The sequence below is a fragment of the Candoia aspera genome, chromosome 2, assembly GCF_035149785.1.
Source record: "Candoia aspera isolate rCanAsp1 chromosome 2, rCanAsp1.hap2, whole genome shotgun sequence".
Taxonomy (NCBI): Eukaryota; Metazoa; Chordata; class Lepidosauria; order Squamata; family Boidae; genus Candoia; species Candoia aspera.
This window is the reverse complement of record NC_086154.1, coordinates 80,487,428-80,775,785: the sequence shown is the minus strand read 5'-3', so window position 1 is coordinate 80,775,785 and position 288,358 is coordinate 80,487,428. Positions and strand designations below refer to the sequence as shown.

Sequence of the window (288,358 nt, the reverse complement as noted above, 5' to 3'; positions counted from 1 at the left end):
TTGTAATGTTCCCTTGGAGTGAGTGGGTTCTTTTCCTACATAATGCTGCCTTTTTCTTGCTTTTTAATCTCGAGAAGCTGCCCAGAGTCATTTTGGAGTTAGGTGGCCTAGAAATTTGATAAATTAACTGACTAGCTATTTATTTATTTTTTATAAGAATTTTCTGCCTTGAAAACAAATGTCTCCTTGCAGACTCTGCCTCCGTTTATTCAAATAATTTATATGGCCACTCATCTCCCAGTAGTGACTGCCAACTTCTGACTGAAGTCGAAAGCTTTGCTACGCATGTCTTCTAGAATATCTGATTGATTGCTTTGGTGGTTTTTAATGAAGCTTCTTTTCATCTATTATTTATTTCAAGGATTATTGTCTTATTGCAATAGTTTTATTTAAAGTTGTTTTTTTGCTGTCCTCTTGAAAACTGTTGTGGGGTCTTCTAAAAGAAACATCATCATCATCATCATCATCAAATAATGATGATGAATAGCTTGGATACAATTATTGTATATAGAGACTGAGTCAATTCTTCTGGGCCTTTTTGTTTGCAATTGAAAACTAGCTCTGAGTAAGTGATTTGAACCTTAAAATACAGTAAGAAAGAATGAAGTAACTCTTCCTAAATCTCCCCCCCCCAATTAAAAGTTGCCTTTCTTCCTAAGCCTATTTGCTATACTGGTTATTTTGTTATTATTTGCAGATTTGGGGCAGGAAGTTCCTTCCCCAAAGCCTAATTGCTGATGGATGAGGGAAGAGTCAGGGGAATTGAAATGAGAAGATGGACATCAGAGAAAGGAAAAAAGAACAGGAGACAGAACATGTAGCTGAGGGAAAACAGGCTCACCCATCCAACACTGTGCCTGCCTTTTGGATTTAGGTTAGGATCCCCCACTCACCCTTAGCATATGATCTCCCAAGGATAATCCTCAAGAGAATGCAGCACTAAAAATGTACCCACCTTTCTTTTTGAAGCCTGTTTTACATTCTTCTGGCAACCCTTTTTCCTCTCTGGATAATTCCCAAGGGTGTGAATCCATTTCAGAGATAGTTTTTATTTTTTTAGAAACTTTATTAAAGCATTTTCAAAATATACATTAAAAACTAAGAAGACTGAAACAAAGAAGCGTACAAAGAAAAAGGAACAGAACTAAAAAGGTGTGAAAAACCACAAAACAAACCACTACGAAGTGACTTCCGACTTTCTATAACAAAGATATACATAAATCAATATCGATCTCTTACTCCAATTCATATTATAGTAAACATTATTTCTATAAAGCATTTAAATTCTCATTAGTACATTCCCTTCTAAAACAAAATTACCCTCCCAATTAAAGAAGAACATATAAAACCATTTAGACAATTATCCCACTTCAAAGTAAACCAAGGCATTTACATGTCTCAGTATTATGTACGGAGCTTTCTTGTCAATTTCAAATTCTACAACCTGCTTTAAAAAGCCCAAATATTTGTCCAAAATCTTCCAGCCTCTAGAGTTTAATTCTCATTCTTGATCGTGGTGTGGTGGCAACACTGTCTTCTTATCTTCAACTTTCGACAACTCAATTTTCCTTTGACTATTTAAATGCAAGTCACCAATTCTCATCTTTTTCTTTGGAGAAACCACTTTAGTCTTAAGGTAGTTCTCAGCCTTATCAGTTTCTCTTGATTCTTGTGACAATTTGGACTCCACAGATTCTGAGAAATGCTCCAAGACTTGAATAACAGCATTGTAGAGATCTTTAAATATCAAATTAATTTCCTCCATATTTCTTAACAGTAAGATAGATTATGGGGCCCTCTAGTGCCTCAGGAAGGTAAAGTCATTAACACTGTAACTGAACACTCTCTCCAGTCTTTTTATATCTGGTGTGGCCAATCAGGAAAATAAAAAGTAATAATAAACAGCATCCCCATGGGAAAGTGAAAGCAAATAGATCAGAATTCCAATCTGCAGAAAAGCAACTTTTATATTCCTCAAAAATAACTTAATAAAAAAGCAATAAAAAACCAAAATTCTTTAAATCCCAATTTAACAAATTATATATAAAAAGCCAAATTATCAAGTTAATAATTTTCAAAAATAGTGAGAGTCACCAAGAGATTCTGCATTTCTTTGTTGTAGAAAGCCTCTCTTTGGTAAAATTCAAACAAAAAAACCTTAGTGCTATAGAAATAGGGTGGGCAGCTTTAAGGTCCATTATGGCTTCAGAGCAGCTTGGGAAGATGACAGCCCTGCCTCCCAGCTGATTGCTTACCAGTCGATTGCAAAATGCCATTTTGCGATCTTCTGGCTGTGACCAGCTGTCTGGAGAACACATGGGGTGACTCCTGGGATTCTCCTTAATCTACAGATTAAATTTGAGAGATAGTTTGTGAAGTGACCAATGCCCCCATGAACCTGCTTCTGAAGAGTCAAGGCCCTGTGTCCTCACAAAGGCTTGGTGCAATTGCTTTGAGGGCCACCTTGATTCAGAAAAAATCCAGAAAAAGTGATGTGGGAAATGCCCTCAAAGGGGCCCATGGAGCCTTTGAGATGTTGGTGGGAGGACCATTGCAATCGCTTTGTGAAGTGCCCTCTGAAAGGTTCACACAGCCCTAATAGTGATAATAGAAGATGAAAGTAATGATGGAAATGAATGTTCTTCTAACAGTCCACATCCTTCCTGATTTTCATTCAGTACTGTCCATTTTCATACATGGAGCTGATAATACAGAAGCACATGAAAGGCAGATTGAGGCATTCAATAACTCAAATACTTCCCATGTATCTCAAGCATCTCCCTGCCTGAGCTGCTGGAGGCCGTCTCAGGTTTGGCAGTGGAGTTCCCCAGGCTTATGGTGTTGGGGGACTTCAATCTGCCTTCCCTGGGGTGGGCCTCGGAAGCAGCCTGGGAGTTCATGGTTACCAGGGCAGCCATGGGCCTGTTCCATATTATCCAGGACCCAACTAGAGACAGTGGCCTCACCCTGGACCTAGTTTTTTTGTCGGAGCAGTGGCAAGATGATCTGAGGGGAGAATTACATCTTTCCCCTTTGTCATGGTCGGATCGTGCCCTGGTGGCCTTGAGATTCTCTCGTGCCGCCCCCCTCTGCAGGGAGGCAGGACCCATTCGATTAGTCCACCCCCGGTGACTGATGGACCCGGCTGGGTTTCAGAGGGAACTGGGGGTTATACCCAAGTCTCTCCTGCACAGTCCAGCGGAGGCCCTGGCTGCTGCCTGGAATAGGGAGGTGGACGGAGTCTTGGACAGGATCGCGCCTGTGTGGCCTCTCTTGCCCACCCAAACCTGACATTCCCCATGGTTTACGGAGGAGCTGAGGGTTTTGAAGAGGGTTAAGAGATGCCTAGAGTGCCACTGGAGGAAGACAAAAACCGAACCTGACCAAACACAAGCTAGAGCTGCAATTAAGGCCTACCTTGTGGTGGTAAGAGCACCGAAGCGCCAGTACTTCTCCGCTCTTATTGCATCTGCAGAATGCCACCCGGCAGCCCTGTTTAAGATTACCCGATCCCTCTTAGGGAAAGGGGAGTCAGACTTCCATCTACAGGGCCATGCAGAGGAAATTTCGGGGCACCTGCAGGATAAAATCGCTCGGATCCGGACCGAGTCGGACTCCAAGCATGAGACAGAATTGGAGGAGATACCCAGGGAATGTACTTACCAGGTTATCTGGGACCAGTTCAATCCTCTTGAACCCGAGGAACTGGACAGGATCCTTCAGACTGTAAATGCTACCACATGCCAGTTAGACCCATGCCCCTCCTGGCTGGTGAAAGCAGCATGGGAGGTGACATGTGGCTGGGTCCAGGCGATGGTAAACACATCCTTGAGAGAGGGGGTGTTCCCAGCAGCCTTTAAGGAAGCACTGGTGAGCCCCCTCCTCAAGAAACCATCGCTGGACCCTACTATACTGGACAATTTTCGCCCAGTCTCCCACCTCCCACTTTCAGCCATCAAGGTTTTTATTATATTTATTGTATTATGTATTATAGTGCTTTATAGTTTTATATTTTTATTTATGTTTTGTTGTAAACCACCCAGAGTCCCTTTTGGGAGATGGGCAGTGATAAATTTGATAAATAAATAAATAAATAAATAAATAAATAAATAAATAAATCTCAAGCATTGCAGTGCTGTGCCCTATCAATATTACTGTAATGAAGCTGGCTTCTACATGAATCAGTACCTGCAAGATCCTTGCTTTCCCATCAGTGCTGGGTGGGGAGGGTATGAGAAGTATCCTTGAGTGCTCCTGTGTTGAACATCCAAATATTGAATGGGGCTAGACACATGCTACTGTATTAATTATTAGACACATGTTATTAATTGGCATGTGAGATATTAAGCCTTTTTAACCTGCTGAAACAATATATAAACTCTAAGCAATATTTCTACAGCTTGGTATTCACAAATATAACTAAGAACATCAATTCTCTTCTAGCACCAAGGACAGAGATTCAAGAACAGTGCAATCCACAGTTCTTCAACGTAGTATACATTTGCTGAGTGTTGTACATGAAATAACACATTATAGACATTAGATATATTCCTTTCATTTTGGTTTTAGATTTCTTTAACTTCTCTCTCTCTCTCATCTATTTCATCTATCTCTATCTATCTTTCCATCTATCACAGAACCAGATGACATTTTCAGGCAAAACATCACTCCCCCAAAACAGAGCTGTCATTTTTTATTTTTAAAATATTTTATTCAAATAATTTATAAGGCTGTCCCACTCACAATTTGTGACTTTGGATGGAGTACATTAATAAAACACAAAGTCAAAAATAATTATAATTCAAAACCAATATAACAAAACAGAGCAGAGGCTGAATATAGCAAATACTCTCACAGAAGAATCTACCATTAGTTAGATACTAATCTTATCTACCATCTTGGTCCAATGCTGTAATGGGCTGACAAATGTACAGAAGAGAATCCAGATCTTCACAGTTCTATAAAACAGCATCTGCTCCTTGCAAGAGAGCTCATCTCAAAGGACAGGCACAGCAACAGAGAACACACATCTCCTAGAACCCATTAGGTGACACTGTCTTCCCTTGTGGGGTGAGCAGAAGTAACAGGAAATAGACAGTCATGCACATAATCTGGCCTGTGTTGTGTCGGTGATAACCAGGACCTTGAATTGAACCCAGAAGCCTACTGGGAGTCAGTGCAGCTCACAGAGTAGTAGCATTACATGGACATATTGGCATACCCATTACTATCCATGCTGCTGCATTCTGAACCAGCTGTAACTTCTGGATGGTCTTCAATGGCAACCCCACATAGAGCCCCATGCAGAAATCCAGCCAGGAGGTGGCTAAGGCGTGAGTGTCCATGAGCAGTGCTTCCTGATCCAGAAATGGGTTACATGCTATCTACGTAGGAGTAAATTTTCTCTGTGTTTCTAGGTAAGAGACATAGCATGAGTTTGAAATATTTTATCACAAGATAAAAATAGAAAGATCACAGCATCTTCCTTCTCCTTTTTCCTTTGTGAAGCAGAGGAAAAAATAGAATCATATCTACTTTTCAACAGGTTAGTATATTATATACCCTACTTTTTCTCTGCTTTCCCTACAGCCCTATGAAAGAGTGATCAAATGATAAGCAGAATGGATTTAGTTCCCTTGGAGGCCCACACTATGTGGCAATTGTTTGGCAATTGCTTCTAAATATTGAGGGGAAGGGGAATCAACTCTGGAAATATTGTGAGTTTATTATTTTTTTATTTTTCAAATTTCTATCACTGCCCATCTCTCCCAAAAAGGGGACTCTGGGCGGTTTACAATATTATTGGAATTCATAGTAAAGTTTGATATGGATTTTGAGCACCATGATCACACTATACATTTTACCACTTCACAGTACTGGAGAGGCTCCTCTCAAACAAACTAAACCTGGAAAAATCAAGCAGTGTGGATAGTAAAATTTTTAACAATCTAATTTTTCTTTAGTGATTGAGTCTAGAATGAACAGGAATCCTAGGTAGTCTTTCTGATATAACCTGAGCTGATTAACATGAACCTTCAGATTAGTCTTGTGGATTTTTTGCTGGTTTTCTAAATGCAGAGTTACTTTTTTCCCCTAGGATTGAGAAGCATTCAAGCATGACATCTCTTACCTGTCACATCTCTGAAGGCAGAATATGACTCCAGCTCCTTCTGTGTGTAAGATCTATTTAACCTTCAGAGCAAAGAATTTTGTTTGCTTCCCTGGTTCAAATAATAATGCTGCTTCCCATCCCTGGAGGCTGTGAGCATTTTTTTTTCCATTCATGACACTAACAACACCTTTGAACCTTTCTTGTGCTATTCAAGTACATATGAGATTGTTTTTCATTAAACAGGATTGGGAAGTAGAAAAGGAAAATTAGATGCCCATATGGGTCAATATAGATTTTACTTTTTCACAGATGAGAAAGATACCCTTTTACCATAATGTTTTATTATGTTTTTACTCTAATTAATGCCTTATCATATTTATACCTCAGCTAACTTCTAATAAATTCAAGGAGTTATACATGATTTAGCTTGTATTTTCCCATTTTATCCCTAGAGCAGTGTTTCTCAACCTTGGCAACTTTGTGTGGACTTCATCTCCTAGAATTCTAGGATGCTGGCTGGGAAATTCTGGGAGTTGAGTCCACACATCTTAAAGTTGCCAAGGTTACATTGCCCTAGAGCAACCTTGGAAGAGAGGTGAATGGGATGGAGTCACCCACTGTGCCTCATGAATGAGTGAGGATCTTGAATCTTGGTTTCCCAAACCCTAATTATTAATTTGTTCGATCAGTTGCTTGATTTACATCCTGCCTTTTCTCCTGGAGCTCAAGGTAGCCTCCACAGCATACCTTCTCCTATTCTTTCTCCACAACAAGAACATGGTGATGCAGAATAGGCTAAGAGATACTGACTTGCACAAAATCATCCTAGGAACTGGCTGAGGCTAAATTTGAAAAACAAATTTCCCCAGTCTTAATCCAATACTAAATAATTGATTCTCATTATCACATTATCCAATCACTATTCCACAAGAAACCAGCATCTCCATTTAGATCATTCATTAAATTGAAATTCTACAAGCCGAATCTCAACCAAGAAAGAACTTTCAAGGATAAATAACATGGGGGGAAGATATCCCAGCATCCTAAAGATGGGTTTTAGTGAAACAATAAAACTGTGGTTGTTGGCTCTGTCTTTGAGCTCAGTCTTGGTGCGAAAAGGATAATCAGGACTAATTGTCCCATGAGAAAGAAGCACAGGAGGAGGAACCGCCATCTTCCCTGGCTGTTGCTCTGTCCAGTTGCGCAAAGGGTACTTTGTTCTCCTTGCATCTCCTTTTTGTTCTGTATATTTCTCCTCAGACTGTAAGCCTGAGGACAGCGACTTTCTGTTTTTACTCATAGGTAAGCTGTTCTGAAAGCAGGTCAAGAATGGAGAGTTAATAACATTAACTACAACAATTATTCTACATTTTTTTAAATATTCAAACATCCCACTGCCATCATGGCAGCCTGAGGGTTTCTACTCAGAGCCTAGTGCATTTTCCCTACCATGAAGATTCTCTCCTTGTTTCAGTGAATGGAGTCCTGTGAAGATTGGTACACACACCCCATTTTGAGACTGAATTACTAGTGACCTCCATGGTCTAGGTGAAAAAGTATAGAGTAGGAGTCAAGGAGGCTGAGGAAGCAATTTACAAATAGTGGTTGCTAAATTCCAAAACCCTTCAAGAAATATTGGTGGGAGATTATAGAAACCAGCATGTGGCTGGCAGCCCCTTGGCTCCCTCCAGGAATGTATCCAGCAAAGGCAGGTAGTGGGGAATTAGTAGAGGCATTCCTGTTCTCCAGACAGGGAGGCAAGAACTGAGCAGTGAATTAGAACTGGCTTTAGAGTTTGCTCAAGATCTGAGAAAGTAGATTTGTTTATTGGGAGGAGAAAATGAAGATCTGAAGAGGGTGAGCTGGTTGGACTGAAGGAGCTGGTTGGACTGGGAGACATCAGGAAAGTATTGTTGATGTTATGAAGCTCCCTTCAGATGAGAGGCAAGTAATAGAATATTTTCCTCCCAGAATGATAGCCTACTCTTATCTGACTTGGGTGAGAGCAGAAGCTAGGGTTACAAAGCCTAATTAGGAGATTGTAAGGGTGCATGTTGACAAATGGTGTGTGGGTGTTTGAAGGGTGGCTCTGCAGTGGGTGAGAATATAGTATGGTTGAAGGAAGGAGGAAGGAGGAACTGGGATGTCTATTCTCCCATTACTGATGGAAGGGAGGGTTGATAGAGAAGGTGGAAGGGTGTCAAGAAGAAGAAAAAGCGTAACAGCCATTATGGGCAGAAAGAGATGCAGCAGGAGGCAGGGGTGAAGACCAGGGGACCTTTGACCAATCCCTTCTTCTAGCCCTCCCTCCCACCTCATCTCAGAAACCTGGCAGTGGGGCTATGAGTAACTTGGGCTCTGGTTGGTGCTTTTAAATGCCAGATCCGCCTGTAACATCATTATCTATGATTTGATCTTGGATAAGAGGGAAGACCGGGCATATACTCTCAACTAGGATGGATAGGTGAGGGGAATATTCTCCTCAGAGAGATGTGTCCATCTGGGTTTCAGGTGTTGCAGAAGCCACAATCCCAAGGTATGGAAGTTGGAATGACAATTGTTTATGGGGAGATTCTTCAGGTGACACTTAAGTGGATGTAAGACACTCTTTGTGAGGTTTAGGGCTTGGGGAACAAGTTAGGGGTGCTGCTGCTGAAAACAGGTCAAGAATGGAGTGTTAGTAACATTAACTACAACAATTATTCTTTTTTTTTTTTTAACATTCAAACATCCTAAACTGCCCACTGCCATCCTGCTGCACAGCTTCATCCCTATCACAGTTGCTTAACTCTATCACAGCATGTTTGAATTCCCATGTTAGGGAAACTGAGCCAGAAATTTGTCTGCTGGGCCATTGCAATGAATTCACTAAACATTTAGAGGGTAAAATCAGTCACAGTCACCCAGAGTTGGATGCTGCCTGGGTGGAGATGGCAGAGGCTTAATCTTTATCTGGGATCAGTTTGAGACAGTGGACCTTGAGGAAGCAGGTTGAGTCTTCACTGCTATCAGCTCTGCTACAGTTAGATTCCTGCCCTACCGGCCCTACATAGCAGGGGAAGTAACAGATGCCTCAATGAAGGGCCGGTGCCTCCTGCTTTGAAAGAGGCAATAGTGTGTCCCCTTCTTGAGAAACCATCACTCAGCTCAACTTGTTGTGGCAAATATCAACTAGTCTCCAGACTTCCCTTTTTATTTTTTATTTTTTAAAACTACTTTATTATATTTTCAACATATAGATAAAAGATAAAAAGACTGGAAAAGAAAACCAGAAAAAAAAGAAAAACTAAAAAGGGGAATAGATAAATAGAAAAGAATACATAACGAGTGACTTCCTACAGCAAAGATATACATAAAAAAAATCACTGTCTTACTTCAATTTTAAATATGGTAAACATTATTTCTATAGTCCATTTCAAGTGGGGGGGGGAATTGTGTTAGATCCAAACTTCCCTTTTTAGAGAAGTTGGTTGAACTACAGTTATAAGGACCTCTGAATAGAACTGATTATTTAGATCTTTTTCAGTTGGGATTCAGGCCTTGGTGTATGACTGGAGTTGTATCGGTCATTCTTGCTGGCAACCTTTGCTGGGACTGAGGTAGAGGGAATGCAACTATCCTGGTTCTGCTGGATCTGTCCATGGCCTCTGATGCTATCAACTTTGCTGACGAAGTTGCCCCCTCTAAGAACCCAGGCACAAGAGCCAGGGACAAGGGGAGGGGCTAAAAATAACCTTTGCCACTGTGGGAATACACCAGAAGGAATGCTCATCCAAGCTGCTAGCAAAGTTTTTTTGGCTGGACAGTTATAATAGCAGTAACCATTGGAATCATTTCTGCAAATGCTTTTGTACCATTGTAAGAAGCCAGGCATGAGAAAGGGGTGCAAACAAGGAGAGAGGGCCCAGCAGATGAGGATGAAGCATTATATGCTGATGAGAGCCAACTCTAGCCCAGAACACAGTGGCCTTTGCTGCCTAAATAGTTGAACTCCTTAGAATGTAGAGAAATCTAAGACAGAATGTGCATAGGTGCCCTGACATTCTAGACTAGTGCTTCTAGACCAATGCTGGCTGGGGAATTCTGGGAATTGAAGTCCACACATCTTGAAGTTGCCAAGGTTGAGCAACACTTGTCTAGACAGTATTTGCTGGAAAATGACTACTGGTAGTCTGGTTGGGGGTGTTCGAAGTTAAGGCTCTGCAACATGCTTATCCCTCTTTTAGATAATAATCTCACAATTTCTCTGTTATGTGTAGGGAACTTTTGATTACTGTGCAGCTTTTAAAGTACAAACATCTGGACTGGAAACCTGCTTTATATGTGCCAGTGTCCCCCACCCTCTTTTAGGAATATCCAATGGGTAGTGTACAGACAGAGGAGCCAGACTAGAAACCAGGAGACTGTGAGTTCTAGTCCCACCTTAGGCACAAAGCCAGCTGGGTAACCTTGGGCCAGTTGCTCTCTCTCAGCCCTAGGAAGGAGACAATGTCAAACCACTTCCAAAAATCCCTGCCAAGAAAACGGCAGGGACTTGTCCAGGCACTCACCAGGAGTCAACACTGACCGGAAGGTACAAAAAAACCAAACGAAGTGCAGATGAGGATATAGAAACTGAGATGTAATGATGCACAAAGAGATAGGTGGTCTCCTGGTGTTCAATCCAATCATTTCACAAAGGCGATGCCTGCATCAATTATCTGAGATAGAGTTTCATGATACTTTCCGTTTAATTTGTATACGTTCCCTGACTTGTCCTGGAATCCTTGAGGTGAGCTGCCAATTTACGCCATTTTTCCTATTACTTGAAAAACCGTACATCTGCTTAGGTATACACAAGTGGTAGAGTAGCATTGTGACTGTAGTAATACACGAAACTCACTTGTCAACTCAACAACGGAGCGGGATTGGCTGAATAACGGGTGAACAAAGGCTTCACGGCAGCCAAGGCGAGACGCTGTAATCCGATGCATACTTGGAGGACCGCTCCGACCTTCGGTGCGCGCCGCCCGAGGTATCGTTGCTTCGAACTCCGCAACGGGCTTTTTCAGCCCGCTGCCCCTACCGGGCTGGGCCACGCCTTCTCCGCCTGCCGGGGCCGCGGTGGGCTTGGAGAGGTTGCTGTGCGCGCACGGAGATCGGTAGGTAGGTGGCCTGCACAGGCGCGCGCCGGCACCTTTGTGGCGTCGAGGGGCACGTTGCCTCCGCCAAGAGCCCGGGCACGAGAGCCGGGCACGAGGGGAGGGGCTAAAAATAACCTTCGCCGCCGCGGGACCGCAGCGGCTGGCGGGCTTGCGCCTGGCAGCCGGGGGAGCTGTCACTGCAGCGAGTTTGCTGCAGTCCCCTCTAGGGCTGCCTTCGCGCTTCAGGCCGTCCATGCTGCAGCCCGAGCCGGTAGGCATGCTCGCCCTTCTCCTTGTCTCTGGAGGCTCCATCTGGCTCTTCCTGGGTAAGTCTCAGCCCTTCGCCCGCAATGCCTCTGCTGCAGTCCGAGTGTTTTTAAAAATAGGGTTTTCCAGACCGCAAGAAGAGCAGGCGAGGCATCTTTCCCCGCTGGTCTCGGCACCAACTCCACCCCCACCCGCCGCTCCTGGTTGCAGCTGCTGAACGTAGCGCCGCTTCTAAGGGTCACCTCTTCGTTCCCTTCTTCTCTGAATGAGCTTAGCGAGGTTGCTTAGCTGCGTTTCCAGAAGAAGCAGGACAAAAGGCGGCGGGGGGTGGGAGGGCGGTGTTGGAAAATGACGGATGCGTTGTTGGGGTTAACGGCTTTGCAGTCCTGGGTCTTGATAACATGCTGAGCCGGGGGTATGCTGAAACATATAAATAAATCACACCATTTCTCTGTAGTGATTTGGGACCGTACACGCCTGCGCTTTTGTGCAGCCAAGATTCGGTCTGCTCTCTGATGTTAAACTAGGGCGAGATGCGGATGATGGGCGCGTGCGCGTTGGGAATCCGCTTTACGGCGGTATTGCACGCAGGAATGACGCTCAGCGATTTAAAGAGGATGGGATCAGAGCGAGAAGATTACTCTGGGCTTGGAGTAGTTGCGGTCCTCTTCGAGGCTTCCCGGATTCGGTTCTAAGCGGTGTAATCTGAAACGATTTGAGATACAACTTTCGGAGGTGGGGCAGGGAAAGGAGACTGGCCTGAATTTGTAACTGCTGTTGGTTGTAATTTGCAGGCGATCCGTGCGTTTTATACCAGTGAAGAGAACCTGGACATTTGCAAGACGTTTACTTGTGTAGACCTGAAATTGTTGAGAAGCATTATTCACAACGACTAGATTCTTGGGCTAAAATAGATAAATGGCAGCAAATTTGAGGATAGGGGACACCTATTGTCACCAGCTCAGCCATTTCTAGTTGCAGCAATAAATTCTTGATGGGCTGCTATGTTTGGGGTAGATGCACTGTACATTTGGCCATCAAATTAATATTAAACACTTATTTGTGGGCAGAAGCAAAAAGAGAGAGAGAGAGGATAGCCATGATTTATTTCTACAGAAATTAAGAGTCCAGTTGATGGGTGTCCTGTCCATTGTTTGGGGACGGCTATGGTTATCCTAGTAGCTGAAACAGGCATAGGCAGTGTGTTTTTTGTTTGATGCACTCCAGCAGCATGCTGGTGGGAAGAGCTTTTACAACTGGTCCTGACAACTCAGCCTCAGCCCTCTGTTTTAGCAACTGCCTCTCCAGCCCCCGAAAGACTTTGTCCCTTGCGGCTACCACCGCCATAGTCTCTGGAGAAGTCTCTCACTTGACCTCCCATTTCCAGTCATATCAGCTGTAGCTGAAGGGCCCAAGTGGAGCCTGAAGCCAATGAGGCAAGGCCAGTCACTTTAGGAAAGGTAGTTTTCCTGAGAATAGTGGCACTGAGTAGAAGTGAACGCTACCGAGAAGAAAAATACAAAAGAATATCTGCTCTTGTTTCATATTGCGGTCCTCAGAATAAAAGTCTTCAATATTAACTCCCTGAAATTGAAACTGTCAAGGGACATGGTTGGGGACATGACTTAAGGCAAGAGTAACCACCCTGAAGATACTCCCACAGATCAAGAATTTATTTACCATCTATACCTTGGGATATATTACTTATTTAAGAACATTGTTTTATTGCATTTTAATTAGTATTTATTCTTGTTTTATTGTAAAACGCCCAGAGTTGCTCTTTGAGATGGGCTGTAACTAAATCTGAAATATAAATAAATAAAAGAATTCAGATCAAATTGTTATATTTGAGGTGAAGAAAGTAAGGGGCATATTGGTTGAATATACTCTAACTATGGAGTTAGCTCTGCGCTAAGCTGATGTCAGTGCCATAATATCTTCTGGTTTTAGGCATGCGCAGGTGCACATCCAGAAGACCATCCAGTTCTCCTAAATAAACGTTTGCTCAGTCATCCTATGACAAAGTCACTTCTGGAGCAGCCTAGTCCAGTTTCTGAGTCTTGCAGGCATGGAAACAAAATGTTATCTCTTGTAATGAAGCAAAGAGGATGTCTTGGGTGAGCTTTGTTTAACATACATATTTTCTTTTACCCATTTCATGGGTGGCTTTACAACAAGAGCCTCAGGTTTTGGGAGATTTTATCAGTTGCCTCTCATATCTATACATCCTTAAAGATGGTTGCTAAATACAGATCTGACTTGTCTGTGTGAGGTTCTCAGCCAGTTTTAGGGTTGTTGTTTTTTAAAAAGTCAGTTGAAAGATACTAATGCATGAAATGAATGAATACTGGAGCATTTGTTATTGTGGCTGTGGAATAATCGGAAGGCAGAAGTTGGCTTTTCTTTTGGTGCACTGTGTTACTGCTTAGATTCCTCCCTGCCCCACCCAACCCCATTCTGCAGCCAGAGACAGCAGTCTGTCAGCAAGCTGCTTTCACCCACCCAGGTTTTACAGGTCTAAAAAGTCTCAGAAAGATCCTTATGGGAGCTTAGATAAGCTACTTGGTGTGCCTGATAGCTCATGCACATTGTGGCTCACAAATTGTGCAAGCCTTAATAACCATCAAAATTGCCTCAGGCCACATCTTTGTACATGTAAGGGCATACTAGATATTATTCTTGTTTTGGAAATTTAAAATACTTTTCTCTCACAGATGTATGTTTCACTATGTGTGCTAAAATATGAATACTAATGTATGTAGAAGGTTTGTCAGTAAAAATAAGAGGATATAACAGCTTTTCAGTTCACCAGACTGAAGTTAATTAAGTCAAATTAAATCATGTTCACCTGTCACATGAAATAAACACAAAAAATACAATTAAATAGAAAATTAGAAATAGAATAATGGTGCCAGGTTAATATTTTCTCAGAAAGATGCCCAAGAAAGGTAACTTTTCTCCTTTATTTCTTCCCAGGCACTATATTTGGACTTGACTCACCAAACAGGTTAAAAGTGGCAAAGTAGCTTTATACTTTAAAAAAGTGGATCTCGCTCTAACTGCCCTGATGTTGTGACAGTGTTTTAACAGTCACCTGGAAGGTCCAGCTAGTCTGAAAGGGGGTAGAGAAACACCTAAAATGATGATGTCCAAACTCTGTGCCATGTCACCCCGGGGCACTACGGGATTGCAAACTTCCAGCTTGAGGTAGTTCACAGTTTTAGCCTAGGGGCATTGCGAAAAAATTATGGAGACACAAAGAAGGGTGCCATGAAAAGTTTGGGAACCTCTGACCTAAAACAATGCCATCGATACATCTAGTGTGCTAGTCAAGCCCCATGTTTCTCATTCTTAATTGTGCCTGTAACTAACAAAGCTGGTAATAATTCTCTTGTGGTAAAGGAATGTAGATAATCATAATTTCTCTTAATCATTTTACCCAGCTCTGGAAAACAAATTGTTTGTCAGATTCTGATTTAAATTAAGCCTTGGAATTTAGTCAGAGGGCTAAAAGCTTTAATCACTTAAAAAAAAAGTTAAACTGGTCCTGGGAAGGTGGGAACACCCAGTGTTGCAGCACAGATTTACATATTCCATTTAAGTAATCTTGCTTTGCTTTGCTTGATTTGTTTCTCTTCTTTTGTAAAGGAAAAGAATTTTAAACATGGTATTTGTAGTACTCTTATCATGTTGTTCTTTATTCGTTCAGTCGCTTCCGACTCTTCAAGACTTCATGGACCAGCCCACGCCAGAGCTTCCTGTCGGTCATCAACACCCCCAGCTCCCCCAGGGACGAGTCCGTCACCTCTAGAATATCATCCATCCACCTTGCCCTTGGTCGGCCCCTCTTCCTTTTGCCCTCCACTCTCCCTAGCATCAGCATCTTCTCCAGGGTGTCCTGTCTTCTCATTATGTAGCCAAAGTATTTCAGTTTTGCCTTTAATATCGTTCCCTCAAGTGAGCAGTCTGGCTTTATTTCCTGGAGTATGGACTGGTTTGATCTTCTTGCAGTCCAAGGCATTCTCAGAATTTTCCTCCAACACCACAGTTCAAAAGCATCGATCTTCCTTCGCTCAGCCTTCCTTATGGTCCAGCTCTCGCAGCCATATGTTACTACGGGGAACACTATCGCTTTAACTATGCGGACCTTTGTTGTCAGTGTGATGTCTCTGCTCTTCACTATTTTATTGAGATTTGTCATTGCTCTTCTCCCAAGGATTAAGCGTCTTCTGATTTCCTGACTGCAGTCAGCATCTGCAGTAATCTTCGCACCTAGAAATATGAAGTCTTTCACTGCTTCTACATTTTCTCCCTCTATTTGCCAGTTATCAATCAAGCTGGTTGCCATAATCTTGTTTTTTTTGAGGTTTAGCTGCAAGCCAGCTTTTGCACTTCTTGTTTCACCTTCATCATAAGGCTCCTCAGTTCCTCTTCACTTTCAGCCATCAAAGTGGTATCATCTGCATATCTGAGATTGTTAATGTTTCTTCCAGAGATTTTAACTCCAGCCTTGGATTCCTCAAGCCCAGCTTGTCGCATGGTGTGTTCTGCGTACAAGTTGAATAGGTAGGGTGAGAGGATACAGCCCTGCCATACTCCTTTCCCAATCTTAAACCAGTCCGTTGTTCCGTGTTCTGTTCTTACTGTTGCTACTTGGTCGTTATACAGATTCTTCAGGAGGCATACAAGATGACTTGGTATCCCCATAGCGCTAAGAACTTGCCACAATTTGTTATGGTCCACACAGTCAAAGGCTTTAGAATAGTCAATAAAACAAATAGATGTTTTTCTGAAACTCCCTAGCTTTTTTCATTATCCAGCGGATATTGGCAATTTGGTCCCGAGTTCCTCTGCCTTTTCTAAACCCAGCTTGTGCATCTGGCAATTCTCGCTCCATGAACTGCTGAAGTCTACCTTGCAGGATCTTGAGCATTACCTTACTGGCATGTGAAATGAGTGCCACTGTTCAATAGTTCGAACATCCTTTAGTGTTTCCCTTTTTTGGTATGGGGATATAAATTGATTTTTTCCAATCTGATGGCCATTCTTGTGTTTTCCAAATTTGCTGGCATATAGCATGCATTACCTTGACAGCATCATCTTGCAAGATTTTGAACAGTTCAGCTGGGATGCCGTTGTCTCCTGATGCCTTGTTATTAGCAATGCTTTTTAAGGCCCACTCAACCTCACTCTTCAGGATGTCTGGCTCTAGCTCACTGATAGTCAAAGCTATCCCTGATATTGTTATCCTTCCTATACAGGTCTTCTGTATATTCTTGCCACCTTTTCTTGATCTCTTCTTCTTCTGTTAGGTCCTTGCCATCTTTGTTTTTGATCGTACCCATTTTGGCCTGGACCTCCATTGTTTCTAATTTTCTGGAAGAGGTCTCTTGTCCTTCCTATTCTATTGTCTTCTTCCACTTCCACGCATTGCTTGTTTAAAAATAATTCCTTATCTCTTCTGGCTAACCTCTGGAATTTTGCATTTAATTGGGCATATCTCCCCCTATCACTGTTGCCTTTTGCTTTCCTTCTTTCTTGGGATACTTCTAGTGTCTCGGCAGACAGCCATTTTGCCTTCTTGGTTTTCTCTTTCTTTGGGATGTATTTTGTTGCTGCCTCCTGAACAATGTTGCAAACTTCTGTCCATAGTTCTTCCGGGACCCTATCTACTAAGTCCAGTCCCTTAAATCGATTCTTCACCTCCACTGCATATTCCTTAGGAATATTAGTGAGCTCATATCTAGCTGATCTGTGGGTCTTCCCTAATCTCTTTAGTCTGATCCTAAATTGTGCAAGAAGAAGTTCGTGATCTGAACTACAATCAGCTCCAGGTCTTGTTTTTACCAACTGTATAGATGTCCGCCACCTTTGGCTGCAAAGGAAGTAGTCAATCTGATTTCGGTGTTGTCCATCTGGTGAAGTCCATGTATAAAGCCATCTCTTAGGTTGTTGGAAGAGAGTGTTTGTTATGCAGAGTGAGTTGTCTTGGCAAAATACTATCAGCCTATGTCCTGCTTCGTTTTGTTCTCCCAGGCCATTCTTACCTGTAATTCCAGGTGTCATTTGACTGCCCACCTTAGCATTCCAGTCTCCTGTGATGAAAGTAACATTTCTTTTAGGCGTGTTGTCCAGTAGGTGCTGCAGATCCTCATAGAACTGCTCTACTTCAGCTTCTTCAGCATCTGTGGTTGGGGCGTATATTTGGATCACTGTGATGTTAGATGGCTTGCCCTGAATTCGAATTGAGATCATTCTATCGTTTTTTGGATTGTCTCCAAGCACTGCTTTAGCCACTTTACTATTAATTATGAAGGCTACTCCATTTCTTCTGTAGTCCTCTTGTCCACAATAGTAGATCTGTGGTCATTTGATGTGAAGTGGCCCATTCCAGTCCATTTCAGTTCACTGACGCCCAAAATGTCTATCTTGAATCTTGACATCTCACCAATAACCACATCCAATTTGCCCTGGCTCATAGATCTCACATTCCAGGTTCCAATGGTGTGTTGATCGTTAGAGCATCGGATTCGCCGTTCACCACCAGCACCGTCAGCCGCTAGCCATCCTTTCGGCTTTGAGCTAGCTGTGTCATCACGTCTGGGGCTAGTTGAACTCATCCTCTGTTCCTCCCCAGTAGCATTTTGACCATCTTCCGACCTGGGGGTCTCATCTTCCGATGGTATACCGACATATCTCTGGTTGTACTGATCCATTTAGTTTTCATGGCAAGAATACTGAGGTGGGTTGCCATTACCTTCCCCAGGGATCGCATTTAGTCTGACCTCTCTGTCATGACCTTCCCGTCTTGGGTGGTCCTTCATGGTTTAGCTCATGGCATCATTGAGGTGCTCAAGCTCCAGCACCACGGCAAGGTAACTATCCTTTGCTGAAGTACTCTTATCATACATTTGACAAAACAATATACCAAGATATACATTGAGTTTTGCTCTGATAGCAATCATATAGTAAATCTCATTAAGCTCAATGGGCTGCATTTTTGAATAAACTTGTATAGGATTGCTTGTATTGTTTGTCCTGGACTACATTACTACATTTCAACATTACTGCCACTTTTGGTACATTTAGCAGAGTTGATACTTATCTATAGATCTAGATCTAGATCTATAGATCTAGATATATATAGTATTTGTAGGCAAAATAGGACTACACGGAGATTGTGGATTATCTGTTAGGATAGCACTATGCCTATTGCACTAACCTCATGGGGAAACTACAATAATAAAACTACATTCAGCCACAGCTTACAAAAGTTATGACAGGCCATAACAAATTCTAGGAATTGTACCAGATTCATAGTTTCAAAGCAAACTTTAATGGAGAAACACAATTTTTTTCATAGCCTGACCCCTTCTTGCTGTCTTTATTTGCCCTTCATCTCAGTCTAAACCGGTGGTTCTTAAGCTGTTTGTCCCAATTACCCTTTTTCCTGTGTCAAATAATGTCATTACCCTTACTCCCAAAAAACCCCAGACTCTGTTGTGTTACAGAAGCATCTCAGCAGTGGCAGTCCCCAACTAGATCCTGGACTTACAAACAAGCAATTACAGATTGCTCCATTATCCCTAGGATATACCCAAATTACCCCCTTTGTAAGAACCAGTAATCTAGCATTCCCAGATTCTAGACATTTAGGCAAGTTCATGTGTCATCTCCATAGTAATGAGACCAAACCCCATATTACAGATGATCTTTCCTGGTGGTTCTGTGTAGATGTTTTAAAAGGTATGAGACAAATGTAAACACTAAGAAATCACATAATCTCCGGTTTTCAAAAGATTGAGAGGCAGTCTTCAAAAGAAGGACACCAAGTCAATGGCAAGAAAACCTCTTGAGATATTCAGGAGAATCATAGAATTACCTGATTTCTCTGCCATGTAGATTGTCCCCCAAGCAATTTACAGTTGAACAAGACCAAAAACCAGACTGATTAAAGGACAGATTGGAATTTTCTACTTCAGAAGGATAGTCTTAATAGTTACATTGATTCTTTTAAAATGGAAAAAGGTATGTTTCATTTTCCATCAAATCAAAAATGCAGTCTTTATTTTCTATCAGATGTCTGGTGTATCTACAGCCCTCATCAAGCCTCTTATTATTGTCATACTGCCTTTGGCATGAAGACATTCTGTTTACATGAATAAATGTACAAACGTAAAGATATAATTTCTTGTCTTATAGTAAGTGTTAGAAGTGAGATAGCAAAATAATGTTATGTGGCATCTCCTAGCTGACCTTGGCAAAAGCTAAGCAGGATCAGCTGTGGTTAATACTTGGATATGGAATCATTTGGGAATATCAGAGCTGTTGGATAGACTGTAAGGTAGAGAACTACTAGAAAAAGACAGTAGCAAAAAAAGACACTTCAGCTACATGTGAGGAAGCCTGCGTGGTATAATGACCAGAAGTCAAGCTTAACTCAGAAGTGGCTTTACCTTATCATTTAACTAACCCAAAGTTTTGGACAATTGAAGGTTTAATTACCTTTTTTTCAAAAAAAAAAAGATTATAATTGCAATTGTGAAAACTAATTCAGACGAATGAAAGAAAAAAAGTGCAAAGGAAAAGGAAATCTAGAGAATAGAAAGAGTAAAAATATAGAAAAGAAAAAAAATATAAAGAAGTGACTTCCAACCTTCATCACAAGTATAAACAAAATTTGAATAATAATTTTAGTAACTTTTCACCTCCTCTTAATTTACAACCATTGATCTCTTCATCCCATGTATGCCTTATCTATAAACAAATCCATAAAGTATCATCATTTCATTCAATTTTGGTATCAGCAAAAGTCCATTAAGGGTTGCCAGAAATAACAACAAATCTATTTTAACCTTGTCAGATAAACCAACTTTATATTCCTTCCCTTTACTTCTAACAATCTTAATCTTTAGTCCGTTCAAGTAATGTCGTAGAACTTGATTTCTTTTCATTTGTTTTTTACTCCTTCTCATAATAGTCATCCAAGTTTTAACAAACCTCTTTTATAAATCTAATATAAAAGAATTATCCAGGTTACTCTCATGGTTTATTATTTGTAATTCCCTTTTGATTTTAAAGTATCATCCAATTTATTTTGTATGTCCAATGAAACATCTTTTTCCATGTCATTCTTGTAGCCTGTCATTTGTAGAACCACTTTCAGGGTCAACATTATCTCTGTCATGTCAGATAAAACTTGTTCCTCTTCTGCCATTTCTTCCAAAACATCTTTTGGATACAGTCCATCCATAGAAGCAAACATCACTATTGACATTGTTGATACTAACTTCTAATTCCACTTTTCAAAAGTATCCTTCAGTATTTCCAATGTTATAATATTTTACATCATTCTGTAGCTGTTAATCAGGTTTATGTATTCTTCTCCTTTAACTGAAATCTTTAGTTCCCTCTAGTGTCCAATTTTTTTTTTAATTGTCTTTTATGTCTTAGAAAAAATTCAAACAAGTCAACTTTCCCATGGGAAGGATTCTTTATAATTAATTCCAAAATTTTATTTCAGATTTGTCTGGTCCCTTAATCTGTTTATAACTTTCTAAAATCAAAGTCTTAATTAGCTTCTTGCTCTTTATTTCAGTTTTTTAAAGTTTTTAAGCTTGTAGTTAAACATTTCTTTCATTAAGGATCAAAGGTAGACTCACCTGCTGTTTTCAGACTTGTGGATCCAAAGCTTTCTGATAGCTGAAAAGTAGCTAATAAGCAATTTCTGAATGTAATTAGAAAAGGAAGTATGCAAACTTAGTGTTTTTTTTAAAGGGGCTGACCGCGGTTTGAGCAAGATGGCTATTCCCTCATATTCCAGTGAGTATCCCTGGGACTCACCAGATATTAGCTCAAGTTAAAGAAATTGGAGTTTAGCCAATATTGAGGGCCTACATTCTTTATCGTTTCAAACTTAATGCTGGAAAAAGCCTGCAGAAGGCTTATCCCTAAACATAGTTACAATGATACAGCTATATATTTCTGATATGAGATGTACTTGCAAAGGACTTCCAGTTTGTGTGGAGACAGCAGCCCAGGAAACATCAGCTCCTGAGTATTTTTAAAGTTTTAAGTTTATCCTCCTTCCTTGGACTGCAAGCTTCAGGGCTAAATAAATATAGAAGATTTTTTTTAAAAAAATCCCTGAGAATTAACATGGCTGCATTATTGTGCTGGCTGAGCTGAAGGCCAAAGCTTTTTTTTTTTTTTTTGCATTTGGGCTTTTATACTCTCCTTTGGAAAGAGGTAGAAGGCCCATGAAATTTTGCTGACTAAATAGTACTGCTTTAGTAGTCAGAAATTGTACACATCTGTTTGAGATCTGACCCCAATGTAATTCAGGTGCTAGGAGAGTTAAAGTCTCCTTCTGGGTTCAGTAAACAAAGCAGTGTGGTCAGACTAAACATACAGGATGAAATTATTTTTTGGTCCTGGTCCAATCGACAAAGACATGAAACTGCTGGTGCCAGAAGAACGGGGAAGGATAAATCAAGCTGATACCTCTAGTGCTGAATTAGCAAACACAGTGCTTACATCTGCTTCTACAAAGAGTAGGAAAGCCTTATATAATGAATGACAATTGAGCCTTGTTGCTCCAGGTGGCTTGGAATATAGCAGGGTGGAATGCTCCACCTATTGATAGCATTCTTCAAAATGTGCTTGCAAGAAACCTGGATCCCAGAAAGTCAGGCTGATATAATCTATTTGGCAGGATTCAGATCACGGGCTTTCCCAGAAGGGAAATCAGATTTTATGGACCAACCTTTTGAGGAACATTGGCTATTTTGCTGAAAAAAAAGTAGACTCTGGAGGCAGTTCAGACAAATCAGGAGTGCGATCCCTTTTTGTTGATAGTAAGATTCAGGATAATTCATGATCATGCTCACTTGACACTCTGGATAGAGATAAGCTATGGTCCAAATGGGATCAGCCAAATCTTGATAGAAGACTACTGCTATTAATTATGGCATGATATACAAACACTCAAGTAAGGTTAGATTCTCCCCATCTAAAAGGCAACTTTCTGATTATTAAAGGGTGAAACAAGGATGTCTGTTTGTACCTCTTATTTGTCAGTGATCAGGTTTCAGCAATGTGGAGAAAGTTTCTTCCTGATGAAAGTGGGAAATAGGAAATTGTCATTATTGCTCTATGCAGATGATCCACTATGGATTTCACATTCTGCTAGATGCCTTCGTAGTACTGTATTATGAGTGTTGGACACATATTGTTCTAAAAACTCCTTAATTCTCAATGCCAAAAAACCCAAGGAGATGGTATTTTGTGGAGAATAAAAAGGCATAAAAGAAGAGTTGGGGAACATGTCACAGAGCAAGCCACTTCTTGCCTCTGTCTTGGCATTCTTTTTATGGCTTCAGGTAGTTGGCATTTCACTATTTGGATCCAAAAAAATAAAACTGACCAATCTCTAGCTGGCATAATACAGTTTTGGCATACAAGTAGTATGCTGTCATATTCCCAGTCTTCTAAGAAGCAAGTTAGCCCCTTATTTTCTGCATGTACAGAGATATGAATAATTTCTACCCCATATGATATGGATTTTTTTTCCAAAACAAGCTTCTTTGAACAATCTTAGGTATCTAAGGATGTACCTGCTTCCTCTTTGCATGAAGAAATGGCTTTATACCCAGTTACAGCTAAGGTAATTGTTAGGGCTTTTAATTATTGGATTAGGCTGTTCTCATTACTTGACTCCTGATTTGCCAAGCTATGCCTCAACTGTGATTAGGGATGGTTGATTCCATGGAACATCACGTAACTTACACTTGTCTGTGTTCTAATAATGATTTAGAAGACCTCCCACATTATTTTCTTTACTACCCTGTTACTTTTGCTGCTCTGGTTGTGGAAGTTTTTTGAAGGGGAAAGCCTTCTACTGTAGCCCATTTCTCATAAATCTAGTTAAGGAGTCACTGTTGTTGAAGTTGGCAAGCTTTGCTTGAGCAATGACTAAACAGAGAAAACATTTTATCAAATTTGGGGTAATTAAGTTTTATTTATACAATCACTGTGTTCACTATGCTATTTAAGTTTTAATGATTTGTATGTATTTTACCTAGCCTTTGTATAATTTATGATCTGCTGTTGGAAGTAGAAACTGGTTGATTTATACAAAGGATTTTACTATATTCTGATTATAGCACATGGTTTTATTTAAATATTTTACCTGATCCACTTTAAATCTAAAGATCCATTTAAAATGTACCAGGACTGAAGCCTACTTACCTAAAGTCAATTCAAAGGCATTATTTTACAGCCTTCCTGATGATATATTCCTCTATTTCTATGGCCACACATTTGAGATTAAGCCCCTTTGAATTATGCTAAAGCGATGTGGATAGGATAGTCTAACTCCAAGGGAACTTTTGCACTGTAATCCACAAGGGTATAAATGCGTCTATGTTTGCAGTCAGCATACTATATAAATATCTGGCTATGGAAAGTAGTAACTACTATAAATGATAACATTTAGTAATACTAAGGATCCCAAGAGCCCATTTTGGAAAGTACTTTCAAGTTCAACCTTGATTATAACTCGTTTCCATTAGGGGAACTCCCTTCTGTAACCTGGGTTGATAAAGCTCTGATTACCCTTCATTCAGGATTGGATATTTTATCTAATTGTCCATCACGTTCCCTAAATGCTGGTTTACAGGAAAAGGAAAAAATTATTAATATGGAACTTTAACTAAAAATATTGGTAGATAGTTTTGGTAGGATTGCATTCTGTTGTTCATTTGCAAAGCAATTGCCATGTTGATCTATTACCACAAAACTCTTGGTTTGCTTTACAATAACTAAGATTTAGCAAATATTATGACATAATTTTTCATGGATCCCAATAAACTTATACTATAATAAATGGAGCTATTTAAGTACCACATTAATAGTTGCTCTTTTCCTTTGCAAAGGATTTTGAGATACTGAAATAATGAGTTGTTCTTTCCTGTTAATTTCTCATTATCTACTCTAGATCTGTGCTGAGTTTCCTGAGCAAGGAATATATTAACAATAACTATAGTAGAGACAGGCAAATATTGTAATTTTAATTTCCATTTATCTTTGCCATCAGTAAGATAACACATTTCTTCATGCATGCATTTATATTCTCTGTCTCTGTCTTGCTCACATTCATACCCAACACATGCATTCCCTATTTGGATTAGATCTAGAAAACTTAGAAGTCTGTCTAGAAAGAATGTTATCTGGGAGCTATGAATTTGGTCGTCTTCTTTTAAAGGAACTATAATTATCCTATTGAAGGAGGAATTACTCTACAGTAGCAAAAAATGAGGCATGGGGGGAGTCAGGGTGATGAAGATTCCATGGGGGAGAAATTACAGGTGCTTTATCAATTCACCATTGTGATGTGTTAAAAATCATTGTGTTTGTTAAGACCTTTTGAAATAGCCTGAATCTTTTGATGTACTTGCACAGCCAAAGACATTTTTCTTGCCTGAAGCTTCTTAGTTTTATTGGATCAAGCAATGAGATCTGAGCTCCAGTTTAAGCTATCATAACTTCAACAAAAAGGGAAGAATGGTTACTTAGTTTAGACAGATGATCATTTAATTGTTCAGGTGAATTATGAAATTTGAATTCTCAAACCACCCCGAGGGTACTAATATGAATTTGAACTTTTTCAGAGTGATTAGTTCTTAGTAATAGGAAAATAGGGCACCTGGGAGAAATTCAAAATAGGGCACCTGGGAGAAATTTGCCAGCAACTGTGTGTTTAAGCAATACACAGGTGTGTCTTGACAATAAATGCCATTGTAGCTGCAATTTTCTAGCAGGAAAAAAAAATCCCAAATATTTTATTCGGATTAACCAAAATGACCCTAAACAGAGTATAAACTTGAGTTTTCCAGAATATTTAATCTAGTGGGATGTTACTGAAAGCAGGGTGTGAAGCATAGGATTGTAGAAGGTTGGACTCTGCCGCCATATTTTTTGTGTCTGTGTGTGTGCTTTATTATACTGAATTTGTGTGCTGAATCGTTCTGGTTTACAAGATAAAGTAAAATGTCCGTGGCAAAAAAATAATTATAGTAAAACATCCATGGTAAAAACAGAAACAACAATCTACAATAAAAAACGCAACAGTGATGGCAAACAATCACATCTCCAAAGCCCTGATGATTTACAACTCCCAGCATCCACAGGAGGTAGAGCCAATTGTAAAGGATAATGGGAGTTGTAGTTCAACAACACCAAGGGGGCTACAGATTGCCAGGTGCTGGCGTGACCTGCACTAGATTAAATGCATCAGTTAATTAATTTAATTAAATTTCCTGCCTTAGGCATGAAAGCCGGCTGGGTGACCTTGGGCCAGTCCCTCTCTCTCAGCCCAACTCACCTCACAGGGTGGTTGCTGTGGGGAAAATAGGAGGAGGAAGGAGTATTAGGTATGTTTGCCACCTTGAGTTATTTATAAAAATAATAAAGGTGGGATAGAAAATAAATAAATAAGATGGCTTCAATGGCTGATACTGGCTGGAAAGCTCAGAAACTCTTGGGTCCATGCTGAAGGGCCTCTTTTCTTGTCTGTTCTGCACCAGTTGCTCTCACTCGCATTCATGCCTCTACCTAAGTTTGATTCTAGGGCACTTCCACCTTAAGCCTCTGGATCTCTCTGCCTAGGTGACCTTTGGATGCATCTATTGGAATGAAAGAGAAAAGAGACAAGAGCCAGACAAGGGTTCTTATTAGAAGGTGTTACGGGGGGAGCATCTGTTGCCTACCAAAGTGCAGTGGGCTGTTTTGTCTCTCCCCCTCTCCTATATAGGAAGATGTCACCTGGTCCAGCCCTACTGTTAGGTGAATGAATAGAACACAGATGCTATGAGATGGGAGGGACAGTGGCAGGGCTGGCCCCATCTTGAGGCAAAGTGAGGTGGTAAACTTAGCCAGTAGATGGCAGGGAGAAGCAGCAAGACCATGTGGGTGGGACAACAGATGGTTGGCTTCTAGGAATGGCTTCCGTGATTCATATTCCAAATTATCTTGGGGAGAAATGAAATTGAACAATTTTCTATCTTTAGTTCTGCCTCCTGTCTTCTTTCCCGGGAACCGTTTATGATTTATTGGTTTAAATCAGTCTGTTTTACTGTTTTGTACCTTTTTGCTCCTCATTTGCATATGTAGGATTAATAAGGCTTTGTTACCTTCTTCTAGATGTCTCTCAAAATCAGGGAATTCAGTTAAAGTCCCTTTCTGAAAATAAAACACATTTATAAACAGGCATGATAAAATGCATCTCAATTTATGGAAGGATATGTTTCCAGCCTTAAATGAATACATTAAAAATCAACTTTAGAATGGGTTTTGTGCTTTGTGCTTTCTAACTGTAAAAAGCTAGTTTCGTTGTTTTTTTTTCCTAATTGTTTTCATGACAAAAATTGGGGAAAAAGCCCCCCAAACAGTTGCTTTTAATAGGGAATAAGCTCAGCTGTAGAATCAGTTTTCAGATCTCCAAAAGGCTGGAAGCTGTGGCATAAGTTCTGAGTAAAAATGAGGAAAGAATCAAGCTATAAATGCAGCATGCAGCTGTAGATCATGCGTAAACCCATGTTGGTTTGTAGTAGGTATAAATTTTAGGGATCTGTATTTTCTGTGATCTGGGAAAAGGGTCAGGTAGCATTGTAATCTGGTCCATGCTCCTTGAGTTGAAATAAAATGTTCTTTAAAATAACACTGAGTTCATTTGAAACTACTCTGCATCTTGACTTGGAACTCTAAACTTTTCTCTGAATACAGCTGGAATATCAACTTTTAGAGAAACTGCAAGTTCTGGAATCTGATTTGCACGTTTCCTCTGACCCTCAAGACATTTGCTTTCTTGTTTGCTGGGTTTTAGCAAAGGGATTCATTTGTTTGGGTATGCTTGCTGAACTGCATGCTTGTCCTTTCTTCCCTGAAATTGTCTGTCGTTTGCTGCCGCACGACTTGAATAATAAAAATAGAGACATGGAGACAGATGGTAGAACTGAATTAAGTGACTATCCACTTAATAGTGCTGCTTGAACTGATGCCAAAGACAGAGGAACTCAATAACACAGCAAGATGAATAGTAATATTGGAGCTATGAAAAGAGTTGATACTCACGGTGCAGACTTTCCTAATCCACTTCTGGTAATTATTGAATGATTACAAGAAGGCTGTGGTATTAACCAAATTGGTAAAGAAATGGCATTTAAAGCTACATAAAGAAAACCGTGGCTTCCTTAGCTGACCTTGAAAGCTAAGTGGGGTAGGATATAGATAGTACTTAGATAGGAGACCATCAGGAAATGTCAGGAATGCAGGCTAGCTTTAGATGTAAAAAGAACAAAGAAATCCCTGAAGAAGGCAATGGCAAACCACTTCCATCCTGTTTACAGGAAAATTAGATTAGTTCTGTGTAATCACCAGGAACTGGGTCTGTCATATATGTTTGTCTTGGAATAGATGTAGATTTTACAATAATTTTAGTTGGAGAAAAATTACATTGGGTGTTTTGAATGTTAACTGCATATTTTCAAATCCTCGAAGTGGCCTATTTGGGGAGAGCCATGAGCTTAGCTCAAATATAGCATTTCTGATTCATTCATTCATTCATACTTCAAATTTAGTCACCACCCATCTCAATCCAAGAGCGACTCTGAGAAACACTTCAGATTCTGGAAAACAAAACAAAAAAAATCCCTTTTTGTGTGCTTCTGATTAACCTCCTCATGACTGTAATGGGCTGTGAGAATAACCTTGGGAGATAGGAGGAAGGGCCGCAGCCTAGACATGTTTATGTGGACCAGCATAACTATGATTGCTTGTATGACTCACCTCCAAGAACACCAAGGTCCTTTTTGTTTTTATGTCTTACCACTTCATTAGAATGGAAGCATCAGTTATATTGTCCTTTCCTCTGAGCAGGAGCTCAGCAGTCAAAGTCACCTATTTCTCTGCTGCTAATGGGAGAAACCACCAATTTGCCGCAAGGTTGCTGGGAGGAGATAACTGGCTATCCTGCTCAATACAGAAGTATCTCTGCCGTCCCTCCAGCATTGAATGAAATATACTCAGTGCCAAAAATGTACTCAGTTTAGGATAGGATTCCATTTTTGGGAGGTGGATTTTTGCCTACATTGAAAACTCTTGATGCTAATTATCAGAACTAAGGCCAGATGCATAAAAATAGAAAAGGCTTTCAGCAGGAGCCTTTGCCATAGAAATGATAGACAGTTGTGTGGCAGGAAAAAAAAATCAGAAGCAGTATGGTAGTACCTCTTTTAAATAAAATATATATATATATATATATATTAAGCATTCATGAGCTATATCTGATGAAGTGAACTACAGCTCATGAACTCTTATGCCTTTTAATAACATTTGTTAGAAAAGATGCTACCAGATTCTTTTTGATTTTTTTGCTACCATGGATTAACATGGCGGTCCTCCTACAATGTAGACAGTTATGTGGAGATTTTAAGGAGTTTAAAATGTCAGTGATACATTTTACTTGCTAAAAAGTGGCACATACATAGTCAGGTGATACTTTATTCAGACCAGTGTCAAAAAGAATTTAAAAAAAGTTAGCTTCCAAGTTCTACCTATTTTATAATCAGGCAGAATTATGCAAAGCAGAACATGCAGTAGTGAAAACAGGCTTTATTTCACAAAAGCTGTATGTGGACACTCAGGGAGGGAGGGTAGGGCATGTTGAGGTTTTCCTACTAACGATTAAGACTGCTATTGTACCTAATCATTTAGGCCCGGTGAAGAGGTTGTATTTGATTGTCTCCTCGCAGTGCTTCATGCAAATTGCCTGGGGGGAGGAAACCTGCCAGGACTTGTTTCTTTCTTCCTCTTTTTTCTCTCTGCCAATATGTAGCAAGCCAGGCTTGCTCTCAATGAGAGCTAAGTCCTTTAAATATGTTTTGCTTTTGTTTTGCTTTCTGTAAATAAATTATTTTTATAGATATGCCTGGTGTGTGTGACTTTTCTGATCTCTCCTGGGCTAAAGGCTTTCCCAGCATTCTGCCAACAGGTTATGTGCCCAGTGAGCAACCCAGTAAGCCCAGTAAAACCCAGAGAGAAAAGAGGGATCAGCTCCACACCTCATGCACAATTTAAAGGCAGGTAGCAAAGACCTGTGAAGATTTTCTTTGGAGCCGCCTGGAGATTTTCCAGCAACTGCTGGTCTACAGGACAAAGAAGCTAGCTGAGGTGACTTGCAAAAGAAGGAAGAAGCCATGGCTACCTCCCAGCCCTCAGCGATGCCTCTGGAGCGCCTATCAGAGACCAACTATTTGAATTGGGCCCTGAAGATGGAGATGTATCTTCGCAGAGAGAATCTTTGGCTGCCAATTGGTGAGCAAAGCCCCCAAAATCCCAGTGCTGAATGGCTGAGACAGGATGAGCGGGCTAGAGCCACCATTATCCTGGGCGTTGAGGACAATCAGTTAGTTCACGTGCGAGGCATGCAGTCTGCAAAGCAACTTTGGGACGCTTTGAGAGACTTATATGTAAAGGCAACAGCAGGGAGTAAAGTTACCCTGACGAAAAAGCTGTACAGAGCCTACCTTGCAGAAGGAGATAGCCTTCCTGAGCACCTGCATTATATTCAGCAGCTGTTTGTTGAGTTGCAGGAGAGAGGAATGGAATTTACACCTCTCACAAAATCATATATCCTCCTGTCCTCACTGAATGCAACGTGGGACACGCTGATTTGTACCCTGGAGGCTATGCCTGAAGCAGACCTCACCCCATCATATGTTACACAGCGCTTACTCGCTGAATGGGAGAAGAGAGAGGAAAGATCCCCCCCGTCTCTTCTGGAAAGCTGCAACACCAGAAAATGAGGGAAAAGAAGGGAAAGGAACCTGAGGCCACAGCGCTAGCCAGCCAGCGATGCTTCACTTGTGGTTCAGCTGGACATTTGCAAAGAGACTGTGCCTTGAGACCCAAGAGTAGAAAGACAGAGAAGAACACAAGGGCAACACAGAAGAAGGCTCTTCAGACAACTCAAATTGCACAGGTTGCTGAGAAGGGTAATTCTGATGTATGGGTGTTAGATTCTGGGGCCAGTTGTCATTTATGTAATTGTAAAAGCTCTTTTGTGTCACTGTCTAAAACTGAAAGACAAAGTGTATCTTTGGCTGATGGGTCTGTAACCAAAATTATGGGACAAGGTGACTTGTATTTATCCTGCTTAGGAGAAACTGTAAAAGGTGTGTTGTATGTGCCAAATTTACAATCAAACCTTTTATCTGTGGCACAATTGGCTGCAACAGGGTATATCATATCATTTAAGAAAAATGGTTGTGAGATACGAAAAAATGGGAAGTTGTGTGCTACTGGTATGTTAAAAGACTCCTTGTACATTGTGCAAAATGCAAGGAAGCCAAGCTGCAAGGCTGCAGTTGGCAACATTCCATATCATGACCAATGTGTACACCTGATGCACAGGAGATTTGGTCATGCTAATTTCAAGTATATAGCACAAATGCCACAGCTGTGTGCTGACCTAAAGATAAAACCCTGTGACAAATACTTAGATTGTGTAGTTTACAAAGAATGCAAAACACTAAAAGCTCCTGTGAGTAAGCACAGTGACAGAGTTACAACTAGACCTTTGGAAATTGTACACTCTGACATTATTGGTCCTTTTGCTCCAAGTCTTGGACAAGCAAGGTATGCAATGACCATCATTGATGATTTCTCAAGATACACATTTATCTACGTCTTAAAACATAAAGATGAGGCATTTGAGAAATTTAAAAGTTTTGTGACATGGGCAAATGGAAAATTCCCTAGACCTGTATCTGCACTCCAATGTGATAGAGGAGGAGAATACCTTTCTCACAAATTCAGAAGGTTCCTAGTGGAAAAGGGGATAGAACAAATTCTTTCTAACCCTTACACCCCTCAGCAAAATGGTGTTGCTGAAAGAAAGGGCAGAACCTTGCAAAATGCGATGGAATGCATGTTAAAAGATTCACGATTATGTTTTAAGTACTGGGGAGAAGCTTTATCGACTGCTTGTTATGTTCAGAACAGGTTGTATAACTCTGTGATTCAGGACACTCCATTCCATTTGTTTTATGGTGTGAAACCAAAGGTAAGCCATCTGAGTGTGTTTGGTAGCACTGCATGGGTTCACATTCCAAAACAGAGAAGGAAAGGAGGCCCCACAACAAAGAAAGCCACCTTTGTTGCCTATGAACAAAGCCAAAGGAGCTACAGGTTCATAATGGGAGAGAAATTAATAATTAGCAAAAGCGCTTCTTTTGCTGAACAAAACTGGGGGAGATTAAATTCTAGCTCTCCAGTTGATCTGACCACCACAAGAGAACAGCAAGGACTTGCTGATAGTGATCTTTTGCCTGATGAGGACATTAAACCAGAAAAGCAAACTGAAGATCTGTCTGATGAGATAGATGCTTCTCAGGAAAGTGATAGGAGTCAAAATTTAAGCCCTGTATTACCTCGCAGATCTCAGAGGAGTAATAAAGGTGTTCCTCCATCACGTTTTCAGGCTGAAACAGTAAAGGCTTTTCACATATTCACAGAACCTGAGTCTTTAGAACAAGTGAATGCTTTACCACCAGAGATTGCACAAAATTGGCATTCTGCCATGCAACAGGAATTAGCATCCTTGAAAGAAAATAAAACATGGAAACTGGTAAATCTACCTCCCAATGAACGCTGTCTGGGTTGTAGGTGGGTTTTCAAACTGAAAAGGGATGCTGATGGCAAAATCCAAAAATATAAAGCAAGGTTGGTTGCAAAAGGGTTCACTCAAAGGAAAGATTTAGACTTTGACAAGACTTTTGCGCCAGTTACTAAAGGTGAATCAATTAGATTACTGTTAAAAGTTGCTGCACTCAAGGGAATGTCAGTTAACCACTATGACATTCAAACTGCATTTCTCTATGGTGATTTAGATCACAAATTATACATGCAGCAACCCCCTGGCTATGAAAAAGGGGAGAATCTAGTCTGTGAACTGCAGAAGTCACTGTGAACTGCAGAAGTCAATCTATGGGTTAAAACAAGCTGCTAGATCCTGGAACCAAAAAGTAGATGAAAAACTGCAGTGTTTTGGTTTTGAAAAAGGAAATGCAGATCCATGTGTATATATGAAGAAGGACAAACAAGGCTGTATGTATCTCTGCATTTATGTTGATGATTTGCTGCTGTTCACATCAACAGAAAAAGGCTTGATTTTGAAGCCTGCATGAAAAGCCATTTCACATTAAAAAGCCTTGGAATTATAACAACCTAGGTTTGGAAAAACACAGGAAGAAGAATGGTAGCTTTCTGTTAAACCAAAGGGGAGATAATGGTAAAGTAATGTGAATGGAAAGACATATAAAGTTGTCAGAGAAGATTGGTTTGCATCTTAATCTATAGTGTAAAAAGGGGAGTGTTGAGGTTTTCCTACTAACGATTAAGATTGCTATTGTACCTAATCATTTAGGCCCGGTGAAGAGGTTGTATTTGATTGTCTCCTCGCAGTGCTTCATGCAAATTGCCTGGGGGGAGGAAACCTGCCCGGACTTGTTTCTTTCTTCCTCTTTTTTCTCTCTGCCGATATGTAGCAAGCCAGGCTTGCTCTCAATGAGAGCTAAGTCCTTTAAATATGTTTTGCTTTTGTTTTGCTTTCTGTAAATAAATTATTTTTATAGATATGCCTGGTGTGTGTGACTTTTCTGATCTCTCCTGGGCTAAAGGCTTTCCCAGCATTCTGCCAACAGGGCATACCTGCAAATGTTCTCTTGCTCTTACCCAAATGCCAATCAAGAAATAAGACAGCCTGAGAGACCTGTTAAACTATTTTTATAGGACAAGAAGAATAAAACTGATTATATTTAAGTGCTTGGCAGACATCTGGTTCGGTGATGAACACATTGCCATAAACACCTGGAAAATCTAACAATATAGTTTGCTACTGCAGGAATTGGATTATAAAAGAAGTGTCTATCTCTCCTTTGTAGTCTGCATCTGATTCTGTTTCTATACCACTGCTGAATTTGTGCTGATTGCTTCTCCCAACAAACACATGCGATGGGTCACACATCTTTCTTCTTTCTTCCCATCTTTCTTCTTCTCTTTTATGTATGAGATTTCATGGCAGGAGACTTTGTGCCTACCTTCTAATGTGCAGGACCAAGAGCCTTTCTGTTTATATAAATTAGGTTTGTAATATCTAAATGTGCTCACACTCATTGGGCTAGAATTAAAAAAACATGCAGGAAGTTGTTTACTCTTTGAACAAATACTGATGATTTGGGGACAGTATAACAGATGAGAATATTTCTTCCCCTTTTCCCTTGGGTTCAGGAGCAGGGCACTGTTACATGGCCTTCCCTAGTTAAAGAAGAGGCACCTTCACAAACTGAATCTTCAGTTTTGACTTGAGAACAGATGCAAGCTGAAGGGTCATGTTCAGAGGACCAACTATTCTAGTCAAACTGAATTTATATTCAAGTATATAAAGATTCCTTGTAGATTTCCACATGGGTTGGAATGTAGGATTAATCTAGCTCAGGATTTGTAGTGTACAAATTTTCTTGGGCAGAGAGCTGCAGATATCCTTCAAGTGGCCTGTGGGAAGAGTATGAATAGACTCTCTAAAAGTAGGCGGGGCCAGGTCAAAGAGGAGGGCAGGACTTGGTTAAAACATGACATTTTAATTATATAGTTCAATTCATTGGACTTGATATGATTTACCCATGTGTGTTTAATAATTTCCCCTTCTATGATGTTTAACATTTACAGTCTATTGAAAACTTTTGGAGAGGCTGTGGGGGGCTCTTCCAAGATTTCGGGAGTGGGGGGTCACCTGCAGTCCTGATCTGCACTGCTTGGCAGTGGCTTTCCAGCAGTTTAGACTGGATCTTCCCAAACCTCCTGGGAAATGCTGACGATGTGGGATCTCCAACAGTCAAAGAAGATCCCCTGCTTTTGAGCTATGGACCTGAGATTTGATAAGATTTGTAAGTCCTTGTATTTATCCTGCTGATGGTGAAGAATCTCTTCTTAGCTTTGTAGACAGTTTTCCATTAGAGTAAAACAGGTAAAAATAGTATTTCATCAACATCACTTTACTTACGTTTAATCTGACAGATGAAAGCCACAGGGAACTCAGTTCTTTCCTGTTAATTAGGAGAACAGAATAAAATAAAGGTAAGCTTCGCTCTGGGTGACTGCATTCATGCAGCTTCCTTAGCAATGGTACAGAAGTGCTTTTCTGTTGCTTTTCAACTTCCCAGACTAGCCTCTACCTTCCCCCAACCTGATATGATCCTGATGCGTTGGGGAAACTAGAGGTTAGTCTGAGAAGTTGAAAAGCAACAGAAAAACACTTCTGTACTTCCTAGAATTCCCAACTATGCTGGGCTAGGAATTGTAGGGCCAACCTCTCTAGATGTCTCCTCCTTGCAGAAGTGGAATTTCTTATTATGGGGTAATATGTTCTTTGTAGCTCCCTCTCTCCCTGAGGCACTGGTCCACTCAACCACGGGTCTACCCTGAAGCACTTTTCCAGTGAATGCCGAGGACATTATTTTGCAGAAATACAGTACTGGGATTCAAACATTTCCATGTAGATATCTATGACTGTCCACCGACAGTTACTGAAAACAATTGCGTATTGCTCTGAAACCAAGAAAACTAGATCATTATAACCTCAGAAAAGATATGGGTGTGCTTATTATGTGTGGTAGTTTTCAGAGTTTTTAATGAGGTTTGCAGGTATGCCAGTTTATAACAGTCACACTTTTGGGGATAAGGGCGTAAAATCTTTGCATCTTTATAAATACTAAAATGTATTAAATAATTGACCTTTCTCTGCTTGCTGAAAAAAGAAGCATATGTTAAAGATTCCTGAAGAAGCTGAAGTTGACACACACGTGTGTGTGCACACACACACACACCTGGAAACCAGAAACCTCCTGACTGAATAAACTAAAATAACCTCTTCACTGTACTTGGGTGTAATGCTTAAGTCCTAATTTTATTTTGTTCTGAATGGATTTTTTGTCCATTGAGAACAGCTTTATTCTGGCAGGATTTTTCAGCCAGCCATCTGAATTTTTTTTTTTTAAATCCTTTCAGTTCACTGGCTGCTGAGGATGGTGTGATTCTCTAATCTGCCACCACCAATTCAGGCTTGTGTTTCTTTCAGAGAAGTTATTTACATATTCTCTGTTCTCCCTACTTGCTCAAACTTATATGAAAAGGCAAAGTTCTCAGCCTCTGAGGTTGAAGAATTCGGTTTCTGGAAATTCAACTGAGTTGCTTTTTGCTAGTTTTGCCACAGATTAGAGTGCTGAGGTGCAACTAAAATTCCTACTCTCTCTGAAAAAAAAAGTTTGAGAAAAAAAGTTTACAGGAGGATGGGAAACGGATTTTCATTTTGTCAATTTACTGGCCTTTAGATCTGTATGAACAAAAATGCTCTAAACACTAAATGTTCTGCATTAGAATTAGCTCATCAAGGGTTACTGCTGGTCCCAAATGTTCTATAACAATTGGAGGAGACATCACTACTTTACCAGAGCAAAATGGTTGTACATCAACTTTCTTCAGACTTCTTGATGGGGGGAAGATAGGAAGTACAAACCAAAACATCTGGAGGGTGTAAATTTGAAGAAGGGTGATTTATATAAGTCGTTTAGAGATACTAATGGCCACTACCCTGTATTAAATACCTATACGGTAGGTGATAGCCCCTGGTGACTCAGTGATTTTGAAAAAGCTAAGTAGGTTTGGATTTGGTTAGCATTTGCATAGAAATTCCCAGGAGCACAAACAAGATTGGGAAGACGAAGTGCTAGGAAAAGGCAATAGGAAACCACTTCCATATTGTTGCAAAAAAACAACAACATGGGTGCTAAGCTCACCTGGAGAGAGATTATACTTTTATTATTAAGTTGCTAGATTCATAAACAGGACTATAAGTTTCTAGAATCATAAACAACTAAGTACGATCATTGCATCTGGAGTCTGGCAAACCTCTAGTTTTGATATTGCCTCTGGTAAGCTGTCCCCTGCTGAGAGGCTTCAATAAATGAAATTTACTTTTCCAATTTTGTGTAATCCCACTTACACAGTGGCACAGCCGGTGAAATGTGGGCTGCAGCTTTATGATTCCACCAAAACACCTTAGGAAGGTAGGTTTAGCTATCTTTAATTTCTAATTTGCTGGAGTATTGTCCTTGGTTGGGCAAAACAACAGTCTCCTCTAAAGGAATGGCTTTCACTATCCTCCACATTCTATAAAATAAGGATAGTGCTCAGAAGCCAAGATGATCTGCCTCTAACCATCCTCCCAAAAAGACAAAGGAGGACTGAAGAGGGCCAGGTAGTCCCTCTCTGTCCAACATGTGCTAGTTCTTAAAGTGGGTACTACATTATCAGGATGTGCAGGTTTCGAAAACAAATTAGAAGTACTTTAGGCCTTATGTGAACATAACTCCTTTCTGCTACTCACTAAAATAGCTATTCCCCACCCCCCAGGTTTTTGTACAAACTTGAAAAAAGTGCACTGTTTTAAGAGCTAAATTAACTTTAATGAGTTGACTCTTTTAAAGCCTGTGCCTCTCAAAAAAAAAAAGATGCTATGGTTGTACTAATCCAAAGCGTTTCTTCCAAATAATTTTTGAAACATACAGAGCCCTACAAAGGAACTCAAGTCTATTAACTGAATTTTCTATGTGTGATAGTGTAATGGTATGTGGGAATGACCTTGGGAGATGGGGCGGGGGGAGAGATGCTGCCTAGGGAACAATCAGATAAGGGCATAGCTCACAGCTGCATAATGGGAAGAGAAAGAAACTCAGAAGGGACCCTCCCTAACTTATCAGGCTGTAAAAGAGATGGCAGAAGATTTGTACTTTCAGACTTGCAAGATTCTGTTAATGTAACCTTACAATAAAGTAGAATTACCTCATCTGGTCATGTTTCCTGTCTGGTCTACTTGGGAAGGCTGACAAATAGTGACTTCCCTTGGTTTCCTGTCTTCTTTCCTGCCTTCCTTTAGTTTCTCATTTGCTAGTAAACACTATTTTATATTTAGTGATTTGGCTTAATTGTTTTAATAAACAATTTTTTAAAAAAATTAAAATCTCATTGCATGGTTATACAACTACCTCTTGTGCTTCAAGACTGGCACACAGTTTATTAAATTCTATTCCCTGGCTTTGGGGAATGAGATCCAAAGGACTATCATTTTTATTTTCCTAGAGCTGGTCTGAAGGGAGAGGTCCCAGGTAGAAAAGCTAAGGGCTCCCCAGCTGTACAGACTAAGATGTTCTGGAGGTTCAACCTGACAGGTGGAAGGTTTTTGTGATGATCTTTTTCCTCTCTTGGAAGAATGGATCTGCCAGCAACTTTTTAAATTAACTATCTTCCAGGTTACTGGAAGTTACTGTATATTATTCACGGAGGAACACAACGTTCTTTCACGACTGTTTTAATTCCAGACGTTGGCTGTATAGAGTTTCTTTGGAAATTTTCCTAAGCTTACCCTATTTTACATAAGTAATTTTTAAAATATCCCACTGTTTTTCATTATTTATTGAATATTTGTCTATGTGATGACCTCACTGCAGGCAAACAAAGCTAGTTCTAGATGAAGAGAACATTTTTTGAATTGGTTTTCATTGAAAAATTTGAATGGAAAAGTTGGAAATGCTTATGTAGGTTGAATATCCAGTTCATCTCTTTAAAGAGAAAGCCTGCAGAAAGGTGACGGGAATATAGAAAAAAGTCCATATGCCATAATTGGGCAATAATTTATTGGGCAATACTTTATTAGCGCCAAATCAAATCAATAATTTATTAGTGCTTTTGAGTTCTCCAGAATTCTTCCTCAGGCTCAGGTCATACATAGTAAACTTGTAAAAAACTGTTTAGCACTATGGGCTGTGCCTGTATGGGTTATAGATTTTAGGCTGAGCATGGAAGTTGTTGTTTATTCGTTTAGTCGTTTCCGACTCTTCGTGACTTCATGGACCAGCCCACGCCAGAGCTTCCTGTCGGTCATCAACACCCCCAGCTCCCCCAGGGACGGGTCCGTCACCTCTAGAATATCATCCATCCATCTTGCCCTTGGTCGGCCCCTCTTCCTTTTGCCTTCCACTCTCCCTAGCATCAGCATCTTCTCCAGGGTGTCCTGTCTTCTCATTATGTGGCCAAAGTATTTCAGTTTTGCCTTTAATATCATTCCCTCAAGTGAGCAGTCTGGCTTTATTTCCTGGAGGATGGACTGGTTTGATCTTCTTGCAGTCCAAGGCACTCTCAGAATTTTCCTCCAACACCACAGTTCAAAAGCATCGATCTTCCTTCACTCAGCCTTCCTTATGGTCCAGCTCTCGCAGCCATATGTTACTACGGGGAACACCATTGCTTTAACTATGCGGGCCTTTGTTGTCAGTGTGATGTCTCTGCTCTTCACTATTTTATCGAGATTTGTCATTGCTCTTCTCCCAAGGATTAAGCGTCTTCTGATTTCCTGACTGCAGTCAGCATCTGCAGTAATCTTTGCACCTAGGAATACAAAGACTTTCACTGCTTCTACATTTTCTCCCTCTATTTGCCAGTTATCAATCAAGCTGGTTGCCATAATCTTGGTTTTTTTGAGGTTTAGCTGCAAACCAGCTTTTGCACTTTCTTCATTCACCCTCATCATAAGGCTCCTCAGTTCCTCTTCACTTTCAGCCATCAAAGTGGTATCATCTGCATATCTGAGATCGTTAATGTTTCTTCCAGAGATTTTAACTCCAGCCTTGGATTCCTCAAGCCCAGCATGTCGCATGATGTGTTCTGCATACAAGTTGAATAGGTAGGGTGAGAGTATACAGCCCTGCCGTACTCCTTTCCCAATCTTAAACCAGTCCGTTGTTCCGTGGTCTGTTCTTACTGTTGCTACTTGGTCGTTATACAGATTCTTCAGGAGGCATACAAGATGACTTGGTATCCCCATACCACTAAGAACTTGCCACAATTTGTTATGGTTCACACAGTCAAAGGCTTTAGAATAGTCAATAAAACAGAAATAGATGTTTTTCTGAAACTCCCTGGCTTTTTCCATTATCCAGCGGATATTGGCAATTTGGTCTCTAGTTCCTCTGCCTTTTCTAAACGCAGCTTGTACATCTGGCAATTCTCGCTCCATGAACTGCTGAAGTCTACCTTGCAGGATCTTGAGCATTACCTTACTGGCATGTGAAATGAGTGCCACTGTTCGATAGTTTGAACATTCTTTAGTGTTTCCCTTTTTTGGTATGGGGATATAAGTTGATTTTTTCCAATCTGATGGCCATTCTTGTGTTTTCCAAATTTGCTGGCATATAGCATGCATTACCTTGACAGCATCATCTTGCAAGATTTTGAACAGTTCAGCTGGGATGCCGTCATCTCCTGCTGCCTTGTTATTAGCAATGCTTCTTAAGGCCCACTCAACTTCACTCTTCAGGATGTCTGGCTCTAGCTCACTGACCACACCGTCAAAGCTATCCCCGATATTGTTATCTTTCCTATACAGGTCTTCTGTATATTCTTGCCACCTTTTCTTGATCTCTTCTTCTTCTGTTAGGTCCTTGCCATCTTTGTTTTTGATCATACCCATTTTGGCCTGGAATTTACCTCCAATGTTTCTAATTTTCTGGAAGAGGTCTCTTGTCCTTCCTATTCTATTGTCTTCTTCCACTTCCGCGCATGGCTTGTTTAAAAATAATTCCTTATCTCTTCTGGCTAACCTCTGGAATTTTGCATTTAATTGGGCATATCTCCCCCTATCACTGTTTCCTTTTGCTTTCCTTCTTTCTTGGGCTACTTCTACTGTCTCGGCAGACAGCCATTTTGCCTTCTTGGTTTTCTCTTTCTTTGGGATGTATTTTCTTGCCGCCTCCTGAACAATGCTGCCAACTTCTGTCCATAGTTCTTCCGGGACGCTATCTACTAAGTCCAGTCCCTTAAATCTATTCTTCACCTCCACTGCATATTCCTTAGGAATATTAGTGAACTCATATCTAGCTGATCTGTGGGTCTTCCCTAATCTCTTTAGTCTGATCCTAAATTGTGCAAGAAGAAGTTCGTGATCTGAACTACAGTCAACTCCAGGCCTTGTTTTTACCGACTGTACAGATGTCTGCCACCTTTGGCTGCAAAGGATGTAATCAATCTGATTTTGGTGTTCTCCATCTGGTGAAGTCCATGTATAAAGCCGTCTCTTAGGTTGTTGGAAGAGAGTGTTTGTTATGCAGAGTGAATTGTCTTGGCAAAATTCTATCAGCCTATGTCCTGCTTCATTTTGTTCTCCCAGGCCATGTTTACCTGTAATTCCAGGTGTCATTTGACTGCCCACCTTAGCATTCCAGTCTCCTGTGATGAAAATAACATCTCTTTTAGGCGTGTTGTCCAGTAGGTGCTGCAGATCCTCATAGAACTGCTCTACTTCAGCTTCTTCAGCATTTGTAGTTGGGGCGTATATTTGGATCACTGTGATGTTAGATGGCTTGCTCTGAATTCGAATTGAGATCATTCTGTCGTTTTTTGGGTTGTATCCAAGCACTGCTTTAGCCACTTTACTATTAATTATGAAGGCTACTCCATTTCTTCTGTAGTCCTCTTGTCCACAGTAGTAGATCTGGTGGTCATCTGATGTGAAGTGGCCCATTCCAGTCCATTTGAGTTCACTGACGCCCAGAATGTCTATCTTGAATCTTGACATCTCACCAATAACCACATCCAATTTGCCCTGGCTCATAGATCTTACATTCCAGGTTCCAATGGTGTGTTGATCCTTAGAGCATCGGATTCGCCGTTCACCACCAGCACCGTCGGCCGCTAGCCATCCTTTCGGCTTTGAGCTAGCTGCGTCATCACGTCTGGGGCTAGTTGAGCTCATCCTCTGTTCCTCCCCAGTAGCATTTTGACCATCTTCTGACCTGGGGGTCTCATCTTCCGATGGTATAGCGACATATCTCTGGTTGTACTGATCCATTTAGTTTTCACGGCAAGAATACTGAGGTGGGTTGCCATTACCTTCCCCAGGGATCGCATTTAGTCTGACCTGTCTGTCATGACCTTCCCGTCTTGGGTGGCCCTTCACAGTTTAGCTCATGGCATCATTGAGGTGCTCAAGCTCCAGCACCACGACAAGGTAATGATCCTTTGCTGAAGGAGCATGGGAGTAGTCAGCAGATATGAAGAAGTCCTGTCTGGTGCTGAGGTGAAATTATGAAGCATCAAGGATTTTGATGCTCCAAAGATGTAGGCATTCTCAGCCTCAGACACATTAGCATCTAGATATATTCTTGGAATATACTAGATACTAATTCTGGGGCAAAATGTACATTAAAAATATCATATACAACATTTTCATCTTAGTTGCAGCATTTTTTTCTTGAAGACCATTCTTCCCCAAATGCAATTTATCTGCTGATTCTTTCCTTACTTATATGTTGTGGTCCACTGAAGGCAAAGGATGTTGAAAGTGGCTGCAAGTACTGTATTTTGCAAATAGGAAGAACATCTCAGCCTGCAGGATGCAATTTCAAAACTGCTGGATTCCTCATCCAGTTTGTAAAGATTGGACATGACTTTAATCTTAAAACATGGAATGAATAAATAAATAAGCCAGATCTAAGGGCTGCCTGCAGGTTTTTTTTTTTAATAGTAGAGAAGTCCCAGATTATTTTTCTATTTTGTCCCTTAAGTAAATACAAGACATAATTTGAGTAAGGTTCAGTCGGAGAACCTGTTCAAAATGCTAGGATTCAGCTCTAAAATCTGCCCTGGAGAGTACATTTGGGTATATGCAGAGTACTTTCCATTTGTAATTAAGTGTGTAAATTTGGGCATAAATCAGGTTAGCTTAAAATTCATTAGATATTCAACATTAGTTGGAAATTAGCTGTTCCAGATGGTATCCATTTGTATGCATGCATGCTGGTCTTGTTTTTCATGCAAACTTCATACCTTTAAAACAGCAATTCTTTGACATCTGTTGTTATTGAAGGATTGAATTTCTTGAGATGGTAACTCAGCAGGTGGCTGTTTTCTGTGTGAATAGATGAGCACAAAGGGCATAGCCTTCGTTTTCAGGCAGAATGAGCATTTTATCAACTGAAAGCTTTTGCTTCTTAAGCAAAGCAATTTCATCTGACTAAATGTGACTGTAATATCCTGCTGCATTGAATACATGATGAACTAGTTTACATAGTTAAGGTAACTTTGCCTTGTGAAGGAGTTGAGTGATGGAAAAGGAAGCCATGCACAATTTTTCAGAAAGATAGTTCTCCCCTTTTGGCAAATGCCTGTGTTTCTACATTTTATTTTGAAAGCACATTCTATTAAAGTCAGGTGAGGGAGAAATTATGAATATATGGATACTGCCCAATCGACTTTGCAGACTGATCTGGAGCTCCAGAAACATCCAGCAGATGGTACAATTTGCTCCAGATGTTTTCAGTCTGATTCAAGTATCAGATCCCGGGAACTGATCTGCTCCATCTCAGGATCCCTTGTTTGGCCAAATAGGCTTTTCTTCCAAAAAAAAAAAAAAAAAAGCCTCAAAGCAAATATTTGTAGCTCAGGGTTGAACTGTGGAGTCCTCGGTGCTCTCTGAGCCTGGTTGTTTTCTTGCAGACGTTTCATTGCCAGACTAGGCAACATCTTCAGTGTGAAGATGCACTGAACTTCAGTTGCACTGAAGATGTTGCCTAGTCTGGCAATGAAATGTCTGCAAGAAAACAACCAGGCTCAGAGAGCACCGAGGACTCCACAAAAAAAAGTCTATAGCCTCAGTCTGGTAACAGAAGCATCATATGATTTAGGAAGGTGTCTTATCCTGAGACAAACTGTTGGTCCATCCACAGATCCAATAGAAAGGGTATTGCACTATACAAAGAGGAAAATATATATTTGCACAGAAATTTAGGAATCATATGATGGAAAGGAGAGAAACGAAAGTGATACTAGCATGGGAATTCTTTATAGACCACCAGGCAGGTGGAAGATGGTCTTTCAGAGAGCATGCAATAGTGATAATGGGAGATTTCAATTAATCCGATACCTGCTGGGAATTTAAGTCTGCCAAAAGTCAGAGGTCCAACAATGCTTGTCCTGTCTTGTTGACAACTTTGTTTGGAAGAAAGAACAAGGGATCCTAGATCTAATTTTCATCAATGGGGAGGAATTGGCTGAAGAAATGAAGGTGGCTGGCACCTTGAGGAATTATTATTGTTGGATTTGTGATATCCATAGGAGAAGGGACTGAGAAGAACCAGGCCTGCACACTTGAAATCAGAAGAGTGGACGCTGATGAACTTAAAGGGAAGGTAGGTCAGATCCAGTGGCTTCAAATACTTAAGGAGCAAAGAGTCTAAGAAGCAGAAAAAAAATCTGTGAAATGAGATACTGAAGGCAGAAATGTAAACAGTTCCCACAAGAAGGAAAAATGGGAGAAAACTAAAGAGGCCAGCAAGGATACATGCAGAGCTGTCCGAAATACTGAAGAGAGGAGGGGGCATGAATGGGAAATGGAAGGAGAGGAACATAACCAAAGAAGTGTCTCCAGAAACGTTTAGGAACTCTGTCAGAAAAGATGAAGCTGAGAATGAGTTGAGGCTTGCAAGAAATACCAAAGAAAAACAAAACAACAAAAAAAAGTTATTTGGATATGAGTAAAAGGAACACCAAAGGTCCATTGTGAGAAGGAAGTAGTGAAGTGGTAATATGTGATGGTGAGAAGTCAGAAATTCTTGACACCTATTTGCATCTGTCTTCTCTCAGAATGGGAATGGACTCCCAGCTGACCCTGGTTATGCCACTGGGGAAGAACAGAACTGCATTTTAAGATAGACACAGAGAGGGCAAGAGAGAAATTAGCTAATTTAAATTAATTCCAATCTCCACGGCTAAATAGATTTTATCCCAGGGTTCTGAAGGAACTAGCAGAGGCAGAGATGACAGCAGAACCACCCTCAGTAATCTCTGAAGATTGGTCAAATTCTACCAGACTGAATAAAAGTGAATATGTGCCCCGTCCTCAAGAAAGGGAAAGGAGAGGACATGGGAAAACTAAGAAACTTCCAGCTTGACATCTATACTAATCAAGGTCCTAAAACAGATTATCTGTAGAAGTGAATATCTGTAGCTCAGGGTTGTGCTGTGGAGTCCTTGGTGCTCTCTGAGCTTGGTTGTGTGCTTGCAGACGTTTCATTACCCAACTAGTAGTGTCATCATTGCTAGTGAATGTGGGCTTTGCTCCCTGTTTACAGTAGCTTGCCCTGCCGGTGTTGGTGGGGGTGTGGTTTTCTCCTTAATCCTTAATACCCTAATCAAGGAACTACCCTAATACTCCTTAATACCCCAATGAAGGAACTACCAAGAAGAAAACCACACCCCCACCAACACTGGTAGGGCAAGCAACTATATAACGGGGCAAACCCCACACGCACTCGCACTGATGACGTTACCTAGTTGGGTAATGAAATGTCTGCAAGCAAACAACCAAGCTCAGAGAGCACCAAGGACTCCACAGATGATCAAGCAGCATGTTTTTGAGCACCTTGATAGGCATGCTATAATTAAGAGCCAGCACGGGTTTGTCATAAATCATGCCAGGCTAACTGTATCTCATCCTTTGAAAGAGTTAGTAACTCAGTAGATCAGGGTAATGACAGAGATAGAGTGTACTTGAATCTCAGAAAAGCTTTTGATAGAATGCCTTATAATATTCTCCCTCATAAAATGATAAAATATGGAGTAGATGAATTTCACTGCTAGATGAAATTACAGTTGGTTGAATGACCACACCCAGGGAGTGCAGCACTTCACCTTGAAGGGAAGTATCACATGGATTGCCACAGGGCTCTGTCAGGGACCCTGTGTGGTTCAACAGTCTTATCCAAGACTTGGATGAGCGAGGTGAGGAGACACTTTATAAAGTTTGAAGATGACACAAAACTGGAAAGGATGGCTAATACTTCAGATGAAAGATTTAGAAAGCAGGCTTTACTAGTAGACTAAAATGAATAGGCTGGAATTTAATAGGGGAAAATAAAAATCTGGGTAGAGAAAATGTAAGGCACAAATATAGGATGGGAGAAACCTGGCTTGGCAGTAGTACATGTGATAAAGATCTGGGTATTCTTGTCCCCCACAAGTTAAACATGAGCCAGCTGCTAAAATGGCAGGCCTATCTTGGGTGTATTAACAGGAACAAAGAATCCAAATCATGGGGAATGATTGTTCCACTCTACTCTGCCTTGATCAGATCCCCTTTGGAGTAATTCTGGAGATGCTGGGTTGAGTTTAGGCCCATCTTCATGCATCTCATGAAGGGATGGCCTTAAGAGTTTCCAGGACATTGTGAAGTACTAACTCTACAGTTCTAATGGATTATACTGCATTTGGTGAGTGAACTCTATTGTGGGTTCGCCAGAATAGTAGCGTGGAAGAAATGTCAACTTTTCAAACCTGGCCCTAAGAATATTTATCTCCTCAGCTAGATATTTTAGTACCTCTTTACCTACCCACCCCCACCATGTAACTATGTAATAAATGAAAGTATCTCTTAAAGTTCTATTGGATTTTAGTGTAAGCAGAACAGCATTTGCACTCAGGACTACAGAAAAGAATTGGATTTGATGAAATACAAACAACTGTTTATTTGAACAACAGTGACACACAAATAAACCAACAAGCTCTGTACCTTCATGTCAGCTTTTAAAGCATGAAGTGTGTTCTTGCTTTGGGTGCAAGAATATTGCAGAAGGAGCATTTTGGTCTGCAGCAGCTGTTTCTTATTGTCCTTGAAATATGTTGCAGATGTTTGGACTTAAAATATTACTTTTCTTCCCCGAGACTGTTTCATTCATCTGATTCATAATTTTGCTTCTTCCAGTTCTTCCCAGCCACATAAGTAGCACTTTTTCCTTCAACCACTTAACCATTTTTCAGGACTATGGAAAAGACTGACATTGTTTGGGTTTCAGATATTACATACCTCTTATGGAAATACCCTGTGATGATTTTGTTTTGTATTTAATGGAGTTAATCTTCTTTGGAGCAAGAGCAAGTAACAGTGCCATTCTAGAGTTTACATTAGACAAACTAATCCTACCTAAAGAATAAATGGACATCAAAAATGGCAACCGCCAAAAAAATTGGGAGGTAAGTTAAACTACCGGGGAAAAGAGACACTGTCATTAACCTCTAGTTGGCCATCCTTGAGGAAAGGATGCATGAAAAAAACTTGAGCTTGAATTCATCAGGACAAGGTTTTTTGAACTGTGGATCAGCACATACCTTAGAGAGGAATCCCAGATTCTGTAAAAACCTGATCAGGGTTGCCCAGGCAAAGTGGAAGTGCTGTCAAAACACCCTCTAGGCTTTGTACCCATGCAAGGAGTTGCTGGCAAGTGTTGGTTGCATAAGGTAGGAGAACCCCTATGAGGTAATTATTAAAACTGGTGTATGTGGGAGCCAATTCTCATATGGCCAAAACCAAACAGCCTGTTACTGTACCAGAACTGACCGTTACCAAACTGAGAAACAAATGGAAATGATCCATCCTGCTCCAAAGAGAGTTGCTTCTAGCCCTTTACACAGGACGGGAACAGAAAGGAGAAGAGGAATTTGAACATTGATCGCAGAATAAACAACTCAGGTTTGATATACAGCAGTTGCTGGAATTATTTTGCAATGGTATCTTAGTTCTTCTACAGTAAATCCGAAGTTCTTCTATTGTTAGTTTTAACCATGGTGAGGCCACACAAATTGATTTATAGTTTTAAGGGGCTCATAATACCACAGAGTTTGAGAATACCTGCATTAGGAGATTTAGTATTTCTCATAGATTACACAGAGATAAAGGTTTCTGTCAAATTATGTGTACTAACCAGCCAATTAAAGCAAGCTTGTCCCATCTAACTATTGTTTTATTTATGGTAACTATTTCTAATTCTGCCTCTTCTCACCCTCCTTCTCCAAAGAACTGTACAGATATACATGACGTTTTTTATAGTATTATAAAGGATTTCTCTCATTATGTGTACTGTATACTTCTGTTGAAATGCTTTGTGATCTAGGAGAATTTATGTCATTGATAATTTTGCTAATCTATAAAGTTTCAGGACACCTTTTGTATTTTTAACTGCAACAAGACTACCTCTGTTGCGGCTTTCTCTTTGGAAATGAATAGCATTGCCTTACAATGTTTTTATGATTGTTTGCCACCCTTGTCTGAGATGGGCAACTATAGAAATTGAATAAAATAAATAAATATAATATAAATAAATAAATGCAGTGTCTTCTTCCTCCCTTTCTCTGTGGTCAGAATGGAAACCTGACAGGCCTGTGGAGTAGTAAGGGGGTGATCCTTCTCTTTGTCAGTTGATCTTCATGCAATTCCATGTTGCCTGTGATACCCAGGTAAGTAGTTAAATAGCAGATTCGCTTAGACTTTGCACAGTGAGGAGTCATAACTCCGTGACAGAGCACTTAGGTGTATGCAGAAGACCCCAGTTTCAGCCCTGCATTTACAGTTAAAAGGATCAGCCAGCAGGTGATGGAAAACACTCTTGTGAAGGAAACACTCCTTCAGCCTCTGTACAAATGCTGTCAATCCAAGGACACAATGAATAGAAAGATATAGAAAGATAGCAGTGGAGCTGGCACACAATAGCTTCGTTCGTTCCCATGTTCCTAGAGTTTGGAAAACAACACACATTATAACATAAGAAACCAAAAGTTCCTAGAAAGCTGGCCATTCAGTTTTTATCCCCACCAAAATCTCAGATATCCCATGAATTGCCCAGGTAAATTAATATAATAAAAAGCTGTGAAAGCTTGCAGATTTAAGTATATTCTATAAAAATAGACAAAATAAGCCCCACTGTGAGGACACCTAGCTGTTTTCCCCATTCTGGGGGTTATTTAATTTGTTAATTAGAGTAGTGGTGTAATTACAGATAGAACATATTTGCTGCAACTGGATCATTAAGAGAAATATTATTTCTAAGACTTCATTTTTGGTCATAGATATGAAGCCGTTGTCCTGTTGCTTCTAAAGTTTCAGGAGTCCTTCACAAAGCCCACTTGGAGGATGGTTTGGAGAACCACCCATGGGCTGCTCCATTATAAAATGCTGACAGGAAAAATAGCAGAATTTATGTGGGAGAGAAAAGAAGTAGCAAAAGCTGTGGGATTCACCAGGAATAGATCCCAAGAGGTGATTGTGCAGACCCTCCTGAAAAAGTCTTCTCTGCATTCAAAGGGTTATTACTGTATAACTATCTGGACTTATTTCAAACTGGTGTCAAACCTGGGTTGGACACTTGTGGGAAGGGAGGAAGTTGTGGTTGTGTAGCATGTAGGTGAATACATATAAAATGTAGGGAAGTTTTTTATTATTATTATTGAGGTATGTATGTCCACATATTTTTCTGGAGAAGAGGTTGGGCATGTGTCTCAGTCTGAATGCATACGTGTTTATGAGTATTCTAGAAAGCATGAGTGTGGAGCCTCAGAGGTTGCCTTCCCACCTCTGACACAGCTGGATGTTATGATTGATATTAATGTTTTTTTAGATTTTGGCTTAGCATGCTGTGCAAACCTAGATGTGCTGCAGTTTGTAAACCAGGGTTTAGAGCTTAATACAGGGAACATAGACACTGTATACTAGATTGATGCTGACAAAGGAAAGGAGAGGGCATTTCAAATGGGGCCGAGAAGGAAGAAATGTTCAAGTCTTTGCCCCATCATGTTATTTCTGTGCTAGACCCATGAGAAATTACATGAGAAATAAAGATTTCCCTTCTCTCTCAGAGAGCCTTGTTTGAATAACTCTATTTCATAAAATTTGCCAAAAATATCTCTAAAACATTTAGAGAATATTTTTGTCTTGTTTTGCTTTGTTAATTTCCTTTTGCAATTCAAACCATCCTGTTTAGTCATTTTTTCTATTAATAAGTTGTTAATGTGGTTATACTGAATTAAATTTTTATCAGAAGAATTTTTCCTGCTTAACCAACTTGGTCCTTCGTTCCTTTTTGACAAGCTTCTTTATGGAAAAGGAGTGCTAATCATGCATCAGAGGGGATTTTGGGCAAGAATTGGAAGCAAAAGCTATGTATTGTAAGAGTTTTAACTTCCTGAACTCCAGACATTCAGTTCCAGATTTGTTCAAGAAAGAATTGGTTCAGCAGAGAATTAGGCTTGCACAACACTGAAATTTCTTCTGCAAAGGGGTCTTTAATAGGCATCCAGTTTAACAAATTGGACATTTTGGATTTCTGAGGGAGAAAGTACTATAATATATTCAGTTTGGAGTGCAAACTGTGTAGCATTGGTGGATTGATGCATTGGTGGATTGATGTCTAAGCTTGCAACTTTTTGAAGAATGAACAAGGATGCTGCTTATCTGTATATTCTTGTTTTCATGTGGACAATTTTATAAATATGATAAAATTTATCATTCTATTTCACCTTTAGTTTTGCTTCTTTTAATGTATTTGGTTCCTAACAAAGACCTGGGCTATCAGACAAATTTGATTGACTTAGGCTCGGTTTGCAGAACATGCTCCCCTGTGTCTAATTAAACCATAGTTTACTCAATTCACTTGGCTGAGTTTGAATGACAGAGCCACATATTAACCATCTGGGCTGAGTACTGGACTTGGTTAAAATGTGACTGGCTAGTTTGTGGTTTGTTATGTGGTACAAGTGCAGCATTGATAGCTCAGTTGGCAGAGCAGAAGAAGTGCTTCTTCTGGGAGGGAGGGGGCTGTGGGGGGAGCTCTAGGTTGAATTCTTGGCTTCTGCTTAAAAAAAAACTCAAGGAATTGATAAGGAACTGTTCAAGACTGCTTTCCCTCAGAAGTTACATGAGATAAAAGCACTGGTGGGCATGGCCAGAGCAATGGCTTCCCCATTTGTCCCTTTTTTGCTTCCTTGCCAGCCTACCCTCTTTCTTTCTCCTCAGTGACTTGCTATGGCAGTGACAAAGACTCCTTCCAAGTTTTGATCTGACCATTTACCAAAGAGTTCTGAGGATAGATCACAGAGTGCCTTTTGATTTGTACCCCTTTTGTCTGTGCACACTGAATTCTCGCACACACAACATGGAGTCATATTGGCCATTCTTGATTCAAAGCTGTGGAGAGCCACAGTCTGAGGAGACGGTTCTGGGCTAGATGGGCCAACCATCAGCTTTAGCCTGAAGTGTCTCTGTGGGAGTAAGGCCACACCAGAGCTTCAGCTGGTGCAGAATACAGGTGTCCACCTTCTGACAGGTAGAATATGGCACAGTCATACAGCATCTCTCTTGGAAAAGGTGCATTGGTTACCCATTTGCTTCTGAGTGGAATTCAAGGTGGCTGTAGGAGATCTCTGAGACAATCTACTCCAACTAGAATCCGCCTACCCAGAAGAGGCAAGCAGAGAGGACATGTTGCAGGCCCTCACCCCAAGAGAAATAAGTGGAATGGGGGGCCAACACTGACACTTTTCTGGTATGGCTCCCTCCCTGGACCAGCTTGCCTCCCAAAGTCAGGACAGCTCCCTCCCTATACGTATTCAGGAAGGTTGTTCAAATCTGCTGTTCAGCAGAGCCAAAGTGCAGCTGAGGATAACTTCAGAAGGGTCTGTCGAGTAGAAATTGTGGTCCTTACTGCAATGAAGAATTTACAAATATATTTCCATTTCCAGATAAGCAGCCCCTTTTCTCCTCATTCTGTCTATGAGGCACAAGTCTGACTCACAGGCAAAGTGTTGGCTCCCTGTCCCATCTGAAAACACAAAGGCTGCTTGTTGCAGATTGGCAGATTCTTTTAAGAGTTCTACAGGGAAAAAAGTATTTCTACTGGCTTCCATCATTTGGGTCAAATCTCTTAAGACATCTGACTCAGGCTGGCTGGAGATTTCTTAGCCCTGTTGGTAAGAACTTCTTTCAGCCCAATTCTAGAAAAAATGAAAAGGAATGTGCTTTGAATATAGAACTTAACAAAATCCACAGAATATCCTAAAAATACAAAGAGTAGCTACATAACTGTAGCTTTGTATGTGAGAATGGTTTTAATGAGAGATCCTTGTTTTAAAACTGTATTGCCAACTTTCTGGATCTAGAAAGAATTTATGTGGGCAAACCTGTAAAAACGAGGGAGAGCAAAAATCACACACAGAATTCTAAATAAAACCAGTCTAACTAAGTGTGTAACGTGTTATCTGCTTAAGTAGACACTTGAGTTTGAAAACATTTGCAGAGTCCATTGCTAAGTGGATGTTTTGAGAGAAAGCATCTTAACCTCAGGCCTCAATACAGTATTATTAGGTAGACCCTTCTTCTGGGTTCTGTTTCCTTCTACAGCACTAGTCTTACTGTTTTACAGAATGTGGAGTTAAGTGAAAGCCATGAGAGCAGAAATCAAGATATGTAATAAACTTTGCATAGCAAAGCCATAAAGTATTTTGGGTGTTTGTGTTGAGGTTTTCCTACTAATAGATTAAGACTGCTATTGTATCAAAGCATTTTGGCCAGGTGAAGGGGTTGCATTTGATTGTCTCCTCTCACGTGCTTCATGCAAAATAGCCTGGGGGGAGGACCTGCCCGGACTTGTTCTTCACTTCTTCTTTTTCCCTCTGCTGGAAATGTAGCTCAGCAAGGCTTGCTCCAAAAAGGGAGCTAGGTCCTTTAAATGTTTTGCTTTTGTTTTTGTTTTCTGTAAATAAATTATTTTTATAGAAATGCTTGGTGTGTGACTTTTTTGACCTCTCCTGGGCTAAAGGCTTTCCCAGCATTCTGCAACAGGTTATGGGCCCAGTAAACAACGCAGTAAAACCCAGAGAGAAAAGAGAGGTCAGCTTCACACCTCGTGCACGATTTAAAGGCAGGTAGCAAAGACCTGTGAAGATTTTCTTTGGAGCCACCTGGAGATTTTCCAGCAACTGCCGGTCTGCAGGACTTAGAAGCTAGCTGAGGTGACTTGCAAAAGAAGGAAGAAGCCATGGCTGCCTCCCAGCCTTCAGCGATGCCTCTGGAGCGCCTATCAGAGACCAACTATTTGAATTGGGCCCTGAAGATGGAAATGTATCTTCGCAGAGAGAATCTTTGGCTGCCAATTGGTGAGCAAAGCCCCCAAAATCCCAATGCTGAATGGCTGAGACAGGATGAGCGGGCTAGAGCCACCATTATCTTGGGAGTTGAGGACAATCAGCTAGTCCACGTGCGAGGCATGCAGTCTGCAAAGCAACTTTGGGACGCTTTGAGAGACTTATATGTAAAGGCAACAGCAGGGAGTAAAGTTACTCTGACGAAAAAGCTGTACAGAGCCTACCTTGCAGAAGGAGATAGCCTTCCTGAGCACCTGCATTTTATTCAGCAGCTGTTTGTTGAGTTGCAGGAGAGAGGAATGGAATTTACACCTCTCACAAAATCCTATATCCTCCTGTCCTCACTAAATGAAACGTGGGACACGCTGATTTGTACCCTGGAGGCTATGCCTGAAGCAGACCTCACCCCATCGTATGTTACACAGCGCTTACTCGCTGAATGGGAGAAGAGAGAGGAAAGATTCCCCCCCATCTCTTCTGGAAAGCTGCAAGACCAGAAAATGAGGGAAAAGAAGGGAAAGGAACCTGAGGCCACAGCGCTAGCCAGCCAGCGATGCTTCACTTGTGGTTCAGCTGGACATTTGCAAAGAGACTGTGCCATGAGACCCAAGAGTAGAAAGACAGAGCAGAAGAACACAAGGGCAACACAGAAGAAGGCTCTTCAGACAACCCAAATTGCACAGGTTGCTGAGAAGGGTAATTCTGATGTATGGGTGTTAGATTCTGGGGCCAATTGTCATTTATGTAATTGTAAAAGCTCTTTTGTGTCACTGTCTAAAACTGAAAGACAAAGTGTATCTTTGGCTGATGGGTCTGTCACCAAAATTATGGGACAAGGTGACTTGTATTTATCCTGCTTGGGAGAAACTGTAAAAGGTGTGTTGTATGTGCCAAATTTACAATCAAACCTTTTATCTGTGGCACAATTGGCTGCAACAGGGTATATCATAACATTTAAGAAAAATGGTTGTGAGATACGTAAAAATGGGAAATTGTGTGCTACTGGTATGTTAAAAGACTCCTTGTACATAGTGCAAAATGCAAGGAAGCCAAGCTGCAAGGCTGCAGTTGGCAACACACCATATCATGACCAATGTGTACACCTGATGCACAGGAGATTTGGTCATGCTAATATCAAGTATATAGCACAAATGCCACAGCTGTGTGCTGACCTAAAGATAAAACCCTGTGATAAATACTTAGATTGTGTAGTTTGCAAAGAATGCAAAACACTGAAAGCTCCTGTGAGTAAGCACAGTGACAGAGTTACAACTAGACCTTTGGAAATTGTACACTCTGATATTATTGGTCCTTTTGCTCCAAGTCTTGGACAAGCAAGGTATGCAATGACCATCATTGATGATTTCTCAAGATACACATTTATCTACATCTTAAAACATAAAGATGAGGCATTTGAGAAATTTAAAAGTTTTGTGACATGGGCAAATGGAAAATTCCCTAGGCCTGTATCTGCACTCCAATGTGATAGAGGAGGAGAATACCTTTCTCACAAATTCAGAAGGTTCCTAGTGGAAAAAGGGATAGAACAAATTCTTTCTAACCCGTACACCCCTCAGCAAAATGGTGTTGCTGAAAGAAAGGGCAGAACCTTGCAAAATGCGATGGAATGCATATTAAAAGATTCACGATTATGTTTTAAGTACTGGGGAGAAGCTTTATCGACTGCTTGTTATGTTCAGAACAGGTTGTATAACTCTATGATTCAGGACACTCCATTCCATTTGTTTTATGGTGTGAAACCAAAGGTAAGCCATCTTAGAGTGTTTGGTAGCACTGCATGGGTTCACATTCCAAAACAGCAGAGAAGGAAAGGAGGCCCCACAACAAAGAAAGCCATCTTTGTTGGCTATGAACAAAGCCAGAGGAGCTACAGGTTCATAATGGGAGAGAAATTAATAATTAGCAAAAGCGCTTCTTTTGCTGAACAAAACTGGGGGAGATTAAATTCTAGCTCTCCAGTTGAACTGACCACCACAAGAGAACAGCAAGGACTTGCTGATGGTGATCTTTTGCCTGATGAGGACATTAAACCAGAAAAGCAAATTGAAGATCTGTCTGATGAGATAGATGCTTCTCAGGAAAGTGATAGGAGTCAAAATTTAAGCCCTGTATTACCTCGCAGATCTCAGAGGAGTAATAAAGGCGTTCCTCCATCACGTTTTCAGGCTGAAACAGTAAAGGCTTTTCACATATTCACAGAACCTGAGTCTTTAGAACAAGTGAATGCTTTACCACCTGAGATTGCACAAAATTGGCATTCTGCCATGCAACAGGAGTTAGCATCCTTGAAAGAAAATAAAACATGGAAACTGGTAAATCTACCTCCCAATGAACGCTGTCTGGGTTGTAGGTGGGTTTTCAAACTCAAAAGGGATGCTGATGGCAAAATCCAAAAATATAAAGCAAGGTTGGTTGCAAAAGGGTTCACTCAAAGGAAAGATTTAGACTTTGACAAGACTTTTGCACCAGTTACTAAAGGTGAATCAATTAGATTACTGTTAAAAGTTGCTGCACTCAAGGGAATGTCAGTTAACCACTATGACATTCAAACTGCATTTCTCTATGGTGATTTAGACCACAGATTATACATGCAGCAACCCCCTGGCTATGAAAAAGGGGAGAATCTAGTCTGTGAACTGCAGAAGTCAATCTATGGGTTAAAACAAGCTGCTAGATCCTGGAACCAAAAAGTAGATGAAAAACTGCAGAATTTTGGTTTTGAAAAAGGAAAAGCAGATCCCTGTGTATATATGAAGAAGGACAAACAAGGCTGTATGTATCTGTGCATTTATGTTGATGATTTGCTGCTATTCACATCAACAGAAAAACAAAGGCTTGATTTTGAAGCCTGCATGAAAAGCCATTTCATATTAAAAAGCCTTGGAGTTGTGACCAATTACCTAGGTTTGGAAGTACACAGAGACAAGGATGGTAGCTTTCTGTTAAACCAACGTAGTAAAATTCAAAAGCTCCTAGAAGATTTTAATATGCAAGACTGTAAACCAGTCTCTACTCCGATGATAATAGATTTTCAGAAAGATATAGGAGAAACTCAATTAACTGAGGCAGAGAACTATAGATCTGCAATTGGAAGTTTACTGTACATTGCAAATCATTCTCGCCCAGATATCTCAAATTCTGTGGCCATTTTAAGTAGACAGGTAGAGAAGCCTACATCTACTGGAAAAGCAGCATTGAAGAGGTTAATGAGGTATTTGCAAGGAACAAAGAATTATTGCCTGAAGCTAAATGCCTCTGGAACTGAGAAATTGCAGGCTTTTGCCGATTCTGACTGGGGAGCAGATGTCAGTGACAGAAAATCCACTTCTGGGATTTTAATTCAATTTGCTGGATCTAGCTTAGGCTGGCATTCTAGAAAACAAACACTTGTTGCTCTTTCCACTGCAGAAGCAGAGTTTTATTCTCTAACACAAACCTGTAATGAGGTTACATGGTTTAAACATTTGTTAAAAGACATAGGCATGGAAGTGAACCAGCCTATAACTGTTTATGAGGATAATCAAGCTTGCATTGCTATGGCAAAATCTGAAGCCTACAGAAGTAGAACAAAACATATCGATATTAGATATCAATATATCAAAGATATGATAAGCAAAGGAGAAATAATGTTAAAATATTGTGAATCAAAAGACATGATTGCTGATATTTTAACCAAACCTCTTCCTGTACCAAGACACAAAGAGTTGTCAGAGAAGATTGGTTTGCAACTTAATCTATAGTGTAAAAAGGGGAGTGTTGAGGTTTTCCTACTAATAGATTAAGACTGCTATTGTATCAAAGCATTTTGGCCAGGTGAAGGGGTTGCATTTGATTGTCTCCTCTCACGTGCTTCATGCAAAATAGCCTGGGGGGAGGACCTGCCCGGACTTGTTCTTCACTTCTTCTTTTTCCCTCTGCTGGAAATGTAGCTCAGCAAGGCTTGCTCCAAAAAGGGAGCTAGGTCCTTTAAATGTTTTGCTTTTGTTTTTGTTTTCTGTAAATAAATTATTTTTATAGAAATGCTTGGTGTGTGACTTTTTTGACCTCTCCTGGGCTAAAGGCTTTCCCAGCATTCTGCAACAGTTTGGTCCACTTGCTTCCAACCTGTATATTCATATTTACATTCATACAGACATACCCATCAAGCAACATTAAGCAGAGTACAGAAAAGAAGTAAAAAATACTAAGCCAAAGAAATTGGAAGTCTTAGATAAAAGAAAGGATAAAAGAAAAGGAAAAAAAGCTAACACTACTTTATACCAACACCATTCACTCTACATTTCCAAGCCTTTCTATCCTTGCAAACCATATTTGCTTCCATCTTGTCCATATACCTCTTCAGGCATGGCCATTTATACTTTAAAATGTCTCGGCTCGCTCTCGGAAGATCTGATCAGCAACATCCAACTATGACTTTCTCAATCTTCCCCTTCCCCTTGACCCATTCACTCTTCTTTGTTTTCCTATTTGATTGTCATTCATTCTCTCTCTGTACAAACAAACCACCTCAACATGCTTCTTTCACACTTGTCATTCACTCTGGGTATTCAAGTCATGGTTGCTCAGCACCCATCCATTCTTAATCCTATCTTTTCTTCTTTTACCTCACACTTTTTAAATACCCCATTTGTAATGGTTTCAACTTAATGTTAAGTTTCTCTTGTTATATCCAACTTTTATTCCTGAATAACAAAATGAGAAGAAGCATGTTCTTGCACAGTCATTTTCACTTCTTTCAACAACTAGCTAGCTATCTTCCAGCATTTGTACATCATAACATTTCTCTATCCATTTTCCCAACGTTAGTAAACTTTCTACCAAGGAACTCACATCCTCTATTTCTCTTGTTTTTTACCATTTATGTACACATAGTTTACAATCATTTACTTCATCCTCAACTGCCTTAGCCTTTGATTTATTAATTTTCAGATCAATACTCATGGCATGATACATGATACAATCTAACATTTGCTGCAGATAATTTCAATTCTCTGAGCCAACATACAAAAGTACATGTCGTTGCACATCCCCAACCAGCATGTTTCTAGCGTCACCATAAGCAGTCCTAACAGGTCTAACTATAAGTACATTAAACAGCCAAAGGGACATCACATGTCACTATCTTACCCCTATAAAGTGTTCCATTTGTCTTCATGCATGCTTTGCAGTACTTCTATCATATACCACTCTTACAGAGTTCAGCAACCAACCTTTAACTCCATATTTACACAAAACATTCCATAATTCAAGTCTATTTACTTTACTACCACATGCTTTTTCTGAATCAGCAAGCATACAATGACTTCCATTATCGCTTTTTTTCATTTCTCATTTCATCACCTACTAAAGAGCAAAAATCAGGTGTACACTCCTCATAAAGCTGCACTGCAGTTTCCATATTTTGTTCATTGTCACCTATTACACTGCTTTGATCAGAATTCTGCCAAACTCCTCCCCAGGCACACTTAACAAGCTAACACTCCTGGACTTTTTGTATTCACCCCTGCCCCCTTTCCCTTTGTGTATGACAACAGTAACATTATTATTCTTAACTACAGCTCCAGATACTGTCTCTATATGCATATTAAGCAGGTCATGCAGGCACTCCTTAAGCAAACCCATTCATATTTTAACATTTCTTACACTATCTACGCTTGCACCTTCCCATTTTTCAACATTCTCACATTTTTGACTTCCTGTTCTCATACTCATTCTTAAAATGACCCAAAGCAAACTGTTGGAGGGGATGGAACACTCCATTTCTATAATCATTCTACAGATTATGGAAAATGTGCATTTGGAGACAGACTTTACCTGGGCAGCTAAAATCAATATTTTCTAAGACCTATAAAAACAGTCTTGTTGGTTCATTATGGAGAAAGAGGGTTAAAGAAGAATTTTATACAACACAAACGTTTCTGTACTCTTTTGTATTATTTTGGATGGCCCAATAATAGTATTATCCATTAGCTATAGACTTTGGATTGTTTAATGGACCCATATGGCTATGATTTGCCACTGTTGCCTTGGATTACTCCTAGCAAAGCAGTAGAATGGTAGGCTAGCATTAACATTTTATTAAGATCATAAATACATTGCTATTGGTGACAGGCATTTTTTTCTTCCTGTTTGGCATCCAAACATTGATTCATCGTAGTGTAGATCAATTCCTTCCGTTAAGAATTTGAGGGAACCCAATTTACATTTCCTGAGGAGGCTAGGAACTCAGCATATGGTCCCGCAGAGCCAATGGGAAGAGGGCTACTTTATTTCCTGACACCGCAGACTTTGCTTTTGGTGGGACTTGTGTCTGGGGGCAGATTGAGAAAGGACTTTCAGTAAGGCTCATGGCAAACCACCCCGCTCTATAGTCTGCCAAGAAAACTTCGCAAAAGCGGCGTCCCTCCAAAGGGCCTGACATGACTCGGTGCTTGCCCAGGGGACCTTTCGCCTTTTCCACAGTGGAATCAGCAAGAGATTTCAGTTGTGAGGGTGAACTGACTGTATTAAGGAAGGGGTGATCTTGTCTGTCTTTAGGGTGGAGCTTCTGTCATTCATCTAAACACAGCTAGAGTGGAGTGATGTTGCAATGCTGGAGGAACTCTCAGAACAGCTTCTCCTTTGCCGCTGCTGGGTTGGGGGAATGGGGAAAAGGCGGTTCAGAGTCAAATGATACGTTTCAGTGTGGGAACCTTACAAATTCTCTTTGGACCAAGTAAGTAAGTGTATTTTGGGTTCTTCGTATTGATAGACAAGGACAGAGCAAAGTAATTCTTGATCATTACTGCTAAAATTACTGTCTTGTGCAGTTGAAAAACCTTGCTTCAGCTTTTCCAGAGAGGGAAAAATAGCATTTTTTCCCACTTTTTCTCTTGGAACATAAATGTTTGCTCACAGAAACATTGTTCAACCCCAGGAGTAGTAGCTGGTACAAAAAGAAAAAAGGAAAGGTCATTTTGGGAGAAAATTTAGCTGAGTGTGCCAGGTGTACACATTGAAATAAATAAATGGGTTGGGAATCTTCCTATTATATTTAGGTAGAAATAGCTGGAAGTCTACTGAATTGTTAAAGTGTAGCGTCTATCTGCTTTTCCATGTTGCTTTGTGAGCAAGAAAATAGAGTTGATACATGATCCTGAGATCAGCAAGCATTAGCAGTAAGTGCCTTCAAATAAATGACCTGAACTAATTAATAGGATTGAAGTGAATTCCTGATGTATTTCACCTATTTTTGAAAAATGAAATGTGTGGAAAAGAACCCAGAATGTCAGACTAATTTACATCTCTGCTTCCCAGCCTCATGCTGGGAGAGCTGTATGCACGTAATAATTTAAAGGAGAGATGCTGGCTGCAAATTGAAATTATTACGGTAGTACAGAAGAAATTATTACTAGTGGTATAAACAGCAACAGTACAATTCTCTTGCTATAACAGCTGTTGCTGCTGGCTGTTTTTTTTTCTGGTTAAATAGCATGGCTTTCTTGACCTATTTGCATCTGTGTTTTATGTGTGTGCAAAAGATTAAATATTTTCAGCAGTGTCAAAGACATCAATATAACTAGAATGGTGTCACTGATCTTACTGGTAATGTAATACCTTGATAATTGGATCTCTTTTCTTTTAACTCAGCAGAATGGTATCAGGCTGCAGCTTTTAAGGATCCTGTTGTAGTTGAACATTTAAGCAAACTGGTCCTTCTGGCCCTGACCCCTTATACTTAGATATTTGGAGAGCAATAAACACATTGTTTTCTAAGCTGCGATTTAATCAAAGACAGATTAACCAACAGACCTAGTAGAATGGAGAATCTTTTTTACCTTTTTGCAACCAAGTGGAGTTTGATTTGATATTATATCCATCACAGTAAACCATCAAGTCAGAAGTGGGAATTTGAGACAGGTTCTTTCTTTCTGTCCACATGCTGCCTGCTATTTCAGATTCTTTACTCTCATAAAGCCTGTGAGATGACAATAAGATGCTGCAAATTTGAGGAACACTTCTTGTCATGGATTCAGTCTGAAGAAGGAACACAACACTGAAGAAAAGAACCAAGCTTTATTCCAATGATCGTTGGGTGCCTGCTTTACAAGAAAGAGGAACCCCAAACAATTGGGAAGCAAAGATTTTTAAAGAAGTTAAGAGCTACAAGGTGGGAAATCCCAGGGATCTGATTTGCTGGCCAGTTTGGGGAAGCTAGGCAGATCCTTGTCTGTGCACCCGGGGTTGTTGTTGTTGTTGTTATTATTTTGTTAGGCAAAGCAGCCCTTTCAGGAGGGGCAGCAGAGCTGGAGAAGCTCATTGTTAAAGGAGAAGGACTGTTGAGGTCCTCAGGCTCTTGAGGATGGAACCTTGGAGTTCCTCTAGTTTGCAGCTTCCCTGTAAGGACTGCCCTTGGGCTGTGCCCTGAGCTGGCGAGGAGGCGTCTGTTCTCGGTTTCGATGGGATTGCAGGGGGGCTTTGGGGCAGGGAGGGTCGGTTTGGGTCTGATGGGAGTAGCCAAAGAGGGGAACTGGGTTTGACCCCGGTCATGTCCAAAAGATTGAGTGGAAGGAGGAGGGTGCATCCTCCATTTTGTTTGATTTATTTTCCCTACTACACTTCTGAAATAATTTCAAAGATCTTGGCATCAGTATCACACAGAGTAATTAAAGATCACAAGTGTTTCCCAACACTGTTGGTAAGAATGTGGGTAAGCTTACACAAATGTTTCACTCAGGATCCCAAACACAAGGCTGGTAGACTACACTGTTTTATTAAAGCAATGTCCCATTCATCATCTCCTTGGCAGCTTTTGGAATGAACGGGGAATGGTCTTCCCAAATACCAACCATCTGCAGTAACCATCTGATTGGGCATGGTGGTGCTGGGAGGCTGTTGCATATTTCATTTCCCCAAACAATTTTGTGGAATGTACAACAGAACTCATAACATATTGGAAACATGGGTCTTTTCTTGTTTTTTTGTGGGAGAGTTTTAAATAGGGGAATTCTATTTTCATCAAAATCAATAGGGTTTTTATAGTAATCAGTTGTGTTCCAAGGCAGCAATCTAAAAACTTCCACTGAAGTTAGTGGGACTGTTGTGAACACAGTATGCAAGTGTTTGCTGCCATACTGATTGAATTACATATCCTGCTAAGCCATGGCTAATATAACTATGATTTGGTTAAAGAACAAGTGGTTCTGTAGAATGTTGTGTTCTACCCAGGTTAAATGTTCACTTGTAGTAAATTGTATCATTAAGTGAGGTGATACAATAGATATCAACGTATGCACTTTTAAGAGGGGACTGGAGAGTTTCATGGAGGTTCAAGTCACTATTGGTTGTGAAAGCTGTTTACTATTTCCAGAATCTCAGGCAGCTTATCTTCCAGCAATAGTGTAATATCCTTCTTCAGTCCATGTTTGGGGACTGAGGTGTTTGTCCAGAATGCAGGTGATCCCTATGAGATACAGAATGTTCTTGGTATAGTGCCCTTATTTGCCTACATTCATTGACTTCAGTAGGACTTTGCTACTGTTAAATTTGCTTAGAACTGCAACCTTCAATTTCTACTAAACATTTCTTTACAATATTATTTGATCCAAAAGGAACTGTAGGAAGAACTTGGAAACAACCGTTATGTGGCAATATGCTATATAAAACCATCAGCATAGTCAGTAAAAGTGTGCATTTCAGGAACACAAATTCTACAAATTGTGCATTACAGCTGTATTTTGAACTTCCATACATTAACACAAGCTGACTGGCCCTATGAAGAACTATGATTGTCCTATATACCAGAGCTGCATAGCAATTACAAAAAGATTCTATTGGGCTGTGGAGGGATATTAACAGCACCTGGACTTAACAACTACATCCTTCTTGGGATTATGGGCTACCCTCTCTGCTGTGTGCCATCAGAAAATAATGCAGCTGCTTTAAAGACTTCAAAAAGCTGCTATGTTTGCATCCCTCTTGTCTCAAAGCTCCTTTTGCCATAGAATCTAAAGCCCTGAACAACCCTATGATACACTTACTAATTTGTACTAATGGTCATTGGGACCATTTTGGCCTTCACTTTCCACATCCTCTCTAGTTCCTCTTTCAGGTGCTGGTACTTCTCCAGCTTTTCATACTCCTTCCTGATGCTGCTGTCACTTGGCAGTGCTACATCTATCACCACCGCCGTCTTCTGGTCCTTGTCTATTACCACAGTATCTGGTTGATTGGCCAGTACCTGCCTGTCTCTCTGGATCTGGAAGTCCCACAGGATCTTAGCCCTGTCATTCTCCACGACCTTCTGTGGAATCTCCCATCTGGACTTGGGAGGGTCTAGCCCATAAGCTGTGCAGATGTTCCTCTATACAGTGCCAGCTACTTGGTTGTGCCATTCAGTATATGCTGTTCCTGCCTCCATTTTACACCCTGCCACCATGTGTTGGACTGTCTTTGAGGCCTCTCTGCATAGTCTGCACCTCGGGTCCTTGGGTCCTGTCTAATGTGGTAGACCCCTGCTTCTGTGGATTGGGTGCTTAGTGCCTGTTCTTGTGCTGTTATGATCGATGCCTCAGTGCGGTCTTTTAGACCAGCCCTTTCCAGCCACAGGTAGGATTTCCCAAGGTCAGCCACCTCAGCTATCTGTCGAGGGTACATCCCATGCAGGGTCTTGTCTTGCGATGGCACTTCCTCTGCTTGATCTTCCTCCTATGTCTGCTGCTGCTTCAGGCATTCTCTCAGCAGCTCATCTTTAGGTGCCATCTTACTGATGTACTCCTGGATGCTCTGGGTCTCATCCAGGACAGTGGCTTTGACATTCACCAGACCCTCCCCACCCTCTTTCTGGCTGGTGTACTGTCTCTGGGTGTTGGACTTGGGGTGAAAGCCTCTGTACATTGTGAGGAGCTTCCAGGTCTTCACATCTGCAGCCTCCATGTCCTCCTTTGGCCAGCTCACAATACTAGCAGGGTATCTGATGACTGGCAGGGCATACAAGTTAATGGCATGGATCTTGTTCTTCCTATTCAGCTGGCTCTTCAGGACCTGTCTTATCCTTTGGTGGTACTTGGATGTTGCTGTCCTCCTTGCCACATCGTGGTTCCCATGTGACTGTGGGATACCAAGGTACTTGTAGCTGGTCTGTATGTCTGCTATGTGGCCTGCTGGTAGTTCCACCCCATCAGTCTTAACTACCTTCCCTCTCTTTACTACCATCTGGCCACACTTCTCCAGTCTGAATGACATCCCAATGTTCTCACTGTAGATCCATGTTAGGTGGTTCAGTGAGTCGATGTCTTGTTCTCTCTTAGCATACAGCTTGATGTCTTCCATGTAGAGGAGGTGGCTGGTGGTAGTTCCACTCTTGAACTTGTATCTGTATCCAGTTCTTGTGATAATCTGGCTGAGGGGGTTCAAGCCCATGCAGAACAGCAGTGGGGACTATGGATCACCTTGGTATATGCCACACTTGATGGCTACTTGTGCAAGCTGTCTTGAGTTGACTTCCAGTGTTGTCTTCCACAGTCCCATTGAGTTCTTGAGGAAGGTCCTGAGTGTCCTGTTGACTTCGTATAGCACCAGGCATTCACAGAACCATGTGTGTGGCATTGACTCATAGGCTTTCCTGTAGTCAATCCAGGCTGTGCTCAGATTGTCTGTCTAGACCTTGAGTCTCGGGCAACTGCTTTATCTATAAGCAACTGGTGGTTGGAGCCTCCAGTGTTGTTCCCAATGCCCTTCTGAGCTGTGCTTGTGTACTGGCCTATATGGTCCTGCAGCTTGGTGGCTATGATGCCTGATAGGACTTTCCGTGTTGTGGGGAGGCAGGTTATTGGCCTGTAGTTGGATGGAGCTGTTCCCTTGTTGGGGTCTTTCATGATCAGCACTGTCCTGCCTTGTGTTAGCCAATCTGGGTGGGAGCCTGCTGCTAGCAGCTGGTTCATCTGTGCTGCTAGACGTTCATGCACTGCTGTTAGTTTCTTTAGCCAGTAGGTGTGGATCTTGTCCAGGCCAGGTGCTGTCCAGCTCTTCATGTTCTTGACCCGCTGTTCGATGTCTGCTACTGAGATGGTGACTGGTTCCTGTTCTGGGAGATTTCTGTGATCTGCTCTCAGGTCCTGCAGCCACTTTGCACTGGTGTTATGTGTCTTCTCTTTCTCCCATATGTTCTTCCAGTACTGCTCCGTTTCTGCTGTTGGTGGTTCTGCTGTTCCTGTGTTGTTGCACTGCAGTTGGGAGTACACCTTGGATGGTTCTTTGGAGAACAGGGCATTTATCTTCTTGACCTCTGCTTCTCTGGTGTCTCTCCTTAGCCTGGTAGCCAGTGCTGTGAGCCTTTGTTTAGCAGTCTCTAGGGCTTCAGATGGAGTCAGGCCCTTGTACTTTTCAGTAGCTGAGTCTTATCTGTAATCTCCACACCCTTCTGTAGTTCTACCAGCTGACTAACTTCTCTCCGAGTTGCCTTGATCTTAGCCTCCAACCTCATTTTCCAGAGGGGTATGTAATGCTGTTCTTCTTGATCATGTAACCAAGCATCTCCAGGATTACAGTGGCTGTAGCGTATACCAGTTCATTGGTTTGAGTTATAGTGGTGGTAGGGATTGTCGCAAGGGCTCTGTTGGCATCTTCTAGCATGCTATCTGATGGTACTTCTCCACTGAGCCTTGGTAATCGGTCTCCAGAGTTGACTGTAGCTAGTTTATCCATGATCTTTTGCCTCGTATCAGCTGCTGTGCTCTGTAATGGAGGGGTGGCAGGGATGTTCCAGCTTCAGGTGTTGGCTGCACCTCCAGTTGTTCTTCTGGGGTCTGGGATATAATGTGTAGTTGGTCTATCTCAAGTTGTGAGAGCAGCTTCCTCTTCACTATGTTGAAGCGTTGGGTAACTAGCTGTTTCTCACTTAGTGTGGATGCAGGTCTTCTGTCCATCCATAGTTCCCTCATACGTTTCATATGTCCCCTCATTAGGTCTGCTGTTGTAGTAGCATTCCATCAATTCCAGGTTCTCTTGTCTCATCCAGGTATGGTTTGTTCCAGTAGCCCACTTATCGTCAGATTGCTTTGGTTCCCCAATGTCTGGCGCAGACCTTGTTAATCCGGGTGATGTCCGAGCCAGCATGACTCTCTTAGTTTGTGTCACTCTCATATTTGAGGTAGGCAGGTGAAGCGTTAGGGGGTCCTTGCCCAAGGCCCCCTACTGGTAAGATAGGTACAGCCGGGATTTGAACCCCAGTCTCCCACTCCAAAGGTGGCACTCTAACCACTATGCTATCCAGCCGTTTCCTAGCAGCTGTTCGGAAGTGGATTGTCATTGTCTCCTCCTGGAGTGTGTGTGTGTGTGTGTATTCATATTCATTCCTTAATTTTCTGGACTTGCCTATGAAATTAATTAGTTAATTAATTAGTTAATAATTGATTGACTAATTAGCTCTGACCCTTTTTGGGATCAGCTAAAGTCATGTAACTGCTGCCATTTGCTGTAACATAAAGGAGTGAAAGAAAGTTCTTTCTTGAAATCATACCTAAGTTGTTCTGATTTCGCCACACAATACTTATACTCACTTGTTTACTCTAAGGATCGATAGCATTTTGAAGAGCCCATTTTAAGGCCTTTCTATCAGCATTGCTGGATGGCAGATTTCATAAAATTCTGATGCTCATGTATGATAGATGAAAATGAACCCATGGAACATGTTCTTTTGCACTGTGAATTTTGATCTAATCAAAGACTAAGTCTGCTTTTGCCTTTAATTAAAATTTTTCCAGACCATTATGATGGTTTTTACCAAAACTGTCTTAGCAGATAGAAACTAGGGTTAGGGTTAACTATGCCATCACAACATTTTGGGTGCTAACAGTAAGATCATTGCTCCGGCATAGAATGAAGTGATTATCATATATATGGTAAATTCTAGGTTGCATGGGCATAAAATAATAGTTGCTTTACACAAATTCTCATCCAAGATTGTTGCCAAGTTTTGTTGTTGTTATTCTGATGACAAAATTAGTTATCTGTTTGGGTGAGTCTTAATTTAAACATTACTGTGAAACTTGCCAGGTTTTTGATGCTGTCATTAGAACAAGATTATTGATGGTAGCTTTGAACTGATCACCATAATTGTATTTGCTTATTTTGTAAATAATAACAGACTTCAGAATGTGTCCATTTAAAAAGAGACCTCCTGATTTATGTACTTTATTAATTTCATTATTCAATAATTAGTGTCATACACAGCTGTATTCTTTTATTATAATTTAGTTGCTATTGAAAGTATTCTTAATTAGTGTTATATTGGCATTCATTGAGTGATATTTACAGAAATGAATAGTCACTTTAATCTACTTCCTATTTATTTTGGTTGGCTAAATATGTGAAGCAGAAGTAATTGTAAGAAACTTCCATTTGCAAGTATATCTTAAATTATGTTTAATTTTGATTGTTTTATCTTACTATAGATAACATTTTAACACTAACATTTTAAAATGTTAAGTACTTTCAGAAGGCATTATTAAATATTTTAACCTGGGACACCATTGTATTATTGTGTACAGTGCTTTTATAAAATTCATCCAAGTTATGGATCAACAATATATACGGTAGACTACCAAGTTTGTTGGTAAATCCAGAGCAGTCTTTCTTAGCTAGGAGCCTTCCAAACGTATTGGACCAGAACTCTCATAATTTAAGGAAACACAGACTATAATTGAACATATCTGGAAAGTTTAGAGATGGCTAACTACATTTCATTAGTGTCTGCAATTGGAAAACAGGAGGGTTGTCAATCAAGCCAAACAATAAGGCTAGAGGGCTATATTTAAACTTTGTAAATTGCAAGTTGTGTAGGCTTGATGTAAAATGAAGTAACTTTACAAATTGCCCAGTGAGGAGTAAGAAACTGGAGATTGGATCCAACTACAGCTACATTAGAGTTGTGTTTTCCCCAACTCAAACAGCAGGCGTGAACTAGAAGAATCCAATTTACTGACGCAGAGGGGAATGATTAAAAGTTTGATCACATCACTACATATTTCTGAAAAGCTTTTCAAGTAAGCATCTTACCATCCAGTTGTAACAGATATCTTGGAAGTGTGATTACAGGATGTATCCTACGCAGTCTTTCTCAAAAGCATCTCTGTGGGTGCTTCTGAATACAAAGGGTTGCTGCCATAGTAACAGGGTGTTACTTAGCAAGCTTCCACTTTGCTTGGCCAAACAGGGGAGAGTTTTGAATATAGAAGGGAGGCACAGTCAATGCTGCCAGAATATGAATGGCTGCTTGTAGCAGCAGAAGACTGGTAGGTTGCAAAAGTCTGGAAACTGAAGTGTTCGAAAAAGTCCTTGTATTAGCCAGCTGAAACAGTTACAGCTATGGCAGGGGAACAGGAAGCTCAGAAAGAGAGAAATTCTGGATAGCCGAGATGTATGAAGATCAAAGAAACTGAGAAGAAACCAGGGCACCAAAATAAACAGTGGAGTGTGAAGGGCAGTTAAGAGGACAGTGTGGAAAAGGACGTGTCCTTGGTCTGATGGTGATGTTGACTTCTGGGTTAAAGTCCAGAATGACACTGTAAAAATGATATAGCTCCACCAGGATCTTTCTTAATGTAGGCTCCTTAAGTGTAATAGCAAACAGATAGTGAGGACTGTTGATCTTCACTGCTGCCAAAAGTATATTATAAAGCTGCCGGGACTGGATTTGTTTTCTTTCAAAGCAATTGTATATGAATGGTGTTTCACGGTTAAGCAAGGTAAGTGCATATTAATGCTGTGCAACTTTATTTTTCTCTTGTGGAAAATGCTTTTGGATTTTCTGCAAAAAATTCTGGTATTTTGTTTATAAAGGAGCTAAAAAGTTGCCTCCTCACCACCACTTCATTGCCCATACACATTGAGTAGCAGTGCTATTTGCAGAGTATGGAAAGCCTCTCTTTTGCTGTACTGGCTACTAAAGCAAGACTGAGGCTGGAGTATTAAGGATTAAAATTGCTACTTTGAACACTCCTATTCTACCGCAAGTTGCAAAATTTGTATGCTGCTTCCTTGAAATAAATTTTGATGGTGGCTGTGCCTTTTTACTCTAGTGATCTCTACTATATAATTTGTTAGAGAAAAGCTTTGTTCTTTTGTTGGTGGTGATCTAATTTGGCTGAAAGAAACAAAATAGTTTTGTGTGACCCCAAAGAAACAAAGAGAACATAGTTATGTACGTGCTGAGTGATTGAATTGGCACTGGGGACAAAGAGTTAAATCTTTACCTCTGCCTGCTTCTCCATAATGCTCAAGGTTCACTGTTATTTTCTGAAGAAAAATGGGCAACTGTCAAATCATTGGCCATCCATATATAGTTTAATTTAGCCCCACTGGCATTTGTTCCTCCATACCTTTTCTGGTACCCAGGAAAGTGACAACTGGGTGTATATGTGTATAGCTAAAGGACCTAGTCTGCTGGTTGCAGCAGGCTAATAGGCAAACCCTTGGATGCTTGCTTTTAAAGATCAATGAAGTAAAAAATATTGGAGACTGCACTTCTTTCCTAAGGAGAATCTTTTATGACAGCTAGTTCATTATTCTTAATATTTGCAGTTTGAGACCTTTGTATTGTGTGTAGTAGAAATGCCCTGGACTAACTGTTCATTGTTAGTATTCCTCAGATATGGGAATATCTGTTCCACATCAGAGGTCTTGGTTCATATCATGTTTTCTGACTTGGGTGGGGACAGACCCATCTTGTTGTTCTGCTAGTAGATGAAGTGCTTTTGATTATGCCACAAGACAGGGTCTTCTCTGGGCCAGTGCCCCCAATTGCCCTCCAACAAGAAACTTTATTGACATTTTTTTACTGCCTTTACTGCCTCATCCATCAGGCATTTATGTGTGCTTAGTGGCCATTGTAACAAATGTAATGAGATCTGTCATTCGTCTGTACTGCAGTCCCTCTGCTGGTGTATTATGTGGGTGTGCTTTGCTAATGCTTTACTGACATGGCTTTATATTGGAGTTACTAGTCTGAGATTTAAATAAAAAATACAAAGGGCAAGCTACAAATGAAAACTGCATTGAACATCACGAATGCATACAGGAGAGGGGTGAACTTCAGCCCTCTTCCACTAGTAGTTTTTATTGCAAATATAAATAGTGGAACTCAGGTGGAAATAGGTATAGCCAACAAAGAATCTGCCTTCCTCTTTCTCTGCTCTTCACAGAGAAACATTCTGGCATAGTTACAACCTGGTTTCATGCTGTTTATCAACAATGCTTTGTTAAGCCATTTTAACAAAAAAGGTACCATGTGACACTTGATCACTCTCTATAAATGCAATTCACTCATAACAACATGACCCATATTCCTTAAGGAGAATATATTTAAATCAAAAAGGGTAAGAATTAGAGTAAGTTACTTGCCTATGTTAATAAAAGAAATGGAGAATAACCAAGGAGCTTTATTTAGAATCATTAGTCAAGAAGTAGAAGAAAAGAGGTGGTACTCCACAGTTAAATTCTAGGCAAAGGACAAACATCTCCCCACCCCTGATCCCAGCAAAATTTGGTGGAACTTAACTTCTGAAGAAATGAAAAAGACGTGAGAAATTGGAATAAAGATTTATTGATGTGATGGTTATAACTGGGACTTCTGAGACTGGACGACTAGTAATTGCCCTACTGCCATTGGAGCTCCTTTCTGCTTTTTAGTAATTTCTCAATGATAAACATCAAAGGTTAGGATTACCCAGTTTACCATTAATTCCTGAAATCTGTTTTAATTGTGTCACTATTAAAATCCTAGTGCTATGGTTCAGAAAAATGATTTTACCTATATTTTAGTTGTTACGTAGCTTTTTAATTTTCACTTATGTGAAAATTGGAGGATAGTAAGTTTGTGGTAGTAAGTTTGGAGAAAAGCGATACTTGTAGTAAGCTTGTTACAGTATTAGCATAAATAACATTTATTTCTGTTATTACTACATTTATTTATATATGTGTCATCTTTATAGCTCATACTCCCAGTGTGCCAGCCTGCAGCAGTTAATTATATAATGAAAATCCTAATTGATAAAATCCAACAATAATAAAGCATTTTAAAACTTCAAAACACAATATAAATTATATAATTAACAGCAGTGCCCCCTACATGTAGCAGTATATGACGTCTCAGTTAAAAGCAGACTACTAGGAGAGAAAGGCTTGAGTGTAGAAATGGGTCTTTAGCCTTTTCTGAATACTGACCAGAGATACACCTGGTGTCATCCTGGAGAAAGCCCTTGCCCTAGTCAGTTACAACAGGTTCTCTTTCCAGGTCAGCACCTGCAATAAATCTTTTGAGCTCCAGGCTTGTAATATATTGAGGAAGCTGCTTCTTCAGATCTGTATGCTAAGAACCCCAAGCTGTTCATGTTAGGCTTCAACTGGCAGGCAGGACTGGAACCAAAAAGTCAAGTTTAACAGAAGCCAGGAACTTCTGATAAGAAGTATTGAAGTTCCCTATTTGCAAAACACTCCCTGCAAATGCAGTAGTAGGAAGGTGGAGCCTAGCATGGTGGAAAGGATACAGTGATGTTGACAAACCACTCGGGGTTCAATCTGCTCCATCAGCAGGTTGGGACCTATGTCTGTCTGGTTCTTTTTGGCAGCCATAAAAACAAAGCCAGGATTGGTATTACTGTAGAAAAATTACCTCTCAAGTAAACGAATAGCATTTCTACCAGTTGAATCATTTAGGTTGCACATTCTAAAGAGAGAAATTGAAACCTTCCTTCCAGGATATAGACCAGTGTTTTCTATCACTGCTTTCTTAACTGAAGAATTGCTATCTTTTTCACAGAAACAAATGTCTGCTTTTATGCTCATGGGCTATTATGCCTGGTTTATTTTTTTTTCTCTGTTCAACTCAAGAACAGCAAGTATAAGATTCATCCTATTTCAGACTCAGTAAGGATGTTTACATTGTATTTTGCTTGTTTCATAATTATAGATTTTTAAAAATAAGGACATCACAGAAATGTATAATCATAAGACAACTCAAAGAAATTTGACCAAATTACTTGAAAACCCTTTTGTTCCCTTTGTCAAGGAATCATTTCAAAAACTGAAAATGAACATTTGTCAACTATCCCCTGTACAGAGTTCTGTAATTATTGTCACATTGAGGATCTACATACTTGGTATGCAGTCTAGGAGAACTGTCACATCTTGTCATTGTATTACAGTATTTTTACCAGGGCTTGATATTCAAAATGAAAAACATCACATTACATAGACTGTGGCATCTAGTTTCTCTTTTTCTAGATAGAAATGAATTTGTTTTGACAGCATCTTCTCTTAGTAAGAATTTGTTGTCACAGGAGAGGTGTTACCACACATACACAATAATCTTGAGCAGGTGTATATATTACTTCGGTCACAAAGACTGGCAATTGGGTGGCAAACATCCTATTTCTTCCTTTCCTTGGAAATACTGTAAAGCAGAATACACTCTGGGAATCAGAGGCTCATTGATTAAACAGCTGCAATGTGCTTTACGTAACACCAAAATTACAATTGGTTCAAAAGGCAGAAACCCATGTGCTAATGTGTAAGAACCACTTCAGCCTTGTGACCCCTTTTAGGGCTTCCAAGATAGAACTGTTGCATAGGGCTTTTGAAGTATGGTGTTATATTGCCATGATTGATTGTACTGGCACCTGCGATTGTTATTTCATTGCTTTTATTGATTGGCAATTTTAATTATCTATTTTATATTTATACATATTGTAAATCATCACAATTTGCTCCAGATTTGGTAGTATAAATGTGCAATAAATAAATAAATCTGACTCTCACTTCACAGTGGCCTCAAACACAGTAAGTGTTTCAAGGGAACAATAATGGTCAGAATAGAAATTAGTATCCCTGTTTTGAAAGTTCCTGGAGAAAATCTATGTGGTCACTAAGAGTCGACACCGACTCGATGGCACATAATCCATTTTAAAAGTAATGTTTAGGTCAGCCCCTTAGCTTCTGTTTAACCACTTTAAGTCTGGGAACATTTCAACAATTACACTATGATTTATTGTGCTGAGACTGTAAGTTGAAGTTTGGCTCCCAACTTAATGGAGCAGTTGTTTCTCTGGTCTGCAATCTTTAGAGCTTGTAAGATTATTTTCATTATGTCTTGATTCTGCAGACGTGGCCGTTTCAGTCTTTGAAAAGATGCAAGCACGAGAGATTCTAAGGAATTTGCGCCTTCCAGAATGTGAAGACTTCAGACAATTTTTCGGAAGCTTGCCAGCTTCTACCTTGGTGGGCATTGGGGCCTTTGCAGCAGTCATTGCATATTGGCTTTTCAACCGTCCCAAAGCAGTGAAACCACCATGTGATCTCCAAATGCAATCAGAAGAAATTGAGGTGAGGATTATCTTGATAGGACTAGCTTTTATGGCATGCCTTTTCTCAGCAGTGTTTTCATTAGCAGGTGCTGCTGCTTTTATTGCATTGATCTTCTGACAATATCCATAGGTAGATTTGCAACTATTCTGGCCTGTCCATCCAATATTAGTACAACGACTGACCCAGAGAGGTTTTTGTGGACCTTAGTCATGGTAGACATGCTGTTCTACAGAATAAGACATTCATGTTTAGGTACATGAAAAGATTCTGCAAGTGATTCATAGTGTGTATTTTATAGGATGCATTCTTTGTGTGATGATGCATTAGTCTGTTTAATAGATGACTTGATGACTTGATTTTTTTTATCAAACTGTCTTAGCAAGATTTTCAGGAGAATAACTTGTCTGAAGAAGGCTGGGGCTAGCTCTGTGGAAATGGGTGCCACACCTCTATGACAGTGTATGGATTAAGGCAGAATGATTGGTTTGTCTATAAAGAGTTGCATTTATGTCTCTTATTACTTGCTTATTAGAAGAAATCACTTCAGTGAATGCTGTAATCCAAATACTACTTCAACATTTTATCCGTTTGGTGCTGCTTAATAAACCAGTTAATCAGGGCAGAACATGCTGAATTGAATTCTGGTTCAGAAAAAAGAGTATCTTTTGAAAAAGATGGCACTGCATATTAATGACATTTTTACTGTGTAGGTTTTCTGAATAACATGGATGATGCAAACAAATCCCCTTAGATTGGTTTTGTTTCATTTTGTTTGTTTGAAACATGCTGTGTAATCCTTGGGGACATATTTGTAAAAGCACAGATAAAACAAACTAATTAAACTATTGAGATTCATTTTATAGTAGCTGAGAACCTTCATTATTGTCTTATTTAAAATGTATTTCCATTTCCTGTGGAAATGGTACACATACATTCTTTGATTATGTTGGGGAGGGTTAAGTTGGTTATCTGAAAATGTTATTTTGAGGTATCCCATGTGTTTGGGCATGACTCTGCTTCGGTCTTTGAAGTAATTGTAGCTTCTGTGTTGATGAGCTATTGCTGAATCAATTGGGATATATATCTGACATGTTTCCTGATGAAAGAACATTAAGCATTCAGTAAGCCAGAGGTCGTTCAACCAGAAAGAACAATTCAGAAAAAAAGAACAAAACATTTTTGCAGGATTTAAAAGAATAACTAAGTTAATATGCCACCTTTCAACTGAAAGCTCTAATTAGTATTTATTTGGTTTCTGCCTTTCCTCCAGGAATTCATGGCAGCTTCTCTTAAGTTCCTGGAGAATATTATGTCGCCCCTCATTTTATTCTTACACTAAGAGATTGGTTGGGCTGAGAGTAACTGGCCATAGTCACCTAGAGAGCTATGTGTTTGAATGGCAGGCTGTTTGAATCTGGGTTTCTCTGGCCTCAGTTCTTAACTACTACATTGCACTACAGGATATATAATTATACAATAAATTAAAATTATGAAGGCATCTTCTTTGTTCAGTACCACTATTGGTGCTGTGCAGAGTGTTTCAAATTTAAATTGTTTAAATTTGAAATGACCCAAATTCAATCATTTTGAAAGAGTTATTTTGAGTTCTAAACTGTACATTTGCATGCAAAATGGCCTCCTGGAAGTGTTTTAAGCCTGACATTGATTTGAACATGAATCAACCGATTCAAATTCAAAAGGGGCTTTTCCAGTTTGAAAAACTTCGCATTTTGTACACCCTTCACCAGTCTCATAAGTTGATTGGCCATTTTGAAAATAAAGTGGTAAACCACAGAGGCTTTGCCCAGAACAGGTGTAGGCTACACCCTTTCTGGACATTTTCTGTAGACTGTACAAAAGACTGTAGACCAGTGTTTCTCAACCTCAGCAACTTTAAGATGAGTGGACTTCAACTCCCAGAATTCTCCAGCCAGCATGGTTAGACCGTGGAGTGTTCAAGGATGGATTATTCTGAGAAGTCTATACCATGGTCCCTCCTTCCCATATTCTCTTCTATCAATTGTATCCCACATCTTCCTTCCCCATAAGATTCCAGAGCCACTGGCTATTACTCCCTGACAGTTGTCAGAGAATGAAAAGCCCCTATTTGAAACTCTTCAGGCATCCATGTCTCCTAAATGTTTTGAGGAGAGGCTCCACAAAACAAAGATTTGATGCTGTGTTTTGAGGTCTCCCCATAATAAAATGAATAAAGCTATATTGGGTAATAGTTTCTGGTTTTGATTATTTTATCCTTTAAAGTTGTTATGCTACTCATAATCAGATAGTACAGTGAAACAGCATACCTGTTAAATTTGTACAATAAAAGCCTCCACTCACATTTAGTTAAAAGAGCCTATAGCTACTTAAGTATTTTGGTGTTCTTTGCGCTCTCTGAGCTTGGTTGTTTGCTTGCAGACCTTTCATTACCCAACTAGGTAACATCATCCCTGCAGTATTTGTAGTAGAACAAACCTCAACAGTCAAACCTTTAGCAACTTTCTAAAAGTAATAATAATTAAAACATCATTAGATCTAATCCACTGACAAATTCCATAATGAAGAGCTCTCTACTGCTGAGATGATGGATAACCACTAGAACAATTTGGGCAGATTAAAAAAAATATACGCCAAAAGAACATAAGGATATATATGTGTGATGACACGCCAATTCACTATTTGTACTGTAAGCAGTTTGGAGGACCATTGAAAAGCGAAGTATCGATCAGGTGTCTTTCTGCTTTTAGGTTTGGCTGTAGGACATTTTGTTTGGATAGACAGTTTTACACTGAAAGGTTTTGCAAAATGAAAATAGTGTGCTAAAAGTTTCTGTTTATGGTTAAGATTGCAGAACATTTCAAAACTGTAATTTATAATATTGATTTTTCAGAGTACTTTGTTTTGTACCTTACATTCTTAAAATATTCCATTGCTGGCTCTAGCACTGGAACTAAATATGTATTTCTTGAGTTTTGCTTCATTTTTGTGTTAACTCCATTGGTGGAGTGGAACAGAGATAGTTCTATACCCAGTTACATGCTTCAGCCTAGTTACTTCTTTCCATCCTGAGCTATACAATCTCTCTCTGTAAAACTGAACATTTTAACTGAATAATTTTTTAAAATTTAGTTCTTTATTCTATTATCATGTATAAATTTAACCGTCTCCTTATTTTATAAATTAAAGGTTAGCATGCAGTTTCACCCAGTGTTTTGCGGGGGAGTATTTCCCTGGTGTGGGTGTGAGTATGGATAAACACATATACTCCATACATATACTGTATGCACATGCACCCATGGATGGTAAATTCACTTTATCTTTGGGGTTTTGCCTGAAGCAACGTAAAGAAAAAGAGTGGCAGATCTGCTTGGGACTTTCTTACACCCATGTCTTAGCAGTGCATTCCCTGCAATAGAATAGAATAGAACAGAACAGAACAGAACAGAACAGAACAGAACACTTTATTGGCCAAGTATGATTAGACATACAAGGAATTTGACTTGGGTGGAAGAGCTCTCAATATATTTACATAACATCAAAAATAAGCAATAGTAAAGTAATAATGTTATTTGCTAAAACTATACGATCAGGAAAGAAAAAAAAGTTGAAGGAAATACTACAGCTGTTAACTAACACACACTCATATTTAAAGGGAGAATTCAGGGACAATATACTGCATCTGTTGTCTAACATACGTCCACATTTAACAGAGCATTACCGGTCAAATCTTAGCAGTCAAGACTTACCATACATTGTCAATCATATCATGCTACATTAATCAGGAGTTCAACAGAGCAATGGCACGAGGGAAAAAACTGTTTCGATGTCTAGATGTTTTGACATATGGTACTCTGTAGAGCCATCCTGATGGTAGAAGTTGAAACCGTTTATGTCCAGGATGCGAAGGGTCTGCAGATACCTTCTCCGCCCTCCTTTTGACCCTTGCAATATACAGGTCTTCTATAGAAGGCAGGCGAATTGCAATAATTCTTTCTGCAGACTTAACTATCCATTGAAGTCTATATCTGTCCTGCTTGGATGCGGAACCAAACCAGACAGTTATAGAAGAACAGATAACAGATTCAATAATTCCTCTGTAGAACTGTACCAAAAGCTCCTGAGATAGATTAAACTTCCTAAGTTGACGCAGGAAGAACATCCTTTGTTGTGCCTTTTTGATGATAGTTCTGATGTTAAGCGTCCATTTCAGGTCTTGAGAAATTATGGAGCCCAAAAACTTAAACTACTCTACTACTCTACTACTAATACTGGGCTATCGAATATAGTAAGAAGAGGGGAATTAAAAGGATTCTTTTTAAAATCCACAACCATCTCTACAGTTTTGAGCATATTCAGTTTCAAGTTGTTAGAACTACACCACAGGGCCAGTTGTTGTACCTCCCATCTATATGCTGACTCATCCCCATTCCAAATGAGACCAATAACAGCTGTATCATCTGCAAATTTCAGAACTTTAACAGAAGAATCTTTGAAGTGCAGTCATTGGTATAGAGGGAGAAAAGCAACGGGGAGAGCACACATCCCTGAGGGGCACCTGTGCTAATTGACCAAATACTGGATATAGTTTTGCCTAACCTCACATATTGTTTCCTATCTGTTAGAAAACTGATTATCCACCTACAGGTAAGGTCAGGCACACAATTCCTGGAATAATAGTATTGAACGCTGAGCTAAAGTCCACAAAAAGGATTCGTACATAAGACTCCGGAGATTCAAGATGTTGCAGAATATAATGTAGAGCCATGTTGTCAGCATCATCTGCTGACCTGTTTCCTCTATAAGCAAACTGCAATGGATCTAGCAGAGGATCTGTGATAGCTTTCGGATGAGCCAGCCCTAACCTCTCAAAGGTCTTCATAACTACAGATGTCAATGCAACAGGTCTGTAGTCATTCAACTCACTGATGGAAGATTTCTTAGGAACTGGAATGATTGTAGAGCTTTTAAAACAAGAAGGAACATAACACATCTGCAACGATTTATTAAAAATATGTGTAAAAATAGGGGCCGGTTGTTCCGCACAAGCTCTCAGACAGGAGGGAGTGACTCCATCTGGGCATGGAGCTTTTCTGATCTTTTGTTTTTGAAATAAATCTTGCACTTCTTTTTCCAAGATCACCAGAGGTGAGGAGCCTAAGGAATTGGGAATGGGTATAGAGAAGTTTGGTGCTAACAGTGTGTCTGAAATACAGTTGGTAGCAGCAGATGTGTCTGAAGTACAGTTGGTAACAGCAGATAACAGTTGTTCCTTCTCAAACCTGCAATAAAACATATTAAGGTCGTCTGCCGATTGACGACTCTCATCATTCAGGAAAGATGGATTGTTAAAGCCAATTATATTCTTCAGGTTTTTCCATACAGTTGCAGGATCATTTGCTGAAAACTGATTTTTCAGCTTTTCTGAATAATTCCTCTTTGTTGCCTTAATCTCCCTCGTAAGTACAACAAAGGAATTGTTGACATATTCTAACATTGAATCCTCTCGGTATCTTAAGTTTGGAATTAAAAGCAGAATTGTTATCAGGGCAACTGTTGTTGCAAGATAATGCAGGTGTTTTGCTTTTCGTTTATCATGCCAGTTATTGACATAAACATAGGAAAAGTGATTAATAAAATACTACTGATGTGTTACATAGCATCATCAGTCAAATTTTACAGAATAATAAAGTACAAAGCCAGTGCCTTATGTTAAGTTGCTTGCAGCCTACATTTGTGAATCTGAGCAAACTGGTATGTAGATTCCAGTTTGTTTGAGGACTAAGAAAAGTTAAAGTTCTGTTATTCCCAAGTGCAGTGTTAATGGCTTCTGTAACTTTGAGAAACTGGAGTGAGGATCCTAGGTGCAGATATAATATACCTGCGTGGTATATTTTTTCCCCTTTACGGATTCCTGATTTGCACTTGTCTGTATTTCATTGTAGGGTTGGGATGGTGCACGAAGATCTGTAATTGGTAACAAGACACATTTGCTAACTCATTACTATGATGATGCAAGGACCATGTATGAAGTTTTTAGAAGGGGTTTTAATATATCTGGTAAGTTTTTGAAACGAGGCAACCTTTGATAAGAGGCAATCTTTGATAATAACGAATTTATTTTATGCAATACAGGTAGTCCTTGCTTAATGACCATTCGTTTAGCAATGGTTCAGACTTATGATGGTGCTAAAAAAAACCCGATTTGTGACTGGTCCTCACACATAATGACCGTTGCCACATCCTCGAAGTCACATGATCACAATTCAGGCACTTGACAACTGGTTCACATTTGTGACTGTCAGTGTCCCACAGTCGTGTGATTGCCATTTTCGACCTTCCCAGCAGGCTTCCAGCAAGCAAAATCAATGGGGAACCACATGGTTTGCTTAACGACCACATGGTTCACTTAACGACTACATGGTTCACTTAATGACCACTGCAAAAAAAGGTCATGAAATCGGGCCAGATTCATTTAACAACTGCATTGCTTAACAACCAAAATTCTGGTCCCAACTGTGGTCTTTAAGTGAGGACTACCTGTAATATTGTTACAGCTTTATATGAAGCTGTCCGTTTATCTTCTACAGAGATCAGATGTAGGTGCTTTGGCTGAAGTAACTGTGTTTAGATGCCGGTTCACTCTTTGGGGCAGTTAAACTTTGCTGTTGGCCAAGGCTTGAACTTACCACGGGGACGCTTACAGGGGCTAATGTTAGTTTAGAAGGACTAGTAGTTACTTCCAACACACATGGTATTTTACTGCTATAAAAGCATAAATATCAATTGAGTACACGTTTTTAATCAGAATTAGGAAACAAGTCACTCTTATTTCTTCAGGCCCCATAAACTGTAGGGCCACAAAGTGTTCTCTTGGAATCTCTCATAATTGAGTGGTTATTTGTAGCTTATTTACAGAATTTATATTCTACTATTTGGGCAGCTTATGATCAGATAGAAACCCCCAAAATTGCAGGGAGATATGATTGATTGATTGATTTGTACTGGGCTTCTATCCACTCCAAACATTGCTGACTCTGAGCAGCTTATGTACCCCATATCTATAAATCAAATTAATAAATAACAATTACACATTAAAAATTGTAGGAGGAGAGCTGTTTTAGTCTGTGGTGGCCAAAAATCAGGAGTCTGGTAGCACCTTTCTAACTAACAAATTCCATACATCTGATGAAGTGAGCTGTTGCTGACAAAAACTTGTGCCTTCTAATAAAATTTGTTACTTGGAAAAGTTCCTACCACTCCTGACATAAAAAAAATGCACTTCTATACCAAGAAGCATAAAACTATATTTCCCAAACACCCCACTGCAAAAGGAAGCAGCTCCACCATGTCTCACCCCCATGGCTTGCTGGAACACTTGCAATGGCTTTCATGAATCGCCACAGGATTGGGGCCATCCAGATCTCTGGGGGGTGCTGTTCCACAGAAGGGGGAACAGCAATCAAGGAGGATGCCTCTGTGGTCCCTGGGAGGAGGAACCTGAAGGGAGCCTACTTTTCCTGGTTTCGTTGGACAGGCAGATTGAATCAGGAGTAGGTACTCCCACAGATACACAGGCATCAAATTACATACAGCTTTAAAGATGACTACCAGTATTTGGACTGTACCTGGTAACCAACTGGTTACCAGCGCAGCTCTTGAAGTAGTAGTGTTATATGATGACCTGTGATGCTGTTGTAACTTCTTGAGCTACCACATTCTTGACTAACTGTAGCTTCTAAATGGTTTTCAAGGTCAGCCCCTTGTAGTAAAAGTTCCACCATGGAATTTAAATACAGAAATCTCCAGGGAAAAAAACAAAAACAAAATTGACTTCCATAACAAATTCAGAGGTTTGATGTTTCAAAACTCTTTAAGTGGTCATCAGCTACATAAACCATTAAAGTATTTCAAGACAGAAGTATAAAGTCCTGGCAACTAAAAAAACAATGCTAGGTGAACTTTTTTGAAAGAGAGTGTTAAGTAATTAACTAAGTAGCATGTTACCATTGAAATGTCTTTCCCTGGTATTCACTCACCACACCTCTTCCAGGAATAAGTGAAATTTTAGAATTGTATTCTATCAGTTTTCTATGACATACAGTATTCACCATAGCTCATCCTCAAAATAGTAAAGTAATAAAAAGTGCAGAGACTATATCTCAAGAAGTAGTTGAAATATTAAAAAATTGACTAAAGTATGTGTAACTTACACAGTTTTTCTCATGAATGACAATGGAAAACAATTATTATTCAGTGGATCTACATTAAGTGCTTTACAGTAGGTTGGCTGGAGGTAAAAGACTGCAAGTAGAAGATAAGCAACAAAGGATGATAAACAAAGTAATCCCAAATACCAGGAGGCAGGAAGATCCACAGAGGATCATGGGTGGTATTTTCCTATGAGTTAATATTAGAAGAAGGTGGGGAACTATGGTCTAAGATAGATAACCCCAAAATGTTCTTGACCTTGAAACCTCATCCATTGATGTCAAAGGTTTCTGTTAAAACTTCCCTTGGTTTACCTATAAAGAAGTGGACATTTGGAGCTTTATGTAATAAAACACATTGGGAATAGTGATACTGTTCTTGCTCAGAATGCCAACTCCCTTATAGCTGCACCAGCTCCGAAATCTTGGCAATGGATCTTGCCATTCCGTGGTATTTCATATCCATTGCCATGCTAAGAAGGAGTAGTGTGTAGCATTCTACTTTGTGCCTCTTTTGCCCCACCACTGTTAGGCCTTCAGGGTAGTCCAGATAAGAAGCACAACTATGAGTACTAAATCTTCTTTATTGTAAGGTTACATTAATAGACTCTTGCAAGACTGAAATATTTCTCCCCTCTTCTCCTTTTACTCTCCAGAAAACTAGAGAGGGTCCCTCCTGAAATGTTTCCCATGCCCCCCTCCCTCCTTCTGTGGACTGAGATACCTTTTACATGATGGTTGTCCAGCCTGCAGCTCTTCCTCCTGTCTCCCAAGGTCATTCTCACATGCCATTACAACCACCTATCTATTTGTTTTACAGGTATCTGGATCAGAATGCTAGAATCTTCCCTCTTGCTCCCATTTCTTTCCAAATCTTCTCTGGATCCTTCTCTGGGTCCTCTTTCAAATACTACATCCAGATGGGAGTGCAGATTGGAGTCTACCCCCTACCCCGAGCAGTCATGTGTCATAGCTGGATGCTAACCATTGCATTAAATCCCAGTTACTTCCTGTGGCAGTCTTAAGTTTTTTGTCAGATGGAGAACTCTTTATTTGTAAGCCGTGGGTGTCACTGCACAAACAGTTGCATTGGCCATTCTGTGCACACATTGGAAAGGATGCCTACCTCACCCTGCCTCCCAGCTCCTGATCTCCTGATACGGTGACAATTTTGGGATAAATCTAATCATCATCACTGTATCTCAGAATGCTCTCCCTTTCTGCACAGCTTATTGGCTAGCAGTTGGCGCCTATTCCAGTGATGATGATTTTTCTTCAATTTCTATTGCTTGACATAGGACACACCAAACCAATGGAATATTATTTAGAATGGAAGCCAATGTTGGTTAACTCATTAAATTGTAGTATTCTAGAGAAAAGATTAAGGGAGCATGTGTGCTTCATGTGATGTCAGGGTCTCACTTTAAAAATAAAATAGTCCTCGCTGGAATTTAAAAATGAAATCCCATAGTCAAGATAACTGTCCTTTGTGTTTGATGATCCTTGATATAAACTCTTGGATTGCTGACACTGCACACTATTAATAGCAGCACTGGTTTATTTTTAAGCATGCTGTCCTGCTGAGATATACATAGGCCATCAGGAAATGCATTATTAAGCAGCTTTGAAAATGGATTATCACACTTAACTGCTCCTGATGTCTGTTTTTCTCTAGAAAATGGTCCCTGCTTAGGATTTAGGAAACCTAAACAGCCTTATCAGTGGTTGTCCTATAAAGAGGTGAGATTGATATTGTTGCTTTTTCTCTTAATGGAACAACAGTAAAAATGGAATCGCAATTTGAAATATTTTTTCTAGTGCACCCTGATTTGGTTAGCTAGAACCAGACAAACCCCATCTGTTGCTTAGTTTGTAAGAAGCACCTTTTCAAGTGAACTGTGCCTGCAGTAACAGAGCATACTGTTATACATTTCATTGTTGAATCCTCTTCAACAGGGCAATGAAATAACTGGAAATCAGTGGGGCAGGGCTCTCTCTTAAGTGATAAATAAGCCTGGGAATGCCATGAGGTTAGACAACAACCAAATGAATTGATATTACAATTCTCAGTTTTGAGGAAAATTGAAAGAGGGTGGAGAAATTGCTTATGGAAATGTCCCATTAGATTCCACCTGGCATTTTAAAGTGCTTTACTTCAACTTTCAGGTTGCTGAAAGAGCAGAAGCACTGGGGTCAGGCTTACTCCAAAAAGGATGCAAATCATCAGCAAACCAATTTATTGGGGTCTTTGCACAAAACCGGCCAGAGGTGAGACTGCAGGAAATTGAATCTTATTTCCAGACTCTCATTATATTCACATTTCTTCCTGTTTATATCTTTTATCATCTTCTTCCAGTGGATCATTTCTGAGCTGGCTTGCTATACCTATTCCATGGTTGTGGTTCCCCTGTATGATACATTAGGCCCTGGATCCATTCGTTATATTATTAATACAGGTAAAGAGAGTAGATTTGTTTGAGCAATTCTTCAAATACTCTTTTTGGTATTTCAAGTAGGTATCTGGCTGTTCAAAAGATGTATTTCAGTAGCGAGAGTCCCTTTACGTTTGACTCCACAGTGAAATGTTAGAAGAAGGAACAAGAAGATCTTGCAGAAATAAAATGTAATTGATTGGATAGTTAAAGTTGGTCATTTTACTACATGTCTGCATTTAATACAGAATCTGGTCATTTGCAGGATCATTTGGATAGCATGGGTTCTAGAGGACCCTGTAGCTTTCTCTTATTCTTCACTGAAAAGGTCCTCATTGCGAAAATCTGGAGATAGAATATTTTATTCAAAATATTTTGCCTTTGAAGCAAAAAATTGCCTATATAATTAGAATTTTAGCAGGGAGTCAGAGTTTAACTATCATATTTAAATTGATAATGTGCTTCAATCTTAGAATCCAGATGAGATTTCCAATATGGGGTTCAGTATGGAGTTTAATCATTAAAAACTGCTGTATTTTGAGCATTTTCTGCAGCTTTTGAAGTTTACAATCACTATATCTTTGGAGTAGACCAGGTTGTGAAAGTCTGATTGAGAATCTAGTGATAGGTCTCTTATAGTTTACAGACTTAAAGTGAAATGTGGTTGTTCCTGTAATCATACACAACTAATATGATACCAGAAATACTTACTTTTTCATTTGATATTTTGGCTTATTGCTGATGATAATCATTTTACGTCAGATAAAATCAATATCTTTTTTATCTTTAAAATATAAAAATTACTTAAGCTGTGAACCAGTATTTTGGAATGCAACAATGACTTAAACAGGTTTTAAGTTAGAGTTTTGAAGTTGATTTTGATTACAACTTATAGATTCAGGATATTCAATTGCTCAGTCTAAATCCCTTCTAAATTTTACCATTTCAAAACTAGCATAATACAGTGGACAAGGGGGAGAACTAGGGTGGGGAAATTGGGAAGGTATTGATTCAAAATAAAAAATTCTGACCTCAATATACACAAAGGAAACAAGAATACAGTTGCAGTAGTTGGAGAATTGGATGGTTGTAATGTTCAAGAATTGATACGTATTCTTGTTTGAATAATTGTCACACAATTATTTAGATGGCTTGTAATTTTTAAATAAAAATGTGTTGGTATTTCAATATAATTGTCTATATCATTTGATTTATTTTATTAGCTGATATTTCTATAGTACTTTGTGATAAACCTGAAAAAGCCAGAGTCCTGTTGGAACACATAGAAAAAAAAGAAATACCGGGCTTGAAATCAATTATTTTGATGGACCCCTTTGAGAAGGACCTTAAAGAAAGAGGACAAAGATGTGGAGTCCAGATCCAGGCAATGCAGGAAGTGGAGGTGCAGTCCTTTTCAAATGCTTTATTTGATTTTATGTTATATTTTTGTGAAATGAAAAACTGTTTTAAGGGATGAGAATAAATGTAGCTACTTTTTTTTAATATGCTGAGAAAAAACTTTATTTAAAAAAATAAAAGACAAGACAAAGTTGACATAAGTACTGCAGTTTGATTTTTGTTTTATGCCTTTGAGTCAGTGTTGACTCTTGATAACTTCATGGACAAGTCCCTGCAGTTTTCTTGGCAAGATTTTGAAAATGGTTTGTCAATGCTGCCTTCCTAGGGCTGAGAGAGAGTGACTGGCCCAGGGTCACCCAGCTGGCTTTCATGCCTAAGGCGGGAGTGGAACTGATGGTTTCCTGGTTTCTAGCCTGATGCCTTACCCACTACACCAAACTGACTCTCAGAACCATCATCATCATCATCTTAAAAAATTCTAAATTTGACAGTGCAAAACTGCTTTATTAGTCTAGTCTTGCCATTATATGACAGCGTGGCATAACCTTAAAGAGGCATACAGCTAAACAGCAGTAGGATAGACAGGCCAGAGAACTGTTCACAGATTATCACAAATATCAGCTAATAATTATTCTTTTCTTATATTCTTCAGGACTGTGGTCGAGAATGCTGGCATGTCCCTGTAGTGAGTATGATCCATCCTTTTCTATCCCTAGTATTTTCTCATGAACAAAGGGCTGAATCCACCATTAACTGTTCAAGGGAAGAATGAAAATTGTACAAAATCCCACTGGTTCCTTGTTCACGTCCCATTTATTTTAGTGGAAGATAGTACAGAGACCTTTGTAAATTTTTCAGTCTTTAAAATATTTGCAATCTTGGAGGTTCTCAACATGAGTTGCTTGTAAACAGCACTTCAGGGATACAGGGGAACATGGCATTTAAAAATTGTGGCTGTTCATTCAGAAAAGAGGCATTAGAATTACCCAATACATGAGACTCCCTAGATTTAGGGAATTCCTGCATCTTTGTATGAGATACGTGGCATGTTCAGGACTAAAATTTAAAAGAAATAATTATTTGATGCACATTAGTCATTAGCCATGGGAGAATTTTACTGAGTAGAAGCTGGGTTTCTTTCTTGTAGTGTCAATGTCCTGTGAGAGTTTATTTTCTGTGCAGAAGAAAGTTCTGGTTTTGTGTGGCTCCAGCAGTTTATGTTTGTGTGTTTTCACAACCAATATGAGAATTCCGAAAAAAAATGCTGTGATTCTGAGGATGAGAATTGTGTAGTGATAACCTTGCCCAAGCTGTGGTGTGAGAGCTCCAGAAACCCACTGTTGGATATTTTGTACATCAATGAAGTGGAGATGATAGTTGATGGGCTGTCTGCAGTCTTCAGCATCCCCTTTGTAACTCCCAAACACTCAAGAGATATTTGGCAGTAAAAGTTTTTGCAAAAAAAATAAAAATAAGGGCAGGATTGGTAACAGAAAACTTCTGGGAGGTGAATTTCTCTTATTCCCATCCTTAATACTCCCAACTCTTCTCCCCACTCCCCCCAAACCTTTTGATATTACACCATCAAAATTTGGCATGTAACTGGCTGAATTTTGGTACTGTAATTTTCAGGTAAAAGCATGAAGGTAAGGGCAGAATAAGAGTGGGAGACCTCTGCAAACGGAAATGTTCCCACTCTTGTGAATAGCAGTTATTCAGCCTGGTGATTCCAAGAACTGCCCCTCTGATTTTTTTCCCAAATAGAATTTAAGCTGAGAAATTCAAGCAACAAAAACCATGGATTCTGAAGGTATTGGGACTCTGATGTCTTATTAGCCCTGTTCAGAAGTTCCCTTCACCTCCAAGTCCAATGCGGAGGTGGGAGTTTCACCCCACAGTGTACATTTAGAGTAGCTCTACCCCCCCCCCCCCTCTCTCTCTCTGTGTACAGTGCAGGTGACGGCAGGATGAGAGCCTTGGCATAGACGGCTGTCTCTGGATAAAGGCTGTCTCCCTGTCCATGCTGGGGATGCCGGGGATTTCCTTAGGCTCTGTCCAACTTAATCCCAAATAAGGGTGCACGCAGTTGTAGTGTAAGACTCTAGCACAGTGATGGCAAACCTATGACTCATGTGTCAAAGGTGACACGCCACAAAGTTCCAGGTGACACACCAGCGTTCACCAACACCCAACAACAGCGATTCTCCCCGGGAAGCCGCAGCCGCCCCAGCCCAGTCCCAGCTGCCCTCGCCCCCTCCGAGAGCCCTGCTGCCGTGCCCTCCGCCACCCCAGCTCACCTGGCCACCTTCTTGCTTCTACTTGCGCGAAGCCAGTTCCTGCAGAAGCTGCTTGCGATTTGTGCAAAGGGGCATGAAGGGGCTCCTTTGAGTGAAAGGTGTGCTTTTGCTGGCTTCTTGCAAAGCTTTGTGTTGGCATTTTCCAAATTTCTGACATGCTGAGCCCAAAAGGTTCACTATCACTGCTCTAGCATGATGGTCTATTCACACAAAAGTATATGCATATGACCACAGTTGGGACCAGCAACTCTGTCACTAAGTGGCATGGTCATTAAGGAAGACATCATGTGACCGCAGTGGACTTACGACCTCACTTCCCATTCGGTCATTAAGCAAGACATCACGTGACTGTGACTTGCGATTTCCCTGCCAACTTCTCCATTGATCCTGCTTGTTGGAAGCCAGTTGGGAAGCCTGCAAATGGTGATCATGTGACTGGGACACTGCAACAGTTGTAAATGTCTGCCAGTTGGGAAGCATCCAAATCTCAATCACATGACTTACACGATAGTCGTAAGTGCAAGGACCGGTCATAAAGTTACTTTTTCAGGGCCATCATAACTTCAAATGGTCACTAAACAGGGCAGTCATTAAGCAAGGACTATCTATATTTTGAACCAGATCTTGGGCAAAAACGAAAGTGAGCAACACCCTATGGAAATGATTGCATAGAAAATGACAATATTATTTCTCTGTGTTAGAAACCAATAAATCTGATGTAAGAAAATGTATTTCTTATTCTTATGATTTTTTTAGCCTCCTCAACCAGAAGATCTATCAATTGTCTGCTTTACTAGTGGCACCACAGGTAAAATTTATCATTTTAATGCTGGTGAAATTTAACATAAATATAATTTATAAATATAATTTAACTCTTTCAGAACCATTTCAAATGTTTGTAAATAGAAATAATGTGTACATTTTAATTTTGATTATTTTTACATATTTTTACATATTTTGGGGAAATGCAAAGGGATAATTGGTATATATAAAGTACAGAGTGCTGATTTATCACCCTGACTGATGACATGTATTTTAGAAAAGTTTAAACATTTATTGTGGTAAATATCTCTGGTTAAATTCAAGGAATGGAATGGCTCACTTTTTGTTGTCTTTTTTTTTTTTCATACCTTTGAGTCAGTGTTGACTCCTGGCAACTGCCTAGACTAGTCCCTGCAGTTTTCTTGGCAAGGTTTTTCAGAAGTGGTTTGCCCTTGCCTCCTTCCTAGGACTGAGAGAGAGTACCTGGCCCAAGGCCACCTAGCTGGCTTTGTACCTAAGGTGGGACTAGAACTCATGGTCTCCAGGTTTCTAGCCTGGTGCTTTCACCACTGCACCAAACTGACTCTTGTAATGGCTGATTAATGGGTCACCCAGGTGAGCCTTTCATTTCAGTTATCAAGCTTGGGAATGGCACCTGACTAAGTTTGATATCTGAAATGAAAGGGTCAGCCAAGGTAACCACTCCTGTTACTAATGCAGACTTCCCACTTAAAATGTTATTTCATTTACCATGGAAGTAACTCTGCTTTGGGGTCTGATTGGATTACAGTCTGTTCTCTTCTTTCCATCCTGGCAGAATGACCAGTATAATGTAACGAGCCAGCAAAGATAGCTATTCTTAATACAGTCTAAGGACATCTTTGGCAGGGAAATACATTTTTAAAAGTGGGAGATAATTAAAGGTGGTAATAAAAATCAATGTACGCTATAACTACTCACCAGTTATAATGTCACCAGTGATACTGCCATGCTAGCACGAATGGAAAAGAAAAGAGCCAATTAAGCAAGGTGATGACAAGATCAATGATGTGACATAACATGATGCATTTCTTGCCTTTCTGAAAAACAGGACATCTTGCATGCCAGGTCATACATCTCCTTAGCCAAGTGATAAGGAAGGTCATACAACTTAAAGCTACTTTTTCCAAATTAAATTCTGTGAATTTAAGCTAAGCTCTAACAGATAATATAATTAAAATCTTTGAAAACATTTTGAACTCTCCCTAGAGTGACTGAATCAACCCTTTACTAAATATTTGCCCCATCGATTGCTTATTTGTGTACTTCACTATTTTTGACTTGCAAATATCCTTGGATATGTATATGTATAGCGATTGCAATTTCCAGCCAGTTTGAAAGTAGCATGGTATCTAAATATCCCATGGACAGTCAGAAATACATGAGTAATGAAGGGGTTACTTTCTTCTCTGCAAAAACGTATTTCCAGAAAGATTGAACTTTCAGCTACTTGGATTCTGACAATCCTAATCCTGGTTATTTTGGTTTGATTTATATATCTTGACAAGTGAAAGAGCCTGCTGATACAAAGTGTTAAATTGGCTTTTTCTCACACTATACTGGAGTGTACTTAATTAACAGATACTTTCATTATTTCTTCTCTAAATCTACCTGCTCTATTAATGAGATATACATTTAGGAAATGAATTTTAATCTATTTTTCACTTCTCTAATAATGTTTTGGAACCTGACCTCATTTGTTCAGCTTGATCTTCAGTCAGATGCACCAAGAAAAGATCTTTAGGGGAAAAAATCTGAAAAAGCAGAAGCCAAATGTCATATATTTAGATTTTTACTGTACATAGCATTACCTCCCCTTTCAAGGAAATGTCCTTTATTGGGAAAAATAATCCTTGCCCTCCCTGCCCCTCCCCCTCTTTTGCACACTTACCCACACTTACCCACACTTACCCACACCAAATACTACATTTATTTAATGCATTTCTTAATGCTTTCAAGCCTATAAAGTTCTGAAGGAAAACACATCTTGATTTCTGTCCATCAGATAGCACTAGGAGAATTGGCTGTGGTGTTGATAGACTGTATTAAGCAAGACAACTGCTCTGGATTTTATATAAAGCTGTAACATAAATCAACTTTTGAACCTGGTTAAAAGCTGCTAGCTTTCAAAGATAGCCTTGAAACAAGCAAGCTGTTTTAAAATATGTTTAAAATATGAGTGGCTATAGTAGAGCATCCTCAACTTGATTTTAAAAGCTTGTGCTAACCCCATGCTGAATCGGGGGAATTGGCAAAGAAAAGAGAGGGAAACAGGAGCATCAGAAAGAGAGATGGTGGGTGGCCCTGCCTCCATTTCTCTCTGTGCCTCATTGTTTAGCCCCCTCCACCAAATTGGCACATGCTGTCCAAAAGATTATTGCAAAGGAAATGTGGCCCTTGAGTGTGGCAGGGGCAGGGAGCTGTTCATTCCTAATATAGCTGATGAGACTTCAAATTTAGTTCAGTGAGGGGAAAATGTTTGGGAGCCAAGTTTCAACACTAGAAAAATTACTGTTCTACCAGACATGGACAATGTCTGGTAGGGTCCCTTAAAGTCCCTTTTGTGTGTACAGTATAAGAAGTGATTTGTTTGATTGTCCCTTTTTGTCTTCACTGATAACTGTATCAGTGAAAACTGCTTAAACTGTTAAGTGCTAAGCAGGCATTTAAAGGCTGACAATGTACATCCTGTCAAAGATCATTGCATATTAGCAAATAAGAAACAGATTTTGAAAGAATTCTCTGGGGTGCTGACTTCTTTGCCCATTTTTCCTATGTGGTAAATGTGAATGTTTATTTGATAGATGTTTCTTCCTCCATTCTCCAGGTAATCCAAAAGGTGCTATGCTGACTCATGGAAATGTGGTGGCTGATTTTTCAGGTTTTTTGAAAGTAACAGAGGTGAATACTCTATTTATTTATTTTGGAACCTGACAGCAAAATGAGCTATATAATATTGGATGTGGAAACACCTACAAGACAGAAAACTGTCTGTCCTAGGAGACTGCTTGTGAATCATGACTGTCATTTCCAGTGCCATTGGTTTAAGTATTGAACTGATGCTTAATAGTAGCACAAACTGGTTGTGCTGGGTTTTTTTAATTTAAGAGGTTCTTCCTACCCAGAGATAATTTTGTACGGTGGGTAAACAAACCAACAAACAAACAGAGGGCCATCCCAACTTGAGGCTTGGACATGGTTCAGGCAGTCCCACTGAAATCTGTGTAACTAGTTAGTTAAGATTACCTTAAAATGTAAGTTACACTGAGAGGTCTTCTTGAAGCATGATTAAATCTGGATCAAGTGCAAGAAGCAGTTTGGAAAAAAGAAAGTGAATTTAAAGCCATAGCCTTTAAATATTTATGTTGTCCACTTCAAGAATAAGTAGAAGTCCTCATTATCTAAAATGGGTCAGAGAAGCTCAAATGCTACTTTCTCTCATACCAACTCCTTCAGCTCTCAGCTAGTAATAGCCTTTCTACAATTCTTTCTCTGAGTATCTCAGTCTAGAGTATGTATAAAATGATTTTCTGCAATAAAGAAATAATTTGTTTAAAAAATTGGTCATTTAAAAAATGGAGATGGAAAGGGAGTCCATTCTATCTAGAATATTTTGTGAGTAGGGTAGCAAACAAAAAGTGTTAATAAAGAACCCATGTAATTTAAAGCATGGAAGCCTTAGCAGGCATCCAGAAAGCAAGGTTGCAATATTAATTTATAACATGACATTAAAAAAAAATCAGAGGATTCCCATGCCTTTATTTATTTATTTATTTAATCCCACCTTTCTTATTTTTTATAAACAACTCAAGGTGGCGAACATACCAAATACTCCTTCCTCCTCCTATTTTCCCCACAACAACAACCCTGTGAGGTGAGCTGGGCTGAGAGAGAGTGACTGGCCCAAGGTCACCCAGCCGGCTTTCATGCTTCAGGTGGGACTGGAACTCACAGACTCCTGGTTTCTAGCCCAGTACCTAACCACTAGACCACTTACCTGGCTATGATATTTGTATTATACCATTTATTATTTTATTTTATTTTATTTTATTTTATTTTATTTTATTTTATTTTATTTTATTTTATTTTATTTTATTTTATTTTATTTTATTTTATTTTATTTTATTTTATTTTATTTTATTTTATTTTATTTTATTTTATTTTATTTTATTTTATTTTATTTTATTTTATTTTATTTTATTTTATATATTACATTACATTACATTACATTATTATATCATATCTTATCCTCATGAAAGCATCACATGCTGTATTCTGTTTAAGACCCAGAGGGTACCTTGAGTTAATTGGGTTCAGTCATATTAACTGTGGTTCATTTAATGAGCTATAGTGGCCTTGTTGAGACATAACACTAACCATTATGGATAGGTTCACACAGTGCACTAAACCAGAATCGAAGTATATTATGGTATCCTCACCACTACTTAGCTGCAATTGTCCAGGATTTTAGAGGGGACCCTTTTTTGGCCCTATCTGGATATGTGAATGATCAATTCTTCAGTCTTTATGCGTACAAATTTTATTTATTTTATTTTTATCCCGGCTTTATTATTTTTATAAATAACTCAAGGTGGCAAACATACCTAATACTCTTCCCTCCTCCTATTTTCCCCACAACAACAACCCTGTGGGGTGGGGTGGGCTGAGAGAGAGTGACTGGCCAAGGTCACCCAGCCGGCTTTCATGCCTAAGGCGGGACTAGAATCTGTCACTAGTAGTTCATAGCTGATGCAGTGGATCAAGCAGCTATTATGGGCCACAAGTTTTCTCCTACTGGGGAATAAGGAAACCTACCAATTTTGCAATCTGATGTTGTGATTGTCCAAATGCTAGCTTATGACAGAAATGGATCATAATATTTTAATAATGTTTCAATAAAAATAGATGGATGTTTCTAAAAATAAATATCCTGTCTTTCCATTACAAATAGTGTTCACCCTAGAAGCCTTTGCTGGTCTGCTAGCTAAATGGTTTGACTTGATCTAGAATAACTTATGTTCCTAACCTATGTGGATGTTGACATTTGAACCTGTTGCTTAGTAATTGGTCATTTTTGCTGAAAATGTTCAAAGGAGGCACTTCTGTGGGGGAAAACCCCAAGCAGCAAAAGTATCCAAGGCGGACCTCACAGCATTTTTGGGAGCAGGTGTTTTGAGTTGGCATCACAGACACTTGAATAGGAGGGCATGTTCACAGCTCAGGTCTCAGAACACACAGGACCTGCATAGGTGTCTGGAGGAAGTGGGGGAGGGAAGGGAGTGATAAAATATGTGCCATGATGCAAATGCCATTCCTTCCATAATTACATGAGATGTCATGATGCAAATTTGAAAGGGCAGAGTTTGTGTCATGATCAGTCATACGATGCACTTTTTGTCATTTTGGTATTGTTGTGATTAGGAACGGACACCTTTGGTGCCCTGTACAGTGGAGAGAGCTCTCTGCATACACCCTTGTGTTACTCACCACTCCTGCTAACATAGCTCCATTGGTGTCGTGGCCTAACGCATTACTTCAAACACTGTTCTCTTTTCTCACGTAATAATCTCTACCCCCTTTTGCCCCTCTTGGTGCCATTTTTCTTTTTATTGTTTTATGACTTTCTTGTTGTGTCTTCCTGTCAGTGTTTCTTTCCTTTCTGTCTCCCATGCCCTTCATCTGCAGAAAGTGATCTTTCCGAGACAGGACGATGTTCTCATCTCGTTCCTACCTTTGGCTCACATGTTTGAAAGAGTGATACAGGTAAGAAACTGCCTAGACTGACCAGGCCTCGTGGGGCTCCTTGTTGTGTTTTTTTTTCCAGAGTCAGTGGTCTCCTACATATGAGGATGTACACATTTCCTATTTGCCTTTAGCACACATGTTTGAGAGAATGGTACAGGTAAGGCCTCAGTGTCAGTGGAAGCCAACATTTCCTCTGCTGAACAATGAAAATGGATGAATAGGCAATGGGCTGGCCCAGATGTGCTACTAGGTCAGTGTTTTTCAACCTTGGCAACCTTAAGATGTGTGGACTTCAACAGCAGGCTGGCTGGGGAATTCTGGGAGTTGAAGTCCACACATTTTAAAGTTGCCAAGGTTGAACAACACTGCACTGAATCATAGTATAGCATTATAAGAATTACTCACCTATGCCTGGATTCACCCATGCCCTGTTTTATTTAAGCTCATGAAAACAAACCCTCTCCACAGTTTGTGTCTTGAAGCTGGCTTCTTTCCACTAATTATAGTGAGAATTATCCTTAATTTAAGAGTCAGAAACATGCTAAATTGGACTTAATTTAAAACAGAAGCTGAACTTTGCTTTTTTTTCCCCTTGAAACTAAGAAGAATACGTAAGCTCACGGAGAAACTAGGCTGATTCTCCATAGTTTAACCATGCTTAAAAATTACATACAAGTCCTGCCAGCGAGTCTGCTTTAAACCTAAAATTACAGCTACTCCAGAAGGATTGTGGTTTTAAAAAACATTTTACTGCTTCACTTGGAAAAGCATAGTTTCAACACTCAGCTCTTCTAAAGTGAATATTCAGACCTGCAACATACAACCTGAAATGAAGTGCTCTCTTCCAAAGACTATTTCTCCTAAACTTTACAGCTAGTTGTTTGCCCTACAACTAGTACTGAAATTTTAATGGAATTTCTTTACCAAGAGAACTTAAACCATAGGGTGGATAGGCATCACCCACTACTACTGGTTTTCAGAGTAAATCAGTATTGTGAGGAAGCAAATCTTAGATTTTTCAGTAGAATCATCTGTCCCCTAGTAGTAGAACCCCGGACAGTTCTTCTATTATGCATATGACATGGTCAAGGCTGTTGGATAGGGCCTTCCTATCAGGAGTTATTTAATTGTGATATTGCAGCGCCACCAATAAGAGAGATGCCTGAGGGGTATGGGTTTTATAATCCCACACATTTGGGGCATACTGGGTAAAAGCATAGTAATTAATTGGTTTCCTTTCCTTCCTCATCACAGTCTGTAGTGTATTGTCATGGGGGACGAATTGGCTTCTTCCAAGGAGATATCCGGTTGCTGTCTGATGATATGAAAGCTCTGCGTCCCACCATCTTTCCTGTCGTGCCAAGGCTGCTCAATAGAATGTATGATAAGGTACTTTCTACCATTTCTGCTGGCAAATAAAAAGATGATCTTATTCAATATGGCGGGACTGGATACTTCTTTCTTTCCTTAAATTTTTTGGCTGCTGCATTTTTAACTTTTATGTAAGCCAGCTTACTTACTCAGAATGTTGCACCCAAAATTTACGGTAGAAGAGTACGTTCCATTTAACTTTATTTAAGTACTTAAATGCTTGTTAGGCTGGATGTTATTTTTATGAACAAAAAAAAATGGAAAATGTTTTATCTGATGTTTGAAAATTGATTTTGTTGAAGTCCGAGTTTGGCCTCTGGAAAAATCTATCATATAAGTTGCAGAACCATCATCATCATCATCATCATCATAAGAAGAAGAAGAAGAATTTTAGGAAAAACGATTACTAGAATGAGATTAATTCATATAAGAATTTGTCCATTTGTATCATTCTACTAACTGATAAGGCAGAACTAACGTACCTGGTATATGTATACTGTAGCCCAAAGGATTGCTACATTTTTGTTCCAAAACAGCTCTTGTCTCTTTTCAAAATACATAAGAGACAGTGTAATTATTATAGGACTGCAATAGGCCTGCAGTACTAAGTGCTCTTCTGTCAGGTAGCAAGTGAAATAAAGGTCGTTCTTCTGTTCCTGTGTAATATCATCCTGTTCAGTAAAAAGTGTTATATTTTCAACTATTTCTTTAGTCTTACCATTTTTAGCAAGTGTTGAACTTCTGTTTGTTCCCTGCATCACATGCTAATGTTCTCTATTGCCACCATTCTCACCCACCTGTTTACCCATTGTAATGACAGGAGATTTGGTAGAAAAACAATTCTTTCATGCTAAATTCTGACCAGTCACATTCTGCAAATTCTCTTGTTCTTAGAGTACTTGCAAAGAAGAGGGAGAAATCCCAAAAGCTTTGTTGTACCTTGTTGCCTCCATTCTTCTTGGTCAGTGCTGGTGTGATCATAAATAGTCATTCTGCCTTGACCTGGAAGACAGAAAATAGGGGGTAGATAATGTGGTGTGCAGTTGGAAAATGACCAGTGAAACACTGACCACCATCTCAGTGAACACAGTGCCATAGAATGGAAGACAGTAGATAAAATGCCAAAAAACCTGTGCAGTGGCTCAGTTTTGTAGCCATCACACTGTGTCTTCAAATGGACATGTTCAAGGGTCTGTCTCGAATTGTTTTCCCTTAATGTTCCTAGGCAGAAGTCAAACTTTGGAGCCTCTTCTGTGTTCAGCCTGGGTATTATGCTAAGTGAGAATTGCAGTTAGATTCCTTTTAGTACTGAATTCCATGCGTAGAATAGAAAGGAGAATACAGCTAGATCACTCATGAATGTTGTGCTCAGGTGATATGAGGGTTGTGATCTTGCTGTCTATATTCTTATCTGAAATTTACTGTTGCCTTCAGGACCCCCAGGAGATCAGGTTTGATTTCTGTGGCCCATATTGCCCCGGGTTTGGTCTGTGAGCCTGAGGCCGAGAGGCTCCCTATGTTCTACTTTACAAAAAGTGTATTCTTCTATCCCACAGACACTTGTCTAAATATGTTATCTGTAGTGTGAAATAAGAATGTCAGTAGAGCATGATTAGCAGCTGAGGAAAACTTTGGCTTCAGAATGCTGGCCTCAGTACTGCTTGATTTCCAGCTCTGTGCCTGTGCCTCTGTAGGAGCATGCAGACCAGCCTTTTGACCCTGGAGGAACCTTTGAAATATTTTTCAGGCCTCAGGGAACCCCTGCACATTCAGATTCAAATATAGGCCACAAGTTACAGAATTATTATATTTGTTTCATGTGTAGGCCTGTATATATGCATTAACAGTGCCCTTAAACTAAAAATAAAGAATGAAACTTTCCTCTTTAATGCGAAATTGCCCGAATTTGAAATAATTTTTAAAATAAATTGTGATCTCCTAGGGCATCCAGTGACCTCTCATGGAACCCTAAGGTTCCACAGAACCCTGGTTGAGAAACCCTGGTGCAGACAGTCTTCTGGCTAATACCATAGGCTGACTGGGCTCTGCCCACCTGCATCCTTACCTGGGGGTTGGGGAATGACACTGAAGTCTCTGCTGGGGGAGACACCAGCAGTGCTTGGGTGTGTTTATTGGTGATACAGTGCTGTTTTTCTTATCGCGGTGTTAATATTTGGCTTTGAATGTCTAGACATTGCTTACTTTTAATTATTTTACTCTGCTATCACTGAATTTAAGCATAGCAAGATGCAGAATTTGCCTACCTCATTTTATACTTGAGTGCAGATTTCCAAATAGGAAAAAGAACTTGCAAAATCGGTATTTGATTCTGGTATCCATGGGTGACTACAGAAGCTTTCTGCTGTCATCAAAATGACAAAAAGCAGCATCGTGTTATTGGCTCAATCCATATGGGCATCTATGGCACATCATAACAAAGGCACAAAAGGGGTGGGGCTTGTATTGGGACAGCACAATACTGCATTTGTCAGCCCCCTCACCCTTGGCAGTACCTCTAAGGTTTTAAATATCAAGGTACCAGGATAATTGAGAAAATATTTCTTGTCTACACCTGCCCAGCTGTTGCAAGCATCACTGGATTATAATACCATCACTATCATGATCAAATGCAACACCCAGGAAGAGAGTCATTTGTCTTATGGCAATCTTTTGAGTACCTTCTCTTTGAAATAAAACACATATTCCATTGCAGTTTAAGCCAGTGTTCAATGTTTTTTATACTGCATTTTAATATATTTGTTATTGCAGTCTATTGGTACATACAAATATGTACACACTTGATAGGCAGTATATAATTATGTGGAATGATTAATGTGGCATAAATGAAGTCTGACTTCCGTTCTTTACTCTTTTTGTATGTAAAACTGTTTGTAAAATATGATTGTAGTGGTTTATCTTGAAAATTTGGCATTATTGCTGCCTCACATGACAGTAATAAAAATAATGATCAGCCATAATTGGCTTTTTAGGAGCTGGGAATTTTTCTGCGGTTACCAGATGTTTTTTGTTCTGTTGCCATAATTTCCCAAATAATTATATATAACCATGCCAAACTAAACATATTAAAACACTTAACATATCTCAAAATATCTTAATCTCCATTTAGATTTCAGTTACTTTCAGAATAAAGGAAAATAGAGCATAATTTTTAAAAAAAACGCTAGTAGGTTAGCTTTTTGCTAATAGCTTTATAGTGCAGCTACTATTAATTCTAACAATTGTACAGGACTAATGACATTTGTAGAGTCGTGTCTGCTTATATGAATAATATATTTGCTCCTTGTCATTTTTTTCTATGAAGTAACATTTTCATGTCTTTCTCCTTGTTCTTCTACACTGATTCGTAGATCTTTAGTCAAGCAGACACTCCTATGAAACGTTGGCTTCTTGAATTTGCTGCCACTCGTAAAAAGGCAGAAGTTCAAAGTGGGATCATTAGAAATGACAGCCTGTGGGATAAATTATTCTTTAACAAAATACAGGTAAGGATTTATATAACTGGATCTTGTGAGAATCTCTCACAACAGAGATGCAATTTACACTGGAAATTTCTCAAGGCATTTAACAGGGTAGGTTAAATGTAGGGATGGGTGAAGCCCTCCAGCATATGCTGGATTCAGGTGATAAAAATGGGAAAATAGCTTGGTTATAATCAAGTAATTTTTTCTTTGGTGCAAACCTATGAAACAGCTTTTAAAACTTGTCTCTGGGGGAGAGGGGCACACGTACTCTGTTGAAGTACCTTCTAGTGGGGGTATTGGAGAGTTAGTCAACATACCTATTTTCACAGAAGTAACCCACTGAGTTTAGTAAGTCTTCTACTCAAATTCACATTTGAGCAAGGCCTAAATATTTCAGACCAAACATTTAAAAATAAATTAAGATAATTTTAAGTCCACGAGAAAAGGAAAGGAAATACTTGTATTTTTTAAACCTGTCCAGTTATTGAGGTCAGCAAGAGAGGTGTCTTTCAAGTTGCCTTGGCTGCCCCAAAATCAGCTGTCTGATTGCAGGAAAGAACCTTCTATATGGATCCTGAGCTCTGGAATGTTCTCCCTAGGGAGGTATATTTAGCCGCCATTTTCCCAGTATATAGGAAAGTGGCAAAACTCGTATCTTGTGCTAAGGTTGATGTTGAGAATATTGATTTTAATTGGATTGATTTTATTGTCATATAGTATGCTAAAAACAATGGGATTGATATAGGCAACTATGTAAGGCTCAGGCCATGTAAGTACAGTAGTTAAAAAATTTGCTATGGAAGGAAGGAGATTTTCCAATTCTTTAATTGCCCTTCCTTCCCCATTCCCCAAATATCTATCCTAGAGGCTTGTCAGTTAATTTACTTTTCTCTTTCCCTTTTTTACATTTAAATTGTATGGGGCAAGATTTGAGTCGTTAGTGATCCTTTTCAGCAGATCAGGTGATCTTGATACAGTACTGGAGAATGAGGAGTGGAAAGTACATTAAGTTCTGAAATACAGTACTCATATTTAAATCTTCTTTCAGTCTCATTAAAAAGTGGGTCCTTTTATTATTTCAAACATACTCTGCTAATCTAAGCAATATATAGTAACTGCTCTCCCCACTTGTTGTTTTCTAGATGAACTGAGTTCTCTCCAATACAACTGGAGGGCAATGGGTTGTGAGAAGCAATAATAGAGAAGCAATATTCAGGCATTTGGAAATGTAGCCAAATTCACCCTGGGAGCAGCAATGAGCAGTCCCATTTACCCATGTCTCTGACAACAGTTAATCGACACGCATGGATCTGCAGATTGGAAGCCGTTGCACATTATAAACAGGCACACTATTCCTGCAGACACCTTTCTTTTAATTATTTTATTTTATTACTAAGGCTCATACACCACTCCAGTTGAATGTGGCTCTGAGCAGTGTATATTCCATGATCCACACATCACTCAGATTAAAACAATTAAGACTTAAGCAAAAAACCCCAAATCAACTCCCCCACCATCCTTGGTGCCACAGTTTCGGGATTCGTTCATTTATCAGTGCTCCCTGCAAAAGCCTTTTGGAAAAGCTAGGTCTCAATGACCCTCTGAAAGAATAGCAGGGATGGCCTTACCTTTGTGGGGAGTGGGGTTGCTCATATGGAGAATTTCACTGTTTTCCCACAGCAATAGAATTAGGATAAGATGACATTATGTTGTGTTTCAAAATTGTGTTTATCTCACAGGCAGGCCTGGGTGGTTGTGTTAGGATGATTGTTACTGGCGCTGCTCCTGCTTCACCTACAGTTCTGGGTTTCCTTCGAGCGGCACTAGGATGTCAGGTAGGATCTACCAGAGCATTATTCAGATGCACCTTTTCTGTCTAGTAATTCTACTTAAGGGTCAGATGAGGACCAGATACATTCATAATAGAAATGATGTACTATCCTAAAAAGATCAGTCTCTTTTAAGAATGTTTGGTTCATAGCAAAGGCCAGATCTGAATTTTTCTCTCAGCTTTAGCCAAATTATTGGGTGGGATCATTACAGGATGAAGCCAGATTACTAAGGCAGTTACCATTCTTCTGCCTTTCACTTCTGCTGACTAGCTACCATCTGGAAAATTATCTGTGTTCTCAAGATGGACTGTCTACAAGCCAAGTTGTCTTTCCAAGACTTTGATACAGCCACTTGCCTTTATTAAAGTCGACAGATACTCAGACTGTCAGGGGTTCAAGGGCATCATGGGCCCAGGCTTACAATGCCCTCCTCCTTTCTTTGCAGGAATTAATGATGCTCCTTCCTTAGTCCAGGCAGAGCTTACAACATTAGCCCTCAAAAATGTTGTTATTGGTGGATATCAATAATTCAACTCCTAGCCACTTGCAATTTTTCCTGGCCTAGCAACAAAATCCAGAAACATTTCCCTCTCCACTTTCTGAATTTATAGGTGTTATTTACCACTTCTAATTTCTTTATTTACCACTTAAGTTCAAGAACCAGATGTTTTGCTCATGCAGTGGCAATGTCAGTGATTCCAAGTGATATAAATGTCCCTTCTGTGCACAGCAGAGATCTTTATTCCTTCCAATGTTCAAATAAAATACTAACATTGCTGTCTTGTTTAAATAATGTGTATTTGATAGGTTTATGAAGGCTATGGTCAAACAGAGTGTACAGCTGGGTGTACCTTTACCACCCCAGGAGATTGGACGTCAGGTAATAACAAAGGCAGCTTCACAAAAGACGGGTGAATGTGGTCATGTAAGCTTGAAAGCAAGGCCAGAATCCTAAAACATGCAGGTTTGCAGGAGAATTATCTGTGTGCTCATAGTACCCGTAGGCTGCTTCTGACTCATTAATGTCCTCTGCCAAACAGGCAAGTTCTTCTTAAAACCAGTCAATAGTTCATCTCTTCTGCAGTGGAAAGTATAAGTGATGGTGAACAAAATAGCTGTTTGTAAATATCTATAGTCGTGTAGCTTACTGGGATTCCAGCTTCAGTATGTGTGATAAATTGCAGCTCAGTTGTGAACTGTTTTTTCTCTGGCATAGTCTTCAGGGAGGGACGAGCAGTGGGTGTATAGGCTGTTTCCTCCACCTCTCTCACCCTGAGATATTGTGATTTTGTAATTACTTTTTTCACTTAATTACACATGCATGACGTCTGCTATTTCAGTAATATGCAGATAGCTATGTGATAACAATCTGTTGCTGGTTTTTTGTTTCTCTGTTTTACCTTTCTAAGAGAAAAAAACCCAAGCACATATCTCCTAATTTGATTTTCAGGCCATGTCGGAGCACCTTTGCCTTGTAATTTAATTAAACTGGTGGATGCTGAAGAATTGAATTACTTTGCTTCCAAAGGAGAGGGAGAGGTAATGTGTACAGTATTGGTACTTGTTCATTTCTGTTCTTAACTATAAACCTAAGTGCACCATTTGTTATAGATAAGAGCTCTAGAACAGCAACCAAAATAGAGCATTTCAAAGCATGTTCCATTAGACTAGTTTGAAAAGGAATTTGCTGGAAGTAAAGCAAATGGTCACTCCGCAAAGGATCGTTACCTTGTCGTGGTGCTGGAGCTTGAGCACCTCAATGATGCCATGAGCTAAACCGTGAAGGGCCACCCAAGACGGGAAGGTCATGACAGAGAGGTCAGACTAAATGCGATCCCTGGGGAAGGTAATGGCAACCCACCCCAGTATTCTTGCCGTGAAAACTAAATGGATCAGTACAACCAGAGATATGTCGGTATACCATCGGAAGATGAGACCCCCAGGTCGGAAGATGGTCAAAATGCTACTGGGGAGGAACAGAGGATGAGCTCAACTAGCCCCAGACGTGATGACGCAGCTAGCTCAAAGCCGAAAGGACGGCTAGCGGCCGACGGTGCTGGTGGTGAAGGGCGAATCCGATGCTCTAAGGATCAACACACCATTGGAACCTGGAATGTAAGATCTATGAGCCAGGGCAAATTGGATGTAGTTATTGGTGAGATGTCAAGATTAAAGATAGACATTCTGGGCGTCAGTGAACTGAAATGGACTGGAATGGGCCACTTCACATCAAATGACCACCAGATCTACTACTGTGGACAAGAGGACCACAGAAGAAATGGAGTAGCCTTCATAATTAATAGTAAAGTGGCTAAAGCAGTGCTTGGATACAATCCCAAAAACGACAGAATGATCTCAATTCGAATTCAGGGCAAGCCATCTAACATCACAGTGATCCAAATATACGCCCCAACCACAAATGCTGAAGAAGCTGAAGTAGAGCAGTTCTATGAGGATCTGCAGCACCTACTGGACAACACGCCTAAAAGAGATGTTGTTTTCATCACAGGAGACTGGAATGCTAAGGTGGGCAGTCAAATGACACCTCGAATTACAGGTAAGTATGGCCTGGGAGAACAAAACGAAGCAGGACATAGGCTGATAGAATTTTGCCAAGACAATTCACTCTGCATAACAAACACTCTCTTCCAACAACCTAAGAGACGGCTTTACACATGGACTTCACCAGATGGACAACACCGAAATCAGATTGATTACATCCTTTGCAGCCAAAGGTGGCGGACATCTGTACAGTCGGTAAAAACTAGGCCTGGAGCTGACTGTAGTTCAGACCATGAACTACTTCTTGCACAATTTAGGATCAGACTAAAGAGATTAGGGAAGACCCACAGATCAGCTAGATATGAGCTCACGAATATTCCTCAGGAATATGCAAAGGAGGTGAAGAATAGATTTAAGGGACTGGACTTAGTAGATAGGGTCCCGGAAGAACTCTGGACAGAAGTTGGCAGCATTGTTCAGGAGGCGGCAACAAAATACATCCCAAAGAAAGAGAAAACCAAGAAGGCAAAATGGCTGTCTGCTGAGACACTAGAAGTAGCCCAAGAAAGAAGGAAAGCAAAAGGCAACAGCGATAGGGGGAGATATGCCCAATTAAATGCAAAATTCCAGAGTTTAGCCAGAAGAGACAAGGAATTATTTTTAAACAAGCAATGCGCGGAAGTGGAAGAAGACAATAGAATAGGAAGGACAAGAGACCTCTTCCAGAAAATTAGAAACATTGGAGGTAAATTCCAGGCAAAAATGGGTATGATCAAAAACAAAGATGGCAAGGACCTAACAGAAGAAGAAGAGATCAAGAAAAGGTGACAAGAATATACAGAAGACCTGTATAGGAAGGATAACAATATCGCGGATAGCTTTGACGGTGTGGTCAGTGAGCTAGAGCCAGACATCCTGAAGAGTGAGGTTGAGTGGGCCTTAAGAAGCATTGCTAATAACAAGGCAGTAGGAGACGACGGCATCCCAGCTGAACTGTTCAAAATCTTGCAAGATGATGCTGTCAAGGTAATGCATGCTATATGCCAGCAAATTTGGAAAACACAAGAATGGCCATCAGATTGGAAAAAATCAACTTATATCCCCATACCAAAAAAGGGAAACACTAAAGAATGTTCAAACTATCGAACAGTGGCACTCATTTCACATGCCAGTAAGGTAATGCTCAAGACCCTGCAAGGTAGACTTCAGCAGTTCATGGAGCGAGAATTGCCAGATGTACAGGCTGGGTTTAGAAAAGGCAGAGGAACTAGAGACCAAATTGCCAATATCCGCTGGATAATGGAAAAAGCCAGGGAGTTTCAGAAAAACATCTATTTCTGTTTTATTGACTATTCTAAAGCCTTTGACTGTGTGGACCATAACAAATTGTGGCAAGTTCTTAGTGGTATGGGGATACCAAGTCATCTTGTATGCCTCCTGAAGAATCTGTATAACAACCAAGTAGCAACAGTAAGAACAGACCACGGAACAACGGACTGGTTTAAGATTGGGAAAGGAGTACGGCAGGGCTGTATACTCTCACCCTACCTATTCAACTTGTATGCAGAACACATCATGCGACAAGCTGGGCTTGAGGAATCCAAGGCTGGAGTTAAAATCTCTGGAAGAAACATTAACAATCTCAGATATGCAGATGATACCACTTTGATGGCTGAAAGTGAAGAGGAACTGAGGAGCCTTATGATGAAGGTGAAAGAAGAAAGTGCAAAAGCTGGCTTGCAGCTAAACCTCAAAAAAACCAAGATTATGGCAACCAGCTTGATTGATAACTGGCAAATAGAGGGAGAAAATGTAGAAGCAGTGAAAGACTTTGTATTCCTAGGTGCAAAGATTACTGCAGATGCTGACTGCAGTCAGGAAATCAGAAGACGCTTAATCCTTGGGAGAAGAGCAATGACAAATCTCGATAAAATAGTTAAGAGCAGAGACATCACACTGACAACAAAGGCCCGCATAGTTAAAGCAATGGTGTTCCCTGTAGTAACATATGGCTGCGAGAGCTGGACCATAAGGAAGGCTGAGCGAAGGAAGATCGATGCTTTTGAACTGTGGTGTTGGAGGAAAATTCTGAGAGTGCCTTGGACTGCAAGAAGATCCAACCAGTCCATCCTCCAGGAAATCAAGCCAGACTGCTCACTTGAGGGAATGATATTAAAGTCAAAACTGAAATACTTTGGCCACATAATGAGAAGACAGGACACCCTGGAGAAGATGCTGATGCTAGGGAGAGTGGAAGGCAAAAGGAAGAGGGGCCGACCAAGGGCAAGATGGATGGATGATATTCTAGAGGTGACGGACTCGTCCCTGGGGGAGCTGGGGATGTTGACGACCGACAGGAAGCTCTGGCGTGGGCTGGTCCATGAAGTCACGAAGAGTCGGAAGCGACTAAACGAATAAACAACAACAAAACAAAGCAAATGGTCAAGTCACTTAACATTCTTTGTTTGAGTGCTGGTGGTCCACTTGATAGCATCAAGAATGTTCCTAACTAATATGGGAAGGAGCATGGATTGCTCTCTGACATATTGAAGCATTGTAGGTCCTTGGGTGACTCACTCTCTCTTCCTGCATTAATGGAAGTCAGCCCTTGCAAGCTTCCTTACTGTAGAGCAGTGTTTCTTACATTTTTGCTCACAGGACCCCTTCCCACTTTTAAAAATTATGGAGGACCCCAAAAGAGCTTTTGTTTGTTGGGGTTATATTTATTGATATTTATCATATTAAAAATTAAAATTGATGCCTTCATAGAATATTTATTTATTGAATCATGTAAAAATAACAAAGTTAAATCCACTAGATATTAACATAAATATTTCCACCAAAAAACCCTTTTTTAATGAATAAAAAATAATAATGAGAAGAGTGACATTGTTTTATATTTTTGCAAATATCTTCAATATATGGCAAATAATTTTGATTTTGCAGAGCCCTGAGAGCATCTTGGGGGATGCCCAAGGATCCTTAGACCACACTTTAAGAAACACCGCTATAAAGAAACCCCTGTTGTTTGCTGCTCCAGAACTGTGTCAAAAGAAAGCAGTGTCAAAAGATGTAAATGCTTCTTTATGGGAGATTGCCATATTAGTCTCTAGTCCTAACAGTACATAACTTAATCAGCTCTCATTGCAAAAATGTGAATGCAGTTTGCTTCATATCTAGCAGTTGTTGTGTAAACAGAGGCTATTTACTACACCTTACAGCATGTTGATCTCTCTTTCAGATCTGTGTTAAAGGTCCCAATGTTTTTAAGGGCTACTTAAAAGATGGAAAGAGAACAGCTGAAGCGTTGGACAAGGATGTCTGGCTTCATACAGGGGACATTGGAAAGTGGCTTTCTGTATGTACTAAACTGTTAACTTTTCATGTTCTGTATTAAGAATGAAGTTGAAAAGCTACATCTTCGTTGATCATTGGCATTTTGGGAAATGATAGAAGAATCAATGAGTTGGGCACTGATATTCATATAAGTATAGATGATGTGATACTGTAATGTAGTAAGGAAGTATCAGGGCTTCTCCAGGGCTGTTCACCCTTGTTGGGGTTCACAAATTTGTTATCTGTTAGCTTTATACTCTGCCATTTCTCCTTGAGCTCAGTCTAAGGAGTAGGGAGTTCCCTTCATTGTATCCCCAGTTCTTGTGAGTTGGTTGGGCAGCGATTGACTGACCCAAAATGACCAAACCTCTATGGCTGAGGATGGATTAGAACCTGGATCTTCCCCGTCCTCATCCAACACTTAACCACTACAACACACTGGCTCTCTTGTTGAGAAGAGAGGAAAGGCAGACTATTGATGTGATTGAATACATTTTAAGATTGTGATCCCAAAACCTTTTACTAGACTTTTTAACCTTTTACTAGCCTCATTTGGAATAGCAGATTTTCTTTCCCCTAAATAAGGATAGGGTTGTGCCTGTGCTGCCAGTTTTCCTAAACCATGGAGATGACTTGAACTTCTCTTACCAACCCCAAAATGTAAAATAAGTTGCAATTTTGCTAAAGTATAGTTCTGTTGCCTGATAATTTTTCTTAGATCAACATACTTGTTCTTTGCGGTTTACTCACAGAATGGGACACTCAAAATCATTGATCGAAAGAAGCATATATTTAAACTGGCTCAGGGAGAGTACATTGCACCAGAAAAAATTGAGAATATCTACATTCGTAGTGAACCTGTCTCCCAAATATATGTGCATGGAGATAGCTTACAGGTAATACTTGGCATTTCAATAATCTAGTCAAGTTTCTCTCTGTTCTGTAAATCAGATATCTTCATTGTGGCTTCCTGTAAGGTTAAGTGAAGAAGAAGCTATTTTCTTCTGTGGTACACTACTCTCCTATTACCTGTGGGGCATAGTTGTCTGGAGATAATGATTTGTTTTCTTTCAACACACATGATATATAGGTACAGTACTTTATGCCTAGTATAATGTGGAGAATGGATACTGCCTGATGGTGTGGCAAGTCTTCTGGAATTAAGTTCAGTTACTAGAAACTGTTATTTTGCTGATGCAAGAGGCATTTTAGAATATGTAGCAAGTGGAGGTATGCAAAACATTTTCAGATTTGAAATGACCCATTTCAGTTGTTTTGAGCATGTTTTGAAACATCTGCTTTCATTCAGTATATCTGCTTTCATTCAATAATGGCTGGTTTGACCATTTTGGGACCATGGGTCTAAACTGGAATGCTGGGTCACAAATGTGGTTTCCAATTTTACCTTACAGGCCTTTCTGGTGGGGATAGTTGTACCGGATGCTGAGGTCATGCCAGGCTGGGCTAAGAAAAAGGGCTTTGATGGAACTTTTGCAGAGCTTTGTAACAATGTGGTATGTGTTGTTCTGCCTATGCTTTCTACTCCAAATATACAAGTGCAATGCTGTTTTAGCGAGATTATGCAAGTAAAAGGCACAGATGAAAATTCTAATCGGTGGATCAGAATTTGTCAGGGTACTACAAGACCCCTGTGGCAGGCAGCCAATGTTAAAGTGAAAGGTGCAACTTGATAGCTTGTAACAGCTTCCCAAGTATGGGAAGGAGATCACTCTGAATAGGTACATTATGGGTACATTATGTAGGAAGAAGGACCATATGTATGCAGTTGTACCTGTCAAAGCCCATCTTTTGATAACCATTCATGCTGTATGGATCAATGTCTGATGTTGTCATAATATTGGTAGAAAGACAACTAAAGCTAAAACATTTCATAGAAACCATTTATTTAGGAGGCCACCCAACTCCAGAATGACTCTAGATAGCTGTCAAAAACCGAAAATCAGTAGATCTAAATCTAAAAGCTTTCAGTCAACATCCCATATTAAAAACAAACAAGCAAACAGCAGAGCTCCATAACCAAAGCCTGGGAGAACAGCCACATTTTGAATTAGTATGGAAACTTCATTAGGGTAGGAACTATCTGGATTACTGGGTAGGATATCTTTCTAGAGGGCAGGTGCTATGATAGAGAAGGTATCCTTCCTGGGCCTGGATAGATGGCATTGCTTAATTTAAGGGACCTGAACTGCACCAACTCTGCTTAATCTTGCCAGACAGGCTGAAACTATGGGAGAGAGGTGGTCTTTCAGACAACCTGGCCCTGAACCATGAAGGGCTTTAGAGGTGACTAGACAACCCGTGACCTGTTGGGTCATCATTTCAGAGATATATCCTTACCAGATTCCTCAGTGCCTTCAACAATGGCACAGCTTCTAATGTACTGGAAAAGTTCTTAGAAATTCAGGGAGAGATGTATCTGCCTTGAAAGTAGCCAGTGTTCCACTGTATAGCACAGTCAAACATCAGGAGTTGACCACAAGAAATGTTTTATGACATTTTTTATGTCATAAAATGTTTGTGATAATGTTTATGTCATAAAATGTTTTATAAAATTTGCCAAACCTTTATTCTATGGGAGTCATGTGTCCCAGATTTTGGATGCATTCTGTAAGTTAGCCCATTTGAGGTACCTCAGTTCAAAAATTGTTGCCCTACAATGCACCACTTTGCCCAGTTAAAGGTTACAAAATATCAAACAGACGTGAGAGTTTTAGCAGTATATAGATAACCAGTACTTGAATTGCATCCAGAAGCTCACCAGCAAACAGTGCAGCTCACGGAGCAGTGGTCTTACATGGGCATACCAAGGCATGCCCATCACTGCCTGTGCTGTTGCATTCTGAAGCAGTTATAGCTTCTGAGTGGTTTTCACAGTGGTCTCTCATTTTCTTCATGAATTCTCTTTCTCAGCTTGGAGTTTCAAAGCTTATTTGTGGGATTTCTTTGCAGATGCCTCGTTGAGAGGGAACAAGCAGCTTGTAATATCCATCAATGTTAAGTTCATTGGGAATTGTAGGTGAAGCTTCATAGCTCAGTAACAGAACACATGCTATGCATGTAGAAAACCCCAGAGAGCTGCTGTTAGTGTAGAAACAGCTGCACTCCATAGATCAGAGGTTGAATTCAGTCTAAGGCAACTTCTTCCATTCCTAAGTACTTGGCAAAAAATGGAAAGAGCCAGATGGAGCCAGTATCATATAGGGTCAGGGATGGAAAACTTGGAGGAGTCTGGGAAAATTCAAACATTTCTGAATGTTTGAATTTGGGGTGGAGGTGGGAATGCAATGCATAGTTAAGAATGCTCAGGAAGTACAGATTGCAGATGGCTTTTTTAAAAAATAATTTTTATTAAAGAAATTTTTAACAAGATAAAAACAATACAACTTTTAGAGAAGAATAAAAGAAAAAATATGATTAGATAAGAAAGAAAATAAGAAAAAGAGAAAAAAGAGAAAGAGAAGAAAAGATTATAAAGAAGCGGCTTCCGTGTTCTTAACAGCAATTATAAATGCATGTACATTTTACCCTCTCTCTCTAAGATTACATCATAATTTCCTTTCCATAGTCTACCCTTTCTAATCATCAAACCCATAAATCACGAGTTCATTTTTTTCTTTCTTTAGCAAAAAGTCCATTGGGGGTTCCAGTCACTAATAAATGATGTTATTCTCCTTTCCCTAATCAGACAAGTCAGTTTTGCCATCTCTGCTAGTTCCATCATCTTCACCAACATTCCTCCATTGTGGGTATTTCAAAATCTTTCCATTTTTGTGCATATAAAATTTCACAGCAGTTATTATATACAAAAACAATGTTCCATAGTTCTTTTCTAATTGTTTATCTTTTTTTTTTTAAGAAAATAATACTTAAAACCTTGGTGGGCTAGGGATCTTGCCTTTACCAAATGCCTAGTACAGGAATTGCATTATATGTTTAAGCTGGGATAACCTTGGCAAGTTATAACATTTGGACTATTGTTTTCCTTGTAGTGGAAGGTAAGCCATCATGCTGAGCTTTGGCCTCTGAATTCCTTCAGGCATTAATGCTAAATCCAACATGGAAATGAAAGCTTCAGAAATTCAGATCCATGCCCAAATAACAGTTCAGTGTGTGTGTACATGCAGAGGCGTGTACATGCATACATGCATGCTTGAAAAATAAAGATGAAGGGGCCTTTTTAGACATTTGTGTACCAAGATTTTCTACAGCAGATTGTTTGGATATTGTTCTTTATTGGGCAAGTAGGTACAGCCTTCAATTAAATCAATCAAAGGCCACAGCCACTGATGGGTGGATGAAGCCAGAATGTAGACTTGGGAGAACCAGAATCCAGAATAGGTGGGATATGAAGCAGTACATACCTTTTTCATTGTGCCATTCCATCCCTCTGTCACTGCTACTTGTCCAGCACACGAGCACATAAAAAGGGGAAAAGTACTTGAATGTTGTTGTTGTTGTTGTTGTTGTTGTTGTTATTATTATTTTCTTGTTGCCAAATTGGACTTAATGGTTATAACTAGATATTTCTTATGTTCTTACTTAGGAACTGCAAAAAGCCATAATGGATGATATGGTGCAGTTAGGAAAAGAGAGTGGACTTCATTCATTTGAACAGGTAAATGCTGAAAATGAGTACCTTTGATGATTAAGATGAGATGAACTCCTTTTTGAGACGAATAGAAGGGGATTTTAGCATGCATTATATGAAACCTTAGATGCATCATTGTACTTTGTGGTTCAGCCATATGTTCACTGACATTTCTATTTCTATTAAAATATCTTCATCTATTTAAGATTGTGTAAGAGTTACTTTCAGTAAATCTCTTGTAATAGAACACATATTAAAATAAGATGAGAGCAGTTTTGGGAAGTGAGTTCAGGCCCTTAATTCTTATAGCTGACCTAGAAAATACAGCAGTTCTTTTTGTTCTCTGCATAGACTAATCTTCTCCTGATAAGTGCATAGGTATTTTTATAACAGGCTTACAAAACTCAAATAGGAGAAGTTTGCTAATGGGCACTGTACGCCCAAAGGAGCAAGAAAGAGAAACTCACTGAAAAGACCCTTGGGATCTAATCCCATACGTATTTACCTGAGAGGATATTTGGGTGTATTCTGTAGGATTTATTCCTAAATAGGAATACACAGAATTGCACGAGTGGTTGTCAGAATCTATGGTTCTGCTGTCTTGCATTTCATCACTGTCATAATTTGTGTTTTGTTTATTTATTTTTTAAATTTACAAGCTGTTCCACAAAATATATTGCATGGCCGCCAGGGCCAGATTAAGGCCAACTGGTGCCTAAGCACAGTCCAGCCTCAACGGAAGCAACAAATGACACTTCTGATGGTACTTTCAAACCAAACTTTTAATACCAAAGAAAATGTTTTTTAACAGTGCAGATTAAAGTTAGCAATTAAGGACAATTAACCAGTTCCCCAGAGAAGTGATGTGCTCCTCTTCACTAGATGTGTTCAGGAGCATATTGTAAGGATTGCCTACCCTAATAGACTCAGACTCACAAGCAGGAACTTAATGATATCTGATTTATTAAAGAATAGTATGCAAATACAGAGAAAGCTGAGAATGAGCAAAAGCGCGCCAAATACAAACTAAAAACCCTCGGCTCAAACGTAATCCCTCCCCTCGCCCTGCCGTTGCAAACTCCCCCCCCCCCGCCCCCAGGTGCTGGTAACCGTTTCTGCTGATGTCCTGGGAAAGGAACCTTGAACACACGAGATAACCCAAACACATTCCAATCCAGCTGCTAACATATAACAATCCCACGAGATGGAATCCTCCTCCCCTCCCAGACGAAACACGCATCAGCCAAATGACATGCGAAACGTTACGATGTACCGGCAACATTGGAACGGTGAACATGACACATATTAGACAACCATACAGTATGTCAAGGATGGCTTCCTTTGGATCTTTGTACTGAGCAGAGGGTTGGATATATTTATTTATTTACTGGATTTATAAGGCCACTGAACCCAATCCATGTGACTCTGAGTGGTGTACAACAATTGCCATCTGTTTTTATGCTGAATCTCACACTCTTGTCTGTGCTGATTCTATATACAAGATGCATTCAGCTCCTGGTAACTTGTCATGACTGTTCCACTCTTTATTTTTCTAGCAAGCTTTGGACTGTCTTTAGATTGCCACCATGATCCACCATGTTTACTAGCCACAACGCGCCGCAGAGCCATCAAAAAGCTGTCAGTTCTGTTGTGCCCATTAGTGGTGCAGTCTGGTTAATTTCATTTCTGGAACTTAATTATCTGATGGGGCTCTCCATTTACACAGCCAGGGATGTTACTTGGGTATAGGCACAGTGAAGAAGAATAATGTATTTTGTGTACTATTGGTAAGAATGCCTGCAGTTATGAATCTGCCCAGCTGCCTTTCCCCTAGCATGAAAGGATGTTGTAGCAAGCATTATCAGTTCCCTCTGGGCCCAGCATGCCTATCTAGCCCAGATATTGATGCTGGTCCTGAGTGTCATTGCTTACATCACCTGCCTGCTCTAAGGGGTCACTCTCCCTCCTCATGTCTCTTGGCTTTTGGGCTCTGAACTGCAGTCCTGAGGTCTAGAACTAACTGCAACACTGAGCCTGGTTTCTGGAGTTCTTTATGATTAAATACTCATTTCTGAAAACAAATGCAGTCTCTTATAAAGTACATGCTGCACCCTTTTTAAAACGTCAAGAGAATGCCTTGTTTAGATGTAAAGCTATCTTAAGATGTTTCCAGAAGTAAGGTTTTGAAAAATGTGTTGCCATCATTTACCAACAGTTCTCGTCAACAAGAAAAAGATAACTACTGGTTATCTTTTATCTCTACTAAAAACGGAAAGTATTTTTAATATTGAACAAACATGTGTTTTCCTGTGGCAGTCCTATGCAGCAAGTGGGAAGATAAAAGTATCTTCAAATAGTTCTCAGGCAACAGAACATTTTGTTATTTCTGAAATGTATTTTTAAAAGTCTATGAATTCAAAACATACATGTGAAATGCCAGGTGAGAGCATGAGCCAAACTTATTAATTATTTATTAACTAGGTTTATAAGGTCCATGAACTCAAACAATGTGACTCTGGGTGGCATGCAGCACATACATGCACACACAACAATAAACCCAAACCATGTAACATTAAAACATGTACAAACAATAAATAAATATAACCTATAGTTCAGGACTTTAGAGTAACTATACCAAGGCTTCTTGATTTGGGGGAAACATGAAGCAGCAGGTCACAAGCAGCTCTACATAGTTTGACTGTTTTAGTCCAGGCTGCCTATGGAGTTTTATGTTTTTAATGTTTTTTATTGTATAATTTTTAAAAAAAAAATTATTATAGACACCCACTCCCATAGACTCTGGGTGCCTCTAATAAATTTTAATAATAATAATAATAATAATAATAATAATAATAATAATAATAATAATACACATATGCTCAGGAACTGTCTGCCATGGTTAACAGCCTTTACTCACAGGGAAGAATGCACCTTCCTAAATGAAAAGGTACAAATCAGCAACAAAATAAAGTTAAGTTTATTTATTTAGGAAAACATGGGAAACTGGAGTGAAGCAAATTAACTCAGAATTAAACAGTCTGAAGTGGATTCAGATCTTACCTAAAATGAAAGTAGTGATGACCAGCTACAGCGATCTATTAGTGATATACAATAAAAATAAACCATGAACTGCAGGTCAAAGGGGCTTGCTTCACAGAACACCCAAAGCCAGAGTAAAACAAAGCATATTCATATTTCGTCAACCCAAATCACTGAATGTAATTTACGTTAGCAAGGTTATAAGTTATATTTGTTTTGCCTGATGAAGTCTGTAATTTATCAGCAAGTTCCTGGGCAGGAGGCAACCAAGTAGAGTTTTCAGATTTAGTTTTATTTTTCCTTTTGATCTTTACATAGCTGTATAATTTTATTTCATTTTTTAAATTTCAGGTTAAAGCTATTTACATCCACTCCGAAATGTTCTCCGTACAAAATGGTTTGTTGACACCTACGTTAAAAGCCAAGCGACCAGAGCTGAGAGAATACTTCAAGAAACAAATAGAAGAGCTTTATTTAAGCATCTCCATCTGACAGTGCAGGAAGGTTCTTCAGAATAATGTACTCTGTAGCAATATTAGGATAATTTTGAAAATGGGAAGGATGCAGTTGAAATGAATAAGCATCTGACTTTCCACATGAGCCTTCTGCTGTCTCAAGACATGGTCACTGAGTAATACTTTTGCCATCTAGTTCTAGGTCCTAGAAGATTGCATAGACCATACTGGACAACCATTAAACTTTTTAAAAGTTCCGCTCCTTCTTGAAAGTATTTGACAGGCCTTTCTTTATTAACGCGTGCAAAACTCCCTTAGCAAACAGGAAAGAAATCCACTTTTTGCGTGACACTCCTCTAAATCTGGATTCAGCCATGCGATCTATAGGATTTCCAGGTGTCTCTCTGGATGGGTACTACTAAGAACTCTTTAGAAGCAAGAGGTTCTTGCCCTGATATACATCATGCACGCATCTTTCTTTAACAGTCTATCCTCCCAGTTACTGCTGAGTGCATATGTAACAAGAATTCCTCATTGCAACTGAGCTCTTAAATTTCCAGGGAGAAATCTGACAAAGGCTAGTAGTCTACCTCAAATATTCTTTGATGCTGAAAGCCACAAATAAATCTATTAACCTGATACAGAACTGAAAGCTGGAATTGTGTAATTGTTCTTTAAACGGCAGCTGTTATGCTCTGCAATACAAAAGTTGAATTTATTGGAGGTGATGAGTTCACACATTGGAAAAACTTGTATTTCATATGTATTAAATATACTGGACCTCGTGTCACATGCTAGATGAATACTAACCTGTGATTGTCACTATAGGGCCTCACACTTTCCAAAATGAGCAAGATTGTTTACTGGACACACTTCCTGAAAGATGTTGATTGTCTTCTATTTTGGTAGCTACCCAACTGAGATGTATAAAAGGAAACCTAGTTTGTAAGAACACACTGCATAACTTTTATGTTTGTGCCTCCTATTCTAAAGTCTAGATATTTTTTCCTTTTTAACAGAAGAATGGGGGGCTGAGCACCTGTTTTTCCTTTGCATCACTTTAGAGCACAGCATCTTGACTTTCTAGCCAGTTTCACTCATGTAAAGCTTGCTGAGATTCTTGATATTCAGCAAGAATATTCAGCAAGGCCACAGGTTTTTAGCCCTTGTTGACCTTTTCAAGAGGCCTGGGCAGACTTTAAGTAATAGAGGATGTGGGGTTTCCAAGTTGATTGGTGGAACTGTAGTAACAGATTTTAAAGTAGACTCCCAACTTCCACTTTTGGCTGAATGAACAATATGAACATTAGAAAAACCTTTGGTCCTATATTTGGGACTTCTTTTCTATGCCCAGCCTTTGAACAGTTTGCTTAAAAAAATGTCAGCACTTCAGTGAAGAAACTAACTGGAGAAACTATCCAAAAAGAAAGGGTTGCCTGATCCACATGCATCATATGCTGCTACTTCTATGGAATTTGAAAACTTAATACTACAGGGCTTGATTCTACTGACTTGAAAGCAAAATCATTTACAAATATATGAAATAAGTGTAAAATGTGGCCCTGTAGAACTGTTAGTATAATCAGGGTTGAAGGTAAGCTGCTCATTTTTTACTCTCTCTATGGTTCAGTCTAAGTTTAAAGTGCTAAAGCAGCAGTTGAAATTGAGTTAAATTTTGCTGGAATATTCATATCTGAAATTCAGTTGATTTTTTTTTAACGGGACACAATGAATGAATGGAAGATGTAGGCAGAGCCTGATTTATTAATGTCTATTCTAGAAGTACTTAAGATATTCTTGAACAGAAATCTGCACATTTGATGCAGTAAATCTTGTTACAAAAATATCTTTTGTGTCTGTGTGTTTCCCAACGCCTTCCCTTTCTGCTCATTGCCTAACTACAAAGATTTTACTTCAGAATTTGTTGTCCAGCTGTGTCCTCTGAACTGATCAGTGCAGACAGTGAAGACTAACATGGTTTTGTACAGATTCCCCAAGTAGGTGTCATTAGCCATACTGATTGGGGATTATGAGAGCTGGAGTTTAGTATATGTCCAATTTGGGACAGACTGGTATACTTTCTTCAATCTACATTGAAACATGGCTGGTAGTTCCAGTAATTCAGCTGTAATTTTATAGTGGATAATGGAGACTCTTAATTTTTATGTATTCATTGCAGGAAGACATAGAAATATATCGTATCTGTACCCTTTTTAGTTACATTGCTATGATGCTTGGAAATAATTATTTTAATGTTCATTTCTGAAGAACTAATATTTTGAGCAAATTAGCGTACACACTAAACTCTATATTATTTTGATTACATAAAATTAACACTGCCAGAAATGTCTGTCATGACCTCTTTTATTCAGAATTATAAGTACAATCTTAAATACCATTACCATTATTTAAAATAGTACCTAGGAATATATTGGGTATAATCCATCTGAATAGAATCTTGTTTTAAAAAATTAAGCAACATTTTAAAATGTCCTTAGCAAGAGGAATTGTTTGCTTGCTAAATTATGCTTATTTATTTAAAGTAACACATTTGTTTCAGTTGTACATCCTCTCCTCCCCCAACAGTTACAGGAACTGTTTTAAAGAAAAGCTTAGAAAATCCTCCCAATCTAGTGATTAAGTTGTGTGTGCTGTACTCAGGATCAGCATGCAGGAATGCATGCTAAATAGAGGGCCGAGTTGTCTGTAACTAACCAGGAAAAAGATCTTGGGGCCAATGGATAGCTCAGTGAAGATGTCAAATCACTGTTCATCAGCTGTGAAAACGCAAATTCCATGCTAGGGATCATTAGCAAAGGGACTGAAAATAAAACTGCCAATACTGTACCCTGTAATATCCTGATACAAACCTATGGTTATGTCTGCATCTGGAATACTGTATATGGTTCTGGTCACATTTGAAGGCTAGAATGGAGCTGGAAAAAGTACGGAAGAAGGTAGCCAAAATTACCAGGGGCTCAAACACTTTCCTAACGAGAAAAGATTAGAACATTGGAAATCTTTAGCTTAGGAAAAAGGGGGAATGATTGAGGTGTACAAAACCATTCATGGCATGGAGAACGAGGCAGGGAGAATTGTTTTTTTTCCCCCTCAGGTTTCTAGAATCAGGAGTCATCCTATGAAGTTAACTGGAAGAAAATTTAGAACAAATAAAAGAAAGCAATTCTTCACATAGCAAATAATTCACTGAAGGAATTCATTACTACAAGAGATAGGCTAAGTTGGATTGATGATTTTAAAAGAGGATTGGATATATTCATGGAGGACAAGTCTATCAAGTGCTATCAGTCTTGAAGACTCAAATGTTCCCTCTGGTTTCGGGGCAGCATGTCTCCGAATACCAGTTGCAGGGGAACAAAGGCAGGAGAGGAGTATGTATTTATCTCCTGCTTATGAGTACTTTAGGAGTATCACATGCTGGACTGAAGTGGGCCTTGGTCTGAACTAGCAGGATCTCCTTATATTTCTTTATAAGTGAAGGATCAAAAGGTAAAAGTCTGCTTTGAGTCAAATTCTGTTCCTAGTCACTTCATAATTTTAGGCAAATCAGAACACTGAGGCTTAGGGAGTTATTGCTATTAGCCTGAATATTAGTACAGCATGAGTGACTTTTTGCAGCTGGGGGCTAAACCTTTAATACTATTTTTTTTTCTGGTTAGGATCTGCTGGATATGGCAGTTATGTGGCAGTAATGGGAGGGGCAAGGCTCTTTTGTGGGATGGGGCTAGTGTGCAAAATAGGTGTGTTACACCAAATCTAAAAACAAAACACTGAAGCACAACCTGGAAGTGCTAGGGGGACTGTACACAACCCACAAGTTGCCCATTCTGTACATTAATTGGCAATGGTAGTTTATTCTAGATTTAGAAAATACTGAGCTTCAGGTGCAATGCACACCTTCTGGAACTAACATGAGGGCTGCTTGTTTTGTTAAGACCCCTAAAGTTGAGCTTGACCCCTGGTGACCAAGGGCCATCTGTGTAGCTTCTCTGACAACAATACAATGGTTTGCCATTCCATTGAACGATGTTTTTTCTCTCTTTTACTTCCCAGGCTAGCCTACAGCCTTGAAACTGTTTGGTTTAGTGGTTAAGGCGCTGGGCTAGAAACCAGGAGACTGTGAGTTCTAGTCCCACCTTAGGTATGAAAGCCGGCTGGGTGACCTTGGGACAACCGCGCGCTCTCAGCCCAACTCACCTCACAGGGTGGTTGTTGTGGGGGAAATAGGAGGAGGAAGAAGTATTAGGTATGTTCACCGCCTTGAGTTGTTTATAAAAATAATAAAGGCGGAATAAAAAAAAATAAAACTTTCTAGTGTTTGCCCATTCACGTACTAACCAGGTCCAACCCTAATTAGCTTTTCTGAGACCAGCTAAGATTGACTAGATGCTGCCACCTGTGGAGGCCGAATGCTTCTTACTAATGTCTTTATTCACTATTGTCACCACATTTAAGGTTTGGCAGCACATAGCTGAGCTCATGATATAAATCCTATGTGGTATTGAACTTGATCTCAGGTAGACAGCAATTGCATTGGAAGTTCCCAAGTGATTTTCTCTGCTCACATGGTCCTATTTTAAAAATTATGGCAATGTAGAAAAAATACATACAGGCCCATTATGCAAAATGTCTTATTAAGTAATCATGCATAGCTTGAGCTGTTGGTGTTCAAAGGAATACATTTGCCTACCAGATTTGAATTGTACTATTCGTATCAACCAGTAAGTATGTGTGACTAGTATAACATTACAGCTGTTGATGTTGGATCTCTTGGAAAAGTTCTCCTTGTTCAGGATTGGAATGTTGGTGCCAACATTAATAATTTGAGTCTAAGATGTTGTTAATATGCTGTACAGTATATCACCAGAAGCAATGGTAAGGATGATGGGATTAATTCATCAGGCTGAATCCACATACCAGTCAACTAAAATTGTGTTCATGGTGATTATGAAATCCTGGTCATCACAAAAACAGCCATTCTCTCAAAGCTGATTCACAGGTGGATGTTCATGGCTTAATAACTTGCAGTTATATAAGTGAATTATGTCTAGTGGAAGTTTGAGTGACATACTAGAAACTCTGTGTTAGCATATTCTGTGATGTCATCAATTTGCAGTCCTGTGAGTGAAGGACATGCAGGAGTGAATAAGAGATGGGAGTGATCTTCCACAAGAAAAATGGGTCATTCCAACAGACTTAAAAAATGTTGCATAGTTTTACATTACAAATATATACTGCTAAAGCAGCCTTTCCTGCAAAATGTAAATGAGATTGTGTACGTAAAATTTAACGCTTCACTCAGGCCTAATCGTATTTGGGAGTAAAATAAAAAAGCCTGAACTGAAACATGAATGTATTTTATATAGAAGCAAAGCAGAAAATCCTTTACAAATATTTTTATGGCACATGGCTGGTATGAGTAACAAGAAAATCCTGTTTCTTTGGATTAAATTATTAGTGCATATATCAAACTAGCTTCAGTTTTCTTGGAATGAATCAAATCAACTTGAAATGGTAATCTTTGGTTTTCAATGTGTGGAAAGCACAAACCAGTGATCTCAGGGCCGCAATTAGGGTCTGTGTCACCCGGGGCAAACATGGATTCCATGCACATTTTGGCCCCCCCCCAAGCGCTCATTTGGGCGCCTCCCCAGCACAGTGCCCAGGGCACATGCCCCGCTTGCCCCCCCCGCAGTTGCGGCCCTGAATGATCTATATGTAAATAAATGTCTATGAAATGAATGTAAGTTTTAGAATATACTATTTTTGCATGAAATCTGGCAATTTAAAAGATGTGCTGATGTCTCATGGAAAATGTTGTTATAGAGATGGCTCGTACAGTAGCTGCACATTGGTTTGCTTTCTTTACACTCTTCTGTTTTTACACAGTTTTAAATGAACTTGCACTAAAGGCAGGTTTGTTGTTGCTTGGTAAAATTTGCTTTAAGAAGGGCATTAAGAAGAATATCTGCTTCTAAATGACAGTATGTCAGCGTGCTGCATGTACTAGCCTCATTTAATGTGTTATCCTTCAATCTGAGGTTTCCACAAAGTGGATTTTGAACAGCTGACTTGCAGAAACATCACCACTTTGCTTTATGCCCCTCTCCAAACCAAAATGTCCTTTTCTCCACTGGGGATGCTCCCCAGTAGAAGGCAACAATACTTTTTAAAAAATCTTTTTGACCTTCAAAGTTACTGGTAACAAAGGTAGAAGGGAGCAAACCTTGTCATTCTGGTTTCATTCAGTGCTTGAGCAAGCAAGGATGCTGTAAAGTGTAGTTTTAAAAAGTTAAATCAATCTACTTTTCACTCAACACTGCTAAGTACTTCAGATGCTACACTCTGAAATCAGGTGAAACAAGAGTGTTGTTCCCCCAACCTAGTCTTCTGCAGATGTGTTGGGACTACAGTTCCCAGAAATCTTCAGCCATATGCTAGCTGGAGAATTCTGGGAGTTGCATTCCAAACACATCTGAAGGCTATGAAGGGGAGGAGGCTGCACTAGAGCTGTATCAGCCCACACTAGAAAAGGTCGCAACGTGTAGCTTCTAGATGTTTATAACAGGCCCATTTAAAAAAAAACGAGTAAATACACCTAATATCAAGAATAAAAAATCAATGGATAATACTCAGTCAATATTGAAGGAATCATATACTAATGGTTATTGATGCACTGGTGAGAGGGTTGAGCACATTCATTCTATTTTTCCTAATTTGCTAGACAGGTCAAGCAAAACAGTAAAGCTGAATAGATTAAAAGTAGTTTCTACTAAACTTGATTTCATTCTTTAAGCAAGAATTTTTTTAAAAAAACACTGCATGAGCACATACCTAGATTTGTGCTCATTCCCATATAAAGGGTGCTGAAAAAAAATCCACTCACCCCTCTAACCTAAACCAGGGTATTTATCCATGCTGCTATGTTGGAGAATTTTGCTTAACTTGTTTTCCAAATAAATTGCTACATTGTGCTGTTCTATTGAAGGCAAACATAAAATGCGATTTAAAAATATAGTTAAGGAATTTTAAAGCAGTTGCAAAAGTAGTTCTGATTTTGTAGAAACAGATAGTAATTGAATAAATAAAAATCTAGTCCTTAATAAAGGAAACCAATCCGAGGAACTGAAGGATTTGGGATCCAGTGGTTTCAATGTTACTTCCAGAATTCTCCATTTCAGTCTCTACTAGCAGAATTGCCACCTGTAGCATGTCACGCTCTTGAACATTTCCACCAGTGTGCTAGGGGGCCTTCAGGGCTAATCTTCTGTTCCTCCATTACAGCACTTTTCTGTTGATGGTGCAGCAGCTCTTCCAATTTTACCAAAGGAATCTCAGTGGGCCATTCCCTGGATTTGGGATTATTCTCAACATCCTGAAACCAAATAATGCAACTATTACATGTTGTCCTGGGCAACAAGTTCAGGACATCACAAAAATATTAATATATTCAGGTTAAAATTCTATTCAGATTTACCAGGGTGTATGTCCCACTGAACGCATTCAGGTTTACTTCTGAATAGACATGTAGCAATTAGATCATTATAATGTGAAAATTACAATAATAAATTAAACAAATAGCATCTTTAGTGTGTCCAGTTTTAAGAGAGAACAGTTATATGCTTAGCATGTTCAGAAGAGACATTTCAGCACGTGCAACTTTTCTTAATCTTGCATGAGGATTGGAATCTGTCAAAATGACCTCTTCCTGAGAGATATTAAACAGCACAAAGTCCTGTGCTCTTCTGCACTGAATTATACACTCTGGTTTTAAGCAAGAAAACCAGGAAGAAAAATAATATGTAAGTTGTCATTCTAGTTCATTTTTTTCTGTGAGACAACAGCACCTCACTGTACCTTTTGATCATGCAACAGGACAACATACCTGCATTGAAATAAACTGCAAGTAAATCAGCCATTTACTTACATATTATTCTATTTTCAATAAAAAAGAGGATTAAAACTGTAACAATCAGTTAAAACATCTTAACTGTAGTTAACAAGTTTTTGTTTGATTTTGGGATATCTGCATGTACACTTAAAATGCAAAGGGGAAGATGCAGACTTTTATTTTGTAAAGAACTGTCAAGTTTCTCAAAGTTGTTAATATCCTCTTGACTGACAAATAAAATATTTTTTAAAATCCTGTTTTATTCCAATCTGTCTATGGCATCAGTAATGACTTGTTCAGAAATGAGGGCCTATTTTAAATTGTGCGGACTTTCATTTTTTTAAATGACCACAAATATACTTGGGAAGTCTTCTGTGAACTCACTGGTTCCAATATTGAAAATGAGGACAATTATGGAGCCTCTCCAATTGTTTGACATTATTATTATAAAACTGACAGCATAACACAATATATGAGCTTATTTAACATAAACTAATAACTAGGAATGCATAGCTTAGGTTTTTTTTCAGATTATGTCTTTAAAACAAAGTCGAGATAATTGTTTATTTTCTCCCTTGGTGTCTGAAAATATGGTATTCAGAAGACAGAAAATTACTTTTTGGTTAGACATAAAGGGAAATAAGACAAACCCTTAATAATGCAAATCCAAGGAGCCATATGATCTGTCAGACTTCAGATCTTGCACTGCAAATTTTAATAGAGCAAAAGAAACAAATTTTTAATTTCTGTTCTTAATGAAACGGAGGGATATGCAGTGAAGAGTTCACATAGAGAATATCTTGTGCGCACTCTAAGCTGGTTTAGGGGTTAAGGCAGTGTTTCTCAACCTTGGCCATTTTAAGATGTGTGGACTTCAACTCCCAGAATTCCCCAGCCAGCCTTGCTTTAAAGTGGCCAAGGTTGAGAAACACTGGGTCAAGGTGTGAGACTGGCACTGGAGAGACCCAGGTTCTACTCCACCCTCAGCCATAGAACCTCACTGTTTCTCTCTCTCAGCCCTAACTCACACTGTTGCAGGGATAAGCCATCTTCAGTTCCTGAATGAAAGGCAGAATATAAATCTAACAAATAACTAATAAATGTAATTCATATATCCTAGGATTGTTTTTCCTTTGGTCCATGCTGATCCATTAGACCAGGGTTTCTCAACCAGGGTTCCATGAGAGGTCACTAGGGGTTCCCTGGGAGATCACGATTTATTTTAAAAAATTATTTCAAATTCGGGCAACTTCACATTAAAGAAGCAAGCTTCATTCTTTATTTTTAGTTTAAGAACACTGTTAATGCATATATACAGGTCTACACATGAAATGAATATACTAATTTTGTTTCTTCTGGTCTATATTTGAGCCTGAATGTGCAGGCGTTCCCCAAGGGCTGAAAAACATTTCAAGGGTTCCTCCAGGGTCAAAAGATTGAGAAAGGCTGCATTAGACTGTGAGATGATGTTCTATACTGGGCTACTTAAGAAAAGAGAAGACAGATGTTTGAAGGCTTCTGTCCACTTCCTATTGGAGTGATAGAAGAGTTTCAGCTTATGTGGGAGCTGGGACACACATGTAAACAGAGAAAGTAGCTTTTGACAGAGGAACAGGAATGTGCATTAACCATATTCGCAAGTGGTAAGTAAAGGTAAAGGTTTCCCTTGACATTAAGTCCAGTCGTGTCCAACTCTTGGGGGCAGTGCTCATCTCCGTTTCAAAGCCGAAGAGCCGGCGTTTGTCTGCAGACACTTCCGTGGTCATGTGGCCGGCATGACTAAACAGAACGCCGTTACCTGCCCGCCGAAGCGGTACCTATTAATCTACTCACATTTGCATGTTTTCGAACTGCTAGGTTGGCAGGAGCTGGGACTAGCAACGAGAGCTCACCCCATCACGCGGATTCGAACTGCCGACCTTCTGATCGGCAAGCTCAGCAGCTCAGCGGTTTAACCTGCAGTGCCACCGCATCCATATTCGCAAGTGGTACCCCTTAATTTATCTGAATGGTTCATCTTCATTCTTACAATGAAAATAATGCCAATGACTTCCAGAATTATTCTTGAAGTAACAACATGCAAGGGTACAGTTAATATGCTGTTTACATGGTTGTTTATAAATATACAGTTTTAAAATGAGCACAGGTCAGTTCCATGACTAGATCAGGAAAAGGCTATGTAGTGTCTGTGCTTGGGAACTCAGTTCCTATAAACCTAGTAAGCATAGCTGGGGACTTATGAATTTGGGACCAGGTTGCCTGCCTCTAGTCTACAGCTGCCTTACCTGACCAGATGTCTGGGCTTCAGCTCCCAAAATTGCCAGCCTGAATGGCGGATTTCTGGAACTTGAAGTCTACACATCCAGAAGGCACCAAACTTGGAGTAGGCGACTCTCGAGGTTCGCTGCCCAGAATGCTGAAAACTGACACCAGGTAGGATAGTCTGACTCCTGCATGCCTGGACTGTGCTAAAGATTTGTTTTCAGCACATATATCCCCTCCTGAATAAATCAAAACCAGCCATCACTACAGATTAAAAAGCGCCCTGGAGTCAATAACTATTAAATAATTCACAACTCAATGAATAATTTGTATAGAAATTATTATCCAGCGTGATGTCAGGTATTTTGTGCCAATTAAGTGGTTAAGGTGCTGGACTAGAAACCAGGAGAATGAGAGTTCCAGTCCTGCCTTGAGGCACGAAAGTCGTCTGGGTGGCCTTGGGCCAGTCACTCTCTCTCAGCCCAGCTCACCTCACAGGGTTGTTGTTGTGGGGAAAATAGGAGGAGGAAGGAGTATTAGGTATGTTTGCCGCCTTGAGTTATTTATAAAAATAATAAAGGCAGGATTAAAAAACAAATAAATAAGGACTTATGAAATGACAATTGTTCTATTAAAATATACCAAGGTGTCAGTGATGCTTATACCACAAAGGGCTAAGAAATCATAATATCAGGAGGCATGGACCTTATTCTTTGAATTGTTTTGTAATATTCCACAAGACAGAGCTATTGACATATTTTCCCTCCCCCACTGTTTATGCACTGAGCATCACAATAACATCATGGGGAGACTGAAGAGAAGCAAGCTTTTCACATATGTGTGTATGTATACGTATGTGCAGGAGGAGGTATGTTGATGTGCTATTTGATGTAAGAGGTTCTGAGAATGTGACTGTTAAAAAAACAGTTGGAATTTACAAGTTGTTTTGTGGATGGAATAGCATTAGGACTTTATTCCCCAGCAACAGGAAAAGGGGATGTGGCTTCATGGCATAGACAATTAAAGAGAAGCTGGAAAGGAGTCAAAATGGAGCAAAAATGGAAATAACGGCAATGGCTTCTTTAAATATAGGAATCTGGCAAAGAAATTGACAGGGAGTTGTTAAAAAATACCCAGGCTTGGCTTAGAGTTCCGATCACACAACCTGTTAAATTACGTGGATCAAGCAATTAGGGTTCTACTGTAACACATAGAGATCCTCTGAAAGTCACAATAAACCTTTATTATTTACCATATATACTTGTAGATAAGCTCATCCATGGAAAAGCCAACCCTCAAAGGTTGATGTTTGCAATGCATTCAAGAGCTACAGGCAACCTGCACAACTCGCCAAGGGGAAAAGGCCCTCTTGATAAAATTAAAAATCCAGCTCACATTCCTTCCTGAAATCCTGCCAAGCTGTGTTGACAATATTCTGCTAAATGGACTAAGGCATCTTCCTAACATATGAAAACATGCTGGCATAACACAATCCAGGAGAAAAAAAAGTATTCCCACTTCCTATCCTGGGGAATCTCACGATATTTGGCATACTTCTTGACACAGTGATCAGTGTTCCTCTGTACTTTTCTTCTTGTTTCTATGTAAAAAAAACAAAGACTGTTTAAAAATAAGTAAAAATATTTATTTTAAAAGAATGTAAAATATTTAAATCCAGGTAAATAAAAACATTTACATTCTTAAAACATTTATTTATTTTATTATTCAAATTTAATTACCGCTCATCTCCCCCAAGAGAGGGACTCTGGGTGGTTTACAATAAAATCAAGCTCCAAACATAAACATTAAAATCTCATAAAGCCAACCACATCACAATTATTATAAAATACAATAAATAAATTAAAAGTAAATAAATATGCATTGCCCACTGTTCAGTATTTTGACCCTACAAGGATGTATTCTTTCTCATGTGCGCACAGACATGTTTGCTCCTGGGGAAAAAACCCCCAAATCTCTAGCTCAGCAGTAGCTATGTTAAGATTTAGCAAAATTACAAAAGAATGTGCAAGCTTTTGAGATCTCTAGCACTCCATCCAGTTGCAGGAAATGGAGAAAAGAAGTGCAAAAGTTAAAAAATTAGGCCAGGTTCCTTAATCATGAAATCTACATCTTCAAATCCATCTCGGAAAGGAAACCGGAGAGTGAACACATTAATCACTATTAGAGGTTACAGGTCGATCACATCTAAGCATTACTGGGCAAATAAAACCTTCTGCAAACACAGTGTCTGTCTCTTGCATTGGACAAAGGCGTGTCCTTGGCTGACATAAGGTAGAAGTGTAAAGAAGTATAGCAGTCCCTATATTAAAAAAAGCCAAAGTTCTACGTTAGGTTGAACAGTAGTAAAACGATAACAAACCAAGCCAAATGGTGTAGTGTAAGTAGTAGTTGGCGGGAATGAACTCTTCAAAAGAACACCCTTCTTAGTCCGCCGAAATTCATCTCCCTTTGGAGAGAGAATGTGACCTGCCACGCAATGTATCTGGACAGCAACAAATTAGGAAGAAAGATACATGATAAGGCACGCACGTATAAAGTGAATCAAATATACAATCGGGAACCGGGCATTTGACTCGATCGAAGCCATTCCGTAGATTCTTCCAAAAACGTCCAGCCGCGGCGCCTCACAAGCTGAAGCGAAGGAATGAGTAGGTTGAGAGCTCCGATAGGTTCTTTGGACCTGATCCAGAGCGGTGATTGGGTGAAAGTAGCTGCCTATCAGAACGCCGAAGAATCTTTTTCTGGCCGCGGGAGGAGACTCTGCCGTGTTTGTTATTAAGGACGCTGATGCAGCGGACGGGGAGATCGACGGAGAGTTGTGTTATGAGGGAGCCGTTTGTGGATATAGGAACTCTCGAAAACGTTAGTTGTCAGGTCGAGCTTTTCGTCCTTTCGCCGATACTTTTCAGGTTACATTTAGGGACAGCTTTTGCTATTCTTCCCTAAAGTCAGGCGAACACGTTAATGAAAGGACGGGGACGGGATAGGACATGTTGCTAACTGCATCACACATCACTTCGGTTTAGGTCCGATCTGGATTTACAATTATTATTTGAATCTAAGCAACTTTACTTCTCCCACACCTACATCTCATCACCTGCTGATTCTTAGCTGCTCCTCTACTTTTCTCTCAGTATTGGCTAAATTTGCACCTCACCTCTTAAATCATTTCCTGAGGGTGTCCTGGGTGTAGCATATATTAATGGAAAAATAATTTTACTTTTTGAGTCTGTGTCTGTATAACATAATATTCCCCTAGCAAATATATTGTTTAGGCACTTTTTCCTGGAGGGAAATCGGTGTTTGGCTTGATTGTGGGAACAGTAGCAGATTTGCATTTAGCTGGGCAGGTCAGGCCCATTTTTCATTTTTAGGGCACATTAAGTTGGATTGCTACTTTATTGTCTGAAAAGATGATACCCTTATGATCTTTTTGTGTCAAGGTTTGTTGCTGCTTGATTCCTGCCTTCCTGTGCCAACATGGCTTGGGTAAGGCAGGTATTGGCAACCAATATGTCTGAAGAGCGCTAGACTTGAGAAGGGTGCCTTGGCTTATATTTGACTTAGATCTTGTCTTATATTTTTCCTTTTAGACAGCATTTCTGTAGAGGAAAAGAAAACAAGATGGATTGGATGAAATTACGTTCATATTCCCGGAAGAGGCAGACCCAAAAGAAAATACATTGTGCTTCTCCGCTGCCAGCTCAGACAGCATCTGTTGCAATAGACAGAATGAAGAGTAAAGACAAAGCACCCCAGCGGCACCCAGATCTGCTTTCCAAGCTTAGCTGTGATCCTCAGGTGAAAAGAATTGTTGGTAAGAAAGAGGATGAGAGCTTTATGAAAATCTAAAGTATTTCTCGTTAGAGCGATGTTTCAGAATGTATAATTAATTGATGAACATCATAGACAGCTTTTACATGACCTGAAGTCTGAAGCAAATCTGATAGTTGAATGATAAAACTTCGTATATTGTGACTGTTTCCATCACAATCAGAACTGCTTGTGCTTTCTTTGAATTTGATTTTTAATTAATGTGTAGTAGAGAAGGAGGACCATACTGCTCTAAGCTTCAAAATTTTTCACAACAAATCTTTTTTTCTGTACAAAACTAGTGCATGTAACTGCTTACAGTACATAGATTTTGGTGGACTGAATCCTGTCTACTGTTGGTATCCAAAGTCATGATCCAGAGAATTATTAGAATCATCTGAAACCCTCTCAAGGGTCTGAAGAGGCAAGTGTTGAATGTTGAGGCAACTATAAAGATGTTTTAAGTGCCACATTCTGTCCCCTTGCCTTCCCTGTGTTAGTGGTGAAGGTCTGAGGTGGAAATGTAGTTGTGTACTCCTGATTTTGTAGGGCCCTGATTCCACAAAAATTTGAAGGGCAATCATGGTTAGTTTCCTTTTAGGCCTTAACGCTTATATTGAAGATCCAGGTAGGTTAGTGAGGCCCCATTTCATCACCATGCATACGTTTTCTGAACAGCTCAAGTTTGTACTTTCCAAATAGTTTCCTTCTGCAATCTGACAAACTGATTTCAAGCGTCAGGTGGGTGTCAGGAGCCGTTTATTGCACAGTATCAGGAGAAATACTGTAAGCCCTAGTTATAGCACAGCTTTGTGTGTTTTTATTAGGACATTTCTTCCACAGTGTACTGATGGCTTGCTCCTTGCCATGTATGCTATAACTGCAAGTGGATTAGTCTCTGAATTGTGACCTAGCCTTTGAGCTGGAAGAGAAACAACCCCCCCAACTAGTCCTGTACAACTTTTAGAGCAAGAGCACAATAGGGTGGAATGAGACAAGAGTGCATTTGTCTAGGATTTGAGCTTTTAAAGATCCTTGCTTTATAAAACAGTCAGTGTGTTCATATTGGTAAAACTGAGATTAAAGTTTCTGTTTTGTGTAGGCTGGTAGTTCTTGGATGAAGAAAAGCGCCTTGTGCTGGATAGTTTGAGGGAAGATAAAGTATTTCGGGGGGAGAGGGGGTCTGCCTGGGTTTTCTTAGGCCTGAGGTGGATGCCATACCTATTGCATTTGGTCCACAGGCTGACATTTCCTTACTTTTTCTTGAATATGCATTTTTAAGAAGCATTATAATAGGAGAATATTCTGATCTGAATTCCAGAAACACCTTAGGATCAAGAAACTATGCCTTCAGGTTCATTTTTAGTTACGTGGGTAGGTTGGTTATTTATTTATTTATTCTGTTTGACCTATATGCTATTCCAGTCATAACTGACTCTGAGCCGTGTACATACCAATAATAATAGTAATATAAAGGAAAATGTAATAAAATATTCCACTGAACAGCCAATCCAATGCAAACACTCCCCCTGCAAAGGGGCTCAAAGGCTTGCTGAAATTTTCTTTTTTTTAATTATGAATTTTATTAAATTTGAAGAGAAAGATAAAAGCTACAAAAAAACACAAAAACACAAAAAAAGAAGAAAAACTAAAAAGGTGTGAAAACCCAAAAGAAAATTTTTTTTTTACAACATTACAGAAAGATGTGACCTCCAACTTTTAATAGCACGGATATACAAAAATTTTCCATGGTCAATCTCTTACTCTATATTAAACCAAAATCACATTATTTCTATAAATCATTCTCCTTTAGCACATTATAAAAGTCACTAAGTACAGTTATTCCCTGCCCTTTTGTAAAAATAAAGAAAAAAAATTCATATAAACCTAAACAACTCCCCCCCCAAAATGACACTTATTTAATTATTCCCTTCCTACTACTATTCTATACATTTCTGTCTGTTGTTTATTTGTTTAGTCGCTTCCGACTCTCCGTGACTTCATGGACCAGCCCACGCCAGGGCTTCCTGTCGGTCGTCAACACCCCCAGCAACCCCAGGGACGAGTCCGTCACCTCTAGAATATCATCCATCCACCTTGCCCTTGGTCGGCCCCTCTTCCTTTTGCCCTCCACTCTCCTTAGCATCAGCATCTTCTCCAGGGTGTCCTGTCTTCTCATTATGTGGCCAAAGTATTTCAGTTTTGACTTTAATATCATTCCCTCAAGTGAGCAGTCTGGCTTTATTTCCTGGAGGATGGACTGGTTTGATCTTCTTGCAATCCAAGGCACTCTCAGAATTTTCCTCCAACACCACAGTTCAAAAGCATCTATCTTCCTTCTCAGCCTTCCTTATGGTCCAGCTCTCGCAGCCATATGTTACCACGGGGAACATCATTGCTTTAACTATGAGGACCTTTGTTGTCAGTGTGATGTCTCTGCTCTTCACTATTTTATCGAGATTTGTCATTGCTCTTCTCCCAAGGGTTACGCGTCTTCTGATTTCCTGGCTGCAGTCAGCATCTGCAGTAATCTTCGCACCTAGGAATACAAAGTCTTTCACTGCTTCTACATTTTCTCCCTCTATTTGCCAGTTATCAATCAAGCTGGTTGCCATAAACTTGGGTTTTTTGAGGTTTAGCTGCAAGCCAGTGTTTGCACTTTCTTCTTTCACCTTCATCATAAGGCTCCTCAGTTCCTCTTTGCTTTCAGCCATCAAAGTGGTATGATCTGCATATCTGAGATTGTTAATGTTTCCTCCAGCGATTTTAACTCCAGCCTTGGATTCCTCAAGCCCAGCATGTTGCATGATGTGTTCTGTGTACAAGTTGAATAGGTAGGGTGAGAGTATACAACCCTGCCATACTCCTTTCCCAATCTTAAACCAGTCCGTTGTTCCGTGGTCTGTTCTTACTGTTGCTACTTGGTCTTTATACAGATTCTTCAGGAGGCATAGAAGATGACTTGGTATCCCCATACCACTAAGAACTTGCCACAATTTGTTATGGTCCACACAGTCAAAGGCTTTAGAATAGTCAATAAAACAGAAATAGATGTTTTTCTGAAACTCCCTGGCTTTTTCCATTATCCAGCGGATATTGTCAATTTGGTCCCTAGTTCCTCTGCCTTTTCTAAACCCAGCTTGTACATCTGGCAATTCTCGCTCCATGAATTGCTGAAGTCTACTTGCAGGATCTTGAGCATTACCTTACTGGCATGTGAAATGAGTGCCACTGTTCGATAGTTTGAACATTCTTTAGTGTTTCCCTTTTTTGGTATGGGGATATAAGTTGATTTTTTCCAGTCTGATGGCCATTCTTGTGTTTTCCAAATTTGCTGGCATATAGCATGCCTTACCTTGACAGCATCATCTTGCAAGATTTTGAACAGTTCAGCTGCGATGCTGTCGTTTCCTGCTCCCTTGTTATTAGCAATGCTTCTTAAGGCCCATTCAACCTCACTCTTCAGGATGTCTGGCTCTAGCTCCCTGACCACACCATCAAAGCTATCCCCAATATTGTTATCCTTCCTATACAGGTCTTCCGTATATTCTTGCCACCTCTTCTTGATCTCTTCTTCTGTTAGGTCCTTGCCATCTTTGTTTTGGTCATACCCATTTTTGCCTGGAATTTACCTCCCATGTTTCTAATTTTCTGGAAGAGGTCTCTTGTCCTTCCTATTCTATTGTCTTCTTCCACTTCCACGCATTGCTTGTTTAAAAATAATTCCTTATCTCTTCTGGCTAACCTCTGGAATTTTGCATTTAATTGGGCATATCTCCCCCTATCACTGTTGCCTTTTGCTTTCCTTCTTTCTTGGGCTACTTCTGATGTCTCAGCAGACAGCCATTTTGCCTTCTTGGTTTTCTCTTTCTTTGGGATGTATTTTGTTGCCGCCTCCTGAACAATGTTGAGAACGTCTGTCCATAGTTCTTCCGGGACCCTATCTACTAAGTCCAGTCCCTTAAATCGATTCTTCACCTCCACTGCATATTCCTTAGGAATATTAGTGAGCTCATATCTAGCTGATCTGTGGGTCTTCCCTAATCTCTTTAGTCTGATCCTAAATTGTGCAAGAAGAAGTTCGTGATCGGAACTACAGTCACCTCCAGGTCTTGTTTTTATCGACTGTATAGATGTCCGCCACCTTTGGCTGCAAAGGATGTAGTCAATCTGATTTCAGTGTTGTCCATCTGGTGAAGTCCATGTATAAAGCCGTCTCTTAGGTTGTTGGAAGAGAGTGTTTGTTATGCAGAGTGAGTTGTCTCGGCAAAATTCTATCAGCCTATGTCCTGCTTCGTTTTGTTCTCCCAGGCCATGCTTACCTGTAATTCCAGGTGTCATTTGACTACCCACCTTAGCATTCCAGTCTCCCGTGATGAAAATAACATCTCTTTTAGGCGTGTTGTCCAGTAGGTGCTGCAGATCCTCATAGAACTGCTCTACTTCAGCTTCTTCAGCATCTGTGATTGGGGTGTATATTTGGATCACTGTGATGTTAGATGGCTTGCCCTGAATTCGAATTGAGATCATTCTGTTGTTTTTTGGATTGTCTCCAAGCACTGCTTTAGCCAGTTTACTATTAATTATGAAGGCTACTCCATTTCTTCTGTGGTCCTCTTGTCCACAGTAGTAGATCTGGTGGTCATTTGATGTGAAGTGGCCCATTCCAGTCCATTTCAGTTCACTGACGCCCAAAAAGTCTATCTTTAATCTTGACATCTTACCAATAACCACATCCAATTTGCCCTGGCTCATAGATCTTACATTCCAGGTTCCAATGGTATGTTGATCCTTAGAGCATCGGATTCGCCGTTCACCACCGGCACCGTCGGCTGCTAGCCATCCTTTCGGCTTTGAGCTAGCTGTGTCATCACGTCTGGGGCTAGTTGAGCTCATCCTCTGTTCCTCCCCAGTAGCATTTTGACCATCTTCCGACCTGGGGGTCTCATCTTCTGATGGTATACCGACATATCTCTGGTTGTACTGATCCATTGAGTTTTCACGGCAAGAATACTGGGGTGGGTTGCCATTACCTTCCCCAGGGATCGCATTTAGTCTGACCTCTCTGTCATGACCTTCCCGTCTTGGGTGGCCCTTCATAGTTTAGCTCATGGCATCATTGAGGTGCTCAAGCTCCAGCACCATGACAAGGTAATGATCCTTTGCTGAAGACATTTCTGTCTACTATAATAAAAATCAGACTAAAAAACACATAAATTGTCTGCCATTATACTAAATAATATGACAGTTTTAATAATCTTCGTCTTAATAAGCCCAAAAAAGAAAAGCAATTCGAAACAATGACCTGAAATGAAATTCTTAAAACCATCCAATTAAACATTTTTATATCCCAATAATCTTAATCCATATCCTTAAAAACAAATAACATCAGTTAAACCCTAAAAGCGATCCAGATAAACATTCTTTAACCCTTATCCCACTTCAAAATAAACCAAAGCATTTACATATCCCCACAATGTGCACAAAACTTTTCTCTTGAAAAAATCAAACAGCCCAACTGCCCCCCTCAAAAATTCCAACTTCTCTTCAGAAAGCCTCCCATACATAATGACCCCTTCTTTTTTATAACATTTCAGCAAATGTCAATTTTACTTATTGCTTGCAGATCCCTCTCTTTGGTGAATTTCTCCAACTCCACTATTCAGTCTTCATCCAGCATCTCAACAGAAAACCCAATCTCATTCTTAGAAGAAACATTTCTATCACTGTTGAATTCCTCAGTTTCATGCACTACATCCCCAAGCAGATGACACATTTTAGAGCTCAGATTTTCCACAATGTCCTGAATGTCTTGTATAAAAACTTGATAGGAGTCAGAAAAGATCTGTTTTAAAATCTTAATGGAAGTCAGAAAAAAATCTGTTTAAAATTCTCCATGTCTCACGCAGTAGATTACGGCACCCCCTAGGAGCTTAACCAATGAAAGTTGAGGATATGAAAAAGTTCCAAAGTATGTTTACACAAAGTGAAAGTGAGATAACAGACAGTTCCCAAGGGAAAGTAGAAACAGAAAGCTGGTTTAAATCAGCCGATTCAGCATGTAGGAAAATGCTAATATCTTCAAATTTAATACCAAAATAATAAGAGGAAGACATTTATTCTCAATCCTCCTTCATATTTGGAAAGAAAACAATTTCCAAACCTTAAAAAAAATTTTTAAAAAAAAGTAATCCCAAAAATAACGATAAGCACCAAGACAGCCCGCTTCTCCTTGTTGTAGAAAGCCTCTCTTAGGGTACACATACTTAAAAAAAATAAATTTGGTGATTTAGAAATGGGGTGGCCAGTCTTAGTGTCCCTTTAAGGCTACAGCACAGCTTGGAAAATGGTGACCTCCCAGCGAGCTCTTACCAGTCAAACGCAAAACACTGTTTGTGATCTTCTGGCTGCAAGCAGCTGTCCGGAAGGCAGATGGGGTGATTCCTGGTGTTTTGCTTTATCCAGAGAACACTCCTGGGCTTCAGGAAAACCTGCCTGATCCCGAAAAAAATTGCCACATTTTCAGTTCCATCTGTGGAGCTCGCGGGCACAGCTGCTCAGTCCGTCATATTCCCACCAGAAGTCGCTTGCTGAAAAATTCTTAATTGCTTTTTCTTAATTGCTTTTTGAAAACTTAAGAGAGTGGAGGCTGATTTGATGTCTAGGTATATGTTATTCCAGAAAAAGGGGACAGTGACTGAAAAGGCCTTCAGATGACACTCTATAATGGAATGGGTCCAGTGTGACCTTTCTTTCTGAAAGCTTAATGGATGAATAGAAAAAACTCAGAGTAGAGTTTATGGGTTTAAAGGTAACAACCAGCACCTTGAATTGCAACCAGAAGTAAACTGGTAACCAGTGCAGCTCTCTTTTGATATGGTCAATTGACTAATCAATAAAGTTATACTACTACTACTACAGTGCAGCTCTCACAGCAGTGGTGTTATGTGAGTATATTGCATGCCCCCCATCACTGCCCAAGTTGCTTCATTCTGGACTAGTCAGAGTTTCCAAATGATTTTCAGCGGCAGCCCCACGGACAGCATATTGCAGTAGTCCAAATGAAAGATGAAGAAGGCATGAGTGACTGTGAGCAGGGCTTTCCAATTCAGGGAAGTTTGTAACTAATGCATCAGAAGGAGCTGTGTGAAGGCTTTTGGAGTCACAGTGCCACGTGCTCTTTGAGTAACAGCTGTGACTCCAGGAGAACCCCAGATAATTAACAGTTCTGTCTGGGGAAGTGTGACCACATTCAGAACTAAAGGTGGAATATCTGTCATTCAAACTATATAAATATAATATTTATGCAGGAGAGATACTGTTCTTCATTTCAGAACTGGTGATTGATCCAGGTCTCCTCTTTCAGTAATTTTTGACAGCGTTTAACCAAGAAATGTGATTATGGATAGGCTTCACCAAGTGTACCATTTTAATGTGTTCCTGGAGGATTATTAAGTTTTATTTACGAAATAGATTTTGAAGTGGAACAAATGCCTCATAGTGAAATTATTACAGTGGGGTGTGTGTGTGTATATGTATGTGTATGTGTGTGTGTGTGTGTGTGTGTGTGTATTTCATATATATATTCACAGATTGGGAATAGTAACTCACCTCTTGATTAGTCTTCTACCTTAAAACTGCCCAAACTTGGAAAAAATGAAAGCTTTCTGTGTAGGTGGATTGCTTACAAAATTAATTAAATGAAGTAGCCAGAAGGGGGAGCATTTCTCCTTTTGAAGAAAAAGTAAGGTTAGAGAGTAGGAACATAGTACTGTATTTCTATTTTAAAAAAATAAACTGGGAAAATAGTATATCTTGCAAAATGTGTTAACTGAATAATGCAAAGGAATTGTTCTTGCACATCTCTAAAGGGAGTGTGTGTAACTTGTGCTTTCACAATTCTACTAGAGTGAGCTGCCAGTCATTTTCTTTTTAGAAAGCACTAATCCAACTTGCAGTTTTCTTGCTGCTTTTTCAATTCCTCATACTAAATTTCAGAAGTTTGGTTTTATTAGGGGGATTTTGCCATGTTTGAAATAATCAGAACCTGTTGATGTTGAGAAAAATCTGTTAAATTGGTCTGGGGCTTCACACATTGGTCTCTGTCATCAGCCAGGGAATAAGGGACCATTGAAGGACTGCTTGTCATTCCTTCCAGCAAGAGCAGCAGACCATTGGAAAAGTTCAGCTGGCATTATCCTATGTAGTCATACAAAGAATTGCCAGAAAGAGCATTCAACAAAACTTGCAGTTGTAATTACGTTAGAGAGAATTCTTCAGTGTTAATTTATAAATGGCACTATAGTCCTGCACGATGCTCTTGAAGAAAAGAAACTTATTTATTTTATTATTATAATTTCAAGAAAAAAGGAAAAAAAACTAATGCTGACAAACTACACATTTAAAATAGGAAATATAGTTAGGAAGGAAAAAAAAGAAAAACACTGTAAGCATTAAAATATGGGTAGATAACTAACAACTCTTAAATAATCAGATGTAATGTATCATATGACTCTCTAAAGTACCACATCTTTTTAATTGTGTACCTTACGGTATGAATGATCTCATTACTGGCCTGTTTAAGCTGTGATGGAAACCTTTCCTAAACTGGTTTTCTAGAATGGCTTTAATAAAAGTGTTTTTTTTTATGTTCCTTGTGAGTAAGAAACAGTATATGTAGGTTTGTGTATTTTTGCATGAAGGGATGGCTTTTGCCAACCTCTATACAAACATGGATGCAAATAAATACTGATGACTATTTAATGAAAATATGTTTATGGTCACAACATCAGTGGAAATAGACCTTCTTATATAATATGATACAAATATGATCTCTGTAGGCATGACTGAAGGAAAAAACTAGTCCTCTACTTAGTACCTATAAGGAAAGGAGTGAATATTAAGCAGCAGACTATTGCTTCTAAAAGGATACATGGTTATTCTCTCTTTACATCAAAACAAATTGTTTAGGTGAATGCAAGACTTTTAGATAAGCTTAATAATGCTGAAGATCTTCAATCTTCCCTTTTTTCCTACTTAGTCCTGCTATTGTAATAACTTCCATTGTACCATCTGTTTCAATAGGGCAGATGAGAAGCACTGTTACAAAAGCATTACCAAAAGTTCAAGAGTACTCTGAAGTGACTCAAATGGATTGTCTTTCATCTGAAGAAAGGTACGGAATAATAAGCATTCAGGATTTTTTAAAAAAAAATTGTTTTAATCTTATGAAAGGGTTTAGATCACTTTGCTTTAACAGTATACTTCCATGGTGACTGGGGATGATGAGACTGTAGTCCATCATATCTCAGTCGTGCACTAGGTTAGGGAATGCTGTTCTTGGGCCAGTCTTCTTATCAACATTATATCAAACTCATTACTAAACAGCATTCTCATTAAATGAGTGCTCAAAAGCAAGCATAATGCATTCACTGTTTTACTGAAGGAGGTTGCAGATACCTGAAAAGATCTGAAATAGCCTCTGAAAATATACGTGTAATTGCCCTCATTTTTTTTCTAAATAGCATTGAATTAAATTATAATGGATATAGAAGTACGGAGGTGACCAACGACATCAATGACATGGAAACAACTCCCTTAAAGGTAGACACATTATTGTGAAATCACTTACATTGAATCAATTTCACTGGTGGAGGCACAAGTGAGGATAGTATCCAGAATTCCATTAAACCAACTTCAGCTGTGACTGTAATTAGAGAAAGTTGATCATATCTGGCTCCCATTGACTTTTAGATTGGGTTCACACAATACACTGAATCATATATTAACCAAACTACTCACTAAGTCATGAAACATTAACCAGGGTTAAAACTAAGTTTACCATGTTTTGTAACTTTTACAGTGTTATGGAGTCACTTTTATGGTGAGATGGGCGGTGTATAAATTTGATAATAAAATAAATTAAAAAATTAAAAATGCATTTACTAGGTCATGGATAAGTGTGTGGTGGGAAATCAGAGTAGTTAGAAACCGGCATAGATTGCATGTAAATGTATAGTGACAATACCATTGTGTGATGGCTACTCTTCATGAAACAGCTACCACCTAGATTCAAATTTAAATAAGTCTCTATACAGAATGGCATTTTATACAGTAGTTTTACATTTGAGAAATCCTGGGGCACTGTGATGACTTTTCCAGTCTTGATGATGATGATGATAGTTTATTAAATTTATATGCTGCCCAGCTCCCAGCAACTCTGGGCGGTTTACAAATGGTTAAAAACACTTAAAAACAAGTAACAGTACAAAAACACAAAGCAAAGAAACAAGATGGCAAAGAAAACAAACCCAGATGGGATGATGAGCAGTACAACAATGTTAACATGGCTTCTTTGTATTCACTGGTGTTATAATCTGATCATAAGGATGATTCTGACAGTCCCTGCTTGAGGAAAAAATTGCTATCCCAAAATTACAACACAGCTTGGATAGGTTAACTGAAGAAAACAAGTGTAAAGGGGTCACTTCCAGGAAACAATTTTTGAGAAATTTGTATGATGTTATTTGCTTTGACATCTGGGCTTTTTATTTTTGCCCATAGGGTTCCTTGCATTTAGCCTCTGCAAGTAAACAAAGCCTGAGAAATAGTGAAACTACTTCAGGTGAGTTTTCCCAAGTATGCTGGGATCATGGACATTCTTCTTTTGATTGTATCTTGAAGCTTTAGTTTTTCATATGTGACTCATAAAATATCATTGATATATAACACCCCTGCTCCATGTCAGGTTTTCTCATGAGGATTGACATAGTTTATTATTTCCTTGTTCAAATTTGTTATAGCCCCCCAACTCTGATGGACTCTGGGCAGCATACAAAACCAACCCCCCCCGTAAAAACTGATAAAACATACAACCACACAGATAGCCTGGACAAAAACAATCTCAAAAGCAACACAAATCAAACAGAACAGGGACCCCCCAAATACAACAATACATTAACCCTAGGCTTGGGACCAAAACCAGGTTTTTCTGGAACCCTAGGAGAGAGGACACAGTCCTTATCTCTGGGGGATGCTGTTCAAGAGGGTGGGGGCTGCGAATTGGAAAATTGGAAACACTCAAGTGATTTTTTAGGTATGGTCTGTAGACTGTGATATATCTCTTTTGTATCTGGAGGGATTGTAGAAGTCAGGACTATAAATGAATTTTCAACCCTGCAACCATTGTGGAAAATGGTAGCTTACAGTGGCTCTTTGTAATAAGTGTTGGTCATGCTTGTTTCTTTTATTTATTTATTTATTTTATTTATTTATCAAATTTGTCACCACCCATCTCCTTCTACCGGAGGGACTCTGGACGGTTTACAACAAAATAATAAAAAAACAATAAATATATAATAAAATTCCAATATAAAAATGCACTATAAAACAATTTCACAAAGCTACTAAATATAAATAAAATCCAGATGGCTGTGGTCTCATTCAGTCATTGCGTAGGAGGGGCACTTTAAGGCACTAGCCAACCCCAAGTATGACTATTCTCCCTGCCCCAAGCCCGGTGGCAGAGCCAGGTCTTCAGATTCCTCCAGAAGGCTAGCGATAGGGCTAACCTTACCTCCAGGGGCAAGATGTTCCAAAGAGTGGGTGTCATGAGTAAGGATGGTGAGCAGGGGGCTCCCATCCAGACCGTCAAGCGCATGCGTAGCACTGAGGAATTGGTCAGCCATTCAAAGAGACACAGATCGGGACTGCCTTAACCTTTGGGGTTTATATGTCTGGGTTTTCCCACGCTTCTTCAGTTTGTTAGGATTCCTGTTAAGTACTAGCAATAAATATTAGAGACCAGTTCATTGTCTCAGCGTGTTTCCTGGCTGTTAGGACAGCGGGTGCTACTGCAGAGAAGGCCCACTTCCCTTTTGTTACATTTATACCCCACTTCTCTGCAGCAAATGAATAATAATACAGTAAGCACTTAATTTCACAGACCATTGGAGTATGTGAAACCTAGGTGTTAATTAAATCCACAAATGACCCAAATTAACATAAACAATGTAACTTATGTGAATAGTCTGGAATTCCTCAGATACAACAGATTATTTTGAGGTAAAGTCTAGAGGAAAATTTTATCTGTTGAATCCCAAGTCTGCTCCAGCAAGGTTCTTTAAGGGTTTACTGGATTGGAATATCATTCAAAACAGATTATACTGTGTTTGCCTGAAAATATGATCTCTAAGAAGATTCCATATCCCCAAAATATTATTAACCAGAAAAAAATGTCTGTTTTTTCCTTAGTGAATCTAAGAGAACTCTGTCATTTAAAGTTTACTTTATTTGGGAAAAACATAATTTTTGGAACTTCAACCATACTAAAGATGTATCAGTAAACATAATATAAATAAATATAAATATTATATCTGTAATAAATAAATATATATAAGTATTATACCTGTAACAAAAACAACAGTTTTTCAACCAATTAAAATGTACTTCAGCACACAAGCCACCTTGATATTCTTCCAGAATAACATCTTATTTGTTTATTTTTGCTTTTATAATTGAATGCAAAAACAACAAATAAACAGTACATAGTGAAAAAAGAAAAAAATAAATGAAACAAAAGCATACAGAGGATATATTTGTGTATACATCTATAATAATTCCACATAAGCATTTCAGTAAATGGTATTGATATTTCCTTACAATCATCTACAGCTAATCAATGTCAGTCAGTAATTTGTTCATATGTAGTTCATAACATCAACTCAGCAGAACATTGAGTGATTGGGGCTTTATGTTTATCCCACCAGCCCACATTTTATGATAGCTTATTAAAAACAAACCTGGTTCTAACCTGATTGGTGTGTATTTGCTTATGTGTATACACCAAAGAACTGATACATGCCAAATTTGTATATTTTTGTGTATGTATACTCAGCTATATATACAAATTGTATGAGAATATATTTGGTACTATCTTGACTGCAGGAATACAATTAAGTTTGCTTTCTCCTTTGTTGCTAAATACACTTATTTGGGGGAGAGAGCACCATTTTGTCATGGAGAATGATTATTGGTTTATCTTCATCTATTTGTACCCCTCCTTTCTGTGTTGTAACAGTGTGCTCCACATTGGAGAAGTAGGCAATTTGATAACATTTAATTTTTCTGTATTCCTTTCCTGCTGTATAGTGTTCTGCAAAGTTTATTTATTTTTATTTTTATTTATTTTCTATCCTGCCTTTCTTATTTTTATAAATAACTCAAGGTGGCAGACATGCCTAATACTCCTTCCTCCTCCTATTTTCCCCACAACAACAACCCTGTGAGGTGAGTTGGGCTGAGAGAGAGGGACTGGCCCAAAGTCACCCAATTGGCTTTCCTGCCTAAGGTGGGACTAGAACTCTCGGTCTCCTGGTTTCTAGCCTGGAGCCTTAACCGCTAGACCAAACTGGCGTTAACACTAGACCAAAGTTAAAACTATCTTTTGATAATTTTACATTTTACCTGTAATTCCAGGAATGACATTACCAACCGGAGTTTCAGGCTTTTTGCTGGATTGTTTGGATGTGGAGACTACTCTGGACTGTAGTTATACCAAGACTATTGATTCTACAAGTAGTTATTCATCACCTGAAATATTCAGGGATGAAACTGGCTTAGGTATACATTTCTAAAAATTATTTGTGGGAAGAAATTGAGGAAAGAGATGCACGTGAATTTATGTTTCTGTCCTTGTGTTAGAAGGCAGTGCATTAGTATCTTGTATTTTGATATACGTAATACAATAAGGGAGGAAAGCAGATTGAACAGTCTTCTACCCAGTGCTGCTTAATTGGCTGATGCATGCGTACTCCTTCAATGAACTCATGAATCCAGAAGCACCCTTTTAAAAAAACTTTTGGTTTGACAATTCCTGATCTGTTTCCTAGACCTAGAGATAAACCAATTCCGTTATGGATTAAGCCAAACATTTGTTTCAGATTATAGTCTCATTGTCAACCTATTTGTTATCTCCCCTGAAGTACAGTATATGGTAAATGTTCTGAAGTCATTAAGCATTATTAGCACTGTAGAACTTTCTGAATTTTATTAACAGAACTGTTAACTGTATTGTCTTCTATCTTCTGAAGAAGACACTGCTAGTCCTGAAACCCATCTTGCGTGCAAAAATTCAACTCTCTTGGATACCAGCAAAGCCATCAACATAGACAAGATGCCACAACTGTCAAACCTTTCTAAAATATTTGGTAACTTTTGGAATATGATACGTAACATTTTCTTTAACTTAAACAGAACTATATATTCAGCAGCTGACATAGATCTGGATAGGAATGTGATATGGATGAACCTCTGTCAGGATATAAAGAAGCTGGAGGAGAGAAGTAATGGACAGAGCAAACCACATGTGCCAGTGCAAATGACCTCATCGTCTTGCCAGACGGAGGAGAACAGATTCCAGATTCCAAGTCCAAATGCTTCTCAAACTTAATTTGGCTTAGGAATCTCATCAGGGGTCTTCTGCATGCCCTCAGGTCTCGTCCACAAAGCAGCATTAAAGTGCTGTTCAGTGCAGGAGCTGGCTTAAAGTATACCAGCTTAATGGAATGCTGGTTATATTTCCTAGTCTGATTCAGCAGAATAAGAATTATGTCTGACTATGAAGAGGAGAAAGGAGAGAGGTAGAGTAGGAAACACTACTTTGCTGCAGTTAGTAGACCTGAGGGGTTTTTGCTGTCAGTTCCCCATCTCATGGAGTGATTATTCTGTGGACTGGAGAACTGGCACAAAGGGAGCCACTGACCTCTTTCTCTTCTCCTTCTACTACTTTTTGCCATGCGTGGCAAGAGAGGTAGAGGCTCACTCCCCCCCCCCCATTTTATAGCTCTTCCTGTCACTTGTGCTCGAAGAGGCACCTGGTGAGTGCTACAAGGGACTGCTGGCAGCAAGCGGCAGAATATCCAGAGGTACTCCATGGAATAGGCAAAATGGTGTTAGAGTAGGCACAATGGCACAGCCTCTGATGTCAATGTGGGATATTCCTCTGTAGGAGGATAGGCAGGACAAGCTGGTAAAAGCAGCTATCACATTACCCACACAAATCAGCTGAAGTTCTTGAAATGTTCAGCAGTACACTGGTGCCTGATCCATAAATAAATAAGAGGAACGTACTGGTGTTTCAAAAGCTTGTGTTTTAAAGCACATAAGCAGACTCCAAAAGGCCTAAGACATACCTTGCAAAGCAGATCGTGGTTAGGCTTTCTGTAAGAGAAGGTAGCCCAGCAGACCAAGATGAAATAGCTGTGGAGGGCAGCTCCTATTGACCAAAGGGGAGGGGAAGTGCCTGCAATGGTGTGTGCTAGCCAGTTGAAGTAAAAACATTGCCTTCAAGGAAATGAAGTGCCACAGAGAGACTACAAAGCACCACTCCCACTTTTGACACACAGCAAGAAAAGACAGGCAGAGGTTGCTTCATGGTGGGTCGAGGACAATGTCATGTATTCCTTTCTTACATGTTTCTTTCTTCAATGTTTATGGGTGTCCCCTTGCCAAGCAACTTTGGGTAGCTAACAGGATTAAAAACATCAAAATACAAATGAGAATCCATAAAAAACATCACGCTGGAGACAAATATCTATCATATAACGTATTAATGGGTTCACATACCATCCTGCCCCACTGCCTGGGACAACAACCAAGTGTTCAGGGCCTTCATCAAGGCTGGCAAGGTCAAGTGGGGAGTGGTTAATGGGGCACCTTTACATTGGGGCAAGCAAAATGTGGATGAGCCCTATGACATATGCAATTAGGATTACTGCACTACCTTCTGCTGCTTATATTCAGCTAAATTCAATCTCTTTTAGATAACACTTCAGGAATCCAAGGCCAGAGCATTACCAGGTAAAAAGAGCATTCACTTTAAATTTGATATTTTGTTTTCTTTATATTAGTAGTCTTCACAAACATGCTGGTGCAAAAAAAATTATTTGCAAAGAGTAAAGATACCAGCAATCTTTTAGACTCCAAATAAATTCTCTTATAAACTAGAACTACAATCAAAAAATATATTGCACAGTCCAAATGCATGGAGGAGGATCAATTTAAACTGATACCATGAATAGGTGACTAATGCTGTCACCACTGTGGGAATCTTAAAGATACAGACCTCACCTGAGCAGTGAATTTGAGTGCCAGATGTCAATTTCCATTTCTATTTCAGCCTGCAGTTTTGGAAATGGACAAAAGCCTTGTGCATTTTATACTAGGCCACTTTACTCAGTCAGTGTCTTCCAACAGTCACTCCCCAAGGACCATTTTATTCAGAGAATGTTTCATACAAGCTTCACATTTACTGGCATTTATGCTTAGAAGAAATCTCCAAGAATTGTGGAAATGCTGCTGGAGACTGTTCAGTTGAGACCAACTGTAATTCTGAAGATCCCCTTTATGTATCTGTATCTGTAGTGAGACCAATAGAGGATCATATTAAAGCAAAATTAACCATATGAATTGTTTTGACTGATTAGATGATATACAGTATAACATGTATATTATTGCATATAGTGCTTTCTGGTTAATTAGGGGAGTGAAAATGTTTCATCTTACTGCATAGAGATTTTTATGTGCAATGCTGGTTATAGTTTGTTTCATAATGTTTGAAATATATTAATACCACAGTCTTTTGACAGCAGGAAACAATCCAGGCAGAAGCTGCCTTCTGAATCTACAAATACTTCAGCTGTAGTAGCAGGTAAAAAAAACAACAACTAAACTAGTTTTCTGCTATGTGCAAGACACTTAATAGATTTTTTTCTTTACATTACTGACCATGTCAACAACCTATTTATAGTGGTTCCCTAAAATACTCTCTTTCTAATCAAATGTTATAAAACCCTCTTTACTAGAGCTTGATCACAATCCTGGTGCTGAAAATCTTTTAACTAAAATAGTTTCCTTCTCATCCTCTGCATTGCTTTGCTATCATTCATGGAATTTGTTTACACGCCCTACAATAATTTGGTGTTGTATTTTCTCACAAGACTGATCAGGGATCTAGAAATGTATGTCTCGACTTAACTATCAGTAATTTTTGCTTGCTTGGGAGCACAGAGGTACTACCTATCTAAGGTTAGTGAAAAATACACGCGTATTTTAAAATAATTGCAAAATAAATTGCGTTTGAGGTAACAGTCCTACAGGTGTCTGTGTATATATGTGCACACATATATACACACAGTGAATGGATTGCAGGTTTTGGATTTAAAGGCAAAGAGCTGCTTAGGATCATGTAGAAGTACGAACTTTATTATTCATATTATTATATTTTTATCATATGTATGTATGTATGTCAAGTCAAGTCAAGGCAGTGAATATATCTAATACTCTTGCCACAATTTTCCCCACAACCACCCTGTGAGGTGGGTTGGGCTGAGAGAGAGATACTGGCCCAAAGTCACCCAGCTGGCCTTCCTGCCTAAGGGAGGCCTAGAACACACAGTCTCCTGGTTTCTAGGCCAGCATCTTAACCATTACACCAAACTGGCTCTTCATAGCAGCTGTTACAACTTCTTATGGAAGCTGCACCTTTTTGTGAGATTGCGCAGCTGTTTTCTGAAGCACCTTCTTGTCTCTGAAGCTCTAAAAATCGGTTGAAGTCAATTTAGTGAATGTTCATCCCAGATTATCAGGGTGGTCTTATTAGGGAGAACTATTCAAAGCAGTCTTCTATGCAATATTCAGGTTTGGCTGATCTTTGATCATAATAAAGTGAATTGAATATTCAGACAGTTCATTAATTTGTTGGGAACTCTTTCCAGTCTCTGTGAAGGGGAAAGGTCATGTTTCAACTAAATAGGAAGTGGCCCATGGTAATGCCAGTCACTGACATTCAGTGCACCATAATACCAAAGGAACCAATATATGTAGGTACCTGTATATGTCTATATATAGATATATTGCTCTTCCTCCTCCTGCGGTAGAAAAGAATAAAGAACAGAAGTTGTACATCCCACAGTGAGATTTGGATCACCTCAAACCATGCTTTTTTCCTTCCCCCCGGTAGAAGCCTCTGCTGTAATATTTTGTCTCACCCAGTATTTCATTTTGTCACAAGACATAGTCAAATGCCTTGCTCCTAGGTCAATAAAGCAGTGAAAATACATATGCATGAATGTACATCCCAAACCAAGCTCCAGATCATACTAAATAATGTCCTTACACCACAGGAGCATGTGTTGAAATGGCACGGTACAGAATATAATATAGCCAAACACTTCCTCTGACACTGTTAAGCACCTGTTTCCATGCCAGTAATAGGGGAATCTGGGAAGAAATGAATTAAGAACTGAGGGTGTGCATTCTGTAATAAGACATTCACAATTCTAGGGTTTCTATAAAATTAGACCAGGATTGTGCAAAGGCTAGTGAGCAGGATCTTTTGGCAAAGAAGAAGTCCTTACAGCAACTACGTTAGTTAGGTTAGGAGACATCAAGATGGAGGGAGGGTACAAAACTGGCTCCCCCCCCCATCATTTATGTGATGGGAAATGGGGAAAGAAAGAAACTGACTAGGACGGTGATCTGGAGAGCATTCTGGGAGAAGTAAGGAAGGGTGGAAGCAGGGGAATCAAGTGGAATGAGGAAAGTGAAAGAAGAGCCTTATCCTTCTCAGACAGTCAGCTGGAAGACAAGGGAACTGCTGGGGTGAGGACTGCTGGGCATAGAAAAGACAAAAACAAGCATTCTTACCTCTGTGGGAAGCCAGTGCAGCTTCGTAAGAGGTTCCTGTATTAGTTCATCACAATGCATGAAGTCCAACCTTGCTACGTTGCCTGTTTCTAAGCCAGTATCAGCAGGACGAGAGAGGGGCTGCAGCACTCTGATTGGCTGCTCGTGGGGAAAGTGGCAGCAAGCGGCAAAATCCCATAGCTGTTTCTGGCTGCAGGCTGCACCCCAATCTTTTTTGGTTGCCATGGGAACAATTGTGAAAACTTGAGTCATCCAGAGTAATTGGTACCCTCGGATAGATACATCAAGTGCAAACGCTGTTAGACTCTCGTTCCCTCTTTGTAGAGAGATTTTGAATCAAATGAGGTAAACTATATGTAGTTTGAAGAGATAATAATATGTTCCGAAATTGGGAATAAGTGCGTGATGCTGTTGATCAGCCTCTGAGTCACAAACCTAAGGCTGGCAAGTAATATGGCCAATTTGTTCAGATGATTTGAAACATAATGTTTTGTTGTATTTTTCAGGGAAACAAGTATATAAAATTTTGCCTGCAAATGAAAAAATACTCACACCACAACCTTCTGGACCTTCATTATTGCTTCCAGAACAAAAAAAAAAGGTAATAGTTTTTAATGCTTGTAGGCTGTTGTGTGTGAATTGCGCAATCTGTGGTTGCTTTTATCTTTGTGCAGTTACTCGTGTATTTAACCTCTTTACCGCAATCCACTGCTCTTGCTATCTGTGGAGGGTATCTTTACTCATCACAGTGAATCTTGATTGTGAGAATTTCAGCTGAAGTGTTAAATTATTCATTGCCAGGCTGATAAGAAAACCATAACAAAACACCCCTTCCAGACCAAGTAGTAACGCATCCTTGTTTATTGATAGAACTGGACATGATTCCCACTCGACAATTGTAAGCTATAGCTCCTGGCCAAATACTAAGCCATTGCATAGCTCTTTGGAATATCAAGCTGGTATTAATGATTGGAAGGTTATTCAATTGGGGGCTGTAATGGATAAAAAAGCTAAACACCCTTAAGCTGAGCTCAACCCCTAGTGACCACATGCACATGTCCACGCAGCTTTCTTGGCAAGAATATAGACATGATTTGCTATTATCGTCTGAGATTTTTTTCATACTTCCCAATCTAATCTACAACCCTAGGATTTCCTGGTGGTCTCTCACAACCAGATGTGACCCTGCTTAGCTTTTTCAAGATCAGCCAAGACTGATTAAATGCTGCCCCCTGTTATGGCTGTAATATGTTACAACCATAATCATCAAAGGTAGGAGTAGAATGAAAAGGCAGGGCTTCCCACCAGCATATTTATCATTAATGGTATATGATGGAAGAATACTTTCAGTGGAATGTGATAGATAGAAGGAAGGATTATTTAACCAGTCCTCTGTTTGCTAATTATTGTCCACAATATTTCTCATGTTTCTCACATGTCTAGCCAGTCTTATTTTCAGTTTTGGAGTTAACACAGGAGACATGAGAAAATATTTATTGGTAAGAAAGGATGCTGAGTAAAAGGAGAGAAAGGAGATAACTTTTCCATACTCTCCACTTGTTCTTAGGTACAGATGCCCCAGGCCTATGCAGTAGTTTTATAAAACAAGTATGGTCATCTTCAACTCAGATGTAGCATTATTCTAGTGATATTGTAATAATGAGTAGTAGTAATAATAATAGAAATAATATCTATGTCTTGATTCTGTTACAATGTCAAATGAACAATTTATATGAATAGTCATTTCAGTATTAACTAATTCTAAAATCGTTTACAAGTAGTCCTCGACTTACAACCACAATAGGGACCAGAAAATTCATCATTAAGCAGTGATGTGAGCCATCATGTGACTGCACCTGATTTTATGACATTGTTTGCAGTGATCGTTAAGTGAATCACTGTGGTCATTAAGTGAATAATGAGGTCATTAAGCAAATCACACAGTTGTTAAATGAACCATGCAATTCCCCATTGATTTTGCTTGTTGGAAGCTGACAGGGAAGGTTGCAAATGGCGATCTGCAACCATCGTAAATGCATGCCAGTTGCCATCTGCCCAAATTTTGATCATGTGACTGCAGGGAGGCTAGGATGGTCATAAGTGCGAGGACTGTTATGGAGATGGCTGGTGAAGAAGAGGGGGGCCCTCTCCATGGGGAAAAGTGCATGCACAGTACTGAATCTCTTTCCCTCCCAATCAAGAGGTCCAGAAAAGACCCACCTTAGCCTTCTGGGCTTTCCTGGTAGGGTTTGCTGGTGCCTTCTCAGTTTGGCTGGATTCTGCACAGTAGAGTAGAACAATAAACGCTAGAGCTCAATCTTCTGATCTCAGCGTGGTTCTTCGCTCTATATTCCTGACAAGGACTGGTTGTAAGTCACCTTTTTCAGTGCTGCTGTAACTTTGAACGGACGCTAAATAAATGGTCATAAGTCAAGGACTATCTGTACTTTGTTAAAAAAAAGTTTCATACTCATTCTAGTAATACTGAAGCTCCAAAACTAGTGAATTTTTGGAAAACAAGGTCCTAACAACATGGGAATCCCTTAAGCGCATATATGCATCTTGAACTAAGATTCATTTTTACAAAGTTTAATTTTCCTCATAATCTCATTGGGAATTTGAACCATCTGTTTCTATCAGTATTAATCTGAGATAAACAATTTGGTATATTTACATCCATGGGTAATTTCTTGGGATAATTATTGCAATATATTTAAATACTAAGCAAAGCTCCAATTTCTATTGATTTCCATAAATACAATTAATTGACTAACTTGACAATTTACCAAACTCGTGTACTATATTGGTAAATTTTGATTTAGGACATTAATAATTAACTTTAAGACATACTAAATCATCAGCATATAGTACAATGTATGTTTAGCTGCAGCCACTTTTATGTCCAGAATGTCAAATGGTTCTAGTTTCATGTTAAATATAAGAGGAAATAATAGGCATCCTATAGGAGTTCCACAGTATTTTGGCTAGAAATAATTAGAAATAATTACAAAAAGAAATAATTCTGCTTGTAATAACCCTGGAATTAGAATACCACGCTGTAATTCAATTAATTAAATAAAAATCCCAGTAGGCTTAAAGCAGCAGCAAACACTTCTCTTCATACGCTTGTAATATACTGTTGTTGTTCTTATGTGATTTCTTTGCAAAATGTGAAATCTCTTCCTATCTGAGGACTCTGGACAATTTGTCTGTGACCAAACAGTCTGGAAAGGAATTTTAAGTCATGGTATTTTAGTGTTTATGATATTTGTCTCTCCCTCACCTCATTTTGTTTCTATATGACTTCTTAGTTGATTGGCAGCCATTTTTTGCTCATGTGCTGGGGTCTTGTATTATGACTGGTCATTTTCCCTGCTGAGATTATTTTATATACTTGTTTTCAAGGAACAGAACACGGTCAAGCATATAAACAGAGAATAACACTGAAGTCTTTAATGATTTGGCTGACCATCCTGTGGCAATTGTTCCATAGAAATCTTGAAGTATGGAGTTATCAATAGGCCATTCCTCCTCTAACATGATCCAGGAGCGAAGAGTGGTGTAACAACTCCTGTAAACACTGAGGCAGAAATACCTAAAGACAGGAGGAAAACAGACCCTGTCAGGATTGTGCTACTAAGTACAACTTGTTGAGCTGGATGACTAAAGCTGATTAGCGGCTGGACTGTCTTGTTTGCAGGGAGGGGGGAGGGATTGAAGGTGGCAAAAGCCTGTTTGACATCCCACATTATTTTGGGGACCTGGCAGGGAAGAGAAGTGGGAGCGCCATTTTAGTGCAAGTGAAGTGTACAAATATTCCCCTTCTTTCTTGAATAAAATAGCAGGATTCTGTTCAATTCTCCTGTGCCTGGCTGGAAATCTGTGGGGAGAACTTGGTTTTTTAAAAAATAGTGCAGGGTAGGAGGTACAGTAATAGATACAAAAGAAATTCAGGAAATGGACTAATTGAGAGGGCAATGGGGAGAGAAGTAGCTGTAGCAGAAGCCAGACAGTGACCAAAGGGGAGAGGCATGCCTGCTCTGCCCATACTTGTCTGAAACCCATTTCTAGTAAATCTACAACGGGTCACCCCAGACCTTGACTCCATGATAACTGATCTTACTCATACTGAAACTGAGATGAAATGCTGTCAGATTTAAGGGAAAAACTTCTCTTCTTACACAAGACTATTTGTCTGGGGGTCTGATGAGGTCAACACCTTGTGATCAGAGGGGATGATTGAAGTTGTCATGGCATTATGGGGTCACTGGACACTCTGAACGGGGACAAGGCTTATGACGGAGGAAATCCTTTATACAATATACATCTTTCTCTTCTGCTTTCATGGACTTATTAGAGGATCTTCAAGGAAATGAAGTTTCCCTTGTCACAGAAAATTCAGAAGTATAGCTCACAATGCTAAGGAGAAGAACCAAGCTTTATTGCAACAATTGTTGGCTCCCAGCTTTACCAAAAAGAGGAACCCCAAACAATTGGGAAGCAAAGATTTTTATAAAGGTTGAGGGCTACAAGGTGGGAAATCCCAGGGATCTGATTTGCTGGCCACTGTTGGGGAAGCTAGGCAGATCCTTGTCTGTGCACCTGGGGTTGTTGTTGTTATTATTATTATTATTTTGTTAGGCAAAGCAGCCCTTTCAGGAGGGGCAGCAGAGCTGGAGAAGCTCATTGTTAAAGGAGAAGGACTGTTGAGGTCCTCAGGCTCTTGAGGATGGAACCTTGGAGTTCCTCTAGTTTGCAGCTTCCCTGTAAGGACTGCCCTTGGGCTGTGCCCTGAGCTGGCGAGGAGGCATCTGTTCTCGGTTTCGATGGGATTGCAGGGGGGCTTTGGGGCAGGGAGGGTCGGTTTGGGTCTGATGGGAGTAGCCAAAGAGGGGAACTGGGTTTGACCCTGGTCATGTCCAAAAAACAGGGAGGAAAAAGGATGCAGTCTCTGTTTATTAGATCTATTTTGTTCATAACATCTGTTCTTTACAATAATGGGAAAATAAATGTAACCTCCTCCGTATAATTTGTTACATTTGTAAAAATGAGATCAAATATGCAAAATGCTTTGTTTACATTATGTTTTTTTTAATGTAAGTACATTTTTCAGTAGGGCTGACTTTATTCTGAAACACATTTCTTTTTCTTATGATAGGCTGAGGATCAGCAACCCGTTAAAAGGAAGTGTAGAAAAAAAATAAAATTTGGAAATGTGTGTTCTTTATCCTCCCCTCACATACTGCATTCATCAGGAAAAAACAGCTCTGAGAAAAGGTGTGGGATTGTAGCATCCAAACCACCAGATGCTGACAAGGTATGTGACTACTGCCAGGGTTCACCCCCGAAGGCCATGGGGAAACCTGAGTGTATGATTGAAAGGAAAAAAGAAGCTATATAAACCATGTTGAACAATAAGTAAGTAAGAGTAAGAAATCCTGACATAATAGCAGAAAATCAACAGCTATGAGTCATTTAGCACCTTGTCACTGTGTGAATGAGCATGCCTTTATCTGTCTATTTCAGGAAAACGATTCAGTGGGATGAGTGTCCTCAAAATCAGTCAAAGCTTACTTATTCAACACTGAATACAAAGGTCAAGGCACCCTCCACAGATTTGCGAATGCAGGCTTGCTCATTTGGCTTTCCATGCTTCCCCATTTTACATATATGGGCTAGAAACCAGGAGACTGAGAGTTCTAGTCCTGCCTTAGGCATGAAAGCCGGCTGGGTGACCTTGGGCCAGTCACTCTCAGCCCAACTCACCTCACAAGGTTGTTGTTGTTGGGAAAATAGGAGGAGGAAGGAGTATTAGGTATGTTCCCTGCCTTGAGTTATTCATTAAAAATAAATAAATAAATGTAGATACTAAATCATACCAAAAACCAACTCTTTTAAATGTGGGTACATGAATCTGGAATTGTTTGATCAGTGGGATCCAGCTTGCAGAATATTCACATACAGGTAGTCCTTAACTTACGACTATTCATTTAGTGACCATTTGAAGTTACAACAGCGCTGGGAAAAGTGACTTATGACCTGTCCTCACATTTATGACCGTCGCAGCGTCTTTGCCGTCACATCATCAAAATTCAGGCACTTGGCAACCAGCATGTATTTATGTCGGTTGCAGCATCCCAAGGTCATGTGATCGCCATTTGCAACCTTTCCAGCCAGCTTCCAACAAGCAAAGTCAATGGGGGAGCTGGATTCGCTTAACAACCACGTGATTCACTTAATGACTGGCAAAAAATCATAAAATTGGGCATGATTCACTTAACGGCCACTTTGCTTAGCAACAGAAGTGCCAGTCCCAATTATAGTCATAAGTCAAAGACTACCTGTATTTTCTATTGGACAAATACTGTATATAGGACACTTACCTAGAACATGTTTCTAACCTTAAATATTTGATTGAGTCCAAAGGCAGGGTATTAACTGAATGCCTAAATAAGCATCTTTAATTATTTCTTTGCTACTAAATGAGGTTTTGTTTTTATTGTATGCCTATTTTACAATATTGTAACTACCTTGGAAAAATTACGTTAAAGTATCTTCATGGCACTAGACATTCTGGCTAAAATAACCAACATTTTCATCTGATATATAACAGTATAAATGTTTGTAGTGTGGCACTTAGTAATGTTTTCAGAAAAACAGGTCTTAATAAGTAAATAAATGTCAAGTTTTTAAAAAAAAAAACGAGCCAGTTTAAACTGCAAATGCATTAATATCCTTTGAATGTTGTTACTTCTGGAAACAAGCGTCTATGCTTACTTGACAGTTTAGGCTTGAGAAATAAGGATTGATATGAAATGCGTATCAACCAGAGAGTTTCTAATCTGCATGACTTGTAATAGAAACTCAGCCAAATGTGAATAAAAGATTGCTTTCTGTACATTGTGAATTATCAGTGGCTGAGATGCACTTAAGACTGAAAGTTATATCCAGAGATTCCCAGTACTAAATGTTTGTCCAGTTCACAAAAGTATCATGTAAATATCTACTTGGTGAACAATTACTTTGTTGATCTTGAGCCATAATGGTGTCTATGAGAAGACAGTTTTGTACGGTGTATCACAGCAGTAATCTGACAATGGGAAGGCTGTTTTGTCTTGTCCAGCCCAGACAAGCTACACATGCAGAATGAAGGTCAAGGAATAATTTCCTTGAGAAACACACCCTCTGGATTAAGAATAACCCCTTGCATTTTTATTTTGCTTTGATACAGTTAGACTTGTTGTCCGTGCATGAAGCCTCAGTCCATGACGACTGTTTGATATACAAAAATAGTCCAAATGTGAATTCAGAAGCAATTGTTTCTCTGTCTCCCCAAAGGACCGTTCATCAGGTTAATTGTTTATTTACTTTTTCTTCTGATTCAATATTAAATTAGCTTGTAATTGCTCTTGCATTTAAAGCATGGGTGTCCAACCTTTTGGCTTCCCTGGGCCACACTGAGTGAAGAGAAATTGTCTTGGGCCAGACATAAAATATATACTATAGTTAATGTATACAAGTAATAAAACTTCAAGGTGCTCGTCAGAAATTTTAATTCTAATTTTACTCTTTGTGTGCTTCATCCTTGGGGCCGCATTACTAGCTGTTCAGGGTCACATGCGGCCTGTGGGCCACGCGTTGGACACGCCTGATTTAAAGCATCAAGGTAGAATGGGACAGGATCTTCAAATGATTTCAAAATTCAACATTCTCTGTCTCTGAAATGTGAAGATATAATATATTCTTAACCCTGGTTTCCTTCTGGTGTTACACTTTAGATGAAAGATATATGTTCTGAATCAACCATTAATATTACCCTCTTTCCTCTTTTATTTGGGATGCTTTTTTGTTTTAATGCATACTTATATTTTAAGTTGTCAAATTTTTTTTCTAATGGGTTGTAAAAACACTTGTAAAATTAATAGCCAACTTTTGCTGCCAACTTGTAGAACCCTTTCCCCCCCAAAGTTGTATCAGGGGAAGGAAAGTTTATACTTTATACTGAATCGATGTAGGAGAGTTTCAGATAGGGTGACAGCTCTATGCGGCTCCTTTAAGACATACTGTCAAAACTCTGCATTAGTCTTATGTAATCACAGTAAGCTTCTGGTTTATGTACTTCCTCTTCCCTTTTCCCTCTGGCATGGGCTCAGGGGTTTAAATGGAGCTCTTTCAGAGTAATCATTACATCCAAACTTGAAGGAAACATGTTCATTTTAAGCCAGCGGTTCCCAACCTTTTCAGCACCAGGAACTGGTTTCATGGAAGACAATTTTTCCACGGACCGGTGCGGGGGGGATGTTTTCGGGATGATTCAAGCACTTCCTTTTTTTCCTGACCTTTTATTCTTTTTTCTTCGCACCATTTGGAGATAGCAGTCAGTGGGCTTGCTTTCTCTGACAGGAGGTGGCACTCAGGCTGTAATGTGAGTGATGGGAAGCGGCTGTAAACACTCAGGCTGTAAATTCGCTTGCTTGCCCACCGCTCACCACCTGCTGTGCAGCCCGGTTCCTAACAGGCCATGGACCGGTACTGGTCCACGGCCCGGGGGTTGGAGACCCCTGCTTTAAGCTATAATTTATTCAGAGAAGTCAGGATCAAAATATTATTTGATTTGGCTTCCTAGCAAGCCATCATTTAAACTGGACTATACAACCTGTGCCCTCAAAATCTTTCCAATAATTGGAGAACTTATTATATATGTAGGAAGAGACAAGTTATTGGATACTTTGGAGGTAATAGTATTAACTATACTTAATTTTTAAAATTAAATTTAGTTTTTGTTCTTGATATGTCCTATTTCTTTTTGTTCAGGGAATGCCGAATCTAAGTACAGCCTTTGCTCTGATAGAGATTGCACATTCTTAGTTTAAACTAACTAGAATATTCACAAGACATAACTCTGTTTTGCTTAAAAATGAAAGGAAGTGGTTTTGATCTCATATCCACTTTAGAAGAGGTCAGAGGAGTGTAAGCACAAGAGCCCAAAGATTATATATGCAATGCTTACCCATAAATTAAATGTTCTGAAAACTACTCCATGTTATGTGAATGAGTAATGTTCTTCCATTTCACTCAGTTTTTACATAGCCCACCAGAAATCTGCTCTATTATTAAAGCTTCTCCAGGATTTAGACCACTGAAAGTACTCCAATATCCACCAAATAGAAAAATAGTGTTTCTCCCATCAGAAGCAACTGAAGGTAAAAGGAAGAGAAATAAAATATTATTATGGTGACATATCTTAAATGGGTAACATGGTTTCTGTATGCAGAAAACAGTTTGTGGTGGTTTGGGATAAATGCTACAGAACATAATTCCAGACTTGGTGTGAACCTACAACACAGATTGCTTGGAAAGTGAACGGAAAAGAGTGTTAGATTAACTCCTGAATTCAGATTGTTTCTTGGCTGTAAATATGCAGAATAGTTTGGGGGCAAACCATTTCTATCACAAAAAGCTAGCTTAATCTTAATCAGTTTTATTTCAACTCTAAACTTAATTAACTGATTAATTAATCAGTTTAATTTAGCAAAGGTAAAATTGGTGATGTTGAGTGTAAAAGCACCTCTTTGTTCAGAAATAATTATAATAGGAAAAGATATTGGGGGGGTTATTGTTATCAAAGAGTGGTAGCTTATGTGTATTGTCTAGTATCAAAAAGTATATTGTAATAACTTATTTTTTCCTCTTTATGCTGTCCAAAATCCTTCTTGTTGTACAAGGCATTGCATTTTGGTCATGTTTTTAGACCTATTTCCACTAACAGTCCCGACTCTTCTATAGTTGTAACATTGCTCTCAAGTTCAAGGACTATAGTACTGATATATTTTCTCCAAAAGGTGAAATAGAGAGTTCATTCCAGTGCAAAATTATTTATATTTCAGATATTATTACGAGCTCAAAAAACTGGACCTGTAGTAATGATAGATGAACATGTCGGCTGTTCTCTCACCAAAACAGGAAGAAAGTGAGCGGAGTAACTCCTGGATCCCCCTGCAGGATCTAGTATAAGCAGTAGGTATAATTAGCAAAATTCAAGGGCATTAAATTCAGTTGGAATGAATTATATTAATACTGTCTTCACATCTTACTTATTTCAGGAGTTATGTCTAATTTCTAGTATTTATCTATAACACTTGCTATATGTTTATGAATTACGTATTTATTGAGGTATATGTAAAACTGTTACCTAGGAAAGAGATTATTGGATTTGCATATGGAAACTTATTATTTCTCTGTTGCAAATTGCTTTGGTTCGTTACTGATAGTTTTCTTAAAGGCAATTTAAAACATTTATTCAGTTGAGTTGTTTAAGAGAAAAAAAGGAAAAATGGGAAATTGAGAAAATGTAAGGCAGAACATGATTGAAGTAAATATCTGGATTTTGTAAATTTGAAACCTGATGATAGTTTTAAAGAAAATTATGACGGAAACTATACTTCAGGATACATGCATTCTGACAGGTAAAAATATTGTTCATGGATTATAAAATGACATAAGTTTATTGTTCACATTTTGAATTATATCTTTGAAAATATTTTACATATCTTTGTATATTATGTATATACATACATAGTAATCCTTGATATGTTTCAGCCGGAGTTATTAGCCTGATCACCCAAACTCAGCTAAAGTAAAGTATCTGAATTTAAGCCAATTCAGGACAATTGTTTCTACTTTTCATTTCAACTATATGTAAAAAAAAATTAAAAAAAATTGTTAGCACAGTTCTTTTTAACAGAGTTATTTATTTTACTCACCTGCTTTCAAGACAAAATTTAATCTTTACTGCTAGACTTTAAAGAGAGACTCTTCTGTTTATTACTTTGGATAAAGACGCTTCCATGGCAGTGTTCTCCTGACATGTTTACCATGGTTTACTCAGCCCAAATTTGGGGGCTAACCCAACACACTGAATTATAAACTTAAACATACCAGGTTGAGTTTGCACAATATAGTAAGCTAAAATGCATTTTGCTTCTTGGTGATTCAGCATTCTGGGCAAATCTAGCCTGTATTCTGCCTTCTCCTGTACATTAAAAGCTGTTCTCTAAAGTTATGTCAATGACACCATGTTTCGTGTACCTTTTGATTTGTAAGTATATAACATATTTATAAAAACTGAAGGGTGGGGGCTGGAAGGAGCTTCAAGTTGCTTTTTTGAGAATGAATTTGCTGATACTATTCCATGAAAAAATAATCAAGACAAAGTAAATCTTTGCTGGCTCTCATTGCTTTTGTGAGATGGTTATACCAGTGGAAAGAGAAGCTTAATATTCACTCTGATTTTCCTTGATGTTATTTTCCAAAACATCTAATGTGGCCAAGGTCACTTTATAATGAAGATTTACTTCTGATGGACATCTTCAATGGTGTTGACATAAGCACAGCAACATACCCAGCAAGCTTCTGATTCCAGTCAGGAACAATCCGTGTGATGTCATCCTTCATGGTGCCAGTTCAAATTTTCATCTTACATAACAGAAACCTCCTAATGAGAGAATCTATTCCTATCAAAAGCCCTTGCTATGGAACATTAAAAGGCAGTCCTTCAGTTTAACTTGGTTGAAAAAATTAATGGAAACAATACCATCTATTTCTAGAGAATCATGTTACTAAACATAGGATTGATTCATGTGTGCCTAGTCACCATTTGATGACTTAGAGGTATGACTGAATCTTGGATTTCAGACATTTGCTAGAATTTGCATTTTCCTCACAACACAAGACTTGGTGATATGATCATTTCACCTATTTAACTGTGACTCACCTAATGTTGAGACTGTATGTAATGTACTGTGTGTGAATGCCATGGGCTCTGGAGTTGGAATCCAGTATTGTGCAATCATTTTCATTCATGAGTTGGTATTCTGTTTCCCAATCTGTATTTCAGTTTTATTTTCTAGGTAATTTGTGTTCACTGAGGACCAAACTAGATGTCAGTGTTGGATTCTTCCACTGCATCCTGTGGACAGGGATAGCCATTTAAAAGGTATGTTATAGACAGGCAGGGCAGCCTTATTTAGGCTCTTGCGTGATCCCAGGTGTTGTCAGTCTAGTGATTAACAAATAGCAGAATGGCACAAAAGCCTCTGAAGAAAAATAATTTTGGCTGAAAAAGACAGAGGCAATCCCTCTTCTTTGCATGTCCTAAATTGTGCCCCCTGTACTATCTGTTTATTATTTTATTTATTTATTACTTCAATTTGTATAACCACCCATCTCATATATATGATTCTGGGTAGCTCACAACAGTAAAAAAACAGCCAAGAAACAGTAAATAAAGTACAATATAAATGTTGCAGAGTGCTGGAAAGCATTTGGCCCAGAGAGATCAGAAAAATCACACACCAGGCATTTCTAGAAAAATAAATTTATTTACAGAAAGCACAAAAACATATTTACAGGCTTGTGCATTCACACACCCTCTCAGAGAAGAGCGAGCTGCTTACACGGCTGCAAGGCTAAAAACTAAACAAAAGTCCTGCAAGCTGCCAAACCCTCAGGCAACGCAACTATTAACACCTAAGCTGAGGACAATTAAATTAGACCTCTTCACCCGGCCGATGCTTAAGGAAGTACTTAATTATCATGGTAGCCAAGAGCACAAAAAAAATTCCAACACTCCCCCTTTTTTTATGATAACGAGTAAGAAACAAACCAATTTTCTTCGTCAACTCTGTATGTCTTGGTAGAGCAAGAGGTTTGGTTAAAATATCAGCAATCATGTCTTTTGATTCACAATATTTTAACATTATTTCCCCTTTGGCTATCATGTCTTTGATATAGTGATATCTAATATCTACATGTTTTGTCCTATTCTTGCAGGCTTCATATTTTGCCATTGCAATGCAAGCTTGATTATCCTCATAAACAGTTATAGGCTGGTTCACTTCCATGCCTATGTCTTTTAACAACTGTTTAAACCATATAACCTCATTACAGGTTTGTGCTAGAGAATAAAACTCTGCTTCTGCAGTGGAAAGAGCAACAAGTGTTTGCTTTCTAGAATGCCAGCTTAAGCTTGACCCAGCAAATTGAATTAAAATCCCAGAAGTGGATTTCCTGTCACTGACATCTGCTCCCCAGTCAGAATCGGCAAAAGCCTGCAATTTCTCTGTTCCACAGGCATTTAGCTTCAGGCAATAATTCTTTGTTCCTTGCAAATACCTTGTTAACCTCTTCAATGCTGCTTTTCCAGTAGATGTAGGCTTCTCTACCTGTCTACTTAAAATGGCCACAGAATTTGAGATATCTGGGCGAGAGTGATTTGCAATGTACAGTAAACTTCCAATTGCAGATCTATATTTCTCTGCCTCAGTTAATTGAGTTTCTCCTATATCTTTCTGAAAATCTGTTATCATCGGAGTAGAGACTGGTTTACAGTCTTGCATACTAAAATCCTCTAGGAGCTTTTGAATTTTACTACATTGGTTTAACAGAAAGCTACCATCCTTCTCCCTGTGTATTTCCAAACCTAGGTAATTTGTTACTGTTCCAAGGCTTTTTAATGTGAAATGGCTTTTCATGCAGGCTTCAGAAACAAGACTTTGTTTTTCAGTTGATGTGAACAGCAGCAAATCATCAACATAAATGCACAGATACATACAGTCTTCTTTGTCTTTCTTCACATATGCACATGGATCTGCTTTTCCTTTTACAAAACCAAAATTCTGCAGTTTTTCATCTAATTTTTGGTTCCAGGATCTAGCAGCCTGTTTTAATCCATAGATTGACTTCTGTATTTCACAGACTAGTTTTTCCCCTTTTTCATAGCCAGGGGGTTGCTGCATGTATAATTTGTGGTCTAAATCACCATAGAGAAATGCAGTTTGAATGTCATAGTGATGAACTGACATTCCTTTGAGTGCAGCAATTTTTAACAGTAATCTAATTGATTCACCTTTAGTAACTGGTGCAAATGTCTTGTCAAAGTCTAAATCTTTCCTTTGAGTGAACCCTTTTGCAACCAACCTTGCTTTATATTTTTGGATTTTGCCATCAGCATCCCTTTTCAGTTTGAAAACCCACCTACAACCTAGACAGCGTTCATTGGGAGGTAGATTTACCAGTTTCCATGTTTTATTTTCTTTCAAGGATGCTAACTCCTGCTGCATGGCAGAATGCCAATTTTGTGCAATTTCAGGTGGTAAAGCATTCACTTGTTCTAGAGACTCAGGTTCTGTGAATATGTGAAAAGCCTTTACTGTTTCAGCCTGAAAATGTGATGTAGGAATGCCTTTGTTACTCCTCTGAGATCTGCGAGGTAATACAGGGCTTAAGTTTTGACTCTATCACTTTCCTGAGAAGCATCTGTCTCATCAGACAGATCTTCAGTTTGCTTTTCTGGTTTAATGTCCTCATCAGGCAAAAGATCACTATCAGCAAGTCCTTGCTGTTCTGTTGTAGATAGATCAACTGAAGAGCTAGAACTTAATCTCGCCCAGTTTTGTTCAGCAAAAGAAGCGCTTTTGCTAATTATTAATTTCTCTCCCACTATGAACCTGTAGCTCCTCTGGCTTTGTTCATAGCCAACAAAGATGGCTTTCTTTGTTGTGGGGCCTCCTTTCCTTCTCTGTTGTTTTGGAATATGAACCCATGCAGTGCTACCAAACACTCTAAGATTGTTTACCTTTGGTTTCACACCATAAAACAAATGGAATGGAGTGTCCTGAATCATAGAGTTATACAGTCTGTTTTGTACATAACAGGCAGTAGATACTGATTTTGCCCAAAACCTGAATGATAACCTGGAATCTTTAAGCATGCATTCCATCACATTTTGCAAAGTTCTGCCCTTTCTTTCAGCAACACCATTTTGCTGAGGGGTGTAAGAGTTAGAAAGAATTTGTTCTATCCCCTTTTCTGCTAGGAACCTTTTGAATTTGTGAGAAAGGCACTCTCCTCCTCTATCACATTGGAGTGCAGATACAGGCCTAGGGAATTTTCCATTTGCCCATGTCACAAAACTTTTAAATTTCTCAAATGCCTCATCTTTATGTTTTAAGATGTAGATAAATGTGTATCTTGAGAAATCATTAATGGTGGTCATTGCATACTTTGCTTGTCCAAGACTTGGAGCAAAAGGACCAATAATGTCAGGGTGTACAATTTCCAAAGGTCTAGTTGTAACTCTGTCACTGTGCTTACTCACAGGAGCTTTTAGTGTTTTGCATTCTTTGCAAACTACACAGTCTAAGTATTTGTCACAGGGTTTTATCTTTAGGTCAGCACACAGCTGTGGCATTTGTGCTATATGCTTGAAATTAGCATGACCAAATCTCCTGTGCATCAGGTGTACACATTGGTCATGATATGGCGTGTTGCCAACTGCAGCCTTGCAGCTTGGCTTCCTTGCATTTTGCACAATGTACAAGGAGTCTTTTAACATACCAGTAGCACACAATTTTCCATTTTTACGTATCTCACAACCATTTTTCTTAAATGTTATGACATACCCTGTTGCAGCCAATTGTGCCACAGATAAAAGGTTTGACTGTAGATTTGGCACATACAACACACCTTTCACAGTTTCTCCCAAGCAGGATAAATACATGTCACCTTGTCCCATAATTTTGGTCACAGACCCATCAGCCAAAGACACACTTTGTCTGTCAGTTTTAGACAGTGACACAAAAGAGCTTTTACAATTACATAAATGACAATTGGCCCCAGAATCTAACACCCATACATCAGAATTACCCTTCTCAGCAACCTGTGCAATTTGAGTTGTCTGAAGAGCCGCCTTCTGTGTTACCCTTGTGTTCTTCTTCTCTGTCTTTCTACTCTTGGGTCTCAAGGCACAGTCTTTCTGCAAATGTCCAGCTGAACCACAAGTGAAGCATCACTGGCTGGCTGGCGCTGTGGCCTCAGCTTCCTTTCCCTTCTTTTCCCTTGTTTTCTGATGCTGCAGCTTTCCAGAAGAGATGGGGGGGGGATCTTTCCTCTCTCTTCTCCCATTCAGCGAGTAAGCGCTGTGTAACATATGATGGGGTGAGGTCTGCTTCAGGCATAGCCTCTAGGGTACAAATCAGCATGTCCCACGTTTCATTCAGTGAGGACAGGAGGATATAGGATTTTGTGAAAGGTGTAAATTCCATTCCTCTCTCCTGCAACTCAACAAACAGAATATAATGCAGGTACTCAGGAAGGCTATCTCCTTCTGCAAGGTAGGCTTTGTACAGCTTTTTTGTCAGGGTAACTTTACTCCCTGCTGTTGCCTTTACATACAAGTCTCTCAAAGTTGCTTTGCAGACTGCATGCCTCGCATGTGGACTAGCTGCTTGTCTTCAACTCCCAGGATAATGATGGCTCTAGCCCGCTCATCCTGTTTAAGCCATTCAGCACTGGGATTTTGGGGGGTTTGCTCACCAATTGGCAGCCAAAGATTCTCTCTGCGAAGATATATTTCCATCTTCAGGGCCCAATTCAAATGGTCTCTGATAGGCACTCAAGAGGCATCGCTGAGGGCTGGGAAGTAGCCATGGCTTCTTCCTTCTTTTGCAAGTCACCTCAGTTGGCTTCTTTGTCCTGTAGACCGGCAGTTGCTGGAAAATCTCCAGGTGGCTCCAAAGAAAAATCTTCACAGGTCTTTGCTACCTGCCTTTAAATTGTGCATGAGGTGTGGAGCTGATCTCTCTGCTCTCTCTGGGGTTTTACTGGGCTGCTTTACTGGGTTTACTGGGCCCATAACCTGTTGCAGAGTGCTGGAAAGCATTTGGCCCAGAGAGATCAGAAAAATCATGCCAGGCATTTCTAGAAAAATTTATTTACAGAAAGCACAAAAACATATTTACAGGCTTGTGCATTCACACACGCTCTCAGAGAAGAATGAGCTGCTTGCATGGCTGCAAGGCTAAAAACTAAACAAAAGTCCTGCAAGCTGCCTTCCCCTCAGGCAATGCAACTATTAACACCTAAACTGAGGACAATTAAATTTGACCTCTTCACCTGGCCGATGCTTAAGGAAGTACTTAAGAGCAGAAAAAAAATGCCAACAATAGAAACACATAGCCTGTAAGACCATGTTAAAGACCATATTAAAAACCATAAAACATTCAGCAGTCAGGTTACAAAAACTTTAACCACATTCAATATATCCGTTGAAGAAGGTCTATTACACAGTTGGATTGCCAAGCCTGGTGGCGAAGACATGTCTTCAGGACCTCAGAAAAGGCCAGGAGGGTTGAGGCCAATCTAATCCAGGCTTTATAGAAATTCCACACAATCAAAATTGGACATACTGTATAAGCTCTGCTTTGTCCCTTACTGGGAAAAAATTGTTTCATCTTGCTAGCATATAAATGTCATTAAGGCCAGATATTCCCTGTCATGGAACAGAGAAGACAGGTCTTAACTACTCTGTTCTACTTCTTGCTTAGAATTAGAGTAGCTGGGATTCCAAACTATTTCTCAGGTTTGCAACAGTGCAAAAAAGTGGTGCTTCAGTGGCTGGCACAAAAAGAAATTTCTGTTTATATAAACCTGGGATGGGGCAGAAAAAGCATTAGATTCAGCAACTGGTATGTCTGCTGTCAGATCTTTACTCTAGGTCATCTAATTTGGATATTCCAGCACCATGTTTTGCAGGAGTAGGAAACCAAAAAAAAGTGAGATGAGGAAGTTCTTCCTTTATACATTTGACTGACCTCATCATTTCTTATGGCCACTCAAGTCCCTTTGTACAAATTCTATCTGTGTGAAATTTGTGGTTCCTTTCCCCTTGCTATTGTAACTGCAAATTTCATCACATTCTGGTTCAAAACAAAGAAGTTGCAAGCCATTTATACTGTTTTAAAAACTAAATGTAACCTGAAAAACTGTACCAATTTCTATCATATTTAGTATGTTTCATCTCATTACACTTTAAGTTTGCTCTTGACTGCTAATTGACTAATCAGTGTATAACCTTAAAACACCTCATTTTCAATCCTGAATTAGTATATAAGCAGATGTAAAGATTCAGTTAAGCAGAGTTTAAAAGTTTCTATAAAAATTAACTAACGATTCAGTAAAAGTAAAACTAAATAAATAAAACTTTCAATAAAAGCTAAAATATAATAGAGAAAAACATGAAAGTTGTGTACACTTGCTTAGTTTACTGTCACAAAATTATACATGGGGTTGAAAAAGAAAATGTGTAGATAAGGCAGCAAATCCTTAGCAAAGGTACATGCCAGTTTTTCCTCCCTAACTCAATAGAGTTTTTCACCAAATTTCTCTTCCCCAAGCAACATTTTAACCTGTTTCCAAGCAAGTGAAGTTGAGATTTATTCAGACTTCTAACAGAACAAAAGGAGCAACTGTGGGCTCTGTTTAGAATCACATTATCAAAGATTCTGCTTTTTTCCTCCTCAGAACCTTTGTTCAGTCACTACAGATTTGGCTGCTTTCCCTTGACTTCCTGATGCCAACAATGATTTTGGACTTTTTCTTTCAAGGTTTTCTCCTTCCTGGCACTTTTTTCTTTTCAGTCTCCTATTGTTCTAGTATTCTACCGATGCTTCCTTACAATGAATAGTGGTGTAGTTTTGAATGCAGCCATTTATTGGCCCTAGAATGACCATTTCCTTGGCCCTCAAAATATGGGAGAGCCAGTCTGGTGTATGGTGAAAGCAGCAGGCTAGAACCTGGGAGACCATGAGTTCTGGTCCTGCTATAGGCACAAAGCGAGCTGGGTGACCTTAGGCCAGTCATTCCCTCTCAGTCCTAGGAAGGAGGCAATTCTAAAATGTTGCCAAGAAAACTTCAGGGACTTGTCCAGGCGCTTGCCAAAAGTCAACATGGACTCAAAGGCACACACACACACATACAAAATATGGGTGAAAATACTGGATGAAAGCATTTGGCTTTTTGATCTCCTGAAACTGCATTTAAGATTCCTTGCAACACATCTCAGCTGTCACCTTCCATCTATAGCTTATGTTTTCCCTCAGTCTGACAATTGAACATAGCATAGTTCCCTGTTTATGCTAATTTTCACATAATATGCTTGGAAAAACATCCAAATCATGCAACCAACCCTATTGCCAACCAGTACTGAAATCTTCCAGTCTTTTTCATCACCAGTCCAGTAGGCTTTGGGTCCTCAAGATAAGAATGGCTAGCAATCATGGCCCTGCAAGGAGTAGTTGAAGGAGAAGATGAGTAGAGACTTAAAGTCTAGGCAAAACGATTCGAGCTCCACTGAAACCATCCTCCCCAAGTCAATATCTGGCTTCTTGGGCTTGAAGCAACACTGATAAAATATCCTTCTTGTTTCAAAACCAGGAAGTGAGACTGTTCCTCCTAGAGATGAGCAAATGGGAAAACAGATATATAAAAATATGTAAAGATATATGAAGTAAAGGCAGGTGAAAGTATATGATTACTGCAGATCATTTACTGTGAGGCAGAGGATGAAAGGGGGATCTACAATAAATGTCGCAGCATGAAATACTCTGTTTTGTGTGCCAGCCTTGTCCTCCTCCATGATCCTTGTACCAAGGTTAGGGACAACTTTTTGTGGATGGGAAGGGAAAATTAAAACTTTTGGGAAGGCCAAAAGATGTCACACATAACTTGTGTGTGCTGGGATTTTCCATATTTTTCTGGGGTGGTTTCCTTTGTATTTTTTTAATTGTGGAAAGGCTTTGTATTATTGTTATGCCTCCTCAGTAACCATCTCCTTTCACAGTGGTTTTTAAGAACCACATGGTTAATCTGAAAAGTTTTGCTCTTCCAAATGGCTCTAGAAGTGCACTGGATGCATTCTTCACCATTACACAATCTTGCCATGTCTAGAAGGACAGCACAGACAAGTTCTTTTTGGGAGCAGCCAACCAGAGGTAGATGAATAACTGACCAATGTGCTCATGATGTGTCATCACTGTGGTCAACCTAATGCACTGCCAGGCTTCCTGAGGGGCAGACTGCATTTGTGTGGTCCACTACATCCACAGATACATTGCAACACTTGCACCTTGAATCACTGGATGTGCAGTTTTGTTATCACTGGAACACTCATACATAGCACATCATTGGAGCAAAGGGCCATCATCATGTGGTAGAGAAGAGAAGCTAAAGATTTAAGGCCATTCTCCTATCTGGTGAGGTCTGGAACTCTCTGGTTGATTCCCCAGTCACACTTCCTTGGACCAGCTTACATTAGATGCTGGTGGTTGTGGGACAACAACAGGGTAGGCTCTGCTCTTAGGGATGCAGTCTTTAGCTCTCAGAGGAAAATGAAAAGCGCTGATCGTCAACTGAAGGAGTCTTGCCCATCTTGGCTTTTGTTTCCTGGCCATTCGTAACTGAGAGGGTTTGGGGAAATGACTGTCATAAGATCTACAATATCTTGGCACAATCGCAACGTAACTGTCTTAGACGGTTGCTAACATAAATGAAAGGTGTTTCTTTTCTTGACACTTTTGATCTGTGATTTTTTAAATTGTTTGAGTTTTAGAACAATGTAATTAGAGATATCTCCTAACAACGGAACTGAAACAGCAAACAAAAAGGGGGGCGGAGGCAGTTCCCAAGAATAGATTCAAAATTATGTCAGGTATGGAGCGCTTTTGCCTTCCGTGCCTTCTTGCGCTGTTAGATTTGTGGAACGGCGGTTCCTTACGAGCGCTTAATTTGTCCCGGTTAAGCAAATTTCCCTTGGGCTTAATGGGATGAACGTAAACCAATCGGGGCTAAAATTGGCGAAGGAATCCGAATTGAGCGTCTCCCCTCCCCTCCCCCGGTTTCTCTACCACCAAAACATCCCAGGGCTGCCGCTTCGCCGAGCCAAGCAGCGATACGGTTTTGCCCCACGTGGGCTGGACTCTCCAGCCAATCCGCGGCCCGGGAGCCCGCGCGAAGCCCCGCCCACCCCGCTCCCTTCAGCCGCGGCTGCTGCAAGTGATTAATTTTTGTCATATGACTGTCACAGCGAATGGAGTCGGGTTCGAGGAACTAGCTGGCTGCCCCAGCTGCGACGGGTGATCGCTGCACGGGCTGTTCCCTGCCGGGACGGAGCGTCGCATTCCCAAAATGCCTCCCACACCCACTTTGTTGCAGAAGCTTTTCAACAAAAAGAACAGCTTGATTTCCCCCTGCAAGGAGTTCAAGGAAGAGGGCGCCTTCAGGTAGGTAGTGGACGCCGCGGAGGGGAGGCGAAAGCCGGGCGAGGCGAGCGGGAGGCGGATCGCAGCTCGTCTTGGGCGGGGGACGCGTGCTTTGGTTTCCGCTCTGTTTGCTGCTCCTCTCCGCTTGATCCCCTCCCACCGCACCCCAGCAACGGCCGCCTGGGTGGTTGAGCCTGTCCCCCCTCCCTGGTCCCGAGGCAGACCCAGGGGCTCGGGTTGGCCGGTGTCTCTTCCAGCGCCTTTCCGCCCATCTCGGCTCCCCGAAGAAGCCCGGAGGAGGCGGGGGGCGCGCGGGATTTCTTTCTTGGCAAGCTCTGCGCTGCCTTGGCGCCTGCATCGCCAGTCTCCCTCTTGGGCGGAAATCACACGGATATGCGCCTTCGCTGTGCGCCAAAACTTCGTGCAAGCTCCTTCCTTCCTTCCTTCCTTCCTTCCTCCTTGCTTCCTTTGGGGGCTTTTCCCTCCTCCTTCGCCGTCTAACGTGGGTCTCTTTTTTCCTTGAGAATAAGAGCCATCACGTGCTTGCAAGGCTGCGCAAATGGGGTTCGCATCACTTTCCGCCAGTTGCCAAAGCCTAAAAGACCCAAAGGGCATCCATTCTCTTCCTCCTCCTGCCAGTCCCGCTTCGGCTGCCTTTTGAAGTTTTCTTCTTCCGTTCTCCATCAGAAGGGACGGGTGGATCTCTTCCTCCTTCCACTTCCCCAGCGGCTAGTTCGTTTGCTCGTCCTTCTTGCCTTGATGCCGCGTATTGATTGAACAGGTTGTGGTTATTTTTTAAAGGCTCTTGACTGCCTTGCAAGGGGAAGGGGAGGTTTGCCGTTTGCCGAGAGCCACCTTAAATGTTAAGGAAGGACAAAACCCGAGGGCGACGGATTGCCAGCTGAGGGTAGGGTTACGGGAGGAATCTCTCATGATCTAGTCACAACACAAGCCTGTCAGGCTGCAGGAGCCTGCCAGCAAAGGATATCTGCACACAATTTTTCCTGCCTCTCATTTTTCTCACCTGTACTGTAGGTCAGCCTTCTCCAAACTTTGCCCTCCAGTTGAGTTGCTCTACAGCATTCTATTATTCATAGATGGGATTGGTAGCTGGTTTCTGGAGGCATCAGGCTGAGGAAAGTTGCTTTACAACAAGAATTATTATTATTATTATTTATTAATTAAACATAATACTTAATTCTGCTTTGGGCTGTCTCGTTGAAGGAAAAGTGGCCTCATTCATTAAAAGAATCTTACAGCTTATTATTGTCTATTGATGATTCAGTTTAGTCATATGACTATTATTTGCCTAGGGATGGCAATGATAAGGATTGAATTTAAAGTCAAAGTGAGCTTCAATATTCAACTGAAATCAGTGAGTAACTCTGAAGCCTTGCTGTATTGTCTAGATCTGGGTTTCTCAACCTTGGCAGCTTTAAGATGTATGGACTTCAACTCCCAGAATTTCCCAGCCAACATGGGAATTCTGGAAGTTGAAGTGCACACATCTCAAAGCTGCCAAGGTTGAGAAACACTGGGCTAGCTTATCTCTTAACATGGGCAGGGATGTGGCAGCTCTGAGTGCAACTGAATTCAACAGAATTGACTTACAAAACCTGCTGCATCCCTGTTCACATTCACTTGGGAGTAAAACATTTTGAATTAAGAGGAATACCTTTTTGAGCAAAAAAACCATTGGTTTGTGCTGTGCCAGAACTTTCACGATATTATAGGATTGTAGCTGAAAAATAACACGTGCAACTGGACTGTTGCAGCTAGAAGAAGAATTAGTTTCAAAGTTTGAATTTATTATTAAAATGTTGCTGCAAGTGAAATTCACCGTGTCTCTTCATTTCCTTGCATAAATTACATAACACGTTCTTTTCTGTCTTGTGGAAGCTCCTAGGTGTTGTTGTTGACTTGGACATATATTTAGCTATTGTCATGACATTCCTACTTAAAACTGGCTACTTGCTTTTCCTTTTATGGTGCTATCTTTCAGTTTAATTATATGTCAGAAATTAAAATACATAGCCCCAAGGCTATGTGGAACCATTTATCAGCTTGGTTGAATTTTGATTATAGCCTTATTGTTATTTTGTTGGCACTGGATGCTGAATTTATTTGAAAATACTCTTGGCAAATAAACCTACTATATTATCTCAGCAAAACTGTCACTGCACCTTTGAATGATTTTATATTGTACACAACTGATATAAAAACACCCAGCATCAGACTATTTAAGCATCATGGGGTTCCTTCTTATATTTAAGACACTGCATTTACTTCTGTCTTGACTTTTAATTATTTAACTGGCCACCTTGTTAGGAAGACTTTATCATCCTACAGTTTAGCATTCACTATATTGATGTGTGCAAATGATAAACAAAATGTACAGATGAGTTATGACTTCTTTGTTTCTTACATTTCTACTCTGAGTTTGATGCCCATCAGTTGGCTGTGCCAGCTTGTGGTCAAGGTCTCCCAAATAAGCCTAAAGATCTAAGTCTATGCACCCTTATCTAGAAGTAAGTCTCTTGAACTCTGTTGGACTTTTTTTTTTCCTGAAGAGTTACAAATAAAATCCATCTCAGTTTTATGAGCAAAACTTAGGCTTGAGTGAACTGTTTATATTTAGAGAAAATTTAAATAGCTTACCTTGTTGTGTTACCACATCTCTGATAAAACACGAATTAGCTCAGTATTTGTACAGCTCAATATCTGAAAGCCCATCCACAGAAGGTTAGTGTAACACTTCAATGTATGGCTGTATTCTAGTAAGAAGGTGACTATAGTATTCTCAAAGGCTTGCTTTTTAGTGTGCACAATAAAAGTGAAACATCTAGTTAAACAGAATATTTATTCTTACAGTGTACCTTGGAGTCTCTTTTTAATATGTAGGTTTTCTAATCAGTTTGAAATTTGGGAATTTCTTATGACAAATCTAAGTAAACCGCTATGCAGATATCAATGAACATTGCTTTTGAGGTGGACCTTGAGGAACCTTTAGTGTGTGCTTGTACTGCAGTGTTTCTGTTTGTCAACCCATGATACCTTTAATGGTTTGGCTATGTATGCTTCCTGCTTGCAAATTTTGCTCACTGATTGCTGTTCTTTCAAGTAGCGGGATAGCATTTAATGTGGTGAAATTTTGATACAATTGAAGCATTCATAAATTTGGAATGTAAACATGTGTTTCAAAATCTTGATAGCTGTAGAGCTAATAGGGTTCTGATTAGGGGTGCAACTGTCCGCCCTATGGATAGATATTGGCAATGCAAGTTGTTCTTTTTATTATCAGAATCTCAAAACAGGGATATATATGTATGTATGTATGTATGTCATACAAACATGAGTACATGTCTGTATATGTAGTGTACGGTCTGTATTTGTCATATCCATGGAATGGAGAACAGTCTCATCTGTCTGACAGCCTGCTATATGTTTCCCAAATATTTTTTGATTGTTAGGAATCCTTTGAAACAGATTTTGGTCAGGCATGGGAGACTCCAAATGGAAGGAGAGGAAGTAGAAATCCTACTGTGTGAAAAATAATACTTGGGTAATCATGTAATCCTATTAATGAATTAATGTTGGAGGTCACCCTGTTTCTTGATGTATACAGACACACATGGATAGCACAATTTTGCTAGCCAAGTACATCATAGGGGATAAACAAATCAGCAATTTTTGAACATGGTAGCTATAGACATCCTACATGAATATTTCTGATTCTCAGACACTGGGGACAAACCACCATATATTTTATGTGCTTTGCCAGAGACATTTAGTTCCTTGTTGCTGAAAACAGCGCGTTGGGACTTGTCCAGCCTTTTCCAACTTAGTGCCTTCCAGATGTATTGGCATTATAGCTCTTAGAATTCCCAGTTAGTAATGCTGTCATCTGGAGGACAGTATATTAGCGTAAGCAGCAATAAATTATCTTGGCCTAATCCAACCAGGCAGTGCTAATATTCTCTGGGGGAGGGGTGTGTGTGTATTTGTTGCAATATTTAATATGCTGTTGATGCCTCATACATACTAAATTTTGTTAGATAATCTCATATTCTGTTTAAGAACCCGGAGATTAACTGGTTCACAGATCAAGAGTCCTTGCCTGTCATTTGCTCTTTCAAAGGAGGAATGAACAGGGCATCAATTGTAATAGTTGTCCATATGTTTGTGTTCTTTCTTATTTTGAAAGACTGCTTTCTTAAGAAAAATGGTTACACTGTCGAGCATAAGGTGGATCAGGTATTACATTCTGGTATTTTATCTTCAATCTGCAGCAAAACCATTCCACGTTGGAGGGCTTTCGCTTGTTTTAGCTAAAAGGCGACACCATGTTCTGTTACTGTTCACAATTCTGATCTGTCTCCAGACTCAGTTTTCCCACAAACCTGTTTTGAGTTTAATAAATTTAGTATTTTTGAAAACTTTGTTTTCCTCATCATTACATGTTTCACTTCTTCTAGCGAGCTTATGTGAGGAGTGATTATGCCCAGTCTATACAGCAGTGTTTCCCAACCGTGGCAGCTTTAAGATGTGTGGACTTCAACTCCCAGAATTCCCCAGCCAGCAAGGGGAAAGTGGCCAAGGTCGAGAAACACTGTCACACAGAATTGCCCCTTAAGTTTGCATTGCCCTTATAGTGAGACCATCAGTTTAGATGTACAACTTTTCTGTAGTTTGTTGCACCAATTCATATAACAGTTTAGTGTTGCTACTATTGCTATATTATTATTATGACTACAGCAAAGCATACAGTACCTGCAAACAGTGTTAGAAATCATGACCGGAGGTTTACTCTGGCGTGTGTTATGTATGGACCAGCTTATATTTTACAGCCTTGTCTGAAATGTTGAAACTACAAAAATTTTGTATTTTTTAATCTTTTTAGAACAGCATTCAAAAATGCATAATGTTGTTTTCCTGCCATCTGTATTTCCACCCATCTGTCTCTCACCCTGGTTATAATATGATGAAGAAATGGCTTTCTCTAGTTTTTATTAGATATTTAGTTCTTTGGGGGGGGGGAGAGCAAATGCTGCTTCTGTGTGATAGCGCTGGGCATGCCAGTGTGGCATTGGGTTGGCAATTTGTATTGGATTTGAAGTTCTTATTTAATTGATGAAGTATGAAATGGACAGAGTAAGGTAAAGGTAAAGGTTTCCCTTGACATTAAGTCCAGTCGTGTCCGACTCTAGGGGGCGGTGCTCATCTCCTTTTCAAAGCCGAAGAGCCGGCGTTTGTCCGTAGACACTTCCGTGGTCATGTGGCCGGCATGACTACACGGAACGCCGTTACCTGCCCGCCGAAGCGGTACCTATTAATCTACTCACATTTGCATGTTTTCGAACTGCTAGGTTGGCAGGAGCTGGGACTAGTAACGGGAGCTCACCCCGTCACGCGGATTTGAACTGCCGACCTTCCAATCGGCAAGCTCAGCAGCTCAGCGGTTTAACCTGCAGCGCCACCGTGTCCCTTCCTGAAATGGACCAAACTGCAGTATAAATCTAGACTACTTTCAGTTGGCTGTTTCTTGTCAAAAAGTATTTAGCTTGAGGTTACAGGTGTACCAGTTCTGTCCTCCATTGTATTTGCCCAACATATGAGGCTTGCACATCTGTACACATCAAGGCTTCCCCACGTGCAGCTGCCTGCTTCCTGTGCCTCCGAAACATCTACCCTGGCCTTTCTGAGAAGCTGGCCAGCTGCCTGGCATTCAGGTAACTCCATTTTCAGCAGGAATATAAAGCAGTTCCTTGTTTCTTCCCCACCCCTCTAGTGACTATAGAGGTCTGGGGAGGCAGGAAGAGAGAGGAATAAGAGTTGTCATTGTCTGTCAAAGCTAGACTTGTTGATTAACCATTCTTTTAGTCAATTTCTTTCTTAGGAGGAATTTGTTTAACTCTAGCTGTTACATCTCTTTGCACTTCTCTGCCAAAATGCTTAGATGGTCCCTTGGCGGACTCACCAGGTAGGTTTCATAAAAGTTGTTCTAAGGCTAAGAACAGTGGAAGTTCTTAGCTAAAACTTAACAGGGAGAGAGCTCATTTAACATAAAAGTAGGAAGCTAATCCTAAACATAATTTGTCTTTCTACAAATCCCTTCTTCCATATGCCCAGGCCTCTTACATGCCTGAATACTGATTAACAGATATGCAAAAACAAACTTCACTGAAGTCCCTTGCCTTCTTTCCTTGCCTGTATTTTTCTTTGACTTTCATGTTGGCTTTTACTGTTAGACAAATGCATTTTCTCACTCAGTTGTATTGGGAGATGACTGGCACAGTTAGAGAAGCAATGACTGAAGCAGAAGATAACTTGGGATTCCTGTTTTGGGGTTTTGCTTTAAAGACTACTAATTAATGAATCAGCAAAGGCAGCACAGTGAATTAAGCTGCAGAAATCTACACATTTACTTGGAGTAAGCCAGTTACCCTAAATGGAACTTGCTTCGGGTTTATTCCTAGGATGGGACTGCACCACTGCTTATGGCTTCTCTGCCTGCTAGGAGTATCAACTTCCAACAACCATCTGAATGTTAGAAGAGCTGAGGCTGATGGGGATTTTAGTCTAGGATATCTAAAGGATATGACATTGAGGAAGGGCGGCCTAGACTTCTAAAACCATTATGGTTTTTCTGTATATCTATGGTATCTATCGTATGAAGAATCTCTCTATCTGAAGATACTGTGTGTCCATCCTGTGACTGCCTTCTTTCCATTACATCGGTTTCTCTCCCCCTTCTCTTCTCATAGATACAAAAGAAGAGAAGTGACTCATTGCAGCATTCTTTTTCAGCCCCACCAGGCTCTCTGTTGCAGCGAATGTTGTAATGCATGTCCTGCAGGCATCCAGCTCTGAACAGGAGCAAAATAAAGGACCCTCAATAAAAGTTAGGTTGAGATCAACTCCTTGAATTCCCAAGGTGCTGAGGAAGGCGGTACAAGTGTGGGAAGCAAAAATGCTTCCCATCTTTTGCGAAGGAACTGAGAACTGCATTGATCCTCTGTGGTTTCTGACACCCATCTTCTCCCAGAGGGACTTGCATGGATTTTTCTTGTGGTTGGCTTCCCTGGCTGACCTTCTGGTTCATCCCAATGAGCGTGGGATTGTCTGGTCTCTGTCCCATGTTGTTTGCGGTCTTACTTTCCTGTCCTGATTTGGCTGGCTAGAAAGCATTCTCTTTCTGCTGCAAAGTTTTGTAGTTCTATCTCCTTCTGCTTCACTGCAAAGTTTCTTAAAGCAAGTCTGAACTTAAAGGATTTCTTCCCTTTTTACAGAAAGAGTCATGGTGGTATGACTTTTTCAGATTCAAATTCAACCTGCTTCTGTTTCTTTCTGGACATCGGTTTCATTATCCTTTCTCTTGGATTGAGGTTTTTCTTTTTTTAAATGCTGCTTCTGGATTTGTTTGTTGAAGGAGAAAATAACCAGCTGGATGATTTCATAATTACACAGGATCTCTTATTGCTACATTTAACTGTAGGTGCAAGATCACATGCTTGTGAGTAACTCAAAGAAGGAACTTGTACTTGCTTTCCTGGGTGAACATCACTGTGAATTTGAATTACATTTGACTCACTCCAGTTATAAAAGAGATGTATCCTTTAATTGATCCTAATCAAATTTTATTTTATTTTTTAAAATCAGGTATTGTAAGATAAGATGTGCAAAGTTCAATAAGAGGAAGCAGCCTCTTGTCATTTAGGGTGTGTTCCTAGGATCACTTGATATGGATTAACTGATCTTAAAACACATTAATCTTTCTTTGGGTTGTGCAACACAGCTAAAACCCTGTTATTTGTTTCAGGACAAATTATGCTGCTGCCCTAGACAGGGTTACATGAGATTGAATGTTTTAAGTATAGCGTGCTTTTGATTAACAAGCATGCAATTTTCTCAATGACATTAATTTTCTCAATCACACGGCACAATAATTTACTAAAATTCCATTTTTGTTTGGTGTTAACCCTATTTGTGCTTTGGACAGTAAATATATTTATGGTAATGTTTAAGAGTAATCAATCCAGCCAAAGTCTTATTACCATGATGGGTTGGGAATCTTTATGCCTCACTGAAATCAGTTAACTTTATCTCCAATATAAAACTCCAGTTGCATGACTCACTTTTCTATCACTAGTATAACATAAGGAATCTCTGAACCATCTGTGTGAAGAATCTGTACATTGTGCTAAGCCTTAATGTGATTTGCTTGATCTTCCTGCATTGTGGGAAACCAGCTACCGTAATTTGTAAAGCACGGTTTATAGCTTAGTGTATTGTAAAAACTCAGCCCATTGTGGTTTATTCAATAAACCTTGGTTAAGCCATGATTTAGAATGACAGATGAACTTAGTTTTAGGCATTGACTGTCAGACAACTGGGCAGAATTGACATTAGTAGAGGCCATACTGTATGTTCTGGGTTTCTTGTGTCATTCTGGTGGCTAGAGAAGTTGTTGCTATGCTACTAGAGTGACATAAATACATGCGAAGTTCTGAGCTTTGGCTACATCATTTTCTCAAATTCCATGGGCACATGTATGAAGCAGAAGTATTCATTCTTCACCCAGACCTAAAGATTCCGTTCAGAAGGGGCTCCCCCCTTGAGAAGGCAGATCACTTATTTCTCAAAACAAAAGTAGATGCTCTTTAAGGGACCAGTTCTTAATATACCTCTTAGAGTCTTAGGTTTTCTTGTCAATTTCTAGTCAGACTAAAGTTTACTCTAAATACTGTGTAGTAACATTTAAGGAACTGTTTTTGTTGTTGTTTATTCATTTAGTCGCTTCCGACTCTTCGTGACTTCATGGACCAGCCCACGCCAGAGCTTCCTGTCGGTCGTCAACACCCCCAGCTCCCCCAGGGACAAGTCCATCACCTCTAGAATATCATCTATCCATCTTGCCCTTGGTCGGCCCCTCTTCCTTTTGCCTTCCACTCTCCCCAGCATCAGCATCTTCTCCAGGGTGTCCTGTCTTCTCATTATGTGGCCAAAGTATTTCAGTTTTGCCTTTAATATCATTCCCTCAAGTGAGCAGTCTGGCTTTATTTCCTGGAGGATGGACTGGTTTGATCTTCTTGCAGTCCAAGGCACTCTCAGAATTTTCCTCCAACACCACAGTTCCAAAGCATCGATCTTCCTTCTCTCAGCCTTCCTTATGGTCCAGCTCTCGCAGCCATATGTTACCACGGGGAACACCATTGCTTTAACTATGCGGACCTTCGTTGTCAGTGTGATGTCTCTGCTCTTCACTATTTTATCGAGATTTGTCATTGCTCTTCTCCCAAGGGTTACGCGTCTTCTGATTTCCTGACTGCAGTCAGCATCTGCAGTAATCTTTGCACCTAGAAATACAAAGTATTTCACTGCTTCTACATTTTCTCCCTCTATTTGCCAGTTATCAATCAAGCTGGTTGCCATAATCTTGGTTTTTTTGAGGTTTAACTGCAACCCAGCTTCTGCACTTTCTTCTTTCACCTTTGTCATAAGGCTCCTCAGTTCCTCCTCACTTTCAGCCATCAAAGTGGTATCATCTGCATATCTGAGATCGTTAATGTTTCTTCCAGCGATTTTAACTCCAGCCTTGGATTCCTCAAGCCCAGCATGTTGCATGATGTGTTCTGCATACAAGTTGAATAGGTAGGGTGAGAGTATACAGCCCTGCCGTACTCCTTTCCCAATCTTATACCAGTCCGTTGTTCCGTGGTCTGTTCTTACTGTTGCTACTTGGTTGTTATACAGATTCTTCAGGAGGCATACAAGATGACTTGGTATCCCCATAGCGCTAAGAACTTGCCACAATTTGTTATGGTCCACACAGTCACAGGCTTTAGAATAGTCAATCAAACAGAAATCAATGTTTTTCTGAAACTCCCTGGCTTTTTCCATTATCCAGCGGATATTGTCAATTTGGTCCCTAGTTCCTCTGCCTTTTCTAAACCCAGCTTGTACATCTGGCAATTCTCGCTCCATGAATTGCTGAAGTCTACCTTGCAGGATCTTGAGCATTACCTTACTGGCATGTGAAATGAGTGCCACTGTTCGATAGTTTGAACATTCTTTAGTGTTTCCCTTTTTTGGTATGGGGATATAAGTTGATTTTTTCCAGTCTGATGGCCATTCTTGTGTTTTCCAAATTTGCTGGCATATAGCATGCCTTACCTTGACAGCATCATCTTGCAAGATTTTGAACAGTTCAGCTGCGATGCTGTCGTTTCCTGCTGCCTTGTTACTAGCAATGCTTCTTAAGGCCCATTCAACCTCACTCTTCAGGATGTCTGGCTCTAGCTCCCTGACCACACCATCAAAGCTATCCCCAATATTGTTATCCTTCCTATACAGGTCTTCCGTATATTCTTGCCACCTCTTCTTGATCTCTTCTTCTTCTGTTAGGTCCTTGCCATCTTTGTTTTGATCATACCCATTTTGGCCTGGAATTTACCTCTGATGTTTCTGTATAACGACCAAGTAGGAACAGTAAGAACAGACCATGGAACAACGGACTGGTTTATGATTGGGAAAGGAGTACGGCGGGGCTGTATACTCTCACCTACCTATTCAACTTGTACACAGAACACCTCATGCAACAAGCTGGGCTTGAGGGATACAGGGCTGGAGTTAAAATCGCTGGAAGAAACATTAGCAATCTCAGATATGCAGATGATACCACTTTGATGGCTGAAAGCGAAGAGGAACTGAGGAGCCTTATGATGAAGGTGAAAGAAGAAAGTGCAAAAGCTGGCTTGCAGCTAAACCTCAAAAAAACCAAGATTATGGCAACCAGCTTGATTGATAACTGGCAAATAGAGGGAGAAAATGTAGAAGCAGTGAAATACTTTGTATTTCTAGGTGCAAAGATTACTGCAGATGCTGACTGCCGTCAGGAAATCAGAAGACGCTTAATCCTTTGGAGAAGAGCAATGACAAATCTTGATAAAATAGTGAAGAGCAGAGACATCACACTGACAACAAAGGTCCGCATTGTTAAAGCAATGGTGTTCCCCGTAGTAACATATGGCTGCGAGAGCTGGACCATAAGGAAGGCTGAGCGAAGGAAGATCGATGCTTTGGAACTGTGGTGTTGGAGGAAAATTCTGAGAGTGCCTTGGACTGCAAGAAGATCAAACCAGTCCATACTCCAGGAGATAAAGCCAGACTGCTCACATGAGGGTATGATATTAAAGGCCAAACTGAAATACTTTGGCCGCATAATGAGAAGACAGGACACCCTGGAGAAGGTGCTGATGCTAGGGAGAGTGGAAGGGAAAAGGAAGAGGGGCCGACCAAGGGCAAGGTGGATGGATGATATTCTAGAGGTGACGGACTCGTCCCTGTGGGAGCTGGGGTGGTGACGACCGACAGGAAGTTCTGGCGTGGGCTGGTCCATGAAGTCATGAAGAATCGGAAGCAACTAAATGAATAAACAACAGCAACAATATGAAAGCAGATGATTTGAAAATATGTCAGAGGCTATTGCAACTGTGGACGGGCAAATGGTTGATTGGAAAAAATTGCATCACATTCCAGTAGGTTGGCAATGTTCTCGCTATTCTGTGGCTTCCTTGTCAGTTTGTAGTTTACTTGCATGAAACTATCTCTGCCGTAGTATGTCTTGTAAAGGGAGGTAAGGACACGCAGTCAGCTACTTGCAGAGCAAGATTGTTTTCTCTAGGTCTCAAACTCAGGTAGGTAAGGCAGGAATTTTTACTTACGGCTGCATGCTCTCCTGCAGGGGCATAGCTCCGCTAATAGTGAAACTGAACATGCTGCGACCTATAGAGCTGATCCAATTTCTAGGAATAGTCAGGGCTGCTGAGAAATTGCAGCTTTCAATTTGGAACATTCCTGTAGAAAGTCCTTTAGTGGCCTAGCTAGTTCATTGCATTGCATGTGCAGGTTAGCAGGGCTCCCCCCTCCTTGGAATGAGTAGTGCAATGACATCAATACCAGATCACAGAATGTATTTTTGATTCAATCTATGTTTCTCTAATTCTGAACATTTTGATGCAAATTTAAGAACTATACATTACAAACATGACTAATGATTGATTTAAGAACTAAGGAAATCATGAAACAAAGACCAGTTTAGTCAAGGGGAAACCAGGATTTCTTACCACAAGAAACTTTTATTAGGTCATATTCTTTCCCCTCTCCCTTTTCGTATTCATTACTTTAAGCTAAATACTTTCCTGTGAAATCCAGACTTGAAGAACTGTAGTTTATTGAAATTATGGTTTGCAAACAACCCAGGATTTCAAAGTTCACATGGATCCTAATTTGTTGTTGCTATAGTTTGTACCTGTTGCCAGGTTCAGCATCATGGCAAGTGTGTGTTGGAACCCTCTGTAGTCCCATAGAAGATCTTCCCTGTTCTGTATGGAACCACTGAGTTCCAAGAAGCGCCTCCAAAGGGTGTGAGTTTCTGTACCCACTGTAGTCCTTCAGTAATACCTGCCTGAATCATGATGAAACATTTAGCTGTTCACCTTCAGCTTAAGACTGCCTCCTGCCCTCACATCTTTTGTTTTGCTCAACTGCAGTTGCATCCATTTGCTTTATAACAGGCAGGGGAGGGGAGCCAAGTCCCACCAAGCCACCACCTGTTGGAGAAGATTAAGGAAATAACTGAGGTGGGTCTAATAATATGGCCACGTCCAACTGCAGCTTACCATGGCTGGATTATGTCAGCTGATGCTGTTTGGCCACCCTCCCCACTCCCGCCATCTCTTCTGATGTTCCTGGATAGAGTGGACTTAATTCAGCTTTTATTTTGAGATAGTGACCCAACAGGCATCTTTAGAGGTCTTTATTTTTAAACCATTATGACCCAGCTCTCTAATTTTGTTGAGCATGAGCGATATACTTTGTAGTGGCCTGTATTATTGGGCACATCTGAATTATCCCACTGATAGTCAGCCAGTGCCAGCGTTATCTTTGAAGAGGACTTAAGTTTTCATACAGTGAAAGCTCTAGGGAGTGAAGGTCACTGTTCTGTTGCATAGTGAGTCAGAAATAGTGGAATGGGATGAGATTTGTTAGGTCTGCCTTAAAATACTGTAGGATTAAGGTACACTGTCCACCTTGGTGGCAGTACTGAGCTTACCTTGGTTGATCTCAAAAAGGTAAGCAGGATTTGACCTGATTGCCATTGGGTGATAGACCACCAGGAGATGCTGGGGCTATAGGCCAGACTGGGAAGTAAAAGAAAATCAAGGAGAAGGCAATGGCAAACCACTTCCATGTGGTTAGAAGTGGTTCGTGAAGTCAGCAGGATTAATCTTGACTTGAAGGAATGTATGCTGTTGGGAGAAAGAGCAATTTGAGAAAGTGCAGGGTGGGAGAACAGATTACCTCATGATGTAGCAAGCCACACAGCTGAAATGGGGACTGCCTGCAAGCAGCACATTTGATTAATAGGTTCTTTTCTGCTCCCTGTTACGTCAGCAATGGCCATAAATAGGAGATTGGCTGTTTTGTTTTATGCTGTTGTGCTACAACCAGGAGAACAGGGGAGTTCCTGGCTGCTCAGGGTTAATGGCCCTGCCCTGCCCTTTCATTGTGCAAAGACTGCATAAGGGAAGGGAAAGTGGCAAATCTAGGGACAGTAATAACCAAAATGATATTGGTTAAAGTGGTCTTTTTCTGCCCTATGTAAAGATTAAACATAGCATAACACATTTGAGATCCCAGCATTGGTTTAAAGGGAGATGCTGCTGCAGATAATTGAGACTGGAGAGTTTCTAGAAACAACTATTTGACATCAGCACTTATTAGGATGGTGCCTTTCAACATATTTTATGTATGGTCAAGGGTTGCATGAAAAGTATTACCTACACCTCCAAAACTGTAGTTTAAATAGGGATATTTTAATAAGGGAAACAGGAAAATAATCTATGAAGTTAGCTCTTTTGTTACCTATATATACTTCTCCACATAATCACTATCATTCACTACACACTTCAGCCAATGATGGACAAGTTTGTTAAAGCTGTCACAAAAGAACTCCATATGTTGTCTGTTCAACCAGGTCTCAGCAGTCCTTTTCTTCATTTAAGTACAAAGATGGGAACAGCTGGAAGTTTCAGGCGCCAAGTCTAGACTGGTGGATGGGAAAAGATGGTGAGAGCTGACTGCATATGCCCTTGGGTGGCTCATAAAGTGTGAGGCAGAACATTTTCTTTCTTGTGTTTCTGAACTCTGCTTAATCATTGCTTCAAAGTTTTGAGTGTGGCAATGTAGTGTTCTGTGCTGATAGTGATGTGGAAATCCATGTGAGTAACAACATCACTGTCCCAAAAAACTATAACCATGAGTTTTGTTGTTTATTCATTCAGTCGCTTCCAACTCTTTGTGACTTCATGGACCAGCCCACGCCAGAGCTTCCTGTCGGTCGTCAACACCCCCAGCTCCCCCAGGGACGAGTCCGTCACCTCTAGAATATCATCCATCCATCTTGCCCTTGGTTGGCCCCTCTTCCTTTTGCCTTCCACTCTCCCTAGCATCAGCACCTTCTCCAGGGTGTCCTGTCTTCTCATTATGTGGCCAAAGTATTTCAGTTTTGCCTTTAATATCATTCCCTCAAGTGAGCAGTCTGGCTTTATTTCCTGGAGTATGGACTGGTTTGATCTTCTTGCAGTCCAAGGCACTCTCAGAATTTTCCTCCAACACCACAGTTCCAAAGCATCGATCTTCCTTCTCTCAGCCTTCCTTATGGTCCAGCTCTTGCAGCCATATGTTACATGAGTTACAGTTGTCCAAAAAACTGTAACCATGAGTTTTTCTGCGGAAGCATGGGTTTTGAATTCCCCCCCCTCCCACAGGTGAAGCTTTGTGATCAGATTCCATGGACTAATGCTTTGTTTCTGGGTCATAATGCTGAGCCCATATTTTGTCAGCTGTCATGAAGCCGTGAAGAAATTCCTCAAATTTATTCTCATGGTGTACAACAGTTGCTCACAAATTTCAACTCTTGAAGCTTTCATCTCTGACATTGGCATATGAGGAATCTATCTTGTACATACCTTCCTGTACTGAAGAACATCAATAATATGACCCACATGTTCCTGTGACATGCCAAACTTGAGAGGGATTTCTGTTTGAATGATCTGCTGATTGTCCTTAATCACTTCACCAACCTTTCTTATGTAATACCCATCAACTGCTGTTATAGGTCATCTACTTCATTCTTGATCACACAAGTTAGTTCTTCCCAGTTCACCATTTTTTCGTTTTTTGGCCCAGTGATGCAGTGTGTGCTTGAATCAATATGTCACGACTGAATCTTTGAATGCCGAAGGAATTCCTCCATTTGAATTCCCCTACCAAGGGCAAGTTGTTCATGATGATACAGTCATCATCATAAACAACTTGCCCTTGGTAGGGGAATTCAAATGGAGGAATTCCTTCGGCATTCAAAGATTCAGTCATGACATATTGATTCAAGCATACAGAGTAGTACTTACTATAGGATTCTGTTTCTTGAACAATAGTTGCATAACCTTTTTGCATAGTTACTTCCCCCCAACTGAAGTGAAAGAACAGATGCTAAAGAACACATCAGATCTTCTAGGATATCACTACTGCCATGTGTTGGTAACTTATAACATTAGATCCATTACTTTTCATTCAGTCTTCATATTTACAACATTTCCAATCTGCTTTTCTTTGATTAATAAATCCCTAAGCCAGGATGAATTAAGTTTTATTGGACTGGATGGAACTCTATATGCAATGTAGCCCCCAGTTATCATTGCACAGCTACGTAATTGCAAAGTCCATGCACAACGCTTAGCGTCATAGACACAGATAGAGAGTCTTATGTAAGCATGCACACGAATACAAGCAAAGAGATATGTTGCCTACGGTTCAGAGGGATATGTTCACAGGTGGAGAACCAGATGCAGCTGTACTGTTTGTCATCTGTTTCTGCAACCATATTTCCTCTTAGTGAAGAACCAGGCCACGTCACAATAACAACAGGAGCAGCAGCCACACTTGAGTAAAGATTTGTGTCTAGCTGCAAAACTGCTGCAACTAAAATAGGAAGTAGCGGTCTGGTTATATGTGTTTGTCTTTGGTGTGCATCTTTGGATCCAAGCCAGAACTACATTCAAAAGATTAAAAGGCAAAGGAAATGTACACACCACAGGCACGCACCTAGTCCAAGAGCTGCACAAACTGTTGCAGGTGTGGAAGGTATGATCTTAAGATTTCCTTTCTCTCTGGCTCTGTGCCAGTGAGGTAGAGGCTGGGGTGTACAATGCCAGTTGTTTTTCCATGGTGAATGAGCAGGGAAATGTCCTTTCCATCATGAGACCCAGCCTTTTTACACCTATAATGAGCTCATCCTTTCATTTGGAGCTTTAGGTGGAAGACCTCATCTTGCACCTTATTTTAGCTGAACTGTGGAGAAGACAGTGCAGCCATGCAAAGAAACTGACTGCTTTTACAAAATGAACAGCTGATGATGGGCAGAGTTTCTCTTCCTGACTTCTGGTGAGGACATGGCGAGCTAGATTTATTTTATTTTATTTATTATTCAAATTTAATTACTGCCCATCTCCCCCAAAAGAGGGACTGATGTCCCTGAAGGAGTGGGGACGGCCAAAATCGGTGGCCAGAGGACGGATCCTGGCCAGCAAAATCTCACTGGAGAAAGGAGAGATTGTGGGATCACCCACATGTACTCTGGGCAGCTGCTATTCATGAGTAAACCACTGTAAAACCATGGGGTTTTTGCAGTCAGCTGGTGAATGGAGTGGCTGGGAGTTGAGGGATTCCATCTATTCCCACAACCATAACGTAGCCTATATGGACATAAAGTTTGGCTGAGCCTCATTTCTTAATCACGTTTGGGATGACTTTTTTACTCTTTTTCAAATATTAAGAATCTTTGGAATGGCAAGTTTGATGGCATTCACTAGGTGAGAGTCCTTCAATGCTTAACGAAAGAAATTTTAAGTGCCACCTTTAAGGACTTAGCAATTTGGGGGAATAAACGGCAAAAGGTTGATTAGAGTATTGTTTTGGAAAGTTATTAATGGATTAAGTGTCTAGATGGACTTGAAATGGGATTTTGAAATTAATTGAATGAATCCTTCCCATGGGAAAATGGTGTCTGTTTTGAATTCTGAAAAAAAATCCAACCTGATAGGTCAGGACTTGAAGCTTGGACACTAGAGGGAGCTAAAAGTAGGTAAAGATTGCGCTTAAAGGAGAAGAACACCTATTTGACTTGTTAATAGAGAATGAAGCAAAATATTTTAACATTGGACATACTGAAGGATATTTTTGAACAATGAACCCAGATGTTAATTTTAAGAGTGTCTGTCTCTCTAGATAGACTGTATTTAAAAGATGTTATGGAAGAGAAACAAGTTTTACCGGACAAGAGTGAGATTGATCTAAAAGTGGGTTTGAAAATGGCAGGCTACAAGAATGATACGGAAAAAGATGCTACATTGGATATACAAATGAAACCGGATGATGTCTTAATAATTAAAAGGGATATAGAAATAACAAACCAAGAGAGTGACCTGGATAATCTTCCTATATTGGATTTACCAAAGAGGCCGGTTAAAGCGTTGAAGAATTTTGTGAGAAGGGACAAAGAATTTTTTTTTAAAAAAAATGAAGTTCTAGGACATTGTTTGAAGGGATTAAAGACCAAGATTGTTAGAATTAAAATGAAGGAATATAAAGTTGGTTTATTTGATCAAGGTTAAAATAGGTATGTTGCCATCTCTGGTAACCCTTAATGGATTTTTGCTGATCAGGACTGAATGATGAGGTTTTAAGGATTTGTCTAGGGATGAGAGATGGGATATGGGAAGAACAGATCATTTGTTTTATCTTAAAAGAGGATGATAAGTTACTAAAATTGTACTTACTTCTTTCTGTTTCTTTTTTCTTTATTCTTTCTTTTGTATTCTTTTTTGTTCTCTGTTCCTTTATTTTTTTGTTGTTTGTAGTTTTTTTATATAACTGCAATGCTTAATAAAATTATTTTTAAAAAATGAACAGCTGATGTTGGCAGAGTTAACATAGGAATAAACAAATGCACACATTGATGCGTTAAGTGACCTATAGGTTCCCTGGCTGTTCTGTGCCTTTGCTTTGACTGGCAGGCTCCCCCCACCTCCCAGTTCTTATCACATCCTATTAATAGCTTATTAGCATTAGCATATTTGTTATGAAATCGTGTCAAGCAACAATAATTACATTAGATAACATAAAGGAACTGGAGTAATTATGTTGGGAGGTTTTTAAAAAAAACAAAACAAGGAAAACGTCCCCAAATTGGTCAGTGTTTTTAAACAATCCTTGCCTCTGTCCTTCGTTCATGTGGATTTTTGAACAATTCTTTGTGGTGCTTTTGGCATGTAACTTTGCCAGCAGTTTCCGTAGGGTTTCCTGTTTGCCCTCAAATGGTCAGGAAAGCCCTGCTTAGGTTTCTAAGCTGACAGGAGAGCTGAATGTCCTGTTCCCTTAGAATACATTGAGACTTTTTTTTTTCTGTGAGCACCTTCACATTTTGCTGAGATCTGCTTCCAGCAGCACAAGAACTGATTTATTCTGCTGCTCAGGAAAGAGAGGAAGAAGAAAAGGCTTCTGTCTGCGAAGTCATGGCCATATCAAGCTTCTGGTGTGCAGCCAACTGTGTTGGCATGAGATGAAATTGCTCATAACAAGCTAAAACTGTTACAATGATTTTTCAAGTGTAGATCACATTGTAGCCTAAACGGCACCATTCCCACATGAACAGGAAGCTTGGGCACCCTCAGGAGATCATCATGGGTTTCAGAAGAAAAGTTTAGAACAAAACTAAGAAGAGGTGACAAATGTAAACCAAGAAAGGGAGGATTAAACATACTCAGAGATTATTGGTGAATGTCAACAAAAGACAAAGAAGTGGGTGAAATGAAGTGATGGGTTTTGAGTGGCATGGAGTGACCCCTAGTACAGGACCACATCATCCTACAATTGAAATAGGTTTCAGGTCCTATTTGTAACTAGTCTACTAATGTTTAATCACGGGGTTTCTTGAGAAAGGCATTCTCATGGCTTTGGCAGCCTCTTAATATGTTCACAACAACAGGCAGATGTTGGAAATTTACCAAATGATTACATTTGGTGTAGGAATATAAAGAGAGGTCACCCATCACCTTCAGGTGGATTATGAAAAAGCCTTTGTTGGCAATTTAAGTTTTAAGTTGGAATCCAAAACGGCAAGACAGCAGCTAAACAGGTGCCATCCTTTTAAAGTAGAAATCTAATGGATAATTATAATTATAGCAAATATAGACGGTTGTCTACTTCAAGATTGTCAAAATATTTATTTATTTTCTATCCCACCTTTATTATTTTTATAAATAACTCAAAGCGGCGAACATACCAAATATTCCTTCCTCCTCCTATTTTCCCCACAACAACAACCCTGTGAGGTGAGTTTGGCTGAGAGAGAGTGACTGGCCCAAGGTCACCCAGCCGGCTTTCATGCCTAAGGCGGAACTAGAACTCCCAGTCTCCTGGTTTCTAGCCCAGCACCTGAACCACTAGACCAAGCTGGCTATTGCAGGGTATTGTAGGATTCTTGGCGAGATTTCCGTCTGTGTTATGTCTCTCGTTCTTGTTTTATTATGATGTTTTATGGTTACATAATGACAGTGTTAAACTAAAAACTTTTGCTGTATCTTTTCTATTTTCATCTTGACGGAAATAGTTTCAGGTCAATCAAAATTCGTCACTTAGAGTCTAGACCCCTCCTTGGAGGACAACTGAGCAGTGTGTGATGTGGTACTATATTATTGTAGCCAAGGAAATGAGCTCGTCTTGATCGAGGATTTCTGTGGTAATAGGAAAAGGCAAGGGAATGTGTGAAATGATGTGTCATCTTTAATTCTTTTTCCACAAGCGTGTTTTTAAGGACATGTGTTTTGGATAACATCTAGTTTGACCATGGAAGAAGTATTTCTGAGAGAAACAGTTGCTTGCCTATAATTCAGTGCTAAAGTTATGAATGTTATATCCATGACATTTAATATTAATATATGTGTGACCAAATTAGAATCCTTAAATTAAATTAAGCCCCCGGGTGTTTGTTCTTCAAATTAAGAAGCATTTTTATAACCTGATCATTTCCAGAAGAGGAAAGCTAATCATATTCTAAAAAGCTGCTTTGCCCTCCTGGGATGTCCACAGAGGGGAAGTTTAAAAAGTCAAGATTGTGGATGTACGATTAAAGCCCTGCCCCTTTTTAATGGGCAATGCATTAAAAAAAAGTGGGACTTTGTGCAGTTCCAGATGCCATCTTGACTTTTTTTGATTCCACTGCAGACATTCCTGGCTCTCTGTTGCTACTTCTTTTTCCCACAAAATATGTAATTATTCGTACCCAGGATTCTTAGTGAATCCTGGAAGGCTACTAGAGTTCCTGTGATATTTAGGGGCCTTTGATATATGAAAGTAAAGAATTCAAGTAGGTCTCATCTGTATTTATCAATCTTTTTTTTTCTGGTGAAAGAGTATGTAAATTTTTGAGCCTTGCATGAGCTGTTCTTTGAGGAGAAATGAGAAACGAAAGACATAGCATGTAATGTCATCCTGTGTATGAGGAATGAGACCTGCTGTATTAATGAGATTAGAAAATGGACAGGACAACAGCCAAGGTGATCAAATACTGATGGTATAACCTAATCAAATTCATCAATAAAGCAGCTCCAGGATAAAATTAAAAGAAAGCTTGTGGGTGAGAGAGAGAGAAAGAGGGAGAGAATGAAACAAGAACTAAAGTGACTTTTGCAATCCACTGACATATGTGCACCCTTTACCTTTTGGGGATATTTTCTTCTTTTGCATTGCTAATACAATAAACTGGCAGAACAGGCATTGCCATGCCTTTGAGGTTAGACCTTGCATCCTTGTTTGCTCACGTCTCACTTGTGTCTTATGACTGAATGAATCAACAGCTCGTAGCAGTCACATGAGGGACAGAGTCAAAAAGGACTCGCTGACGATTGTGAATCTTGAAACACCCGCTGATGTGTCTTACATCTTGTTTCATCCTCGTGCACACAAGCTTCCAACCAAATGCTGACATTCACAGATTCCTCAGTCTTCCCCTTCCACAATTCTTGTATATGTCTAATTCAAATGTAAATCCCAGCTTCTTTTGAATTGCAGACATAGTGATCAGTTGCATCAGGGCAGAAAAAAAAAAAACTGAAGTTAATCCAGAATGGTAGAACAAAATATCCCCAAAATTGGACACAAACACCCACATGCTATATTTATGTTAATATAGGCTTCCCCCCCCCCCCCCAGTGTTAACTTTCTAAGAACTCTCTCACTGAATTGCCCTCCCCCAAACCTGACAGAGTAGCCAGTTCTGATTAGGATCAAATCAGAAGTGTTAATAGCCGAAGGGAATTGATTCCCATCAATGTTCTCTGTTTGAGACTGCAGTTCTTGACACCAATCCCTTTTGTTTAAAGGAGTACTGAAACATTTGTGCTGTTAAATACACACACACACAGAGCAGTTGTCTCGCATGCAACAGGTTGTTCCTGTTCCATGTGCCTGATCCATTGTGTAATGTTATTATGATGCTTGCATTCTGTGGGTATCATGGATCTTGAATGAAAAAAATACCTGCAAGAGCCCTCATGCAATGAATTGCTGCTGGTGGAAGGATCTTATGTACAGCTTGAGCTCAATGTAGCCACTGAAAGGCTTACTATGTGAGATCAGTAACTATATGCAGAGGCAAGTAGTTCTGATCATATAATTAAATTAAGAGTTGTTACACTTCAGCAGCTTGGCACTGTGGTGATAGAGATTATATTCAATTTAGCCATGTGGTCAGAGACTTAAAGCAACTGCTTCTTCACCTGGTTGCTGGTAGAATGAGCACAGATGACCTTTGGAAATGTTGCCCCCAATTTATGGGCAGAGAAATTGGGTGGAAGACTTACTCACTTTTCTCTAGGGGAAGAAGTTCTTTAGCAGTCTTCTTATGGACAGGACTCTGCCGTAATGGGACAGTAGCACTGCTATAGAACAAAGACTGTGGGAGAAGTGCCTTCATGATGTCTTCCCTGAGAAGCATGGGAAGCCAGGAGGACTGTAGACTGCCGGAGAGATGACTGTAGAACAGAAGTATTGTCAAATACATGAACACTACCCTTGAGAGTTGTCTTCTCCTTTGAAAGAATTTCCAGAAGAAATTCTCTTGCATTAATTGTAGGGACTTTATGGTTACTATTCGGTGGCTCTCAGATGTCAGAGACATTTAATTTATTCTTGCTCTGGAATTTTTAACGTGTATCCATTAGAACAGCTGAGCGCTCTAAAACGTATGTTCTCTGAGTTGGTCTGAAAGGCCAAATCAGGGGTCCGTTCATGCTCTGAATTCACAGTGCCTCGAGTTGAGACTTTGGCATCTCCAGTGTGTAATCCTAGAGGGCTGCTTCCAGTGGATGGAACCAGTAGGGCTGTGCAGTGCTTTGCATTTGGTTCTAAGAAGGTGCTTTGAAATTTACAGATGGGCGAAGACAGCCCCTGCCATTAACTCTTTAAAGAGTCACATGATCCTGGGCAAAATAGGCATTTCATTAAAGGGTTGCAGACAGGTGCTGCCTTCTTTCTCCAAAGCAACTTTTTGGAAATCTATCTATTTATTTATTTATCCGTCAGGTTTTGCCACCACCCATCTCCCCCCAAGAGGCAGTAAACTCTGGGCAGTTTACAATAACTCCAAGGGCTGCGCAGCCATAGTAATGAATACTGACTTAATTGGATGAACGGTTTCACTTACATAAAGGCTGCTTCTATGTATTTCAGGCAGCAGCAGTACATATACAGTAACTTGAAATGTAGATTGGGTTCATGCATTAAACTAAGCCATAAGATGGCTTGTCTGCTTTGGATATGTGTGAATGAAGCCAGTGACTATAGTGTGGCCTTTCCTAGGGTAATGAACCTGTCTGAAACCATGGTTTTGCTGTTGGCTCACTGATTTGTAGTCCCCCATGATGTCCAAACAGATGCATATGTTTTGTTGTTTCCCAGCTTGCTCTTGCTTTGATTTTGTGCTTTGTCCAAGTTGCTAACTAATTTGTTTAGGTGCAAGAGAAGAATGACTTTAAAAAGGGAGAAAAGAGGAAGTGTGTGTGTGTGTGTGTGAGAGAGAGCGAGCGAGCGAGCGAGAGAGCATTTGATTACTTCACTCATCTGTGAGACAGATTCTGGATGAGTTTGCAAGGCATGCTTACTCATGATTAACTTAGGGATACCAGACTTAATTTTCTGCATCTCTTTTCTGTCCCCTAGTGGTTGTCCCAGTATTTGCAGTCCAGCTCTAGTTAACAATAATTTATTCAGTTAACCCAGTTTTGAGCTTGTGTAACACTTTGAATCATAAACAGGTGTGTGTTGTGGGTGTTTGTTGTGTGAACAAACACATCCATTGGCTTGTATAACAAATCATGGTTCAACAAGCAATGATTAGTGCAGTGACATAATGACTTTATTTTCCACCATAGTCTTGACATAATACTGCCGAACGTAATTTATAACTGTTCTAAAAGTTCTGGCATGAAAAATACCTGTTTCTGCCAGTTTTCTATCAAATGTTGGGGATAAATTGACTAACTGTACCCTAATTCATGCCTCACATTTCTTCTACTTTCGACCACACATTCACATTAAGCCCCATTCAGTGTGTAAGAGGGGACAGATCAGGGTACATATGTGGCCTACCTCTGCCTTTGACTCTCTTTGGCCATCAAAGGTTGAAGAGAGAGATCCAGAGGATCTTGAAGACAAATTCAGCTCTTCAGCCCAATCCGGGATCCTGCTTTATTGCAGCCAGATCACACCAAGAGTTATACCTTTCTATTTTAATTCAACCACAGATAACCATTAAAACTGAAATAGGAAACTTTGGTTTAATGACAGTTAATAACCAGGATCTTCAATCAAGCTTCAAACTGTTGGTGAATTCTAGTCATTATAGGTTACAAAGTCCTATTTGCTTAAATTCAAAATAGTGGCCATTTTAGGTATTGACTAATATAATAAGACTCAGACTTTCAGTAAGATGTTGGTGCACATGTGCTCACTAGCCAAGCTTAGCATGATGTGCAAAAATGGCTCAAAACCTAAGAAAATCTAAGTTAATATACTGATACTAAAATTTATAAACCTAATCTTGCACTACCAAATCTGGTTGAAAACTTTTGGATGAACACTAGATACAGAAAACTCTAACCCTTTGCTGCCATTTCATGGAGATAATTTTTTTGCAGCCCAGATCTAGTAGTGTAACCTAATCAGAAATAAATGTTCTTGAATTCAAGCGGGCTTATTCTTGTTGGAAGTCCTGGGAAATCCAGCATGCCACATTAGCATGTGAATTAGCATGGAAATTGAGTTGTCCCACAGTGCAACTCAGAGGATGCTGTTTGCTGCCACTCCTACTTCCTGTCTGTCTCTTCCTTCTTCTTCCACGGATCAGGCAGGCAGAATGGATGCTGCTCTTCTCATCAGGGCCATGTGCTTGGGCCTTGATGAAGAATTCTGCCCCTTTCTTCCATGCAGCTCTTGGCAGCTGTAGGGCTGAGAGCTTAGGGCAAAACTAAGAATTTAGAAAGAAAAGAACAAAGGAACTTCATCTTTTCCACCAAGATGGATGTAACAGAAGCAACAATAAAGTCAGTAAGAAATTCTTTTACTTATCTTAACCTAATCTGTCTGAGCGTGTGATTCTTTATGCTTGGGAGGGCTGAGTGTGTAAGATCAATAACCTGTATTTCTCTGGCATGCTCATTGAAGCTATTTTAAAGACAATATTCTTTTTTCTGTGCAGCTTCTCTGCTGTGTTACAAGCTCTGCTCCATTTCAATTTAGTGGTTCTAGCAGGCCACTAAATTGGCTTCAATTCTTGGGTAAGTTGGGTTAGAATGGGTTCTAATGGGTTAGAACTGCAATCTGTTTAAAAAATATTTTTAAGGGCGTCCTTGATTAAACTAGAAAAGCTAAGCAGTTGATTGCCATGGTTATTTTTTTAAATGATCTTTTAAAAAAGCTACTATTAAGCCTTATGACCAATTATGATTAGAATGTTATTACTATTATTAGCATATTAATTAACACAATATATTTATTAGCAATCAGTCAATGGCTTCTGGGAGCATGGTGCTAGGTGAAATATAAGAACTATTGTCATATTTTGCTTCCTGTGATATCTTCTTACCAACACTGTCTCTTTCAAACTCTGACTGACAAATATTTGTCTGTAGATTGATTTGCTTCTCAGTTATCACCCAGGCACAAGGACACTACTTTAATCAATTATACGGGCAGGAAGTACAGCCAAGGAAGGCTCTGAGAGATTTCCATTGGCCCTATCACTTTCCCAGGCAAGGCAATTTGCCAGATCATATTGGACCAGTGAATATGCCCAGCCAAATAAATTCTCACTCTAGAAACAGGTTGCTTTCCTCAGTCATGACAACTTTTGCCATATGCAAGTTGCCAGGACTGGTGACTTTTATCATGCTCATGTTGAAACTCTGCTAAAAAACAGGGGGTGCAAAGTGCTTGAAAGGAAGTTTTTCCACTGTAAAAACGTGACTATGGGGTGGCACTCTCTGAGAACTGTCTCACCTAAGCTATTTCTCCTGTCTTTCTGGCCGAGGGACCATGCTAAGAGGCCTAAGTGTTCAAAGGTGCACTTTCCAGTACCTGCAGCGCTCACCTTTTAAATGCTGTGCTCCAGAGAGGTGTATGATATCTTAAATGCACTGTATTTTTTCTATTCAAGAAGCCCGTCAGTGTTTAGGGTTACTAGTTTATGATAGCCCTGTTAATTTTTATTGATTGATTTGACTTGATTTAAAAGGCTCCCTGACTCCCAAATGATTCTGAGTAGCTATACAATTAAAAGAAAGGAACACAATTAAAAAGAGAAGTACACCCAGACAAAACACATGTTACATGACAAAAAATCTGCCAGACTCTCAACAGCCAACCTAACACCAGGCCTGGGAGCACAGCCATGTTTTCAAAGACTTCTGGAACTCTTATAGGGTGGAAGCTGTGCAAATCTCTGGGGACGGATGCTATGACAGCACTGTTAAAGGATTATAACAGTAGTAACATGGAAGCATGCTGTAGCATAGCCACTTGCTAGCCAACTTGGATTTTTATCTTCTGGAGCTGTCAGGTGCTTCCAAACTGGTGGCTCCATCGAACGGAAATGTGAACTTATCCTGTCTTTTCCACATTATTGGCTTTTACAAGAAGGAAAACACAAGAAGGTACTTTGCCTGGATCCTCTGCAATGTTCAGTGGATGAAGCAGGGCAATTAAGAAACACAGTGGCTGGAAAGTAACCTTTGCCTTCAGGCATCTACTGCAAGACATCTACTGCAACATTATCTGCTGGGTCAGCCAGTGAAGTCCAGGACTTCTGCGTGATCAGCAGGAGACTAGATACCACGTGGAAAAGAATCCAGTTCAATTTCTTCACCGGCTACCGTGAATTTGTAGAATAATTACATACAAAGAAGCTTCATAGAATACCTCTTTGAGACTCATGCATTTCTGCGGGAACAAAAAGGCCATGCGTGTTTAGTTTCTTAGGCGCTCACTTCCCATGCACATAGAAATGAAGTTTGGCAAACCATTGCACATGGAGCTTTTGTCAAATACAGTATATGTACAGTAAGAGGCACATTATCAGTTAGCAGGTGCATTTATATTACGTTAACATCAAATCCAGAAGCAGGGGCTCTTTCAAGTAGTTATCTTTAGAAGTCAAGAATGCAGTGGAAGTAACCAAATTTGGCTTGAGTCCAGATGAGAACTTCATGAAGTTCTGTTCCCATATTTTAGCATTTTAGATGCCATTTCAGGACTCATATCTGTGTCTGCAGATATCTGGTAAAGAGAGGAAAGGAATGGGAATAAATAAAGAAGCACTGGTTTGGAGTGACCAGCAGATGTCTCTTTAATTAAGAGTGATCCTAGGGAGCAGAGCTACCTCAATTCTGGCATCAGAAGTAGTATGGGTGTGTGTGTGGTGGGGAGAGAAGACAATTTATTCATTATGATTTGGTCCACGTTACTCATTTTCAGTTAGCAGGTTCTCAGGAATGGTTCCTCCTGTCTGTGGCTCACTAAAATACTGCTTTGGTTTGTTGTTCTGGTTCTTGACTGTTTACATCTGACACAGTATGCTTAGCGTTCCACTTACCGGCTATATTTTTATTATTTTTAAGCTGTTTTCTTTTATCTTTCTGTCTTTTTCTTTTGACATATTACAATTGGTTTGCAGATTATGTAGAAGAAATCTTTTTAACAGACTGATTTTCATATGCGTATATTTATATGTTTGTCCAATCCCTGACAATCAGCTCCACTGTATCAGGAAGAGGCACAGTTATTCCTAAGAAACACCACCTCCCTTCGAACTGGAAAGTCTTAGCCAAACTAAAATTTGGCATGATTCTTTCCCATAGAATTTTCAACAATTTCTTCCAAACCCCCAGTTGGGGAAGAGTCAGGTCAATCTTCGCTTGGTTATCATAGCTCTCCTTCTCCCTCCCTCCATTGGTGGGTTATTGTTTTAAAGGGGTGCACAAAACTGTTTTTGAAATAAGACCAAAGGATTTGTTTTCGGTGAATATCCCATATGAAGCAGGAGGCAAGTGGCAAAAAGATGGCAAAGTTCTGCCTTTCGTGTAAATTACAAAGATGGAGGAAGCAGGGCTTGTATGGATAACAGAACAACTCTGGGTGGGGCCATTTTATTCTTCTGAACCCAACAAAGTTGCAAATAAATTATTTAAAGCAGCTTGTGCCCAATGCATCCCTATGGGAAAGGAAGTTTGGGTGCGGCTTGGAACGCTGCCCCTTGCTGCATTCCAAGCTTCCTCCTTCCCCATCATGTGACCTGTAGCCAAGCATAAGCTTCCTGGGGCATGAGGGGAAAGCAGAAACACATAGAAATAAGACGTTTTGTTACTCACAAGAAAATACAGGTGCTGCCTCTTAAGACCATGGTTGTTAAAGGTGTTGGAAAAAAATTGCAGAAGCCACGCTCTACATGCCTTCCCTAGCTTGCTTAAAACCTCTTGCTAAAATCCTGGGCAGCCAACTAGCACTCTGGGCAAATGGCAGTAGGATAGATGAACAAAAGTTCTAAGAGCTGGTGCAACTGTTTTTTTCTGCTTGCTCATTTATAGGCCTTTTTTCACTAATACGTTTTTAAATCATGGTGGAAATACTTGTGCATATGAGGACTCTCTCCAGTGGTCTTTTTCTGAATCTGCATGTGAGCAGGGTGTGCCAGTGTTTCTTCAAAATATCTTGAGTTTAATCCCAAGTTACATTGTCTAGACCAGTGTTTTTTTAACCTTGACAACTTTGAAGATGTGTGGACTTCAACTCCCAGAATTCCCCAGCCAGCCATGATTTTGCATGCTGCCTTGAACTCCTGGATTAAAAAAAGAATATTAGTGGAATAAATAAAATTTATGACAGTACTTTTTTAATGTTTACTGTATTTTCTTGGATCTGACTCCGATAGGGTACCCTTGTTGTCAATTAAGAGAACAAAGGATTATTGTTTTAGTGTTGCAGACTCCTTCAAGCTCAGATTTCATTTTCTGAGCATCATTTTCATTAGAAAAAATGTGCACTTCCAGCTACAGTTTTCTAAAACACAAGATGGAATATTTTATGATTTACAAAGCCAACTTTACCATTTGATTTTTTGAAAATTAAATGTTTTGATTAATTGAGTAACAGAGTGATTAATTAATTTTACTCTCAGCATAACTTGGGAAAAGGTGAACAAAAGATAAGTTGAGCTATAAGTTATAGCTCTCGGCCAACCTGTTTGGGAATTCTGGCAGCTGTAGTCCCAATGCATCTGGAGGGTACCCAGTTGAGGAGTGCAGCTCTACCCTATTCACACTTTAACTGTTATAGCTGTGGGGAAGAATTATTCAGCTCCTTGAGTAGCTGGGGTGCACAATAAAATAACTGTTTGGTGAGGGGAGAAAATGGTCTTTTGTCTTGCAGTACCAGTTGGTATTATGTAGACTTGTTTGGTTTCTATTTATACAGGATTGCAATTGGGAGCTGGATACAAAACAAACACTGCTATTCCAGTGTAGCTTAACGAATGGTCAGATTATTTCTTGTCTATTTAATTTTTTTTTAAAACTGACTTTATTCATTGAGCAGTAAAAAAAAAAAGCTTTTAACACAGCTAAACCTTCTCTGGCACCCATCAAAGATTACTCAGTGCTCTAAGACTAGGCAAAGGACTTTTCTTACGGGCACTCTCAACTGCTTTTGGAAGTGTTGAGTCTTGTAGCATGGAATTTTTATCTGAAAGTTTTTGTTTGTTGTTTATTCGTTCAGTCGCTTCCGACTCTTCGTGACTTGATGGATCAGCCCACTGAAAGTGGCTTCCCCCTAATTCTTTTGTCTTAATGGTGGGAATTTTACGTATTGAATTCTTGCAGAAAATAGCACATGAGTGTTTTGCAAGAATCAGTCAGTGAAGTTCACCTGCTTCATGGCTGTTCCGGTCTTCAGACTGCCAGAGTACCAAGAAGAGGTAACAGTCAGATGCTCATGCTGGATTAACCTGCATTCTCTTGCAAAGATGCAAAGCGGTGTGTAGAACCATGAAAGAGCCCAAGAGACTCCTCAGGATTGTTAGGTTCCAGATAGCACATGTCTCTTTTCAAAAGACTATCAACAGTGGTTTAAAATGCTTAAATACTGTTTAGACAGAAGTAAAGTATACTAGTACTTATAGCAGCTTTCCCCAACAGTGTAATTGCCAGAATTTCCAGCCGGTGTATCCCATGCAGGCTGGGAATTCTGAGAGCCATGGTTCAGCAGGCCTGAGGGGCACTGGGTTGGAGAAAGCTAGTTTACAGAATAGGGCAAACCTACTGAATCATCAGATTCAAGTATGACAAGTTAGGATCAGGGTGCCAAGCATGTTTCTGGAATTCTTCCAGCCCTTAATGGTAGCTCTGCTCTGGGTCCCATGAGCAAGAGGGAGGGGAGCTTAGAAGGGAGGAGTCAGCAGCATTCCAAGCTGCCACCTGCCTGCCTCTCCCGGGTGGGATTTTTTTCTCAGCAGCCCCCAACCAGATCCAGATCCTTTCAGACTGACTTTTTTTTTACCATCTTCTTCCCCCATGCCCATTTATGCTGTGTTCTGTTCTGCTGATGGGCAGACTGACAAGAGTCCTAGGGCCTTTACAAAATTTGTTTCCAACATTCTGTTTGGTTGGAAAGAATAGAAAGGTGTCTCGAAATTTACCTTCAGTGTTGTTTGTATCTTCGGCTGTTAGTTAGGCTACTGTCTGATTCCTAGAGCTTTAATGAAAACCCCTTCACTTAATATAACTTAAAACTTTTTAAGATTTACTAATAATTACAGGTCTATGTATTTTATTGTTGTGCTTTCTGGCCCACAGGCCATAATAAAGGTTTGATCTGATTTGCTCCTTCACATACTTTCCAGATCACTTCCTAGAGTGCAGTTGTGCCTTCTTTATAAAAACGGTTTTATGTGGATGCATGTAAAAGTGAGATTGTATAAAAACATACTCATGTGGATAAATAGGTGTGTAATAAACTAGGCTCACTAACCTCTTACCATGACATAGCTCCAGAGACAAAAAGTCACATTTGACCACACTAATCTTTTGAGAGCCAGATATACCTATATCTGCATGTAACATAACTTCATGTTAGCAGTTGGGGTGCTTCAATGTAGGTTCTCTGTGTGTTCTTTTTTAAGAGTATCTAGTCAAAGCTAAAGGTTTTTATATGCATTCATTTGAATAGTATCTGAAAGTTTTTAACTTGGCTGCGCTGCATGCATTAGAAGGAAACAGCCAACCCAGTTTACTTGATTCAAGGGTTTAGAATCTCTTTATAATCTAAAAAGTTAAACATTTAAAGGAGCTAAGCACTTTATATTTATGGAGATTGGAATTCTGTGCAATTCCAGCTTTTGTTCATTGAACTGAAATCTATATAGTTCAGGACTGTTTGAATAAACAAAGTCGCCAGCTTCCCTTTCAAACGGAGTCCTTCAATGTACTCATCAGAATTCACCAAGCACAGCCAGTGTCAGTTTTATGATGTGAGCAATTTCTGTATGCGTGCTTAGAGAAAACTGCTATGTTTCTCTCTCTGTCTCTCTGTCTTTCTCTCTCTTTCATACACATACACAAACAAACCTAGAAGGGAGAATGAAAGAAAAGCAACTTTAAATATTTCCAAAGCTTTAAAACCAGAAAATCAAAAGCTAGACTCTGATCCCCAAATTCAACCTATATCTGTTGTGGGCAAGAGTTATTCTCATCTAAATTCAGTACCAAAACTGGACAGCAGCATGGCCAACTACTACTGAAACAAGGAGATTTCAGAATTGGCATATGGCTACAGTAGTTAGTACTTGGAAAAATTACTACATGTCTAAACTCTCTGTATGTGTCTGTGTGTTTGCCTGTGTGTGTGAGAGAGAGAGTGTGTGTGTTCATCTTTCAGTGGAGGAGAGGGGGTACGGATTCAGGCCAAGTGTGTCTCTGCAGGCACCTGGTGTTCTTCCATGGAATTCCTGGCACTATTTAGGAAATCCTTTAGGTGGAATCTGTAAAATGTCAGAATTCTATTAATGACCTAATCCAGCTACACTGACTTTACATATAGAAAACCATTGGTAAATAGTTTGTGAGGTTCCTGAGGAAGTTGAACATTATGTTGTATAAGATTAAAGAAGGCTTCTCATAGAAAATTCAGGGATTTTCCAAAGTAAACATATGATGAAAATGTTATTTGACGTAGAATAGCTGCATTTAAACAAGAGGCAACATTAATGATGCTCTGAAGTTGATGTTGGTGTTATTTATTTTAATGCTTGTTGAAATTATTCTGAACTGGTGATTTCTAATAACAATAAAATGTGTTATTTTTTTAAATGATGGTGTCTTGTTTTGGTTTTTAAATCTTCGGCTTCAAACTTGCAGGCTTACACACACTTAAAACCCTTGCATTTTCATTTTTCTTAATCTTTTTCCCTTTGAATTGTCCTTTGGATTTAAAACATGAATAAAATTATATGAAAGCCTTTGGGGAAAGATTCAGGGGTTGCAGTACTGTACATTCTTACCCAGGAATAAGTCCCATTCAACTCAGTTGGACTTGTTTTTGAGTAGACTTGCACATTGTGTTTCTTTAGTTGGTTAGATTGCTATCCTGCCTTTCTGTCAGGAGCTCAAAGGGGTGTGAATAGCATTTATTCTTACAGTTTTCCCCTCACAACCTTGTAGGGTAGGCTGGGGTGAGAGACTGTGACTGAGCCACAGTCACATAATGAGTTTCTGTGGCCAAGGGTGGACATGAACCTGGGCTGCCCTGGTCCTACTCCAGCCCTTAATCGCTATCCCTCGCTGGTGTAGGAACACTCTTGCAAAGGATCCTGAATGCCTTCCATGGTCTGCCTTCCCCTTAGCCTGAAATGTGTGTGCTGCCCCAAAGAACAGTTATAAAATCTTGTTTACAGCTAGGAAATCGTTGGTGTGCAGTTGTCTTCGCAATTTGAGGCTTTTTTCTGGAAACGTTAAGGAGCCTTTACAGAGCCAACAGTGTCTGCTTTGTTCCTATATAAGATTGAGGCTGGGGAAGAAGCTTTCAGCGCGTGTGCGTGGAGGGAGAGAAGGCGGGAGAGAAAGCGGGGCGGGGGGGCAATATCTTCTTTAAGTTAATACTTACTGGAGTTGTTCCCTGATGAGCAAGCTGGGTGAGAAAAAAGCATCATGGGAAGCTTAATGCCCTGACTTGCACTAAATAATAAATCAGGCGCTCAGATGAGGGCCCTGCATGGTTAAACAGTAATCGCCTTATTTTCCTGGTGGAATATACATGCATGTATGCAAGCAAGGCGGGGCTGGGATTGGCTAGCGACCTCATTGCAGATCCAGGTAGCATCTACTGACAGCTCTGGGTCATGTGATGGCTGTTAGGGTGGCTTTTCCACTCCCAGGCTGAGCTTGTCGGCGGGGGGGGGGGGGGGGGGTTGGTCCCTGGCATCTTGCAGCTTCCAAGAATGTAGGCAATGAGTGGAGAGGAAGGGGGGGCTGCTTTGTTGCCTTTCTCCCCCCACTCACTCTGTCTTTCTGACCCACCATAGCCTGGAGAAATGCAGGATTGTGGCCCCAGCTGCGAGGGAGCCTGGTCACGAGGCTCTGCCTGTATTGGTTTCGCTAAAGGAGGAGAAGAGATTAAACTGACATGCAGAGTCTGCCTTGGCTGCAGCGGGGCACTTAGCCTGCTGATGAAGTAGATTGATCTTCCGCAGTCCCACACTCCAGGAAGAGACAAAGGAAGCAGGGTAAAACATCACCATGTTTGCTGTAGCCCACCTTCTGGAGCGACCCGCAAGATGAAAAGGCAGGTTTTTGGTCGTGAAAATACAGAGCAGCATCTGCCTGTGAATGGCCAGGGAATTCTGCCTCAGGGCTTTTCGGGTTTTCTGTCTCAGGAATCCCCATCACCTACTTTTTTCTTCTGTGGGGGAATCCTGACTCTGAGAGAAAGCTTTCTTCTTCATCTCTGGTGTTGCCGCTTTTTTCTTTTTTGTGCTACAGCATGGCACCTCTTTTGTTTTAGTTAAATTCAGACTTCTCAAGCTGTCACCTGACAGTCTTGTGGTTCTGGATGAATGTGGATCATTTCTATTATTAACCTTATTTGGCAGCTGGTCCTCCTAACCGGAGTTACAGAAATTCGGAAAAGTGGAGCCCGCTTGAGGGACAAAGATGCTTTCCAGGTATGATAAAATACTGAGTGTTTTGGCTATATTTATTTAATGAAATTATGTGGAAATAATTGTGCTTTTTTAAAAAAAACAATGTAATATAGCACTGTCTTAAAATTAATTTGCTTACAGCACAGTCCTGTGCTTGTCTACTCAGAAGTAAGCTCTGCTGAACTCCTTGGGACTGACTTCTAAGTAGTTTTTTTAAGAAGATTGGGCAGTTTATCTTCTGTAGTTCTTACTAAGATATTTGCTGCAGAAATAAAAACTGCTGGTAGTTTTAATCCCGATGGCTGATTCTTGTTTAGGTCAGACTGCTTACATAGCAAGGAGTATTTCCTAAAATAATCAACTGGTAAAAGTATTCATGCATGTATTAAAGCTTTTAGAATTGTAAAAGGTAAACCGGATACCTTATAAGTCCTCATACTTTATCACACAAATTTATAGGGCTTGCTCTTTTGGAAGTTAAGCATTAAGCATTTCTGAATTATGGGGAGATGGTTTAAGCACGTGGTTAACTTTTCTATTGACTTTAACACAATTTTTAAAAATGCTTAACTTGATCTGGATTACTCCCCATCATCAGGATAATACTTTTAATGTCACAGTAGTTGAATGGGAAGAGGATCTATCTGAATCTATATAATATACCTTATCTGGTACTGTTATATTGCTTTTTAAAAATGGAGAATGGGAAAGCAGACAGGAGAGCTTGAATTTGGAAGGCAAACGGGGTTGGAATTTGAATAGGTCCCTTGGTAGTAGAGGTGTGTGAAATGCTTTGAGTTTGAAGTGTTGTGGGCTCAAGCTGAAAACAGCATTTTTGGGAGTATTTCAGACCTGTTTTGAATTCAGATCAAGTACTGGTAATGGGGTTGTTTTGAGTTTGAAACGCTTCTGGAATGGTTAGAACAACTCATTACAAATCCTGAACAGCTGTTTCAAAATTGAAATATTTTGTATATACTTAACTTAGACTCTTAAAAAAAAAACTGGAGAGGGAAAGACAGAAATGGAAAAAATCAGGTGAAAAATCAAGGGAAGTCAGCAGGCTGAGAGTATTCGGAATTTAAGGCAGATAAAAATTTAGAGGCAGCTTAAGAAGTATTTCATTATTTCTTTTTAGGAGGCTGTTGGGTGAGGTATAGCACAATACCTGTATGCTATATAAAACAAATCAAGGGTATTTAAGTTGATGCAGCTAAACCAACAGATGAGTGAAGCTGACTGGATGCTCAACTTGCATCTGAAGAAGTAGCTTGTTAACCTACAGATATTTGTGCTATGTCAAACTCAGGTCAGAGGAACTTTCTCTGTAGACATGGTATATCAGAGTAACCTATACGCAACTGCAGATGTGGAATGTATTCCCTTTCTTTGCAAAAAGTAATTACATTGCGCTCTGAACTTTGCAATACAGTACATTCGTTTCTAACTGATTATAAAAGTATTTGAGAATTGAAGCAGCATCCATTTCTTCCAATCACGATTTTTCTGCCAGTTGGTATCATCAACCAGTCATCATTAACAAAGCATTCCTATGGACTGTAAATATGGAATATAGATGCTACCCCAATTCCAAGGCAATCCTAGAGTTTGTGAAACTTGTGAGAAGAAATCTCATAATGATCAATATTTCCTGCTTATCATGAGATTTTGGCTGGTGAGACTTGGCGGGGGCTTTCGCCCACCATGGCTGGCCTCTGGGGACAGTAAGAGAGTCAAGGAAAGCTTATAGTTGGTAATAATTCCAAATTCTTCTAATGATCTCTGTTTCTATTGATAGCAGCTGTATGATAGGAAGTAAGAACCACCTAGAAGAGCTGAGGTTTTGGGAAATGATACCTACTCTTTGCTTTGATTGTATGGTACCATAAAAACTCAGCCTGAGCACCTTGTCTCTTTAATCTGCCTTACTTAACTAGTCTGGCTTCCCAGCCACAATAGTCACTCAAAAGCTAGAAAGCCAGATCAGTAAAATAAAGTAGTAGACTAAAGAGGTAGGATGGTCACTCATTCATTCACGCTGATGCTTTTTTATGTAGACTCTCTCAACCCGTTGCCTTCTGGATGCCCCATAAGATTTAGCCATCTCTCCATGCTTTTTCCAGCTGTGAATGTTCCACTGCTTTCTTTGACTCTCATGTTTTTACATTGGTATCTTTCAAAATCTCTTTGGACATCCCATGTTTGAAAACTCTGGCTTTTGGTTAGTATTTACCATTGTCTCATGTTAGTGAAGTAGGGATGAACTTCAGAAATAAGTTACTTGCCTAAGTTTTAATTTTTAGGAGATGGAGTTTAAAATGTAGCTAGGGCTTTAAAACAACCCCCTTAACAAAAGTTCATTCCAGAGAAATAGAATTTACCTGAGGACTTTAACCCTTATTGTACTTTTTCCCATGCTTGATTCTTTCACAGAAGCATCTATATTTCTGAGTTCCATAGCTATAAAAGTAATAATCACAAATGTTGTTATGATATACTCCTGAGTACATGTGTTTGCAATCGGAAATATCCAAGAATATTTTGAAGACTTCTGATTAACTTACCATGATCTTTCTATCTCTACCTTATTCTTAATATTCTTCTGTCTAGTTCTGACCAGTACATGATACACCTTGCTACTGTGGGTTCCCTCCAAATTTAGTTTAATCCTAGCAGCCTAGGGAAAATTTACATTATTACTTCAGTACTTTCATGAACATTGGCTTGTATTGTAAAACTTCTGTAGAGGCTGTACAGAACATTAGATTATCTACCTTATCTTTCTAGCTTTAGTGATTTCGCATCCTTCCTCTGGGAATCTTAAAACAGATTTCAGTATGAACCATGAGTTAGTTCAAGCTGAGAGGGGCCTTGGCGCAAGGCCACCTACTGGATTTCAGACGTGAATGAAGATTAGAAAATAAGGTTTTCGACATCTTAGTTTGGTTCTCTGATCATCATCATCATCAATTAAATTTATACGCCATATACTGCCTGACCCCCAATAACTCTGGGCGGTTTACAATTGTTAAAACATTTAAAAACAAAGAACAATACAAAAGACAGAAAAACAGCACAAGACAAAAGAACAACGATGGCAAAGAAAACAAACCCAGAAGGGAACAGAAAGGAAGAAAAGGGTGTCAGGCATCCTCACCAAAGGCCTGAGCAAAGAGTCAGGCTTTTAAGGCCCTTGGAATACCAGTAGGGTGGGAACAGTTCAAATTTGGGAGGGGGGGTCCTCATTCAGAGGGCAGGCACTGCTACAGAGCAGGCGCGCTTCCAGGGTCCAGACAGATGGCATTATTAATCAATGGAACCCAGATTGTGCCAGCTCTGCTAGAATGAACTGGCTGGGGAGATACAATGGGAGACAGGTGGTCCCTCAAGTAACCAGGCCCTATGCCATGTAGGGCTTTATAGGTAGTAACCAGCACCTGGAAGCAAACTGGCAACCAGTACAGGTTGCAAAGCAGAAGTGTTACATGGGCATACTGAGGCTTGCCCATCACTGCCTGCACAGCTGCATTCTGGAACAGCTGAAGCTTCCGGGTGGTCTTCAAGGGCAGCCCCATGTACAGCATGTTACAGTAGTTATGCCATAAGGTGACCAAGGCATGAGTGACTGTCTGAAGGAAAGGGCACAACTGAAGCTGGGCAAAAGCCTTCCGGGCCACAGCTGCCATCTGCTCATTGAGCAGGAGGTGCGAGTACAGGAAGACCCCCAAATTGTGCACTATCCTTGAATAGGGAAGTGCAACCCCATTCAAGGTCGAAGTTGGAATATCCCCAGATCTGGGCAGTCCAAACACCCACAGCCACTTGGTCTTGGTAGGGTTGAGTCAGAGACGGTTCCTCCCCATCCCAAGCCACACAGTTTCCAGGTACTGGGAGAGAATCTCAACAGCCTTACTTTGCCGGCCTGGAGTCGAAAGATATAATTGGATCTATCCAATATAAAGATACTGATGATACCGAACCCCAGACTGATGGATGACCTCACCCAATGGCTTCATGTAGACATTGAAAAGGAGGGGAGAGAGAATAGAACTCTGTGGCACCCCAAAAATGAGGGGCCTAGGGGTTGATCTCTCCCTGCCAACCACCACTGACTTATGACTTGGCTCAGAGGAGATGATGTGTTGGAGTAACTTAAGTAGATTTAAAGTTCTGTAATACTGTATAGGCAAAGATTTAAGAACTGCTCTGAAATCAGTGCTGATACAAATACCCAATATAAAATATTTTATTAAAACAGTAATAGTATGCTTGAGCCTCAGAAATGAAAAGACATAAAAAATTGGTTGTAAGTTGTCATAGGTGAATGAAGCAGAAACTCTGGTTGACTAGTCAGGTGAGGAGTTACAGTGCATAGCATCCTTCATCGTGGGTTATGCTAAGGCTAATATACCATGCATATTGTGCTAATAAATGAATCAAGGGTTGTCAGTACCTTCTCCCTACCCTGTTTATTATTTATTTTTAAATCTGATGGCTGCTTTTATGTTAAACCATGTTACCCATGCTGCCAGTTATGAATTTTATCGTTAAAAACTGCTTACATTAAAACCCTTTGCATGAAATGAGATTTAAGCAGTTAATTCTTTCAATAGCCAATTGCTTGTTGTTAATGTGAATTTTCTGTTTGCACTCCTAATCTTGGTTTAAGATGATATATATCTTGTTTGTAGGGGTAACTCTTCTGCCCTCTACTTTCTCACCAACCACTTGTGGATTCCAAATTACATTTCAGCAATTCCTGAAAGAAAAGACAGCTTTCCAAGGTGCTACAATGTCTGTACTGTAATATTGAGTCATAAACCTATTTTCTACCTACTGTTCTGCCACAAACCCTCTGCATATATTACCAATCACAAATGTGGCACTTATAATTGAAATGCACATCTACATACTATAGAATTATTATTTTAAAAACCTACTGTATTCTAAATCCAAATTCACAGTCCTAAACAATGCTGTGTAACTTACTGCACATATATCAACATAATACAAATGAAGGATACATGCAACAAAGTGTAATGAGATTACTGCTACTTAGCAAATGGCTGCTTTCCTTATCTATTAGGATGTAGATCAATGAGCTATAGTACTTACTTTTTCTATTGTATTCAGTGGTAGGCATTGTCGGAAAAAGCCAAGGTACCATATGAAATGGACCAGGAACCTGTTCTGGCATGAATGTTCCTATCAGTGTTCTAAAAAGGTGCTAACATGAAAGGCATGCAGAACAGATAAGCTGGCATAAACTAAAAATAACATTTGCGTAGATGTCCTTAAAAATAGTTTGAACCGGTGATTCATTGCCAGGCAGTTTTCATAACTTTAGTTAATATTATGTTGGAACAAATAGTCTGATTGCTATAACTTTCTAGATAATCAGCCACTGTAACTATGCAATATGACAATGTTATATTACTGTTAGATTTCCTTTTGAAAGTATTAAATCTGGTATGAGGAGTTTATATTTCACATAGCAAATATTCTAAAATTATTTAAAAGTATTTGTCTTGTAGACAGAATTCAGCAGCTGCCCATTTTAGTTCCTAGCACCTAGCTGACCTTGATTGATCTGGGAAATAAACAGGCTCTGATTAGTACTTGGATGGAGAACCACCAGGCTCTTAGCTAGAGTGAGAAGGGGAAAAAGGAAAATACATCCCACAAGAAGACAGTGACAAACCATTTCCATAAGGCTGCCCAAAATATTGCATGAGTCAACTTGACTGGAGGGCATATTTACTTTTTAGTTGAGAAACTTGGTTGGATTAAATGAGTTGTAAAATTAAAACACACCTGTTTGCTCTTTTCCATCTATAGAATGGGAACAATAGGCATACGATGAAGAAAGAGGTATGGAGATAATTTTTGAAAGGATTGTAAACTAATATTTTGGTGTGATAGATACAATACGAAAAGGCACGTTTTGCAGGTTTATAAACAAATGCCAAGAAAAAAGATTTAGAATAGTTAATAGTTAAATGTTTCCATAAACCAGTGTTTTCAAACTTGGCAATTTTAAGATGTGTAGACTTCAGCTCCCAGAATTCCCCAGCCAGCATGCTGGGGGCTGAAGTCCACACATCTTAAAGTTGCCAAGTTTGAAAAACACTGCCCTAAACTATGGTCAATAGGAAGATTGGTCTAGATGAAAATTGGGATTTTGTTCTCTTTTTTTTTTTTTTAGCTTTTTTAGCTTCTTTTTTTGTATGTGTGATCTGAAGTTAAAAGCATTCAATATCCTTTTTTTAAAAAAATAGAGAATATCTAAAGAAGGTTCTAAACTATTACAGGTAAAAAAGCATTTTGAAACACCAATTTCATATTATGTGTTGTATTTAACCAATTCTCCTGTGCCATCTTTTCTTCAATTTTTCCTTTTCCCATCTCTGCAAACCCATGAAATACTTGTTGATTTTGAGCCAACTTGAACATCCAAGATATAAAAGACACAATAAACACTGACTGTAGGTGATCCACCCAGTTCTGTATCCTATTTCTCTTTGATGGTTGGAAATACATGCTTCAAGCTATTTTAAAGAAGGCTTTGTTTACTTCGCACATCTGCAGGAATGAAAAGAAAGTATTTTAATTACTTAACAAATAGCTTTGGGTTTTGGCTTCCTTGCTCCAGTTGCCTACAGAAAGGGATCAACACAGAGATCAAGGAAGATAATAAATAGGAGAGAGGCTGAGCAACAGAAATGTCACAGCCATATTGGAATAACCTAAATTGTGTCCACTTTATGGGAGCCTTCCTCAACCTGGTCACCTCCAGATGCATTGAACATCAGTGCTCGTAATCCTTAGCCAACATATCAACTGGCCAACAGGGCCATTGTCTATGGATTGTGAATGTTGAACTCCAGGACGTGTGGAAAGTACCAGATGAGGAAGAGCCCTTGTAAACTAAACACTTCAAATCACTGTTGTTATACAACTAGTTTATACCTGGGACTTAAGCCAGAGGTAGTCTTTAACAGTTCAGACTACCAAATGATGCACCTTTTTTTTGCCATATTCTGTAAACTCCCCAGAAACAAATCAGATGTTAATTTTTTTGGTGGGGACTCAACATCATCTCATGTGGTCTGAAAAATCCGGATGGGCCATTTCACTGTGGAGAATGATAGGAAGTAAGAATGGGAGATTCGGATACCAATTCTCCTTAGCAACTAAATTCTATTTGACCCAGTCACCATCCTCAGCCAAACCTTCTCTCAGGGTTGTTCTGAGGAAAAAAATATGGAAAAGGCTTTGAGCAATTTGGGATATGAAGATGTATACAGATAAAAGTATTTTAAATGGTCATGTATAGTTATAGTATTCTCAATCATCTATATCCTGCTTTAGCCCTATTGTATATTGAATATATGCCATAGATGAAATAAGAGCAAACAATTAATTGGAATTGCTGTTCCTCTGATTACAATGATACGTCTGCTCTGTTTCCAGCTGGATTCTTTTGTGCCCTTTAAAATCCATTTTCATTTTTAGTGAGGATTTGGAACTACTTTGTTTATTTTAACCTGACAAGAGAGATAATCTGAAAGTTGGGTTAAATATTCAGGTTTTTTTTTTTGTAGAATTGATTAAAATCCATGTTCAGATAAAGTAACTAAACATAATTAACTGGATGTTATATAATGGCTATTTACTTATTCTGCTTCCCCCATTTTGAAAAAGGAGGCAGATATTTAGAAATAATACCTATCACCAATTCTTACCAAAATACTGTTAATTTTTTGGCTTTTCCCTTTTGAATTTTCAGCTTAAATATTGGATATAATGTTAAAGTTTTACAACTGTGGAATTAAATAGGCTTTTAAAGCAAAGCTCATAATTTACACATATATACAAAAGAATTACAAAAAAAAGCTAATAGTCTTCAGTAGAATTCAAAATTTGAAGAAGATCCCATCTCTTGATGATATTTAATATTGCATTTGCTGGAATAATTGCTTTTATTTTAAGCACATTTCACATGCCTTTGTCACATGTCTGCAAATATGCTCCTTGGACAGCTGTGAGAATCTTATTGTCTGGCTCTTTTGCATCCTTGCCAGTCTTCCTGAACCACCTCCTCTGGATTTGCCACTTCATTTTCTTTGGATTCCTGGGATGGTGCTGCAGCTGCCAAAGAATGTTTTTAGGTGAAGGAAGAGTCATGTTATGTAACACTGATAATAGTCTGCAGGAATAATCTTATGCCAACCCAGTCAAAGGTAGTTAAAATATCATGAACACAGCTGGAGAAGTAACCCAGTTCATAACTGCAGCAGAGTCAGATATGCTGGTAAATGCAGCAGAATTCCCTGTTTAGCTCATTCTCCTGTACAGACAATTTTAGAGAACTTTCTGCCTTTTTGCTCTTCAGTCTCAAGTAGCAGTCAAGTCAGTGTCAAAATGCTAGCCAATTGAGTCCATATTCTAATCTAGGGTGTGTGGGAGAGACATCATCAGAGAGGTGGCTTCCTGAAACAAATCATGTTAACAACAAGGGAGGGAAAGCTTGAGGAACATGGCTTCTGGAATTCTTTCCAACCTCTTTACTGGCAGTGGCCATAGGAGGCAACTTTGTTTCTTCTGTGTAACCAAGTATCATGTGGCATCCATGTGGAGGTTTCTGTGCATTCTTCATGTCTGTATTTGTTTATATGTATGTGTGTTCTGGAAAGCGCAATATGGATTCTGTATGATGCGCTTTGGGTCATGTGACCAGGAGGGGGAGGGGGAGCTCAGAATGGAAAAGTTACTAACATTCCAAGATGCTGGCCCATTGCTTCTCCTGTGGGGATCCATTCTGGGAATATAGTGGATTTTTTTCCCCTTCACAGATGCAGCCCATTTTCAAACTAGATCTTTCTTTTGCCAGCTTCTCCCCGTACATCAAATCTGTTTGTTATTTCAGAGTTTGGGAATTTTTATCATATTGATGGCTATATAGATGGGAAGAGGTCCAGTCTCCTTACATAATTTCCTTTGGATTAGAAAGAATAAAAGGAGTTCATGAGTAATTGTTAGGTTAATATTGTGAGGGGGAATATAGGTTTATTTCTGCTTTTCTTCTAGTTGTGTTGTACTAGATCTCCATTATTTTGGTTTGGAAGATGCTGTCATCTAGCATATCTGGATTGTGATAGCAGAAGTCTGATTCAACACAAAGGAAAAAAAATCTCACTTATGTGACTGGCTCGAGCACTGCATGGAACTATTAAAGTACCCCCTCATTTGTCTGTGTGTGTGTGTGTGTGTGTTCATACTGATATTTTAAGAATCTTACAGACACTAATTGGTTAGGTTTTTTTATGCTTATATCTGCATAATGTTCTTCACATCAGTTGGGCATTTGAACTGGGAAGGAAGAGATAATTTTACATTTCTTCTATCCAGAAGTCATACTTTCTCTCAGAAAGTGCTGTTGCTGCAAACTGGGTCCACTTTAACCCAAAAGGGATATGGTTTCCGTCTGCCTGTTGTGTTTGTAGGCAGCAGGGTAAGAAGTAATATATCAGTTGTCTTTGTTATTTTATGGTTTTTTTATGAAGGACATTTCAGGTGACTAGTTGAGAAATTCAGAGAATGCGTATAGTACATAGTCTAAGAATTCATCAGATTTGAAGTCCTGCCTGTAAAATTTTCTTTTTCTAAAACTGGAATCCTGAGCTGCAGAATTAGAAGTTGGCAGTTTGTCTTAATTACATACATTTTACTAATATGTTGATAAAATACAAACATTTGCATTCACTGTTTAATCAAGATATCACCATATATTACAGTAAATAGTATGTACAGTAGAAAGGATATCTGTGGAAGTATGAGCTTTGGTTTATCAATAAAGGTGCATTAAAGAATGATTCTTTTCCCAGTGAAGCATAATGACAAAAGATGGAACATGTTTGCTCAAATTTGGATGCTTTATTCAAAAGTATGCTATCTTTGCCTTTTTTTTTCTTTTGTTGTAACTTGCTTGTTTTGCTATGGCGTTTATTTGCATTCTGCTATAAAGAGGACAGAAGTCAGTCTTCAATATTGTTCATGATCTATATTTTTTACAGTATATTAATCAGCTTTGTTATTTGAAGCAAAAGAGGAAAGGATTGGTGTACCCACCTGATTATTCAAAGTGTATTGCTATTAGGGCTCTGTACTGTATGCTTTGAAAATAGGAAAAAGTGCACTGGACCTCAGGGGAACAGAGAGTCTGTCTGTTAAAGCAGCCCCTCTTCTGCAGAAACTTGAAAAATGTACAACTGTTTTAAGGAACTGATTCTTAAAAATTAATGCTATTAAGCAGCTTCACTTTTTTTTCAGCTTTGCACAGGAGCCAGGAAAAAGACATCTTTAATGACTAGCAGAGGGTTGCTATATTTAAGCTTATATGAAGCCCACAAGAGCATTTAAATCATTTTTGAGGACTGCATAGCTCCAGTCAAGTCTCTCATGATCACTTATTTGGTGCTCCATTATTTATTCTGTTAGTAAAATATTGTTTGTTTGCTTGGGTTTTTTTCTTCCCTTAATTGATTGATCTTTGATTGTTACCCTTTTTTCAAAGGTTCCTTCCTTACAGTGTTTCATAGAAAAGTATTTGTCCTTTTGAGTTTATCTAAATCTTTTACTTTTTAATATATTTGTCTTATGACTCAATAATATTTCTTGCCTCTCCTTATTTCTCTTTTCCTTCTTAAAATAAATAGCAATACGATGTCATTCCTTGTTAAGTGGTTTCCTGCTTCCATAGCATGATTTCTGTAATATTAAACATACTGCTAATTTCTAATAAAAAATGGCTATGATTAGATTAGGTTCTATTCTACACCACACCAGAAAACTTTCGCTTATGCAATGGGATCCCCCCCACCACCATCCCACGAGAAAATCCTCTATTCCTAATCTTCTAGATTAGAGTTGTGGTGATAATGGTGAGGAAAGGAAGAGGAATCTCTTTCTGTCAGGAGTTTCATTATGCTGACATATAGACAGGTTTCAATATTATTGTTTTACATTGGCTTTAATACTGAATTGTTATAGAATTAAATAATTTCATTTCCATTTTCTTCCTTTTTGAATTTCTTGTTCAGAGTTGGTCTGTACACGTTAAGGATTCTAGTTTAGCCGATGTCATTTGAGCTATCCACACTGGTATTAAAAGTAAGTTTGTCTACTTCTGACTGGTGTACAAGACTAAAAAGGTACAATCCCAGGTCGCTTCAGAGCCAGTCAAATGGCTGTTACGAATGTGTTTGCTGCCACCGTGGGGTGTTTATTGTGTTTTTATGGTTTTTAATTCTGTAAGCCACCTGGAGTCACTGTGTGTGAGTTGGGCAGCCTTATAAATTTGTTTAATAAATAAAAAATACTTAAATTGTATTAAGTTACGCAACTTACATGCACAGCAGATTTATACCTTTTTGGAAAGACTTTGTAAGTCTTGCAATTAAACATTTCTTCTGAGTAAATGGATCCTAATTACATAGTTATAACATTAACATTAACGTCTGATCATACTGCTTCTAAACGCAATATCTTTCCTTGCAAATTCTAGGAGTTTTAATGTTTTATAAAACTTATAGCAGAGTATCCATCCTCTATCTATCTGAATGTGTCATTATATAGGTGCCTTATAAATATATCACATACTTTGAGTCTTATCAGCTACTTTATTTAATTGAATTGTTCCATTTAGTTACATTGTATTGGCAGAGAAATAATATTTACCTTTCATTTTTTTCTATTGCCTGTGGAAATAGAAATGAAAATTAAAAAGCAATATTGAATAATTAACTTCCTTTACGTAAGCAGTATGTCATTCATTTACTTCTCTGTTTTTACCCTAGCCTCTTTTATATGCTCCACCTTTGTGTGTATCCTCCTTCCTCAACTTTTCTGCACTCTATCTTTTGTGTCAACAAGAAAAGCCCATCAGTATTTTTAGAATATTTTAATTCCCTGAAAAGCGAATGCAGTTACAGATGGTTCCACCATTGGTCTAATTTCACTGAAATACTAAACCTGGGACAGTAGTACTTTAGGTTGTTGTTTATGTGACCCAATGATTTTTCATACAGAAGTTAAACTTAGAATTAATTTCTCCACTTTGGAAGTTCATTTTCAGGAGGATGTTCTTGACATGCCCAGATTCTACTAGCTAGTTTAACCCCAATGAGGGGAGTAGATACTAAGATGTATGAATAGTAGTGAAGTTAAATGGGGTTGCCTACATTGCTAGTGTCCATAACCAATTAATACAAACCATAGTGTGCAGATGAACTGAGGAAGAAAAAACTCCAATTGCACAGATGCATGTGGAGTAAGAGGTTGAGAAAATAAAGGAAATTAGAGGGGGAAACCCCTCTAAAGTAAATAAAGATCAAGAGAAATCGTCATTTCTCTCATTTCTGCACTGGTCAGACCACACCTAGAACATAGGAAGGGCACTGACACCCTGCAGTGTGTCCAGAAACCACCAAGATGATGAATCAGGGAAAAAAAAACAGGAAGGAAAAACTTGCAGGGAATGGTTTGGAGGCATTGAATATGCTGAACCGGAACAAGAGAAAGCTGGAGGGAGACACAATATCTGTCTTCAGATATCTGAGGGGATGACAGGGAGAACATGGGGCAGAGTTGTTCGGAATTGTTCTAGAAGTTAAGGCTGGAAGTAATGGACTTTAACTTCCCAAAAGTAGACTTTGGTTAGGCAACAGGGAAAAAAATCCTAACCATAAGAGCTGTTTAATGTGGAACACACTGCCTTGGAAAGGAGAAGACTCACCTTCACTGGAGGTGTTTAAACAGGCTGGATGGTCATCTGTCAGGCATGCTATAGTAGTGGATTTCTGCACGGGCTGGATTAAATGATCTTCAAGATCCTTTCCAAACCTTAATTCTATGATTCGATGAATCTCATGCATGGCATTCTATTATTTACATGGTGTCTTTGGATCTGTCATTGTGGTTGGAGTTGGGAAATCAGAAGTGGGCTTTCCTTAGTTTCTGGCATAAATTTCCCATTATTTCTTTCAATGGCTTTAGTCATGGTTTAGAGTGGAGTGGGCCACCTTTTGGTGGCTAAACAATGAATGCAACATGATACAGTATATATGGAATTCTTCTTTGGGTGGAGCAACAGTACAAAGCAGACAGGGTTAGGTTTTGTTGTTGTTTCTTCCTTCTGGAATGGAATTAGGTTCGTGTCTTTTGTTCCTATGCTATATTTCTTTCTGTGACTCAGGCTATGTTTCTATTGTGCTTCCTCCTTGGAATGGCAGACAATCCTGCCTCTAAAGAATTTTGGGAGTTATGCTGGCACTTCAGCCTGAACTTCTGCTTTTGTGTGTTTGTTTTCCCAAATGGGATTTACAAGGGAATATCTCAGCAAGGTGTGATGTTTAATCTTATATTGTCATGAAACAAAGTATTAGGAATGTGGGAATGCCATGATCATGAAACATCTTTGTGGGAAAGTATTTACTATAAAAGATGCAAGGCAAAAAGTTCCAATCAGAAACCTTTTAGAAGCTCTCCATTCCCATCAGCATGTCATAGTTCTTTCTACTAATAACAATTCTGTTCTGTTTGCTTTTAATGCATATATTACAATAATATTTTGCACTGTGTATTAACAAGAGTGATGCCAGCCTATGGTAAGAATTGTTTTAAACAACATTTAAAGTTACCAATCCATTTATACCACTATTCAAAAAGAGATATTCTGTTCTGGTGATTGAGCTATGGTTGTTGTGTTTGTCATTATCACCATCCATTCTTGATATTATAGCTAAAGATATTTAGCACGCTTAATGAAGCCCCAACTAATATGAAGTATCTTTTCTCCCCATCCTTTTAAAGCTGGCCTTTGCCGGAGTTTAATCCAAGTCAGATCCGACTAATTGTGTACCAGGACTGTGAAAGAAGAGGGCGAAATGTTTTATTTGACTCCAATGCCAAGAGAAGAACTGAAGATGTGTCAATCTCGGTGAGCAACATTCATTAAAACCAAATATACTATGCACACAGTTTTTCAAATGTAACACATGCTTAATCCATAGAGGTTATTCAATTTTCTGCACTGGTAACTGCACTGCTAAGATAAATGCTTGTTATTGCTATGTTTAAAAATGATTGTTTTTACACATTAGGAATGTGTAAAACTCACTAAACTGTTCCTGGAATGGCTTTGTGTGGAGGAAGGTTTGTCATGATCTGGACTGGGGATAGAACATCCCTAGAGTTCTCCACAGTGTTCCATTCCTGAATCAGTGAGCTTTGTACAGTTCCACAAAGTGTTAGAGTTTCAGTGATTGTTCTCAATGGCATTAAAGTGTTAGGTACTGTCTCCCTCGAATGCAGTTTGACTCCTGCTGATTACATGAATACATCAATGTAGTTTGCTTGGCAACAGTTCAGAAGTGATTTGTCACTGCCTTCCTCTAGGATAATTTTTTGAGAATGTAGTCTGAAGCCCTGGTATTTCCTTGTGATCTCCCATCCAAGTACTAATCAAGTCTAATGTTGCTTAGCTCTTCTGAGATCAGCCAAGGTCAGTTGGTGTCCTAACAACCAGGAAACACACTGAGACAAGGAACTGGTCTCTAATATTTATTGCTAGTACTTAACAGGAATCCTAACAAACTGAAGAGGCTTGGGGAAAACCCAGACATATAACCCCCAAGGGTTAAGGCGGTCCCGATCTGTGTCTCTTTGAATGGCTGAACAATTCATCAGTGCTACGCATGCGCTTGACAGTCTGGATGGGAGCCCCCTGCTCGCCATCCTTACTCATGACAGTTGGTGCTGCTATCTGTAATTCCCCTTGTTCTTAACGGCTTAACTATAATGTTACTATCCCCCTTTTAATCTAATCCTTTATTAGCTCTTAGGCTCTTTGTGTGGTTAACATCAAGGATTCCCCCCATCCAACTTTTAAATAAAAAAGAAATGGAAAGTAGTATAGAAATTTTGAGGGTATACTGTACTAACTGCTGTTCCCAAATCATGGTGGTAATTGTTTTCATTGACTGTATTTATTTAAGCTACAATGCCAGGTTCTTAAAATGAGTGAGTGTGCGTGTGTGTGTAAACTTTTAAACCAAAATAAGCCAATAGGTGACTACCAAAGTTGAATTGTAAAAACAAGCATTATCTGCTCGAAGGAGGTGGAACTATTCTGATCACATACCTTAGCTAAGTGGCAAACGTCTCCCAACCTTCACTTGACAGCATATATGAAGTTCTAGCAGCATCCCACAACACTTTTGCCCTTTGAAATAACACAGTGTGTGGGACAAATGTTTTCTTGCTGTGAAAAGATCATCTGTTAACTGCATTTTAGAATTTCATGCCTTTGCTTTCTGACCCCCCACATACTCAGTGATTTATATTGTCTTTTTAAGAGAGAGTTTGCTGCATTTGGAATTGAACACAGCTGCATTTGGAATTGTTCATCAGTAAGAGTTAGTTGGTTTTTTGGAGCATGCTTTAATTTCCTCCCCCATTCAACACAGCTGTGCCCTCTTCCTGAATCCCACTGGACTGAAATTTCTTGCTTGGTGGAACATGTTATCATACAAGAAAGCCCACCTTAGCTAAGACAAGGCAAGACACAATACTTCAACTTGGGAGTATTTAAAAACAGTTCTGATAAAAGGAACACTTCCATGCCAGAGAAACTATGTGATGTATTTTTTAATTTTTTGACACATCCCAAAAGTAGTTCATTGTAAACTGAATTTTAAAAGATGATTTATGACCACAGATGTTTACATTAGAGAAATAATTGAGATCTTTTCCGGAGTCACCTCTCCTGCTCCAGTTTTCTGACTTAAAATAGACACAGTGCTGTTGGATGCTTGTGCCTGACATTTCAATACTGCTGAACATGTATGGATTAAACTTTGGTTTGCTTAATATTTGTTTCTAAGTAAAATCTGCAAGACCAAGTCACACCGTTTCAGATTTGGAATGAGTGCTATGCATCTCAGAAACTTTCTAGGATACCTGTCAATCTTTAATAAATTCTTCAACTAACTGGAGAGAAATATCAAATGGGGTGCCCCAGAGATCAGTTCTGGGTCCTCTATTCCTCAATATTTTCATGTATGATTTCTATAAGGCAGAAGGAAATGTTATCAAATCTGTAGATGATACAAAATTGGGTGGGCTAGCTAATAATCAACAAGACTGAAATAAAATTCAAAGTGACCTTGATAGGTTTGTTTGTTTGTTTCTTTCAATTTAGGGATGCCCAGCTTTGTTGAAGAATGGGCTGAAAGAAAAAGAACAAAATTTAACAAAGACACATGTGAAGTTCTTCACTTATGAAACAAAAATCAAGAGTTTAGATGAAAGATGGCAGATACCTAGCTTTGCTAATAGTACTTGTGACAAAGATCTTGGAATAACAGTTGATTGCAAATTGTACATGAGCCAGTAACCTGATATGATTGCAGAGAAAGCATAAGTTATTTTAGAGTGTATCAGTAGAAGTACAACTTCTAAATCACAGGAGGTAGTTGTTCCCTTCTATTCTGCTATGACCAGGCCTTAAGTACTATGGTCAGGTTTGGGCAACATACTTTAAGAGGGATTCAGAGAAATTGCATCAGCTTTGGAGAAAAGTGATGAAGACAATCAACTAGTATTTTGGAAATGGGTGGAAGTTGTTCTTGTGTGTGTATGTGTTTTAAATACTAGAATAAAGTGTTATGGCCAATAGAATCCATTTTGGCCACCATACTTCTACAAACTGGAATTCTGAAATTGTCAGCTTTTCTGAAGATGACTCTTTGAATTGCATGCAGTGAAATGCATTACAGTAATAGGGCCAGAAAATTAAGAGAAAGCCTGTCTCTCAGTAGCAGGGAATCTGCTTTGCATACAAACATGTCAGTTTCAGTCTCTGGTTTCTCCAAACATGGTTAGGAAGGATTCCTTCATGATACTTGGAACAGCTAATACCATTCAGCATCTGTAGTTCTGAGGTAGATGAGCCAAAGTTCTAATTAAGTAATTAACTGGAGCAACCTCCCGTTTTACCCAGTGTAAAAGTAATCAGTGATGAGCGATGCCTATTTACCTTGCTTATTTATGTTTAGTTGGTTGGTAAAGTCCAGTATTTCTATGCCAAAAATGAGCTCAAGACAACATATGCATAAGAAGTATAAAATCATAACCAAAAGGAAAAAGAAATTGAAATGTAAATAAACAAAGAACAGTGGACTGTATCATATGATGCTATAATAAACCTCCTGTCAAGAGCAGGAGATTGTTTCAAAGGTTCATCTAAAAATGCTTCCAGAACAGTTGACTCCAACAGGCAAACCTCACAAGGCTTCCTCACCCTGTAGCACTATTGTGCTCTCCTTCAAGGAATATAGCACGATACCTATGTTCTCAAGTCACAGCAGAAGGAGAAAAGCAAGGATGTCACTCTGTTCCTATACTAGACTAACTGGGGAGTATGACCTAATGAATTACATGCACTTCTGAGTAGATGTAGTATATGGCCCTGAAAAGTGTACTATCTTCATTGGAGTCCTCTCCATATATGATCTCTTTGCCTGTGGTGGACTGGACTGTGTCCACTTAACTTCATCATGATCCTGAAATCATCACTATTTTTATTATCTTGCATTTGCCTTGTAGTAGAGGTGTGAATGTGAACAAGTCTCTCTCCTCCCATCACCTGCTTTTCACATAATTACCCCTGGACACAAAGAAGTGTTCAGCCCTCAAAGTTAAAAGCCTCTGAGTTTAATGGAGTCAATACATATTCAAATCACATTTGTGCAACCATCACATTCCTACCATGAATTTCACACTGATAGAATAACTCAGAACTTCCTAATCACTGAGACTAATGAGTGAATAAATGGAGAAATTCTGCAGTGGGGGTAACGAAAATGTGGTTGTGATCATACAATGTTTTCATGAAGGCCAATTCAGAAAATGTGTATTTTTAAGCTTTCAAATGACATATAATTGTTTTTCTGTGAACATTAAATTCATTAGCTTTTGTCCCACACTTTAATTAATTGTACCAGTGCTAGCTTTGTTGGAAATGTGTGGCATACTGAAGGAAAATTCAGCATATGCATGAAAGATTCATATGTAATTTTAAAGAGAAATACAATGTATTCAATATTTCTGCCAAATGTAATATTTATATAGATGACGGAAAAACCTTGTAAAAACCTTGACTTAGTGCTTTTTGTGCAGGTCCAGTGCTTGCAACCATGCTCCATTTGAAAATCTCTCATGCATATTACCTTGCTCTCTCATAAAAATATCAAACTGTACCCTTTTAAAATGTGAGTTTATGTGAAAGTAGACCATTGTTTTCTAATGGACTGAGAAATTCTGCATGACAATTCATTTGCTTACAAGCTTATTTTGCTTGCTCTATCGACACCAGAATTTTTGCATATCCTGAGTGTGTATAAGTACATTGCATGTACTGCATTGTTGGTGGGTGTGGGCAACAGTATGTTGGCTTGCAAGTTAGTCTCTAGATTAGAAGTACTACCTTGCATTCAATAGTGTGATTGTGTCTGGGGCAAAACTGAGCCTGGATGAGCCTGTGATATATTGGACAAAATGCTCCAAAACTGACCAGTTCAATCATTGTCACTAGCAGGGAATTGTCCTGATTACCAGGAAACACACTGAGGCGAGGACTTGGTCTCTAATATTTATTAGTAGTACTTAACAAGAATCCTAACAAACTGAGAAAGCGTGGGAAAACCCAGCCATATAAACCCCAAAGGTTAAGGCGGTCCCGATCTGTGTCTCTTTGAATGGCTGAACAGTTCCTCAGTGCTACGCATGCGCTTGACAGTCTGGGTGAGAGCCCCCTGCTCGCCATCCTTACTCATGACAGGAATGCTGCATGTGGCATGGATGTGATTAAGGCTGAAAACCTAGTTTGTACCTACTCTGTCTTGCTAAAAATGTGATATGAAATCCTTGATTAGCCAAAGCTCTGTTGGGTAGCAATGATCAGTGGGTCCAATCTGGTGATGGACATGGCATATAGAACTTTGAGACATGGAATATAAGAAAAGCATGAATTAACAATTGATATGAAATATATATGGTGTCTGTGTATGTGTGTGTGTGTATCGGAAACTAAGAGAAGGGGGAAGGATGCAGTAGATTTGAATGAAGGTAGTTTAATCCCTTGAAGTTGGTGAATGGAAGTGAAGATGTAGATTTAATTATGAATGAAAGGGCTAGAATGTATATCAGAGAGCAGGAATTAGCAATCGACCAAGTAGTTGTGGGTATGAAAGTAGAAATCCATAAGTGGGTGATAGTTTCATGTTATGTTCTGGTGAATAATGATAATGGGAGATGACCTTGGGGACTTTTTTTTCATCATTCAAGTGACTTCATTATGGAGGGAAGACCCATGCCTTCCCCTTCAATTGCTTTCTTCAGTTAAGTAGTATGGAAACTCCATGGATATCCATGTACTTCTTGACAGTTCACCAATACAGGGAGAGTTGTTTTTTTTAAATTGTGATTTAAAAGAGGACATTCCTGAGTTTGAGCAGGGAGCTATATATACCTGTAGCTAGTCCTTTTTAAATGAGGCAGTATTTACTAGTGTTTGAGCTTAGATGTTTAGAACCTAATTGCATTCTGCAATGAGAAGTGGGTCACAATATAAGCTTGGTAGATTATCCAGATGCTAGGTAGTTTGGGGAAACAGTTTGTGTACAATATAATGGGACTGGTAGTGTGATCTCTTGAATGAGTCCTTTAGCTTTAGGTGATTTGTCTGAAAATGAGATATATGATAGTAAGAACTGAAATTTCAGTTTGAAAGTGACAGTCCCTAACTTGACATTATTCAGAATACAGGGATTAAAAATACCCAAATTCTTTCAGAGTCGTTCTACCATGTTCAGGAATTCTGGGGGTGAAGTCCAAACATATCTGGAATGAAAAAAAGACATCTCTTTTATCTGTTCCAGTTCAAAGCACTGTTCACTTGCCTCATGCTACTGGCTTCAATGGACACAACAGATGGTGCTAGCAGTATGGTACCTATAGTGTTGATTTATTACGTGTATACGCTTGCTTAAGAACAGAGATTCCGGTTTCCTTTATATGTAGTACTTAGTCATTAATCTCCTTATAATTTTGGAAATATAGCTTGAGCTGTGCTTGGAACAGTGAACAACCAATACCTTTATTGCATAATCTCTGGCAATTTGTTGCATCTTGTATTTCATTGACATTCAGAGTTGAAAACCTTGCAGAGAAAAAATGGACACCTCAGATATTTGATCCAGGTGTCCGGTGAGTTGCTCTTGAGCATATGCTTGGTTCTAAAATTGCATGTTCTAAAATTTGTCTGGCTTCCACATTTTGGGAATGATTGGCTCACGCAAGCTGCTGACAGATGGCATCCAAAGGATTGTGATCATTTGACCTCTTTTTACCTATGGGGATTCTGAGGTTCATTACATTCCACTGTAAAGGCCAAAGATATAATATTTCCTAGTATTTTTGGTCAAGAAAGGATGCATTCAAGATAGAGTGTTCAGGGAGAGCTTTGCAGAAAACAACTATGTAGGAGAACATTTTTAAGACAGTTCATTTATTAAGTATTATAGGTTTGCTAGGTTAAGCTTGGAAATGTGCTGTTTGGGAAATACGTTCTATCATTCTAGGTGATGTTCTTTTCCTTTTTCATATTTAAGTATGCCTACTTGCAACCAAGAATGATTAAGCATACTTTCAACATCAGCTGAATGCCACAGTGTGACAATGCCTGAGCAAAAATGCTGCAACCCTTAGATTCAGTGTGGTTTTATCACATGATGCAGTGCCTGGTCCAAGACGCTGTTGTTTGTCAGAGATAAAATGCAATTCTGGTTCATGGGTTCCTAGTGGAATCATATGATAGCTATTCACATGTTTTTAGCTGTTGCATGCCAAAAAAACTGAAGCCAGTAGCAATTCTAACAGTGCACGAGTTCAGCTTTGTCCTTTTAACGATCAGCCTGTCATAATAAGAGGTTGTTATTGGGAGAAGTAGTGTAATCCTAGGTCCTAGTTCTGAAAAAAAGAAAAAGGACTCGCCCTGAATCAGCTGGCTCTGCATTGCTTAAACTGTTGGTCTAGGCCCACCATTGGTGCTCAGCTTTGCCTCCAATTAGGGACTAAGAAAAGAGTTGTAAGAAGATAGCTTGAAGATGTGTTGAAGGTGTTAGAGATTAGAAGGGTGAGATTTTGGATAATGGCTTATGTTCCCTTCATAAAATCGGAGTCTCTTTCTTTGTATAATAATAGTTCAGTGCTCTGAATGGCTGGCCTTGGTAGTTTCCAGCTCTCAACTGAATTTGGCAAAAGGAAGGCTGGAAACCCCATGGCTTCTTCCTAATCTTCTCTGGTGCAGATGTTCAGATTGGTCTACCAGAGTTACAGTAGCAACTTATTGGGGAACCAAAATCCATACATTCTTTGGGAACCTAAATCCATACATTACAAAATTACATATTGATTTATTCCTTCCCATCCCATACCCCGATAAAATTTTCCTTTGCAAACACTGATTATTGGGAGAACAAGATGTGATTAATAGCTGCACTTCCATTGTTCTAAATAGTCTGAATTTCTGTGAAACACTTTCACTGTTAAAAATTCAGCCTCCAATCCTAAATTTGGTGGAAATGTCAGATCTCCCCAGAATAAAAGTTCATTTTTTGTGGGGGTACGAATTAGTTTTTCTCATGTTTCTATGTATCTTCTCCATTTCAAGGAATAGGGAAGTCTGCATATCAACTTCCTTGCAGGTATCATTTTCTGGCTTAAGAACTGCTGGCTTGAATATAGGGACGAGCCAAAATACTTGCTGGTTGAAGTGAAAGACAGAATGGTGGTTAAATTTCACTTTAGCACATGCAGTGGGAGACTGTTCCTGAGACTTGCTTGTGGGGCTGAAAGACAACCTTTAGCACTTCATGGTTGCTTTCTGCTTATTCAGCATCTCTTTGCTTAATGCTGGAGCTGTGTTTATCAAAAGCTAGGGATTCAGTAGTCCATTGACAGCATACAGGTAGTCCCTGTTTAGTGACCACAGTTGGGACTGGCGACTCAGTCATTATGTGAAGCAGTCGCTAAGTGAAACCGTGACTGTATTTATGATCTTACTTTAGCTTTCCTTTACTTTATAGACCTGTGAAGGTTGTAAATGCAAGGATTGGTTGCAAAGTTACTTTTCATCACCATTGTAACTGTGAACAGTCACTAAATGAGGCAGTCACTAAATGAGGACTACCTGTAAATAGAACTTGCATTGGACTGGGGGTCTTTGGTTTGCCTCCCTGTCTCTTAAACCAGAATTATTAATTTTATTGGAGGGCTAAGATCCTTGTGTGGCTTTGAATGGTAAATTGGGGGATATGCTCAAAAAGATCAGGATGAAATAGTCAACACTGAATTTGATATCATATGATATGATTATTTCCTGTGTATTAAGTATCATTGCTGTTCTGACATTTTTAAAAAGTACAGTTCAGTGGAGAAACTCTTGCAGAGGACAATGAAAATGGGGAGGCTACATGTACCCCAACTTTAAATTATAACAGAATGCACAGACTTGGTGGTCATAATTATTGTTATTGCCCAAAGTCTTTTTATGCCAGAGACTAAAACAAAACAAGTGGAAAGTTTTCTGTGACATCAACTCCAGCAGCTGAAAAGATATGCTTGCAAATTGTTCTCTGCTGCCATATTTGTTGGTAGTGTAAAGGCAGCACTGAATTATGTCTGCAGACTATTTAAAACAAATTAATCAAAAAGTGTCTAATCTGTGACATCATACAGAACAGGATTTCCCAAACTGGGAGGTGTACCTCCCTTGGAGAGGTGCAGACAGGGCCAGGGGAGGTGTGAGGAATGTTTTAGCTACCTTGTTAGAATAGATCCACCTTTCCCAAAGTTTCATGGTATTGTTTTCATTGTTCATTTGTGTTCATTTTGGTGCTTGGATTTTTAGGGGAGGTGTGTACATTAAGATTACACCAAAGGGAGGTATGATGGCAAGAAGGTTAGGAACCCCTGATATGGAATGAATTAACATTGTTTTTCATTCAAGGTAGTCTCTTTGGTTCTACTTCTGTAACCAGAAAATGTGTATCTATGTCAGTATGCATGTAGTACTTTAGATTTAATTTAGAAGAGGGTACTTTGGAATGTGCTGGAGAACAAATGCAACAGCTGTTGGCAACTCATTTAAACTAGCTGCGTATGTTTTCAAGACATCCTGGGAAAAGATGCAGCTGTTTTAATGAGTTCCAATAGATGCTACATTTGTGTTCCTGCACATCTTCCAAACTGAACTTGAAACATTCCCAAACTCTAATGTATAATTTTCAAATAATGTTCCAATAATAATAATAATAAAACTTCTATGCCATCCAACTCTGGGTGGCTCACAGCAATCAAACAAAGAAATTACAATAAAATCAATAAAAGATATAAGATAAAGATAAAAGTTGGCAAGTGCAGTGAAACGGTGTCTCACTCTCCCTTGCCAAAGGCCTGGGTGAAGAGTCAGGTCTTCATGGTTCTTCTAAACCACAGCAGAATGGGGGCCATCTGGATCTCGGGGAGAACCTTGCTCCAGAGGGCAGGCACATGTCATGAGTGAGGATGGTGAGCAGGGGGCTCCCATCCAGGCTGTAAAGCGCATGCATAGTACTGAGGAATTAGGTGGCCATTCAAAGAGACACAGATTGGGCCCGCCTTAGTCTTTGGGGTTTATATGTCTGGGTGTTTCCCACACTTCTTCAGTTTGTTAGGATTCTCTGTTATGTAGCAGTAATAAAACACTAGAGTCCTATTCCTTGTCTCAGCGTGGTTCCTGGCTGTTAGGACAGCACTGCTACATAGAAGGTGCACTTCTGGGTTCCCAACAGAAGAATCAAATAAAACAAAATCTACTGAATGCTCATCTTAGTTGGTGATCTCCTCTACTTCCTCAATACTGAAATGCTTACTCAATATTGAAATATTGAAAGCTATCATTGCATGTGGGAGGCTTTTCTTGGAGAACACTCTGAAGCAGGGTTTTTCAACCAGGGTTCCATGGATCCCTAGGGTTCCATGAGAGGTCACTAGGGGTTCCCTGGGAGATCACGATTTATTTAAAAAATCATTTCAAATTCAGGCAACTTCACATTAAAGAGGTAAGTTTCATCCTTTATTTTCAATTTAAGAACACTGTTAATGCATATATACAGGCCTACACATAAAATGAATATAATACTTTTGTAACTTCTGACCTATATTTGAGCCTGAATGTTCAGGGGTTCCCTGAGACCTGAAAACTATTTCAAGGGTTCCTCCAGAGTCAAAAAGTTGAGAAAGGGTGCTCTGGAGACTGCTAAGCATAATGTGGCAATTGCATCTTTTTCTTCATCAGAAGCTCTGCAGTGATGCACAGGTGAAAGTCTTTGGAAAATGTTGCCAGCTCAGACCTGGAGGAGATAGTTCCTCTTCTTTGGACAGTTCAATCAATTCCTCTTCTTCTTCTTCTGAAACAAAAGATCAGTGTCCAAAATTTCAGGTGAGAGTCCTTTGAATTGTATTGAAAGCATTACCTTATTAAGAGTGGTTGGGACTTTGGGGCAGAGAGTTCTGAGCCAAGAGGTTCTTTGGTGATTGTCCAGCAGAACAGATGGTTGGTATTATCGGAGTCTGGAATAGGAAAACTGAGAAAATTACCTGCAGAATGGGTGTCATCCAGTGATCTGAACATTAATGATGAAGAATAACAGCTGGTGGACAGCCAGTTCTACAGCCAGTTCTACGGTCTATGCTTACCTGGAAGCAAGACTTATGGAAATGAATTGAGCTTTTTTTTCCCCCCAATATGCATGGCTAAAATTTGGTTGTAGGAAACCTGAGGTGTGAGGATATTAAAGATGCATAATTTGTACACCTATTCCTTTTCTTCTTGAATCCTACCAGAATAGGAAAGACCAGGAATGCACTAAAAGAAGGAAGTGATAAGGAGGGCATGTAACCTGTATTTTCAGATATGGAGTAATTTATGAATGCCTTTTTTTTTTTTTTGGTGCCTTCAAGTCAGTTTTGACTCCTGGTGACTGCCTGGAAAAGTCCTTGCAGTTTTCTTGGCAAGGCTTTTTTGGAAGTGGCTTGCCATTTCCTCCTCCCTAAAGCTGAGAGAGAGTGACTGGTCCAAAGCCTCCCAGCTGGCTTTGTGCCTAAGATGGGACTAGAACTCACGGTCTCCCGGTTTTTAGCCTGATGCCTCAACCATTACACCAGACTGGCTCTGTGAAGAATGCCATACATGATCTTAAAAGTCTAGAAACAGAGGAACCAAAACATTATGCTGTCTCAGATGTAGGATAGAATCCATTGTATTAGCCACTGAATATTACTTTAACGTGACAATAGGATAGTATCTTCTGCAGTATCTGCAGAAGTTGGTAGGCCAGCTTCAGAAACAGAATATTGAATATAGCCTGTTAACTAACTCTTGACTATTGTTCCTTGCTCCTGAGGGGATTAGCTAATAATAGGATGGACTCTGGCCCAGCACTGCATTTATTTCTTTGGCCAGTCACCCCAAGTGTTGATGCTACAGAGAGTTGGCCCATCTCTTAGCTGTTTATTAGAATTATGCTATGTGCATAAATATTCCATTTAATTTCATATATTTCTTACCAATAAAAAAGTCTTCACGTTGTCATAGATTCTGTAAATGCTGATTTTTACTTAAAATTTTAATGATAAATATTGATGATTTATAAAGTTAAATCAGAAATTAGGGCAGATTTTTTATCAAAATACAAAAATAGTTATTTGTCAACTTCCATTTCAGTTCTGAAATATCTGTGTTGATTTGACTACATTGATTTTTTCTCACCTGGTGCGCACCAAATACATTGCGCCACGACACTCATGTGGTCAGAGACAATGGGCATTGTAGTCCACCATTCAGCACAGTAGATTGCATTCATGACTCTTTACCATCACTAAATGTCAGGGGTCCCTGGTTTTCTTATTTTAAATATTTGGAAAGACTTGTGCCACAGGGTTTATTGTCTGAAAAGTAGTTTGAAAATGTTAAATGATGGATGTTTGCTTGCTGTCACTTTAAAAGGGTTATGAACTGGCATTCACTGAACCTGAGTTACATTTTAAGAGAGGATTTGGCTACTAGTGCAGCCAGTCATCTGACTGATGTATTTCTGTCATCTCACCTTGTGCTGAGAGAAGTTTTTTTCTATTAAGCCTCCCTAAAATAGAGTTGAGCCTTTCTATTCTTTGTAGTGAAGTAGTTCTCCGCTTAAGACTGGCTGATCCTAACATGACACATTCTGGAGGACTTCTTGAGTGATGCCAGTGGGCCTGATTTCATAACTAAGTTTGAAAACTTTACAAAGAAAATGTTAGCTTCTATGTTTCATCCTTTACACCTTCTTTCAGTCTCAAATGCACTGTATCTTTCTTTGTATTGCACTAGTGAAATTGAAAATGGTAATTTTTATTTTAAAAAATCTCTTAATTAAGGAAGACTTTCTGGGTTGGTGAGAAAGCAACAGGGTTTCTCTGAGCTGTGTTCTTAGAAAAGAGAATAAGAATAATGTTTTGCAGCCTGGAATTGTGGTTATACCTCATTTAACTTCCATGTCAGAGAGGTTTTTTAAGGAACTCTAACCCAATCAGTGCCTTCTGCCAAGTGATTCCGTATCAGTGAATAGGCTGCATCCAGTACTGAAGAGGCAGACTACACATACTTTAAGAGTGCTTGTGGTTCAGAGGGAGTAGTTAATGTAAATATAAGGAAGTGCATGTAAATGACTTAACACAATGGAATTTGATCTTCTCTTGAATCGATGTTGCACAAAGTATTTACAAAGTTAATTTGTACAATGAAGAATGCAAGTATGGGTTTCCAGTTGTCAAAAGCTGAAGCAAATGATATACATGTTATTAAAAGACAGCAAGACTGTTTAAGTCTACCGGCAGAACTTTTTCCTGTGTTGTCCATCAGCAGCTGATCTTCAATGATCTAGTGTCTCAGGAACTAGAGGTTCAAGTAGCCATCATAACTAGTCATTGTTGATAGTAGAATTAGCATCAGAATTAGCAGAGCAAATTTCATAAACAAAACCTCTTATATCCCAGCCCACCCTGTTCCATGTTCTACTAATGGAAGGGATCATTTTTTTCAGCCATAGTGAAATGACAAGGAGGTAATAGGCAGGGTGTTTTCTCATTATCTACTCCTATGCCATGATGGTAGGATGTATAGAGGAACAACATGGATGGATTGATAATAGGTCTCTTTTCCTCATGTACATGAATTGGGCATTTTTCACTGTATTGAACAGTCATGGGACAAAACAGTGGCAGAGATATTAACGTGGCAACCAATATAAATTACTATAAATTTATCCTTATCCATTTTCTCTTTCATAGACAAATAGCTAAAATCAGTCTTACAGGAGTCTAAAATATAGGTGTTTGTTTCTACTGTTGTGATAATTAATAAAACATTGAGTTCAGGCTTTGTAAACATCTACATGTTTTATCTGCATGCTATGTAAATTCCATTCTTAATCTGACTGGGCAGCATTGTCAGTTACATGTAAAAATATATATAATATTGCACTTTACTTCCAGCAAAATTAGTGACTCAGGTTTTTCAGATTTTTTTGTATTGGAAAATATATTTATGCAAGTGAGGGTGATTTAGAACCACATATTCATCTCAGTATCTATAGTCTGTGCAGGTATTTGGGCCACATCATTTTAAAAAGACTAATTTATTTTATAAGATTTAAACACTGCATTTAAAGAAACTAAGAGTACTGATATCTGGATAAAAGCATTGATATTTACCAATCTTGGGCAACAGGCAACAAAATAATACACAACTGTGATGTACTTTTAGCTTCTTGATTATTTTTAGGACAATCACTTGAAAAGAAATATCACACAACTTTAAAACTGCCAAAATTGGGCGAACTAGAAAATTTTAACTTGTCCAGAAGGTCGGCTGAATCTCATCTCATAATGCATTTCTAGAACAGATGCAGTGAATCATGGGATGAATCGCTCCTAGAAAAACGCTTTTATACTAGTCCATGTAAATTCACTTTTTCAATCATCTGGGTTTCCTTCCAGAAAGGGGAACAATCTAGCGTTTTCTTGCTTGACGCCCAAGGATTGATCAAACCGCTATAGGCGGTTGTTTTTGATTTTGGTGTTTCTTTTCAGAAGATCTTTTCATAGCTCAAGTATTTTCTTCAGGATTCTAAAACTAGTAACTGCTCTCGTCTTAAATAATATATTAAAACTTCTCACACACTTATATAGAATATCCAAATACAAGTTTATTTTGTTTGATATCTTTGTCAGGACATCTGATTTATTACATGTGGCTTCATTGTATAAATTGCCGAGTTTTGATTGTAATTGACAGAATTTAACTATTACAGTTGTGATGGAAAAATAACCTAGAATCCTGTTTCCCATTAAAATGACTTTTCTTTCCTACCAGGTACATTGCTACTTTAGAAACCTTTCTGCCGTTATGGTAGAAAATGCCAGTACCTACAGGGTAATCAAGAAGCCATATATTATCCTGTAGTGTGACACATGTGATTACTGCCAAAATAATTTTAAGTGCTTTGTACAGTAACCAGGTGTGAAAAAGTGCGTGAAATTCTAAGCCCTCGAGTGCAGAAGTTGCTGTACTCATAATAAAAGCAGATAGAATACAGTGAATGATGCTATTCAAAGAGTTGTGCATTCTGTATTACTTGCTTAAATCCATGTGTAGAAATATATCTAGGGCAATAGACTATTATGTTACAGTGGACTTGTTATTTTTCTCACAGTATTTAGTTCCAATATGCACCTCTCCCATCAAATCAAATTACATCCTTTAAGACAGAATGGCCAAATACCAAGAGGCTATCAAAGCCCATGTGCCTGAAGTATTTGCTCAAGGAAGAAGGAAAACAGAGCAGGTCAGGCTTTTGGGGCACATGATGTTCTCCACAGCAAGCCATAAGATAGGGGTGAGCAGCTTGCTACTCCAGGGCTGCATGAGGCATCCTGAGGCTCCTCTGGTCGAATGCCAGGAGCTTCACTTCCTGCCATATTGAAGTGCTAAATCTGAAAGTTGCAGTGTAAGCCCTCAAGCAGGCTTTGTACAAAACAGGGAAAAGGGAAAGAAAAAAACTGAACACAAACCCTGCTCACATGCGCAAACACTGAAAAAAATCTTGGCCCTGCTGCATGTGTGATGCGATTCCATTCATTTTGCATCACATATGTTGGAGCCCTTGGCGTCCACACCTGCCGTAAAATCACAACAGTTAATGTGTGGAGAGCAGCAGCAGGTGCAGGAGATTTTGATTCTGCCCAAAGATTATTTTCAGTATGAGGAACAGCTGCCATCTACAGCAGCATTTAGAACTATGATTCTGGAGAGGCAAAGTGTACCCGCATAAACATCTTGGTACCTGTGGATAGTATTTATGCATGTGTATGTACACACACACACGTGTTTTGTTAAATGCATTTATCCTTGTGATGGTCCTTCACTTCCCATGCCCTAAATTAAGAATGCTTTAAAAATAATCACCATGCAACGTAATTATTAGCAGTGTCTTTTGCAGGGCTCTCGATGTTCCTCAGATGCCAATATGCTTGGGGAGATGATGTTTGGTTCTGTGGCTATGAGCTACAAGGGTTCAACCTTAAAAATCCATCAGATCCGGTAAAGATGCTCTTTTGTTATATATTTTTTTCCCCTCTTGAGCCTTCCCCAGAAGGCAGAATCTTGCTTCACTGAGATACAGGAAACACCCTGCATCTGGACTGCTAGGGTAATATTAATTCTCGCACTGTGAAGACAGTGTAGAAGTGACAGTGTGGAGAGAGGGAATGTGATCTCTCTTGTGGGTTTTGTTTGGATTCCCCATGCCTTATTCAGAACTAGGGAGGAGCTTCCATACATCCTCCTAATGGTGTAGATACTAAAGCATATTGCCTACCCTTCAGTTTTTATCAAGTATTTGTCGTAACGTCGGTAACTATATATACTGGGCTGTAGACAGTACATTAGTTGTGGGCCAAAGATGGGCAGTCAGTCAGGCATGCATGATGCCCCAGAAGTATTTTGTAGTCCAGGAACCCAGATTGCTTATGATTACTGAAAACTGACAGCACAATCGGCTGCTATAGGAAATAAGATAGGGGAAATAAAAAATCTCGAGTGTAAGTCCTAAATAAGCATGTAATTGTTCAAAAATGGCCTAAATCTTCCAAAACGCTTCCGAAAACCCGGCCTCAGCTACGTGGGTGATGTGGACCTACCCACGTTGTAGACTTTATTCCCTCAAAATGTGGCCCTTGGTCACCCCTGCTGTTACCAAGTCTAAGCCCACTCCTCCTTTTCCATGTGTTCAATTTTATATTGTTGAGTATTTGCAGAATATTTTTAATTATGTGGTTTTGATATGCTGATCCTCAGCTAGTTGCTTTATGTACTTTTCATATGGCCGTATTCATTTAAAGCCAGAATTCCACAGCTCACAAATAGGCGTGCTGTTCCATCATTCCTCCAGTTGTCCTTTAATGTGGAAAAACATGGAATAAATAATTTTTATAGAAAAAAATGCTGCCATCTGTTAAGCTCATTCACTGGGTGGGATGAGTCTACAAAAGCTAAGTTGTTTCTGATGGGATTTAAGAGCAATAGTAGGCCCATATATTTGGGAAATTACAAATAATTTTGTAAAAGAAAATTGAATTTTACCATGAGCTTTCTGGAAACAAAAGTCTTACAAAAGTTTTGTCACATGAATGTTGTGTTCTTAAAATTCAGGGCAGGGCTGTTGGATTGTGTTTTTTATTAATGCTTTTATGTGCTTATTCATGTTCTAAATTTGAAATATGTTTATGATGATTAGCTGCCTTGGGGAAAAAGAAAAGTAAACCTATTTTAAAATAAATAATAAAATACAGTACATTGTTTAATTTTTAAAGTTGTTTCTCTAGTGCACTATTTTGAGGAATGCTTTGGAATCTTCATTTAGTTAAGAAAAATGCCTTAGAACAATGTTTCTCAACCTCAGCTACTTTAAGATGTGCGGACTTCAGCTCCCAGAATCCTCCAGCCAGCATGCCAGCTGGGGAATTCTGGGAGTTGAAGTCCACACATCTTAAAGTTGCTGAGGTTGCAAAACACTGCCTTAGAGAGACTATGACTTTAATGCTCTGGTGAATGGGGAGTGTTCTTTTGTGAGGACATCTTTTAATTCTTACTCTCTTGGCTTCACAGCTGTCCTCCACAGCTTATGCTGAGCAAAGTTTTTACAGCTCGAACCGGAAGCAGTATTTATGGAAGTCTAAACACGTGAGTATATTAGAAAGAGCATGTGATCATTAGGGACTGAGGGACTGGTGCTTTGGTTTCTTCAGGAGAACAGATTGTCCCTCTCTAGTTCCTTTTTTCTCTCTAGATTCCTGTTTCATTCTCACAAGACATAAGGGTGCCGGCAGGGGGAAAGTGGCAATGAATGTTAGACAGAACTGATAACTAAAGGTCAACATCATAGCACAAGATTGATTGTTTTTTCTCTCTTTTTTCCTGTAGGCTTCAAGACAGTCTTGAGTTTATTAATCAGGATAATAATACTTTGAAGCCAGATCATAGCACAATTATGAACGGACTGCTTATGAACATAGGTAATTTTCTTATTTGCAACATAAGACCCTTGATGATTAACACAGATTAATCTGACGAATAGTAAAACAACTTTTTAAAGAAATGCTGTGGATTTGGGGTTAAGGCAGCCATTACTCTGGCCCTGACACTTGGAAACTGGAATAGTTCACTGCTGTGTGAATATTTGAATATCTGAAGGACGTTGATGAAGTCAGTGAAATCCATTTATGGTGAGAATAACGAAAAATCTAATATAAAACACAAAATGTTAGAATTCTAATCTGATCAGATAAAACTATACTGTTTAATATTTAAAGAAGGGCGTGTCAACAAAACACTATCATATATTTGTTATCATGTGAATATGTAAAGTAGGTAATATGTGAGATATATTTCATAGTTCCGGTGCTCATGATGTTGGTTTATTTAGTTAGTTGTTTGTTTAGTTATTTTAAATATTTACATTCACCTTCATTCTATATTTCAGGGCAATGTACTTCACAACAATAGAATAAGAAATAATATCTTTAAAAAATTAAATCTGGTGATAAATAAAAATGCCTGGCAAGTGTGTTTTCACCTGACCCCAAAAAACTGCAATATGGACATTAGGCAGGTGTCTTTAAGACCCACTCCACAGCTGGTGAAAACATTATATCATGTAGCCCCAATAAAGAAAAAGACCTCAGAAAAAGATATTAAAACTTGACATGGAGTGGGGCAGTTTTCCCCAAAGTTTGCATAATAAGCAGCAACTAACTAATTAAAATTGTGACAGCTGTATTCTTCATCAGTTGAACCTCCTGGGTCATCTTTAACAGCAGGGCTGTGTATACTGCTTTGCAGCAATCCCAACAAGTAGATAGAAGGCATGGATCACTCTTCTGAAATGACTGCAGTCATGACTCAGCTGCCACTGACAAAAGTTATCCTTGCTGACTAGGGCTGTCACCAGAGCCTGCAGAGACAATGATAGATCTATGGATCTATGAGTATGTTTCATATATACATGACATAACTCATGTAAACTGCTTTTGACATGTGAAAGAGCAGCAGGAGGAAAATTAGTATGAGCTGAGTTGTTCTCAAACAAGAAGACTGGTTTGGTTCTTCCCAAGGTCTTAAGTTGAATTGGGATACAGTTAAGCAGAACTCAGTGGTCCCCATTCCATGCACTATGTTGCAGCCCCTTGTGCCCCTCCAAATGCTGCTCTTCAAAGTCCAGGGATCCTTTGTAATATTGCATAATTGCTCAGAGAACCTGCAGAAATTCAGCAGGGTACCTTGTACTTCCACTCAGGATTTAGTCAGACTTTATTTTTAAGCATTGCCTAGTAAGTGTGAAGAGAGCCAGTTTAGTGTAGTGGTCTAAGGCTCCAGGCTAGAAACTGGGAGACTGTGAGTTTATTCCTGCTTTAGGCATAAAGCCAGCTGGGTGGGTTTGGGCCAGTCACACTCTTAGTCCTGTGAAGAAGGCATGGGCAAACCACTCATGGAATCTTGTCAGGAAAGCTGCAGGAACTTGTTCAGGCAGTCACCAGAAATCAAAACTGACTGACTTGAAGGCACCAACATACATACATACATACATACATAAAATGAGAAGAATGAGCTTTATTAATCATGATGATGTTCTCTGGTTTTTTGGTTTTTGTTTTTTTTTTGCTGCCGTTTGCTGCCTTTATCCATGCAGCTGTTCCCAGCAGCCTAATTAATCTTCAATAATAGCACTCTGCCAAGAAGTAGAACAATATGATGATCTAGAGAAAATCTTTTCCTTTTCCCATAAGCCATATCATTTATATTTGCTACCTACAGTGCCATCTGTTTGAGCAGGATGATTTCAGACCAAGACCCACAGTTTATGTAATTAGTTGCTTATTATTTAAAATGAATTATTTGGCTTTCTAATGCCAAATCAACATGGTTGGCTGAAAGATCAATACATACTGAACCTAATATTGGGATTGCTTTGTCCTTGGATGAATCATGCACTCAACACCCTTTTAATCCATTTATTTAATCAATACCACTCACCTTTTAGAAACCAAATAGGTTTTAATAGCAGGCAAAAGATCAAGGGTATAAAACAAAACAATTTATTTCACTTGTGGAACACTATAGCATAAACTGCTTTCATGTACATCTTGAAATAATTGAAGCAGGTGCATTGTTATTAAGCTGCTTCGTATAGTGATGTGATTAGTTCTTTCCGTGTTGAAGATATCCATAAAGAGATTTTAGATGGCCCTCATTTGACACATGCTGGATGTTTTAGAGCTGATGTCAAAGGGACTATTAGATAAGTTCAGGCACAATATTGCCAATTGTCCAAACCCTGGCACAGAGAACTGGAAACATGCCAGAGATTTTTCATAATGTTTTCTACCATCTTATTCCCTTCCAGTGCTCTGATTCCATTTCCCATTTGATGCAAACCATAATTTTCTGATCCCTGCAAACTGCAACATACTTGTTCCTCTTAACTGTTGCTATCCTTCCTCTCTATCCAGTTTGGTCTAGTGGTTAAGGCAACGGGCTAGAAACCAGGAGACTGGGAGTTCTAGTCCCGCCTGAGGCATGAAAGCCGGCTGGGTGACCTTGGGCCGGTCACTCTCTCTCAGCCAAACTCACCTCACAGGGTTGTTGTTGTGGGGAGAAGAGGAGGAGGAAGGAGTATTAGGCATGTTCGCTGCCTTGAGTTATTTATAAAAACAATAAAGGCGGGGCAGTAAATAAATAAATAAATAGCTAGCTATAGGCAGCTCAGAGCACCAACATTTAAACTTCATCAGCACATGAGAATGGCAGATCATTCCAATGGGCCAGGGTTGCAATTCTGATTTAAAGCATAACCGCAAGCCAGTTTTATGTTCAAATGTGTTTGCACTATGGGCAATGGCATGGAAAGGAAGCTTTGTGTGTGTGAGGCACCGTACACGTGGAGCAGTGTCAGTGTGGTAGGATTTACAAGTATAACTTTCATTTTAAGTCCAGCTTTATTAAATGAGTGTAATTACATAATGTGAAAGAAGCATAATTAAAGCTGCTAGGCACTGTATTCCTTAACGCTCTTTACACATCTATGCCAGTTTAAGAGTTGTTGACTTAACAGTTATATAATGTGGATTGTAATATTAAAGGAAATGGCAAATGAATGGCTAGTGCAAATAGCTACATGAATTATATACACTGGAATAATTAGTCTCCTGAATAAAGGAAATAGCCTTTTGCTAAGCATTGAGCTTACTTGATAATAGCCCATTTGTGTGTATTTCTAAAACCTAAAGAGGAAAAGTATTGATTTTTACTTCTGTGCATCACTTGGTACAGTGTATTAATAAATACATTTATTTTGCTATGGTTTTGCATATGAAAAAATAACTAACAAACCCAGACCAATGCATAATCCACTCATCAATATTTGTTTACAGTCCATGCTTCAGAGCCAGGCAGTGCAAAAATGAGTTAATCTGTAACCAGAACATTTCTAGAAGCTAAATCAAATGAAAAGAATACTTATGACTCATTGATTCTTGCTAATTCTTGGATTTTTAAAAGGTTACTGTGTGCTTTCGTATGTAGGCAAGCCAACCTTTCCAGCCCAGCTCTTTCATGGTGGAACGCTTAGTACTTCTGCTTACCATTTTTGGAAACAACTAGAAAAGAAACAACTAGAAAAGTCACTGAGCAGCTTTCTGAATATCACAGTCCATGCCTCCATACACACAGTGAAGAGAAGTCCTGGGTTCAGTAATCATCCCTGTTATTCATACTGCTAGTGATTTAAACCTAAAGTCTGATCAAAGGATACTGTTCTTATTTTCTTCTAACAGAAGAGAAGGCACAAGGAGTGTTTTTCTTTCATTCAACTCAAAATGCTTTTTATTTTTCTTGCAAGAGGGGAAAAAAAACCTTTGCACACACAGGGCCAGAATTTCAGGCACAGCATGTAGTATTAGCTTCCATTTGCTTTGGTGAAAATATTATGACATTTTTGGTTAGAAACAACATGTGAACAAGAAATTACTCAGAGGCAGAAGGAAGATAAAGGTCTCCTTTCATTTCATTTTCCAGCAGCAAATCAATCATGCAAGGAGATGGATTAGGCTAAGAAAAAACTTTCTCTGTCATTCATTAGAGCTGGAAGATTGGGCTGAATGGAGGCTTTGGGAAAGAATGCAAGACTGGATCATCTTTTGAAGTGTCCATAGGGATGTGTCAGAGGGATACAGGACTGTGCCATCGTGATGATATCTTCGTTTCTGCCAGCTCCATTTCCATGGAGATGGGGAGAGGCAAATAAGGCAACTCTTGTTAGAAGGCTACAGTCTGGGCTGAGGGGCAATATATCAAAGTGATTTGCCTCTCTCGTGTCGTATTTCTTACACAGAAGTTATGTGTGTGCATGCACAAGTACACAAATTAGGTCCTTTAAAAGATTTTAATCTCCAGGCTACTTTTGAAAAAGATTATTTATGGGGTTGTTATGGGGATTTGCGAATTGAGACAATCAGGGGGAAAAAGAATTCTGAACCTTACAAAGAGAATTTTATTTAAATAAGGTTTATTCCCTGCACAGGTACATACAAACATTTAAAGCAACATTTAAATGCCACTTAAGCGCAGAAAACTTAAGAAAATAGTTGCTTTGGTAGATAAAGAGAATCTTTCTATGTTTATAAAGCTATTAGGTGTTTGACGTATCATCAAACTAATACAAATCCATCACAAATATGCAAAAAAAAATCAAGAAAGTGTTTGTTTATACTCACGTTGTAATTAATAATTATTTGAAGCTTTTACCTCATGTATTGATTTATTCAGAATGAAAAAAAGAAACCACCTGCATTAAAACTGATATGTAAATCTGGGAAGGCAATGCAGTTTGAAATCCAATATCCAGGTGTAAAAGGTGTGGGTTTTGCTGTGTTTGTGGGTCTGCCTTTGTGTTGGCTTATATCTTCCCTTCCCCTCCACAGATGCTGTTCTGCTTTACTAACCTCATTCTTTCATATGTATTTTACATTTTGCCATGTAGGTTTTTCACAGCTTTGCAGCCCTAGGCGTGCATTCTCTGAACAAGGTCCGCTCCGCCTGATCCGGAGCGCCTCTTTCTTTGCAGGTTTGCTATGTGCTGTATGGATAGTCTAGTTGGTTTGACAAAACTGAGTGGATCTGTAGTTTGGCCTTGGAAATAAAACCTTAGACATCAATCACAGAAAAGAGGATAAGTCCCCCCCCTGAAAAAATTCCCTATAATCTTTATTCATGTCAAATCGAGGGAATCATTTGGGGTTTGCAAATCCCTAACAATATGAGGATTACTCATTAGCTTCCCCAAGAGTGAATTAATCTTAACTCAGTGATAAAAACATATTTCACTATTTGCATAAACCTGAAATAAGCCTCTCCTGTTTTGCTTTCCATTATCCAAGTTTTATTTCCATGGCTGGTTTAGATTTTTCTTTTCATGGATCTGCAAATCTATGATTTCTGAAGTAATTATGATCAAGAAACTTTTGATTTGGCAGATGAAGTTCTAGCTTCTGGTTAGAATTTCATCTCTATTAATAAGAATTGGCTGCAAATGTAGACAGTGTCATGCTTAGTTGAACAAGCAATAGAAGTGCAAATCCAAATCTGATGTCTCCTAGAGCACCCATTGTATAGTTGCTTGTTATACCCTTCTTTTTTCAGCACTGCTCATAGCTTGGTACTGAATGCTTTTGTTCCATGGCTAACTTCCTTCTGTGATAGTTTTTCATTTCTGTTGAAATAAAGAGGTGGGCTTCAAATACTGCCTGAACCTTTGTAGAAGCTACTGTGTATGACTTGATCTGCTTTGCAGCCTTTCTTGGAGATGGGTATGCCTTGCTGTTATTTTCAAAGTTCTAAATGAAGTCACCAATTAGCATGATTATTTGGTAAATTAAATGAAGCATGACAAAGGTGAACAGGTTTCATGAACTTGGATTAATGGGTGGTCTTCTCTGCATAGTTCACAGCAACCCGATGGACATGCCTGGAAGAGAGCTGAATGAAGACAGAGATAGCGGAATTGCAAGATCTGGTAATGTTGTTCATCAGTAATATAAGTGCCCAGGTTTTCTTTGCTGTGTATTTATTTTGTAATGGAATCTCTCTTCAAAAGTCCTTAAGAAGATTGCTTAGGCTTAATATAGTTTGTTTAGCCTGATAACAGTACTGAACCCAGCCAATTATGATTTCATCAACAAACTTTGGGCAAGCAAACCATGGCTTAGAGTAATGTCCCTTGCTAGTTCAATTATATGTAGAAGCATAAAATGTATTAGGCATTCTTAAGAATAACTCACCAAATAGTTTGCCACAGACTGCAGTTTGGAAAGACCCAGTCTTGTTCCTTTCCAACTGTTTAAGAGAAAGAAATATTTCATTAAAAAGGTATTGCTGTGGGTTTAGATAACTTCAAGAAAAGTGTTTGACAGTCAGCGGAGGCAGCTGCTAAGCAGACATTTCTTACAGTGCATTCTGTGCATGTCAGTGTATAGCCAGTGTACAGAATTTTCATCCATGCAAAAAAGAGATACTATGCCTATATCTGTCATCCAGGTTACTATAGTCTCCTTTGAAACACATTGCAGAAAGGAGAAAGCCTTTTAAGCAATAATTGTTACCTATGTTCAGATTTCGCTTCTCACATTCTGTGAGAATCTGTGCTTCATGAATCAAATGGTTTTTTTAAACATAATTTCCCTTTTTTGTTGTTGTTGCAGCATCTCTTAGCAGCCTGCTTATCACTCCTTTTCCATCTCCGGGTTCTTCACTAAACAGAAGCTGTGCTAGCAGTTACCAACGGCGCTGGCGTCGCAGTCAGACAACAAGCTTGGAGAATGGAGTCTTCCCTAGATGGTGAGCTGATTGAAAATGCTGTTTGAATTTCCACATGAAGTGTATAGATGTATTTGGTGGAATCCAACATCTTGGTGCATCATTCAAAACTCCTACAAGAGAGTAACTGAGTGTTTTAGGATAATTTTGTGAGCATAGAACATGGCTTAATGTTACTTTTATATTGTGGGTTCCCAAGTACATTAGATTTAGGTATCTAATCATTTAAAACACAATTACCCCAGTTTCTTTGCTCCGTATTATTAAGTATTATTCATTAGTATCTAAATGACTCCTTTTCATTCAATGGAGTTTGCTTCCCTCACCCCTAACTCATCTTATTTCAGAAGTACGAAAGGAAATTAGAATAGGACATACTGTATCCCTGTTTTATGGGACATTTATGTTGTAATAGAGTACAGGACTATTATGACTTTCATGATGTGGGCTAAGAAGGGGCAAAGAGACAAAAAGCACAGGTATGAGATGGGGGATACTGGCAGTGGTACTTGGAGAAAGCTGGATATGAATTGGCAGTGTAAGACAGCTTCCAAATAATGGGACATTATCGTTCTATTATATTTGTCACTGAGTCAGTGCCATCTCCAGTATTGTGTCCAATTCTGGGCACTGTAAGAAGGAATTAGAGAAAATGGAACAGGTTCTGAGAAGGATAATGAAGAGAAGTGAAAACTTAAGTCCTGTGAAGAGAAATTGAAGGAACTGGGAATGTTTAGCTTTGAGAAGACTGAGGGAATGTGATGGAATTTTTCAAATTCCTGAAATGATGTAACAGAGAAGGCAGACATGGTAGGATTTCTTATGCTACTCAGAATAATGCATTTAAGTTACATGACAACATATTCCAGCTGAATGTTGTGGAAAACTTCCCTGCAAGAGTTGTTTGGTGGTGAGTCTCTTTCTCTGGATATGTTTAGAGGCTGGACTCTTGTGATTGCTTGAATTGGATTCCTGTACAGAACAGAGGGCTGGAGTTGGTGACCTAAATGGTTCCATTCCCACTCCATGATTCCGTGATGTTTAGAACCCTGTGCCTTAATAGCAGATGCCCAGAACAACCTCTTTAAATGTCAGCATGCCAGGTTTTGATGATGAGACTAAGATCTAGTGTTAACTTAGATTATCATTAAAGAAAAACAGACTAACAAGAGGGGATTATTTTACTATATCGAAGTTCTACTTGGGATGTAGTTTGAATCATTTCAAGTAATTTACAGCGCTACTTTTTTGGTTCTCCTAAAGGTCGGTGGAAGAAAGCTTTAACTTGTCAGATGACAGCTCCAGCCCAAATCCAGGAATTGTCAGGAAAAAGAAGATAGCAATTGGGGTGATATTCTCACTTTCAAAGGATGAAGAAGAGAATAGCAAATTTAATGAGTTCTTTTTCTCACACTTCCCTCTTTTTGAGAGCCATATGAATAAGCTGAAGAGTGCAATAGAACAGGTAAATACCAACACCACTTATATATACTTTTAATTAAATTGCTAATTCTATTTTATGATATGGCTTTACCACATTGATTTGTAATGCTGAGGCTGTATCAGTATTCACTTAGAGGCATTAGACCAGTGTTTCTCAACCTTGGCAACTTTAAGATGTGTGGATTTCAACATGCTGGCTGGGGAATTCTGGGATTTCAAGTCCATACATCTTTAAGTTGCCATGGTTAAGAAACATTGCATTAGACCAAACTGGGGATACACAAGCTGACTCCATAATACTAATTTTGGGGAGTGGTCTTACTTCAGGGTAATGCATAAGGGTCTTGAGTTCACTCTTAAATAGCTAGAAAGGAAAGGCTGTTGAGCTGATTTAGTCAATTCTTGAGTTATATGGTTTAATAGCTATGACAGTGGATGACTGAGTTAAATTCAAAGTTATAATTCCTCTGCTTTTTTATGTTTCAGAGGCTGTTTGGGCTTCCCTTTGATAGTTGTTTACATTCCAAAAACATGCATTTTAATTATACTCATACCATTGACATAGACAAGTGTCTTTGTGTACATTGGCATAGCCTCCTCACCCTGATGCGAGGGTGCCTCTGCAACCCTTCCCTGAACCAGTGTCTGCATGTCTTCCTCTGTATCTTGGGGTCAGCCAGAGGCTGAGGCATGCCAAGGACAGGTTTAGGTTTGCTGGTACTCAAGTGGTGCTTTCTGTCTTACTGGGGCCTGAGTCACTCCATGCAGACAATGTGGGGTGCACTGATGTGAGTGGGAGAGCTACCTTACAGTGTGCCAAGCAGTCAGTGTGCCAAATGACGATGGCCTTGTGTGAGGCAGTTGACATCAGTCAGGGTTCAGAAACCAGCTGCAGTCTCGCTTTGGTGTACACTCCAGATATCCTGTCAGCAGCACTGAGCACACTCACCATGAGTGCACAGTGTAGGGTATACAAATGCAGCCAAATTTAGGGTGGGTTAGATTCCAGCTAGCTCTGACATGGAACAAGGGCATGGCTACTGGAATTGGCCTTTGTGAGTTGAAGGAGTGGGCCTGCCACTTTCCCTCTTCCACATATATGAAGATTGTACAAAATCCACAGTTGTGGGAACTGATTACAGAATAAGATTTCCTCCTCCTTGAATCCATGACCTCCTCTTATCTCTTCTACATAAAAATCCCTCAGGGCTTTAGGGCAAATTCTGAGGCTTCAGAATAGACAATAGCTAGATAGACTAATAGGTCTATTAAGCTCCTACACCCTATTCTGGTGATGGAAAGTGCCCTGTGTTGCAGTGCTACATAAATACAATCCATTGTGCATATTCCTGTTTGCACAAAGCCAGAGAGAGCTTAAATCAGATATGGGAATATCTATGTGATAGTGGGGAGCACATGATGCAGCACCATGTGAATTCTGAATTGGGTCCTAGTCACTTTCTTCAAGGCGATAAAGAGGTGAGAACAATGTGCCTGATTACTTTAGGATTATAACTCATGTTAACCTGCATTTTGGCCCTTATTCACAGAACAAATCCTACCACCAATGAATTGTATTTACTATTGGGTGCAGGTAATTAGTTCAAGGATTTGTTTGAACACTGAATCTGCTGCTGCAGTGTGGGAAACCTTGGACCTCTTTATAGCCTCCTGCAAGCAAAAGTGTAGAAAAAAGGGGAAAGTGTAAATACATGTTCCTCACATATCTCTATCTTGATATGAAACTTGTCAAGGGACAAGATTTATCACATTAAAAAAAGTCCACACACAGACATAACAAAATAAAGCACCGCCCTCTGTTTGCTTTTTCAAATCGACCTTAGATAAAACATAGCATATGACTTGGATTTTTTCCACATTTTTGTCTGATACTAGTTGTTTGCTTAAATATTGTTTTGAAGGCTATGAAAACGAGCCGTCGGTCAGCTGATGCCAGCCAACGGAGTTTGGCATATAACAGAATTGTGGATGCCTTAAATGAATTCAGGTGAGGCTTTTGTTGTTTTTCAGTTTTGACAAGAATTTGAATGCTTCTGGTAACAAATGTGAAATGTGGGAAATAAATTTGTACTCCTATTTGCTGAAGAGGAGTAATTAAACCATTGTGAGCTATTGTTTAGAACAGAGGTGGTTAACCTCTACCCTTCGTATGTTCTGAATCCAAATGTTCTGGCTGGGGAAGCTAGTGGGTTTCTGGTTGTCTGTTTCTAGGCCTAAGGAAAATTATGTAATTAAGTAATTAAGGGAAATCACTAAGGGAAATTAGTTTCATTTTAATTTAGAGAACTTCAGATTTTCAGTCCTCTTACTGTTCTGGGGCAAGTATCTACAGTCACTGTAGTCTATAGTGAATCTGTAATGCATGAGAACCCATGGAACTGAGGTTTCTGCAGGGGAGAAAGGGGGGGGCAAACAATGAACACAGCATTGCACTGACATGACCCAGTCCCCATCCCTTTTCTACATGTGTGGTGACATTGCACACACTTAGAAAATGGGAGGAGTTTACAGTACAACGTTGCTCTCATCATTATGACAAAAGTGGTGGATCTTGCAGACACCTCTACCCTGGAAGATTGCAGTGCAACGGGAAATACCAAGAACTTTCCTAGAGAATGGGAGGAACACCTTCATGTATATTGAACGGCGTTCATGTGATCAGTTGCAGTGATTCAGTTGCAGTCTCTAGTTGTCATGTGCAAGCAAAACTGTTACCTTTTCTTAGGGATATTTCCAACTTCCCTAAGATAAAATAATGCAAATACAGTGATTGATATTATAGCAGTTCATAAGCTGTCCAGTACAGAAAACTACCTCAGAAATATATTTTGGGACTTTGGCAAAGTCTCTAACCTGTCACCTACTATCTAGCTGCCTTTAATTTGCAAAGTTCACTTTCATAAAGTTAGTTGAGAAAGGAATATATATATATAAAAAAATAAAATAAAATAATTGGAAGCTATTTCTATTTCCTTTTATGTTTTCTTTCTGCACTTTTTCTTTTTTCTTTTTCTGTTCTATTCTTTATTAGTTTGTGTTAGTTTTATAAAAACTAGTACAAACTAATAAAGAATAGAAGAAACAGAAAAAGAAAAAAGAAAAAGTGCAGAAAGAAAACATAAAAGGAAATAGAAATAGCTTCCGATTTCCTTTGTAGCAAATATAGCACAATTACAAAATTATCTCTTACTCTGTGATTACAAAAAAGCTCACTTTTTTCTATTATCCAATTTTTTGCTAATCATCAAAACCACAAATCATAAGTGGATTTTTTTCCATTTCATGCAAAAAGTCTTTTAGGGGTTTCCAGTCAGCCCTAAATATAGACATTGTTTTTTCTCTGATCAAAGAAGTTAATTTAGCCATCTCTGAAAGTTTCATTATCTTCATCAACCATTCCTCCATCGTGGGTAGTGTTGAACCTTTCCACTTTGAGCATATAATAGTATCTCCTGTAGTAAATTTGAGTCAGCCATGTCCCTTAAAATTTGAAACTTGAAACATAACTCCTGTTTCAGGAAATCAGCTGATCTGTGGTGTCCTCCTCTGAGGTTTAGAACAGACTCTGGTGCTTTGAGGATGGCTTTCATCAGCTCCTAGTGAAAGGCAGAAGAGGCTCTGATTAGTGATGGAGCAGAAACTATGTGCAGTCCCAGGTTCAGTTCTTGACATCTCCAATTCAAAGGATTTTAGATGGCAGAGTTAGTTTGCATGAGAGACTGGAGAGCTACTACCAGGCAGAACAGACTTTGATGGGCCAACACAATCCAAGCCTAGATCATTAGGTGTGCACTTCTCAAGGCCACCTCATGTTTGCTATAGCCTTTATTCTGTGGTATTGCAACGTAACAAAAAATGCTTTATTTAGAGTGGCCCTTGAATTCTTCCTTTGGCCACTTCCTTTGGAGCCAGAATAGTTACTTGATGCATTTGATTTGAGCAATGTTTGCAGGTATAGCTATGAACTTTGAAGGTGACTTTTCTCCTGGAAGGTGGACAATCCATTCTAAATCCTTTATCACCTTGGAATGTAGAACTCGGAGTAGGACTGTGTGGAAACAAGGATCAATCTGCCACTGGAGACAGTTGGTGTACTACTGATGTTTTAATGTCATATAACAACTCCTTCCACATACAGTAGGAGGGCTAAACGATGCCAATCTGGCTTTACTGCTGCATCCCTGTGTTCCCATGGCTTTAGCTTCTGAAGGTTTCTGCTGATTAACTTTCAGCACAGCTGATGCCACAGAGAAAATTCTGAAGACCACTTTGAAGCATTTTCTCTAGAGATGCAAGGCTGGCAGGATCCCACTGGCGGGAATTTCCTTCTTGTTCTGCCTGCTGACATCTGAGATACTTCTTTTTTCTTCCTGAAGCCAAAGTGCCATCGTGCCTTGACATTGTCCCCCTTCTTTAGAAGTGATTGAAGGGGTAGTTTTAGCATGCTCCTGACATAGTTGCTGGGTTTTTCTTCACTGCAAAAGCAAATGCAACAAGGAAACTCTTAGGACTGGGGAGGGAAGGATAGGCTAATGCTTCAGTGGGAAAATTACTTGCCCTTGTACTGTACTGCCTTCCTAGCCTCCTATTTATGCTCCAGTGTGAACTTGTTGCTGATGGATATAAGGAAAGGATGACAGCTTTATGGAATTGCTGTTAGTAACAGTGTTCATGTCATTAAAGGGGTCTGGCTTTCTTCCCCCAAAAGGCTGCTTAACATGAATAAATCTGCAAGTATCTGTACGCTGCAGCACACTGTGTCATGTAATGGACTTTAGGAGGTTTTGAGGAGAGGAGGTGTTTTCTTGTAGTGCACTGTATTTTTTAATATTATTAGTTTGGCTACCATCCAGCCATACACAGCCAAGGCAAACAGCACCCCAATAGGGTTGCTGTGCAACACTGATTTAGCTTGGAATGGGGAATTACTAACTCCTCCTTTGTTTATCTCTGGAAGGAGCAGTTCTCATTTGATCCTTGATTAGGCCTGTGTTTGGGTTGTGTTTCGGAACTGATTTTTGCAATCGCTCTCTCCCTTTACCCTCATGAACACTGAATAAAAAGGGGTGAGTTGCTACCTCAGTGGAGGAATAAATGGAGTGAAAACATTTTAAAAAAAATCAGTCCGCTTTATTGTGTATAATTGAGAGATGTGTTGACTAAATCTTTAAACACATGACATGTTGATTATGCAATTTGTTGGGTGGGTGGTAGAGAAGGGCTTGGCCAGTAGTGTGCCCAGAGTTCTGAAGTTCAGTAAATATTCTACAGCACCACAGCCAGGTGCATAGAAACCAAAATATTATAGAGATGAAACTACCTCTGAGTGATTTTACTGTTTAACTAATCATGTTAATGTGTAGAAGAGCTACTGTTGCCAAAATGTTTGACACTCTAGTGGGAAGTTTGGAGCTCTGCAAGCTGTGCACAGTCTATCAAGTATGTTAGCAGTAGATCAGCTAATTCACTTTCCAATCTTTTTTGTAAAGAGTCAAAATGCCTAGGCATACAAGATTTTCTTTGTTTAAAAAACCCTCTACCAAGCTTGTATCAGGACTTAAAGTAGTATTTTTCTGTTTCCACATGATGGGAAACTCTAACAGATATTTTCAACAAATGCAGAGTGGGGGCTGGGTGCTATGAAAAGGACTTTAGAGGTTGCATACGGTCGTGGACCTGCAGGTTGTCCAACCCTTTATTAGCAAATGCACCAGTAGACGATAATGCCCATTCATGTGCCTGTATAGACGTTCGTACACAGTGCAAGAATGGTTCAAAATACCATTATTGCTGCTTCTGTTTTTGCATTTTTCTTTAGATAAACTCATACACACACAGGGAGGTTCATCTTTGTGGGACCTGAGAGGAAAGTTCTTTTTGTAAAGCTATAGGCTTTTCATAAATTCTGTGGAGTGAGAGTCTTGTAATCTTATTTCTACCGCCTACAAGTTACAAAGTAGCTTGAAAAATGTAAAACTAGGGAGTAAAATGTGGAGGCTTCTAGCATAAAGGATCCTGTTTTACTGCTCTGGTAACATTGCATCATTCTTACTTTTCCATTCTTCACTGATCATGTATTTTTAAAAAAGACTGCCTCCAAAGTTTTTGTCTTGTTTGTGTGAGTATGTGGGAATGTGAGTATGCTAGGAGAGGGGAAGGAATTGTAAACCAGCGTGAGTCTGCCTTGCTTTCAAAAGAACCTAGTTTTTAAAGGAACCAGCCTTACGATAAAGATAAGGTTTATTTTTGGCATATGAATATTTTTATCAGGTCTGAGGCAAGTTAGTGGGTGGGGATGATTCATTGGAGCAGCTGACAAAAATCTGAAAAATGTTGGTTTGCCTCAAAGTGTTTTAAGTACTAAAGAGAGAGTAGAGGAGCTTTTGTCATCAAAACATAGCAGGGAAGAAACTAGTTTCAGAACTTAAATCAGTCACTGAGAGGGCCATCAAAGATGAGTTCACCCTGGGAGGAGCTTGGAGAAGAACTCCTCCTCCAGATCTGAAAGGCCTGGCAATGTCCTAGGGGAAAATATGGTATGTTAGATTGATCCCAAATTGCATGGGCCTTTTGAGGTTCAACCAGCACTTTCAATTGCTCCCAGAAGGCAGTGGAGTTTGTTTTAACAGAGGAAATACGTGTATCCTGTGAACTTGCCAACAATCTGGCTACAGAATTCTGGAACAACTGATGTTCTGTTTTTGAGAATTCAGATCACTAGCACATTAGTGTGCATTTCAAACTACTCTAAAGAGAATCGTAAATTTACTGCGTTCCACCAAAAATTGAAGATCTTTGCCAAGACGTTTACCAAGGCAGCATTTTTTTTTTAAAAAAGACAACAATTCCAGTCCTAATGTATTTCCATGCAGGAAATGTTGATCTTTATGAATACCTTGCTGTGATGTTACACAGTACATTTATTAGCTGTAATTAAACAGAATATTTAAGTCTGTCAATGCTTTAAACAACCAGTACTCAGGAGGCTATGCGACAATTTTGCTGGTATGTGCATTCAACAGCTATTATGGGTATTGCATTTTTAAATAGTATCCCCATGGGGAGAGGAAAATATGCAGAAAAAGGAAGAAACATTGCAAATAGGAAACATCTCATGAGTCTTGAAAGCCAGTGTGCACAAGGTTTTAAAACACACCCCACCACTATCCTGAGAATCTTTACATTAAAGAACAAATTGTGCAGCATGACCCGTTGTTTAATTTACCAAAGTGCCCATGCATTTTTCAGTGCCAAAAGACAAGAAAAAGCTTCCTCTGCACACCTCAACATTACAAATACAATTATTCCTTTCCAGAACAAATGTGGTACTTATTTAAAAGCAAAAAAGGTGCACAAAAACTGTGGAAAAAAAATAAGCACAAAACAAATCAGGTTATTAACAATGCTTTGGCTTTTCCAGGTTCAAAATGGTTGGCTTTTATTAAGGAGGAGCTTTCACTCTTGTACCATCTGTGGGGAAGTCTACTAAGATGGTGGATCTCCATCACAGAAAACTTAAGAGGGACTAAAGGGGACATAAATAGTGTCCTTCCTCCAAGACCTACATTGCCTAAGTACTTAATTTAGAGCTGTTTTCCTCTTTTGCAAATTACTGCCTAAAATAGCCTTCCCCAACCTTGTACTATTTGTGTTATGACTGCAAGTTGCAGAATTCTCAATTAGAACCTCATCTAATCTTATAATTAATAATATTACATACAGACATATATTCTAATAAGATAACAAGTTGGAGATAAGTAAACTAAGATGGTAAGAACTGCACAATATTAATGTCTTTCAATTCAGTTTGAACTTGGTCAAGTATAAAGCAATGTTCTCTAATCGTGCCTCTTTCTTGCTAGATGGATTTAACTGTTGCTACCCCAATCCCTAAATGTTCTTGACCATGGTATCTGGGATGATGGAATTTATCTTCCAATACATCCAGAAGCATCTGGGTCGGGATGCTAAGTTAAAACCATAATTTTTCAAAAATTCAATGTGGAAATGCAAAAGCCCTGCCAACATCTCATTCCCATTTCTTTCATAATGAGAAGATTTTGTCCTATCAACTGTGGGAAAGGTGGGGGTAACATAGAGCTTTTAAGCAGAGCACAGACATAAGCTCTGAGTTTTATCTTCTGAGAGGATTTTCTCTACAAAATATCAGCTTGGCTGAACTGTGGATATCTGTATTACACCACAGTCTGCATGGTGTGATATCTAATGAGCAGTGTGAAAAGCATGTGGCCTTGTTTCCAAACACTGTCACATTAATTGATTCCTCCACCACCACCCTTTTACTATTATAATAATGGGGGACAACAATTTCTTTCTGGTCTAAATCTGGTACATAGCTGAAGAACCAAAAGAAGAAACTACAAGGGCCTTGACATTGTTTTCCACTAATCAACACCTGGACAGGTGACTAACCTGCCCCACAAATCATCCCCATTAAGTATAGGTTTGCTTAGAATGTACGTATATGTGTACCTCTGCAATTAGCCTGTGCTACTTTCATCCCAGTTCCTCTTTGTGGATGTGCATCACTTCCCTTTTTGAGCCGTGACTGTCCCTGCCGCACCTACTCTCTTTTCTAAATCCTGGCCACGCTTATTTGATTAAACCTTCCTCAGAAAAAGGGGCATCTGAAGTGTGATTTCCCAGCGTCTTTTAAAATTTAAATGTAAAGAAAGAATTGAAATAGTCTGTGATGTGCTTTGGACCTTACATAATCTCTGGCTGCAACACTGTGATGCTGTTTGATGAGGAAGGAATAATGCATGCCATTTGCCTAGCTTGAGAGAACCAGGGAGAAATGCAAGGCAGGGCTTTCACCCGCCCTTGGCCAGTTAATCCTCTGCCTAGTGTTTTGTGCAAATTATTTCTATATCTGGCACGGAGGGTTCCCTTCGCTGCAGTCACATGCCTGCTGGCTAGCGGCCAGTGGAATCTGATCTCTCTGAGGAAACACTATCAGTTGCAGATGCAGCCACAGTTACCAGAATAGTAAATAAGGAGTCACAAGACTGGAGCTAGCCTTTCAGCGAAAACAAATCATTTAATATCTCAGGCTTAAAACAGAAACTCTGCTTCCTCCTCCTGTTTCCCTCCCACCCCCTACGAACCTACGGACTATTCAAACTGAGGAAGCTTTCTGAAAGCTTGCTTTGGGGTTTGAGGAGGCTGAAATGGGACCCAGGAGGCTGCTTTGAACTTGGAATTCCACCTCAGCTTTGCAAAATCAGCTGATTTTCCATTATGCAAGCTGCAGCTTCCACTTCAAGCACTTTGGGTGTGTGTGTGTCATGGTTCCTGTTTCAGTGTTCCTGTGAACATTGTAACTAGTTCCCATGCCATGCTGGTGTTGACACGTGTTACTGTTTGGGAGGGGGCTGCTCTTGTTCTTCGTACCAGGCACTGATGTAGAGACACTGCAATGTCTGTGTGGGTTATCTCGCCTGTTCAAGGACACTTTCCTGAAGATCAGCAGGAACCATTAGGAACACCAGCAGGCTGCAGGGAGTGGACTCTTTCTGACTCTGGGGGGAGGGATTGGAACTGTTTAAGCTTTAATTGTTTGAAAGACCCACGTTTTTGCCATTCTCAGCTTTGCTCTTGAACTTGCATACTATCCAGTCATAAATCAGATATCCATAAGCTTCTTGTGTGAGTCTGGTAGGAAACTTGGGTAGGCACTCATCACATAAAGCTGAGAATGGCAAAAACGTGGGTCTTTCAAACTATTAAAGCTTAAACAGTTCCAATCCCTCCCCCCAGAGTCAGATTGATGATTGATGGACACCAACACTTCGAACTGAAGGAGGTCCTTGACTCCCGTCACTTTCGGGGCTCCCTGCAATACCTCGTTCGCTGGAAACATTTTCCCCATCCTGAGTGGGTGCTTGCTCAACACTTTAGCGCTCCTGATTTGGTTCGCCAATTTCATCTTGCTTATTCTGCAAAACCTCAGCCCTAATTTCCTTTGTAATTTACTGTTTTGTAGTTTAATTTTTTTTTCTAGGGGGGCAGGATGTCATGGTTCCTGTTTCAGTGTTCCTGTGAACATCATAACTAGTTCCATGCCGTGTTGGTGTTGACACGTGTTACTGTTTGGGAGGGGGCTGCCCTTGTTCTTTGTACCACGAATGCTTCATTAAGATGAAGAACACACATCTCAAAGTTGCTAAGGTTGAGAAACACTGGTCTAGATTGTAGATATGAAGACAGAATCAACACTGTTCCACAGGAGAATGCAAATGATCTGTGACCCTGAGGTGGCCCATAGTCTTGCTCTTACCCTTTCTCACTGTAGCACAGCCTCTAATTTATGGGCCTTGTCTACTCAGCTTATCTGTGTGTTCATTCAGGGCATGTATAGCTGGATCACATGTATGATACAGCTAAAGGAAAGCTCCCAGCAGTCCCAACTAGCATGGCTAATAATGAAAGATGCCAGAAGCTGCCGTTCCAGAAAAAAATGGTTGGTACCCCACCCCATCCTAAACGATAATCTCAGATAGTACATCAAGAGCCAGAAAACTGTTGGAGACTTATTTCAGGAGAAGGGAAACTATGGACTTACTGAATATCACTTCTAGCAGTCACAGTTCCTGACAAAAATGTATGTTGTTCTCTTGTTCATGACTCTGTCGCTGGCTTTCTTCCCCTCCATTTATCTGTCTATATATTCTGGGCGAACTCCAAACTTTCTTTTACATATCTCTCATACGTTATTTCCCCAGCTTCACTCTTTTTTTCCCTCTCTCTCTTTCATACCCAAGTACACATATGCAGCACACGCACAAACTTGCTGTACCATACTTATGATTTTATTTATGGTTAACGCTGCTTTTACGTATGGTTAACTTATGGTCAACGCTGCTTTACTTATGGTTAACACTGCTTTAAAGTTAACTTATGGTTAACGCTGCTTTAAATTTAATAATGAACTTGGGAAAGGTCTTCTTGAATGCAGGGAAGTCAGTGGTATACAAATGCAATAAATAAGCAAAATGGAATGTTCCAGTCTGTATGCCCAGCATCACCAAACAGAAGGTTGTAGAGGATGGGAAAGAGTTTTTCTGAGGCTTTAGCAATCAAAGAGTAAACAACCCTGTATTTTATAGAAAAAATACTACAGAATAGTTTCTATACGAGCCCCTTGCCTATCTATTTTGGAGGATGATGAGCAGTTTCTTTCTATCCACATCCTCCACATCTTCATAATCTCCAGGACCTTTTAGAACTGCTAATACTAATCCTCTCTTACATGGGACTTAGTTTGAATCACATTGGTATTGTTAATAGTAAACAATTCACCATTTTTTACTAGACTCTGTAGCAGTCTTTCTACTCTGTGAGAAGCCCTTCGCTTGTTATTTAAAGAATTCCCAGCTGGATAGTATGGAGCTTATGGACACACACTCCCTTCTCAGTAATCTTTAAGGATAGTGGAACACTACTGCAGTAGCATTTGGACAAGGCAAGATCAAACAGATCACTGTGGCTGTTTCTAAACTGCATGCAGTGGTAAAAGGAAAAATGAAGTAAATACAGCTTGAGAGGTTATATGATTTAAAAAGTTTGGAACAATAATGATGCTAATGGTATTCAAATCTTAGTGGGGGTTTTTTCTTGGATTTGTAGGTTTTCAAGCAACCTCCTCTTGTCTGCAGAATAAGTGATTTTCTATCCTTCTATGGTGTTACCATCTTACATGAATTTGTTAAACAGAAAAGTTGTTTTTATTTATTTGTCTATTAACATGATGCTATCTAAAAATGGCAAACTCTTCCCCAAGCAAGTAACAGTCTGAACATAGGTACAAGAGAAAAAAATGAAAAAAAGAAAGGGAAATAGAGAGGTAAACAGGAAAAGAATAGGCAGTTAGTTCAGTGGTGCATAAGTTAGTTTAATTGCAGTAGAGCAGTTTTCCTCCAGCTTAGTGCTCTCCAGATACATCGGACTTCAACTCCCCGGATTCCCAACTAATATGGCCATGAAGAACAAGTTGAAATATAATATTGTTGATAAACCTCACAGAAATGATGGTGATGATGATGAAGAAATACTGAAGGCACATCTAAACTTTTTTATAGCATTCTAGATTTACTGACAGCATTTGATACTGTGTGTAGATTTTATTTATTTATTGCCTAAATAAGACACAATCATAGACAAAAGTTTGTTGAGTTGAACCAATAACTATGATAATACATATGTACAAAAAGGTATGGTGTGAAGGAAATATCTAATTGAGCCAATTAGAGCAAACAGGAATTAAGTAGGGCTGCTTGTTCAAGATGAGCAGTCACATTGAGTATTGTAAAGAAGATCTTTAGAATTTCTCCCGTGCTACTTGTTCTTTTCTATCCAAAGACTCAGAACTTGTAAACTTAGGTTTACAATTTCTGCTGTTCACTTTGTGAATGAAAAACTCTATTCACACAACTGTGCATACCTATCCAACTCCAAGTCTAGCTAGTCAAGCTAGCATTGAATTCTAGAAGAATTGAAGTGGAATATCTACCATGTACGGTTTCTTTTTTTTTTAATCCATTCAGTTGTGTCCGATTCTTGGAGACTGCCTAGAGAAGTCACTGCAGTTTTCTTGACAAGGTTTTTCAGAAATGTAAATGTTTGCTGTTTGCCATTCCCTCCTTCCTAGGACTGAGAGAAAGTGCCTGGCCCAAGGTCACCCAGCTGGCTTTGTGCCTAAGGTGGGACTAGAACTCACGGTCTCCCAGTTACTAGCCTGGTGCCTTAACCACTACACCAAACTGGCTGTCTACCACGCACTGTACCTTGTTTTAAATGATGGCTCTAAAGAGCTACAGTTCCCATACATTTTTATAACTTCCAACCCTTGCCTCTTTTCTCATACATCTTGGTATCTTTCTGATGATGTGCCATTGTTTCATTTAGTTTACATAGGGACTTTGTCTTGTTTGAGAAACCCTGTCTTGTTTCTTCTTTGAAGGTATCATTCTCCACATACTGTACAAGCTGAAATCTTCTAGAAGAAACTTATTTTCCTTTGTGGCCTGCTTTAAATCTCATGTGATCCATCTTTCATATGTGTCCACTTAAACAAATACATGGTGTAAAGATGAACATTATCATTTCATTGTGGCATTATATAGTGATTGGTATTACATGCTAGTAATATATTTGCATTTGTAGAGATACATGGTTCATTGATTGATGTGATTGGAGTATTCATGTTTTATATTTAACATTTTAACACATTTTAAATGATCTAGTTTAGATTCTTGAAAAGGAAAGTGCGTGTTCTTCTACAGTAAATGACTATAAGTTGCTTAGATCTGAAGAGAGCTCTTTAAAGACTTAATCATACTGTAAAAAAGAAAAATCTTAATATAAATTACTCTGAAGTAATGCTATCTGGTCATCATTCAACTAAATATAAGTGGCAAGTTGAAAGACATGGGTAAGGAGATGGAATGAGGAGAGAAGGGAAAGATGAGAAGTCCAGTCTTTGACATACTGAGCTTGAGATGACAATGAGGCATCCAGACAGAAATATCAGAGAAGCACTTGGAGATATAAAGTTGGCTAGAAAGGAAGGTTCTAAGGTTGAATGGGGTGCTGTAGTATCTGCAGTATGTAGGAGATGCTGAAAGCAGGAAGGTGAGGCTTCCCAGGAAGTCTGTGCATTCTTTGGTAACTAAAAAAATGATGGTTTACTCTGGTACAAAATGCCTCCTTGAGCTCTGTGATGTAACATTTATGTTGGTAACCTAATCTTGTCTTTTTTGCCATTTAGAACAACAATTTGTAATCTCTATACTATGCCACGGATTACAGAACCAGTTTGGCTTACGATGATGTCAGGAATGCCAGAGAAGAACCAACTCTGCCATCACTTTATGAAGGAATTTACTTTCCTGATGGAACAAGCTTCCAAGAACCAGTAAAGCATTCCTATATTTTTTGCTTTTTAGCTTTATAGTAGTAAAGGTAAACATAGCACATTTGCAGGAAAACAACACAGCTGGTCTGTCAAAAATAGTCAGTGACAAACCAGTGACTTCCTTATCCTGCCTTCTGGAAATACCAAATAAAGACAAGCAACTTAAAAGATGGCTATCTATATGGAAAAAGTATTAAAGTATTAAAATATTTAGGAAGTGTAGCCTAGTTTTCAATTCTAAATCAAAAACTAACATTAAAACAACAAAAAAATGAAACAGAAAACAGTTGCCTGATGTTGAAGCTAGTCAACAATAACTTGAAACACAACTTCTAATTATTTTTTTAAGTCTTTTTTCAGCCTCTTTAAGTCAAGATTAAATTCTTTTCTAACAAAAATAGTTAATGTTGACATAAGAAAAGATTTTAGCCAATAGGACCTGATGGCTGACTAAAAGAATAAAGATTTGCTCAAACAGGAAGGAAAAATTGAGATAAACCGCCAAACCATATAATCTCCAAAGTGTTCAGTAACCAGATGCTGGAAAGCTAGCAGTTGTCCAACATCATATGTTAACTATATTTTCTTAGCTGGGGGGAAGGAATGTAGACTTGGCTTTGGGAATAGTGAAGAAAAGAGCAAACCATTAAGGGGGAACAAAAAAAAAAAATAGTCATGAGAAAAAGGAAACCACGAGAAAGAAATTCAAAATAAACCTGCTATGATTTTGTTTGGTGTAAGGTGGGGCAGAGACAAACTCTGATGGACTTTTGAGATTTTGTTATTCTACCCTACAATAAAGAGGATTCCTGAAATCCCTGCCCTGCATGTTTCATGAATTTGCCTAACTCATAGGGCTGACAGCTGAATTAATGCTATTCCATGCTGTACTATATCCAGATTTCCAAGTAACTCTTTAAGAGTGCTATTTATTTATTCATTACTTCAATTTTGAGACTGCCCAACTCCATAGCAACTCTAGGTGGCTTACAGATAAAAAATTAAGAGAAAACGTAGATCAAGAAAAAAGAAGACAACTGACCAGAGACAAAATCCAAAGAACCAAACAGCAAAACAACCACCATCCTAACCCAAGGCTTGGGAGAACAGTCAGGTCTTTAGCAATTTGTGGAAAGTCAAAAGGGTGGAAGCAGTATGAATCTCGGCGGGGGGGGGGGGGCAATATCATTCCACAGGGCAGGAACTATCATCGAGAAGGGGCGCTTCCTAGGTCCCGCAAGATGATACTCCTTAATTAACACCTGGGGTGTGTTCACTTCAGTGGACCTGACTGGAAGCATAGGGAGAGAGGCAGGCCCTCACGTAACCAGGCCCTATGCCATGCAAGGCAATAATCAGGACCTTGAATTGCACCTGAAAGTGGCAGGGACATTTCAGTAATCCATTCGAGCAGTGACCAAGGTATGAGTGACACTCTGAAGATCCTCCCTGTGCTATTTGAGAGCACAGTGTGATGTAGGCTAACCCAAAAGTGCTGTTAAAATTCTAATGTACTTTCCACTCTTCTGGAAAAGAAATAAATACATTTGAAATTCTAGTTGCCTCTAAAAATTATTAGCATTACACATTTTGAATTCTTACAAAAATGTGACATTGTAGAACTAAAAAAGATTCAAACGGTGAAGGGGTTATATTTAATGGTTCCAATTTGGCAACTCCATGTGTAGGCGGGACACAACTTCTACATTCTGTACCTTTTTTGAAATGGAAACAACAACATGACACTGCATTAGAGGTTTGGAAGTGCCTTAGAATCGATTCCCTGATTTAGAAATCTTAATTGAATCTCCTCTTTCAGTAAGGGACATGCTTCTTGTATAATAGACTCCCTTTTATAGAAGTAAATTAATCCAAAATCCCATATGTTTTTTTTAATTTCTAAAGTGTAGGCCTTTTATTTCCCATCCAGATTTTTACCCGCTCTTCTAACTGCAGTTTTGACAAACCATCTGGCCTGGGTTCCAACTGTCATGCCAAATGGCCAGCCACCAATTCGAATATTTCTAGAGAAGCATTCCTCACAGACTGTGGACATGTTGGCAAAGAGTCATCCGTACAATCCACTGTGGGCACAGTTAGGTATGTTTAAATTACCTCAGTATATTTCTTCCATGAACAAAATACCTTTTTGTTAAGCTGTTTAATTCCTGTTTACTAAAACAGGAAACCGTTTTTTTAAATAAAAAGAAGACAGTGTAACAATTCTAAGTTAGATAAAGCAAAATCTATTAAAACTAAAGCCCCCTTTTACATTAAATTAAATTAAAATTAATTTTATTTTTTGGCATAATTCTATTTCCAAGTCAAGCTTCTTACAGTCTGATTCTATGCATATTTATTCAGAAGTAGCAATATGGTAAATTAGAATTCAGAAGTGCAAAACTCTGGAATTTTATCCAGCTGATCCTAATAGGTTGGGCATTACGTTATGCATTAAGGAATTCATGTTCTGTGGAATTTATATGTACAAGATACCAACACAGCTGCCAGTTTTTGTTTTTTTGTTTTTTATTATGCCTGGGGGCATGTCTGTAGAGATTGTCAAAATGAATTCCTCTATTTCAAAGTTTATACCCTGCTCAGTATTATATTTTGCTACCTTGTAGCTCTTGTTATTCAGGCAAATGGACAGCAATGACATTTGGAGTAGTCCAATGATTCTTAACTTCGTATGTGAAGTTGCCTCTGGTGCAGTAATTTTTTAATTAGAATAGCACCATGATAAAACATATAAATATCATGCATAGGAACCTGAGACCCATATTCATGCTCTTAGTTGTATATTATGCAGCTACAAAACCACTTTGACTCCCAACTCACAGTTGGCCAACTAGAAAATCATTGTTGGCTTCTTGGACAGCTATGCAAACCAGTAAGTCATTGACCAGCAAAACAGATCTTTGAAAAACAGTGTTACATTTAACTGGCTGAATATCAGCGCAGCCTATACACCACAGAAACTGACTAGAATAAAACAAGCTATAGAGTCACTTGGAGTCAGATGGCATATACATTTAATAAATTATTATTATTATTATTAAAGAGCAATACAAGTAACATTATAAGTTTAAGAATTTTGGGCGTAAACATTAATTTAGTAAGGCATCATTTTATTTATTTATTTATCTATCATATTTTTATCACCGCCCATCTCCCCCACATTTTTAGCATTATGCAATTGGAATAAAGCAATTAAATGATTATTTAGAATAATAGAATAGTAAAATTACTGACCTAAAGTATTGAACCAGTATAATGCTAAAATCCATGGAAAAACTGTAATTAATACTATATCTAGAGAAGATGTGGTGATGAGGTGTATAAAGTAGAAGAATACATAAGGAGTGATTATGGTTTAGAAACTTAAAAGTTAGAATCCAATTATAATGACTATATTTTTAAAATGACTCTGGCAACTATTAATGAAAATAAGACAAAAGGAAAAATCAATTGACGGTCAGGACGTATTACATTGTTACAGAGTAGTGACTAAATGAACAGCTGAATGTGAAATGGTTCCAAATGGAGAATGTCTGAGAGGTGTTTGAAAAGAAGTTACGGTATATTGTACAAACTATGGAACGGTATTTGGCTACAGTCATCGAAGCAGAATCAGATTGATCTGATAGTAACAACTTGAGATACAACAAATCAGTGTGACTGGGGTGCTATGCAAACTGTTCTGAGGGATACCCTCTATCAGTCATAACTTTTATGCATGGCTAGGCATTGACGGACAATCTCAGAAGAGCCATACCAGGCTTCAAGGAGTGGCTTTGAATGGGTTGCACAGCCCTAGAGTTTGGTTTGGTGTTTTTTTCTTCTCTCTCTCTCAATGGCATTGTAAATTCATGACAGGAAAGCTATGTTACTTTCTTCTCTCGCACACTGATTCTTTTCTAGATGGCTATTTCTGTTATCAGTGTTCGGAAATAGAAAGATATGCTGCCTTTCCATAGATTTGAACAGTGACAGTGCCCCTTAACAGCAAGCCAGCAATACTGAATTTTGGAGATACAGAATATGTGTCTGTAAATTTGTAATCCCTGCACCAATTTGGTTTAGGGCTAGAAAGCTTGTCCACCCTTAATCTATATAGAAGATCTCCATTGTAATTCAAGACATTGTATTTTCTTGCACGCTGGATATAACAACATACTGCTTTTATATTTTGTCTCACAGGAGATCTGTATGGAGCTATTGGATCACCTGTGAGGCTGTCAAAAACAGTTGTGGTTGGCAAAAGGCAAGATCTTGTGCAACGTTTACTTTATTTCCTTACTTACTTCATAAGATGCTCAGAGCTGCAAGAGACTCATCTTTTGGAAAATGGAGAGGATGAAGCCATAGTAATGCCTGGTACAGTGATCACCACAACACTAGCAAAAGGGGAGGTGGAGGAATCTGAATATGTGCTCATTACAATGCACAAGAACCGAAGCAATCTATCCTTTCAAGAGTCTGAAGAAGTGAGAACTTCTGACTGCAGTTGTAAATATTGCAAATGCCCTGTTAAACCTAGTCAAGATGCAGATACTGTTTCAGGACTGGAGAAAGAAGATCCACAGAATACCCCAAAGACAGATGAAGCTGCTTCATGTGAAAGCAGTGTAGAGCCTTCTGATTTTCAAGAAAGGCCTATTGAAGTTAAGTGCAAAGAGACATCAATGCCTTGTGTGGGAATAAAGTTAGAAAGAGTAGTATTCACGGGATCAGCATCTGTGGAAACGTGTGCGTTGCCAGAGTCCGGATTGGAACCAACAGGTGGATTATGGCAGAATAGAGAATTGATGGATTCTGACAATCAGCCTGTTGAACTGTTGAGATCAATGAGTACGACGGTAGAGAAGAAACCACCTGATAAAATTTCATCTCACGCAATTCCTTGTAGCATGGCTGAAGTTCAAACAAAGGTGACTTTCCTCATTGGAGATTCTATGTCCCCTGATTCAGATATTGAAGTGCGAAGTCAAGTGGCTGAAGAACAAATGGCCAGGCACAGCAGCCATATGGAGACCGAAGAAGGAACAACGGCTGAGCAGAACTGTGAAAAACAAACCCTTGAGGACCAAAAACGAGATCAGAATATGCCTGAAAAGTTCCCTCAGGTTGCCATTGAGATCCAGAACTGGAATCCTTACAGAGCAGAAAGTGCAAGTTTGCTTGCTGAATATTTTACTGAAGAAGGTTCTGTTGTAACCAGGACTGTTGATGATATTCCAGTGAAAGCAACAAGGAACATTCTAGACCCTAATAGTAGCTTAGAATTTCCACCCAAAATTTTGAGTACAAAGAGTAACAAATCCCCTAGTGAATTTTGTAAGTTTATGGAATCTGTTCGTCAAGAGACTTGTAAAAGCTGTTTTGCAGAGCAGGACCAAAGAGACAAGCTCTCTATGTTTATCCCCCGTGGGGACAGGGAGAACTTAGAAAAAAAATCTGACCCAGGTGTGGATTGGGACATTCCAAGAAATGAGAGCTCCGATAGTGCCCTTGGTGACAGCGAAAGTGAAGATGCAGCTCATGATGCTGCAAGGACAAGCAGCGACTATTACGGGGCAGAACAAGAAGAATGGACAGAAGAAGAGGACATACCATTTCCTGGGTAGGTATTGCTTGTAGCAACTTACATTTTCTCAAATCTGGGTGAGTGTCAGCCCTTCAGGGTAGAGCAAACCAGGAAACCAAAGTCATGTAGGCCAATACTACTGTCACTGTACAGATATAGTAACAGAATCTTGCAAGTCTGAAGGTGCTCCCGCTTCCTTCCCTCCCTTTATCTTTGTGAGAGCTAACTAGGGAGGGTCTTGTCCGAGACATTTTCTCAGGTTGTATCTGCCCTGGACTCAGCCCTTTTTACTGCCTTGGTAGCGACCCTTCCTCCTGTTCCTCAAGGCCATTCCCTCTTCCCTGCACAGTGATTTACTACATTCTTCCTAAATAGTGGTCTTGAAGACAGTAGCCAATTTGTGTGTGTGTGTGATGATTAAAAACATGCTCTACAGAGAAAATACTATGTATTTATTTATTTTAGCTGGGTTACTTTCTTGATGTTAATTTAAGAAATGCAGTAATGGAAGTGATACTTACTTCACTGAGGCTGCAATTTAAGAGAGTCTCTAATTACCTTTCACACTTTGTGGAGTATACCCCTAATTTAGGATAGGCTATTTAAAGCAAGATACTTGATTTAAAAAAATACTATGACTGTTATTAACTTCTGCACTAGTTCATATAGTTTCTTTATGTCTATTCTACGATCCAACTGGAAGTGTCTTTAATCTGTCTTCTAACCTTGATCAACAGTGAAGATGACCCAGTTTGCACTAAAATTCTTCATATGCTTCTACATGATAGAATTTACTACGGTCACAACCAAACAAAACATGTTAAAAATAAAATAAGAATAAAAACACAAAACAGGATAAGAATGTTACATGGTGGTGGATTCATTGGTGGGCAGTTAGTGTGTGTCTAATTTTACAGGCAGTATAACAAAATTTGGCTATGTTCAAGAAAACTTAAGTCATACTGATGTAATAATCATAACTGCGCGTAAAAATGATCAGAATTTTCCAGGTATTTTACCAGGTAAGGAGTTACAAGGTGGGTCCTAGGATCCTTACAGAGGGTACAGTATAACAGGATGTGAGCTGTATATGAGCTTATATTAAGTAAGTCCCACAGAAATCAATGGAATGTAGGTGTGCATTACCTGCAATAGTTGCCCACTATAGTGTTTCAGTGAAGTAGAGAGAAATCAGTGCTAGTTATAGTATATATGCCCATGTTATACCTTTTTTTCAGGTCAAAATTAATTGAAGTGAACTCTGTCCAGCCCAGTATTGCCAATTTTGGAAGGTCCTTGCTAGGTGGCTACTGTCCATCTTACGTACCTGACTTTGTTTTGCAAGGAGTAGGAAATGATGAGAAACTGAGACACTGTTTGATGTCAGATTTGTCGCATGCTGTGCAGGTAATTTAAACTATATTCATCAGATGAAATATATCTCAATAGTCAACAAAAAGAAATATTTCTGAAGCCTGCTAGAGCAGGCATGGAATTCTTTAATTTTCATGATCTCATTCAGACAGGATTCTTACCACTTCATAGAAATATATAAGACTTGTTTAATATAGGCTAAGAACCTTTAGATGTTCTCTTGCTTGATGTCATGATTAATTCTCAAATTTGAGACTAATCATCTTATTTCATTCACTGTCTAGTGATATTATTTATGTTGCCATTGGTTAAATATTTATGTCTGAGTAATAGGTATTAGTGGTGAAGAACTCACCTTCATGTCCTGCTTATAAGGTTTCAGAGACATCTGGTTGGCCGCTTGTTTGAACTGAATTCTGCATTAATAGGATTCATAATCTGATCTACAAAGGGAACGTTGATGTTTTTAATTATTATTTCACTTTTTCCACTTCTTACTGGCACTGAAAACTACAGTAAGATGTTGCTGTTACTAATGTAGATAAGTAGTGATAAACTATGAAGAAGAGCATGTATATTAAATATGACCTTAAAATTAACTTTACATATGCCATGGCTTTTTAAGGTTAGCAGCTGGTTGTATTCCTGTCTCAATGATTTCCTGTGCAATAATGGCCTAAAGATTAAAATTACTCAGGAAGCACAAGTCAACATTTTTGTACTGTGGCTTGTGACTTGAAATGGATGTTTTCCATCCATTTTCAAACAAAAAAAGGAGAAACTTTTCTTAAACCATAATTTCCAACATCAAGAATTGCCAAGGGTGATGAGACAATATATATAGATCACACACAGACACTGACGTATGTCCCCATACATAACACTGGCTGTGAGAGAGAGAGTTGATATTGGAGAGTCCCTCCTGTTGGGGGAGATGGGTGGTGGCAAAAATTTGAATAAATAATAATGTTGGTGATGATTTGGGGACTTCAGTCGTTATTTAGGCTTTTGTGGCTCAAATGTAAACAACTTGGATACATTTGATCTGCTTCAAAACTACTTCAAAGCCATTATTTTACAAGTGCTTCTCTTTTGCTCCCTCTGCTGGTCTTTGTGGCTAAGTTAGGCTTATGGCTGCAACTTCACAATTTCCCAGTATGAATTGGAAGATGACTTCCTTAGGCAACTTCATTTGCAGAATGAAAAAGGTAGAGCCATTCTAAGGTGTTTTGACCTGTATCAGTTTAGTTGTTTTTGTGCATCCATCTGAAGCACTCTTGTACACAAAGAGAAAGAGATCTTCAAATAAGTTTCAGAGCTTGTATGTGATCCTCTGCCATATCACAACCTGTTCTTGAAAATGAGGTCTAGAACTGCTTTTCTAGGAACACAAATCCAGAGTTGCCTTGAACACGTAGACTGATTTTTATAGTTGCTTGTGTTCTGCCTCTTGGCTACAGTGAATGCACTGCAGAGTTTGTTTGTTTGTTTCATGTCACTGAATTATATACTGTTTTCATAGAACTACAGCTTTCCCAAAACACTGAATAATGATCTCTGCTGTTGCATATACATCGTTTGTACCCTGATGCTAAATATGTTTTGAGATTTTCATTCTAAAACCATGTTTGCTAAGAATCCTCTACACCCTTGGCTCTTGGCTACAATATCTTTAGAACCAAAGTCGCATTTGTTAAATGGCATGTTTCTCTTTGACTTCTAGCATCCTGTTCTGGATGAACCAATTGCAGAAGCTGTCTGCATTATCGCAGATACTGATAAATGGACAGTGCAAGTGGCCAGTAGTCAGAGGCGAATCACTGATAACAAACTTGGGAAAGATGTGCTCGTCTCTAACCTTGTCTCCAACCTGCTTCATTCCACTCTTCAACTTTATAAGCATAATTTATCTCCAAATTTCGTAAGTACCTGGGCAACCAGGCATAAATCCAGTTTAACCTTGAATGGAATTCTGCAATTTCTGTCACTCTGCTATCCTACAATACTTGCCCTCTCCCCAAAAAAAGCAAAATGTTTTTGGTCCCTTTGATTCCAATTGAATTTATTTTCTATGTCAACTCTACTCACGCTTACAAACTTTGGAACTGCCCAGAAAACTTAGTGATTCTTCAACTTCTGATTGTTTCCCAAGACTGATGTTTCCGCATAGAACAGCAGAAGTGAATGGAGGTCATGGTCCAAAATAATGGTTCCCAGTACATCTAAAGCTCCCACTCTCAGGTTTTGTTTCTTATGCTGAATGAATAGGAAATTGCAGACTACAGACTATTTAATTTTCATATTTGAATGTATAACTCCAATAACTGGAAAAAGTTATGAAATTCATCAGAGATGGAGACAATCTAGTCAGTTGGGAACAAATTAATATTTACTCGTTGCTTGCCTCTTTTCCTTTATTTCTTCCTGTGCCCTTCACAACCATTCTACTTTTCCTATATCATTCTTGATTTTGAAAGTAGCTTCTGGTAGGCATTATGACAATTTTTTTTTAAAGAATATAGTATGTATCCAATCAGAGGCTATTTTGAAAGCTGATGATAATGTCAATAATGAAACTAAATCAGATTGAGGATAATGCCTCATTCTGCACCTTTTTTTTTTTTGCTTTATTTCAGAAATACTTGCCAATATTTAGCAAGATAAGTTTTAATGCATGAAAGCTTTTCATTAAGTATCTTCCTCCCAGTTTGAGGTTATCACTAGTCATATATAATTTAGCTATCATTTGACAAAAGCCCAAGTGGGAGGTGGCATATTTGGCTGTGCAACCTATTGTAAGCAGTAGTTCAGAGGCTAATAAAGATTCAGGAGATGGTTTGGGAAAGAGGCAGCTGCTAGGTTTTCCTTGATCTGTAGAGATGTGGTTTTTCAAGTCACAAGCCACAGTACAAAATGTTGACTTGTAATTCATGAGTAATTTTAATCTTTAGGCCATTATTGCACAGGAAATCATTGAGACAGGAATACAACCATCTCACAGGATAGTTGTTAAGAAGAAACAGTGTAAGTCTTCACACTAAGATATTGCAGGAGATGAATAAGCTTTGTATGAATAAGAATTCAGTTGCTGAAATTCTGGTACCCCTTTCCTTCCCCTTTCAGTAGTTAATGAAAGCTTTGCAAGAATCTTGTTTGGGAGACTTACCTTTGGTTAAGTTATCTATCAAACTTTGGCAGCTATCAAAGGTTAACACTACTAATATCTAATATCTTTACTGATTATGACTACAAATATAGGCACGTTCAGATATTTATGTGCCTAAAATACGGACAATATGATGAGGTGGATTGTGGGCTGAAATAGGGTACTAGTTTGTGATGTTATTGTTTCTTTTTTCATTTGTCCCTAGTGTATCATGCACTTAGAAGATCGGTTGCAGGAACTGTATTTTAAGAGCAAAATGTTGTCGGAATATCTCAAAGGCCAAATGCGGGTTCATGTGAAGGAGCTGGGAGTAGTACTGGGGTATGCTTTCTATCCAATACAGTTTCTTTGTCCTATTTACTTGTTTATTCTGAATATACAACTTGTTGGGCTATTTGCAACAAATGTTTCATACTCAGGAACAAGGAAAGCATCAGTGACTTGACCTGCAATTCTGATCTCATTTGCTTGCACACTGAACTTTTTCCAAAGATAGCATCCGCATTGAGTTGCAAAATTTTAAATTATAACCTACTTGGAACAGGAAAGATAGGTTCTAGGATCAGCAGCTGCTTGGCTATTAACTCCTGTCAGAAGCAAAGAGAACTTTAGACAAAAAGGATCTATCTAAGGGCAGCAATTAGAGCTGGTTGTTGGTAAATTACAGGAAAATTTTTGGGAGAACAACACTTTGTATGTCTATCTCAATATATTGTTCTTAATGCTGGCCAGTCCTTAAAGCTATATTTATAGGAAGCATATAAAATCCAGACCAATACAAAGGATATATTTTCTTGTTTTTTCCTTTCTTCTTTGGTTGCTATTTGTTCACACCTAACTTTAAGAAAGCATTCTAAATTTAAACCCAGTGGTTAAAATCTGTGTGCATGAAAATATTCTTGAATTGCATCCATCCACTTTGATTCCCAAGACAGCTGGAAACAATTAAATCTTTAGCAAAGCAGATCTGTCACCAGACAGGTCCTGGGGAAATTGTTTCTTGTGACAAACAGTCCAGTCATATATATTTATGAAATAAGCATTTGTGTTCTTTAATTACAAACATATTCATAGGTTGTGTGATGATGAACGGTCCCCTGTGCAAGCCCTGAGTCATGTCTGACCCTTTGGGGGGGATGCCACTTCCATGACATTTTCTTGGCAGACTATAACAGGGTGGTTTGCCATTGTTCATATTATTCATTATTATTCATTATTATTATTATTATTATTCATAGGTTACTGCAATATATTTAAAACACCTTGACAGTTCAGATAAACTTTATGTTTTAATAAGCTAACTACAAGTACTTTAACATGAGAAAAGTCTAATGAGCTTTAGAACATTTCAGGTCATGCTGGTTGTTGATAATATTTCTTTGTCTTTTAGGATTGAATCCAGTGACCTCCCTTTACTGGCAGCTGTGGCAAGCACCCATTCTCCATATGTTGCCCAGATTCTTCTCTAAAACACCAAAAGGGCAAAGACAATAATTCTATTTTTATAAAATGGAAGATGAGGAAACAGACATGAACCTCCATTTTCCAGACTCTTGCTTGCTTGCAGGCAGGTGAATTGAACAGCCTGCCAACTTGATAATGTGCCTCTGCAAGTGAACACAAAATGTACAAACATGGTCCCTTTCTTTCCTTGCCTATTCATTTAAAAATCAACCAACCAACCACTTGAACAGAGATTCAGATTGCTAAAGAAGACACTAGAGCTCGGAGTATTGTACATGGTTTGGATAAGGATTGCCAAGTGGATATTACTGCAGACTGTTAAATTACAGGATCACCAGAATGAAGAAAGCCTTCGCAGCCCTCCATAGTGCTGTTGGTGTTTGTGCAAGGGAATGGAACCAGCTGATGTTTGAGGCCAATCAGGAGAATATTTAAAATGCATAATGATGAAGCTCTTTTTGTAACCAATTCAACTGCATTAGAAGTACAGTGAAATGTTTATTTCTTAAAGGCAGGTAGGAGCTGGGAAGGTAGCGTGCAGTTCTTTCCATAGGAGGAGGCCTGGGTGTAATGTGTGTGTGAGTGTGTGATATTGATTGAGAATGAATGGATGAATGAATATATTCATTCCTCAGTTTGGGTGTGAAATTGACATTATGCTTTTGTTGTTCTGATGTTGATGCTACTTTTCAAAAACTCCAGAAAACAAATATTTGGTTTTTTATTAAAAAAAAAAAAAAAAAGGAAGAAGCTGAACAAATTTTCTGTAATATTTTGTTATAGTTTTTTTTAATAAGAATTTCTTTCCCTTGATCATGCTTCATTTGGGATGCAGTAAAGAAAAACTAGGTGCTGTTAAAACTATTTTTTAAAAAAGAAGAGGTAAGAGCTTTATTACATACTGAAGTTCCATTGGTTTCAGAGTATTTTTTAAAAATTCAGAAGATAGTGTAATACTGAGAATTTATACCTTATAAATTATGATACAATACAGAGTTAGAATGCTGGAAAAAAATCTCTCCCGACAAATTTTAGACTTTAAAACTCAGTTTGTTTGCATTGTATTAATTGTTAGGCAGGCTACTCTGATGAGACCACTTTTCTAACCTGTTTATTAAGAACTGGCTTACAATATAATCATATGCATGTTTGCTTTGAAGTAAGTCCCAGGGAATTTAATGGGATTTATAAGTTTTATCCAACTGTGTCCTCTGGCAAGCTCTCTGTGCCCACTTGCAGTCCCTCATACATCCTCCAAATTGGCAGAAGGTTTGGAAATGTGGAGTGGGGGTGTAGAAAAGGAAAGTGCAACTGTGCCATCCCTTTATCCCATGTTACTGTTTTGGTCATGATTAAGCAATAAAGAATTCTGATATGGGACCTATAAGTTATAAATATATATATATTGTAAATCAGCCTGAAGAGCCCTCTAGATGTCTTGGAGCTGTAACTCTAAGAATTCCCAGCCAGCATGGACTTCTGGGAGTTGTGGTCCCAAAAGATGTAGAGGATTTCAGTTTGGGGACAATGCTATTATCTTGAACCAGCTTTACTACCTCAGGTTAAATAAGGGGATATGGATTAAAAAGGTTTGATACTTTTCCCTGTATCTAGTCAAGCATCAACAACATTCTGAAGTACTTTATTTTGTGATATGTTGAATCCCATATTCAGTGAAAATCAAAACACAGTTTTCCTAATTCATACACACACGAAGCCCTTTAGTTGTTGATTTTTTTCCTTTTATTTTTTGAGGTTGCGAGTGACTTTCCTCCTTGCCTTTGCTGGAAAGCGTATGTCCACATTGCCACTGTCTGTAGTAAACACAGTTCTTCTGCTCCTGTTTTGATAACACTATTGCTATGTACTATGCCTGTATTCACTGGATTAGGTCTGTGACATCACTAATAATAGGAGAAAACCCCATCCAACCTTCTATGCATTTGAGAACTTTAAAACAATTTCAGCTAGAGAAGCCAGAGGGTATTTTTATGAATAATTTATTTTATTGCACAATGGCCTGTGCAGCCTATTAAAATTTAAAACAATAATTGGACAAGCCTACAACTATCCTCTGTTGCAAAGCCCTATCAGTTGTTAAAGGATGCCTGCTTCCCCACTCTTCCTGCTACCTGATTACTTCTCCAGCATTTGGAGTTTTTGTTTTTTTAACTGGACAAGTTTACCACCTTGCACAGCAGCAAGATTTCTCCTACCCCTCTTCATATTCACTTATTTTTTGCCCCATTACATTTGAATACTTGCCCCAATAGGCAGGACTGGGGCTAACATTACAGCAACAACTGCTTCTTAAAAATGAATAGCAATTAATTTAGTTCTAAGCTAATCATAAATTAGCATTCTGTCTGTTGGAACCCTTACAGTTGTAGATGCAGGGGGATGGCTTTAGCATTTAAATTGTCCAACCGTTGTTTTCTTCAGAACAAATGTGAAGATAAGAAGCTTTGCAAATCAGGCTGCCTCCCCAATGAACATAATGTGAAAACAGGTTGATTTTAGTGCAGATGTCACTTCCTAATGGCTGCACTGAATGTTGCAATTAAGTGGACATAACATTTGCCTGTTGTAGTTAAAATTAACTGGGCTTGGGCTGGTGATTAAGGTAGCCCCAGTGAATGGCAAACATGGGCTCAACTCTTCTCATATCTTAATAAAAGGAAACTGGGTAAAGATAAATGTATGGTTAGGTTTTTGTCTATGTGGTTCTCATCAAGTGCAATCAAGTTTATGCTTTCAGTTGTACTAAAATTAAATATTTTAACAATGTGACCTGAAAGGCTGCCCCAAAACAGAAGCTGAAACTATTAAGGGAAAAGGGTTTTCCAATGGTCAAGGGCGCCTGAGTCATAATATATTCTATGCTTCCTCCCCCGCCATTGAGAAATAATTTGCATTCCAGTTTGAATATAGATCTCTCCCCTCCCCTCATCCCCCAAATAGATCTTGCAGACAATCACCTTCTGCATGTTTGGTGAAGAAACCGCAGGTTGCAAGGATTTTCATGTTGAAAAAAATGAATTTGTTGGGTGCGCTGATAAAGTCTGCACCACTGAAAGCTATAATTTTAGCCCAGTGTAAGTCCCACAGGGGTTTCCACATTGCTGCTTCATGCCAGCTGCTGTGACTATACTGTATTTTCCCCAATATTTTTTTGCAAAAAGAAGAGTTTATATCTTAGGCTTTTGTTCTCTTCAGTCAGCTTTCCTTTCCATCTTCATTATTATGAAGTGAAGGTCATAGGTACACAAGATGGTAGAAGACAAACAATCATTTGCATATCTAAAAGTATCTAATAGCAGCCCTGTGTGGTTCACATGTAAAGCCAGGATCGTCTGCTGTTGCCATATATAGTTTGTCCTTTATCAATTTGTCCTTTATCAATTTAATTTCCAGATTAAAACTAGAATCCCAAACACACTATATTCCATTTTAGTTTTCCTCCTATGGTATTGAGAAATTGAGCTGTTGATTGCAACTTTATCTCCAGTTTTTCTTTGGGCTTCTGTTCTCAGCCACAGAGGCATTCTTTATAGTACAAGTGGATTTAAGATATTCTGCTAGGCTATTTTCATGTTGTAAAATACAGGAAATTCTGTTGGATCAAAGAATTTGCTTGCTTATTCTCCTTCTGCTTCTGCATTGTGTGACAGCTGTGTAGTTACTGTGTTACCTTTCTTGATGGTGGCTATTGGTGATTTGGAGGCATCCATTCAAACTGCTTCCTGGGTGAACTCATCACACATAACCAGGGCCTCTAGATGGGGAGGTTTTTCCATTGTAGCAGTGAACTGTATGGTCACTGGCAATTTTAAAGGCTTGTAAGATTATTCAAGCAGTAAGTATTGCCACTGATGTAATTTCTTCAAAATCATTAGATAATAAGACATTACCCACCAACTCCAAACATTTGGTTAATTTGATTTTTTTAATGGTTTTGTTACTCATTCTAATTATATAATGGGAATAGTTACTGTGCAAAAAGTATGGCATGACAGCATGCTTTCCTGTGACTGATTACTTGTATATGGTACATGAAATATCGAGGTACTACATACATCTATCTGGATTTTAATTTTTTTTCTAAGGGAAATATAACAGCACCGTAGCATTGACCTCATAACATATTATGCTTTCAGAACAATGTATATACAAAACTAATCTTCTTGATTTTTTTCAATATTTCTAATGCCCATTAATATGTCTTAATTTTAAGGCTGAAAATATTTAAGTATATTGTACATACATGCTAACAAAATTATTTCCAGTGGAACTTGCAAGTGCAAGATTGTTAAAAAACAAAGGGAAGGGGGAATCCGAAACAGGATTTTTAAATGTAGCCTTTTAAAATCTGTATGAGTTAAAACAGATTTTTAATAGGGTTTTAATTGTTTTGTTTTCAGTCTTCTCTAAATTATATAAATGGTGTTATGTGTTTTCTGCTGGATAAAATGTACATACTTGTTATCTTTTGTGTTTTTCTGTAATATATACATACACATACACAAATGTACATACATATCTCAAGATGTGCACTTGTATTATAATAACTTCCCAGTTTTAGGGGAACTTTGTGCAATAAATACAAGATTGTCCCTTTAATTGCTAGTTGTTAACTTTGTCTTATTTTATTCAGGGTGGCAGAATGTTGGTGGACAATGTCATAATCTAGAATTATTTCAGATATAGCAAAGTCTCATCCCTTTTGTACCTGCATCAATGTCACAGGCACATACAGAAGGGCAGGGCTTTGATTGTGATGCCTGTTTTGACCTCCATCCTGCAGCACTGCTGCAAGTAAAGGTGCACAGCTATTTGCGAATAAAATGGGAAAATGCATGCCAGGAATATGAATTGGCATTATCAGTGTATTCTTTTAGGACACCTTTATTGCTTACCTTGGATTTTGGACAGACACAAGACTAAATGTGACCTTGGCAATTTCCAACCACTGCTGCTTTCACAAGTCATTCAGACCCACCTCTTTTTTCCCAGAGGCCTTCAGAACCAGGGAAGAAGAGCAGAATGATCATATGCTCTTAGGGGAGGCATCACCTGGGGCCCCCAAGGTTTCCTTGAGCAGGCTGATACTTCTTTAGCACATTTGTGCTATGCTTCAGGTTGAGGCCTCACCTTTTAAGGTGGACATCCAACTGCATTGCAACTATTTCTGAGGTGAGGTTTTGAATGTTGAGCAATGCTGCCCTTACTGATAGGGAAGCAAGAGTTTTCTCCTACATAATTATCAGGAATGGAGGAGGGGTCATCTGATGAGAAGAGTAGAATATGCTATTGAAAGCACCAATGGGCAGGATGTGCAAATCATTAGACATTCCTGTTGGAAAGCAAAAAGGCCTTAGAAACATTGTTGTCACTTGGGAGGGGATGTTCACTGGTGAAGATGAAGCTTTTTAATGTCTACTGAGTACTTCTCTCTCTTTCTCCCCTCAAGTTCATCTAGTTTTGTTCTCCTCTTCAACTCAACATACAGTGCAATAAAACACACACAGCATCTTGGAGTGAAGGGCTTGTAACTCAGTGCTCATGTGCTCCGGAAGTTACCAATTGATCCCTAGCATTTCTATATAAGGTGGGAGAAGATTCCTGGTGGAAACTGATAGTGAGCCAGATAAATTCATTTGCTGTGAGAGAACCTCCTATGTGAATCTGTAGCATTGTTTCCCATCAGAAGTCAGCCAAAATATTTTCAGAAAGTTCTTTAAAATTTCTAAGCAAGAAAAATTGGTTTAACTTGGTTTGGGACGTGCAGGTGGATAATTCTAGCAGTATTTCTATGTGGGGCATGGATGTGGCATGGAGTTGTGTTGGGAAGAAATTCAGGAACTGATCTCAAGGTCAGGCATGCTCTTCTTTCTTAACGCTTCATTCAGCACTTCTGGCTGCATTATTGGAGTACAACTTTTATTCTATTCCCCTTCTGCTATTTTTCTTTGTACTGAGTGAAGAATAAATAATGACTATTACTACTACTACTACAACAAACTTTTAAATAACAGATTCTGGCCATTCAAAACATTTTCCATACTTTCTCCCAGGACAGTAATGCTTGCCTTAGTCCCTTATAAGGAAGGGTGAAACTAGTGAGAGTGGCTAGCCTAAGACTAGCCTACTGTAGCTGGGTTAAATACTACATTAAGCATGTTCTCTAATCCCAGCCCTTGTAGTTTGTGAGCCATGAATTGTGATGGAAATAGTGATTAATTTCACACTAATGATTATAGTTTATTTTCATTTATTTATGGTATTTATCTCCACAATTCACTAGGATTCTAAGTGATATACAACACCCCAAATAGATAAAACAATATAGTAACATTACAATACAATACAATGCAGAGTAGAAAAAAATCCATTCTGGCACCAGTAGCTCCACACTGATCAATCCTCCAAAGGCTCTCCAGAAAATCCAATTTTTTACGATCTTCCATAAGGCCCTGAAAGTGGGAGCTTAAAGGGTTAAGCTAGCCCAAAGATGGAGAGCACCCACCAACATCCCTTACACCTTCTCCCATCATACCATGAATGGAAGGGCACCCCCAGCAGGTATCCTCTGATCACCCAGCGTGGGCAGGCAGAATCTACCTGGGAGAGGCAGTTTCTTAGATACCCAGGCCACGAGCCATATAGGACTTTGTAAGAAGTCATCTGCACCTAGAATCACACTCAGAAACACACCAGCAGCCATCACAGCTCCCATAGTGTAATGGTGTAATGTGGCAGTGCTCAGCTGCCCAAGAAGCACATGGTGCTGTATTTGGACTGGCTGAAGTTTCCAAGTGATTCTCAGAAGCAACCGCATATATACAGTGAATTATAGTAATCTAGCGGCAAAATGCCAAGGCCATGAGTGATGGTTCTCACTGCATCCTGATCCAAATAATGCCACTTTTGATATATCAGCTGGAGCTAAGCAAAGGCCTTCCTAGCCACAGCTTCCACCTTCTTATCAGGTTGGAATAGCGAACCCAGAAGGGCCCCCAAATTGCAAGTTTAGTACCTCTGAGGCAGCATAACTCCATCAAGAGTCAATGTTAGTAATCTCCTGGACTTGGTAGTTTTTTGAATTAATAGCCATGAACATGAGAAATCCATGTGCCTCTATGCCTTGTATTTGTTGACTATGAGAAAGCATTGAACAACATAGAAATGAATGCAGTGGTGAATGCCTTGAGAAATTGATGAGGTCTACACCTGATTGCTCAAATCAATACATGAAGGCTGCTTGATCATCATCACTCTCTTATCACCCAATTTACATCCCAATACATTGAGGTGACTCAATCTACCCAGTAAAGTTCTTTATGGCAGCCCTTGAAAAAAATTTTTAGAGGGCTCAACTGGGGAGATAAAGGTATCAGCACTGATAGCAAGAAGTTCATCTATCTCTGGTTTACTGATGACAATGTCCAAGAAGCTGAGTAGTGCCTAAATGATTTTAATGTGGTGAGTAGAGCAGTTTGCCTGAAAATCAACAGGAAAAAGACTCAGTACAAAACCAGTTCTGCCTGTATAGTGAAAGGAAACCAGATGAGTTGATAGAGGATGTCAATTCTCTACCATCTTGTTTTATATCTACCTCATCCAGAAGATCAATGTCTGCACATAATCGACCAAGAGATATTGCACTGAAGAACTGTGGCATGTCTCAGCTTTAACTGCATAAAAGAAATACTACAACAGGTGGGAAACCCCAAAGCAAGAGCGGGCACCTTCAACACCAATTATACCCGTGATGACCTACAGCTCTGAAGTGTGGAACCCAAGCAGAGAATTTTAGAGTTACCCAGCACATAACGGAGAGGTGAGTGCTAAAGATCTTGCTCAGAGATCAAACATGGAAGATAGACATTTTTCCACAAGACTTTAAAGTCTTTGAAGACTTCAAAGATGTCATCAGAGAAGCACTAGAATGGAAATACAAAAGGGCAGGGCATGTCATATGCATGCCTGGTAACAGATAGCTCAAAGTATGTCATTCCATATGATGGCCCTATAACTTCCTACACCCATGTCAGCTCCCTACAAAATGGAGAGATAGGATGCAGAAAGCTATTGGTCCCAGCCGAAACACTATAGCAATGGAGCACGTACAGTACAATTCTGTTGGAATTGTCATCTGGGGAGGTGAACCTGCCAGAATGAATATGACAACTGAATTAATGATGTGTCCAAGTGAAAACTGCGTTTCTGATCATAGGAGGGACTCTCCATGAAAACTGACTTAATGTCTTCTTGAAGACCATCTTAGAATACTTTTCAAATTATCAATGTCTTTTTTACCTCAAGTTTACCTTAAATAAGTTTATCTTAAATCTGATAGAAAAAGATCATAAACCCAGTCTGTATCTTCCAAGGAAGTCTAGAGGTTTGTTTAAAAGAAGAATTTAAAATACTTCAGATCCCTTACTTGTAAGTGCTGAAATTATTTCAGAATTGTTTGCTTCCTTGTACTAAGTTATTAAAAATAAACAATGATGGCTGGCTCATTTAGATTAATCTGAACAACAGCCATATTTGTGAATGGATATGTTGCTCTTACTACAGTTCTGGGTAAGGGAATAATAAGGAATTCCTAGAAATATATATCAGTCCTTTTCCTGAGTTTTCTGACAGAATGACCTACAGTGCGCAGATACACTGTACCGGCAAGGGATCCTCACAAATACTGGATTTTATAAGATCTGTGCTTCAGGAGGTAACTGGAGCATTCTTCAAACTTCTTACTTGGACCAAGTTGCATATGAGGACACAGAACTTGAGAACAAAGAGCCTCTTGTTCATACTTAGAATTTTTCAGTATGATGAAAACGTACATGAGAAATTTCAGCAAAGCTCACACACAATAGAACCAAGTTGCAAAATCACAAGAAATGTCCCATGAACAATAGCTGTAAAGATGTAACTTCTCACAGCTCAGTTCAGAGTTGACACATTTGCTGAAGCCTCTCAAATCCCCAGAGACATCAAGAATATAACATCCCAGCTGGATCAGATCAAATGCCTTTCCCAACCTAATGTACTCCATATGTTTTGATGCTACTATTCCCAAAATTCCCAGACAGCACAGTCTATCTGCTCCAGCATCCTTGATCATAAAAGGTCTACAAAATGTCTACCTTCAGCTCATAACATAAGGATAATGGCACCTTCCCAGTTGTTCCCCAGTAATAATGTTCAGAGGCATAACCATCATATTATTCAAATCAATTAGTCCCCTTTGAAATAAGGATAATAATAATTGCAGCTTGAACTAAGAATGTAAAAGAATTCTGCAGTGGAATAAGTAGTAGAGATAAGTAGACTTCCTCATTGCATTGCATTGCATTTCCTGGAATCAAAATCTTTATTACAGTCATTGACCAGCAGACATTTCCCGTAAAATTGCTCCACTTACAGCACTTCCACAAATAATATATGTAGGTAGGTATATTAAAATTATTTGTACATCTAAGAAATAAAATCAAATCCCCAGTGCCCTATAAACAATCTAATTCATTTTTCTCCTGTTTTTTTTCCATCAAAACTATAAGAAATTACTAGATCAAAAATCTGCTCTTGAAAGTGGCTGCATAAACAGAGACATTTTACCAATCTACATTCCTTACCTTCCCGAGGAAACAAATGCAGTTTCTCTATGAACGATATGAAAAAGTGCTTCCTTCTTTTGTTTTAGTCTATGGCTCCAGGTAATCAAAATACTGGAGTATTTTTGAAAGAAGGAAGAGAAATTCTTTCTACCTCTGGGTTGTTGTTGGTTTTTTTGGCCACTTACTTTTTCTTCAGCCTTTTAAAAATGGTGCTTCCCTTTCCTGGACAAAACGAAGTGAAAACTCTGTCAACATGTGGAGAGAGGGTATGTCCTTATATAATACAAGCTATTTGTTCTTTGAATAAAGTACTGCAGCTGCTGATGGTAGATAACTATAGGCTGTTCCCATCCCTTTCTCATGGCTGCCTCTGAATCTCTGGGCATCTGCCACCTTGTTGAAGGGTTGAGATGAAAGGCTATCAACAATGCCACCTTCACACCACTGAAGTTTAGAATATAATGTTGTTTGGTGCAGTGGTTGTTAAAGGCGCTGAGCTAGAAACCATGAGACTAGTCCCACCTGAGGCACAAAGCCAGCTGGGTGACCTTGGGCCAGTCTCTCTTTCTCAGCCCTAGGAAGGAGGCAAGGGCCAACTACTTCTGAAAAATGTGCCAAGAAAACTGCATGGATTTGCATGTAGGAGTCAAGACTGACTTGGAGGCACAAAACAAATAAAATAAGCCCCATTTAAAGGGAGTTCTCTGTATTTTTAAACAGCAGCATACACACTTAGCTTTGACTAGTCTGTTTAAGACTTGCAAATCAATCAATCAGCAGCTAGGAGAAACAAAACCAAACCCAAATAGCAGGGATACAGTAAAACACAGTAAGCTCCTAAAAGGCGAAAAACAGCCCTACTGCTCTTTTTTAAAGGGCTGGATGAAAGACACGAGTGACCTGACTGAACATCAAGCTGACTCTTCTGCAAAACCCGCAGCCTGCACCAAGCCACACCTGATTCCCAGTGGAGAAGCAGTGATGATGGTACCTCCTTGTTCCACCTACAAAAGCCAACTAGATGGTCAGTTGAATCTGGCTGTGGGGAAAAGCTGCAGGAGCTCAGGAAGAAGAGATAGAAGGAAGGGGGAAGGAACCCCATCCCAGAATCTGTTGCTCACTGCAATGATCTCTCTCTGCTGAGGGTTGAGGACCCCATCACAGCTTGATAAGCCCTCCATGGGGCTTTTTATATCTGATAGAGACATGCAGATGAAGCATTCAAAGGGAAAAAAAAAAGAAAAATGCGGAGAAAATAAAATTCTCATTCCTCCATGTTTGTTGTTTATTCATTTAGTCGCTTCCGACTCTTCGTGACTTCATGGACCAGCCCACGCCAGAGCTTCCTGTCGGTCGTCAACACCCCCAGCTCCCCCAGGGACGAGTCCGTCACCTCTAGAATATCATCCATCCATCTTGCCCTTGGTCGGCCCCTCTTCCTTTTGCCCTCCACTCTCCCTAGCATCAGCATCTTCTCCAGGGTGTCCTGTCTTCTCATTATGTGGCCAAAGTATTTCAGTTTTGCCTTTAATATCGTTCCCTCAAGTGAGCAGTCTGGCTTTATTTCCTGGAGGATGGACTGGTTTGATCTTCTGGCAGTCCAAGGCACTCTCAGGATTTTCCTCCAACACCACAGTTCAAAAGCATCAATCTTCCTTCTCTCAGCCTTCCTTATGGTCCAGCTCTCGCAGCCGTATGTTACTACGGGGAACACCATTGCTTTAACTAGGCGGACCTTTGTTGTCAGTGTGATGTCTCTGCTCTTCACTATTTTATCGAGATTTGTCATTGCTCTTCTCCCAAGGATTAAGCGTCTTCTGATTTCCTGACTGCAGTCAGCATCTGCAGTAATCTTCGCACCTGTAATGATTGCCTATTCCAATAAAAGGAGTCTCATCAGTAGTTACTAGAGAAAACTAATTTATTGAATGAATAGTATGCAAATTACGAAGAAAGCTGAGAATGAGCAAAAGCGCGCCAAATGCAAACTTAAAAAGCCTTGCTCCCGTTGCGAACCCTCCCCTCAGGCTAGCATAGCAACCACCCCCCCCAGATGCTAGCAACCGTTAGAATCGGCCTGAGAAAGTAACCTTGAACAGCAGAGATAACCCAAACATACATTCCAGAAGATCACAAGTCAGCACAAAGGAAATTTACCAGCGTGGCCAGGCAGGCACGCAACTGCAGATATGACATGTGAAACGTTACGAGGAACCATAAACATCGGAACGGGAACATGACAGCACCTAGAAATACAGTCTTTCACTGCTTCTACATTTTCTCCCTCTATTTGCCAGTTATCAATCAAGCTGGTTGCCATAATCTTGGTTTTTTTGAGGTTGAGCTGCAAGCCAGCTTTTGCACTTTCTTCTTTCACCTTCATCATAAGGCTCCTCAGTTCCTCTTCACTTTCAGCCATCAAAGTGGTATCATCTGCATATCTGAGATTGTTAATGTTTCTTCCAGAGATTTTAACTCCAGCCTTGGATTCCTCAAGCCCAGCATGTCGCATGATGTGTTCTGCGTACAAGTTGAATAGGTAGGGTGAGAGTATACAGCCCTGCCGTACTCCTTGCCCAATCTTAAACCAGTCTGTTGTTCCGTGGTCTGTTCTTACTGTTGCTACTTGGTCTTTATACAGATTCTTCAGGAGGCAGACAAGATGACTTGGTATCCCCATACCACTAAGAACTTGCCACAATTTGTTATGGTCCACACAGTCAAAGGCCTTAGAGTAGTCAATCAAACAGAAATAGATGCTTTTCTGAAACTCCCTGGCTTTTTCCATTATCCAGCGGATATTGGCAATTTGGTCCCTAGTTCCTCTGCCTTTTCTAAACCCAGCTTGTACATCTGGCAATTCTCGCTCCATGAATTGCTGAAGTCTACCTTGCAGGATCTTGAACATTACCTTACTGGCATGTGAAATGAGTGCCACTGTTCGATAGTTTGAACATTCTTTAGTGCTTCCATTTTTTGGTATGGGGATATAAGTTGATTTTTTCCAAGCTGAGGGCCATTCTTGTGTTTTCCAAATTTGCTGGCATATAGCATGCCTTACCTTGACAGCATCATCTTGCAAGATTTTGAACAGTTCAGCTGGGATGCCGTCGTCTCCTGCTGCCTTGTTATTAGCAATGCTTCTTAAGGCCCATTCAACCTCACTCTTCAGGATGTCTGGCTCTAGCTCACTGACCACACCGTCAAAGCTATCCCTGATATTTTATCCTTCCTATACAGGTCTTCTGTATATTCTTGCCACCTCTTCTTGATCTCTTCTTCTTCTGTTAGGTCCTTGCCATCTTTGTTTTTGATCGTACCCATTTTTGCCTGGAATTTACCTCCGATGTTTCTAATTTTCTGGAAGAGGTCTCTTGTCCTTCCTATTCTATTGTCTTCTTCCACTTCTGCACATTGCTTGTTTAAAAATAATTCCTTATCTCTTCTGGCTAATCTCTGGGATTTTGCATTTAATTGGGCATATCTCCCCCTATCACTGTTGCCTTTTGCTTCCCTTCTTTCTTGGGCTACTTCTAGTGTCTCAGCAGACAGCCATTTTGCCTTCTTGGTTTTCTCTTTCTTTGGGATGTATTTTGTTGCCGCCTCCTGAACAATGTTGCCAACTTCTGTCCAGAGTTCTTCCGGGACCCTATCTACTAAGTCCAGTCCCTTAAAGCGATTCTTCACCTCCACTGCATATTCCTTAGGAATATTAGTGAGCTCATATCTAGCTGATCTGTGGGTCTTCCCTAATCTCTTTAGTCTGATCCTAAATTGTGCAAGAAGAAGTTCGTGATCGGAACTACAGTCAGCTCCAGGTCTTGTTTTTACCAACTGTATGGATGTCCGCCACCTTTGGCTTCAAAGGATGTAGTCAATCTGATTTCAGTGTTGTCCATCTGGTGAAGTCCATGTATAAAGCCGTCTCTTAGGTTGTTGGAAGAGAGTGTTTGTTATGCAGAGTGAGTTGTCTTGGCAAAATTCTATCAGCCTATGTCCTGCTTCATTTTGTTCTCCCAGGCCATGCTTACCTGTAATTCCAGGTGTCATTTGACTGCCCACCTTAGCATTCCAGTCTCCTGTGATGAAAGTAACATTTCTTTTAGGTGTGTTGTCCAGTAGGTGCTGCAGATCCTCATAGAACTGCTCTACTTCAGCTTCTTCAGCATCTGTGGTTGGGGCATATATTTGGATCACTGTGATGTTAGATGGCTTGCCCTGAATTCAAATTGAGATCATTCTATCATTTTTTGGATTGTATCCAAGCACTGCTTTAGCCACTTTACTATTAATTATGAAGGCTACTCCATTTCTTCTGTGGTCCTCTTGTCCACAGTAGTAGATCTGCTGGTCATCTGATGTGAAGTGGCCCATTCCAGTCCATTTCAGTTCACTGATGCCCAGAATGTCTATCTTGAATCTTGACATCTCACCAATAACCACATCCAATTTGCCCTGGCTCATAGATCTTACATTCCAGGTTCCAATGGTGTGTTGATCCTTAGAACATCGGATTCGCCGTTCCCCACCAGCACCGTCGGCTGCTAGCCATCCTTTTGGCTTTGAGCTAGCTGCGTCATCACGTCTGGGGCTAGTTGAACTCCTCCTCTGTTCCTCCCCAGTAGCATTTTGACCATCTTCTGACCTGGGGGTCTCATCTTCCGATGGTATAGCGACATATCTCTGGTTGTACTGATCCATTGAGTTTTCACGGCAAGAATACTGGGATGGGTTGCCATTACCTTCCTCAGGGATCGCATTTAGTCTGAACTCTCTGTCATGTCCTTTCCGTCTTGGGTGGCTCTTCACGGTTTAGCTCTTGGCATCATTGAGGTGCTCAAGCTCCAGCACCACGACAAGGCAACGATCCTTTGCTGAAGTCATTCCTCCATACTGAATTCTATAAAGCAAAAGACAACATAAGAAATGGGGGATGAAAGAAGCCTAGATCAAATGGATAAACTACATGCTTATTATACATCTTCAGTAGAAAGGCAACATTGACCAGCTGCAGAAGCTGAGAAATTACAGGACAAACCTGGTTATCATATACTCTGTGTGTGTGTGTGTGTTTGTGTGTGTGTGTGTGTGTATCAATTATATGGTCATTACAGCCAAATAATGGCCCAATCAAGTAGTTGGCATAGTGTACAAGAACATCTGCACAGTGTACGGGCCAGACCTTCCCAAGTACATATGGAAGATTCCACAGAAGGTTGTGGAGAATGACAGGGCTAAGATCCTGTGGGACTTCCAGATCCAGATGGACAGCAGGTACTGGCCAATCAACCAGACATCGTGGTAATGGACAAGGACCAAAGACAATGGTGGTGATAGATGTAGTGGTGCCAAGTGACAGCAACATCAGGAAGAAGTAGCTGGAGAAGTACCAGGGCCTGAAGCAGGAACTAGAGGGGATGTGGAAAGTGAAGGCCAAAGTGGTCCCAGTGGTGGTAGGGGCACTTGGGCTGTGACTCCCAAGCTGGGAGAGTGGCTCCAACTGATCCTGGGAACAACATCAGAGCTCTCTGTGCCGAAGAGTGCAGTGCTAGGAACAGCTAAGATACTGCGCAGAACCCTCAACCCCCCAGGCCTCTGGTAGAGAACCTGAGGTTGAGGAAGACACACACCACCCACAGGCGTGAGAAGGGAATTTTTTAAAAAATTGGTAAATATAACAATCAGAAGACATGATGAAAAAGGTAAAGGTTTCCCTTGACGTAAAGTCCAGTCGAATCCGACTCTAGGGGGCGGTGCTCATCTCCGTTTCTAAGCCTTGGAGCCGGCGTTGTCATAGACACTTCCGGGTCATGTGGCCAGCATGACGACTCGGAACGCCGTTACCTTCCCGCCGAAGCGGTACCTATTGATCTACTCACATTTGCATGTTTTCGAACTGCTAGGTGAGCAGGAGCTGGGATTAACAACGGGAGCTCACCCCGCCGCGCGGTTTCGAACCGCCGACCTTCCGATCGACAGCTCAGCGGTTTAACCCGCAGCGCCACCGCATCCCTATCATGATGAAGTACAACCAAAAATATAACAGTGCTAATAAAATCAGAAAAGAATATACAGAATAGTGATTAAATTAGTGACATTTGTAGAAACTAAAAATATATCCAGAAAGTGCAGAACTAGCTCAATCCTCTAACATATTATTAAATCTAGCTATATAGACCATCTATTGCTGCATCTTCTCAATTTTGGTACAATATGTTATTTCTACAATACAATGGAGATTTTAGTAACAAGTAATTTAGCTTAAGATCTAAACAAATTTAGGTCTTATAAATCAAACACCTTGATGTAAGCTCTTCCTTCATTTTTCATTTCATTTCCAATTTTATGTTTAATTTTGAAGAAAAGTCAAATAATCATAATGTTTGTAACATTAATATTTGAAATTGACATTATTTTTTTTTAAAAAACCAGCCCTGCTTATGAGCAACATTTTGAGCATAATGTGTGTGGGAAAGTAATATATAAAAGGAAGTCATTTTAACAGTGGTCTTGAGCAGCATACTGTGGAAATAGCTCACTAACACAAGGTCAAGGCAAAAGTACCTGTTGCTTTTATGGGAGGGGGAGACCATCTATGCTCGTGTGAGTTGACTGCTCCATTGCTTTACTCCTCCCTCAAGCAGTCTTCTTTGATACCCTGAGCCTCTGGCATCTTAGTGAAACCACATCAGAACATCTGCTGCAGGAAAGATGTGAAAGGGCTTGAGTCTGCCCACTCAACCATCTGCAACCATAATCCCATCTCCTGCAATTTTCTTGTCTGTCAGTATGATTCATAGTTTCATATCCTATTTTATAAATCAGAATTGTTATCAGTGAGGTGGAGTACCACACTGCCTTTCTCCCCATCAGGTTCATTACAACTCTCTTACCATTTCCTTTTGATGAGCTTTTTAACCTCTGTTCCAGAACAGTCACTTCCCTTTCTACTGCCTTGGTTACAGGAATGCTAAGTGGAAACTACTTGGAACCACTAGAGGTCAGGAGTTGCATCTAAGATTTGCAAATTGTGGTTTCTTTCCTTGTTCAGTTCGGCTTATGCAACACTGCATGCCCCAGTTCTCCCAGTTCAAAATCAGTTTTGACTGCACATAGACAGAATGATTGGCAATCCTTGTGGCCTTTTTCTGACTTGCAGAAAAGTCAGTAAAAAGGGAATTTTAGATAACCGCAACTGTAGTTGTCCATTCTTGTTTTTTCTCCCTAATGTAAATTCATGTGACCTGAAGTATCTTAGCTGTTTATCATGCTGTTTTCCAGATCCCAATCCATCTGTTTTTCAAGACTTTGCAATGTATGTTTTATGAAATCAGAATACGCTCACTATTTTTGCAAGTACATTCTGACATTCCTAACATTTCTACTGTGGGGTGTGTGCTTATTTCAGGCTTGATTGCTTTAGGTTGGCCAAAGATGAAAGTTTATTGTTGCTGTTCTCCTCTCCATGAATCTGACCCTGCAAGGGTCATAACTAACAATAGCTGAATGTCCTTTCCTGGTCCCTTCACTACTGTCCCCAATAAAATGGAATGCCTTGCTAGGACTTTACTCCCTTACTCCTGTATTGCCCTGTATTGGATAGTGATGGGAGAAGATAAAAAGAATATATCTATGATGGTACAGCAATACATCTGTTTAAGACCTAAAAAATAATTCGTTAAGGTTATTTGACAATACTGAAGTTTGCTTAAACTGCTGTTGCTTCAATGTTCTACCACAAAAGATGGAGCTTTAAGGATTTTTTTAAGACAATAGTACTGAAAAGCTGCAGGTTGTTTTCCTTAATAGAAAGTGATATAGTGTACTGAATCTCTTTTTTTCAGTGTCAGATCACTCGCTCTGATGATGAAGAAAAGCTCTACAAGGTCTACCCTCTGCTTTCCAGGAGATACATGGTGGGCAATGATTCCTGAGATGCATGTGGCTCCTGAATTTCCCTTTTGTAAACTTTGGGCTCCCTCTTTGACTGATGAAATATAAAGCACAGTTTCCTTCCATGTTGAGATTGCAAACAAAGGAAAACAGTAGCATAAGCCCTTAAATAAACACATCTTTGTTAAGAAAGAAAGAAAGAAAGAAAGAAAGAAAGAAAGAAAGAAAGAAAGAAAGAAAGAAAGAAAGAAAGAAACCCTCCCCAAATTAATCCCACCAAACAACCAAAAATCTATTTTGTTATGATCCCCCCTATCCACATCTGTGCTCATTCTGATTTCTACTTCTGTTGAAGTAAATGGAGAATGTGGAAGATATATTTTGGATGTTGAAGCAGGATAGCTAGTTGAGGACCTCATATGGAACTGGCTGAATGCTTAAGGTGACCTCCATGTATATAGTCCAGATAAACCATTGCTGATTTTGTCCATCATTTATTTGAAAAAAAAAAATGGAAAAAGGAACTGCATTCATCACTTGTAAATCAATTATCTTTGATTTCTACACTAAGATGATTGATTATTGCTGATGATCAGATTACTACGGATATGAAGATTTGATTTTAACATGGTCAGATGGTGGATTGGATTCCTGTGTTTTATGCTGGGATGAGCTATTTTGGCTGTTTTGAGCCCCAAAATCTCTTTTACCACACTAGCTTGCTAAATGTACGATGCTTTCTTTGTGTAGGCTATAAACTTTTCCATAACAATACATGTAGCACACTAGGCAATGCCTCTTCCCTTACCCTTTCCAATCCCATTCATGGAGAAACACTTGAATTTTCTACAGCATATGAAATGCACGTGATCCTGTGAAATAAACTAGCAGGTTTTTATGCAGTAGGCTTACTTACAGCAGGGAAGCTGCAAAAACATGTACAACGCTTACTGTTTACAGATGAGAACAAGAGATAAGTAAATGCTCTTTTACTGCAAGGATTAATATATAATGCAGATGAATTTTTCAGGGAAACATCCAGAGAGAATGTGACAATTACAACTGTGTGGCCTGTGCTCTAATTATTAATGACTGAATTCATTTTATTTCAACGTTCCATTTTTCTCAAATAGTGCAAATAATTTAAAGGAAGGTCTTGCACTTCGTCATTTTAAACTGTGTTTCTGGGAAAGTTAGAATTCTGCTGAAACTCATCCATCTGCAGTGGACTCCAGGAATATAAATGGAAAATAAATATGTTAATCACTCCTGAAATTAGAAGTTAATGAAGGGGGAAAAAAAGCTCTGAATAAATTTGATATTATTTTATAAAGTCTTAAATCCTTATGGGTAAGGAATCTTCTTCTGTAGCACCAAACTGCTTTAGAAATATTCTGTTTTCTCATCATCTCTGTTCCATGTGAAATAAACACTAGCTTGCTTACTTGGGCAATAGAGTTGACTAAAATACAAATGAGGATTTTTTACAGCATATAGTATAATTCAGCCTTCCAGACAGTTGATACCCTCCAGATGTGTAGATTTGAATTCCCCAAATTTTCAGCCAGGGCCATCTCAAGAGTAGCTCAATTGGGAAAAGTTGTTATCCTTTACATATGATTTTTTTTTCTTCCTAGCATTTTTCCCGCATTTGCAGGGTCCACTTTTTTCAGATCAACCAAATGTTGATCCATTGGTTGCGACAGGAATTAACTGACTGGCTTGTCACCCAAGCCTGACATTGTGGGCTGAGTGACTGGCCCAAAGTCACCCAGCCGGCTTTCATGCCTAAGGCATTCCAATACTCCATCAAACAACAATTTTCATAAGAGAAGCCTATTAGTCTCTCCATAAGTCCTTTATAGAACAGTAGTTGATCCTCATTTGGGGCATAAATTCCCAACATCAGACTCTTAGTCCCATGCAAATTAACTTCCACTTCAACAAATCTGCCATGCTCATCAGTCAACACAAGTTCTGGTTTTAGTTGGGGATTTATATACAAAACAACTCCATTTCTTCTTTTAGTTCTTGCTGAAATAAATTCTTCACCCAAATTTTTATAAATCAAATATTTTTGTCCTTTTTTCTAAAAATGTGTCTCTTGTAGGCAAATTATATCTTGTTTCAATTTTTTCAGATAATGATTTTGAGGAGCATCTGCTCCATTTATATCCCATGTTAAGCAGCTGTAATCCATAATCAAGCCAAAAATTTAGAAAAATCAATACCTGTAGCGCTTAGTTCAGTATCAGAGACTATTCACTGATAAGCCAAAACTGTCTAGGTTTGCATAACATAGTAGAATACACAAGCTATAAACAGCCAGCAAATTCCCTTCCCCCATGCACTGATGATGTTATTTATCCAGGTAACGGAACGTCTGAATGAAGCGAATTAAGCTCAAAGAACACTTAGAACCTAACAGTCAAATGCAATTTGCTTTGCTGTTATTATATTTGCTGTTTTCCAAGTTATTATAACACGCTAAGCCAATGCCAGATGCATCACATTATATCTGAGGCACAGACAGCAATTGCACATGACTTGGAATTCCAGGTACCTTTCTCCAGGCATTCACATGTTAACACCCTCCCACAATGCGGGGGTGGGGGGACGGGGGAGGGAATACATGTAAACAGCAGGAAGGATGAAGGCCTCTTTCCCTTCTAGCTAATTTTTGACTGAAAATCCTTGCCCAGCTTCTGCTACTCAATAAAAAAAGATATGGATATCATTTTCCCTCCCCCCTCCCCCCGCCGGTGGAAACGTAACTGAGAAGTAAGTCTCCTCAGAATGAGAAAATACAACTCTTCTTTCACACTCCAACATGTTTTAGGGACATTTCAAACTCTACATAACACAGAAACATAGATTCATATTATAAATCATGCTCTCATACAGATGGATCAGATCCATTTTCTGGAATTACTTCACTGCTTCCTTCATATTTTATTTTTGTTTAATAAAGGTTGACATATTTGTCAAGTAAAATATCTGAGAGAAGTGGGAGAAGGTAGAGAAAAAGAAAACAGGACAAGCGGAAATAGAAACAGGAGCAGCTAGTTCTGTCTGGAACTCCTGCT

The 288,358-nt window shown here is 39.4% G+C and overlaps 3 protein-coding genes across 4 annotated transcripts; all 3 read left to right on the top strand.

Annotated features, from left to right (window-relative positions):
* The first annotated feature begins 72,783 nt into the window (after positions 1-72,783).
* On the top strand, positions 72,784-115,126 carry ACSL6 (acyl-CoA synthetase long chain family member 6). The gene is made up of 20 exons (XM_063292324.1): positions 72,784-73,011; positions 78,936-79,050; positions 82,876-82,940; positions 83,367-83,468; positions 83,557-83,656; positions 84,856-85,034; positions 85,644-85,676; positions 88,045-88,096; positions 90,917-90,990; positions 93,775-93,852; positions 95,089-95,223; positions 98,574-98,708; positions 100,427-100,522; positions 101,327-101,399; positions 101,970-102,058; positions 106,263-106,379; positions 107,110-107,253; positions 107,770-107,871; positions 110,922-110,993; positions 114,357-115,126. The coding sequence occupies exons 1-20, from the start codon at positions 72,817-72,819 to the stop codon at positions 114,495-114,497; spliced, it is 2,097 nt and encodes a 698-aa protein (XP_063148394.1). The 5' UTR covers positions 72,784-72,816; the 3' UTR covers positions 114,498-115,126.
* A 9,575-nt stretch (positions 115,127-124,701) lies between these two features.
* Positions 124,702-157,903, top strand: MEIKIN (meiotic kinetochore factor). Its single transcript, XM_063292886.1, has 14 exons — positions 124,702-124,805; positions 128,249-128,472; positions 137,553-137,643; positions 137,993-138,071; positions 139,032-139,092; positions 141,945-142,088; positions 142,559-142,675; positions 144,290-144,326; positions 145,115-145,176; positions 147,680-147,774; positions 152,332-152,490; positions 154,348-154,524; positions 156,253-156,376; positions 157,061-157,903. Exons 1-14 carry the CDS (start codon positions 124,702-124,704, stop codon positions 157,105-157,107), a joined length of 1,521 nt encoding a protein of 506 aa, XP_063148956.1. The 3' UTR covers positions 157,108-157,903.
* Positions 157,904-168,094: 10,191 nt separating this feature from the next.
* Positions 168,095-272,373, top strand: FNIP1 (folliculin interacting protein 1). 2 transcript variants are annotated; one of them, XM_063292319.1, is made up of 18 exons: positions 168,095-168,289; positions 216,003-216,129; positions 226,591-226,734; positions 231,833-231,933; positions 233,500-233,574; positions 233,815-233,906; positions 238,928-239,011; positions 239,888-239,959; positions 240,645-240,780; positions 242,023-242,224; positions 244,125-244,210; positions 256,013-256,159; positions 258,090-258,259; positions 260,363-261,785; positions 262,988-263,156; positions 264,847-265,044; positions 266,495-266,610; positions 267,680-272,373. In XM_063292319.1, exons 1-18 carry the CDS (start codon positions 168,195-168,197, stop codon positions 267,756-267,758), a joined length of 3,516 nt encoding a protein of 1,171 aa, XP_063148389.1. In that variant the 5' UTR covers positions 168,095-168,194; the 3' UTR covers positions 267,759-272,373. The 2 variants fall into 2 exon arrangements, with proteins under 2 accessions (XP_063148389.1, XP_063148390.1); XM_063292320.1 differs by lacking the exon at positions 238,928-239,011.
* Positions 272,374-288,358: the final 15,985 nt, after the last annotated feature.

Excerpts from the sequence above, each read along its gene's own strand:
- ACSL6 (XM_063292324.1), top strand. The coding sequence starts at position 72,817 with ATGCAAGCACGAGAGATTCTAAGGAATTTGCGCCTTCCAGAATGTGAA. Across the intron at positions 83,469-83,556 it reads TTGCACAAAACCGGCCAGAG|TGGATCATTTCTGAGCTGGC; the intron begins GTGAGACTGCAG and ends ATCTTCTTCCAG. Across the intron at positions 100,523-101,326 it reads GAGCGGCACTAGGATGTCAG|GTTTATGAAGGCTATGGTCA; the intron begins GTAGGATCTACC and ends TGTATTTGATAG.
- MEIKIN (XM_063292886.1), top strand. The coding sequence starts at position 124,702 with ATGGCGGATTTCTGGAACTTGAAGTCTACACATCCAGAAGGCACCAAA. Across the intron at positions 139,093-141,944 it reads AAATAGTGAAACTACTTCAG|GAATGACATTACCAACCGGA; the intron begins GTGAGTTTTCCC and ends CTGTAATTCCAG. Across the intron at positions 142,676-144,289 it reads AAACCTTTCTAAAATATTTG|ATAACACTTCAGGAATCCAA; the intron begins GTAACTTTTGGA and ends AATCTCTTTTAG.
- FNIP1 (XM_063292319.1), top strand. The coding sequence starts at position 168,195 with ATGCCTCCCACACCCACTTTGTTGCAGAAGCTTTTCAACAAAAAGAAC. Across the intron at positions 226,735-231,832 it reads ATCAGTGTCCAAAATTTCAG|GGCTCTCGATGTTCCTCAGA; the intron begins GTGAGAGTCCTT and ends TGTCTTTTGCAG. Across the intron at positions 263,157-264,846 it reads ATTTGTCGCATGCTGTGCAG|CATCCTGTTCTGGATGAACC; the intron begins GTAATTTAAACT and ends TTTGACTTCTAG.